The 288,358-nt window shown below is 39.6% G+C and overlaps 5 protein-coding genes and 1 non-coding gene across 12 annotated transcripts; 2 read left to right on the top strand and 4 right to left on the bottom strand.

Moving 5' to 3' along the window:
- The first annotated feature begins 7,037 nt into the window (after positions 1-7,037).
- On the top strand, positions 7,038-140,846 carry Rb1 (RB transcriptional corepressor 1). Of its 2 annotated transcripts, none has more exons than XM_048341373.1 (27): positions 7,038-7,371; positions 11,570-11,696; positions 29,811-29,926; positions 33,320-33,439; positions 37,734-37,772; positions 39,803-39,870; positions 43,485-43,595; positions 45,820-45,962; positions 48,661-48,738; positions 51,600-51,709; positions 53,368-53,445; positions 57,608-57,695; positions 61,424-61,540; positions 62,598-62,654; positions 62,852-62,883; positions 62,967-63,043; positions 64,148-64,344; positions 118,262-118,380; positions 120,447-120,592; positions 122,028-122,173; positions 124,815-124,919; positions 127,256-127,369; positions 127,461-127,624; positions 129,965-129,995; positions 133,737-133,879; positions 135,881-135,930; positions 139,028-140,846. In XM_048341373.1, the coding sequence occupies exons 1-27, from the start codon at positions 7,250-7,252 to the stop codon at positions 139,099-139,101; spliced, it is 2,772 nt and encodes a 923-aa protein (XP_048197330.1). In that variant the 5' UTR covers positions 7,038-7,249; the 3' UTR covers positions 139,102-140,846. The 2 variants fall into 2 exon arrangements, with proteins under 2 accessions (XP_048197330.1, XP_048197331.1); XM_048341374.1 differs by lacking the exon at positions 7,038-7,371 and adding an exon at positions 7,803-8,112.
- On the bottom strand, positions 77,587-78,256 carry LOC125348280 (39S ribosomal protein L30, mitochondrial-like). The gene has a single exon (XM_048341382.1). The coding sequence runs from the start codon at positions 78,153-78,155 to the stop codon at positions 77,673-77,675; it is 483 nt and encodes a 160-aa protein (XP_048197339.1). The 5' UTR covers positions 78,156-78,256; the 3' UTR covers positions 77,587-77,672.
- On the bottom strand, positions 86,638-89,223 carry Lpar6 (lysophosphatidic acid receptor 6). The gene is given in 2 exon segments (XM_048341381.1): positions 86,638-87,784; positions 87,787-89,223. Coding segments are annotated over 2 exon segments (1,032 nt in total). The 5' UTR covers positions 87,872-89,223; the 3' UTR covers positions 86,638-86,837.
- Positions 140,847-147,430: 6,584 nt separating the features above from the next.
- On the bottom strand, positions 147,431-183,629 carry Rcbtb2 (RCC1 and BTB domain containing protein 2). Of its 6 annotated transcripts, none has more exons than XM_048341380.1 (15): positions 183,512-183,629; positions 180,049-180,111; positions 178,879-178,937; positions 174,306-174,461; positions 173,940-174,090; positions 171,889-172,055; positions 171,212-171,370; positions 170,957-171,064; positions 167,631-167,773; positions 164,323-164,388; positions 159,716-159,906; positions 159,002-159,128; positions 156,559-156,698; positions 153,435-153,565; positions 147,431-148,620 (listed from the first exon to the last, which is right to left on the bottom strand). In XM_048341380.1, the coding sequence occupies exons 4-15, from the start codon at positions 174,429-174,431 to the stop codon at positions 148,480-148,482; spliced, it is 1,650 nt and encodes a 549-aa protein (XP_048197337.1). In that variant the 5' UTR covers positions 174,432-174,461; positions 178,879-178,937; positions 180,049-180,111; positions 183,512-183,629; the 3' UTR covers positions 147,431-148,479. The 6 variants fall into 6 exon arrangements, with proteins under 6 accessions (XP_048197337.1, XP_048197334.1, XP_048197336.1 ...); XM_048341377.1 differs by lacking the exons at positions 178,879-178,937; positions 183,512-183,629 and adding exons at positions 181,730-181,838; positions 182,969-183,162; XM_048341379.1 differs by lacking the exon at positions 183,512-183,629 and adding an exon at positions 182,969-183,160.
- A 20,523-nt stretch (positions 183,630-204,152) lies between these two features.
- Positions 204,153-204,259, bottom strand: LOC125349856. Its single transcript, XR_007210652.1, has one exon. It is a non-coding gene; the product is annotated as a U6 spliceosomal RNA (small nuclear RNA).
- Positions 204,260-238,324: 34,065 nt separating this feature from the next.
- On the top strand, positions 238,325-267,564 carry Cysltr2 (cysteinyl leukotriene receptor 2). The gene is made up of 3 exons (XM_048340817.1): positions 238,325-238,377; positions 264,278-265,322; positions 266,970-267,564. The coding sequence occupies exon 2, from the start codon at positions 264,316-264,318 to the stop codon at positions 265,288-265,290; it is 975 nt and encodes a 324-aa protein (XP_048196774.1). The 5' UTR covers positions 238,325-238,377; positions 264,278-264,315; the 3' UTR covers positions 265,291-265,322; positions 266,970-267,564.
- Positions 267,565-288,358: the final 20,794 nt, after the last annotated feature.

Genomic DNA, 288,358 nt, shown 5'->3' on the forward strand with positions numbered 1-288,358 from the left:
ATGTGTCTGATATATTGCCCTTCCTGAATCTTAGCTTCCAGCATTAGTTTTAATTCCATGAAGTGTTCTTTCAATAATTTATCACTTCTTGGCTGGGAATGTGATTTAATGGTAGAGTACTTGCCTAGCATCATGAAGCCCTGAGTTCGATTCCTCAGTACCACATAAACAGAAAATGCTGGAAATGGTGCTGTGGCTCAAGTGGTAGAGTGCTAGCCTTGAGCAAAAAAGCTCGGAGATAGTGCCCAAGCCCAGAGTTCAAGCCCCAGAACTGGCAAAAAAAAAAAATTGTCACTTCTTTCCATAAGCCAGAGCCTATTTCTGTTTTACAAGGTAATGAAACAATACTTAGACAATATACTGTGCTTCCTTCCTACTTCAAACACTGCTGTGTACATGTCTGGTGCTTAGTTGGTAGTGAAGTAGCAGTTTCTCACACTGAATATTAACAAACAGAATGAATATTAATTTAAAACATTTTAATGTGATCAAGGAGTATGCCCCTTGCTCATTAAACAATGTAATTTAGGTTAACTGAATTGGTTACATTCTACTCCAAGGAGATAATGTATAGCTAAATTGCTTCTTAAAAATTGCATGTAGAGGCTGGGGATATGGCCTAGTGGCAAGAGTGCTGCCCTGGGTTCAGTTCCCCAGCACCACACATATACAGAAAACAGCCAGAAGTGGCGCTGTGGCTCAAGTGGCAGAGTGCTAGCTTTGAGCAAAAAAAGAAGCCAGGGACAGTGCCCAGGCCCTGAGTCCAAGCCCCACGACTGGCAAATAAATAAATAAATAAATAAAATTGTATGTTAATAGCACTAGCAATAGAAAAACATTTTAGCCAGGTGCCAGTGGCTCACGCCTTTAATCCTAGCTACTCAGGAGTCTGAGATCTGAAGATCACAGTTCCAAGCCAGCTGGGCAAGAAAGTCTATGAAACTCTTACTTCCAATTAACTACCAGAAAACTGGAAGTTGTGCTGTGGCTCAAGTGGTAGAGTGCTAGCCTTGAGCTGAAGAGCTCACGGCAGCGCACAGACCCAGAGTTCAAGCCCCACTACCAACAACAACAACAAAAAACAAAACAGCTTTTCAAAGATATGAAAAAAGATCTAAAGCAATTTCAGTAAGTTTAGGATACTTAGTTTTAACTTTTATCTATAATGAAGAAGGTTTTATTTTTCAAAATTCATCTTTAACCAAAATTCATCAGAATCCAGTTTAAAAAGTTGCCCTATAAGGATTATTGTACATCAGTGAGCCTTTACCAAAGAAATGAACTCTTGACTCATGATTATTTTGGGTAAACCTTATTTTGAGGGAAAGTAAATATTCAAATGTTTTGGAAAGTGCCTACTTTCTTCATATTTTATACATATACAACTGTTATTTATGTTTGAAAGCTTTATTGCTTAAGTAGTTGGCAGATGGTTTTAGCTATAAAATTATTATAAAAATGATTTCAGTAAGCAGAAAACTATACTTCTAAGAAAAACCCAACCAACACTTAGATCTCTAGTACTTTGGAATTATTACTGTGATCACTATTTAATTCACTATACTACTACTAACACACTATAGATGTGTGGCTCTTATTCATAAGACAGTGAGGCACTTTTATGTGTATAATATAGGATTTAAAACAAAAGGTAGAAAGTACAGGTGTGGCTCCACTGATATAATACCAGCCTTGAATAGAAAAAGCCAAGCCAGAGCTTAAGGCCCTGAGTTTGAGCTCCAGTACTAGCACCAGACAAACAACTAAACAAACAAATATAACATGTTATTATAAAGGGTATAAATTTATTTCCTCAACTAGCTATATATATATATCACTATAACAAGCTCAATTAAAATTAAATGACTGAAAGTCAACAAGTAAATGAATACATTTTCAGACTTTCACTCCCTTTCAAATTGCAGGAAATAAAATAATCTTAACATGTCATTCATTGTCACATGGTCTTACTGCATGTGACAAGGCCAAACCATGTCACCTGCAACTCATCATACAAGTAAGAGAACATGTGAGCTGTTCTTTGCTCTATATTCTGTGTAATTAGAGGTGTCCAATGATTATGACTTTGGAAATTGCTGATGTGCCAAACTACTCTAGCACTTAACTCTGCTTTGGTTTGATTGAGCGCTTTAGTTTTGTAGCCCAGATGGGCTTGGGATTCACTATTTAGCCCAGGTTGGCCTCAAACTCCAGATCCTTTTGTCTCAGTCTCTAGAGTGCTGTGATTGCAAGTCTTCGTGGTTTGATACTTACTCTTAAATTTGTGAGCTAAATTGCAGTTTGCTGATTGGGTACTGGTGCAAGGACCATACTTTGTGTGTTGTTCCAGAGGACCACCTTCATAGAAGTGACTGTCAGAAAAAGAACATGTGAAGAGTTTACAAAGAGAAGAGAGAAGGAAACCATGGATTTATGAAAGACTGGGGAAAAAATTTTAAACAAAGGACAACTAGTTTACCATACAAACTGTACAGTTTACACGTCAAGGAAATTGAAGACCCCAAAGAAGCCACTGATCTGGCAACTAGGACACTAGTTCCTTTGAAAAGTGAGTGGTTTCAGTAGCATATCACTGATAACTCAGTGGTTTTAGTACAGTGTGTATAGTTGGTAGTGGAAATGAGCCAGGCACATCTTGTGAAATGGAGAAACTGGGGAAATAGTGCAAATCAATGGTGACTGCACTTTCAATGCACTGCACTTAGGCAAAGAAATAGAAATATTGTGAAAGCTTGGCCACTGAAAACATGGTGAAAAAAGACTTGTTAACTAGTAGAGACAAATAGTATTCTAATGTCACTGAAGGAGTCTGAAGCTAAGGAAGGCTTCCTTTCCACATTATAAACTCAAAGAAAGCTTTTATTTTATTATTTATTTTTGTGCCAGTCTTGAGCCTTGAACTCAGGGCCTGGGACACTCTTCCTAAGCTGCTTCTTCTTCTTTTTTTTTGCTCAAGGCTAGTGCTGTACCACTTGAGCCCCAGCTCCACTTCCAGCTTATTGGTGGTTAATTGGATATAAATATCTCATGGACTTTCCTACCTGGGCTGACTTCCAACTCTGATCCTCAGATCTCAGCTTGGATTACAAACTGAGCCACTTGCACCCAGAAAAGTTTTTATTTTGGTATACCATCAACTTTTTAAACAAATACAATGTGTGTGTGTAGATCAGATGAAACTTCTTTTTATTGGATAACACATTCCAATGTGTGTAAAATGATCCTAAAGGATTAAATAATTGTGGCATTTTCTGAATCTCAATTGTTGAGAGTTCTTAAATCTTTGCATTTTATAGCTAATATTCAAGGCTAACAGTCTATTTAAACATTCTTATAGATTTGAGCAATTATGTTTGAAAAGGTGAAGTAAAAGTAATAATCAAGGTAAAACTTTGGATCTCCAGAAGGGAAAATTCTCAGTTACTAATTTCCCTTGCTTTAGGGGCCACCATATTTTCACTACTAATGATGAAGGTAAGTAAATGTGGCCATTCGGTTATACTTAGGCACTATTTTTCTAAATTGTTTATTTATTTTTATTGTAAACAAGATATTTTAAATTACTAGAGGAAAAAGAACTTCTGCCTTGTTCTCCTTGTTGCTCCCCTCACAGCACATTCTTTTTATGTATCCAAAGATCCTATATGAAGGACTTGCTTCTCCCTTCTAGGCCCATTCTTTCTATGTACCTAGAGATGGAATATGAAGGACTTGCCTTCAAGATGGAATATGAAGGATTTGCCTCTCCCCTCTACGCCCATTCTTTCTATGTATCCAAAGATGGAATATGAAGGATTGACTGCCCGCCCCCCCCCCCCCCATTGCCTCAGGCCCACACAGACAACAGGGGGAACCTGCTTTAATATGCAGGCACCAGGCAAAACCTTTATGGGAACCTGCTTTGATATGCAGGCAGGACATCTCACCTAGGCTCAGCTGTAAACAACCCTTTGTGGGCCAAACAGAAAAGCCCCACTTCCTAGACCTAGTGGTCCTTTCAATAACCTGCCTCCTTGCTCAGACCCTATATAAGCCTGGTCCCAAATTCACCCCCTGGCACAACCTCCAAACCTGCAGGAAGGTCTGTGCCCCTCGCTGTTCCTCAATAAACAGTCCTCACCTATTGATGATGGAGTCTGACCTATTCCTTTTCCGTTCTCCTCCATTTTCCCTACACCATATAGCCTTTATTTAATGAGATTGTTTTTCAAGTTTCTGAAAATAAAGTGAATGTAAATTTAAATCCATTAAGCATTTGTTGGTGAATAATGTATATATTCAATTCCAAGAAATACAAGTGAGTGAGACTGAAATAGATTCTTTAAAGTTTACTATATTGTCAGCGGTCTCAAAAAAATTCTATTACATTTATCAATTAAACCAAATAAAAATGAAAAAAAGTAATTTCTGTACTTTTTTGAAAAAGAAGGCTGTGATGGAGAATGTATGGAGAATGTTTACTCAGTTACCCCTGTGTTGTGAGGAAGAGAAATATATTTAAAATGCACTAGGAAGCAAAGTTAAGCCATGCTATGTAAAGATATGCATCATTTTGTAAATTGATAAACTTGTTTTGATTTATTTTAGTTTTGACAAATCTTAAGATGTTTAAAACTAGGTTTAAATAAAGCAAGTCATGTCTACATGTAAAGAGCATTAACTTCTGTTCCAAAAAATTTCCTTGGCTCTCCCTACTTTTACTTACTTATTTTTAATTTTATTTTTTGTTATTATTCTTCCTTTTTAGCAAGCAAGCAATTACTGTGTGTCCTGCGGCTACAATAATGCCTAAGATTTGACCCCTGTCCTGAAAGGGTTCACAGGAAAATTATCCATCCTGATGTTTTCAGTTGAAAACATCAGCTCAGTTGAGGTCTGTTCTAGGGTTGGTTAAATCCAGAGACTCTGTTATTGAGGATTCCAATCTTTTTTTAAATAGCATATTAGTAAGCATTTATAAAGCAAGATCTAAAGGTGGGAGAGAGGTGGGACCCAGCCTGAGTAAGCAGCTGGATTCAGATCTTTTGATATTCCTACTACACTATGTCAACATTTCTGCTTGTCTATTGGTTGATCTCAGCTTTCAACAAGTGCAACAATTAGCAAGTGTGACATTCTCATAAGTGTGACATTCTCATAATAGTTAAGAGATAGTTTTGTCATTCCTGTATCTCCTTTTACCAGGCCCACAGTCAACTATCCTCATTCTTCCAAAAGTCAAATCAGCATCCTGAACTCTTGCCTAAATCTGGCACAAGGTAAATGGAATTTTTTGTCTTTCATTCTGTGTGGTTGGATCAGGGTTTGGGCCTAATGGAGGACTTCTGAAGTTGGGCAGGACTGGCTACTGAGTATATAAATGTTTGCAAGCCTTCACACATCACTCTTTGTGATACACAGGAATGATGAACCACTGCACAACTTTCTGGGCATAAACCCAGCCTCACAACCTACTTGAAGGTTCCAGATGCCTCAGTCCTTGTGCAGCTTCTCCAAGAAAAGGGAGTTTCTTTCTTTTTTTTTTTTTGGCCTTGGACTCAGGGCCTGAGCACTGTCCCTGGCTTCTTCCCGCTCAAGGCTAGCACTCTGCCACTTGAGCCACAGCGCCGCTTCTGGCCGTTTTCTGTATATGTGGTGCTGGGGAATCGAACCTAGGGCCTCGTGTATCCGAGGCAGGCACTCTTGCCACTAGGCTATATCCCCAGCCCGAAAAGGGAGTTTCTATCTGAGCATACCTGCACTTGATTCACAATAGCAGCAGTTGGGGTGTTCTGAGAGAACAATTGGGGGTATGCTAAAGGGAGAAATCACATAGCTGAGAATCTATTAGTATAAATAAAAACCAAGAGCTACAGCTTCTAAGCCAATATTCGACAGTGGCAGCTCTACTCTGTTCTTTTCTGATGTCTGCAACATTAAGGTACTAGATACACGGAGTCAAATATACTTGGGTTCAACTCAATGGCCACCACTTTTTTTTTTTTTTTGCCAGTCCTGGGCCTTGGACTCAGGGCCTGAGCACTGTCCCTGGCTTCTTTTTGCTGAAGGCTAGCACTCTGCCACTTGAGCCACAGCGCCACTTCTGGCCATTTTCTATATATATGGTGCTGAGGAATCCAACCCAGGGCTTCATGTATGAGGCAAGCACTCTTGCCCCTAGGCCATATTCCCAGCCCCAATGGCCACCACTTTTATAATACAGGACAAATGAACTCTTCTGAGCCTTTTTCCCAATCTGAAACGTGGATTGCTAGTACTATGCATTCTGAGGAGCTGTTTGGAAGGATTAAATAATTATGTAGGGTGGGAGTACAAGTGCGGGGAACATTTAAAGCTAGCCTTAAACTTTAAGTTGGCCTACCAAACTTCTATTCCAGTGCCACGGTTCCTCTCAAGATCCTCCTTAAACGATGAGTCCCGTTTTCACACCACCAAGGCCTTTTATTGTCCTGTAATCAGTTCAATGCCCACAGCTCTCTTTTTCCTCACTAGGGATCCAGAGAGGCTCGTAAACTGCCTCCTCCCGGTAACTCCTACTAGCGATAGGCGAAGTCCAGCCCCTACTCGGGCTCCACGTTTGTTTTTGTTTTGGCCGACAGCAGTCCCGGGATTGGGCGGGAGCGGCCGGGAGCCGAGGGAGGCGCGGCCGAAGGAGGGAGAGGGGCGTGCCCGCCCGGGGCGCGTGTGCCCCGGGTTCCCGGCGGCTAGGCCGCGCGCTGGCCCCGGTCAGCCCCACAGATAAGAAATGGGGTCCCGAGGTCACCTGTCAGACTCTCTGTGAAGCCGCCCCACCAGCGCACTGGCCCCGATCGGAGAGTTTTTGGCAAACGCCGGTGCCGGCGGCGGGCACGGGCTTCCGGGGGGAGGAGGGAAAAGGGCGGGAAGGGGAGGCCCGAACTTCCCGCCCAGCCCGCGTGCCCTCGTCCGGGCCCGCGTCTCACCCGGCGCCCCGGTTCCCCCCAACAAGACGCGGCGGGCCCGGGGAGCCTCGCGGACGTGACGCCGCGGGCGGAAGTGACGTTTTCCCGCGGTTGGACGCGGCGCTCGGTTGCCGGGCGTGTGTGGGGGGGGTGTGTATGTGTGAGGGCGCGTCCGGTTTGTCTCTGGGGACGTCCACATTATTTTTGTAACGGGAGTCTCAGGAGGGGACGGGGCGTGCCTCGCGCGCGCGCGCCCGCCTGCCCGCGCGCCTCTACAGCTCGCCGGCGCCAGCCCGGGGAAGCGCGTCATGCCGCCCAAACACCCCCGGAGAGCGGCGGTCACCGCCGTCGAGCCCCCAGCGCCCCCGCCACCGCCGCCCGCGGAGGACCCGGAGCCAGACAGCGGCCCCGAGGACTTGCCGCTGGCCAGGTGAGCGAGCGCAGCGGCCGCCGCCGAGGGCCCGCGGGCGAGAAGGGCGCGCGGAAGGTGCGGCGCGCGGACGCCCTGGCGGCGGCGGCGGCGGGGCGGGGGGCGCATCTTTGTCAGGCGTGTGTGGAGGGGGACCGGGTCCCCGCCGGGGCACGATCGCGCTCGACTCCGCAGCGCAGCGGGAGCGGCGGCGGGAGGTGGGGGACGGGGCTGCGGGCTCGCGAGCAGAGGGGAAGGGTATCTCTTGCCGGGGTCGCGGTTCCGACTTGACAGGTGTCGGGCGGGTGGGGCTCGGGTTCCTGAGCGAAGTGACAGGTGCAAGGCTTCTCCTCGGGCCGGCGCCGAGGCTCCGGGTCCGCGCGAGCCCGGGCCGGGCGCAGACCAGCCGCGGGTGGTGCGGGGGGGTTAGGGGAAGAACGCGACCCGGACCAGTGTCTGCCGGAGAAGGTCTTTCCTACGGAGATCTGGACGACTCCAGGGTCGTTTAAAGACACCCCCCCACCTCGTTCCACCTTGCTTCTCCCGCAAATGCAACAGTTGGGCGAGCGTTTGTGTCCCGCGCAGCCCGGTCCTGGGAGAGGCCGATAAAAAGCCTCGAGCGTGCCTTGCCAGAGTCGTGGGTGTCGGTGGCCCCGCGAGGGTTCCCGGCTGTGCGGCTTGGTGGGGGTGCCCTGCACCCCAGTCTTGCCAGGCCTCGGGGGATTGAGAGTTCTGGCGAAGCGGAGCTCTTGAGAGGGACTGGTAAGTGGGCAAAAGTTTCTTGGGACGTTGTACCCAAAATGCGTGCAAGTTTCTAAAACATTTTTCTTTCTCTATTGAATAGGACTTGCGTGCTAATCGACTTCAGCATGCCTCATTATTTCTTCCATCTTTTTTTTTTTTTTTTGTCTTCTTTTGCCTTTGAGCCTGCCAAGATCTCTGTGTTCCATTCTTTTGGGGAGTATTTTTTTTGGGGGGGGGAGGGAGAGATACGGAATCAGTGGTGTCCTTGCTAGCAGGAACTTTTTCTCCCCACTTACTAAATGAAATCTAAAAAGCAAGTCCGTGTAGATGCAGTGGAAATGACAGAAATACTGCATATCAACATTTTGGTTTTCTCCACTGTGCTACTCTCTTATTAAATAAAATCAAGAGTATTGTTGATTTTACTTTAAGACCACGAATCTGTTGGCAAGGGAATGAGATCAGTTTATGCTCCCCCCAGCCCCACCTCTCCCTTATTTTAGTTTATCACCAAGACCCCTATCCACCCATTGGTGCTATTATTACTATTATTATTTTAATATACAGTCAAGCCCAGGCATGCCTGGAGCGCACCATCCTCCTGCCTTGTTCTCTCAAGTGCTAGGATTACAGACCTGTGCCACCATGCCCGGTTACCAGGCCCCATGTTATCCCCATTGAATAGTGCCTTTCTTTCTTCTGCCCAGACTCTTAACAGAATTAAGACAGGATTGTAAAAAGATTGGAAAAGAATTTTTTGATAATAGACTTTTACAAAGCATTTAAATTCATATTTTTAAATGGGTTGTCTTATACATCAATTAAAAATCCTACTCAATGGTAAACAAATGAAACTAGATGGAGAGTGTTCTAGAAGAATTATCTTTTATTGAACTCTCATGTATATAATACTTTCCAAAGTTTCTCTTTGGAAAGAGCAGTGATGTAAAAAAATTGCCCCAGAATTGAAAGAGCATTGTCAATTTTACTGGTTTTAATTTGGGACCAGAGATCTATTGGCAAGGTGAATAGGATCAAATTCTGCCCTCCCCACTTCTGCCTCCTATTATCCCTCCCCCACCCCCTTTTGACATAATCTCTAGTCCAGGCTTGCCTAGAGCTCACCATCCTTCTGCTCCATAATGGATTGTCTTTCTTTTTTTTTTTTTTTTTTTTTTTTTTGCCAGTCCTGGGCTTGGACTCAGGGCCTGAGTACTGTCCCTGGCTTCTTTTTGCTCACAGCGCCACCTCTGGCCATTTTCTGTATATGTGGTGCTGGGGAATTGAACCCAGGGCTTCATGTATGCGAGGCAAGCACTCTTGCCACTAGGCCATATCCCCAGCCCCAATGGATTGTCTTATAGTGCCATCCACACACGTTTGGAACGGTCTTGTTATTAGAGAGTAAGCATAGAAATTGAAGCTCTGGCTATCACCCTGGGAAAGAAGGACATTGGGTCTTTAATCTTCCCCTCCCTCCCAGCACATTATGTTATAACTAAGTATTGGGAACTGTCAGCATTTCTCCTGTAAGTCAAAGCCATACAAATATAGTCTGTTCTTTGTTATATCTACCCAAGAAAGTTGTCATTAGTGTGCATAGTAGATCTTTGTAGATTACCTACAGTCATGTATGTTTAACAGGGACATGTACTCATATTCTGAGAACTGTGTCAGATGAATTTTGTGTAAACATCATAGAATTCACTTAACACAAACTTAGATTGATCTGTGGGTCAATTGCTTGGTGTGGCTTCTAGCTGCAGTGAGGAGGGGGGTGGAATACCAGATTTGTAAAGCTGCTGTTGGCTTGACACAAACTTATATTAAACTTTTGCAAGCACTCTTGCCACTAGGCCATATCCCCAGCCCTATTAAACTGTTTTTTTTTTTTTTGGCCAGTCCTGGGCCTTGGACTCAGGGCCTAAGCACTGTCCCTGGCTTCTTCCCGCTCAAGGCGAGTACTCTGCCACTTGAGCCACAGCGCCGCTTCTGGCCGTTTTCTGTATATGTGGTGCTGGGGAATCGAACCTAGGGCCTCGGGTATACCAAGGCAGGCACTCTTGCCACTAGGCTATATCCCCAGCCCCTAAACTGTTTTTTAATAAGTGGTTTTAATTATAAAAATATAGTATGGTATAAACCAGTACAATTTGTTTTCAAGTATTATGTACTGTACACAAATACTTGTAGTGCATTGTGTTTGTTTATACCAACATTACCCAAAACAAGTGAGTAATTAATTGTGCTATGTTATGTTGGCTAAGGTGTCACTGAGTGGAAAGAAATTTTCAGCTTCTTTTTAATCTTGAGGGCTACTGTTCCATACTCTGTTGTTGACTGAAATGTTCTGTGTGGCACATGACTGTACTTGGTAAGGGTAGAACCATCATTTGGCAGTCTGAAATTGGGGGAAAAAAAAAAACTTGCTTTAGGGATGCAGTGGCAGCGTTCATTTCTACTTTGAGAGCTGGTATTTCTATTGAACTATCTTTGGCCTATGTGCAGTAGTTGAAAGTGAAACTGACTAGGAGCAGCATGCCACAGTCATGATTGAAATAATCAAAAGTTAATGAAACTTTGAAGGAGTTGTTGGCAGGCTAGAATGTGGTCAGGGTACATTTTATAGAGTCAAACTATTGGGGTCCTGTCGTGGTTACTTCTTACTTGCGGTGATCTCAGATGAGTGCTTTAACTAATTTGATTTTGTAGAGACCTGTAAAATAAGAATGGGAGCACTTGGCAAATAGGGCTGATATGAGGACTAAGTGAAACCATGTATAAGGTACTTTGTATAGGGGCACATAAATACTCAAAAATTAAGCTATTCCTTACACTACACTATACCATGGTATTAAATTATACTATACTTTATTCAGTTATGCTATACTATAGGTATTAAATGAATGAAAAGGAATTAAGCAGTATGAACTTATTGGATGACCATTATATTTAAGAAAGGTTGATGGGCTGGGAATATGGCCTATTGGTAAAGAAAGGTTGAGGCAAAAGGCAGGAATAAGTGATAGAGTAATTTATATCATGTAAAAAGTACTAGTAGGTAGCAATTATATGAAACATCGATAAGTATAAACCACAGTTTAGCAAAGTCATTGGCACTGAATCCACTGTAATATTATATGGGCTTTTCTCTTCTTGTTATCCCATTTCCCGAAGAGCATGAGCTATTGTACTTTCCTTTACAAAGTGTTTTGCTGCTCTAGGGAATATTTGATTTATCATGTTAGTAAGTGATTTTTCACCATGTGGTATCCTTATTTTAGAAAATCATGAAAAAAATAAACGTTTAAATTCTAAGTGTGATTTTTTAAAAAGATAAAATAAAACCTTAAAGTACTTAGTCATGTTCCCGTTTAGAATAGTGTTATTGTGTACAAACCTTTGAAACAAATGTTCACTTAATCAGTTTGATTTATAAGTGTGTGCCTATTATATGACTATTTTCATTTGGTAGGCTTGAGTTCGAAGAAATGGAAGAACCTGATTTTACTGCATTATGTCAGAAATTAAAGATACCAGATCATGTCAGAGAAAGAGCTTGGTTAACTTGGGAGAAAGTTTCTTCTGTGGATGGAGTATTGGTAAGGATTTTCTTAAAGTTTTTTTTTTCTGCTTTTAAAAATAATTGCAAATCAATGTAGAAAATTGAGGACACCGAAAATATAAAGAAAATAAAATCTAGTAATAATTTCATTACCCGGAAGTAATTTCTCTAATATTAAAATTTTTTTAAAGGAAACCTCCCTACATAAATATGTAAGGTATTTTAAAATAAATCTTAATATACCATATTTTATTCACAAATTCATTATTATATAAGAACTTTTTAAAGGTAGAGCATATCAGATATAGTTCATTATATGTAATATAATCACATTTATTTAGTTTTTAATTTGTTGGGTAGTACTAGGTTTTGAAATCAGGGGTTTGTACTTGCTAGACAGGTGTTATACGACTTGAGCCAGTCCCCAAACCCTTTTTTGCTTTAGTTGTTTTTTTGTAAGATAGTGCCTTGCTTTACTAAGTCAGGACCAGCCTGAAACAGAAATCGTCTTACTTATTCTTCCCATAAAGCAAGGACTACAGACATGCATCATCACACCCCATTTGTTGGTTGAAGTGAGTGTCTTGCTAACTTTTGCCTAGCCTTGTCTCGAACTGCTCACTTCCTCTTGAGTAACTGGATTATATGTATGAACCACCATGCTTGGCCTTATGAAATACCTTTTAATGTCTTCTATGACTTCTAATGTCCAGATTTCCTGATTTTGTTAGCATTAGTTTTTCTAGGATTCAAGCTCTTTGATAATATTTTGATATATTTCTTCAAATTTTTATTTACATATGTATAATAATTAAAGGAAATAATTACTATTTTGTAAGTTTATATACAAGTGGTTATTGAATGTAAGAACTTTACAAATAAGTCATTTTAACAACCCATTGAGATATGAAATGTAAAATCTTTCACATGCAAAATGTGTAAGCCTTTTATAAATGAAGATTCTGAGTACAGAAAAGATAAGTAACTACACTAGGATGCCTAGGAAATAATTTCAAAATGCAAATTCTAGATCCTAAGAGCAATGCCTAACACAAAGTCTTTCATAGCTTCCTAAATTAATTAATGGGTCTCTGGTATTTTGTTAGAATAAATTCTTACAAGCTGAGTTATAAGCTATATTTTTTGTGACCTTGAGATTACTGCTAAATTGCATATCAGGCTGACATTTTGAATGAAATTATTTCTCATAGTATAAGAATACTATACTGTGTACAGTGTACATATACATATTGCTACTCTAGTACATATGTTTGGTTTTGCTGATCAGATCAACACAGCAAACAATATTTGTGTATAGCCCATTAAAAATGTGTTAAAAACATTTTAAAACTGGCACTTACGGAAAAACAAGTTCCAATAATCTGAACATCATCTCAGACTTCTTATTTATTTATTTATATTTATTTTTGCCAGTCGTGGGCCTTGGACTAAGGGCCTGAGTACTATCCCTGGCTTCTTTTTGCTCAAGGCTAGCACTCTACCACTTGAGCCACAGCGCCACTTCTGGCTTTCTCTGTGTATGTGGTACTGAGGAATCGAACCCAGGGCTTCATGTATATGAGGCAAGCACTCTTGCCACTAGGCCATATTCCCAGCCCTCGGACCTCTTATTTAAAATGAGAAGATTATGTAAGTTTTTTTGGATGAATGGCTTTTATCACCCCAAAATATCTATTTCTACTGACTTGACTACTACATGTACAGAACCTTTTTTGTACATATGCATTTAAAAGGAGCCAGTGCTTCCTTAACATTACCTTTCTCTAAGTAATTAAGCTGTAAAATTTCAGCTATTAATAGACAGTATATTGAATACAAGTAGTTTGCAGTTTGTATGTGCTGAATTCCAAATCTGTAAGTATATATGGTAGTTAGGTGTTCATCATTGTTCAGACTTTAAAAAAAATAGAACTATAACAATAATAGAATTAATATAGAAGCCCTTTCAGCTCTAGAATTGGATACATATACAAATAAATGTGACTACTTCCTTACCTTACCCTTTTCTCTTCCTGGCTTTGTTCCTACTTTTCCTGAGAACTGGCACAGTTTAAATATCATTTCCTAGTGAAGCTTATGATAAGGACTAGAACACATGAAATCATTCCTGATGGTGTGTGGTCTATGGGACAAAGACAAAGAAGAATTTCATGTTATTTTGGGACGCCGTATACATTTTTAGAGGGCATAATAAAAGATGAAGATCATTTTTCCTTTATAATTCAACAAACTTCATCTTTGAAATCTTATTTTAAATGATAGTTAAATTTTTGACAGTTGGCCTGAGAATTTAACTTTGATTAACACAATACTTTTTAAGGAGAATATGATAGAATGCATTCTGAAAAGCAAACCTAGTGTTAGAATGAACCTTTTGCCAGTGCAGATATCTAGTGACAGTTATCTTTGGAAGAAGAGGCATGTGGTAATACAGGGGAATCCTTTTGACGATAGAAAGTAGATGGTGTTTATTGGAATAAAAAACAGATTAAGATTGGATTCAGACTGAACTGACTCAAGTCTCAGTTCTACTGTTTATTAGTTCCAAAAGAGGTTGATAATACCTTCTAGATCTTGAAATTATTGTTTAGATTAAATAGATTCATTCATAGAAAACACTTTCAAATGGCAGTGAGTAACTATTAGGTCATGTAAACAGATAATTTCATGTTACCAGCTTATCTGGGTACTCGTGGCTCATGCCTGTAATCCTGGCTACTCAGAAGGCTGAGACCTGGAGGATATTATTTTGAAGACAGCCATCAGAAAAGTCCATGAGTCTTCATCTCCAAAATAACCAACAAAAATTGAGCAGGGGACATGGCTCAAGTGGTAGTGTGCCAACTATGAGCAAGAGAAAATAAAGAAAACAAACCTTGTCTGGTAAATTTATTATTAATATAGTTTTTCTTTTAGGAGAACTTAATAGTTTTAGAGCTAGGGGGTGTGGTACAAGCACCTACCTACTAAGTCTAGCCCCCACCCCCCAAAAAAAGTCAGTTTAAAATGTGTGTGTGTGAGTGTATGTGTATATGTGTGTGTTGCGGGTTTAACTTAGGGCTTTGCACATACCAGGTAAGTAATCTACTGAGCTATATCCCTTGCCTCTAAATGGTTGAGTTTTGAAATGAATTTTGTAGTGATTTTGTTGTGATACTTTTGTTAAAATCTTTTCCAGTTCTTCAGAGTCAGAAAAATTGTTTATATATACAATTAAAACATATTCCTTTTTATTTAAGTTTTGTAGTATCTTGTCCAGGGAAATGTTTTCTTCTTAAAAATAAACATTTAATGTACAAATGTATGATTACTGTCATAAAATTACATTTTGGCCATGTTTTTCTAGCAAATGAATAAGAAATTTATCATTAAGAAATGGACTAGGCCCGGGTACCAGTGGCTCACAGGAAACAGATCTGAAGATTGTAGTTTGAAGCCAGCCTGGGCAGGAAAGTCTGTGAGACTCTAATCTCCAAATAACTACCAGAAAAGTCAGAAGTAGAACTGTGGCTAAAGTGGGAGAGAGAACTAACCTTGAGTACAAAAGCTCAGGGACAATGAATGCTCAGGCCCTAAAATCAAGCCTTAGGACTTGCAGAGAGACAGAGAGACAAGGAAGGGAGGGAGGGAGGGGGCAAGGAAGGAAAGAAAGAAGGGACTAGGAATACTGTTTATGTTGCTACTGCAAGTAAATCTATTGTGAGAACTTTGGTTTTCTTTCTATATCTGTATGTATCTTGAATGTCAATGTGAAAGAATAAAAAAATGCCTTGAAAAACTATAATCGTGCCTTAGTCCTACCTTAACTGAGGTTTTTTCACAGTTTTCAATTACCTGTGGCTAACTGTAGTCCAAACATGTTAAATGGAAAATTCCAGAAATAAAAAAGTTCCTAAGTTTTAAATTACTTGTGGTTATGAGTAGTGTGATGAAACTTCTCAGTGTCCCACTCTGTCTGCCTTTGTCTAGCATATTTATGCAGTATATTCTACTTCCTGTTAGTCGCTTATCTGGATATCAGATTGACTCACATGATGCATGTATTCAGAGAACCCTTATTTTACTTATTAGTGACCCCCAAAGCAGGATTAGAGATGCTGGCAATTTGAATATGAAAAAGAGAAGCCATTCAGTGTTTCCTTTAAATGAAACAAAGTTTATCATAGATCTGTATTGACACACCTTAGAGACTTTGCAAATTTGGTTTCAGGCCACAATAAAGTGGATATTGCAGTAAAGTGTGTTAACTTGTGATTTTTGTTTTGGTTTCCTAGTGCATATAAAAGTTAGGTTTATACTGTACTGTAGTCTGTTAACTTTCTAGTAACATTGTGTCTAATAAAAAGTACATACTTTAATTTAAAAATACTTTATTCCTTTATGCAATACTTATTAAATTAATTACTTATAATAATACGTATATTAAATTAATAATTATTAAAAATACTTACTACTAAGAAAAAAGGTTAACAATCATCTGAAACAAGTTGTAATCTTTCTGCTTTTGTTAAGTCTTGGCTTAGTACTGATGGCTACTGACTAATCTTGTAGTGATTGCTGAAGGTTGACTGTGGCAGTTTCTTTAATAAAAACTGAATTTGCTGAATAGGTTGATTTCCTTTCATGAAATGTGTACAATGCTGTTTGATAGCATTTTATCACCAATAGAACTTTGGTGTTGTCATTTCAACCATTTTCATAGCATCCTTACCAAGAACAGATTTCATCTGGGAATACTAAATTCTTCAGTCATCCAAAAGAAGTCATTTCTCATCCATTAGTGTTTTATCATGGATTTGCAGCATCTCATTCACTTCTTCAAGTTAAATTTTGAATTCTGTTTCTCTGGCTATTCTACCACACCTATGTTACTTCTACTAAAGTCTTCAACAGGTTCAACAATCTTCAATCAGCTTCTTCTAAGCTTCTGTCAGTGTAGATATTTTGACCTCCTAAATTTTCTTGATTGCCTCTAGAAAGGCAAATCCTTTCCAGAAAGTTTTCAGTTTTTATTGCCTAGATCTGTAAGAGAGTAACAGGCAACTATAACCTTACAGAATACATTTTTTTAAAACGACTTGAAAGTCCGAATTATTCTTTGATCTATGGGCTGCTGGAAGGATTTTTGTATCAGCAAGTATGTAAAGACAGTGACTATGTTGTATATTTCCATCAGCAGTCTTCAGTGACCAAGACTTTTCAGTGCTTAGTGAGGGTTTGTTTTGTCAATCATGAGGCTTGAACTTAGGGCCTGGATGCTGACCCTGGGCTTTTTTTTTTTGCTCATGGCTAGTGCTCTACCACTTTGAGATACAGCTTTACACTGGTTTTCTGGTGGTTAATTGCAGAGGAGTCTCACAGACTTTCCTTGTCTGGGCTAGCTTTGAACTGTGATCCTCAGATCTCAGTCTCCTGAGTAACTAGGACGACAGACGTAAGCCATTGGTGCCCAGCAGCAGTGACATTTTGAAAATTGTCCTTTTTTTCCTGAACAGTAGGTCTCAGCAGTGTGTTTGAATTACTCAGTAACCTTGTTGTAAATAGATACACTGCCATCCATTCTTCGTTCCACTTATAAAGCAAACACAGAGTATAGTTTTCAGGATAATATTTAAAGGCTAAGACTTGCAAAATACATATGAGCACTGGCTTCAATTTACGTTTAGCAACTGTATAATCCTCTAACAAGAGAGCCAGGCTGTTCTTTGAAGTTGGGCATTGACTTCCCTTTAGCTATAGAAGCCCTAAGTGACATTTTTCCCCTAGCATATATCTGTTTCATCTACATTGGAAATCTGGTTAATGTGTTCCTTTCAGCAGTGATCTTAATGTGATCTTCTAGATAACTTGCTGGAGCGTCTATGTCCTCACTTGGTACTTCACAAACTTTGTCTTCTGGAGTCAGCTTCATTAAACTTCATGAGTCAACCTCATCTGTCTTCATGTGTTTCTCTTTCAGTTTTCTCATCTCTCTCAACCTTCATAAGATTGAAGAGTTAGGATCTTGCTTAGATTAGGCTTTGGTCTAAAAAAGTATTGCTTGTTTGTTCTCTCTGCCACTCAAATTTTCTCTACGCAGTAATCAACTTTCTCTGTTTCATTTTCTTCTCATTCACAATTTGGCTAATTGAGATAAGAAGCCTAACTTAAACTTATTTAAGCTTTTGACATGCTTTCCTTACTAAGCATAATCTTTTTTAGCTTTGATATTATAAAGTGAGAGATATATACCTCTTTTTGCTTTGAGTATTTAGAGGCCATTATATTAACTGGTCTAATAGCAATATTGTTATGTCCAAAGAACCAGAACACCTTTTTTTTTTTTTTTTTTTGCCAGTCCTGAGGCTTGAACTCAGGGCCTGGGCACTGTTCCGGAGCTGCTTTTGCTCAAGGCTAGCATTCTACCGCTTAAGCCACAGCCCCACTTCTGGCTTTTTCTGTTTATGTGGTACTGAGGAATTGAACCCAGGGTTTCATGCATGCTAGGCAAGCAGTCTACCATTAGGCCACATTCTCAGTCCTGGAACACCTATTTTTATCAATTAAGTTGTCATATATTGGTGTGGTTCATGGTTCCCTAGAACAATTACAATAGTGACATCGAAAGTCATTCATTGCAGATAATTATAATAGATACAGCAACTGTGGAAGAAATGTGAAGCCTTGTAAGAATTATCAAAATGTGACAAACATGAAGTGAAACTGGGTGTGGCAGACATGCCTGTAATCCCAGTACTTGAGATTTGGAGGCAGGAAAATCCCAGTTCGAAGATGCAGAGCAAGACCTTGTGTCCAAAACAACAACAACAATAAAAAATCCCTTAAAAAAACAAAGAAACAAAGTGATCACAAGCTGTTGGAAAAAACATTGCCAGTAGGCTTGTTCTATGTAAGGTTGCTACAAATCTTTGAATTGTGAAAATTATCTGTGAAGTGCAGTAAAGCAAAACGTAATAACTTGAAGTATGCCCAGAGAGATTTATCTTGGCTCATGGTTCTGGAAACTGGAAGTCCAAGATCTGCATCTGGTGCGTGTCTCATGCTCTGCTTCTTAAAATGGTGAAAAAGCAGAAGGACAAGCAGGAACATGCAGAAGAAAAAAAAAAAAAACCTAAAGAATGGTCTCGCTTTATAACCAGCTCTTGTGGTAACTACTCTAGTTCCATCAAGTAAGATTTTCCTTGAGAATGACATTAATCTCTTTTGATTACCCTAATCACTTCTTACAGGCCCCACTCTAACATTACTACAATGCCAATCACATTTCAAGGTGCTTTTCAGAGGGAACAAACCATATTCAAAGTACAGTAACTTGCTTGGACTCCTAATATTTGCAAACCAGTTCATAAAGACCAGCATTCTCCTTGCTTTCTTCTTCCTTGCACTGCTGCAGGTAATCTTTCACGAGCAAGCTAGAGTATTTGTCTGAGTCATATTTTATGATTTCTATCTTTTAGGGAATCACTGTCTTTCATTACCTATTGTCTAATGTCTTGAGTTAATTTCATCATTCATCTCTTGGCTTTTTAGTTGTTTCATGCCCCAAAGTAAATCTGGTTCCTGTTACTCTATTATAACTTAAAAGCATAAGTCTTTAGTTAAAAAATTTTCATAACTTTTGTGTCTTCCTTTTGTTAGTATTCCCATCAGAGTGGTACTATTTGTTATATTTGATGAACTATATTACCCCATCCTTTTTTTCCCCCAAGTCCATAGTTTACATCAGGAGGGTTCATGATTGGTGCATATTATGTTGATCTTGACAAATGTACTAATATATATCTCCCATTATAGTGTCAGTGTCCTAAAAATCTGTGCTTTTGTCTTTTTTCCATGTCCTCCTTTAAACTCTTTTTAAAAAACAAAAAAACATTTTTTTCTATTTTTAATTTTATTGCATTTTGCTACACTTTCTTTTTTACTGCTTGTTTTGTTTTTATTTTTTCCAGTTTCTGAGGGTAGAATCATATTTCACCAAATTGAGTATTTGATATTCAAATATAAACATTTAATGTTACAGTTTTATTTCTAAGTTATACTTTAGCTGCAAACCATATATTTTGAGTTTGCATTTTTTTTTTGAGGTACTGGTGATTAAACGCTGGTATTTCTATTTTCATTCTAATTTCCTTTGTTATCTATTTTTTTTTGCCAGTCCTGGGCCTTGGACTCGGGGCCTGAGCACTGTCCCTGGCTTCTTTTTGCTCAAGGCTAGCACTCTGCCACTTGAGCCACAGCACCACTACTGGCTGTTTTCTATATATGTGGTGCTGGGGAATCGAACCCAGGGCTTCGTGTATACAAGGCAAGCACTCTTGCCACTAGGCCATATTCCCAGCCCTTGTTATCTATTTTGAATTGTCTAGAAGTTTATTGTTTATTTCAAAATTTTTCTGTTTTCAGGACCTGTTTCATTATTAAATTCTTATTCAATTCTGTGCTCTTTTGTTTCTTCACAAATCTTTAGTTGAGGTTTATTTTATGAATATTTCATGGGTATTTGAAAAGAATGTGTCTTCTGCAGTTATCAGGTAGAATACTCTGCTAATTAAGCTGAGTGATCACGTTGCTTAGCTTTCCTATATCTTTTTTTTTTCTTCTTGTAGGTCATGGGGCTTGAACTCTGGTCCTAGGCTCAAGGCTCACACTTTTAACACTTTGAGCCACAGTGCCACTTCTGGTTTTCTGATAGTTAATTGGAGATAAGAGTCTCACAGACTTTCTTGCCCCAGTTGGCTTTGAACCGTGATCCTCAGATCTCAGCCTTCTGAATAGCTAGAATTACATGTGTGAGCCACTGGCACCCAGCAAGTTTCCTATATTCTTTTAGATTTTATTTCTATGTGTATTCATTATTGGAGAGTACGTGATATATATAACACATTAGCATAATGAAGGGGAAAATTCACAGGATCATCTCAATAGATGCCACAAATTATCCTTTCATAAGAATTTTATGTCCTTTCAGAAGAAGTCTCAAACTAGGAATAAAGGAATGTATCAACACAATAAAGGACATGTATGACAACCTACAGCTAGCATTAAACTCAGTGGTAAAAATATAAGAGCTTTACCTGTAAGATCAGGAATAAGATAAGGATGTTTACTTAGTCTTGCCACTTCTAGTTGACATAGCACATAAAAAAGGAATAAATAAAATTTTTAGATGACATGATTTTATATATTCAAAATGCTAAAGATTCCATAAACTAATTGCTTGAATTAAAAAATTCATTAAGGGGGCTGGGGATATGGCCTAGTGGCAAGAGTGCTTGCCTCGTATACATGAGGTCCTGGGTTCAATTCCCCAGCACCACATACATAGAAAGTAGCCAGAAGTGGCACTGTGGCTCAAGTGGCAGAGTGCTAGCCTTGAGCAAAAGGAAGCCAGGGACAGTGCTCAGGCCCTGAGTCCAAGCCCTAGGACTGGCCAAAAAAAAAAAAAAAATCATTAAGATCACAGGCTACTAAAAAAAAAAAAAAGATCACAGGCTACTATATCCATATGCAAAAATCTGTTGTTCCACCCTCAAACAATGAACTGTCCAAAAAAGAAATTAAAACAATTCAATTTATACTAATATCAAAAAGAATAAAATATGGGGGCTGGGAGTATGGCTTAGCAGTAGAGTGCTTGCTTTGCATGCATGAAGCCCTGGATTCAATTCCTCATCACTATATAAGCAGAAAAGGCCAGAAGTGGTGCTGTGGCTCAAGTGGTAGAGTGTTAGCCTTAAGCAAAAAGAAGCCAGGGACACTGCTCAGGCAAAACAACAACAACAACAAAAACTTACAAAATATATAGAAGTAAATATTTCAGTGCAGGGTGCATTGAAAACTGAAACACTAATGAAAGAAATTAAGACCCAGGTAAATGTAAACATAATCCCACATTCATAGATCAGAAGAATTAATACTGTCAAAATTCTCCCTCATATTATGGAAAGTGACATAGATTCAATGCAGTCTTTATTAAAATTTCAATGGCATTTTTTTTTTACAGATATAGAGGGAAAAGTCTAAAATACTACAGAACCACAAAAGATTACAAATAGCAAAATCAATATTGAGCAGGTGGAGGCATAACACTTTGTGATTCAAATTACATTATCAAGTTATTTTAATCAAAAGCACAATACTGGCTCAAAAGTAGACATATAGGCCAATAGAAAGAAAGTGCAGAAATAAACCCAAACATATGTGGGTAACTAATCTTTGGCAAAGGCATTAAGAATACACAATGGGAAATGAATAGTGTCTTCAGTAAGTAGTGCTAGGTTTAACTGGATAGTCGTCATGGGAAAAGAGAAATGGGAAAGAGAAATGAACTGAGTTATCTTATACCATGCACTAAAATCAGAATTCAAAATGAATTAAAGTATGAAACTTAGGGCTTAATATCATAAAACTGCTGGAATTAAACAGGAAAAAACCCTCATGACATTGGTTTTAACTTTGATATTGTTTCTTTAAGGTAGATCTTATTGTGTGTAGAGTATGGCCTAGAACTTACTTCGTAGCCCAGGATGACATGGAACTTGCAATCCTGCTTGGCAGTAAATTCTTGATACACAAGAGCACAAGCAACAAAACCAAAGTTAATAAGTGACTACATCAACCCAAAAATTGTCTGCATAGCAAAGGAAACAACAAGATGAAAAGGAAATCAATGGAATGGTAGAATTTATGAAATATTTGCTAACTATATATATCTGAGATGAGGTTACATGCTAAATATGTAAAGGACTTATACTCTAGTGCAAAAGCAGTCAAGTCAAAGTTGAGAAAAGGACCTGAATAAACATTTTTTAAAGAAGACATTATGAGCTGGATGCTGGTGGCTCAGGAGGCTGAGATTTGAGGATCATGGTTCAAAGCCAGCCTAGGCAGAAAAGTCCCTGTGAGACTCTCATCTCCAATTAACCACTTGAAAATCAGAAGTGGCACTGTGGCTCAAGTGGTAGAGTTCTAGCCTTGAGTAAAAGAGGCTCAGGACAGTGTTCAAGCCCCACAACTGAAAAAAAAAAAAAAGACATGATAGCCAGGAAGAATATTAAAAACTATTTATCTTTAGCTGGGCACTGGTGGCTCACATCTGTAATTCTAGCTTCTCAGGAAGTTGAGATCTGAGCATCAAGGTTTGAAGTCAGTCCAAGCACCAAAGTCTGAGTTTTTTTTTTTTTAATCTCCAATTAAGGACCCAAAAAGCAAGAAGTGGTAGAGTGCTAGCTTTCAGCAGAAAAGCTCATGGACAGTGCACAGGCCCCGAGATCAAGCCTCAAGCAAGACTGGCACACATACACAAAACCTTTTCTTCTTCTTCTTCTTCTTCTTCTTCTTCTTCTTCTTCTTCTTCTTCTTCTTCTTCTTCTTCTTCTTCTTCTTCTTCTACTTCTTCTTCGTCTTCGTCTTCGTCTTCGTCTTCTTTTTTAGTACAGAGGGGTTACAGTTTCATATGTAAGGCAGTGAGTACATTTCTTGTTCAACTTGTTACCTCCTCCCTCAATCCCCCCACCCCCTTACCATCAGTTGGTTTACACCAAATGGTTTTGTAAGTATTGCTTTTGGAAATGTTTGTCTTTTTATACTTTGTCTGTCGATTTGGTATTACCTTTCCCTTCCCTAGTTCTAATACACATATATACAGTATCCAGGGTAATAAGATGAAATACAGTGATAGCGGGGGTAAAACCACAGGAAGAGAATACGAGAGGGAAAAAAAAGGGTATGGTTTCACATGGCATGTTGAAAATAATTACAACAATGATATAACACTTGTTTCCATGACGTGGAGTTCATTTCACTTAGCATATCTTATATGTTCATAAGAGCATAGCTATTGGGCAATTGTGATCTTCTGCTATGACTAGCCTAAGCATGTGCAAAACCTTTATATCTTTGCTAATCGTTAGAGAAATTCTAATCTACAGTGAAATCCTTACACATTAGGATGGCTTTTTTTTAAGCTAAAGATAACAGGTGTTGGAGAAGATGTGGGGAAAAACAGAACCTTGGCAGGTGTTGGTGTTTTTGGAAATTTGTACAGATTCTACAGAAAACAATATGAAGGCTCCTCAACGTATTAAAAATAGAATTGCCACATGATCCAGCAATCCCACTTCTGGATATATATCCAAAGGAAATGATGTCAGTTTTTAAGAGATAGCTGTATTCCTACTTTTATGTCAGCATTATTTACAAGAGCCAAGATGTGTGAACAATTACTATGTCAGTGGATGAATAGGTAAAGGCAATGTCATACAAACACACACACACCATTTTATTGTTGGACATACGTGCGTGTGTGTGTGTGTGCGTGCATGTGTGTGTATTATTGTTCAACCTAAAAAGTAAAAATCTTGCCATTTGTGGCAAGGTGGGTATCATTATACTAAGTTAAATAACAACTAAAAGAGAAATACTTATATAGTGGTATATAAGAAACTAATGACCAGAAATAAAAAATGTTGGAAATAAGAAGATGTGAATCAAAGTATAATCTTTGTTATTAGATGAATGAATTTATTATGCAGCATGTTTGTATATTGGAAATTTTCTGAGTTTATTTTATAAATATTCTCATCACATACACAAAAAAGAGTAACTGAAGCTGTGGATATGTTAGCTTGACAGTTTTAACCATTTCATATTGTGTTTGTATGTATGTACATGTATGTATATATTCACATGTAAAACCCGTGTATACCTTAAATGTAAACAAATTTTATCACTCGCTTATGCATTAAGAGCTAGAAAAATTATGTCTACTTATTTATTCATTATTGGTATTTTAACTAATTAATTATTTATTGATTTTTGCCAGTCCTAGGGCTTGAACTCCTGAGTGTTAACTCTGTGCTTTCAAGTGGTAGACTAGTGTTCTACCACTTGAGCCACAGGACCACTTCCGGCTTTTTCTGTGTAGTTCATTGGAGATAAGAGTCTCATGGATTTTTCTGCCTGGGCTGACTTCAAACAACAATCCTCAGATCTTAGCCTACTGAGTAGATAGGATTATAAGTGTGAGCCATTGGTGCCTGGCTGATTATATATCGTTTTGAGTGTATCTTCGTTAGACATTAGTCTCCAAAAGTTAAGCAGAGAGCTTGGATAGAAACTAAGTTCTAGGACAGTTATATATCCCCAACTAAGAAAATAGGTGTGGATACTTTGGTACTACTAGTTTGCTGTCAGGGTGTGAATGGAAGCTGAAGAAACTAGGGTAGAACATTCTTGCTTTGGTGATTCAGTTACTGCTTATTTCTCTGACTATACTAAGAAAAAAAATGGGAGAAAAATCTACCTAAAAAGCCACTCCATTATACATTAGGGTATGGCCATTGTCACAACTTGAAAACAAACAGTACCAACCAATCAACCACTTTTAGCACCATTTTAATGTTGGACTCTTAGGGTGTTGGACTCTTCTGCCATGGAGATGCTTACAAAGTAGTTGATGTGGGACAAATGAGCAAGAAAACCAGTCATATTTCAGCTAAGAGTTTAAATAAGCCTATGTTTTGAGTTCTATCGTGTCCTTAAGAAAGGAAGTATCAGGTGCTCATCTTTTGAGCAGAGGGCCAGATAAATCTGAACTTGCCAGGTACATATTTTTCTGGGAGTGGAATCAACTCTTCCCCCAAAGGTATTGTGTAACTGGTGGTTCATTCAGGTAGTGTTTGCTAAAGCATGTTATATCAAAAATGTGATTTGCATTCAAGCAGGATTAGCTTCTGCATTCTTTCTTGTGACTGCCACTTCTGCATTTTCTTCTGTGTATATCAAAGAATGTCCTTAACACTTGACTCTGGTTAGGTAATGCTATTACAATGTGGGGGCTGGTGGTTATGGCATATAACCTTGTTATTCCTTTTGCTCATATATGGCACCTAGTGGAGGAAGAAATCCAAACATAAAAGACAATAGGCAGCTCATTTTTCCCATTTCCTATATTACCATCCTGTAATACACTTAACTTTATTTCTAACCACTTAGAATCTAAGGAATTCAGGGTAAGGATATATCATTTTGACTTTGAGAACGTATTTCAGATGACTTTATTCAACATTTAAAAAAAACCTTTATGCTAGAGGGAACATTTTTTTGAGGAATTCATTTCAATAAGTATTTTATACAGTCAGAGGCACAGAGGCATTGCACCTTTGAGTTCTTCCTCTAAGAGTATCCTCCTTTGGTCTTACTGTTTGTGAATGTCTAGAGAGACCTGTACAATTTATTATGTTCCGGTGTATTTTAGATCTAGTTTCCACATATGAGAGAAAACATGCATTATTTGTCTCTCTGAGCTTGGCTTATCTCATTTAACATGATTTGTTCTAGGCCCATCTATTTCCCTGCAAATGACATTCTATTCTTTCTAATGGCTGTATAAAATTCCATTGTGTAGGGCTGAGGATATGGCCTAGTGGCAAGAGTGCTTGCCTCGTATACATGAGGCCCTGGGTTCAATTCCCCAGCACCACATATACAGAAAGTGGCCAGAAGTGGCGCTGTGGCTCAAGTGGCCGAGTGCTAGCCTTGAGCAAAAAGAAGCCAGGGACAGTGCTCAGGCCCTGAGTCCAAGCCCCAGGACTGGCCCAAAAAAAATCCATTGTGTATAGGTACCACATTTTTTGGATCGTAGATACCCTACAGCGAGGCTGTTCTGACTACATGGCTATTATGAATAATGCAGCAACAAACATGGATATACACGTATCTCTTTATGGTATCCTGGCTTGTGATGGTTCTGGGTAGATGCCAAGGAGTGTTATGGCTGGGTCATGGGGAAGATCTAGGTTTAGTTTTTTGAGGAACCTCCAGACTGCTGTCCAGAGTGGTTGTACCAGTTTACATTCCACCAGCAGTGCCACAGAGTTGCCCCCACCCCCATATCCCTGCCAACATTTGTTGCTGTAATTCATGATGTTGGCCAATCTTACTGGGGTGAGATGGAATATAAATGTTGTTTTGATTTGCATTTCTTTATGGCCAGGGATGTTGAGCATTTCCTCATATGTTTGCCATTCTTACCTCTTCTGAGAAGTCTCTCCTTACCTCCTTTATCCATGTAGTGAGTAGTTTATTTTGTTTGGAGAGGGGTTAATTTCTTGAGTTCCTTGTATATTTTGGATATTAGGCCTTTGATATATTGCTGGTGAAGATCTTCTCTCAGTCTGTTGGCTGCTTTCTAGTTTAGTAATTATGTCCTTTGCTGTGTAGAAACTTTTCATTTTGATCAAATCCCACTTGTCAATTCTCCTTCCTATCTGCTGTGCCCCAGGGACTCTTTTCAAACAGTTTCTGCCTCTGCTTATGTGTTTGTTAGTTGTTCTCCTACTTAGAGGTAATATTTTTAACTTGAAAAGTTGCAATTCAAACTTGTGATTATTTTCTTAGACAAAACTGTCGTGTTCCAAAATTATGTCACCACTTGGTGGAGCTCTTTTATAACTAAGTGCATTGTTAAAAAAGTCAGTACATGTAAATTGTCATTAGGGGATATCATTAGTGTGCTGAATGATAGCATACTAAGTAGCCTCTTTAAGTATTGACTGTAGATTTTAAATTGCAATACATAGGAAATTAAATTTTTGATATTGTAAAGACTTTACCAGAAGTACTATAATTCTTATAACCTGCTATATTTAAATTTAGCATTATACTGACATTTCTCAGTTGTAGCTAATTGAGAAAATATATTTAGATTAATGAAGAAAATAAAAACTATTCATAACCCTACCAGTTGTAGATAATCATTAAAATTTTATGCATGTATTTGCACTTTTCTTCACCTTTTTTGGGTTCTTACAGAATTGAAATCAAAATATGCAAATAATTTTGTATTCTAGTACTTTTGCCCTTTGACATTATATCTTGGGTATTTTCTCATGTCCTTATAAAATATTCTTTGCAAATGTTGTAGGGATCTTATATTATTCTGTGATATACCTCCAACATTTATTTGTTCTGTTATAAGATATTTAAGTGTTTCTCATTGTTTTTGCTATTACAATTTTTGAACACCTATTATATAAGTCATTTTGTTTTGTTTTGTTTTGTTTTGTTTTGCCAGTCCTGGACCTTGGACTCAGGGCCAGCACTGTCCCTGGCTTCTCTTTGCTCAAGGCTAGCACTCTGCCACTTGAGCCACAGCGCCACTTCTGGCCGTTTTCTATATATGTGGTGCTGAGGAATTGAACCTAGGGCTTCATGTATATGAGGCAAGCACTCTTGCCACTAGGCCATACTCCCAGCCCCCACCTATTATATAAGTCTTAACTCTCCGGTATTCAATAAATTCTTAGATGTAAAAATGGAACTCAGAAGCATCTTGATATATATTAATGAAGTATCTTTCAATTAACATATTGAGTTTCAGCATTTTCAAAAGTCATTGGAAAATACTTCTGCAAAATGTGTGTTCTTTGCTTTTCCTCCAAGTTTTACTCCAAATTGATTTTATTTTTAACAGTTTTTAAGTTGCTATTCTGTATAGTGAGAGGGATGTGTGTTCAATGTATGCAGCATTATGTACTGGGAGATGAACATATCAGTTACAGATTATAGGTTGTAAATGATCATGGAAGCCTGGAATTAATGATCATTAAGGCCTGGGATGTAACAGAGCACTTAAGTTGTACAGTGTGTGATATTGTTAAAAAAAAACAAAACAACTTCCTCTCTTTGAAATAGGATATTTAAGAAAATGAAAACAAGCAACATCTGAAATAAAGGCCATACTTTGCTCAGAAAAAATTCCTCAGGTTTTTAAAAATCAGAAACTATCCCAGCACTGGTGGCTCATACCTGTAATCCTGCTACTCAAGAGGCTGAGATCTGAGGATCCTGGTTCAAAGCTAGCCTGAGCAGGAAAATGCTTCAGACTCTATCTCTAATTAACCACCAGAAAATTATAAGTGCCCCTGTGGCTGCAAGTGGTAGAGCACTCGGGGACAGCACCCAGGTCCTGAGTTCAAGTCTCATTACTGACCCTCCCCCCCAAAAAAAAATCACAAATGATTTATAGAACATTTCATTTAGGAATGTTGTATCAAATGATATTACAATATTGTGTAAACTATATCTGAATAAAGTTTGGTGTTTTAGGGTTGGGGATGTAGCTCATTGGTAGAATAGTTGCCTATCATGTGAGGGCCTGGGTTCAATCCCCAGAATCAAACATATAATTTTTTAATGTTAAAAAAAAAGATTAGGGCTGGGGATATAGCCTAGTGGCAAGAGTGCCTGCCTCGGATACATGAGGCCCTAGGTTCGATTCCCCAGCACCACATATACGGAAAACGGCCAGAAGCGGCGCTGTGGCTCAAGTGGCGGAGTGCTAGCCTTGAGCGGGAAGAAGCCAGGGACGGTGCTCAGGCCCTGAGTCCAAGGCCCAGGACTGGCCAAAAAAAAAAAAAAAGATTAACCCAGTGCCTGTGGCTCAGACCTGTAATCCTAGCTACTCAGGAGGCTGAGATCTGAGGATCGCAGTTCAAAACCAGCCTGGACAAAAAAGTCCATGAGACTCCTATCTCCATTCTACCATTCTACTGTGGCTCAAGTGGTAGAGCACTAGGCTTGAGCTGAAGAGCTCAGGGACAGTGCCTAGGCCCCTGAGTTCAAGTCCCCGGACTAGCAAAAAAAAAAATGAGCTAGATATTATTTCTATTTTACAAGTAAGGCAATTATGGAATTGAATCATGAAATTATACATGGTTTAAAAATATTTGAGCAAGCAAAATGATAAAAAAATTGATAAATTGGAGCAAAGGAAGGGTTATCAAATAAAGGAGGCTTAGTTTTCAAGTTCTATGTTAAGATTCTAAAATACTTTAACTTGGCTTTGATGACATTCCGTTTTTTAAAAATAACTATTTCAAATATTTGGCTCTTAAAGTTTCCACAGAAGTTGTGACTTAGCATTCTGATCTCTTGTAAATTTTTTGCCTTAGGAATCTAAAGGTGAGTGTATACTAATGTAGATTGAAATTTTTTTTGAGTATATATCATTGTAAGGATTTAAAAACACAATTTGTTATGTCAAATAAGCAAAAGAAGATATAAAGTATAAACACAGTATCCAGTGTGTGAATCATTTAATAAAGTATCTTTTTGTTGTTGTTCCCAGGAAGGTTATATTCAAAAGAAAAAGGAGTTCTGGGGAATCTGTATTTTCATTGCTGCAGTTGACCTAGATGAGATGCCCTTCACTTTTACTGAGCTACAGAAAAACATAGAAACCAGGTAAAGTTCTTACATAAATTTTGACTTCTGCCATTAAAAAAAACAATACTTTAATATCTGGACTTTCCTTTTGTTGGGTTTAGAAATTAAATAATTATATTCCTTTTTAAATAAAACAAAGAAAAATGCAATTCATGTTTTATTTTAACAAGTTAAATTGTTATATTTTATAACACTTTTTCTTACTATAAATAAAATGTGGAAACAAAGGCCCATATATTCATAAATATATGAAAACAAAATGAAAACTGAGTTCTGTAATAAAAGAAAAACTGTGCCTGTGCCACAAGTAACAACTCCTTCCATTGTTTCTTCTTTCCTTCCTTTCTTTTTTCCTTCTCTTAAATTATACCTAGAAAAAGAAGGCTTGATTATAACAATTCAGTTTTCTTGGTAATCTCAGGACAGATACTTGCATATACCTCATAAAAATATAAATTGAGAGTGTTTCTTTAATAAATGCTATTCTTAAGCTGCTTTCTTTTCTTTAGACTCTGTACAATTATTTCATATTCTCTTCTAGTCAACATCTGGATCTTTTCGCATTTCTATTCCTTTATTTCTTTTCCACATAGCTTATCATCACAGCCTTTATCCATTCTATATAACATATATAATGGGAGCCCTCAATAACCCTTTTTTTGAGACTTGGTCTCATTGTGTTTTTCAGGTAAGTCTTGAACTCCCAACCCCAAGTGACCCTTTTACCTCAACATTCCAAATCCTGGGACCATAGCATGGGCCATTAAACTTGGCTTAGTAGAAGCTTTTATTTGTTGTTGGCAGCCCTTAAATAGGTTAAGTAATTACTATGCTTTAGTTAGCTGCTTTGGTATAACTCTTTTGTGTGTGCTAGTCTTAGGGCTTGAACTCAGAACCTAGGTTCTGACTTTGAGCTTTTGTGTTCAAGGCTAGTGCTTAACCATTTGAGCCACAACTTAACTTTCTACTTTTTAGTAGTTAATTGGAGATAAGAGTCTCTTGGGCTTTCCTGCCGAGGCTGGCTTTTGAACATCTCTCCTCAAATCTCATCCCCCTGAGTAGCTAGGGTTACAGATATAAGCCACTGGCGCCTGGTAGTATAATTCTTTTTAAAAACCTGATTAGAAATTAGCATAAGAGATGCAATTGCTGATTGTTTCCTTTAGTGCCCTATTGGAAAATGTATAAATGGATATTTCAAAAATTAGTTTTTTTAACAATAATAATTGACCAAAAAATCATTATTTAAATTTAAGTATTTAAATCTGATTTTCTTTTCTGTTCTCTTAACAATTCCAAAACCATTGGTAGGACAAAGATTGTCAGTGTGTACATCTGAGGCAGGGATGTGCTAAGGGCCCAGAGATGTCAGAACCAGGCTGGGAGATGTAGGCATCTGCATGGTAGAAGAGCATCCACTTGGGTGTGTGGAACAACTCAACATGGGCTTCTTGGTGTGCAGTGTCAGAAACGAAGCACGGCGTATGGACAGCCAATGTGAGGGGTCATAGAAGCGAGGAGAAGAGAGCAGCTGGTGTAGGGAATTAGAGCTCTGCTTGGGTGAAGAAGATGCATGTTAGATGAGGTACGGGCAATCCAGATAGTTTATCTGAACAAGAAAATAAGAATGTCTACATGGGGAAGAGGGTGGTTTTAGAGATCAAAGATGATAACTTACAGATGGATTGATTCAATGAGTAAATAGGGACAAATTAATTCTAGATTTTCCACTGTTGAAGAAGAGTTACAAATATAGACAGGAAAATACTAGGATGAGCCATATGGTTTTGTGTTGGAATTGAAATCATGTTTTTGTTGTTACTGTTAACAAAAAGCATTTTTTATATTTGATTAAGACCTAGATGGTAAAGAACAGAATATGTTTAGACAACCTTTTTGACAAGACATATAATACATGAATCAATCGTTGGACATTTTTGTATACATCTAAAACATTTTATAATCTATAGGATTGTCATTAGCAGCAGCAATGGGGAGCAAAGCCTCTAGTTACCGAATTAGCATTATCAAAGGTATTTAGAGGAGTAAGTTTTTCAAGGCAGTTTGTAGTATAGCTTTACAAAGATTTTTGTCTTTTAACCTGGGCTCTGTAATCAACATAAGGTCCCAGACCTGCCTGATTTTTACAGAGGAGATAATTGTTTATTCTGGCTCTGTTACCTCTTTACCTGCTCTCTGAAATCATGTTTTTTATTTTTATCTTTTTAATTAAATTTTATTGAAAAGATGATGTACAGAGGGGCACAGTTACATAATAAGTTAGTGAGTACATTTCTTGTCATATTTGTTACACCCTCCCTCATTTTTCTTCCCCTTCCCTAGTTCAGGTAAGCATATATAGAATATCCAGTGTACCAAAATCATGTACAGTAACCACATGGGGTATGCCAAAGGAAGTTCACTTAGTACATTAAACATAACGAGCATGAATATATAGTATAATGGATAGTGATTATGTACTCAAAATGCTAGAAGAAAGAAATTTGTGTTTTTGCCCTGTACTCAAGATACTCTGAGGGGATAGTTATATTTAACCTTATTACACAGTGTCTACATGTATTGAAGCATTACATGGTGCCCTATTAATGTACAGTGCTTTATATATCAGTTAAATTTTAATTGCTGGGCATCGATGGCTTCTGTCTGTAATCCTAGTTATTCAGGAGTCCAAGATCTGAGGATTATAGTTCAAAGCCAGCTCAGGCAGGAAAGTCCCAGAGAATCTTCCAATTATCCGCCACAATGTTGGAAGTGGAGCTGTGGCTGTGTAGAACATTAGCCTTCAGCAGAAAAGTTCAGGGACAATGCCCAGACTATGATTTCAAGCCCAGCATCACCACACACACACACAAATTTTAAAACTCATACAGCTAAATTTAAAAACAAATATACATATGTTTCCCTTCATGATCCTTTTTTCTGTATTTTCAGTCATAAAACAGATGTTTGATATAGGAAATAGGTACTGGGGCATAGGTTGAAAGCTAGTTGATTTATTTTTTTTTACCTCTTTAGAATCTATGAGAATGGGAAAAAATTATTCTTCCTTTTTTTTTTTTTTTTTTGCCAGTCCTGGGCCTTGGACTCAGGGCCTGAGCACTGTCCCTGGCTTCTTTTTGCTGAAGGCTGCCACTTGAGCCACAGCGCCCCTTCTGGCCGTTTTCTGTATATGTGGTGCTGGGGAATCGAACCTAGGGCTTCATGTATGGGAGGCAAGCTCTCTTGCCACTAGGCTATATCCCCAGCCCGAAAAAATTATTCTTTCCAAAGGATATAATAGTAATTTGATGTACGGCTCGTAATCTTTTGACCTGAAATGTCTGTAATTTGAAAATGAACTAAAGGAAATGTTAAAAGTTTCACTTTTTTCTGTTTTTTTTCTCTTTGTAGTGTCTACAAATTCTTTGACTTACTAAAAGAAATTGATACCAGTACTAAAGTTGATAATGCTATGTCAAGACTGATGAAGAAGTATAATGTATTGTGTGCACTCTACAGCAAATTAGAAAGGTAAAGTAAAAATGTTATTAGGATTATTCTTTGATTTTTTGTGTCACTGTTTAGTTAATGTTGGACTATTACATGATAAGGTTATTAAGCATTATTTATTAGTCTTGTCCCATTTGCATTTAGTTTTTATTCTTAGCTTTCTTATATAGTCATACATTCAGAATGTTCGAAATTAACTTTTTCTATCCTTTCATGTCTCATTTTTTTTTTAGACTTTAAGTTTAGTACCCATCTTAGCTTTATGTACTTGGAGACTCTTTGTTATGAATAGTGTTCTAAATGTTAACTTCTTCCCATGGTGTTATCTAGTGTAGAAAGAAAAAATATTGGCTGTAGGAGGCATATGACCTGTGCTACTAAATTATGATTTGTGCTCCCAGTGGTAGTCTAGAAGAAATGGCGCCATTACTGTACAGCTGGGAGAAGAATGAGTAAGCTTGAATTATGTTTTTGATACAGTTTCCATTCAGACTTTCTCCTCAAGCATTATAGTCCTTAATGTGTCATGTGTCTGGTGTCTGTTATGTTTGCCCATTGTACTTGAGTAAGAAAGTTTATGTGTTAGCTAAATAAGCAATTGTGTAATAAGATGGTAAAGTTTGGTAAAATGAAAGGTGGCAAGTGTTTAGATATTCTAGAGAGAATGAGGATGGTGCAAATCTAGGAAGAGTATATTTTCAGAAATCTGCCTGTTTATTTTTTCTCTGGTTTCTGATTTGTATGTCACTAAAAGTTCAGATGTATGATGGTGGATGAGAAAAGTGGAGAAAAAATAGGGAGAAGAAAGAGAGATTAAAAACAGAGTAATAGAGCTGAGGGCTGGCAGCTTATCCTAGCTACTCAAAAATCCGAGATCTAAGTATTATAGTTTGAAGCCAGCTCTAGCAGGGAAGTCTGACTCTTGTCTCCAATCAGCCACCTCCTACAAAACAAAACAAAACATAACAAAAAACCCACTGGAAGCGGTGCTGTGGCTCAGGTGGTAGGATGCTAGCATTAAGCACAAAAGCTCAGGGACAGTGCTCAGGCCCTGAGTTCAAGCTCCACCAGCATGAAAAAAGTAATAGAGGGTGATTTTGTGTGCATGTATGGAAATAACAATACAGTGCCTTTGTACAATTAATATATGCTAATAACTTTTAAACAGAACAAAAAAGTAGAATAATCTAGGAAGGTAGTTGTAAGCTTTCCAGGATACTTGGTTTAGGTAGTTTGCTATCTATTTTAGAAAAAATTGATGGCTTAGTTATTTTGCCATCTATTTTTTTTTCTAAAAATAGCATGGATCAGTAAACCAAATAAGCCAACATTTTTTTACATTCAGGTTGTTATTAAGATTTTATTAAGGGCTGGGAATATGGCCTAATGGCAAGAGCGCTTGCCTCCTACACATGAAGCTCTCGGTTTGATTCCCCAGCACCACATATATGGAAAACGGCCAGAAGGGGCGCTGTGGGATGGTGCTCAGGCCCACCTAGGCCCAGGACTGGCAAAAAAAAAAAAAAAAAAACCACCCAAAAAAACCCCAACCTGTTCAGTTTAGGAAATATTGCATATTATGTTTCCAATGTACAGTGGAAACTCAAAGTTTTTAGAAGTACCATAGAATAAATCTGTTAGACTGGCTGGGAATGTGGCTCAGTGGTAGAGTGCTTTCCTAGCATGCATGAAGCCCTGGGTTCAATTCCTCAAGTACCACACAGAAAAAGCTGGAAGAGGGGGCTGGAACGCAAGTGGTAGAGTGCTAGCTTTGAGCAAAAGAAAGAAGCTCAGGCCCAGAGTTCAAGCCCCACAACCCCTTTACACCCTCCCCCAAAATCTGTTAGACTTCATTGAATTCAGGATTTCTTAATCTTTATAGACCACTTACACACGTTTATATGTGCTTACTATTAATTAAAATCTTACAAATGAAGTAAGTATTTTGTGAAAAATGCTCTAAGAAACTAACACTATCATATGTTTTATTGCAAAGATATTAATAAAATATAACAAGCATTAACCTAAATGTTGATGCTCAGATGTGTATTTAGATAACAAGCATACAAAATCATATGGCATGATACTACAGAAAGAAATTTGTAGTAGATAAATATATTTTTATGAGAATAAATGCAGTAATGAATGTGATGCCATATTAGAAATTATGTAGTGAAAAGTATTAAATTATATACATTAAACAGTTGAGAAGACTAACTGTAGTTGTGACTTTGATCAGGAAAATAAATGACAGAGGTTATTGTGTGTATAGAGCTTAACAATTAATGGAAATTCAGCAAGAAAAATATGTAGAAACCCAGACCGAGCTTGCTAGGTAGAGGGATTAGCATGTGTACAAATCCAAAGCAGTAGCTGAATGCACTTTGATTTTACTAATGGCTAAAAGGTGGATAGGGATTAGATTGGTAGTAAGCTTGGACTTTGCCCTGCAGACAAGGGAAAGCCATTGAATAATTTTAAGTTGGGGCTTGAAATAAATTTAGCTTTAAAAAACCACTCAGACCTTTGTAAAAAGGATTTTATATTTTTATTGACTAGTCATATGACAAAATTTAGCCCTAACTCTACAGGACTTGAATCAGCATGGTTTCTTTCCATTTTTCTGTTTCATTTGTACCTTTTATTTTTTAAAAAAAGATTAACTGCAATACTAATGCGTGTTTAAATATAGATTTTTATGAATATCTGATTATTAAATAGGTATTAGTCATGACCTGGTCTGAGAATCTAAACTGGATCATCAATTATAATTTTAGACTGAATTATATTTCCATCTAAAAATTAACATATAAAATCCACTCCTCTTGTAATTAGATATTCCAGTGATATGAGATGTCATAAATTGGGAAAATCTACTTTATTTCATAGTACTATACATGTTTTTGTTTTTAAAATGTATACTAAAAGTATGACTAAAATGTATGACTAAAAGTATGATAAAATTGCTATGATTTCTGTTACAAAAGAATCCAATGGGGGGCTGGGAATATGGCCTAGTGGTAAAGTGCTCACCTTGTATACATGAAGCCCTGGGTTTGATTCCTCAGCACCACATATATAGAAAAAGCCAGAAGTGGCACTGTGGCTCAAGTGGTAGAGTGCTAGCTTTGAGCAAAAAGAAGCCAGGGACAGTGCCCAGGCCCTGAGTCAAGCCCCAGGACTGGCAAAAAGCAAAACAAAACGATAAAAGCATACAATGTATATCCTATAAAATTAAGATGAAGGAAGAGATGGATAGGGGAGGGACGGGTGAGAATGCTGAAAGGGATGACATTGATCAAGATATATTGTATTCATAAACTGCCTTGTTAAATGGCAACTCCTTTGTACAACTAAAGATAATAAAAAGTCAGAACAAAAAGAATATTTCCTTTTGAATGGAGAAGTGATTCAGTGTTCCAGATGGGTCCTCTTTAAGTATCCAGTCCAAGGACTGGGGGCATTCAAAATAGTCTCCTGCCTGTTCCTCAAGAGTGCACAGAACATTGTTTACTTTAGAAGCCTCTTTTGCACAGGTTTTCAGGGACTCGGAATGTTCAACTACCTTTTCCTTGGTGTGGAACCCAAACCTCAGAACCATTTTGTTGAGATGGACACACTGTAAAACTCCTGGATAACTGTTAAGTCATGATGCAGACTTCATGGTGCTCTGTATTTAAAAAAAAAAAAAAAAGGTTTGGGTTTGGGAATGTGGCTTAGCAGTAGAGTGCTTGCTTACCTAGCATGCATGAAGACCTGGGTTTGAACCCTCAGTACCACATAAACAGAAAAAAACAGAAGTGGTGTTGTGGCTCAAGTAGTAGGGTGCTAGCCCTGAGCAAAAGAAGCTCAGAGACAGTGCCCAGACCCTGAGTTCAAGTCCCAGGACTGGCAAAAAAAAAAAAAAAAAGCTTTTATTATCAAACATTGTTGTGCCAAGTCACAAGACCACCACCAAGAAGACCACCGAGACTCAGACATTCCGAAATGCAAAAGCAAGGCAAGGCTTTATTTAAGCGAGCTGCAACTCGGGCCTTGTCCTACCCACCAACACAGCGGACGTTAGGAGGGAGCCCCGAGCTGCGATTACACAGGGCTTATAAAGGCAAAGAACAAGGTTACAACAATCAGGTGTTCAAGCAAGCAAGATTAGGACACAGGTACAAATCTGATTGGCTCAGGGTTCGATTCTAAAATAGGGTTCACGTGGTAAAATGGGGTTCACGTGGTAAAATGGGGCCTGACTTCAAAGTCTGGCACTTCAACATAATCGTTTACAAAGGCATAGAGTAACAAAATTGTTTCTTCCTTTCAGAACATGTGAACTCATATATTTGACTCAACCCAGCAATTCGTAAGTAGTTGAGAGCATCTTACTTTTTTCTTTTTTTTCTTTTCGTAGGGATTGAACTCAGATCCTGGGTGCTATCCCTGAGTTTTCACTACTCAAAGCTAGTGCTCTATCACTTGGAGCCACAGTTCCACTTCTACATTTTACTTTTTAAAAACTGACTTTTCAGCCAGGTGCTGGTGGCTCATGCCTGTAATCCTAGCTACTCAGGAGGCTGAGATCTGAGGATTGCAGTTCAGAGCCAGCCCGGCAGGAAAATCTATGAGACTCCAAGTAACCACCAGAAAACTGGAAGTAGCGCTGTGGTAGAGCACTAGCCTTGAGCTGAAAAGCTCAGGGACAGCGCCCAGGCCCAGAGTTCAATGCCCACAATCAACAACAATAACAAAATAGTTTTCTATAATAATCTCAAATATATTGGTAATTTTAGGGTTAGTTTGGTTGATGATAGCGTATTACTTTATAAGATAAAATGATAAAATCCAATGTAGATCATTTGTTTTATAAAGAAATACATCCCTTAATACTGCAAAGGAGAATAACAAGGGAGAAATTGACTCAGTGCAAAGCATCATCTATTCTGGAAAAATATTAACTCATCGATTAAGTGAGTCTGTCAAGGGTATTTTAGATCGCTTAGAACACAACTTTTATCAAATTAATCTATACTAAAATTTCCAAATAATTTTAAGTTATAATACTTGAATAATACACCCATGTATCATTCTGGAGTTTTTCTTTTGAAACAGAATGAGCACTGGAAACTTTGTACCCCCCGTGAAATAGTGGTATGGAATTTTTTGGCCGATACAGAGTGCAGTAACTCAAGCTTTTAATCTTAGCTACTTTGGGGGCAGAGATTGGGGAAATCAATTTGAAGCAAGACTCCCATCTTATCCCAGCTTGGGGGAAGCACAACAGCTGGGCAGCGTGGTATGTGCCTTTTATGACCGGAGGAAGCACAAGTAGGAGAATTACAGCCCAAGCTGAAACAGGCATAAATTGAGACCCAACTTTGTATATAACCAATGCAAAAATGTGTTGGAAGTATGGCTGTTGGTAGAGCACCTTCCTGGCAAATGCAAAGCCCTGAGTTCAATCCCTAATACCACAAGAGAGGGAGATGGGGAGATTTCTGTAAGGGAAAATTGTGTATTAATTAAATAATATGAATTTATTCCAACAAATAAATGCCTGTGGAAAACTTACCCAATACAAAGTGTTAAATTGGGGCTGGGAATATGGCCTAGTGGTAGAGTGCTTGTCTCATATACATGAAGCCCTGAGTTCGATTCCTCAGCACCACATATATAGAAAAAGCCAGAAGTGGTGCTGTGGCTCAATTGGTAGAGTGTTAGCCTTAAGCAAAAAGAAGCCAGGAACAGTGCTCAGGCCCTGAGTTCAAGCCCCAGGACTGGCAAAATAAAAATAAATAAATAAAGTGTTAACTTGACAAGCCAGAGCCATCTAAACCTTTATGTGTTTGCTTATAGTGTTGATATTAATTAGAAAACAAAGAGCAAACAAGTATTAAGATAATTTGAAACGAGTTACATTAAAGTATACCTTCATCTTGTGTTTTTAAACTACAATTAGCTAATCAGTATTTTTTTAGTCAGTCTTGGGGCTTGACCTCAGGGCCTGGGCACTGTCCCTGAGCCCTGTTGCTCAAGGCTAGTGCTCTACTACTTTGAGCTACAGCTCTACATCTGGTTTTCTGGTGGTTAGTTGGAGATAAGAGTCTTACAGTTTCCTGCCTTGACTAGCATGCACCTCCATTCTCAGATCTCAGCCTCCTGAGTAGCTAGGATTACAAGCACCAAGCTCCCAACCCCCAGCAGCTATTCAGTATTTTCTATGTGAAATATATTCTGTTCTGTATGTTAAATACAATATCATGAGAACTTTGAGTTCAGTGAACTGAGTTCTAATACATATTCAACTTAGACCTATAATTTAAAACAAAACAAACTACCCAAAAGGTATAGTTGGAAAATTTTGTCAGTGATAAATTTTTCTTTTATTTTTACTAGGTTATCTACTGAGATAAGTTCTCTGTTTGTCCTGAAAGTTTCTTGGATCACATTTTTACTAGCTAAAGGTAAATTATTATGCTCATTATACGCAAATATTTCAATTAAATTGTTCTTTCGACTGTAAAATTTTTTACTTAATTCATACATCTACTGCATTCTTTACCTGGCTATTGTCTGTTAAAAACTTGTAATTTTGTTAATGAAAACAATCTTGGAAGTGTTTTGTTTTATGTCTATCCATACTTTTGATTTCTTTTTCAATGTTGCTCATGGAATCAAGGGCCTCCTGCATTCTTCCCTTAAGATACATTCCCAATAGTCTTTTTTTCTTTCTTTCTTTAGGAATAAAGATTTAATGTTTTTATAAAAAATGATATTTGCTTTTGATAAATAAACAATATAGCAAAGTGCAAGGATAATTGTCTAAAATTTACCTAGTAATGACTATCATTAAAATTAAGGTATTAGTATTATATATGTGTATATATACAGTCTGATAAAAAAAGATGGGTAGAACAGAACATTCACAAACATGTAATTTTCTAAAAATAGTATTATCCTATAGTGCTGTCTTTAATGTGTAAACATTAATTTTGCTAAAGAAAAATAGCAATAATTGCTTAAATTTAAATAAGTATTTTGTCACTTTAAATGGTATTCTTTCTAATAATGTCCTCTGAGGTGAAAAGGCACTATGGAAAAGCTGAGTCTAGCATCTTTTTGTTTTTTATCTTTGTGTTTTGAATTCAACCAATATAAATTCATCTGCTTTGAAACAGAATGTTAGTATTCTTTGTCTTGTAACCTTCCCTCTCCCTGTTTTCCAACTAGTCATTTTATTATCACTTAGTTATCAAAGAGTATAACATTTACATTCTGTCTAAAATTATAATTATTATACTTGCTTAGTTTCCAGTCTATATTTAAATAGTTTCTAAGGTTATCGGAACTCCTTTATTGTCTCCATTTCTGAGTTCTTTACTTTGACTCATTTTTTTAATCTGGCTATTTTTGTTGTTGTTGGTACTGATGTTATTGAATTCAGGGATTTGTTCTTGCGAGGCAAGTGTTCTACTACTTGACCTTCTCCCTGTCCCAACCCTACCTCCCCACCCCCTCTTTTTTTTTTTTTTTTTTTGATAGGTGTGGGGCTTGAACTCTGGGCCTGGGTGCTGTCCCTGAGCTCTTAAGAGCTCAAGGCTAGCACTCTACCACTTGACCCACAGCACTACTTCCCATTTTCTGGTGGTTAATTGTAGATAAGAGTCTCACAGTAGTTCATGCCTGAGCTGGCTTTTAACTGTTGTCCTTAGATCTCAGTCTCCTGAGTAGCGAGGATTATAGGCATGAGCCACTAGTGCTCAGCAGTTTGATATTTTTATATTTTAATCATAGGTCTGTTTTGAGCTATTTTTGTAATGGTATTATTTGGTCTTGAGCTTTTTTCTTAGCTTATCTAGCTCCTGTTCTTGTGTAATATGAGACCTCCGTAAGTAGCTCAGGCTGGCCTCACATTTTCAACTCTGCTGTCTCTGCCTCTAGAGTACAAGTTTATAAGCAAGTTCTAACATGCCTGGTGAATTCATTAAGTTCTTTTTTTTTTTTTAAGACTTTTCGATATTAGGTTCTTCACTTGGATTTTTTTCACAAAGTATTTTTTATTTTATTTTTTTGTGAAGGTGATGTACAGAGGGGTTACAATTACATAAGTAAGGTAATGAATACATTTCTTGTTGAACAGTGTTATCCTTTTCTCGTACTTACCCTTCCCTACCACTTCCCTCCTCCCCAAGTTGTGAAGTTTATTTCCAACATAATGTCTTGAGAGTATCACTGTTGTATTAGTTCACCCTTTGTTATTTGCTTTCCTATATTGTGACTCTTTGTTTTTCTTTCTGTGATGTATTTATGTAATTGCTGTTCTTCTCATCTGCTTTCTTTTTTTTAAAATCTTACTGAGACTTTATGCAGCTGACCCTAATTTGATGTTTTCTCTGAGGTGGTTTGAAGGGAATCTCTCTTCATCTATTTTCTACTTAATCCATAACTTGTTTGTGTTTCCCAAAGAATATCAGTGTACCAACAGGCAATATGCCTTTTTCTAGCTGGAAGGTAAGGGAAACTAGAGAATTCATCTTGAGTGATATAAGCCTTTATGGTTCTGAGTTTTGTTAGAATAACCTTTATAATTCTTCTTTTTATAGTCAAATTGTGTCAGGATTCAGATTATTCCACTTCAGCACAGTGTACTGGAATCTATATTTGTCAGGTAGCTGTGTTGTTTATTTATATCATTTTACTCTTCTCTCAGCATTTTTACTCTTTAATTTTGAAGAGGAAAAAGTGAGGATTCCCTTTGAGTTCTCCTCAAATTTGGTATTACTATTAGTGTTAAGTAGTAAATTTTTTTCCTTTGATTCCTTGGATATTGGAGAAAATATAGTCTTTCATGTAATTCACACTTTTTACTTAGAAGTGCTTTCATTTTTTACATCTGTAGTGTTTCTTAGTAACTTATTTTGTATATATTGAAAATATATCCGTGGCATCATATATATGGATTTAAAATCTTATCTGATGTAGGTTTACCAGTTTTCTCACACATTTTCCTCACCTTCAATATTTGTTGACATTACTGCTAGTTTAGCAGTCAGATACTCAGAAGCTAGAATGTGAATCGAATTAAACTTTCCTTTAAAAAATAATAGAGCCATAAGTAAAGATGCAGTAGATATATTAGGCCATAGTTTATATGTTGTGTGTATCTATATCTCTTATAAGCAGTTATTTTCTTATAGTCCTAGTTATGTACGCATATATATGTATATATGTATATAAATATATAGTATTAACTTTTAGAATGCCAAATTACTTTTTACAATCTAGCGATTTTTATTTATTTATTTATTTTTGGCCAGTCCTGGGCCTTGGACTCAGGGCCTGAGCACCATCCCTGGCTTCTTCCCTGTCAAGGCTAGCACTCTGCCACCTGAGCCACAGCGCCCCTTCTGGCCGTTTTCCATATATGTGGTGCTGGGGAATCTAACCGAGAACTTCATGTGTAGGAGGCAAGCACTCTTGCTACTAGGCCATATTCCCAGCCCAATCTAGCGATTTTTAAATGATATATTAATTTTGTGTTTTCTTTTCCTTTGTAGTCCTGGGGAATTGAACCCTAGGCCTTACACATTTTAGGCAAGGGCTCTGCATCCTCTGAGCTATATCCATAGCCTTAATTTGTTATTCCTTAATGGTTTTGGTTATTATAATATTTGGAGTATTGAAATATATTTACACATATATTTTAAACATACATTTATATATTTTATGATATATATTTTGACAATTGAAAATATGAGCTTTTATAAACATAATTAAAAAGTTATATGTATTATGCTTCAAAATTATTTTCAGAAGTAATACATTATGTAGCTCATACCAAAACTGGAAATTTTTTTTTTCTTTTTGGCACTGCTGGTGTTTGACCTCAGGGACTCTCCATTGCTAGGCTGCTGTTAAGCCACTGCTCTAGTTCTGGGAAAAAGGTTTACAGAAGTAAAATTTATATACAGAATTAACTATGCATACAGAATTAATTATAATATAAAGTGTAAAATTCTCAGGATACAGAATAGAGATATCTAATTTTCCTTAAAAAAGTGAATCTCTTTATTTTCAGGTGAAGTACTGCAAATGGAAGATGATTTGGTAATCTCATTTCAATTAATGCTGTGTGTGCTAGACTATTTTATCAAGCTATCACCTCCTGCATTACTCAAAGAACCATATAGTAAGTACTTTAAGTAATGTATATCCCTTGTACTTTGTCATCACCACTTATTGAATATTCAGTATACCCAGTTTTATTCTCAAATTGATGAAGTCAGATATGCACTGTGCACTTGTTTTTGACAGCTTTCCATTACTGTAACAAATACGTGTGTTGATCATTTTATATAGAAGGAACATTTATTTTAGTTCATAGGTTTGAAGGTTCCAGTCCATGATCAGTTTGGCCTGTTTCTTTAAGCCTGTGGCAAGGTAGCATATTGTAGTGGAAATTCATGGTAGAACAAAACTGTTTACCATATGGTTAGGGAATGAAAGACAAATATAAGGAAGGAGTTAAAGTCCTATCATCTTTTGGGAGATGAGAAAGTTTTCTCAGTTGTAGAAAATCAAAGAATACCAACAAAAGAGACAGTATTTGAAAATGAGTATTGGCCAGTAGTTAAGATTGGGGGAAGGCATTGTATTGAAAAAATTGGATGAAAGTATTTCCCTTAAAGAAGACTAAGAGGTAAGACTGAGATATCAATGAAACTGAGGGAAAAGCAGCCCATTCTACAAGGACAGCTTAAAGTATTGTTAGTGTTATATGATGTAATAACTATATGACTGATAGTTTTTGTAAAGAAACCATAAATTATATTATGGTAGTGAATGATGAATGGGAAAGTATTTGATTAAAAACTGTTTCTAATACAATGAAGTAGCATTTTTCAAAGATGAGTATATTCTTCTTAGACTAGAATTTCTTCCTTTGGTAGTCTTGGCAGGAGGACTTCAAAATCACTTTTTATATTACAGAAAAAATGTAAATTTCCTGGAGCTAGACTGATTTCTTTCTGCTGTAATGATAGAATTGTTATTAGTACATGTAGATGACAAATCAAACAGAGAAGTCTCAAAGTGTTGTTGAAGAGGCTGAAAGACTGAAGCATAATTAATCCTTATTAACATTAACTTAATGGAAAAAATAGTCTTGAATACAATTTTGCAAATGTATTACAAAAGGTTTTGTACAGGAGACAGGAACTTTCATTTAGGAAACCACATGCAAAGCAAAAGAAATGAATTTTAAATTCTAGAAAAAACAAATTTGCTTCACATTTTTTTTCCACCTGTAAAGTTTTTCCTTTTTCTGCCTTTTCTGCACTTCCACCTTTTCAGTTTTATAACTCCAATAAGCTGATGTCATGTTTTTCTTTCAGTTACCTTTTATCTTTTGGATATTCAGATCTATACTTAATTCTTTAAGTACACTTTTGAATAGAAACCGAGATGAGATATTGAATTGAGTATAGTGAATCTTGAATTTACTTTTGTGTGGAGAAGTTTTTTTCCAGGCCTAGGGCTTGCTAGTGCTCGACCACTTGAGCCACAGCGCCAGTTCCAGCTTTTTGTTTATGTGGTAGTGAAGAATCGAACCCAGGGCTTCATGCATGCTAGGCAAACACTGTACCTCTAAACCACATTCCCAGCCCTGTCTGGAGAATTTTAATGGATCCAAATGAGGACAGTGAGGACAGTAGTACATGTTTCCACATTCTTAACATGTAGCATCAATAGATAATCAATCATCAGTCTGTAGCCCCATCTTCTGCCCAATTCCCCCAGTAGTATTTTCTTGAAGCATATCCTTACATATGTTTTCATCCTTTTCTCTTTCATTGAATGTCTGTGAAGATTTTTTTTAGCAAAATGACAGTCATATCATATCAAAAAACTAAAGCTTATTTTTATACTATATTTAGAAACTGAATCTATAAATATTTGCTCATTTATTTAAGGCTATAAGATGAAAGTAGTTTTTACACTTGCAAACTGAGTAAGATACACTTAGAATGAGTTTCTAAGGTGACTTTTTCTGGCACACACACACACACACACACGGATTTGTAGGTGTTGTAGTTCCTTTTGGGCTATTTGGGGCAGGCAAAAGCTAATATCAGTATATAAGTTACAATATGAATTCGGGGTTTGAGGAGGAGTGATTGCCTAGAATATATAAGGGTCTGGATTCTATTGGTAGCACCCCACCCTGAAAAAAGTGAATAAATAAAATAAGATTATAGTAGGTTTTAAATAAGATGAAATTATTGTCTTTGTAATGTAAAAGAAGTAAAACTATACAAATATTTTTCTAACTTTTCTGGTTAAAATGAGAATATTTCATTATTTTTGTATGGTAAAATATGCAATTGTTCTGACCTAATTTACTATTTTTACAGAAACAGCGGTAATACCTACTAATGGTTCACCACGAACACCCAGGCGAGGTCAGAACAGAAGTGCACGGGTAGCAAAACAACTAGAAAATGATACAAGAATTATTGAAGTTCTCTGTAAAGAACATGAGTGTAATATAGATGAGGTAAATTTATGATATCTTTAGAACAGTTAAAGCAGATTTGGATATAAGTTCTTCTAACAGAATATGCTTCTTTAACTGAGCATTTTTTTGCCCTTTTTTTTTTCTTTTACTAAGGCTCTCAGGGCCTTACACTCTCACTCAGCTGTTTCACTCTACCACTTGTTTGTAAATAAGAGTCAGATTTGTCTTCCTAGGTTGGCTTTGAATCTTATTTCTTAAATCTCAGACTCCTGAGGAATGAAGATTATAGGTATAAAACACTGGTTCCTGGAAGAATGCTTAATTTTTAAAAAATTATTAAGTAAGTAGTGGTACAAAGGAGTTGCCAATTAACAAAGAAGTTTATGAATAGAATGCATCTTGATCAATGTCACCCCCTTCAACATTCTCATCCATCTTTCCCTGTCATCCCCTTCCCTCACTCTTCTTAATTTTGTTGGATATACCTTGGACTCTTGACTGCATTCTCCCCTTCTTCATCTATGCCCTTTCCTTTTGGCCCTATCCCACCCCTTTTGAATATCCACTATCTGATATTTTATTTTACTGAACTTTGATTTTACCTTTCTAAGAAATTACACTAATTCACATCTCCCTTGAATCTACCATATTTCAGTTAATATATTTATATACCTTTACATACCACCCAATGTATTTATTTATGAGTTTGTAAGCTAAATATAGCTTTTGGTGAAGTAGAAGGTAGAAAATGATATTAAATCATTTCCAAGTTTGGAAAAGAAAGAAATGAAAGTTGCTTAAAATTCTGTAACCTATTATTACGTAGCCAGTAGTATAACTCTAGGTTTTCTGACTATGACTTTTCTCTTTTTTGAAATGGTCCTGGTGTTGAACTCAAGGTCTGGCACTGTCCCTCAGCTTTTTGATCAAGGTTAGCACTATTAACCATTAGCCATAGCTCCGCTTCTGACCCATTGGTGGTTAGAGATGAGATTTTCTTGGACTTTCCTCCCTAGACAGGCTTGAAACTGTCATTCTCAGATCTTAGCCTCCTAAGCAGCTAGGATTATAGCACTGATACCTGACTGGATTGTGGGTTTTCTTTTTCATTCCTATCAAGTAGGTATACTTGGGTGTTGTTCCCTCCCCTGTCCCTCTTTCTGGTGTTGTCCTTGAGCTTTGGTGTTCAAGGCTAGTGATCTACTACTACTACTTTTTTTTTTTTTTTTTTGCCAGTCCTGGGCCTTGGATTCAGGGCCTGAGCACTGTCCCTTGCTTCCTTTTGCTCAAGGCTAGCACTCTGCCACTTGAGCAACAGCACCACTTCTGACCGTTTTCTATATATGTGGTGCTGGGGAATCGAACCCAGGGCCTCATGTATACGAGGCAAGCTCTCTTGCCACTAGGCCATATCCCCAGCCCTCTACTACTATTTTGAGCCACATATCAACTTTACATTTTTTGAAGTCATTATTTGTAGATAAGTATGTCGTGGACTTTCTTGCTTGGGCTGGCTTTGAACTGCAATCCTCAGATCTCAGCCTCCTGAGTAGCTAGGATTATAGACATGAACCACCAGTACCTGGCTACTTGACTTTTTTTTTTTAATTTTATTTTTGTGCCAGTCCTGGGGCTCAAATTCAGGGTCTGGGCACTGTCCCTGACTTGATTGGCTTCAGGATAGTGCTCTACCACTTGAGCCACAGCACCATTTCTGGTCTTTTCTGGGTAGGTTATTGGAGATGAGAATCTCACAGACTCTCCTGCCCCGAGATGGCTTCAAACTGCAATCCTCAGATTTCAACCTCCTGAGTAGCTAAGATTACAGATGTGAGCCACATCACCCCAATGGTGATTCCATTTTGACATGTCCATATACCCATACAACATACCTTAATCAGACTCACCCTTCTGTCTGTAATTTTGAAAAAATTCTTATTAACTGTAGGGTACTTTTACATGAAAAAATGCCTACTCCACAAAACATTCTTATTTGGCTTGAAATTATAGTGTATTTTGTGTGTAAAATATTTCTTTGCTTAAAAATTGCCGTCCTATTCCCTGAGCAGTATCAGAAAGTGTGTGTACAAAGTGGCCCAAAATATACTTTGGGGAGAAATCAGAGGCAGTGTCAGAAGAGTTGTGGCATTTGATGGTGGACAAGTATAGATTTTAATTCCAACTCTATATGTGTGTGTGTGTGTGTGTAACTTTGATCAATTGCTTAATTTGTTTGAGTGCTCTTTTTTTTGGCTGGTCCTAGGGCTTGAGGCCTGGGCATTGTCCTTGAGCCTCTCTGTGCTCAAGGCTAGCACTCTACCACTTGAACTACATAGTCACTTCTGGCTTTTTCTGAGTAGTTTATCGGAGATAAGAGTCTCACAGACCTTTCTGCCCTTCACTGGCTTTGAACCGCAATCCTCAGGTCTCAGCCTCGCCTGAGTAGCTAGGATGACAGGCGAGAGCCCACCAGCACCCTGCTTTGAGTGCTCTTTTAATCATTTGTTGAATATGGAGTTGATTTCAGTGACTTCTCATAAATCAAATTTCATGAATAGTCTTCATTTATGACTTGGAATTTGGCGTACATACATTGAAAAGTAAATAACTCAATTTATAAATGTTTCATTAATGAATATATGCCATTAATCAAATATGAATTACTTTTATTCTTGTGTTAGTGACAGATTAGATTGTTTTATATTTTAATGGTCATGTTGTACTTCATTTTTTTCAGGTTAAAAATGTTTATTTTGAAAATTTTATACCATTTATGAACTCCCTTGGAATTGTAACTTCTAATGGACTTCCAGAGGTAATCTGAAAGAAAATTTAATTTAAAAAGTAATATGTTCTAAGACTTTGGGGAGGGAGGATTGTTTCTTTTTCTTTACCTTTTTTGTACTGGGACTTGAACTTGGGGCTTCATTCTCTTGTCTTTTTCACTCATGGATAACACTTATATTTGAGCCATGCTTCCAGTTCTGACTTTTTGTCGGTTAAATGGAGATAAGATCAGATTTGTCTATTCTAGACTGGCTTTGAACCTCAATCTTCAGATCTGAGACTCCTGAGTATGTAAGATTATAGGTGTCAGCCACCAGCAACTTGCTGCGTTCACATTTAAATCAATTTACTGTATATCAAACATACATAAATATATACGTGTGTATATGTATATATGTATATATACGCGTGTGTATATGTATATATATACACACGCGTATATATATATATATATGTTTTTCCCAAAGAAAGGAACCTACCTAGGTAGAATTGTTTTTCTTTCTTTTTTTTTTGGCCAGTCCTGGGCCTTGGACTCAGAGCCTGAGCATGACCATCCCTGGCTTCTTCCCACTCAACGCTAGCACTCTGCCACCTGAGCCACAGCGCCCCTTCTGGCCGTTTTCCATATATGTAGTTCTGGGGAATCGAACCGAGAGCCTCATGTGTAGGAGGCAAGCACTCTTGCCACTAGGCCATATTCCCAGCCCCCTAGGTAGAATTGTAAAATCAATTTTTGTATGATAACAAAATTTTCTTTGAATATATATTCAAATATATAAGCATCATTTTATGATTTATACTAGAAATTGATCTTTACTGATTTTACAAAATGAAAGTGTAGGATTTTAAATTTCTAAATGCTACTGAATATCTAAATGTGGTACAACTAAACAGACACATTTGATTATAGAGCCATACACAAGGTTCTGAGATACTTGGGAAGCTGAAATTGGTAGGATCACAGTTCAAGGCCAGCCTGTTTGTGAGACTATCTCAAAAGAAAAAACTTTTCTTTTAGAGAGTGCCAGATTTTAGCAAAGTGAAAGAAAGCACAAAGCCCTGAGGGGTTAAAAAAAAAAAAGAAAAAACTGGGCATAATGGTGTGCAGCTGTCATCCTAGCTGCCATGGGAAGTGTACAGTAGAAGATTGTGGGGTTAATTTATGGGCCTTGTCAAAACTGAGTCTCTATCTGAAAATAACCAGTACAAAAAGGGCTTAGAGGCATGACTCAGTGATAGAATGCCTGCCTAGCAAGTGTGGGCAAGTAATTCAAAACCCCAGTATCACTAAAAAAGTTGTTAAATTATAATTTGCTTTGCTAATCTTTGTCAAGCATATGTTCTACAATTAGTACAATTAACATTATTTTCATTACTGTGTTACATAATGTAGAACATCTCTTTTGAGTGTCTTAATCAGCCATGTGCTGATGGCTTATACCTGCACTCCTAGCTACACAGGAAACTGAGGTCTGAGGATCATGATTCAAAGCAATCCTTAACAAGAAAGTCCATGAGACTCTTATCTCCAGTTAATAAAAACAAAAACAATCTGCAAATGGAGCTATGGCTCAGGTGACATAGCCTTGAGCACCAAAGCTTAAGGACAGCCTCGAGGCCCTGAGTTCAAGCCCAAAGACCAAAACAACAACAAACCCTTCAGACCCCTGGTTAATCAAAAATAATTTTTTTTGGCGGGGGGGGGGGGGGATGAGGGAGGAGGTAACAAACAGTACAAGAAATGTATCCAATGCCTAATGTATGAAACTGTAACCTCTCTGTACATCAGTTTGACAATAAAAAATTTGTTTTGGTTGGAATGAATGTGATTGTATTGCAAGAATATTTTGTGTTAGTGGTCTGTCATCTTCTGTCTGTTTTCATATTTTGCTACAAATGTCTTTCTAGTGAGAACAGAATGACCAATAATTTTAGGTGATATGGTGAACTGTGCGATGAAATAGTTGCTTTGCTACATAATGAACAAGTTCTCAGTGATGAAGCATATTTTATAAATCCCTGCTATTGGTCATCAAGACCAAAAGCATGAAATTAGGCAGCTAGATTCATTTTTCTGTGATCTGGCTTAGTAGCCAATTCTTGAATCATTAACTTATTTTATAAATATTAGTTGAATATTTGATGCTATGTATTTATGCTAGATACTGTGGCACTGCGATTTAACTCTCAGTTATCCTTAAGGGAGAGACAGTCAAATAAATAGAACATTACAAGAGTCTTCAAGAGTCTGATAGAAGTATACACAGGATTCTGTGCATATCTAGCGTATATCTAGTGTTTTTAAAAAGTGTTTGGAGATGATGTGATTATTGAATTGAGTAAGTTTTATGAGAGATGACATTGCTATGGGTTGGACTTAAAAGTAGATTATGTAGCCTATCCAGTGAATTGCAAAAAATTCTTTAAGGTTGGGAGACAGGACAGAAGAGTGGTAAGGTATGATACTGGAGAGGTAAGAAGGGATCCGGTGTTGTGTTAATGAGTCTTCTTACTTTCTTAAGTGCAAAACCTGTTTTCAACTCTGAAGAAGTTTAAATGCATACCATGACCTTTTTTTCCCTTTAGAAAGTATTAAAATTTTTTAAAACTTGAGTAATTTTTTAATTTATCTTATTATATCATATATAACTGCCAATATGTAGATGATTATTAGTGCCTAAGGTAAGATAGGGACAATGATTCAATCTAAACATGGAAAAACTGTCCTTGTATACTTATGAAGTTAAACATACATCTAAATAAATTTGTCTCTCCGTTTAGACTGTAATTATGTTGCATATGAAATGTATAAAAATCCTTGAATGAAATCTGCTAATGTATGCTGAGAGATTTAATTACACAAAAAGATAAGCTATGATTTTTTTTAAGGTTGAAAGTCTCTCTAAACGATATGAAGAAATTTATCTCAAAAATAAAGATCTTGATGCACGATTATTTTTGGATCACGATCAAACTCTTCAGACTGATCCTATAGACAGGTATTGCACATAATATACTTTTATTTATTGCTGTGCCTTTGATATAGACTAACTGATGTGAGTAAATCAAATATGTTATATTGACTTTTAAATATTCATAATAAAGCACTAATAAAAAGGCTAACCGTATTTTCAGTAAGGTATAGTAATAAGATTTTATGTAAGTTATGTTTTACAGCAATTATCTTTGTGTTAGCTGACTATAGTAATTTTTCAAATGTACATTAAAAGAAAATAAATGGTAGAGGTTGGGTGCTGGAGCCCCATGCCTATAATCCAAGTTCCTCAAGAGGCTGAGATCTGAGGATTGTGGTTCAAAGTCAGCCCAGGGAGGAAAGTCTTGAGATTATCTCCAATTAACTACCCCTAAAACCTGGAAGTGGAGCTGTGACTCAAAAGTAGGAGAGCACTAGCCCTTGAGCAAGATTGCTCAGGAACATTGCCCAAGTTCAAGCCCATGACTAACAATAAAAAAAGAAAACAAAAATAAAATGGTAGAGCAAATGCTATACCATCACATAAGTGGGTAACTAACTAAAGCTAAAACTTTAGAAACAATATATGTTTCTTTTTTAATAAATATTTCTCTTCTTTTTTCAAAAAAGAAAATAGTTAAATTAGTTGGGTACTTGGTGGCTCACTTCTGTAATCATAACTACTTAAGAGACTGAGACCTTGCGTATGTTAATCCAAAGCAGCCTGGATAGAAAAGTTCATGAGATTCCATCTTCAGCTAACCAGCAAAACTCTGGGCAGGGGGTTGGCATGGGGTAGGGTGGCTCAAGTGGTAGTAGGTCACTAGCAGAGAGCAAGAAGGCCTATGGAGAAGCTCAGAGTTCAAGCCCCAGTATTGGCAAAAGGAAAGAGGAAATGGTTGAATCAATTAGTTGACTCAAATGGTAGTCTGGTTTTTCTCCATTATTTTAATGTATTGCTTGCCTAAATCATTTTAAAAATTAAGAAGATGTATGCTCTGGAATTAACAGAGAAAATTCTAAAATTGGAACTGTTTACAGTAATTATTAAAAAGATTCTTGGCTGATCATAAGTAAGGTTTGTTTTTAGGAGGAAATTGTTTAATGTGAAATTGAAAATACTAATTTAATTTCGAATAAAATATTTCCTATTTTATTTAAGTAGAAATAAAATTTCTAGAAAATATAACCTGAACATCAATGTTTAAAATTCTTAGTTTGATTAATACCACCACCAACAAAACACTTGACTTTCTTTCACATTTAAGAAAAATACTGAGTGGTTGGCTGCACCTTTGTCATAAACTTTATTGGAAAGAAACACACACTTAAGAATGATAGTAAAGTGGCTGGGAATATGGCCTAGTGGCAAGAGTGCTTGCCTTGTATACATGAGGCCCTGGGTTCGATTCCTCAGCACCACATACACAGAAAATGGCCAGAAGTGGCACTGGGGCTCAAGTGGCAGAGTGCTAGCCTTGAGCAAAAAAAGCCAGGGACAGTGCTCAGGCCCTGAGTTCATGGCCTAGGACTGGCCAAAAAAAAAAAAAAAAAGAATGATAGTAAAGAAAAATTTAAGCAGCAGTTCTCCTACTGACTTAGTTATGTTGTCTGATATATGAGACAACAGGAGGTATTATACTTTTTTTTGTTGTTATATGAATGACTTTGCTTATCATTTAGTTTTGAGATGCAGAGAACACCACGAAAATGTAACCCAGATGAAGAAGTGAATGTGATTCCTCCACATACTCCAGTTAGGTATGAATTTTCCTACTTGTAATTTTTATTGTGATTGCTTATTCAGTGACTTATAATGCTTCAAGTTTATCCATTTGCTTCATCTTGTATTTGTACACGTAACATATTGAGAGATCTTTATGTCCTCTATATGAGTTGCTTAGGTTATAGTTATTAGACCTAGATACGTCTCTTCAGAAGGAATATAATGTAAAATGTGAATGTGATCCATCTTAGTAAAGAAAAAATATATATTTGATCTACATGTCTTTAAATGATTTGAACTTTTAAAAAATGTTCTTTTTCTTACTCACTTTCCACATTTAATTCTTTTTTTGTGTATTGAATCTGCTTCTAAAATATGAAGTCCCTTTGCTTTTCTCCATTTCTACTCCTACAACCTTTATCCAAGACATCTTCCTATTTCTCTTGAAATTTTTGCAATAACCTACTAATTTTGTCATTTCTGCTTTTACCAAAGACTGTTTCTTTCTTCCACCAACAAATCTATTCTCAGTAGACTTCCAAAAACAAATCAGTTTATGTATATTCACTTTGCTATTAAAAATTTCTAATAGCTTCCAGTTGTAATTGGAATACAATGCAAATTTCTTAGCAATGCCTATAAAACTTTGTATGATCTGACTCCTGTTTCTTCTCCAAATTCATCTTGATTTTTTTTGTTTACTCTGCTTTGGGTACACACTGGTCATCTTTTTTCTTTTTCCTTTTTTGATTCTCTTGTTTTTTTTTTTTTGTATTTGCAAATTTTCCATATTTGGTATTTTCTTTCTGAAATTCTTCCTTATTTTCTTTCTATGGATTTCCAGCTGCTACTTTTCCTTTATGGTCATCACAAATACTGCTGTTGTTTCAAAAAAGAAAGAATTCTTAGCCAGATATCACTGGCTTATGCCTGTAATCCTAATAAATCAGGATTGTGAGATTTGAGGGTTGTGGTTCAAAGTCAGCCAGGGAGACTAATCTGAGAGGCTCTGATCTCTACGCTAGCAAAAAGTTGGAAGTGGAGGATGTGGCTCAAGTAATAGAGTCAAAAAGCTAATAAGCCAGAGTGTGAGGCCCTGAGTTCAAGCCCCAGTTGCCAGGACCAAAAGAAAAAAAAAGATAACTTTTAACGCTTTATCACTAATTATAAATTCATTTATGTGTTGCTTACTTTTCATTCATACCCATAATAGTTTAGTTTAAATTCCAAACCATATGGACTATAACTTTTTTGTTAGCCATTTATAATTAAGGCCTAGCTTGGTACGTAGTAGGCAAATACTACCATATTTCAAATGGCTGTATAGACACATAAGCATACACATTTTACATAAACATAGTAATAGAATTATAGGCAAGATCAGATGACAAAGAAGAGATTTTATGTGGTGATGCCTAAACTGAATTTGACATACTTCATGAGATAGGAATTTCAGGGGTTGGTAATAGCGATGTATAAAACTATTGAAGTATGAAATGACATAGTGTGTCTGGTGAATTGTTAGTAGCCCTGTGTTAATTGTAAAATGGGAGGATAAAATAGCTGGAGTGACCTTCTATGGTGTGTTCACAACTGTGGATAAGGTAGCCTGTGCAATGAATGGATAAGTCACAGGGTAAGGATAAAGTCAGGCTTGCTTTTTTAAAAAATAAGTTTCCATGTTAGAGGTTTATGAAGGGTAACTTCAGGAAGACAGAAGAAGGCAAGAAATAGGCTGCCAATCTGTGTTAGTGCTTTTTAATGAGGATATAAATTACAATAGCCTGAGGAATTTTCTAAGAGTTTACATGGCTAGACCTTCTACCACAGTAAGTGAAAAATCTTTGGTCCTCAATAAAGTCTTTAAAAACAGTTACAGGGGCTGGGAATATGGCCTAGTGGCAACAGTACTTACCTTGTATACATGAAGCCCTGGGTTTGATTCCCCAGCACCACATATATAGAAAACGACCAGAAGTGGCGCTGTGGCTCAAGTGGCAGAGTGCTAGCCTTGAGCAAAAAGAAGCCAGGGACAGTGCTCAGGCCCTGGCCAAAAAAAAAAAAGAAAGAAAGAAAACACATTTCACAATAAAAACTGTTACAGTTCTGTTGAGAGATGTTGACAATAAGAACTGATCAAGTAGTGGGGGGAATATAGGAACCAAAATAAGATTGATAAATATTTGATGAATTTGTGTATGGAATATTGTTCTTAGGACATTTATGGAAGCAAATAGTAAGTATTAGGATACATGAAAAATACATTGTGCATGAAAATAGATGTGACTGAATGGCCATGCACGGATGGCAAGAGTTAAGCAGTAAGAACGCTAGCACTTAAGCACTAGGTAGAAAGAAGTTAGCTTCTAGGAGAAGAGTGTAATTTTGGAGCCAAATGTTAGAAACTAATAAAACCATAGGAGGCTACTGAGTTTCAGCAAAGACCCAGTGTTTGAGTATCAAATGCTTTAAGGAAGCCTTATTTGGTAGAACAAATGGGAAAGGTCTTTTGGTTTTTAGCAGATTAATGGATCTAAAAGCTATAAAAGCCACATGGAAACATGTTTGAAGGGTGTAGTATAGATATCAGATTAGAGAGTCTTTGCTGAGAACACTGAACATGGATTTTTGTTGTCATTTTGTGTTTTGTCTGGTGGGGCTTGAACTTAGGACCTAGGCACTGTCCTTGAGCTCTTTTTGTTCAGTGCTAGTGCTCTACCACCTCAAACCACAGCTCTACTTCTGGTTTTCTGGTAGTTAATTGGAGAGAAGAGACTCATAGACTTTCCTGCTCAGGCTGGCTTTATACCGTGATCCTCAGATTTCAACTTCCTGAATAGCTAGGGTGACAGTTGTGAGCCACCAGCACCTGGCCTGAACATGTTTGACTATGTAGGTCCATTCAGCTCTAAACAATTCTACAATTCTTTTCATCCTTAAGCATTGTCTCAAATGTAATAGTACTCCAAAAATTGGAATACTAATTTTTACTCTATACCTCACACACAAATCCATGTTTGTAAAAGTATAGAAATAGCCAGCTGCCGGTGGCTCTTGTCTGTAATCCTACCTACTCAGGAGGATGAGACCAGGGGGTTGTGGTTTGAAGCCAGCCTGGTCAGGAAACTCTGTAAGATTCTCGTCTCTAATAAACTACTCAAAGAAACTGGAAGTTCTGGCTCAAGTGTTAGAGAACTCACCTTTAGCAAAAAGAAGCTCAAGAACAGCACAGGGCCCAGAGTTCAAGCCCTAGGACCAGCAAAAAGAAAAAAGGAAAAAAAAGTATGAAATGAAAGGGATTTTTTTTTTTTTTTTTTGCCAGTCCTGGGGCTTGGACTCAGGGCCTGAGCACTGTCCCTGGCTTCTTTCTGCTCAAGGATAGCACTCTGCAACTTGAGCCACAGCGCCTCCGGCCATTTTCTGTATATGTGGTGCTGGGGAATCGAACCCAGGGGCTCATGTATATGAGGCAGGCACTCTTGCCACTAGGCCATATCCCCAGCCCTGAAATGAAAGGGATTTTAAGAGATTAATTTTTTTTCTTTACCTAGAACTTGGACATCCTTTCTTCTTGTAGATCTCTGAAAGAGAGTATCTTTACCTGAGTTACTAAATACCTGTTGTCTTTACTTGGAAGTGTTTATTATTTAATTATGATAATGCTTAGTCAAAGTGCTGTCTTGATGCCAATTATTTCTCCATATGATATGAAAATATATTGTGCTATAATAATGCCATTTGTCTGGCCGACTAATGCTGTATTAACATATTTCAGTTTATTTGTAAAGATATCAGTTTTTGTAATTATAAACTTACTGATTATGAGCTTGCTAGGCTGAGACTGTACCAATTGAGCCATGACTCCAAACCAGCTTTTTGCCTTTTTTTTTTAAATGGAGTCTCACACAGACTTTTCTGCAAACAGTTGGCTTTGATTTCACCTCCTGAATAGCTTCAATAACAGGCATGAACCACCTGCAATGGTGTTTTAGAAAATGAGGTCAAATTCCTGATCCTCTTGCTGCAGTCATTTTGAGTACTGAGATTACATGCATACATGATCATATCTGGCTGTTCATAAGACCTTATTTCAAGGAACTTTTAAAAGATAACTAGAAGACAGTGTGTTGGAAGATGTGTTTAACTTGTTTCTCTCTTTTTCCCCTTAATTAATGCTTCTTTTTTTTCTTCCCCTAGGACTGTTATGAATACTATACAGCAGTTAATGATGATTTTAAATTCAGCAAGTGATCAACCATCTGAAAATCTGATTGCCTATTTCAATGTAAGCCATATATTAAACATTATTTTTTGTGATACCTTGACAGAGAAATTTGAAATTAGAAGTTAAAATACTATTTTAAAGTACTTACCTCTTGTTTAATGTATCTTATTTCATGCTTTCTTAACCCCCTAAATTAGAAATGATTTGTAATATAGTTTTATTTTCAGATTTTCTTACATCTATCATTTTCCTTGCACATCATTCTGTTACAAGTTATATGTCACTTTTTATATAATTTTCTTTCTTCAGATTAAAAAAATTATTTTAGTAAGATTAGTTTAGAACAAAATTGCAAGTTTTTTTTTAACTTAAAAATGACTTTAGGGCTGGGAATATGGCCTAGTGACAAGAGTGTTTGCTTCATATACATGGAGCCTTGGGTTCGATTCCCCAGCACCACATATATAGAAAACGGCCAGAGGTGGCGCTGTGGCTCAAGTGGCAGAGTGCTAGCCTTGAGCAAAAAGAAGCCAGGGACAGTGCTCAGGCTCTGATTCCAAGGCCCAGGACTGGCCAAAAAGAAAAAAGACTTTATCTCTATTTTGTGAGAGATGGTTCAGCTGGATCTTCAGATCTAGTTTGACATTTACTTTGAGAAGTTTAAGAGATTACTTTATTGTTCTGATTATATCATTTAACTATTTTTTGGTTCTTATTGTTGCTAAAATTAACAAGTCTTCTGTCAGTATAGTATTTGTTCTTCTGTCCCTTGTCTTTGGTTACATTTAAGATATTTTCTTTAAAAGTAATGTCAGATAGGACTGAACAGTCATCATAGCTTTGTGCTCTTTCTTTTTTTATTAATTAAATTTTGTCGACAAGGTGTTGTGCAAAAGGGGCACAGTTACATAATAGGGCAGTGAGTGCATTTCTTGTGATATCTTACACCCTCGTTTTTCTTTCCCTTCCCTAGATCAGGTAGGCATATATACAATACCCAGTGTACCAAAATCATATACAGTAGCCATGTGGCATACGCCAAAGGAAATTCACCTAGAACTTTAAATGTAACTTCAACAATAGAGTTTGCTTATCCTTGTCTTATATGATATGAGATATTTTTTTATCATCTATTTAACTCACTTTTGTTTACAATTCTTACCTGGTGTTGTGTGAATTTCAACTTGCAATCTCTAATAGATCCTGAATTTGATATTTGAAAGATCCTGATAACTTTTCTTCCAAAAAAGGAGAGAGAAAGAGAAAACAAACACAAAAACCCTAGCATCCATATTAACAGGCTTACTAACTCCTTATTTAACCTAAGTGAGTAAAGGTTAGGACTCACTATATACAAGGCCAAAACACCTTTTAAAAATTTGGCTTATTCTAGTAATTATATGCTTTCTATAGTTGTTAACAACTCCCACTACCATAACATGCCTGTGATTTAGTCATATTCTGTTGTCATCTCTTGCCTTGTTCTGCAGGAATAGCAAAGTAATTTCTTTCATCATATTCATAATTGTGTTGGCTTAGAACTAATATTGCTTGTCCAACTTGTATTAAGTTGCTTTTGTCTATGAGTTATCTGTAGGACAAGAATATTTGCCAAAACATACCTATCCAATTACCTAGAACTGTTAGCAAGGATAATGATAGATGTTAAAAGAATGATAATCTCTTCGCAAATATCATTTTAAATATTTTTCCAGTGTAGCACTAAAAAGGAGGTTTTGTTTTCATCTTAATTACTTAAGTTGGGCAGAAAATTCTGCCTGGATGACATTTTGTCAAGTCCAGGTTAAAGCTTAATTTTTAAGTGAAACTTTATAGCTTAACTGCAGTTTCATGTAGATGACAGATTGTCTCAGAGTAAGTGTCTTTTTTTTTCTTTTGATGCCTGTCCTGGGGCTTGCATTCAGGGCCTGAATGTTGTCCCTGAGCTTTTTTTTTTTTGGCCAGTCCTGGGCTTGGACTCAGGGCCTGAGCACTGTCCCTGGCTTCTTTTTGCTCAAGGCTAGTACTCTGCCACTTGAGCCACAGTGCCACTTCTGGCCGTTTTCCATATATGTGGTGCTGGGGAATCGAACCCAGGGCTTCATATATAAGAAGTAAGCACTCTTGCCACTAGGGCATAATCCCAGCCCCTGTCCCTGAGCTTTTTTACTCAATTCTAGTGCTCTATGACTTGAGCCACAGCTCTACTTATGATGGGTTTTTGTTTTAAGTAATTGGAGTTAAGAATCTCATGGACTTTCTTTATCTGGCTTTGAACTTCAATACTCAGACCGTAGCTTCCTGAGTAGCTAGGATTATGTGTATGAGTCACCTGTTCCTGACCAGTTCCTACATTCTTAGTTTATTTATTTATTTATTTTTGGTGCTGGTCCTGGGGCTTGAACTCAGGCCCTGGGTGTGTCCCTGAGATTCTTTTTCTTAAGGATAGCACTCTACCACTTGAGCCACAGTGCTACTGCTGGCTTTTTATGAGTAGTTTACTGGACATAAAATCTCATGGACTTTGCTGCCCAGGCTGGCTTTGAACTGTCATCCTCAGATCTCAGCCTCCTGAGTAGCTAGGATTACAGCATGAGCCACCAGTCATCTTCCCTATTTGTAAAATCTTAGAAGCTATATATGTTTTAATGAACATTTGGACAACAAGATTTTATGACAGGAAATATTTGTCACATACATCTAAGATTTGTGTTTTTTTCTTTCGGGCACATAGAATTTTAGATATTTTATAATGTGAGTTTTGTTTTCCAGTTCTAGGATTTGAACTCATGGCCTTGAACTTGCTTGGTTTGCTTGCTTGACTGGTTCTCTACTATTTGAACCATCTCTCCAGCCTAGCCTTTTGCTGTTTATTTTGGAAATGGATGTTGTGGGCTTTTCTGTCCATACTGGTTTTGAAGTGGGAGTCCTCTTGGTCTCAGACTCTTGAGTATCTAGGATTATAGGCATAAGCCACTAGTGATCAGCAGAATGTGAATTTTTTGAGTGATACTGTATATATTACAAAGAATTACAATCAGACTTAATTTTGAAAGTTTATTTTTAACTGTGAAATACTTTGAACATATCTATAAAGATTACAAAAAATAAGATCAATCTTTGATCACAGATGATATGTTAAGATGTTTCTGATATATTTTAATGAGTTATAAGATGTTATAATACATCATATTACTTATTTTAATATATCATCCTGTAAATTACTTTAATGATTAAAGTTGATGTAGTCTTACCCAAAAGACAAAGTATTAGAATTTCTTTTTTACCCATTTTCCCCTCTGATACTTGTGAAAATGTAGTTAAATGATTTCACTAATTCTTAACTTGTTTAAAACACAGCTGTGAATTGGGAAGTGATACCAAATTCACATCTTTGTTTTGTTTCTTCGTTTGCTTTTGGGGGAAGGTAACATGTATCTTATTAAAATGCTTAGGTGAGAAGTCATGATTTGTAAAGGAGTTAAGAAATCTGCTCTTCCCTAACCTAGGAGCAGAAAAGTTAGGTAATTTCTTTTAATAGTGTGGGTTTTTTATTCTTTATTGTTTTTTGTTTTGTTTTGTTTTTTGGGTTTTTTTGGTTACTACATTCAATGAAATTAGTTATCTGCATCTGATCATTAGTCTTGTTTACTTAGTTATTGTGAAAGTGTTTCCTTTTAAATAATTGAAAGCTCAGTTGTCTACGATGCAGTAGAAATTTTAATTCCTATTGAATAATTTTAATGAACAATCTCCTCAATATTGATTTCTCTCTACATCTCTTAAAGAACTGCACAGTGAATCCAAGAGAAAATATCCTGAAAAGAGTGAACAATATTGGACACATCTTTAAAGAGAAATTTGCGAAAGCCGTGGGACAAGGATGTGCTGAAATTGGGTCACAGGTAACTGAGTTAATTTCTACAATGTAGAAATTTTAAAGGCAGCTCTAGCTATACTGTATGCTACTGTAATCGTTATTTGTCTAGTCATAAAATACTGGTGGATAGGATAGTTCATCTCCTTGGGTATGCTGCTATTTATGGGAAACTAAATGGGAAACCATGCCCTACCTCATTATAAAAAACAAAAGCACATATACCTATTGTAGAAGATTTACAAGGTACAAGTAAGAAAAAAATAAAATTTAATATTATTAAATTTTTGGTGTATCTACTTTGATTTCTACACATGAATACTCATGTATACATTATGTGAATGGGTTTATATTATGCATACCATTTTTTAGTGTGTGTATATGTAACTCAAAATTTTGATTACTCTTTCAACTGATAGGTACTAGTTGGTTAAAATATTGTGCTGATACATTTGGTTTTGTCTGATTTTTACCAATTTTGTTAAGTTTTGTGAACAGAGATTGTTTTCTTAAGCATACTTAAAATAGTACTGGGTATATAACCTGCACTTAGTATAAATGATGCAGATTGAAATGGATTGAAGGGAAGTCAGGTAGCTAACCTGTTCTCATGATAATTTCCTGCAAATGTTCACCATTAGTTATATTTAAGTATTGAGTTTTAGGTAGCTTTTGTGATTTTTAATTTTTTTTCTTTTTGTGCCAGTCATGGAGCTTCAGGGTCTGAGCCCCCTTTCTGAGCTTTTTTGCTCATAGCTAGTGCTCTGCCATTTGAGCTACAGCTCCTCTCCCAACGTTTTGGTGCTTAATTGGAGATAAGAATTTCACAGGCTTTTCTGCCTGTTTTTTTGTTTGTTTGTTTTGTGTTTTTTCATAATAATGGTTCTTTTGTTAGGTGTCTTTGAACCAAGGTCCACATATCTCAGATTATGGGTGTGAGCCACTGGCACCTTGCTACTTATGTGATACTTTGATAGTTCATATTTCCCAGAAGGTTCTGAAATATGTTTCAAGAAAATACTTACTAGAAAGTAACTATGTAATTTTCTAAAATAGTAAGATCTTATTTTTCTTTTACTTTGTAGCGATATAAACTTGGAGTTCGATTGTATTACCGAGTGATGGAATCTATGCTTAAATCAGTAAGTTAAAAAGAATGTAATGGACAGCAAGGTCACTGCTGGCATAAATAAGATCTTTTTTAAAAGAAATTTTTATTGTCATTCTAAAGTTGATGTACAAAGGGGTTATAATTACGTAAGTCAAGTAAAGAGTACTTTTTTTTGGACAATGTCACTCACAAATAAGGCTTTATTAAACCTTAAAATTTTTGTTTTAGGAAGAAGAACGGCTATCCATTCAAAATTTTAGGTAATTTTTTTAAAATTTTGTAAAAATAAGTTCTTCTTTGTATAAAAGTAAATATTTTAAAGTCATTCTTTTTCTTCCCTTAGCAAACTCCTGAATGACAATATCTTTCATATGTCTTTATTGGCGTGTGCTCTTGAAGTTGTAATGGCTACATATAGCAGTAAGTTAAATTTTAGTAAATAAACATTTTAGTTTAAAGTAAAAAAAAAAACCCTTATGGTGTGTTGTAGTTGTTTTTTTTATAATTTTGTTTTGTTTTTGGTTGTCATAGATATTTAAGAGTAGCTTAACATCTTAATTTTTTCCAGTCATTTTGTGGGTGTCATAGTAGTAGGTTCTTATTGTGAACACTTTAATCCATGAAAGGTAGTTGTTGAAACTTCTTTAAGGATCTATGAATTTGTAAAGGCCAAAGGAGCATTTAGAGCAGCCAGTATTGAAAACATCCATATAAACTGTGCTCATGAGACCAACAGCTGAACTGGAATTCACCACAGCCTGAATGTTTTTTTAATTGGTATATGCTTTTACACCAACTAAAATAGTATTTTCTGATAAATAAATGTACACACACACATATATATGTAATTTATGTCCGTTCTGGGACTCAGGGCCTAGGTGCTATCCCACTGCTGGCTTTTTGATTGAAGTTAAGAGTCTCAAGAATTTTCATGCCCAGGCTGGCTTTGAACTGCAATCCCCAAAGATCTTAGCTACTCTGAGTAGCTAGGAGGATTACAAGTGTGGGCCACTGGCACCAGGTATAAAAAATAATTTTGAGTACAGATTCTTTTGTAAATAATGTCACAAATGTTAAGTTTTGCATGCAGAAACAAAAGGGCAATAAAAGAGAAACTGAATTCATTACAGAAACATTTTAAACACTGCATTTTAAAGAGATGAAATTAGCAATATTTTAAAAATCTTTCCTTCTTTGCTCCAAGGATTAATGAAAGTTAAATGAATATGCTAATGACTTTCTGGTAAGCTATTAAATTTGTCTCTGAAAAAGTTTAGACTACTTAGCTTTTGCAAATTTGACATAAGCTGTGAGTTCTTTTTCTTAGAAAAACATATGCACATGTAAAGTAAAGAAGCCTATTTCATCGAAGTCTGTATGTTCCAGAGTATAATACTATAAATAAATGTTGTTGAATCTTTCTGCTTTATTTTACCTTCTTTCTTTGAGAAAGCCTTCCATATAAAAATATTTAGTTCAGGCCTTAACATTTCACCTGCACATTTTTCTTCTTTTATTTTTTAGGAAGTACATCTCAGAATCTTGATTCTGGAACAGATTTGTCCTTCCCATGGATTCTGAATGTACTTGAATTAAAAGCCTTTGATTTTTACAAAGTGATTGAAAGTTTTATCAAAGCAGAAGCTAATTTGACAAGAGAAATGATTAAACATTTAGAAAGATGTGAACATCAAATCATGGAATCTCTGGCATGGCTCTCAGTAAGTAATTAGCTGAAATAATTAAAAATACTTTTTAGATATTTATTAGCATATGGCTAATAAATAATCTGTTAGTGAGAATGTTTGCCGTAAGAGCAAATATTTGATTTAAGGAATTATGTCATTTCAATGTATAAACTAAGAATTAAGTGGAATATTAGAATAGGCTTTTATTAGGACTCCCCAGAGCATCTAATACAGTGGTTTGAGAATAGCTTTTCTTAAAACATAGCATTTTAAAGTAAAGCAAAAGACTTTAAAATGTTTGGGTAGTTTATTTAAAATACTGTTGTTACAATGTAAATGTTCTTAAATTTCAAGAAAATTAAAAATTTGAGATTATGCTATTTAGATGATTAAAATTATACTTTCTGTTCATTTAGTAGGGTTTGTTTTTGTTCCATTGTTACACCTAACACAAAACTACACTATTGTCTATTATAGGAATTGTTTAAAACATGATAAGGGGCACAAATCCTGTTCTTTCAGGCATTCTGTTCATAGCACATGAGTTAGTAAAACCTTTGACTTAACAAATGCAACATTGCCTACGTACTAATGTAAATTACTACAATAATATTTGTTTGTTTATAATAGGATGGTATGATAATGAAAGCCCTAGTGTGCTATTCTAGGAGATGAAATAATAGAGAACTTCTATGTAATCATATATTGTTAATATTTGAATTTATTACTTTTTCATTCCAAAAATCTAGAGCAATAGTGAGTAACTTTGTGAAGATAACTCCTGTGATTAAAATAAAGTTTGGTTATATATACATATATATGCGTGTATATATGTATATATATATATGTGAACAAAGCTTTTTTGGATCCTCAGTAATTTAAGAATGTAAAAGGTTTATGAGCTCTCAAAATTTGAGACTTGTTGCCTGCATTCTTTTCTTTGTTCTTTCTTGTTTAACTACGACTCAGCATAAGCAGGTTTGTTTCTGCCTGTCCTCAAGGAAATACTTTTCCCCATCCCTACCTTTTTGTTTACCACATCTTAAAGTTTCCTTTTGCTTTGTCTCTTTTCTTATTCTAGACTATAATCATTCTTTCTTCCTTTTCACTCTTTTTGTGTTCATTATCCATGTCACCTATTAGTCATGTTATAAACCTTATGTATTATTACACATGCACAGCTTTTGTTAGGTGGCTTAATGTATGCCAAGCTGAAAACAGGATCTGGCATGGTATTTTCAGATGTTGCAATGGATTGTATAATGTATAGTAAAGGACAGAGATGGGTCAACTTACATGACAACAGGTTCTGGCTTTAAGTAGGTAGTAGTGTCATTCATTAAAATAAGATACCACTGTTGGATGACATTTTCTGGGGAAAGAAATTCCATTTGATTATGTTGAGTATGAAGTAATTATACGTCATACAAATAGAGTAGTAGTTGGATATGCGTGTGTAGCTTAGGAAGGAAAGCCATGCTAAGAATATGGATTTGAGGAGCTGCACTACAACATATACACTAAAAATTGCCACTGTCTCTTGAAAGTTAATTGTCCAGAGCAATTTAGTGAGTACTTCTTATATTATTGCATTTCCATAATACCGCATGGGGTAGTAATATTGTAGATGAGGAAATGAATACTAGAGAAGTTTAATAACTTGCCCTGCACAAATGAAACAGTGGAGCTATGATTTAAACCCAAGTCTTTGTGGCTCCAAAGATGAGTATCTGAATTTGGAGAAAGGTTAAGGTCACTTAAGGGGAGAATGTTGTCTGAAAAGAGAAGACCACAGACAGAATCCTGAGAAGCTCCAGCCTTTAAACAAAGTGCAGGAAAAAGAATATTATACCTTACATAAGAGATTGAAATAGAAGATATTAGAGTCATTAAGAGAGAGCATTGTAAAGCCTGAGGGAGTGCTTGCTGTTTCAGTCACTGTGGAAGCAGCCTCGGAGAGCTGTAAAGTTCTAGTAATAATGACCAAAAAAAAAAAAAACCAACAAAAAACAATGACAGCATGGAAGACTGCTAAATGAAAGAGTGGGGACAGGATGAGATGCAAATAGTGATAAAGAAGTGGAAACACTGATTATATATGGCTTTTTTAAAACCAGAGTTTTGTCTATGAAGGCAAATACAGATTAACAAAAGTAAAGACAGCTTGAGTGGGATATAGGGGAATAGATAGGAATTAAATGGAAACGTGTTGTTCAGAGTGTTCTCTATTTATGGAAAACAATATAGTGCGTTCAAACAACTATTTTACTTAGGAGTTTGTAGGTCAGGGATTTAGGAAGAACTTGGCCATTTATCTCTGACCACATGGTGTCAACAGATGTCTGGAGGTAGAAGTGTGCTTCCATGGCACTTCTTTACTAACACATTTGATACCTTGCTGCTCCTCTGTACACTTGACTTTCCTCCTTTCTCCTTTCTTCCTCTCTTCCTCCCTCCTGCAAGTCACATTTTCTCTTCCTGAGATTCTTGTGGAGAAACTGACCTTCTTGGTATTATTCAGATCTCCATCTGCCATTATTTTTCTTTTTCTGCCATTATTTTCTCTTGTGTAGGCTGTTAGTGAGGATTCTTTAAACTTTCACAAATCTAGAAGTGATTGAAAGATATTTGGCTGCATATAGAATTTTAAATTCAGGTGTTTTTTTTCCAGTGTTTTAAAAACATGACTGCTTTCTTCTCGTATGCATTGTTCTGATGCAGTCTGCTGTGTATTTGTTTTTCTGTGTGTAATAGGACCTAACATTCAGGTTGCTTGCAAGATTTTCTCACTTAAAAATTGCAATTTTAAGGGATTTGATTATGATGTGCTCTGATGTGCCCCTCATATTTCTTTTGCTTAGAATTCTGCTTGGATATGTGAACTTACCGATATCACAATTGGAAATTTGGGCCATTATTCAAGATATTTTTGTTGGCTCCCCTTGCCTTTTCTTTGTGCATTTTAGTCGCATAAATATTAGGTTTCTTGACATCCTGCAGTTTATTGATGCTCTGTTGTTTTTTTAAATCAAGGTGCCTTTTCTATATTTTGTTTTGCATGATTTATAGAGTTATGACCATTGATTTCCCCATCCCATTAGAAATGTCTTAATATGATATTTCTTGCATCTACTACATTTTTAATGTAAGGTACTGAATTTTGAATCTCTAGATTTGCTTGCAGCTCTTTTTATATCTTTTAACACATTTATGTTCTTTTACCTTCTTGAAAATATGAAATACAGGTATTACAACTTTTTTTACATCTCTCTGTACTGATTCTAAGGTCTAATTCCTTTTATGTCTGTTTGTATTAACTGCCATTTCTTCTATTTTTTTGTACCAATACTGGAGTTGAACTCAGGGCCTCATATTGTTGCTCAGCTTTTTCTGCTTGTGTTTGGCACTCTACTAATAGCTTTTTCTAGTTAATTGGAGATCTCAGATTTGCTGGTTGAGCTGGCATCAAACCTCAGTTCTCAGAGTGAGCTTCCTAGTAGCTTGGATTACAGGTGAGAGTAGCTGGTGCCGGGCTATTATTTTTTCTTTTAAAAATTTTGTATTTTTGTTGGACATGATGGCTCAGACCTATACAATGAGCTTTTAAGAGAAATTAAGATGATTTCAGTTGAAGGCCAGCTAGGGTAAAAAGCTGTATATTATGTGAAAAAAATAACCTAAAGCAAACAGTGCTAGAAGTGTAGTTTAAATGGTAGAGGGCTTGTCTAAAGCAAGTGCAAGCCCTGAGTTCAAACTTCAGTCCTACCAAAAGAAAAGAAAAAGAAATCAAACACATGTCTGCCTGGAAAACATTAGATGTTGACTGTTTTATGTCCTAGCCATTTTCATAGTTCTCTTTCTATTCTTTAGCTGTATTATGGATACAGCTAAATTATTAATAACAACTTGATCTTTTCAAGGCTTCATTTTTTTCTAATGCTTTTAGACAAACAGCAGTCTACATAGCTAATTTCCTTCTGTGTTCTCTACCTCATGTTATAGGTAACAGCCTTTTTACTTTAGCTAATGGAAATTAGAATTCCTTTGTGCCCCAGGTCTCTGTGGGTGGTTCTGCTCTTTCCTGTGGTCTTTCCCTCCTATTGTGCAGTTCCCTTGCTTACTGCCAAGGTGACTCTATTTAGCATCCTTGGTTTCTCATCTCTGTTATTTTGGGTCCATTGGTGTCCAGTTCTATTTCTTTTTTTATGTCATGGCCTGGAAACTGTTTCAGTAAGCTGTGGCAACAGTGAGGCTCACCAGTGGTTTTGCATCTCTCAGAGATCGCAGGCTGCCTGTTCAGTGCCTGAAAATTGTTGCTTCCTTTAAGTCTCATTTATGTCCTTTAATTTTGTAGGTTTTTGAACAAATCTGGTCCCTATTCCTTTCTTTATCAGTACTGACAGAATCAATGAGAATGAGTTTGTGACTGATAAAGTACTTACAAATATAAAATACATATGCTTAAATGAATTTTTAGAGGATTATTTCTGGCTTCCTACAGTAAATACACTGAAGTACTAGTTATTATTTCTTCATTCTAAAATTTAAAAAGTACCACAACTGAATCTCATTTAAATGTCAAATTTAATTGTCTCCTTAGATTGGATTCTGTTATTCCATTTTTCTGTGGTCACCAAACATTAATAAGTTTCTTCTTGAAGTTATGTTAGTTTTGATCAGCACACTTTTACATAAAAAATTGACAATTTCTTTCTAATTATTTTTCAGTTATTTTTTCCAAATTTTAAGGAAGGAAAATATATCAGTACAGTGATAATGACTAGCTCCTATTTTTGGAATCCTTATTTGGTGATAAACTTTTTTTCCTTCAGTATTCTTTTGAAATGTCAAACTTGACAGGAAGTGAACACAAAAGGGAGAAAAGCCTGTGGCTCAGAGAAAGCCAAAAAAAGGATATCTGTTGTCTGTTTGAATAGTGGGTCATTAACCTCTGGAGTACTTTGCACAAAGGTTTTAGTATTTACCATGGGACACTTTTTTTTTAAGTTTCTCTTTATAAAATATGTGTCAGGAAGGCAAATGGATTATAAGATAATGGTTAAGTCACAGTTAACCATTAGGACAGTGAAACAATAGAGGTCATACAATAGCACAACAACTATGCCAATTTGTTTTAAAAATCATAATTTATATTTTATTCTTTCTGAAGGCTTTACATTTTCTCACCCTGACCCAATTTATTCCTGATGTCATGTTCCTAACTTGTACAATCAACTTGTAGATTCTTAGTTGACTTAGGAGATTTGACTTCACTATTCAAAACAAATTATTTTATTCAAAATACTACTTTGGCTGGAAATATGGCCTAGTGGTAAAGTGCTCGCCTCGTGTACATGAAGCCCTGGGTTTGATTCCTCAGCACCACATATATAGAAAAAGCTGGAAGTGGCTCTGTGGCTCAAGTGGTAGAGTGCTAGTCTTGAGCAGAAAGAAGCCAGGGACAGTGCTCAGGCCCTGAGTTCAAGCCCCAGGAATGGCAAAAAAAAAGAAAAAAAGAAATACTACTTTGCTTCCCAATACCTCTATTTTTCCATTACTTAAAAATTTAAGCGTGAGGCTGGGAATATGGCCTAGTGGCAAGAGTGCTTGCCTCCTACACATGAAGCTCTCGGTTCGATTCCCCAGCACCACATATATGGAAAATGGCCAGAAGGGGCGCTGTGGCTCAAATGGCAGAGTGCTAGCCTTAAGCGGAAAGAAGCCAGGGACAGTGCTCAGGCCCTGAGTCCAAGCCCCAGGACTGGCCAAAAAAAAAAAAAAATTTTTTTTTAAGCGTGAATGTCAAGCAATCTCTCTATCTTGTTTTCTATAATTTAGACTATCTATCTATCTAGTTATTGCTATTACCAGAGCTTGAACTCAGAGCCTCACAACTCATTTGGCTTTCTTGTTCATAGTGCTCTACTACTTGGGCCACACCTCCATTCTAACATTTTGCTAGTTGATTTGAGATGAAATCTTAAGACCCTTTTGGCAGGGCTGGCTTTTAACTATGATCCTCCAGATCTCAGTCTTTTAAATAGCTAGGATTACAGACAGGAATCACCAGTAACTATATAATTATTTTTTAGAATTTTATTACTAAGTGGTTGTATAAAGAAATTATAATTCCTTAGGTTATGAATGCAGTGCATCTTCATCAATGTCATCTCTTCCATCATTCTTCCCATCCCCACCCTCAAGTTACAGAGTTCAGTTTTTTACATAATGTACATTGAATATAATGACTGCATTTGCTCAGTCTTCCTCCCTCTGTTCCTGTACTTCTAACCCATTGCCCCCTCCCAAAATATGTTTTCATATCCTGGTATTTATTTTTTAATAAACAGTTGATTAGTTGTTCAGGGTAGTTACACCTTTGGACTTCTCCACTAAGTCCTATATTTATTTGTTTAATATTTTACTATGCCTTTCAGATTTAATTATTTGAAAAATCCATTTGAATTTACACTTCCTTTTTATACCATTGTCTTCCTCCTGGTCTGGTCTTCCACCTTTTTTGGTTGGGGTTTTTTTTTTTTTTTAGATGTATTTTTTTTGTCTTTTCTTTTTGGTACTGGAGATTGAACCCAGGAGGTTGCACTTGCTAGGCAAGCACTTTGCCACTGAGCTACATCCCAGCCCAGGTCTCCCACCTTTTGTGCTACCATCCACCTTGTTTTGTCCTTTTTTTGCCGTTAGTTTTCCTGAATGTTATTCATGATATGTTCCTGTTCAGAAACCTACAGTTGCCTCCACTGCTCTCCAGGAAATCTAACATCTTTGCTATGATTGTGTCTTGTTTTCACCGCCCTATTCATTCCTCATTGCCGTCTCTGGTTCAGACCACTTTATCCAATGAGAGGCAGCATACCTATTATGGGACATGGGATTAGAAGGCATTATTTTAGGTCTTAGCACTTCCACGTACAAGTTAATGTTGTTATGTGTTAGTTTCTTCCTTTGTAAATGGAAACATTTACATCTTTTCTGCTGTTGGTGGTCATGCTGAGGATGGAACCAGGGCCTTGTACATGCTTAGCTCTACCACTAAACTATGATCCAACTTCAAAAATTCAGACATACCAACAGATTAAGGTCCTTTAGATTGTATATGTCATTCTTACAAAGCCATTTAATGTTCAGAATTTATTGTCATTACTGAATAAGAATCCATATTCCTTTGGGTTGATTTAGGATTTATAAAATACTCAAGAAAAATACTTCTTGTCTTTTTTTTCGGTGCTAGTCCTGGGGCTTGAACTAAGGGCTGGCCTCAGTGCTAGTCCTGAGCTTTTATGCTTAAAGCTAGCACTATACCATTTGAACTACAGCTCTTCTTCTGGCTTTTTTTGGTTTTAATTGGAGTTAAGAGTCTCACTAACTCTGCAGCTAGTCAGGTTTTAAACTGTGATCTTCAGATCTCAGCCTCCTGAGTAGCTAGGATTACAGGCATGAGGCTGCCCAGATAAAAAGTTTTTTAAGAATGTAACAGATCTCATTTTCCTGTTCTTCTTTCGTCATTTGCCCCCATTTCTCTCCTCTTTGGACTTTACATCTATTTTTAAAGGAACTGTAACTTGCCCACACTCATATATACACACTCATATATATACATTATGATATATATGAGACAGTCTTTGGCCTTCAAGGAGCTTTGAATGTAGTAGAGAAGTAAATCAGTGTTGAAAAGAGTAGTTATATGTGGATGGGAAAAAACTTCAGCAGGTTTGGAATTGTGCAGTGATACATGAGGATTAAAGTAGTGCTAAAAGTTATATTGTAGAGTAACTACCTATCTTTGTAAAAATGAAAACCTAGTGCTATTGGTAACGTTTATTTGTTATAAAAGTGAATACACCAGATAATAATTATTATTATTTGTCGGTCATGGGGCTTGAACTCTGGGCCTCTGTGCTGTACCCGAGCTCTTTAGCTCAAGTCTAGCATTCTATTACCATGAGCCACAGCACCACTTCCAGTTTTCCGGTGGTTAATTGGAGATAAGAGTATCACAGACTTGCTTCCCCAGGCTGGTTTTGAACTGTGATCCTCAGATCTCAGCCTCTGGAGTAGCTGTTATAGGCATGAGCCACCAGTGCCCAGCTACACTGGATAATTTTAAGCACAATTTTCTTTTTGCCTGTAGATCAGTTTGAACTCCGAGCCTTATGTTTTCTGAGAACTGGGGCTTGAACTTTGAGCCTCCCTCTCTTGCTTGTTTTTATTTGTTCATAGATGATGCTCTACCATTTGAGCCATGCTTCAGTCATTGTTGCCTTTTCAACTTAGGTCTCATCTTTTCCCTGCCATTTTAACACTGCTTCTTCTACCTGTGTCTCTCATGTAACTAGTATTACACATATGAACCACAGTGCCCACCCAGCTTACTGGGTGATATGAGGTCTTACTAACATTTTGTCTGGCCTGGCCCTTAACTACATTCTTCCTAATTTCTGCATCCTGGGTTTCTTGGATTAGGCACTAATTATTTTTAAATGTATATTTACATAACATTTTTTGAGGAAAATATTTTTTATATTGGCAGTACTGGGGATTTGAACTCAGGGCCCCCTTCTCTCATTGATACCACTATAACATTTATTTGGGCATATGGAATATTATATAACAGATAAAACACATCAATGAATAAATTCTAAATAGACTTCTAAAGTTCGTAAGAGAATTAAGATGCCTAGATACAGAGTAAATGTAAAAACAAACCAGGATAGTAACTCAGTTCATATGAATAATTATTTTTATTTGACTAAGTATTCACTGAAATGTACATAGAAGTGATTGCTTTAAAAAAGATCCAAGAATATTGATGAAGTGTTAGAGTACCTGCCTAGCAAGCACTGAGATCCTGAATCCAAAATCCTGTAGTATCAGAAAAGATCCAAGAATATAAGCTCAAGTAAAATAACTTCCTTCTTAATTATTCATGATCAACATACAGCATTAAATATGTTATTTCATGATTCCACACATTATAAAGAAATCCAGACAAGCAAATAGACAAGAAAACATAAAACACAGGTAGCTATCATAAATCAGTGCAAGTCTTCTGTATTAAGCCTTCTTTTTTTTTTTTTTTTTTTTTGGCCAGTCCTGGGCCTTGGACTCAGGGCCTGAGCACTGTCCCTGGCTTCCTTTTTTTGCTCAAGGCTAGCACTCTGCCACTTGAGCCACAGCGCCACTTCTGGCCATTTTCTGTATATGTGGTGCTGGGGAATCGAACCCAGGGCCTCATGTATACGAGGCAAGCTCTCTTGCCACTAGGCCATATCCCCAGCCCTGTATTAAGCCTTCTGTAAGCACAAGTTTTTAAACTAAGTCTGTTTACAGTTGAAACAAAATCTTTGTATCTACACTTTTTCCAAATGATTTCTAGTACTTGAATCTTCTTTTACACACTACGTCTATTCTTTTCCCTAAGGATTTGCCCCCTCTTTAACCTGAAATTGCAGTTCACTGTGGAGGAGAAGGCACTTTACCCCTCATCACTCCATCATCTGTACTGTACCTACTTCTTCTTTGTGGCACAAAGAAGTAAAGAAATTCAGACTGAAAAACAAAATGTAGTAACTCAAGAATGCCCTTTAAGTGGCTTACAGAAACTTTGTTTAGGAAGCAATACTTAAAACCAGCTCATCACTCCCTTACTGTTTCCTTATACAGATTAGCAACAGACTTACAATGTAGGAATAAGAACAGGCAGTATTCATAGTACTCAAAATATATATGAATTAGGAACCTTAAGGAGATAGGTGGAGATGGGAAAGTTGAAGGGATAATGGAAGAGATGACTGTTCAAAATGCATTGTATACAAAAATTGTATGTTAAACTGACAACTGTTCTTTAAAGAATAGCTAATGTTTTTATGTATGTAGAGGCACTGTAAAGGAGCTTACATTTGCTAGACCCTTTACATTTTCCAACTTTTTGCATTATCACAGAAGAAACATGCACAGAGAAATGGAGATACCTTATTTTGTTCATAAAACTAGCTGGTGGTAATTAGCATTTTCATTCAGCCTCTGGGTTCAGACTGTACTTTACGCTGCCTCTAGGTGTATATTAGCTGACTGTTTGAAATTTGGGCTCTCAGAATTCATTTCTTTGTGTTTTATCTGTGCCTGCCTCTTTCCTTGTGTGTGTTACTCTGTTGTGGCAGAAGGAATTGAGCTTTGGATCACAAGTCTGGAAGGATAAACACTGTTATCTCTGTTTAATAGATAAGAAAAACTAAGGTTCAGAAATGTCATGTGACTTGCTTTGGTGTAGTTCTGAACAAGTATGTCTCACTATCTCAGTCTTTCTCATTTGTAAACGAGAAAATAATGCTGATCTTTTAGAGTTGTGAGTAATAAATGAGCATATACGAATGATAATCAGAAACATTTCAGTTGTTATTTCTCTTTACTTCATTGCCTTTTCCATACAGTGATTTCTAAAGAGCAGAGAACCAAAAACACATTTTCAGTATTGGACTTGTTTGTCCTGCCTTTCCTTCTTGCCCCATATACCCTGTCACCTTCTCAAAGTGGAAAGAATTTAGGGGGAAAAGGGTGTCACTGAACTCCATCATTGTTAACTGTAGGCCAAGTTGCTGTTACACATCCCTTGGAATTTGTTATATTGATTTATGATTCATGTCAGTAATTAATTAATCCTGACATGCTGTTCCCTACTCAAGTACAAACAAGAAGGAGACAACTACAGAATAGCTTGGAAATAGCTCCTATGCTTAGCCTGTGGGAACTGAAGAGCACACATCCTCTTAGTGGGACCAATACAGATACTGATCTTAAAGGCTTCCTGAATACAATCTTAAGAGTTTTCAGTTTAAACTTGTTATCTCTTCTTCACTGGAATTGTGAGGATGGAATTCTGAATATGCAAAAAACAAAGAAATACCTTAGGCGGTATCTGTCCTAGTGGTTTAGCTTAGTGAAAAGCTCTTTTGTATATCTACTGGAAGACATACTCAAGGACTTGAGTATACTAGGCAAGCACTCAATCATTGACTTATAACCTCAGCTCTTGATTTTCTGAAGGAAGGTCCTTGTTATGTAGTCTAGAATGTCCATTAGTTTAAAATCTTCTTGACTTAGTCTCCCAAGTGCTAGGATTACAGGAATGAGCCATTACAGCTTGTTTCTTATACTTTAATGATAGTAAGAAACACTGAAACTTAGCAAGAATAATAAAAAGATAGTGTGTGCTGGTCCTGAGCTTGAACTCAGGAACTAGACACTGTCCCTTTGTTTTTTTGCTCAAGGCTAGCTCTCTACCACTTAAGCCTCAGCTCCATTTCTGGCTGTGTAGATAAGAGTCTCTAGGACTTTCCTGCCCAGGCTGCCTTTGAGGTATAAACTGAGTAGCCAGGATTACAGGCATGACATGCTGGTGCATGGCAATAAAAATGGTTTTGAAAATACAACCTTTTGTATTATGTTTCTTATCACTAAGAATATTGGATGCCAGGCACCTTGGGATCACACCCATAATCCCAGCTACTCAGGAAGCTGAGATCTGAAAATTGAAGATTTAAGCTAGGCAATCAAATAGAGAGATGCTTTAGTTAACTAGCAAGAAGTTGAATCTGGAAGTGTGGCTCAAGTAGTAGAACCAGCCATGAGTAAAAAGCTAAATTACAGCTCAAGGCCTAGTGTTGGCTATTTTTTATACTAAATACTTTTTTGGTACCAGTGCTGGGACTTGAACTCAGCTTTGATCTCATTTGAATTTCTTTTTTAGCCATGTCTCTAGTCTAAAATTTTGTGGGTTAATTGGAGATGTATCTTCACAGACTTTTTTTTGCTCAGGGTTGGTTTCAAACCTCAATCCTTGAGTGGCTAGGATTCCAGGTGTTAGCTCTCAGGTCCCAGCTAGTATTATGTACTTTTAGGCCACTAGCTAACTTATTAAAACTCCCTTATATGGAAACAGGCTCTCTTGAAAAAAAAGTTTTATCAGTTAAATTCCAGTAAAGAATGACTTGCCTGTAGGGATAGAACCTGGTAAAGATTGCCATATTAATGTAAAAATTATATCCTTGACCTCTGTAACTATTTTTGTATGACCAGCTCTATAATCATTTGTGGAAAAACTATATGTATCCTTTTTTAAACAAACATGTCAGTAGCTTATAGTGAATTACACATTTTTTTAGTCTTTTGATCTGAAGAAATTTTGAGACCACAACATAAAATATAACTGTTTCTACTGAACAATTATAAAATCAATTATTTTGGCCATTAGCAAAAATTACATGTTTGAGCTCTGAGTCAATTCAGTGTTGGGTCCTTAGTAGTTTTCTTTTTTTTTTTTAATTTAAATAAACTCTGTTTCTGTTCTGTTAGGTTTTTAAAGTAGGTAGCCGGTAAAGGAGAACACCACGTGGTATTCAGGCTGGAGAGAAAGTTTATTACCGAACTGCTGGCCGGTGGCCAAGATGATCCATGGCCGGAGAGAAGGGAGAGAGACAGGGACCCCCACCCAGCCCTGCCTTGTATCTAGGGCAGGGGCAAGGGGTGTGGCCAGGTGGATTAGGAGGTGACCTCAGGGAAAGGGGAGGTAACTGCCTCCAGGTCTGCAGGTTACCCAGGTAACTGGGTGGAGACTTAATGAGGTGGGGGCATCTGCATGGAGCCCTCAGGGAGAGGACCTAACATTCACCAACCATTATTTAGAAAATCTTTTCTTCTGAAGAACGTAAATTTTAATTCAGTGTGAGAACTTTTTTTTTTCCTGCCATATCTGAGGCTTCAACTCAAGGCCTCACACTCTAGATTGGCTGGCTTACTCTACTGCTTGAGCCACTCCTGTAGCTTGTATTTTTGCCAGTTGTTTTGTATATAGAATCATGTAGTCTTTTTTCCATTGGGCTGGCTTTCACCTGCAATCCTTAATCCTTCAGATTTTAGCCTCCTGAGTAGCTAGAATTACAAGTATGAGCCATCTGTGCCTGGCCAATGTGAATATCTTATATTTATGTGATTCTTTATTTTTAAAACAAAGAATTGTGTATGAATCATAGGTCTTTATATCCTATTAGAGCTAACAATAAACTATAAAATGAGTTAGGAAATTATCCTTTTATAAGGAAAGTTAAGTTGAAGATTATATTGTTCATAAAATACTTAACAATATTGTGATATAAACCCCCTTTGTTATGACTCAGCTGGAGCAAAAGGATTTTTAAGTGGTGTGACTTTTCTTGTTTTATTTAGACTATGATACTACTTCCTTTCTCTCTGTTTTTTTTTAATTTAAAACATACTTTAATGAGAATACTTTGTCATTGACTTTAGATGAAAGACACTTGCATTTCTAATCTGCAACTGTTGTGGCATCAGGACTCTGCTCCTTGCTTAACAGGCTTTAGATGCCACTGCACTACTAACTCCCCTGTGCTTTTGAGACAAGTGTTGGACATATTCTCTTCTGTTGGAAGTCCTTGTGGCAGCTTCAGGGGCTTGATTCTTATCAAGTGCTTGACTACTTTCAATTTTGCATTCGCCGAAGGAATGTTCTTGTGGACTTGAGGGGTATGTGCCTTTTGTAATCCAAGCATCTTTATAATATATTTTTCCCAATATGGACGTCTTTGTGTACTTCTTATTCTAGTAACAATGTGTAGCTTGTGAGGGTGCTGTGGATCCCTGCCATACTTTTCATGGTCTTCAGGTGAAGCCTGAAACACGTTATCTGGAATTCTTGATCTGGTAAATTTATGACGAATCCAATTTGTACCAATGAGAGACTCGACGCCTTTTGTTGCAGTCTGTAGTTGGCCTGGGGGTATCTGGACTACTGAGCGCAAAATCCCCGCCATAGAGGTAGTACTGTTCTCTTTAGAGGGTCAGGGTGAAGAATGCAGCATTTACAGAGCCCAGCGGGCCGCAAGTCCAACCGCCATTGCCCACCGAGGGGACGCCGAACCTTTCTCTCTGTTTTGTTTGGGGTTTTTTTTTGCCAGTCCTGGGGCTTGAACTCAGGGCTTGAGCACTGTCCCTAGCTTCTTTTTGCTCAAGGCTAGCACTCTACCACTTGAGCCACAGTGCCATGCCTGGCTTTTCTTGTATATGTGGTGCTGAGGAATCGAACCCAGGGTTTCATGTATACGAGGCAACCACTTTACCACTAGACCATATTCCCAACCCTTCCTTTCTCTCTGTATCCAACAATTTTCCTGGTTCAAATTTTTTTTTATCACACTGCTTTTCACATACATTTACATCCTTTATATCCAAGAACCCTGCAGTAATGATAGAATCTCTCTCTCTTTCTCTCTCTTTCCTCACACGCATGCGCGCACACACACACACAGAGGAAACTCAGCAGGGTTTAAGACTATGAAGTGGAGAAGTATGGAAGGAAGTCGAGATGTTGATTATCTTTTGAGAATAAAATTCTAGGGAGAATTGGCTGGAAGTGTGGTTCAAGTGACACAAGGCCTAAACTTCAAACCCCAGTACCCCAGTACTGCCAAAAAATAAGTGAGGGTCTCTTGACTGATACAACAGAGTAGATCACAGCACAGAATATACACAAGAAAAGGCTCTGATGGAAATTAGAGTCTTAGTCTCCAAACTTAATGTAACAAATGCAGAATAGGACGTTATCCTGATCAAAATTATCCTGATCTAAATCTGGAGGTAGCAATTTTGGGCAAAAAGTAAGGCCCACTTCAGCTAAACAAGCTGGATGTGGTAGTTTATGCTTGTAATTTCAGCTATGTAAGATGCAAGGATATGAATATTGTGCTAAAAGAATGAGTCACTTTACCTGAAATTAAAGCAAATAGAGCTGAATACATGGCTTAAGTGGCAGAGTACATATGCACAACAAGTGCTAGGAAGTACCATCCAGAAAAAAATTATCCAGAGTGCTTGTAAAAGCACAGATTATAGATTTCTGGGTGCAGTGTAAACGTTTCCAGTATAGGGTTCAGAAAGTTGTGTTTATAATGTGCATTCAGGAGATGCTGGTGGTGTTGGTCTGGATGTTGTATGTTGAGAACTACATTTTGAAAGCAGCCCTAAGCTTGATGTAGAGTTGGGGCTGAAGACCCTTGCTAATTGGCACACAGCACAAAGGGTACAAATGTAGATGCTCTTCATCTTACGGTGGTGTTATGGTCCAATTTCCCCTTTGATTTCAGGTTGAAAATACCATAAAGAAAACAATGATAGAGCACCTACTTAACAAGGCCCTGAGTTCAAATACAAGTACTGCCAAAATAAAAGAGTGGAAAATTTTCAAAGCTTGATGGAAAGCACACTTGCTGTGCCATCCATGAATGCAAACATATTTTGGTGAAAATTCATGATTAAGATAACACAAGAGCTTTCAAACCAACTAAATTAGGAGAATATGATCCAAATTAGCATTGCTGTTTTTGTCAGGAATACTGTATATTGGATAACAAAATTCTTTCTGACCTATACTGTCAAACTGAGGTCAAACAGTTTTCAGACAAAGAGATAGCTTATCACCTGACTGTCATTTTTGAAATGAAATTACTACAGAATGCACTTTAACAAAAATGAAAAAAAGAATTGCAAAAGGGGAAATCATGGTCTTAAAAAAAAAAAAAAGAAAGCAAGGAATATGACCTAGTGGCATGAGTGCTTGCCTGGTACACATGAAGCCCTGGGTTCAATTCCTCAGCACCGCATATATAGAAAACGGCCAGAAGTGGCACTGTAGCTCAAGTGGCAGAGTGCTAGCCTTGATCAAAAAGAAGCTAGGGACAGTGCTCAGACCCTGAGTCCACGCCCCAGGACTGGCAAAAGAAAAAAAAAAGGAGCCAAGCTCTGTTTCTCATGTCTGTAATCCTAGCTACTCAAGAGGCTGAGATCTGAGGATCACGGTTCTAAGCTAGCCCAGGCAAGAAAGTCTATGAGACTCTTATCTCCAATAAACCATTAGAAAACTGGAAGTGGCACTGTGGATCAAGTAGTAGAGCCCTAGCCTTGCGCTCAAGAGTTGAGGGACAGTACTCAGGCCCAGAGTTCAAGCCCCATGACTGACAAAAAAGAAACTGTTACAGGAGTGCAGATATTTTTTAAAAAGAAGGGAGTATATGTTTTGCCTCATCCAAAAACCCATAGCTGAAAATAGAGTTAAACATGGTAAGGTAAAGTATTTAACTAAAGACATACCAGCACCAGCAAAACCATGATCAGAACTCATGTCCTTCTGTTAATATGTTTAGAATGCATCATGTAGTTTTATGGAAAGGTCATAATTAATTCACTAAAAAATTTATAAGAAAATTCAGGGGGCTGGGATTATGGCCTAGTGTTAAAGTGCTCGCCTCGTATACATGAAGCCCTCGGTTCAATTCCCTAGCACCACATATATAGAAAAAGCCAGAAGTGGGCACTGTGGCTCAAGTGGCAGAGTGCTAGCCTTGAGCAAAAAGAAGCCAGGGACAGTGCTCAGGCCCTGAGTCCTGAGTCCAAGCCTCAGAACTGGCATAAATAAATAAGTTAGTAAGTAAATAAATAAGCAAATTAATTAATTAATTAAAAGAAAAAAGAAAATTCAAAAGTAGGTTGGGGAAGATAGGATAAACAAGAGTAATAGAGTTAACAACTTTGATCAAGTACAATGTTCAATGTATGGATATGCCAAATGAAACTCCTTGCTTTGTACAATTCATGTATGCTAATAAAATCATTTTAGGCACATTTATTCAATAAATAATTACTAATACTGTTATATACAAAGCAATAATGTAAATTAAGATGGATTTTTCTTTTTTTAATTTTGTTTATTTGGTCAGTTGTGGGACTTGAACTCTGGGCCGGGGCACTATCCCTAAGCTCTTCAGCTTATGACTAGTGTTCTACCACTTTGAGCCACAAAGCCATGTGGTTAATTGGCAATAAGAGTCTCATGGACTTTCCTGCCTGGGCTGGCTTTGAACAGTGATCCTCAGATCTTAGCCTCCTGCATAGCTAGAATTACAAGCATGAGACACCTGTGTTTGGCTGACATTTCAATGGCGGGGGGTGGGGGGTGGTCAGTTGTGGGGCTTGAACTCAGGGCCTAGGCGCTGTCCCGTAGCTTTTCTGCTCAAGTGCTCTACCACTTGAGCCATAGTTCCACTTTTTTCTTTTTCTTTACTTTCTTTGGCCTTAGCTGTTTGACTGTAAAACAAGAGCACATGTATTTCACAGGGCTGTTTTTTTAAATAAAGTTTTATTGGAACACAGCTACTTTATTGATTATAGCTGCTTTTGCATTGCAATTCAGAATTAAATTAAAACAAAATTGTGTAGCATGCAGGCCTAAAACATTTTCTATCTGTTTCTTTTTTTTTTTTTTTTTTTTTTTTTGCCAGTCCTGGGCCTTGGACTCAGGGCCTGAGCACTGTCCCTGGCTTCTTCCCGCTCAAGGCTAGCACTCTGCCACTTGAGCCACAGCGCCGCTTCTGGCCGTTTTCTGTATATGTGGTGCTGGGGAATCGAACCTAGGGCCTCGTGTATCGGAGGCAGGCACTCTTGCCACTAGGCTATATCCCCAGCCCCTCTATCTGTTTCTTGAGAAAGAAGTTGGCTTTTACCTGATATAGGTACATTAATACTCTCCCCAAAATTAAAATTATACAAAAAGATATTTCAGGAAGGACCATATTCTTCAGAATTCCTTGAACCTCATCTGCACATATGCCTTATTTTTTTAGTTTATACTTTCTGCACTTATTTTTGTAAAAATAAACAGGTACACATGGTTGCCTTTTTCTCCTTTGCCTTTGCATACCTGGAAGGTAGTATACTGTGTGTATACTTATTCATTGCTTTTGTTCATTTAATATTTCTTTCTGGAAATCATTTCATATCACAATGACCAGAGACCTTTCTCCTTATTTTTAGCTTCTTAGTAGTACTGCATTTTTTATATGTGGTGTGTGTACTATTATTTATTTAGCCAGCCTTTGATGCTTGAGCATCTGGTTTCCAGTATAGGTATATTCTTAAATAATACTACACTGACTAACCTTACACAAATATAATTTCTCTCTTCCTCCTTTCAATCTGTGTGTGTGTGTGTGTGTGTGTGTGTGTTGAAAGAGTGTGTGTGTGTTTCTGTGTGTGTGTGTGTTGGGTCTTTTCATGTGCTTCTTCCTGGCCACTATTAAAAATTAAAGAAATATATTCATTAAAATTAACAGATGCTAATAATCATTTTTAATGAGCTAGACAAGTCAAAATAATTGAGTTTTTACCCAGTATCCACCTCAACTTCTTACATGACTTTTGTGCATGTTACTTAGCTCTTTAGTTTCTGGGTTTCCTCTTAACTGTTTCAGACCCACCTCAAAATCATTTCAGTCTTGAATTGTGAATTTTCTAAAAGCCATTTTCATAGAAAAATAGTGGAACTCATTCACACTGAGGCTATTAGATTAGCTCAGCTGTAAGTATGCAACATACATTTGCTACTCCTAAAATTCAGTTAAACTTTATTTACAAAATCCAGGGTGAGGGGCTGGGAATATAGTCTAATGTTAAGAGTGCTTGCCTCACATACATAAAGCCCTGGGTTGATTCCTCAGCACCACATATATAGAAAAAGCCAGAAGTAGCACTGTGACTCAAAGTGGTAGAGTGCTAGCCTTGAGCAAAAAGAAGCCAGGGACAGTGCTCAGGCCCTGAGTTCAAGCCCCAGGCCTAGCAAAAAACAAAACAGGGTGAGGGATATAGCTCAGTGGTACAAAGCATGTGGTTAGCATGAGCAAAGGCATGGGTTCAAATCCTTTGGTTAGGTTTACATTATTATTTTTTAGTCACTTGGTTGAGTTTGAATATTTATTAATAAATTGTTTAATTATGCGTACTTTTGGTGTACTGTTTCCTAAATTGTGTTTTAATCACTACTGTTCAGATGAAAGAGATAATTTTATATTCTTTTAAAAGGTTAAATCATAGACAAGGAAAAAGACTTATTTTATAGAGAATAGAGAAGTTGCCTGAAGATCTCAAGTTCCTGAGTAGCTAGGATTACAGATGTGAACAACCAGCTTCTGATGAGAATTTGTAATTTTAGTAGTAGGTACTTGTTGACCTCATGTTGCCAATAAAATCATATTGTTGATCATTAAATGATTGATGTAAATATGTTCTATAACCAGAAATTTGTTTATTAATCTTTAAAATTTGGAATTTAAATGGGTAATTCAGTTTCCTTGGCCACCCTGAAAGAGCTTTTAAAGAAGTGTATTATAGCATTACTTTGGGATTTCATCTGTGTCTTAGCACTGTTAATAAAATAATTTCTAGGGACTGGGAATGTGTCTTTAGTGGTAGAATGCTTGCCTAGCATGCATGAAGCCCTGAGTTTCATTCCTCAGCACCACATAAACAGAAAAGGCCAGAAGTGGTGCTATGGCTCAAGTGATAGAGTGCTAGCCTTGAGCAAAAGCAGCTCAGGGACAGTGCCCAGGCCCCAAGTTCAAGCCCCAGAACTGGCAACAACAACAAAAAATTTCTATGCAAAAAAGTCATTCATAACTAAGAACATCATCTTCATTGACCTGTAGAGTTGGATTGGCATTGAAATAGAATGTTGGGAAATAGTAAAGATTCTTTTAGGCAATAGTAGCTTAATATAGCAACAATAGACAAAGCTAATTGCATTTGCTTTAGAGGAATAATAGTAGCTACCTACCATTCAGAAATCAAATGTTTCTCAGTTGGGCAGGTGAACTTTTCTCCATTTTCTGTTTTATATCCTCAGTTGAACAGCTAATTTCTTGAAATAGCAGGATATGTAATCAGGACTTTACTTAAATTTGACTTCCAGTATTTTGAATGTAAATAAGATTTTTTGTTTGCTCCCTAGTAGTTGCTTCGTTTTTTTTTTTTGTTTTTTTTTTTTTTACTTTCCTGTAGCTATAGTATGTAATAGATTGTACATAATTAGTTGGTGTTTTCCTCTGGAAAGATAACTTCTAAGTTTAGCATGAGTTCCTATAATTCTGTAAAGGTATGAAAAAATGTATTAGTTTTACTCTGTTTGAAGGAAGATAACATGGAATGATTAAATAGTCTACTATTTTATGAAGATATTGGAAAATTGATACAGGAACTGGAACTGTGCTCAAGTAGTAGAGTACCAGCCTTGAGAAAAAAACCCAAGCTAGCACAGGAGGCCTTGAGTTCAGTCCTCATACCAGCATACAAAAGAGAGAGAGAGAAACCTGAAATAAGCAGTGGCACAGTACTTAAGGGGGAATGGATAAAACTTGGTACTACCATTTCAAGGCAAAAGAAAGTAAGTAAAAGTTTCAGCATTCTAAGATTAATACAGATTTTCTGAGTAAAGGTGAAAGAACCCTTGGAATATATGATTACCTCTAAGTGCAACTCTAGCCAAGGAAGATAACTTTAGCTGTGTTCTGGAACTCTTTCTTTCCATATAGGTAAGATTTGCTAAGTAATTGAAGTTCTAGATGAAAAAAAGTACTATTACCTGTAATTCACGAAGAAATCACAAAACGTTGATTCATACATCTTAATGTTCATAAGAGGGCAAGGAAAATTTCTGTGATGAGCTCAGTACTGACAACTATGTGATGACTAGTAGTATTTTAAAGTAATATTCGTGCTTTGTGAACTACCTGAAGTCTTATTCTCTTGTATTTAGGCAAGGAGAGCTCCAAGAAATATCAAAATTACCAGAACTCTGCCACTTTCCTTCAAGTCAATGCCTCTTAACTCAGAAATTATGTTTGAGAGTGATAAATTTATTTTTTTTCTGAAGTATGACATGAAATATAGGAACTTCTAGTCTATTGAAGAAAAGTTTGTATATAAATGTCTCTTGGACCAGATTTAAATTTCTTTGTTAATTATTTGTTTTTCTTTAAGGGTTTATTTTAGTTTAGGCTTACCTAAAGGAAAGTATGGCTCTCTATTATCTTATTGCAAAATGATTTATCTGATCTGGCAAAAGTCTATGATTTGTCTGAAAACACTGCATTCCAAACCTAGAGAACAGCAAAACACAGATCTAAAAGTACCTAATCAGTTACAGTCAAGACTTGAAATAAGGGGCTGGGGATATGGCCTAGTGGCAAGAGTGCTTGCCTCGTATACTTGAAGACCTGGGTTCGATTCCCCAGCACCACATATACAGAAAATGGCCAGAAGTGGCGCTGTGGCTCAAGTGGCAGAGTGCTAGCCTCGAGAAAAAGCCAGGGACAGTGCTCAGACCCTGAGTCCAAGGCGCAGGACTGGCCAAAAAAAAAAAAAAAACTTGAAATAACATGGTAAAAACTAGATATGCTACTGAATTCAGTCTAACAGGTCCAACTTGGAGAAAACCGCTTGAATTTAGTGAGTTTATGTGTACTTAGTATTTTTTTTCTAAATTAAAGCTCAAAGCCTTATCTTTTTTGTGTGTATAATGAAAATTTAATTGTTTAACTATTTTATTCTTTACGTTCGTTTCTTTTTGTGTAAAGAATTATGACCTTAATGATTTTGTCACACACTACATTTTTCCAACTTTTAAGTAGCATTTCCAAATATTCAATCATTTGGCTTATTCAAATAGCATATTTCAACCATGTAGCTTAAAATGGTGAGGAAAGGGAAGGAAAAGTAAACAGTATCTTAATTACTTCACTACTTAATGTTTCTTTAACTTAAACTTCAAGTCTAAGTTTTGACTTGTGCCATAACTATACCTTTAAATTTACCTTTTGATATCATTTTACTTAAGTAACTTACTTAGTAACAAAGTAGCACTTTACTAGTTTCTTCACTCTAGATTTTGTGGCATATATAATTTCAGTATTGAGTATTTTACTAAAAAATCAAAATAATTTCAAAGAATACTATATGGCTAGGCAGTACCTATGTTTTTTTTTCCTTTATTAACTACAAAGAGAAAACTTAAGTGTTTTCTATAAATTTAATTGCTCATGATCTTCAAACAGTGTTATGATGCCATTCTACAGAAGACTACATTTTTAGCTATTTGGAGGAAATACTCTTAGTTTTGTTTGTTTGTTTTTTACTATTTCCAATTACTCTTTCTCATTTATAGTATTAAACAGGATTGAGAGTTTTCAAAATGAAATCAAGATATGCTGAATAAAATATTAAATTTTAAAACTTTTCATGAATAAATTATTTAGTATAAAATTCAGGAAATCATTTAGTATCTTTTGAAGAATTTGAAAAGTGCAGAGAGTTACCACCTTATTTAAATCATAACCACTTTTAGACTTTGAATTAAAATTTTAAGAGATCTTTTTTAATGAAGAAAACACATTATAGTGGCTCAGAAAAATAAAATGGAATTTATACAAGAACGGAATATATTTTAATGCTTAACACATTGAATACAAATTTTCTTTAAAAACATTAAAGTGTCCACATGTTTATTTTCTTTTGGAGGTGTAGAAATAGTTTTTTCCGAGAGAATACTTTTCACAGTTGAAGGAACTTGGAGGCTCTTTTCCCAGTGAAGTCTCAGTGCTTTTATTTCAGGCAGCTTATATTGTAGATTCATTGTCAAATATTTTACATTTTAAGGTCTGCAGGTTGTGTTGAATAAAATTCTCTGTGCCTTGAACTTCAGAGAATCTGGAGTCACTCCTCCTAACAGACCAGTTTTTCATTTTTATCGAGTTCTGAATTGTGTCCGATGTGAAGTAGTAAACTATGGGGTCAAAGCAGCAGTTGGAAACAGCAATGCAGAGAGTGATTGGGTACATTGTCCTTACTGCTGCCACTACTGAGCAGTTAACAAATGCTTGTGTTCTCATAAGGGAATATAAAATCAGATTTATATTGTAAGGCACAAAACAGAAACAGAATATGACCAAATGGACAAAAATCATTTTTAAAACCTTAGTTTTGTTTATTTTGCTTCTACTCAATGTCACCGGTTTATTTAAAGTTCTTAGCACTATACTAGAACAAGTTACGTTCAAAATGAGAGGAATAAAAAATCCTACTATCTCGATGAAAATTACAATCCTTGAAAGATACGTTTTCCACGTGGCTTCTGGAAAGTTTTCAAAGCAGGCTTCTGAGGTATTGTTACCCTGAGAGTGGGTAGACTGAAAAAAAACTGCTGGTGCGCTTCCTCCCATCACAGTTAACCACACCGCAACACACACAATCTTTGCGTTTCGTTTGGTTCTTAGAGTCTTTGACTTAAATGGGTAGACAATCGCCAGAAATCGATCTACGCTAATACACGTCAAGAACAGAATGCTTCCATACATGTTGGTATAAAACAGCATCACAGAGATCTTACAAAGCAAATCTCCAAACGGCCAGTTCCGTGTTGCAAAGTAAAAAATCCTGAAGGGCAAAGTAAAGACGAAGAGCAAGTCTGACATTGCTAAGTTAATCATGTACGTTGTCGTTTCATTCCGTACTTTAAGGGCACAGATGAAAATGTATATGGCAACACAATTGGATATTAACCCAGCACAAACACCATGCTGAACATGCAGCCATACAAAGTGTACTTAAAGGAGTCATCGTAGAAGCAATGGGAGCTGTTAGAGCTTACCATGATAAAGGCAGTCCCGCTTTCTGAGTGAGGCCCTTTTGTCCCCTGCCGGCAGTCGCCCTCAGTATTCAGGTTGTGATTAACCAACACCCAATTTGTTTGCAGACTATTTCGATCTTTTGGTGATTTTATAAATATTTCCTTCAGAAATCTCCAAAAGAAACATGAAACTTGTCGCTGTAGTAGCTTCTTTAACAGGAAAATATTCTCATTTTTCTAGTCCCTAGAAAATCCATGAATCCTAGGGCTTAATTAAGTGAGGGAAAGTTCAGTCAGTGAAGCCAACCCATAGGATTGCAGATGTGAAGAAAAGCTGCTTCTTTGGGTAGGAACACGACCATTTGTGTTGTAACTTGTTCTGCTGTAGTCAAGATGAATATTCCAAAATGAAAGTTCCTTCGGGCTCCAGAAAGTATAAGTTGTCAGTCTCGCTTTGATTTTCAGTGCAGAGTTTCAGAAACTGAAACATTCCTAATTTGTCCTCTAGACTTCTTTTAGATGATATTTCCCCTTTTTATTTTGCCGCAGTGGATCTCAAATGGTGGTAAGTAGAAGAGTCTTTTTTTAAAGGTTCCAAAATAAACTCCGAAGCATGTTAGTTCTTGCTGAATTGAGGCCTTTTCCACAGTTGCTGCCTGTATTGTGAGGCGGGCTTTCTCTGAAGTTGAAAGAAAAGGCTTGCTGGGTTTGTAATATGACATCACAGGAAGAAGAGGCTGGGTTTGGACAAAGAAAGGTTTCAGCCCAGTTTGTTTGCAGTTCCTTTAATCTGATAGTGTGTCTGCTGGGACTATACCTAGCAGGCTTGCAAATGGTCACTGGTGAATTAACTCTTTTTATGCGGAAATGCCTTGTGGGGTTTTGGCAAGCTCTCTCAATCGGTTTTGTGTTATTTTGTTTTAGTGGCAATAATTGAGAAAGAAAAAAAATCACTTTAAGCCTGTTTCTCCTTTTGCATTTGGAATATGGCTTTTTTTTTTAAAGGTAAAATGTGTTTGGGTGTATATTTATGAACTGAAATTGTTAGCAATACTAGCATTTTAAAGAACTGTTTAGTAATTGAAAGAGACCTTTAACTTTACATATGAAAAGGACTTCATTTAGAGACCAGTAGTTCTTCCACTCTTCTTTTTTTCTCCTCTCATTTCTCCCCTAGGTTTAACGTAATTGGTATGATTTTGAGTAGCCTTAATCCTGGTCTCTTTTGTTTTTGTTTTTGATAAACAATCGTGGAAACATTCTTCATTCTTTTGAAACTTAATATTTTAGAGCTATTTTACTTTGTAATTAGCCCTTTCACCAAAGAATGTATTTTTAAAAGTTTATTTTTGCTGGGGATGTAGCTCAGTGGTAAGAATACAATGTACTTAGCATGGGAAACCCTATGTTTACAGTCCCTAGCACCAAACAAAACAAAGCAAAACAAAAAAAATTATCTTTGATGTGTTAATCTTACCATACCCAGCAGGTTTTAAGTTTTTCCCCATAAATTTAATGAAATAATTTTTGGAGACTGTGAGTTGGTATGTGGCTAATTCTAGGTTCATAATTTTCATTCATTCTGTTTTTTTCCTTTAACTTCCTTTATATGACATTAACTATATCTTGAGATGTATTTCAGACCTTATCTTCATTTAAAAATTTCTATAAATGATTTCTCTAGATTTATGGGCAAAGTATATTCATACTTGACCTCCCTCATATCAGAAAAACATGCGAGTGGGGAAGGATAATTGAATGTAAATTATTTTCTCAGAGCTATGAGACACATGTTTTCCATATTTTAAGCTATTCCCCTCCCCCATTTTTTGGTGCTGGGGAGTGAGCCAAGGGTCTGGTGCATGCTAAGCATGTTACCTCCCTGAGTTAGGCTCTCAGCTCTTACACTACCATTTTTCTGAAAAGTCTACAGATTCCTTTGTGTTTTACTCTTAGAGCCAAAACAGTTCCTTTTGAGTCAGTTAAGACATTTAAGAGTAATTTATTTTTCTTCATAAGACATTAAGCTGATTAAAAAATAATAATATTGCATAGCATGTTTTGTTCTACTTTGCACCTTTTTTGTTTGGGACTACTCTCATGCTAAGCAACTTTTATTGGTGAATTTATGCTGTTACTGTTTTGACTAAGAAATGTATCTATAATAAAATAATACACAAATAATATGATTATTACTTATAATTAAAAAACTTAAAACATTGAAGGTCTGAATTTCTTTATGTTACTTTTGGTATGGGAAAAAAGTATATATGTACTCAGAAACTTTGATGATAGAAACTTTGGACAGAAATGAAAGGGGGAACAATTAATAAAATTATTCTTTTGGGAGAGAAACATAAAATCTTAGTTATTACTTGCTTTCAAATTTATAGTCTTTTTAGTCACCTTTCAAAATGAAATTCATGCAACTGTATGCCCTGACCTACTTTTGCTTTCATTTTGAATATGGTGCCTCATCAAAGAATGAAAATATATTCAGTGTGCACTGGAGTTTTCTTCCATACATTGCCACCTCTCACTTGACTTGTTACTCAGTTGTTCTTTCATAGTTTTTGCATGTTTGAGTTGTTGTTGCTTAACAATGAAAAGATCATTCTTTGCTAAGACTTTCCTTATTACTAGTATGTTAATGTATGTTTGTATCCCTAATTTTCAGCTTAATTCTTGACCTTACTAGACACAGACATGTTTGGTGACAAATGAATCATATCAATAGACATCTTGTTGAAGCTTGTCCTACTGAGGAAGAGCAGTAGCAGAGTGATTGCCTCAATAGGAAAAAGTTGCTTGAAGTTGGATTTCTAATATATAATTTGGCTTCTAAGAAACCAAAGTGAAATTCATTACCTTGAAAAGTCTTTAGGAGAAGATTTTTAAAATATAAAATCACTACTTGCAAAAAGGAGTTAATTCTAGTTAAATATTAAACATTTAATGGGTTTTTTTTGTTTATTTTGTGTATTTGTTTTGTTTTCGTTGCCAGTCCTGGGGCCTGGACTCAGGGCCTGAGCACTGTCCCTGGCTTCTTTTTGCTCAAGGCTAGCACTCTACCTCTTGAGCCACAGCACCACTTCCAGCTTTTTTCTATATATGTGGTGCTGAGGAATCGAACCCAGGGCTTCACGTATACAAGGTGAGCACTCTACCACTAGGCCATATTCCCAGCCCTTAATAGGTGTTTTTATTTGTTAGATTAAACTAACTTGTTTTAATGAGAAATTTGTATACTCTTCCAAGTTAGGCCTGGGAGTCACTTTTTCTTAAGTGAATTTTGGTGTGTAGGGCTCTAATGAAATTGAAAAAAATAAATCAATAAAAGTCAGAAGTTGATGTGAAAGCTAGATACCAATGCCTCACGCCTGTAATCCTAGCTATTTAGGAGGCTTAGATCTGAGGATTATGGTTAGAAGCTAGCCCAAGCAGACAACTGTAGGAGACTCTTATCTATTAACTAGATGTGGCTCAAGTGGTAGAGCACCAGCCTCGAGTAGACACAGCCAAATAAGATAACCTGAATTCAAGACTCTGACACCAAAAAGAAACAGAAAGAGAGAGGGAGAGAGAGAAGAAAGAGGGGGGCGGGGAGAAAGAGAAAGAGAGAGAAAGATTGTAGACATTCCAGGAGTGTTAGAAGATGTTTTATACTGTTTGGGGGTCTCTCTAAGGTATACAACTGATTTGAAATATGTTGTTCAACTACAATTCATTGAAACAGTGACTCATGCAAGTCATCATTTTTCAAATTTTAATTATATCAAGAAGCCAGGTAAATAACCAACTAGCCTCTAAAGTAGATGTGTTTTATTTATCAGTAATAGTCTTAATCTTTTAGTTGTGAAAGTGTTTTATCAGGTTGAGAGTTGGTTATCAGAAGTTACCTTTTAATTTTCAGAAGTTGAAGTATTGGATAACTTTTATTTTTTATTTTTTTGTAGTTCTAGGGATTGAACTAAGGGCCTCCTGCTTGCTAGGCTGGTGAGGTAGCACTTGAACCATGCTCCTACGTCTTACTGGCTTTTTTAGTTTGTTTTTTTAGATAGGGTCTTCCAAACCTTACCTGAGCTGGCTTCAGGTTGCCTATATCAGCTTTGTGCAGGATTACAAATACGTGTTAGTGAGGCAAGTTTGTATAACTTCTCAGACTAATTCTTTGGGGCTGGGATGTAGCTCAGTGGCAAAGAGCTTGCCTCGCAAGTGCGACGTCCTAGGTTCGATCCCCAGTACCAAAAAAGAAAAGACAAAAAAAAAAAAAGTTAAAAAAAAACACCCAACTAAATATTTCTTTGGCTCTGCTTAGAAGAGTTGAAAGGAAATCTTACTTACCTAGGCCTGACTCAAAATAAGCTCAAAACAATGTTTGTTAACCCTTTGTTGAACACTGGTTTAAACAGAGTATGAAGGGGATTCTTCAACCATTCTCTTCTTTTTCGTATTAATTATTTCTGGCCTTGATACTGTGATAGTAGTACCAGATTTGTCTTGCCTGTTTTTCACTCTCACTGCCATCATTTTGGATAAACCCAGTCATTCTTGCTGATTTTTTTTGGGGGGCGGGGGGAGCGGCAGTCCTGGGGCTTGGACTCAGGGCCTGAGCACTGTTCCTGGCTTCTTTTTGCTCAAGGCTAGCACTCTGCCACTTGAGCCACAGCGCCACTTCTGGCCATTTTCTGTATATGTGGTGCTGGGGAATTGAACCTAGGGCTTCATGTATATGAGGCAAGCACTCTTGCCACTAGGCCATATTCCTAGTCCCTCAGGTCTCAGCGTTCTGAGTAGCTAGGATTATAGGTGTGAGCCATCAACGCCTGGCCCTATTCTTTTATTGCTGTCCATACTAGATCATCACAGAGCAGCTTACTTATTCGCAGTTATTCATTTATTCTCTTCTTGGTTACAAAGATGACCTAGAGCAAATTATGGTTTTCAAACAAAAGTTATTTTCAAAACTAAAAGAACTAACATTTAAGATTTTCACATATGCAGATTATAACTTAGTGGATGAGTGTTTAAAAACAAAGAAGAGTTAACAATTTAAAATATGGAGGGCTAAAAGTGTAGTTCAGTGATTGAGTATCTGCTTAGCATGTATGAAGCCCTGGGTTCAGTCACTGATGCTGAAAAATATGAAATAAGATTAAAAGAAAAAAATAAATTTAATAAGTATTATTCTAAACATGTCACATTCCTTTTCCTAAAATTATTTGAATGCAGTAAATGTTTACAAGAAGTGAAAAAATTCTTAGAACAGAAATCCATTTATACACTAGTAAAAGAATGAGTCATATAAGATTGGGGCGAGACATAGTGGGAAGGTATGCAAAATAGTATTAGAAAGATCTAGACTAAAGGACACTGCTGCATTTGACACAAGAAAAAAGTGTTTAAGCCTGTTTGTCATTGTGCATCTTTACATATACACCACTGCAGAATGTTTTCTAAGGGCAGAAATATTTACTTATGAAATGCCATTTCATTTTGGCCCTCATTTTAAGAAATTCACCAAATGTAAGATCGAGTTAGGGAAAAACATTTGTTGATGGATCAATTATATGTGATAATTTAGTTTAATTCAGAAATAAGTTTAGGGCAAAGAATTTGCTCCTTGGGTTCTTGACATCTTGAAACCCTTTTTATATGCACTTCCTAACTTGGGGCCTAGTTGCACAATCTTGTGAGGTTCTTAAACATGACTAAAAACATAAGAAACAAAGATCTGAAGAAACCAAGGATCAGCAAGTTTTGCAGGTTATTCTTCTGAAATATCTGGGAATATCTGAAATATTTTGAATGTTTTTGTCTGAGAACAAACTAAAAAGAATTTAGACTGTTGCTAGTGAAGATTCTTTTATGTATAAAATATAGAGTTGTATATGTGGGCCATAAAATGTGAATCTACATATTATTCTTTAAAAGGAATGTATTGTTCAAAGTGCACCAGGCAGAGAATCAGAGAAGCTTGACAGGCCGTGATCTGGCTCTTCCAGGAGTCTGATTCTTTGACTGTAAAAATAAAAAGGTCCCTTTCTGTAGCCCTATCTGATTTTACAAGGCAAGTACTCTTTCCACTAGGCCATATTCCCAGCCCTATCTGATTTTAATTCTTTTAATACTTTGAATTTTTAAGCTGCCACGTTGAGCTTTTTTTTACTCTTAGGTCTAACAAATCAAGGAGTCACTTTGCATTCTCAGTGTCTAAGTAAGTGTAATCAAAACAAGATTTTGCAAGTAATATAGATGGAAGGTAGAAGTAGATGAGGCCAGGTGGATGTGATATGCTGCTTTCACCGGGTGAATCAGCAGCAGCCAAATTGCTGTTTAGAATTGTACTTTCATTCCGTCACTTGCTGTTTGGGCCTCATTAATTTGATGGGTCTTCCCAATGTTCTGCTTCACCTGTCCTCCCTATGATACCACAGGAAGGTGTGAGCTATGGGGCAGGTAGGCAGGGAGGCTGGGGGTAGTGGTGATGGTGGGCAGTGCAATCATGGGCCCAGGTTCTTTAAAGAGAACAGAGAACTAGACAACCTTATCTCAACCAGTAGAACTGGGCACAGGTGCATATCTGTCATTCTAGCTACTCAAGAAGTATTAATAGGATTGTGGTCTGGCTGGACCAAAAAAAAAAAAAAAAAAAAAGAGAGACTGAAAAATAAGAGGAGGAGAGAAAACAAGGGAGGGGTAACAATGTTGTGCAAGAATTGAATTCATTTCCTTACTCATGTAAACTGTAACCCCTTTGTACATCACCTTTACAAAAAAATAAAATAAATTTTAAAGGAAAAAAATGAATAAAAATAAGAAAAGCAAAAAGATTGGATGTGTTGCTCAAGTGGTAAAGCACCTACCTAGCAAGCACAACACCTTGAATTCAAACTCCAATACTAATTAATCAGTCAGTCAATAAATAAATCTAAGCTTACTCATTTAAATGCAACAAATTTTGTCATGATGAGATGTGGGTTTTGTGTTCTTTTAACCTGTTAATTTACACTTAGAAAAAAAGTAAAGCTTTTTTTTCATTTGAATTCTTCTAAAGCCAGTTTATTTATATTTTCTACTTAAGTTTAGAACTAGAACATTTTCAACTTGATAAATCAATATCTTAACATCTTGAAAACCTTTTTATATGCATTTCCCAACTTGGGGTCTAGTTTTACAATATTGTGAGGTTCTCAAACATGACTAAAAACATAAGAACAACATCTGTAGCTTATGTAGACAAAATTTCCTATAGAAAGATCTTTTTACATAAGCAAAAATTACAAAATTCTGGACAAATTTAGTATTACTATGTCTATTGATAAAATTTAGAAGTGGTTTTCCTTCCTGTCATGATTTCAAACTTTATGCTGTATATTACTTTTAGTGGAGCATGAGCCATTGACCCAATTTCTTTTTTTTTTCAAATTTTTATTATCAAACTGATGTACAGAAAGGTTACAGTTTCATACGTTGGGCATTGGATACATTTCTTGTACTGTTTGTTACCTTGTCCCTCATACCCCCCTCCCTCCCCCCTTCCCCCCCGCAGGTGTTCAGTTCACTTACACCAAACAGTTCTGCAAGTATTGCTTTTGTAGTTATTTCTGTTTTTTTACCCTGTGTCTCTCAAATTTGGTATTCCCTTTGAATTTCCTACTTCCAATACCAGTAAACACGGTTTCCAATATACTCAGATAAGATTACAGAGATAGTGTAGGTACAACCATAGGAAGGTGATACAAGAACATCATCAATAATAGAAACTACACATACACATAGGACGTTGAAAGTAGTTACAACTGTGATATAACAATTGCCATTGACCCAATTTCAAAGGATTGAGCCAGTTTGTAAGTTGGGTGGGAAGACAAGAATGATGATTCAATTATAGCAAGGTCAAAGGGGGTAGAAATGATGGTGGAAGAATGTTCCAGAAAAAAGGCAAAGGAAACTTAGAAGAATGTTATTGTGGTGAAAGTTTTAAAACTTGAATAAGTACATTTATCTTTGCTTGCGTTTATTAACTTGAGTTGTCCCTTTAGTTTTTTTCGCCTGACTCTGTTCCTCCATCCTTCCCTCATCTCTAATTCTTAAAGTCCTATCAAAATTTTTGATAAAGGACTGGGGATATAGCCTAGTGGCAAGAGTGCCTGCCTCGGATACACGAGGCCCTAGGTTCGATTCCCCAGCACCACATATACAGAAAACGGCCAGAAGCGGCGCTGTGGCTCAAGTGGCAGAGAGCTAGCCTTGAGCGGGAAGAAGCCAGGGACAGTGCTCAGGCCCTGAGTCCAAGGCCCAGGACTGGCCAAAAAAAAAAAAAAAAAATTTTTTTTTTTGATAAAATCATCTTCTTTAAATCCCTTGTTGTACTTCTGTAGTAAAACTGAAAGACAATACTTAATGCAATTCACATCATAATACAGAACATCAGTAAATTACATGCATGTTATATGTATGTATATATACATGAACAAACACATATATATGAAATTACAGAATACAAATCTATCTGGCTTATATTCATCTAGCACATATGTCATATATTTGCTTTTCATTTTTTTTCAATAGTTGGGCTTTTCTTCTGAAGTACAGCTGGGGAAACAGTATAGTAGGCAAATTTCTAAAGTTGTTTTTTGGGTGTTTTTTTTTGCCAGTCCTGGGGATTGAACTTAGGGCTTGGGTACTACCCCGCTTGAGCCATAGCACCACTTCTGGATTCTCTGCTTATGTGGTACTGAGGAATCAAACCCAGGACTTGGTAAATGCTAGGCAAGCTCTCTACCACTAAGCCACATTCCCAGCCCCTAAAGTTGTTTGTTTTTTTTTTTTGGCCAGTCCTGGGCCTTGGACTCAGGGCCCCAGCACCGTCCCTGGCTTCTTCCCGCTCAAGGCTAGCACTCTGCCACTTGAGCCACAGCGCCGCTTCTGGCCGTTTTCTGTATATGTGGTGCTGGGGAATCGAACCTAGGGCCTCGTGTATCCGAGGCAGGCACTCTTGCCACTAGGCTATATCCCCAGCCCCCCTAAAGTTTTTAACTATAGTTAGTTATTGCCAGAACTAGAACTAGAATCCTAGTTTCTTGACTTTATTATGTTTTCTGTCTCTACAGGTAGCTTCTAGCTTTTGCTTTTTTTTTCTGATATAAAGTCAGAATTTTGACTCATAACTTAGTGAATATTAAGTAAAGTTTATCTTTTACATATCTGAGTCTATGCAAACTTTTTTGAAATACTTAGTTAAAACATTTTGATGGAAATTTAATCTTAGAAAATTCCACCCATTTGTACATTAAAGTACTGTGGCAAGCATTCAGTGTCACCTTTATTGATTAAAAACAGTTTCCACCATGTTATGGAAACGATTGTTATAAAAAAAAGTTTCCAAGGGCTGGGGATATGGCCTAGTGGCAAGAGTGCTTGCCTCCTATACATGAGGCCCTGGATTCAATTCCCCAGCACCACATATACAGAAAATGGCCAGAAGCGGCGCTGTGGCTCAAGTGGCAGAGTACTAGCCTTGAGCAAAAAGAAGCCAGGGACAGTGCTCAGGCCCTGAGTCCAAGCCCCAGGACTGGCAAAAAAAAAGTTTCCATTTGTAAATACTACTGTGCTGGATTACATACAGAGAAAGGAAATATGTCTGCTTTCAAATGATTAGAACAAGGGTCTTGTATGAATAGTGAATTTAACAGCTTGCAGTATAGTTTGTCAATTTATTTCAGTAAACATTGACTTATTTTTAAACCCATAACTGACGATGAGAGTAGGAAAAGATTATTTTTAGAAAGCTGGGAATGTGGCCTACTGGTAGAGTGCTTGCCTAGCATGCATGAAGCTCTAGGTTTGATTCCTCAGCATCACATATACGGAAAAGACCAAATTGGTGCTGTGGCTCAAGTGATAGAGTGCGCTAGCCTTGAGCATAAAGAAGCCAGGGACAGTGCTCAGGCCCTGAGTCCAAGCTCCAGGACTGGCAAAAAAAAAAAAATAAATTTGTACATATTTGTACATATATGCTTCTAGACTTATAAGTATATACTAGTAGTACTTAAAATATAAGAGAAAACTTGTGTCTAGTAAAATCAATTCAGAGCTTTGGAATTATTCAGAAGTAAAGATAGGAAGAATCGATTTGCTAGTTCTCAGGCTCATTTGTAAATGTCAATGTCATCACTCTATACATAGTCAAAATCATAAACATTGATATGGTTTATAGGAGAAAGACAACTTGGAACTTTGCTCCTAAAAGAACCTTATCTTTTCAAAGAATTCCATGTCTCACTTAAAAATAATTTTTTGTTTAGTTTCTTCAGTTCATTGTTGTTGATTTTATCAAGTAGACATTTCTGTATCAGAAAAATGTAATAGAAAAAAGCATTTCAATGTAGGGCAAAAAGTAATATAAGATACCTTAACAAATAAATAATCAAAGTACAAAATTTAAATATACACACAAAAAAGACTGAAATTTTAGTAAAAGCCATGAAAGAATACTTGTACAGATGACAAGCAGTTTCCTAATATATAAATTTAATGCCATTCTAGTACAGATTCCAGTAGGATTTTATCAAATGTCTTTGCATCTTTATTCATTTATAAAAATGTATCTATGGTTTACATAGCCTAACAGTTTCATTTCTAAGAAAAATTCTTTCTCTCTTGATTTGCATCCCTTATCAGTTGTACCTAGTTCTTCACAACCCCACCCAAACCAGATGACTATCAGATTTTTAATAGATCAGAAGTAGCATCTTGTTTATTTGCATTTGTTTCTTAGATGATCCTAGAAATAGACCATAAATGTAAAGTAGCTTACTATACCTTTAGCACTTCACAGATCACTGGAGAAAATGGATAGTTCAATAAAAATGGATGGTCAAAAAAAAGTCCTCAGGATATTAATTTTTTTTTTTTTTTTGGCCAGTCCTGGGCCTTGGACTCAGGGCCTGAGCACTGTCCCTGGCTTCTTCTCCCTCAAGGCTATCACTCTGCCACTTGAGCCACAGCGCCACTTCTGGCTGTTTTCTATATATGTGGTGCTGGGGAATCGAACCCAGGGCTTCATGTGTATGAGGCAAGCACTCTTGCCACTAGGCCATATTCCCAGCCCCACTTCTGGTTTTCTGATGGTTAACTGGAGATGAGAATCTCACGGACTTTGCTGCCCAGCCTGGCTTTGAACCATGATCCTCTGATCTCAACCTCCTTAATATTAGGATTGCAGACATGAGCCACCAGCACCCAGCTTTTAAATTTAAGTTTTATCTTTAAGAAGTTTTTGCCTTCAAAATAAAAATGATTAAATATAACATTGGATTGTTTTTTAATTTGATGGAGGGTTTTTTGTTGTTGCTTTTTTTGTTTTTTTGCCAGACCTGGGACTTGAACTCAGGGCCCTGGCACTGTCCCTGAGCTTTTGTTGCTAAGGGCTAGCACTCTACCACTTGAGCCACAGTACCACTTCTGGCTTTTTCTATGCTACAGCACCACTTCCAGCCTTTTCTGTTTATGTGGTACTGAGGAATTGAACCCAGGGTTTTATGGATGCTTGGCCAAGCAATCTACCACTAAGCCACATTCCCAGCCCTAAAAATTGACAGATCTTTTTTTTTTTTTAAGGTCTAGTTCCATTAACACTGTTTCAAATGTACTTAAAACCAAAAAATGTATTTTGACTTTAGGAAGTTATGCTTGTAGCCCAATTACAATCAAAGAAAGACTGGCTCTTTAACAGGGACACTCAAAGTTCTAGAATTGTTAGAAAGGTTCCAAGTTACTGGTCATCCATCCCAGAACAAACTTTCTAAAGTCACTTCTTTTACTACTATGTTACTATAATTGCTTCTAATTAACTGAGTTTCTATCAATGCCAGATGTTGCTATACTTCCTCAGAAAGATTAGGAACAAAAGATGGGAAAGACTGCCTGCCTCTTCAAAAGAGCTGTTTAAGCCCACATTTTGTTGTTGTTGTTGTTGAAGTTAAACAAAACTTCACCCTTTGACATGACCCAAAGAGGTTGCTGGATTGTTCTTTTGCTCATGTTCATAGGGAAACAGTAGGCACACTCGAGAATCATTGTTATTGGCCACCGATGTTGTTCTTGTTGGCTAATGCACTCAATTTGATCCCCAGTACCACAAAATAAAATAAAAGTAAAACAATGTAGCTAGATACTGCTGGTAGCTCATACCTAGGATCCTAATTACTCAGGAGGCTAAGATCCAAAGGATTTCAGGTAGAAGCCAGTTAAGGTAGAAAAGATGGAAGGGTCATCTCCCAAATAACAGCAAAAAGCTTGTCTGGAAGCATGGCTCAAGGGTAGAACACCAGCCAAGCATGCAAGCTGAGCTCAAACTTCCTTCATGGATAACAAAAACAAAAACCCAAAGCAAACAACCCCCCCCCACACACACACACCAACACCCCACCCTGCCTTCTCATGTTATCTTCATCTCTGGCTCTACTGATGTTTGTTTGTTCAACATGCAGTATTAACTGAGTGCCAGATGTATGCCAGATGCTTTTCTCAGTGTTGAGAATGCAGCAGTGAATAAAACAAAATCTCTGGATTTATACTTGATGTATGGGAGACAAGCAGTCAACAAATAAGCAGTTATGTATGTAGTGATAAGTGCTGTGAAGAAAGACATACTCTAGAGGAAAAGAGGGTGGGATCCAGCTGTTCTATCTCGAAAGGTCAGAAGAAGGCCTTATTGATAATGGAAGCAGTGAGGAAATCTTGTGCTTCTCTCAAGGATTAATCTTTACCCAATCAACAACTTTGAAAGGACTTTCAATCAGTATTTTCAGCCTCCTCTCCTGTAAATTCACTCATCAAGTTTATGTCTACAAGATTTAATGGAAATTGGGAATTTCCAGTTCTTTCACTTGATAAAATTTTGTGCATCTAGGTGCTAGCAATGTCACTCAAGTGGTATAGAGTAATTGCTTACGCAGTTCAAAGGTCTCAGTTTAAACCCCAATACAGCCCCCCCAAAAGTGTATGTGTGTGTATGTATATGTGTGTGTGTGTGTGAATGCTGTGCATCTAATTCTGATTGCATGCTACCTCTTAAGTGAGGGAAATTTACTTTGTTTTGTTTTTGACTCCTTGACAGTATTCTTCGAACTCAGTACTTGTAAAATAGCTTTCATTAATCAGGCTTCATTTCAAACTATATCCCACCTTGACTTTCTTTTTTCTGTTTAGTGATTGTTTCTTTCTCCCTCTGATGCTTTGAGAAAAACTTTTGGTACCTTATGAGACTGAACTTACCTGGGCTTAATTTCCTTAGTAGGGAAGACATCTGTCTTAGCTATACTTAGATTGAGTATTCAGACTCTTAAATGTACTTTGTTCCATTTGTCTTTTCTCTATTATAACACAGTATACTAATTTTGTATCTGCCTTTTTGTGTCCTTCAAAGAGACAACATTTGGCCTTACTCTTATGTTCTGACATATGACCATTAGCTAACTGTATGGGCTACCTGGAATCTCTAACCCACAATACTTCTTTCTAACCACAAATGGCAGTATTCCAGGTGACATTTTTTAAATTTTTCATTGGGAATAAATATAGAAGTTTTAATGTAGAAAATATATTACTGTTAAAGCTCTTTTTTTTTTTTTTTTTTTTTTTGGCCAGTCCTGGGCCTTGGACTCAGGGCCTGAGCACTGTCCCTGGCTTCTTCCCGCTCAAGGCTAGCACTCTGCCACTTGAGCCACAGCGCCGCTTCTGGCCGTTTTCTGTATATGTGGTGCTGGGGAATCGAACCTAGGGCCTCGTGTATCCGAGGCAGGCACTCTTGCCACTAGGCTATATCCCCAGCCCCGCTGTTAAAGCTCTTACGTAAAATGAAAATAAAATATGAAGGAAATAGATCCCTGTACTGGTCCAAATAAATCAACTGTTTATCACTTTCCATGTTACAGTCTTATTCTTAAATTATAGAATATATATATTATAATAATGTACTATACACATAATATGTATGTAGTATACATAGTATGAATATATAATATGTATATAGTATAATATGACATAATGATATATATTTCAGTAATTCAAATTAGAGAATAATATATTTAAGATTATTTTTTAGATAAGAACACTTTTTATTGTGTCTTTTTTTTTTTTTGGCCAGTCCTGGGCCTTGGACTCAGGGCCTGAGCACTGTAGCCCTGGCTTCTTCCTGCTCAAGGCTAGCACTCTGCCACTTGAGCCACAGCGCCGCTTCTGGCCGTTTTCTGTATATGTGGTGCTGGGGAATCGAACCTAGGGCCTCGTGTATCCGAGGCAGGCACTCTTGCCACTAGGCTATATCCCCAGCCCCTTATTGTGTCTTTTAAAACAAGGCTTACCATAAAATTCTCAGAGTGACTTGAACGATTTGAGAAATGAGTGAATTAAGTTCTGACATATGTATGCATATAAATACTAACACCCTATCACTGTTATGATGTGGATGTGACTTATTAGGAATACATTTACTTTTTGTAGACTTTAATCCTTCCTTAAAAATAATGTCATGTGCTTTTTTGTTTATAAAAGTATACTTAGATAAATTTAGAAGATAGGAAAATATGCTTTGATGTTTTAAAACACTTAAAATCATCCAGTTGATTTTTAACTGTAAATATTGAAGCATTTATTGATCAGAAGCAGTAGAAGAATTGTGTGAGGTGTATTGTGTACTCTCTGGGATAGAGCTGGGACTCTTGTCTTACTATATAATGTAGCTAGAGCTTTTTCAGGACTCCCTCAGATTACTCACTGGAGATGAATTTGACAAGACTAATAATTTGCTCGTAAATAAACTTCTTGATGTGTGATGTAGGATAGACTATATTTAAATGAAATTGTTTTAAATTGTTAGTAGACTCACTTCAGGTCCTATGGCAAGAGTACTGCTTTTATTTGATAAACCCTTCCACATTCTTGTTTGTACTGTTAACCAAGCTAGGTATGTACTGCCTTATAAAACAACAATATGATTTTTTGGCTGTACTGTAAAAACTGGCTTCTTCACATTTGTTTTATTTGTCATCTTTAAAATAATTTCTTCTTGAGGAGGAGCATGTCTTACAATTTTGGTGTTTATCACCCCAAGATTCATTTAACGATTATACAAAATGTACTCTTAAAAATCTTGGTAATTAGAAGAAATAATGGCTTTGTAATTTACTGTACATTGAAATACAAATTTTAAATTCTGCTTTAGTATTATGGGATTTAGTCTTTTAAAATCATTCATTCATTCATTCATTCATTCATTTAGGTTTCTAAGACAGAATATAGCCTGGGCTATCCTTAAACTCACAATCCTGCTACAACCTCTCAAATGAGAGGAGGCGGATTCTGTCTTGATAATAAAAGTTTTTTAAACATCTACATTATTTCATTTTTTTCTGCCAGCAATAACTGTAATTGATATTGGTCATCGTACATATGGAACTTTCTCTGACAGATCTAAGAATCATGAGATTTACTTCCCAGCAGGAGTCCTGTGGCAGGCAAATGGGATTAGCCAGGGACCCAACTACATCAAACATCTTGGCAGGAAGTCTTTTTGACCTGGCAGGCCCAAGACTTCTTTTCTCTGGCCAGAGCTCTCAAGAGAGTACGATGTGCCCAAGGAGAAATTATACCATACACCACCCCCACTAAAAGACACCTAGCAGCCTGACTTGGGGAGAAATGGGAATTGCCTATCTATCACCAAAGTTAGGATATTAACAGTTCCATTACCACAAGAATGGTCCCATTGACTCCAGGTAACCTATCTCTGCCCCTGACCTCTGACCACTATTAATCGATCCTCAGATTTTGCCACTTCAGAAATGTTATGTAAATAGAATCTAACAAAATTTTGTTTTTAAGGTTTAACTTTTCCTTCCTCCGCATAATTCTCTGGAGATTTGTTGAGTGCATTGCCTATATAAACAGTTAGGCCTTTTCATTTCTAATATTTTATCTTATGTATGTGCTACAGTTTTTCCTTTTTTTTTTTTTTTTTTGCCAGTCCTGGGTCTTGAACTCAGTGCCTGAGCTCTACCATTTGAGCCACAGAGCCACTTCCAACTTTTTCTGTTTATGTAAGTGCTGAGGAATAGAACCCAGGGATTCATGCATGCTAGGCAAGCACTCTACCATTAAGCCACATTCCCAGTCCTTGTGCTATATTTCTTTAGGCTTACACATTTGAAGAATATATATGGACTTATTCCAGTATTTTACTTGAACAAATAAAGTGTCTGTGAACATTTGAGTTTATAGGCTTTATAAGAACATGAGTTAAATTTTCTAGGCTGAACACCCAAAAAGTATAGTTGTATGCGTGGTGTGTAGTTTGCATTATAAGAAACTACCAAAGTTTTCCAGAGTGGTTGAACCATTTTAAATTACCACTGTGTGATGATCTGGTGTCTCTTCATTTTTGCCATTACTTGATTTCATCAGTATATTTTTTTATTTTAGTCATTCTCATAGCTCCAAGTTACCATTTGCATTTTCCATCAGGTTAATGACTAATGAACATCTTTTCCTCTGTATATTCATAATCTATATTTCTTTTTTCTTTGCCCGTTTTCTATTTGGTTATTACTTTTTTACTGTTGTTTTAATAATTCATTAGTGGATAAAAAGCTAGACTCAACTTTACTGCTGTCCACAGGAAGCCAGTGTGTGTGTGTGTGTGTGTGTGTGTGTGTGTGTGTGTGTGTGTGTGTTTGTGTTTGTGCTGATTTTTTTTTTTTTTTTTTTTGGCCAGTCCTGGGGCTTAAATTCAGGGCCTGGGCACTGTCCCTAAGCCTCGTTGTGCTCAAGACTAGTGCTCTATCACTTGAGCCAAGTGCTTTTTCTGAATAGTTTATTGGAGATGAGTCTCATGGAATTTCCTGGCCAGGCTGGCTTCAAACTGTGATCCTCAGATCTTAGCCTCTTGATTAGCTAGGATTACAGGTATGAGCCCCCAGTGCTCAATAGAAGCCAGTTTTAAATATAGGGATACAAATATGGCAAGTTTGTGACATCCATAGTAGAAATTTTCAGTATCTAGTTAAAAACATGGATCTAAAACTTAAAAGCAGTTTTATTCATGATAGTGGCTTAGCCAGGACAATGATCCAGAGGAATATCAGTATTAAAGGACCAGTGAAGTAAAAAAGAAAGCACTGTCAGGAAGGTCAAGGCCAAATCTTTTCTATTTTCTAAACTAGTTTCCTTCTGCACGGGCAAAACAGCCTCAGAATTTAGCTAAGGATAGTACAAAAACATTTCCTGTAGTGTAGGCCCAGTGATACTCCTTAAAATACAAGAGCAATTCCTTAGAAAACAATAGCAATTCCTGCCTGCTACTTCCCCTATTGTTATTTTTCTAATAGCACTGGAGACCTTATACTTACTTAGATAATTAGAATTTCTTTTACAAATATCAGGTCTTGATAGCCTTGTTGTCTTTATTTTGAGAAAAGAGCATACTTGCTTATAAATGTGTGCTAATTATGAAAGATTATTAAGCGCACATACCTATTGTGGTTGGAGGCATGGCTCAGTTGGTACAGCACTAGCCAATAAGCAAAAGCATCAGATACTAAGTCGGAGTTCCAGTCTAAAAATTAAAAAATTAAAAAAAAATGAACATACAGCTTCTATTTCTATCAGTATTATTTATTCAATGAGACGAGCTAATCTTGCTGACAGTAAGAGTCTGGCTCCACTCATGGATTTAGTAGCATGACAGAATGCAGGGTTGTAGAGTGTTGTACAGAGAACAATTATGCTGACAGTTTGAGTAGATAAGTAATGGCATGAGGTGGCTTGCCTGAGTGCTGGATAGAGACAATGCTACAGAAAAATATATGAATAGTTTATTTTCAAAAGTTTATTATTCGGTTACATCTTTTCATTGTAGTTGTTGTCACCTGCTACTAGTTATTGATAAGAGTAGCAATTCAGAATAATAAATGTTAATGTATCTTTTATGATTCCTGAAGGTCTGGAATGTGAATGGTTTAACTATCTGGATTGGCTCAGGTTTTGTTGTGAGCCATCCTTAAGTGGTCAGCCAGCTCTACAGTAGTTGAAGGCTTTACTGAGGTAGGAGAATTGGCTTAGCAATTCACTCACATGGTTGTTGACAGGTTTCAGTTCTTCTTTGGCTGATGGCCAGAGACTTCATTTCTTTGCCACATGTGCCTCTTAATAGGTCTTCACATTATGTGGCAGCTGCTTCTCACCAAATCCAGAGATCCTAGAAAGAGTTCTGCAAGGATTTTTATAGGCTAATCTTGAAAGTGACATACTATTACTTTTGCATATGTGTTTGTCACACAGACTAACAATGTCCAATTTAGGAATGGTCTATAAGGGTACAAATAACCAGTGTCAAAGATCATGGGGGTGATCTTGGCCAGTTGTCATTCCATGTCAGAACGCAAATCACTTTGTCAGTTTTCTTGTTGGTGCTTTGCTGTATTTAATTTAATCCACTATATTGCTACATTGCATGTTAATTGTTCTTATTTTTTGTCGGTTGTGGGCCTTGAACTCAGTGCCTGGGCGCTCTCCCTGATCCTCTTAGTGTTCAAGGCTAGCGCTCTACCACTTGAACCACAGCAGAGCCACTTCGGGTTTTTGAGTGGTTAGAGATAAGAGTCTCACAGGGACTTTTCTGCCTGAGCTGGCTTCCAGCAGTGATCCTTAGATCTCAGGCTCCTGAGTGGATTACAGGCATGAGCTACTGTGCCCAGCACATGTTAATGTTTTAAAGACATTTACTGAATGTTCATTTTAAGTTGGCCACTGGGCTTTCCTTTTTTCTCTCTCTTTTTTTTTAATTGGAGGGGGAGCATGGTACTGGGGTTTGAACTCAGGGCTTTGTGCTTCCTAGACTGGTGCTCTACCACTTCAGCCATACCTCAAGCACCTTTTCTGTAGGTTCTTTTGTGTGTGTGTATTTATGCTGGTCCTGGAGCTTGAACTCAGGGCCTGTAGGGTGCTGTCCCTTAGCTTTTGGGCTCAAGGCTAGCACTCTACCATTTGAACCACAGCTCCACTTTCAGCTTTTTTTGCTGGTTAATTTGGAGACACGAATCTCATAAACTTTCCTGCTCAGTCTGCCTTTGAACTGCAATCCACAGATCTCAGCCGTTTGAGTAGCTAGGACTACAGATGTGAGCCATTGGTGCCTGGCTATTCCAGGTTATTTTTGAAAGAGTGTCTTGTGAACTTTTCTGCCCGAACTCTCCTTAAACCACAGTCCTACTACTATCCTCCCAAGTAGATGTAGACTTACAGCTCCAACTCTGTATATTGTTTTGAAGACTAAAAGTTCTCTGTCTGGATCCTGATAGTCACAGATTTCTTTTTTGTGTGTGTGCAATCTGTGTTTTAGTTCTATAGAACTAATAATTTCTTATGAACTTATATGGCAGGTATCATTCTAATCACTTTACCTTTGTCATTTCATTTAATTGTCAGAATATCCCTGCTGTGGCTTAAATGTATTCCAATCTTGGTTCACAGTGTGGTGATATTAAGAAGTGATGGAGCTTAGTGGATTGTCTTTGGGAGCATTGTCCTAGAAGGAACTTTCATGGACCTAGAGGGCTATTATAGAGGGAGTCTGGCTCTTCCTAGTGCCCTGACTTCCTGTCTTTTTATTTCTTTTTGTTTGTTTTTGAGACAGGGTTTCTTTGTATAGCCTCAGGGTAGCTCCAAACTCACAATCCTCCTGATTCTGCTTCCTGCATACTGGGATTACAGATATTTGCTACCATGCCTGGTTTTGCCTTCCTCTTTTTCTTTGCAGTCATACATCCAGAGGTGATGTTACCCAGGTGCCCTCAGTGTTGTTTGGACTTTGAACTTCCCAAACCGAGTTAAACAAATTTCTTTAGTTGTTGTTGTTAAGTTACCCACCCTCCAGTATTTCATCATAGTACTAGAAAATGGATAACACTAAATCCTATGAGGAAGTACTATTTTCCACTGTGTGTGTGTGTGTGTGCACGCGTGTGCGTGCGCATGTTTGTTCATGGGGCTTGAACTCTGTGGACCTGGGCACTGTCCCTAAGCTCTTCAGCTGCATATGCCTAGTGCTCCACTTTGAGCCACAGCACTACTTCCAGTTTTCTGGTGGTTAATTAGAGATAAGAGTCTCCTGGACTTTCCTGCCTGGGCTGGCTTTAAACCACAGTCCTCCATTCTCAGCCTCCTGAACAGCTAGGATTACAGGCGTGAGCCACCAGTGCCTGGCATTTTCCACATCTTATAAATGAGCTGCATGCAGTTTTTCTAGGGCCACAATTTCTCTTCCCTTGCTTCTGAGCACTCTGTTTCTCTGTTTACTTAAAATAACTTTTGTTCTTTAAGGTTCACTTCAGGGAATAACCTCTGCCAAGAAATTTTCCCTAATTTCTAAGCAAACATCAAAAATGCCAGAAGTAGAGCCATAATTCAAGTAGCCTGAACACAAAAGCTCAAGGACAGAGCCCAGGCCCTGAGTTCAAGCCCCAGTACCAGTACAAAGAAAGAAGGAAAAGAAAAAGAAGTAAAGATTTATTTTAACTTATGACTTCTGAGGTTTCAAGCAAAACATCATGACATGGAATGTGGTAGAGCAAGCTGCTCACTGTAATGTTTATTAAATTCTCTGATGAAGGAGAACACCACACGGTATTCAGACAGGAGAGAAAAGTTTATTCCCGAAATGCTGGCCTGTGGCTGAGATGATGCAAGGCCAGAGATAAGGGCTAAACCACTGAAGGGCCATGCCTTCTTTAGGGCAGGGGCAGAAGAAATGGCCAGGTGGATTGGATGTGACTTCAGAGAAGGGCGGGTGGGAGGGGGGGACTGCCTCCAGGTGTGCCAGTTACCTAGGTAATGCAGGTACTGGGCACAGACTTAAAGGAGGGGGCATCTGCATAGAGCCCTTCCTGGGGTAGACCTTACACTCACCTCACTCATGGTACCTGGGAAGCACACAGAGAGGGAGGGAGGGGTCCCAGTGTCCCAGTGCCCCTTTTAAGGGCCCATCTTCAGTGAGACCTGCTAAAGGTTCCACCACAGTGGAACCAATAATGCCACAGGCTAGCATCCAAGGCCTTTAACACATGAGCCTTTGAGGGACATCCACATCCAAATTATAACATCAGGAAAGTTTTTTGTTTTTTGGGTTTTTTTTTGGCCAGTCCTGGGCCTTGGACTCAGGGCCTGAGCACTGTCCCTGGCTTCTTCCCGCTCAAGGCTAGCACTCTGCCACTTGAGCCACAGCGCCGCTTCTGGCCGTTTTCTGTATATGTGGTGCTGGGGAATCGAACCTAGGGCCTCGTGTAACCGAGGCAGGCACTCTTGCCACTAGGCTATATCCCCAGCCCATCAGGAAAGTTTTTGATAGTTTAATTTTACAACAAACTGTGGTATAGGTAACATACGACATGTGTTGTTTCTCTTAGCATCTCTAGCAAATGGAGGTGTGAGTGAATGGTAGATGGAATTTTAAGGGATGGTGCTAATTTTAGGGGTAGACAACAACATGGAAACATGGTTCAAGCATGGCTACAGGCAAAGCAAGAATGGAAGAGAAAATGACCAAAAAAACCAAAATTTACATCCTAATCTAGTAGCTAACAGCCCAAGTTCTAGAAACCAGTGGGCTGGGTTTGAATCCTGCCATCCATTCACTAGCTGTATAACATGGACAGGCTTCTTAACTTCTATGCCTCTGACTTTTGTCTTTAATCTACAGCAATAATTGTATATACTTTATAAATGTAAGGGTAAATGAGATCATGTGTATAAAATATAACACCCGGCATATAGTAGATGCTGAATAGCCATTAGCCAACACCTTTATTAAATTGACAGGATCATGAAGGCAAAATATGGTAATATGTAGTAATAATGTAGTAATATGTAGTAATGATGGCTTTGAGTCACAAGTCAGAATTATCAAAAATCTAGATGTGGTAGAAAGGTTACAGTTCTTCCTTACAACATAGTACCTTCACAGGCCAACAGAAAATTTTTGCCTAGAGTGTCTGATCTGAAATAAAGTTAAAAATTAGACATAAAGTACAGAGTGATATGTTTCTAATATTGTACTTTATTTGTTACTTTTGCCAAAATGCTAGGAAAAAGAAAAAGGAAAGTCTTCTGCCAGCAAATTGACTACTATGACTTAGGGGATTTCTGAGTTTCACAATAGAAACTGTACTTTTTGAATCTGATTTGAGATTTACTTGGGTTGTCAGTATTCTAGAAACAGAATTTGAAGAAGAATTGAAAGGAGACCTTCTAAAATCTAAGAGAACCAGAAATGGGGTTGCTATAACAATATTCTGAAAAGTTAGTTTTAATGTCAGAATTAGGAAACAATACAGTTCTTAAGGAAATGGTGACTCTCTCTCTCTCTCTCTCTCTCCATCTCCCAACCTCCACATCTAAAATGTATAATAATATAGACATATGACATAATATATGTCATATGTAGTTAAGAAATGTGCATGAGAGACAAGGTAGAATTGCTCAGGAATTTTCCGTTTTTTCCTTATTTAAAAAAAAATTTTCAATATGGCGGTCAAATCCTGGGGCTCACACATAATAGGCAAATACTTTACCTCAGAGTCCCACCTAGCCCTGTTCAGGAGCTTATCTAAAATGTAGCTATTCACCCTTTCTACTATATCAGTCGGGTAGGGGAAGGGAAATCTGAACTGTGTTTAATAAACTTCCTTGAAGACTTTGATACATTCTGCCTTTCAAATAAATTACTCCATGGCAGAAAATAGAGTTTACATTATAAAATATAATTGAAAACTAAAGCCAGATGTTCTAAAACGTATTGACTCCTTTCCTTGGGGTCCTGTAACAGAAGTGGTTTGGCTTAGAGACAGCTTTAGCTATGTTCTGTTAGGCAAAGAGGAAAGAAGATGGAGATGGTACATCCCTTTTTCACATTTTCACATTGGTTGGACCCGGTTTATTTTTATTTACTTATGGACAGATAGCTCATATGTATTTCTTTTTTAACTTTTATCCAAATGTTTGTAGCTATTTATATGTATAGCCCTAATGGACCTGACCCAAACTTAATTTTTTGGTTCAAATTTAGCATTTGACTTCATAGACAGTTAAATGATCTGCTTTTTGCCTTTCTTCCACTATGTCAAAGAATTTATTATCAAAATCCAGATGCAATATTCTCTGATTTATTTTAATAAGAACCATCACTTAAAGTTGTAATTGCATTCATAGAGAGTTTTTCTTTGTTAATGGGGAGAAAGAACAAGTCTCAGACATGCTTCTCACTTTATAAATTTTAATTTATTCTTATTGCTAATAGAAAAATGAAGGGAGCTTTTTTTTTTTTTTTTGGCCAGTCCTGGGGCTTGGACTCAGGGCCTGAGCACTGTCCCTGGCTTCTTTTTGCTCAAGGCTAGCACTCTGCCACTTGAGCCACAGCGCCACTTCTGGCAATTTTTTATATATATGGTGCTGGGGAATCGAACCCAGGGCTTCATGTATGCGAGGCAAGCACTCTTGCCACTAGGCCATATTCCCAGCCCAAATGAAGGGAGCTTTAGAATAAAGTTTACACATATTTATCAGAGATAGAAATTATAAACTCTTAATTTTAAACTCTTATTGCTAGGAAAGGTATTCCCTAAATCACAAAATTTGAGGTTTATAATTAAGAATGGGAAGAAAATAATCGTGTAGACATTCTAAGAAAGATGTAAACCATTGACAGTCTAGGCTTTAAATCAATGATGAGATTGTCTGAATTCCCATCAGTTTGTAAGAGCCTCATCTCAGTGTACGCAGGATAAGATTGGCTGATGAATTTTCAAAACCAGAACAAGTATAGAAATAGTAACATGCATGTTAACAAAAATCACTTTCTGGGAAGCCTAGCCCAGCCAATAATCCTATTCTTCTTAGTCCTCTTAGCTCTAGTTCAGTTTCAGAATTAGAAACTTTAAAGATAATGAAATCCTGGAAGTTGGAATAAGTTTACTTAGAAGTAGAAGCAACAAAATCCAAAGCCAATGAAGTCTATCTTATTTTTTTTCCTTATGGTAGGGAAATTGAATCACAGCTCTGTGCATGCGACATCCCTAGTCTCTAGCTCAAGTTTCTAAGTTTAATTATTTTAATTTCTTCTGATTGATTAATTTTTTTTGGCCAGTCCTGAGACTTGAACTCAGGGCCTGAGCACTGTCCCTGGCTTCTTTTTGCTCAAGGCTAGCACTCTGCCACTTGAGCCACAGCGCCACTTCTGGCCATTTTCTGTATATGTGTTGCTGGGGAATTGAACCCAGGGCCTCATGTATACGAGGCAAGCACTCTTGCCACTAGGCCATATCCCCAGCCCCTGATTGATTAATTTTTGAGACAGGATTTTTCTTTGCATCCTGCTGGCCTCAAACTTGTGATTATTCTACCCCAGGGTTTTGAGTGTCAGAATTAGAGGCATGCCTGGCTAGTTTAAGTTTTTGAAAACAACACTATACAATGTTCCATTAGTAAACAATTTGTAACATAAAACTTTAGCACTATGAATAAGTTAAACCTGATGTAGTATCTGCTATCATGGGATTAAAAAGATGAGTAAAAGGTACTTGGTAGATTTCCATAGGCTAAAATCTGATTATTTTGATTTTCTGGTATAGAGACCCTAGTTGAGAGGCAGGAAAATATTTGAGGAAAATTGCTTTAATTATTTTATTTAATCAGAGAATGTTTGTTGTTAACTTACTATAGACATAGACATTGTCAGTACATAATTTGATGTCTCTTCACTTAAGCTGTGCAAGCATATTTATTCCGGACATTTGGACTATTGTTTACCCTTCTTATTTGGCAAAGCATTCTTGTCTTTCATCATTTTCAGACATGCTAGCTTCCTCTCAAGAACTTTCATGCATTGTTCCCCTTTCAGTGTCTGGTTCTCACTCTGTATCAGTTCCTTTATAATGCTAATTCCTCCTACAGTCAGAGTTTTTACTCATTTTGCAAATATTTACTGTTCTCTGATAGAAATTTTCTGAACTTGTCATCACATACTTACTTCCTTGCTTCATTATTCTCTGCCGCTTCCCACCAGATTCTAAGTACCACATGCACAAGAACAAAATTTTGTGTACTTGTACATTGTAGACATTCAGTGGATGTTGAATGTTCAGTGGTTCACAGATAAAAGTAATTTTCCATTTTGCTCTAGGTTGTATAAAATTGTCCACTGTATAGTGCACTTTCTATTTTCCCCCAAAAAAATGTCTTGAGAAAGACATTGTGAAACAGTTTACATGCTTACACTTTATGGCTAAGGTGCACATGCTTGTTTGATGAAATTGTAGGGAGAACATGGGAGAAAGGAGTAGTTAAAAATATTTTCAGGGGGCTGGGGATATGGCCTAGTGGCAAGAGTGCTTGCCTTGTATACATGAGGCCCTGGGTTCAATTCCCCAGCACCACATATACAGAAAATGGCCAGAAGTGGCGCTGTGGCTCAGGTGGCAGAGTGCTAGCCTTGAGCAAAAAGAAGCCAGGGACAGTGCTCAGGCCCTGAGTCCAAGCCCCAGGACTGGCAAAAAAATAAATAAATAAAATATATATATATATAATTATATATATAAATATATATTTTTAATTATTATTATTATTTTCAGATGCCGGGCACCAGTGGCTCATTCCTATATCCTAGCTAGTAAGGAGGCTGAGATCTGAGGATTACAGTTCAAAGCCAGCCTGGGCAGGAGAGTCCATGAGTGAGACTCTTACCTCCAATTAACCACCAGAAAACCAGAAGCGGTGCTATAACTCAAGTGTTAGAACTCTAACCTTGAGCTGAAGATCAGCTCAGGGACAGTGTCTAGGCCCAGAGTTCAAGCCCCACGATCCAAATAAATAAATAAATGCATACATACATTCAGACCTAGGGATGTCGCTCAGTGTACAGTGCATACCTAGTCTGCACAAGGCCTTGGATTAATTGCCACTACCACCAAAAAACTTTTTTTAAAGGTTTAGTTATGTAACTAATACACAGACACATATTACATATATATGTGTAATACTTTTGTTGTTTTGTCAGTCATGGGGCTTGAACTCTGGGTGCTTGAGCTTTTTCTCTAAGGTTAGCACTCTACCACTTAGAGCCACAGCTCCATTTCTGGCTTTCTGATGGCTATTAGTTGGAGATAAGAGTCTCAAGGACTTTTCTGCCCAGCTGGCTTTGGATGGCAGTCCTCAGATTTCAGCCTTCTGAGTAGCTAGGATTATAGTCATGAGCCATCAGTGCCTGGCAGAAACTTGTATTTTTACTCTTATCCTCACTTTCAGGCAGAGATGATTTGAGCTCTTTAATGTTCTTGTTCAAATCATTCATTCAACAAATGCTTTTGGAGAAACCATCTGCAAAGCACTTTGAAACTTTAGGAATACCGTTGTGAATTTGCTAAACAAAACTCATGCTTTCTTGCATCTTTTACGATAGTGGGAGATAGTTGATAAGTAAATGAATACATGTTATAATTTCAAGTACTTATTAATGCTATGAAAAATACAGCAGAATTAAGGAAGGACATAGAGGTGACTATCCTCTTAGACTTCTAGTGAAGATGTTGAGTAAAGTGAAGAAAACAGATACTTCTAAAATAATCCCTAAAAACTATCAATGTCTGCCAATTGGAGAGTTGTTAATGTTCTAACTTCCTAGTACAGAATAGAATACTGGGTAGATAGATGGATAACTAGACATATAGTTGCATTTGAACAAATAATTGTTATTTGTGCAATGGCTTTTATAGGTATAAATAAGATCTACAATCATAACATTAATTATGTAAATAAGACTGTGCTAAGTATTGCTTCTAATGCTTAACATGTATTAATTCAGTTCTCACAGTATTATAGTATTATTGTTGTCATTAGTATTTCCACTTTACATTTATCCTAGTGAGGTTAAATTACTTACCTGAAGTCTTGTAACAAATAAACAGCCAGGCTTGAATCCATGCGGTATAGCTCTGGGACTGTGCTCTTGTATATGGCATTGTTCTTTCTCCTACTATTAGGACATATTTGTTATCATACACTTTTTTTTTTACCAATCCTAGGGCTTGAACTCAAGGCCTGAGCACTGTCCCTGTTCTTCTTTTGCTCAAGGCTAGCACTCTACCACTTGAGCCACAGCACCACTTCTGGCTTTTTCTGTTTATGTGGTACTAAGGAATTGAACCCAGGGTTTCATGCATGTTAGGCAAGTGCTGTACTACTAAGCTACCTTCACAACCCCAGAAATGTATATCTTAATCATAAGTAACTTATTATCATAAAGGACTATTGAGTAATTTGCCATTTTTTTCCTTGAAAAATTGTTCTCTGTATGTATTTTTCTTAAGTTGTTTTCTGTTTGTTTTCTCACTTTCATATTAGATAGAGATTTTCCTGAAATACTTGGTTGCTGCTCAAGCATAAGAACAAGTCACTGAAAATTAGCTCAGTTCTCTGAGTTCCTGGGTAGAGATTGTAAGCTTATTTGTATGGTAACGTGCTAGAATGCTTTCTTAGGAAATCCTCATTTAAGGCCTCTAGGTCTTTTCTCATAAACACATGATACTACTCAACTCTGACTCTTCTGTTTTCATGGGTAGAGGATATGATCAAGGCTGCTTATATCCTAGGGTATGGAGATAAGAACAGAGATAAGACAGTGCTCAGGCCCTGAGTTCAAGCCCCAGGACTGGTGACTATCTAGAAAGAAGAAAGAAGTCTACCATACTCTCAGTTGAACTTCTAACAGTCCTAATGCTAATTCTTCTGCTAGTCCTTCCCTCTCCCCTCACTGCCTGGGATATCACTGCTTCCAAAGAGTTCCCATGGTTCTTACTGGTTTTCCTAATTGCTAGTTTTCCATGTGGCCTTTTCTTATCTGCTGAGTGATTGCCATTTATCCTGCCTCCCTCTCTCCCTCCCTTCTTCCCTCCCTCTCTTCCTTCCTTCCTATGGAAGAAGGTTTCTTTTGTTTAAAATTATTTTTTTGGATGTGGTACTTAGGTTTGAACACAGGGCCTTGTTCTTGGAAGGCAAGCACTCTATTACTTGAGCCATGCCTCCATCCGCCCTTTTATTTTGGTAGGCCAAGGGACTTGAAATCTGGGCCTGGGCACTGTTCTTGAGTTCTTCAGCTCAAGGCTAGTGCTCTACCACTTGCGCCACAGCGCCACTTCTAGTTTTCTGGTGATTAATTGGAGATAAGAGTCTCACGGACTTTTCCTGCCTGGGCTGGCGGTGATCCTCAGATCTCAGCCTCCTGAGTAGCTAGGATTATAGATATGAGCCACCAAAGCCCAGCTAGCCTCCATCCCTTTTGAATGGTTGCATTTATTTTTGTAAGTTTTTTTAACCTTAGGTTTATTAATAGGTTATAATGTTGAACAAATCTTGCAACAGAGGTAAACTTAATTTGGTAATGATAAATCATCTTCTCTAACATTAATAATTTGGGTTCTAATACTTTTGGGAGAGAATGGTAGTACTGAACTCAGGACCTCAAGCTTGCTTGGCAGCTGCTCCACCACTTGAGCTATATATACCCCTGACCCTTTTTTTTTTTTTTCAATTGTAAAGGTGATGTACAGAGGAGTTACAGTTGTATAAGTCAGGTAATGAGTGCATTTCTTTTTTAACAGTGTCACCCCTCCCTCATTTTCTCCCAGTTTTTTCCCGCCCAACCCTTCTTGCCCCCAAGTTATATAGTTCATTTCCATCATAGTGTCTATTGAGTATCACTGCTTAATTAGTTGTGTATGCTTGCGATATCCTGGACTATCATCCTCCTCTTTATGCTTCCTGCATAGCTGGGATGACAAGCATGTGCCTAAGGGTCCAGTACTTTCTGATAAGGATTTTTATATCTCTTCATGAGTGAAAATTGGTGATAATTTATATTTTTGTAATGTCTGTGACAAGTTTTAGTATCAGTGATAACACTAGTCTCATAAAAGGAGATAAAGAATGTTTCTACTTTTTCCATTATAGAAAAAATATACATAAAAATGAGATTGGATTTTTGGTAAAATTCACTGTTTAAAATAAAAAGGGCTTTTGTGGGGGTGTGTATCTTTGGAGAAATTTTAAATTATTCACCTCTGAAATAGTCATATGACTATTCTGGTTATGGTATTTCTCTTATGTTGAGCTTTGGTAGTTTTTGGATCTTTTTAGGATTTTTCCACATGATCTCAGATTTCTAATTTATTAATATAACCTTTATAACAGCCTTTTATATCTTTATTATTTCCTTCTTTACAACTGCCTTGAGTCCTTTCTTAACTTCTAACTTTTGTAATAAAGGTTTATCATACTTAACTTGAAACTTCAAATGCTTTAATATCTGCAAGTTTTTGTGGTTCTGGGAATGGAGCCTAGGGACCTTGCTCATCTAAGTAGATATTGCATCACCTCAATTCAACTTTGTGAGTGTTTACATTGTGCTACTTCATATGATAGATCACAGTCAAAATGCCACTAAAATATTTAGATTCCTTCAGGCTGTGTATATATAGGTATATGTGAAGCTTCGATGGACTAGGGTTTCGACTTGGATCCAAACCCTGAGATGTTCCATTATGTGTATGCAAATATTTCAAACTAAAATACCCAAATAAGTAAAAATCCAAAATACTTCTTGTGCCAAATATTTAGATAAGGGATATTCTGCCTGTATAATTATTTAAGGCTGTATAGTTTCCACTTTTTTTATTTTGTATATGCAAGTACAAACATTAGTAATCAGGAATTTCAAAGTAGAGAAAAGGATCTCATCCTGACTTCTCAATTGCCTTTGTCAGTGTGTCTAAAGTTTACATTGGTAACCATATCAATCAATTTGATTTTTATATCTACATGGGACAATCCATACTTACTAATTTTTTTTTTTTTTTTTTTTTGGCCAGTCCTGGGGCTTGGACTCAGGGCCTGAGCACTGTCCCTGGCTTCTTCCCGCTCAAGGCTAGCACTCTGCCACTTGAGCCACAGCGCCGCTTCTGGCCGTTTTCTGTATATGTGGTGCTGGGGAATCGAACCTAGGCCTCGTGTATCCGAGGCAGGCACTCTTGCCACTAGGCTATATCCCCAGCCCTCATACTTACTAATTTTTTTTTTTAACCAGTCCTGGGCCTTGGACTCAGGGCTTGAGCACTGTCCTTGGCTTCTTTTTGCTCAAGGCTAGCACTCTGCTACTTGAGCCACAGCACCATTTCTGGCCATTTTCTATATATGTGGTGCTGGGGAATCGAACCCAGGGCTTCATGTATATGAGGCAAGCACTCTTGCCACTAGGCCATATTCCCAGCCCCCTAATTTTGTTTTAAAATGGCATCTTGTTTCCTATAGGATTCACCCTTATTTGATCTTATTAAACAATCAAAGGACCGAGAAGGACCACCGGATCACGTTGAATCTACTTGTCCTCTCAACCTCCCTCTCCAAAATAATCACACAGCAGCAGATATGTAAGTAGATATTTTATGCTATTCATTAAAACTTCAAATAGATTTTGAACATAGGTACTTCATAGAAGTTATAGGGAATATAACTTTTCATATGACATTATTTCTAATTTGGAGAATGAAGGATATAAGATAATGACCTAAAAATAAAGTTGTTGAAAGGAATAAAAAAAGCTACTGAATTACATAGGCTTGGTGTAAAAAGGCAGAGCCGTTTTTGTTTTTATTTTTGTTCCAGTACCCGGAGTTGAACTTAAGGCCTCCATGCTGTCACGTGGCTTTTTCATTTAAGACTAGTGCTCTACCACTTCCAGCTTTTTGCTGGCTAATTGGCATGAGCCACCAGCTCCCAGCTGAAGGCAGTTTCTATGGCAGAGGTCACAGTTTAGCTAGATTATAAGACTGAATAGGATTTCAGAATGAAAATTGAGGGGCTGAGAGTATGGCCTAGTGGTAAAGTGCTTGTCTCGTATACATGAAGCCCTGGGTGCGATTCCTCAGCACCACATATATAGGAAAATCCAGAAGTGGTGCTATGGCTCAAGTCCCTGAGTGCTAGCCTTGAACAAAAAGAAGCCATGGTCAGTGCACAGGCCATGAGTTTAAGCCCCAGGACTGGCAAAAAAAAAAAAAAAAGAAAATTGAAAAAGTAGAATACTGTTCCCAAAGCCAGACATGATGTAACCCATACAGGGAGGGAAGCAGGAAACACTTTCAGTTCCGTGTATGTCACACCATTTGGAATGCAGCAAAGCATAAGTTAGGTAGTAGTGTGGGATATGGACCAGTATGTCTGATTAGTGCACTGTGAAAGCAGGCCTATAAGAAACTGGAAAATTAAAAAATGATTCCTGCATTTTTAAACTTTAAGACACTAAATGTAACATGGAGCCATTTGTTGAGACAGGAAGAACTTGGGAAAGAAAGCCAAAGTTCTGCTTTAGCCTTAGTACTTTTAAGATGAATGTAATAACGGGCATGTATTTTTGCACCTAGTATTCCTGGGAGATTAAGCAGTATCCAAGTTAAATTATGTCTATAATTACCAGATAAAGAACTAAAGGAAGTGGAAGGGGAGATATAAGAGCTCAGACACTAGAATATTTTAAAATAATTCTGCTAGTGAAACCCTTTTCCTGTGCACTACTTAATATACTGTATGTAGTAGAAATGGCCATAGTAAGGCATCATACTTTACTTCTCTGGTACTAAAAACATCACAAAGAACCAGGTGCTGGTAACTCATGCTTGTAATCCTAGCTACTCAGAAGACTGAGATATGAGTCTGCTGGGCAGGAAAGCCCTGACTCTTACCTCCAATCCTATATCCAAGTAACCACCAAAAGGCTAGAAGTGGAGCCTGTGGCTCAAGTGGTAGAGGGTAGCCTTGAGCAAAAAGGCTCAAGGACAGCATCCAGGCCCTTGGTTCAAGCCTCAAGACTGTCTCGCATGCACACACACACACACACACACACACACACACACACACACACACACACATCACAAAGATGTGAGATATTCTGTTAAAGGCCAACAAAACAATAGAATTGTCATAAGTTGAGAGAAATTTGTTAGTAGCCCCACCTCAATTTATACTGGTATATGAAGTACGCAGGTATAAATCTGTTTTGATTATGTTATTTAAAGTATTTAGTGATCGAATTCTATACTATATCATTTAGATGCATATATAACTAAATCTTACATATGAATTGTATATATATATGAAAGAAAAATATAAGTGTAGAATGAGAGACAAATGATAACACTTTGGAATTAATAACTTCTTAAAATGGAGTCATTTTATGATATCAATCCAAATATAGTTATTAAGATAGAAAATTATGTACCTTCAGCTATTTTTCCCAATAAGTCAATAATTTCCAAGAAAAGCCATTTATTGCAATAGAATTAGATACAACCATGTCTAGAATACTCATTAATCTCTCTCCCTAGCTTGAATTTTAATAACAACAGATCGAATAGGTGAAATGTATTTCAGTATATGTGTGCACTTGTGTGTTTCTTAGCAAACTTCTAATGATGATTTTCTCTTTGACTGCAACTAGGTATCTTTCTCCTTTAAGATCTCCAAAGAAAAAAGGTTCAACAACACGTGTGAATTCTACTGCAAATGCTGAGACACAAGCAACCTCAGCATTCCAGACTCAGAAGCCATCGAAATCTACCTCCCTTTCACTCTTTTACAAAAAAGGTTAGTAGAAGATTTACTTTCAAGAGCATGGCCTCTGAAAAGAGGGTGACTAGATTGAAATCATGGCTCCTCTCTTTAGGTGTGGCCTTGAACGCTAAAGAGCTCAGTACCTTAGTTTCCTCATCTTTAAAATGTAAAGAATTAAAATCTACACTATTGTAACAACAAGAGTTAAGTTTTTGAAATAATTAAATAAGTTAATACAATAAAATATTTTAACAGTGCCTAGAAGATAGAATGCACCCAACAAAAACATTAGATAATAGTGTTGCTACTGCTTCTATTGTGCCTTTGAACTAGTGTTTGCAAATGTTTGCATCAATGTTACTTTGCTGCTAAGGTGGCTATGCAGAGTTAAGTTTATGTAATGTGCAGTGATTAATACAGATACATTTCCTGGATATTTGCAGAACATTTAGAAGTCTATGTTGTGGGTAGAGAGGTGGGTTGTACATATGTGTACATACACATACATACACATGTGTGCATACATGCAATTTCACACCTGCAAGTCCAAGGTATTTTCTTCAAGTTATTCACCTCAAAAATATAATGAAATTTATAGAATATTTCCCTAGGTTAGGGAAGTAGCTTTCAAAGGATAATCCCAAGCCAGCAGGATTTGGGGGCTCCACCTAGACTTTATCATTCAGAAAATCTAAACTCGGGCCCCAGAATCTTCATTGTAACCCATCCTTTATTCAAGTCTGATATGTGATAAGGTTTTAGAACCACTAGGACAAATTGTTCATTTTTAAAAGTTCTCTGTATCTTATGCAAGTCTTTAGAGGTACATTTTAAATTGAGAATATATCTGGAGTAGATATACTCTTAAAAAAGACAAAAATTCTTCTTTCCAAACTTGTATTTATCATAATATTTTAATAGAATATGAATTCCATATCACAGTCACAATTCACTTAGATAATCTAGACATTTACGTTTATTTTCAGAGTATTCTCTGTTGCTATTTCATGGAGAAATGCCTGGTATGGGTTTTGTTGTTTTGCCTTTAGGATTGGAAAAATTAATACACATTGGCATTTCCATTAGTTTAAACATAATTATCCTTCTTGAATATTGATAGTGAAAACTTCCAGCATTTCTGCTGAGTAATACCCAAGCACTGAAGCAAATCTTACTTGGTTTGTCTAATTTCACAATATTTTTTTTACCTTTCCCCTCCCTCTACCCTTCCACCTCTTCCTTAGTTTTATGTTATAATAGCTAATTCAGCAATTATTATTGTGCCTTATGTATAAGCACTATGCCAATACCAGGAATCAGTTATTTGTAAGGAAAACAGTGGTGATGGTGAGGTCAGTGTTAAAATGCTGTGTAACAGAATTGTGGTTATAGCAATTTAATCATTTTTAAAAATCTACTTGTGTTTAAAAGTGAACAGTAAACATGACTCATTCCACTATGTCTACAGTATACCGGCTGGCATATCTTCGACTAAATACCCTATGTGCGCGCCTCCTCTCTGACCACCCAGAACTAGAGCACATTATCTGGACTCTGTTCCAACATACACTGCAAAATGAGTATGAACTCATGAGAGACAGGCATTTGGACCAGGTAAGAAAATCAAGCACTTTATCCTCTCTTCTTCCTACTTATTTTTAGCTCTGTACTATCTTTCTAAGAAATGATTGAATTCAAATGAGAAGCTAGATTAACATAGTATACTTATATCTACATGTTGGGTACTATATTCTTAAAAGTTAGAGCTTTAGAAGTCAAGAATTATTTTATAACTATATATTGATGATAATTGTACAAAAATCAAAGATAGAATCTGTCATAAGCTTTTGTCGTGTTGTGGTAAGCCTACTCTTATTTTAGTATGGGAAAAATATGAGACTTATGAATCCGTTGATTTAAAATAATCATGAATGAATGAATGGAGTTAGTTATAAAAAGAATGATCTCTTATGTCTTTCTTTTTCTACTCTTCAAGGGGATAAAATCACAATATCATAGGTATAACACCTTATTGTATTTCACATAACTTACAAATCACACATTTGTAATGTACAATTCAGTGGTTCTTAGTACACTCACAAAATTGTACCATTATCATAATCAACTTGAGAACATTTTTATCACACCATAAGCAAGTTCCATAACCTTAAGGAATAATATGCCTAACCTTTTTCTGAATCTCTCAGATCTAGGCAACAGTAATCTACTTTCTGTCTCTATAAATTTGCCTATTCTGGACATTTTATATATTTGATCTTTTGTGATCATATGATCTTTGATGTGTGTGTGCACGTGCACACGTGTGCATATATTTTGCTGGGGATTGAACCCATGGTCTTGTGAATGCTAGTCAAGCACTGTACCATTGAGCTACATTCCAGTCCTGTGTTCAGTTCTTTTACTTAGCAGGTCTTCAAGGTTCATTTGTGTAGCTTGATTCAGTACTTGATTCCTTTTTATTACCAAATAATATTATGTTATATGGAGGTATACTACATTATGTTTATTCTTCAATTGATGGATATTTGGATTGGTTCCACTTTGGGGATATTATGTATAAAGTTACCATGGTCACTCAAGTATAAGTTTTATGTAGACATGTTTTCATTTCTCTTGGCTATATACCTTATAGGGAAATTTCTGGGTCTTTTGATAACTCCATATTTTACAGTTGAGTAGAGGCTACATTATTTTCCTATGTGTTTATGGCATTTTACATTCTTACAAATAACATGAGGTTCCAATTTATCTATTGTAGTATCAGTTTTTATTTCCTGAGTAGCTAGTGATGTTGAACATCTTTTCACGTGTTCATTGTCCACTAATACATCTTACTTAGAGAATTTTCTGTTAAAATCCTTTCTTGCTAGGCATGATGGTTTGTGCCTATAGTCCTAGCACTGTGGAGGCTATCACAAGCCAGCAGCACATTTGAGGCCAGCATGGGCTATATAGTGCCAATTGGTCTAAAAAAAAAAACAAAATAAAACAACAAAAAATTATTTCTCCATTTTAAAATTATCTTATTGAGTTGCAAGAATATTCAACATATGTAATCCTTATGATATCTGATTTGCTAATATTTTTCCTTATTCTATAAATTTTACTTTTTTTTTTTTAGTACTAGAGCTCAAACTCAAGGCCTTACACCTGTGAGACAAGTTTTCTGCCATTTGACTCATGTCTTCAGCTCTTGTTTGCTTTCATTATTTCTCAGATAGGGTCTTACATTTTTGCCCAATCTGGCCTTGGATAGTGATCCTCTTACCTATGCCTCCCACATGGCTGGGATTGCAGGTATGAATCACCAGGCCTTGTTTGTTGTTGTTGAGATGGGGGTCTCCTAACTTTTTATCTGGACTGGTCTTCTAGAATTCTATCTTCCACATAACTGGAATCATATGTATTAGCCACTGAACCTGGCTTCAATTAGTGTAATTTTTTATTTTATTACTGGTGCTTAATAAACTATTGCCAAATGTAAAATTATTAAAACTCTTCCCTGATTTCTTTCAAAAGTGTTATAGTTTTAGGTTTTACATTTAGGTATCAGTACATTTTATAAATAGTATAGAGTAAGGTAATTCATTTTTTGCTGTTGTTATTATGATGGCTAGTTATTCTAGCACCATTTCTTCTCTTTCTTTCCTTTTTTGTTTTAGTGTTTTAACCTAGGGACTCATCCAGGCTACACAAGTATTGTCCCACCCCAGTGCCATTTCTTGAGAGTTTTTTTCTTTCTCCATTAACAGCTGTTGAAAAATCAATTGATTATGAATATATATTGTATATATTGTCTGTAATATATATAAATGATTATTTCTGGATTTTCAATTCTCTTCTGTTGATCTTTAAGCACTAAGCACTTCACATAGACTTTTTTTTTTTTTTTTTGCCAGTCCTGGGCCTTGGACTCTGGGCCTGAGCACTGTCCCTGGCCTCTTCTTGCTCAAGGCTAGCACTCTGCCACTTGAGCCACAGTGCCCCCTCTGGCCGTTTTCCATATATATGGTGCTGGGAAATCGAACCAAGAGCTTCATGTGTAGGAGGCAAGCACTCTTGCCACTAGGCCATACTCCCAGCCCTCACATAGACTTTCAAACTGAGCTCAGGGTGAAAAGCCGTATTAATAAATTGAATTTCTCTCTTAAGGTTAACAAAAAAATAACAGTGCTGTTTAGAACAAAATCACGTAATAAAATTCTGACTTTTTTATGCTATACTTATTTACTAGATTATGATGTGTTCTATGTATGGTATATGCAAAGTGAAGAATATAGACCTTAAATTCAAAATCATTGTAACAGCATACAAAGATCTTCCTCATGCCGTTCAGGAGGTAGGTAATTGTTCATGTAAGGTTTTTTTGTAATTCCATATCCATAATATAATTTGACTCATTAGTTGGGTCATATATTCCAATTTTATTATGTGTATTAACAAATCATGTTTGTACTTTTATCTGATATGTTAATAGTAACTAAAATGAAATTGAAAAGCTACAGCAAATTATGAAACTATCCAAACTCATAGTTTAAAGTTAACAGGTCTATGTCTGTATTAATAAGCTGGATATTTGTAATAAACTTGATGTAAGTGATAAGACATTAAATGATAAGTTTTTATCATTCCATAAGAAAAGAAAATGCAAGTGTCTGGCACACAGCTGTAATCCCAACTACTCAGGAAGAATTTAAGGTTGGCCCAGGCAAAGTTAGCAAGACTCTGTCAAAAACAAAACAGACTGGGGCTGGGGATATGCAAGAGTGCCTGCCTCGGATACACGAGGCCCTAGGTTCGATTCCCCAGCACCACATATACAGAAAACGGCCAGAAGCGGCGCTGTGGCTCAAGTGGCAGAGTGCTAGCCTTGAGCGGGAAGAAGCCAGGGACAGTGCTCAGGCCCTGAGTCCAAGGCCCAGGACTGGCCAAAAAATAAATAAATAAATAAACAAATAAATAAATAAATAAATAAAACAAACAAAAAAACAGACTGATAGAGTTCTCTTAGTTCAATTCACAATACTAAAAAGAAAAGAAAAAAATAAATATTAAAAAATTTCAGAGTAAATACATTTTGTATTTTCAGTTTACCTTCCTCTAAAGAGAGAAGCAGTAGTGGTCAACAGCTTCTTCTTATGGCTCACATTTTATGTTTTTGTTTTTGTTTTTGTTTTGCCATCCCTGGAGCTTGCCTCAGGGCCTGAGCACTGTGCCTGGCTTCGTTTTACTCAAGGCTAGCACTCTGCCACTTGAGCCACAGCACCACTTCTGGCTGTTTTCTATATATGTGGTGCTGGGGAATCGAACCTGGATCTTCATGTATACAAGGCAAGCCCTCTTGCCACTAGGCCATATTCCCAGCCCACATTTTATGTTTTTGTAGTGGGTGCTTGCTAGGTTATTTTTCCAATTTGTTCTTGGATTTTTTTTCTGCCCTCCCTCCTTCCTTTTTTCTCTCTCCCTCTCCCTCTCTCCCTTTCTTCCCAGTACTAGGGATTCAAGTCAGGGCTCCTGCTCTTACTTAGGTTTTTTACTCAAGTCTGGCATTTTGGTGATTAATTGGAGATAATTTCTCAGACTTTCTTGCCAGGTTTTGAACCATGGTCCTCCTATTCAGAGTTTTCGAATGCAATACAAACCACATTACTTTTTACATGCTTTTGTTTTTGTTTTGCTAGTCCTAAGGCTTGGACTCTGGGCCTGAGCATTGTCCCTAGCTTCTTTTTGCTCAAGGATAGCACTCTGCCACTTGAGCCACAGCACCACTTCTGGCCTTTTCTATATATGTGGTGCTGAGAAATCGAACCCAGGGCTTCATGTATACGAGGCAAGCACTCTTGCCACCAGGCCATATTCCCAGCCCCTTTTGGAGTTCTTTTCTTTTTTGGCCAGTCCTGGGCCTTGGACTCAGGGCCTGAGCACCATCCCTGGCTTCTTCCTGCTCAAGGCTAGCACTCTGCCACCTGAGCCACAGCGCCCCTTCTGGCCGTTTTCCATATATGTGGTGCTGGGGAAAGCGAGAGCTTCATGTGTAGGAGGCAAGCACTCTTGCCACTAGGCCATATTCCCAGCCCTTGGAGTTATTTTCTAAATCTGGCATATTTAAATACCAGAGTTATCCTATGTGTCTTTACTTAATTTAAATAAGCTGGGCCTGGTATCATGTACCTGTAATCCAAGTACTCAGAAGGCCTGAAGCCAGAGGATCTCAAGATCTAGGGCTGTATAGCAAGACTCTATGTCTTAAAACAGAGCAAACATAAGCAAGGTTAAATTTAGGTAAAAAGTAGTCATTTAAACAAAAAGAGTGCTTTTACTAAATATCTTCTTCTTGCAATGGAGTATTTCCTGAACCTGCACACTTCCTGAACCTTTTGCTTGTGAGGATGCAGGGAGGTACAGGCAGAATTTTAAATGGTTTAAATGATCAGTGGTTAATATTATTGTGTTTTGCTCAGCTCTGGCCCTTTAATTCCCATTGCTGTCTAATTCCCTTATGGGACATTTCTCTTAGTGTATGGCACTATAATTCAAGCCTAAGAGGGCTTTTCGGATTGTTATTTCTTATTTTATATATTCTTTGCTAGTTAAAAAACTACAGGACATTAGAAAAGAAAAGCTAAAATGAGAGGTTCTTGTATTCATTTAACAAATGTTTTTATTCTTCCTTAGACATTCAAACGTGTTTTGATCCGAGATGAGGAATATGATTCCATTATAGTATTCTATAACTCAGTTTTCATGCAGAGACTGAAAACAAATATCTTACAGTATGCTTCCACCAGGGTATGTTGAAAGCACCCTTTGAGTGGGGAAATTTAATGGTAAAGTAATGAAACTACTACAATATTTGATGATCTGTTTTGTTTGGTTCTAGCCTCCTACCTTGTCACCAATACCTCACATTCCTCGAAGTCCTTACAAGTTTTCTAGTTCCCCCTTACGGGTCCCTGGGGGGAACATCTATATATCACCCCTGAAAAGTCCATATAAAATTTCAGAAGGTCTGCCAACGCCAACTAAAATGACTCCAAGATCAAGGTTAGTGTTTTCTTTTTATGGAGAAGTACTAAAAAATAAGGAAATTGTTTTGATCTAAACATAAAAATGTAGAATTTTCTTTATTTAAAATAAGTTAACCCCCTAAGTTTTTAGTTTGCTTATTTATAGTGAGATGGGAAGAATTTGCCGGGGAGATGGGGGGATTGTTTTGCAACTTAAGTCAACTTTCCCTAGTCTTTTCTGCTGTAAAAAATCTGAGAACCAATTTTCTTTCTTTGTTTTGTGTGTGTACCAGTAATAGGGCTTGAACTTGGCCTGGGCACTGTCCCTGAGCTATTGATGCTCAAGGTTAGGGCTCTACCACATGAGCTACACCTCTACTTTTCAAATTTCCTTATATATTTTAAAACATTTAAATTTTTTTAGTTTTTATTTTTAAATTGTTATTATAAAGGTGATAAACAAAGGGATTCCAGTTTCATAAGTCGGTAATTAGTACATTTTCTTTTTGGACAATGTTACCCCATCCTTTGCTCTCTCGCAGTTTTTTCCTCCCATACCCACTCACAAGTTGTATAGTTCATTTTCATCAATTAAGTCTTTAGAGGTCTGTCCTTCATTCTGCCTGTGGCCTCCTTACCTTACCTTGGGCAAATCTCTCTATCTGCTTCAGAAGGCACTGTGGATCAGGGAAATGAGTGTGAAGTGGTTCTAAATTCCTAGATGAAAGGTTGTACAACCACAAATCATTATATTATCTTTTCTGGCTTTGAAGTCCTTCAATTGACTGGCTAATTATGTGTTATCATGGGCTATTTGAGATGGCTTTATGTGCAGATGCAGATTAGCTAGGATAGTTAATGTCTCAGCTAAGAAACTGTCAGCCCATATAGTTGTACCTAGTGGGTAAGAAAAACAAGGAGAAGGGACTGTATTAATCTTTTAGGATAGTATAGTATGTTTAATTACATTGGCAATACATACTTAAAAGAAAAATTTCAAACTACAGAAAAATATAAGTGAAAAATAGTTGGAACTATGATACGACTAAGTCCTCTTTGTAACCCTGAATTCTCCTTTATTTATTTGGTGTCCTTATCATTGGATATCTGATATTTACAACACAGATGGTTGTCTCACATGTCTATTAAGTAAATTTATACAGTCTCACACTACAACATGAAAATATGTTCTATCATTCTTTTTAAATTATGATAATCTATATTATGGTGATAATGTTGGCTATTTTCTAATAATGAAATCATTTTTGTGTTGGTAATCTCTAGCAAGAAAAGTCACATATTGAATATCCTAAACTGAAAAAAATCATTGGCTAGGCATTAGGAGATCATCTTAACTACTGTTTACTCAACATATTTCAGTATTCTAGCTAATCAAATATTGTGTCATGATTAGTCATTTATCAAGGAAATAGGACAATAAAACATATGCACTCATTTCATGTGCATATTTTAAAGCTATTGTCAAGTCATATCAATGCTTTTCATCAGCCTTATTATCAAGAACATAAATTATATAGTTAAAAGGCAAACGGGGGCTGGGGATATAGCCTAGTGGCAAGAGTGCCTGCCTCGGATACATGAGGCTCTAGGTTCGATTCCCCAGCACCACATATACAGAAAACGGCCAGAAGCGGCGCTGTGGCTCAAGTGGCAGAGTGCTAGCCTTGAGTGGGAAGAAGCCAGGGACAGTGCTCAGGCCCTGAGTCCAAGGCCCAGGACTGGCCAAAAAAAAAAAAAAAAAAAAAAGGCAAACGGATTAGTAGGGATTTCTGATTCTATGACATATAATAAATAACTTACATATTAATATAAATCTTAATAAGATGTCTAATTGTTATGTTATGCCGTTTGACCCAAATGAAAATTAAATTACCTCCTCTCACTGCTGCCTAATCTAGACTGTGTGGAGACCAGTAAATGAGGAAATTTAAAAGAAATCTGCTAATTTACCTGTTGACTTATGAAGAACTAAGTGGGAATACACGTGAAATTTTCTGGTCACCCTTTGTAAATGTGGACAATGGCAGGATATGTTCTTGATTTATAGTTCTTGGTTTGAAAATCTAAGCAGGCTGGGATTGCACCTCAGTGATAGAGTGCATATGTAACATGTGTGAGACCCTGAGTTTGATTCCCTAGTACCACATTAAAAAAAATTTTTTTAAGACCAGCTGAATGATCAGCAGTGTTAGAAAAACCCTCTAATTGATGTAATTTGTCTATGGTTCTGGGTAGAGAACCTTTTGATGTAGTCTTTCTGGTCCTACAAAATGATGTGTCTCTGTTCATCTCTGCCCATCTGCAAAATCTATATATTATTTTCATCACTAATGTGTATTTTCTCTTAACTTGACAGAATTCTAGTGTCAATTGGTGAATCATTTGGGGTGAGTATTTGCTTTCTGTGAAGTATAATGATTCAGAATATTAAGTAAAAAAATTGACAGTATGGTATAAGTGCTTTTGTTGGCTCTTGTTAGACTTTATTTGGTGAATATCTATTTGTATGCTGACACTACCATATATGGTACAACTATAAAAAGTAATTTGAGATTCTGTTATTTGAATTTACAAATGTTTTTATTCAAACATCTTATTCTGACATATTAAATAGAATTTAGTAAGTATCTTCTGGGCACTAGAATCTCATGCCTGTAATCTTAGCTACTTAGGAGGCTATGATCTGAGGATCATGGTTTGAAGCCAGCTCGGCAGGAAAGTCTATGAGACTTATCTCCACTCAACTACTAAGAAACTGAGAAGTGGAGCTCTGGCTCAAGTGGTAGAGTACTAGCCTTAAGCAAAAGAAGCTCAGGGACAAGCCCAAGCCCTGAGTTCAAGCCCCAGAACCTGCACCAAGAAAAAAGGGAGTATTTAAGATTTATTTTCAAATCAGGTTTAATTTTAAGTGATGCGATGAACTTTCAAACATTGTGAGATTAGATAAATGTATACATTCATTATATATACATATGTATATATGTGAACTATTTCTACTCACAACATTCCTGGCACCAAATTGTGTATACTCTATAACCCTTAGAATACAACTAGTGTCCTAACATTTAATTCAGTTTTAATGCTGATTATCCACTTACATAAGAACTTCACAAATTCAAGAGCTCCGTTTCATAAGACTGCCCTCTCTGCAGATGCCAGGTCACAAGTGTTAGGCTCGGGCTATATCACACTTCTGGTTGAGGAGCACCTTTCTCTCTCAGGTTGGATTATTTGCTAGTCTGGCTCACAAAACTCTGGAAAATGCTCTCTGAACCCTGCAGAAATGTCCCTAACACAGCAACTTCTGTCCCTGAGGAATCGCCAAGTCTGAAGCTCTCCCAGTTTGACTGAGAAAGTGCATGATTTTAACATGACTGAGTGACTCAAAATCCAGGTCCTCTCCCACCCTGGGAAGCATAGCTGAGTTTGCTAGCTTCTAATCAAAGCCAGCCTCTATCCTAAAACTAGGGGTCCAACAAGTAAGTATCTCTTCCTTAGAACAAAGATGGTTCTGTCATCCTTATTACTGAGGAAATTCCAAAGGGTTTTGGAGGTCAGTGCCATGAACAGGAGACAAAGACCAAATATTTCTGTGAACCATGTGTATATGTATATAATCTCATAGGAACATTTACAAAACAATTTGGCTGATTTGAAATGTCATACTGTAAATTATGTAGTAAGGATCATATCCAAATACCACCAGGCTGCCCTTAACTACTGGTCTCCTTCTTCCTGCCTCCCCCTTTCACTTGTCCTTCCTCTCACATCTAAGATATCTTCCTCTAGTAAATTAAGAATTAGTTACATGAAACTGTGCCCCAGTGAAAGAGGCAGAAGTTGTTATGATGGTCTTTGTTCCAAATGATCCAAGAACAAGCCGAGCTTGGAAGCAATTGCTCTAAGCTAAGAATCCCTATTCTGGTTGGCCTTTCATTAGCATCATTAACAGCATATCACTAATTCAGCATTCCTGTATTCAGTGTGTAGTACTCGCCACTCCTCTAGAGAGCTTATATGATTATGAGAATACTGCCTGTATTACATATTGCTGCAAAACAAATTTCTTCCCAAATTAGTGACATATCTTGCTTTCTGTGAGTCAGAAACTTGAGCTTGGCTTCACTGGGTACAGGATTTCTCACAAGACTATGATCAAGATGTCCATGGGGCTGCCATTATTCTCCAGGTTCAACTGGAAGAACCTCCACTGGCAAGCTCATTCAGCTAATTGAGGGATGATCCTTAAAGGCTGAAGCCATACATTTCTTGCCAATTAGCCCCTCCATAGTATTGCTGGCTGTTCCCATTAGCATGCTTCCTCCAGAGAAAGATGGAATTCACAGTCTTTCTGCAAGCACATACTAGAAATAACATCCCATCACTTTTGCCAAGTTACTTGGGTTAGGAAGAAGACTGTGTTAGGGCCCTACTACACTCAAGGGAAAAAGATCACATAAGCTATAAGGAGGTGGAGATTACAAGTGCCATTGAGAGGCTGTGAACTACACTGCCCCAAATGAAGTAACTGGAGAGTAAAGTGTGTATGCTAAATGACTAAGTGTCAGACTATACACTTCAAATGCTTAGTGCTCTGAGTGGAGTGGAAAATGGGCCACAGCTTTCAGGCATCACAAAGGAAGTGTGCAACCATGCAAGAAAATTTGAAGCTGAACAAGTATAAAACAGGCCTCCACATGTTTTTACTTGTCATAACCTTTCAAACAATTGAGAAAATAGCTACACTTCTGTATCTTTAATCAGGCTAACTAAAATAATTTTAATAATGGCACATAATTTTTGTCATATTGAATATGTGCTCTAAATATATTTTCCATCAAAACTTGATTTGTATTTGATTTTTTTGAAAAATCATGACTGGCAAAGCCAATCCTGTTATCAATGAGTCAAGTCATATTTAATTTCTATCAGAAAGCCTGGTTTCATTTCTTTAGTTCAAGCTAACATGTAAATACACATCCCCAAGTCACCTCTTTGGTTCTAAGACAGATAGCTAAGAAATGGGATTTTTCCATATATGTATCCCTGGAATAAAATACGTTATGCCCACTTTGTACTTCTTGTCAAAGCTTTTTCATTGTTTGCTATGACAGTATTCTCCCTGAGGAGATATCTCATGTCATTTCAAATAATATTGCCTCAACTGAAATCCCAAAGTACTTAAAGTTTTTTTTTTTTTTTTTTTTTGGCCAGTCCTGGGCCTTGGACTCAGGGCCTGAGCACTGTCCCTGGCTTCTTCCCGCTCAAGGCTAGCACTCCGCCACTTGAGCCACAGCGCCGCTTCTGGCCGTTTTCTGTATATGTGGTGCTGGGGAATCGAACCTAGGGCCTCGTGTATCCGAGGCAGGCATTCTTGCCACTAGGCTATATCCCCAGCCCCGTACTTAAAGTTTTAATTAAAAACTTTCATGTATTCAGAGCATTTCAATAAATACTATACCACTAGTAGTTTATAGTATATAAACTATATGGCTTTTCAACATAAAACTCATGAAGTAAATAAAAAATGATTATCCACTGGGCACATCACCTTTTACCAGATTCTTATGACTTTCCCTCTTATTATATAATATCCTAAAATAAGGTTCTTTCAAAAACAAGGTTTCAGAAAACTGAGTTTGGCTCTGTTACTTCTGTGAAAAAAAACCACTTAGTATGGAGTGAGTTATAGCCAGGGGAGCTAGAATATCAGAATTTAGGAGGAGTAGCAGCCTTGGGGAAATTAAAGGAGGAGTGAGGGGCTGGGGATATGGTCTAGTGGCAAGAGTGCTTGCCTCGTGTACATGAGGCCCTGGGTTCAATTCCCCAGCACCGCATATACAGAAAACGGCCAGAAGTGGTGCTGTGGCTCAAGTGGCAGAGTGCTAGCCTTGAGCAAAAAAGAAGCCAGGGACAGTGCTCAGGCCCTGAGTCCAAGCCCCAGGACTGGCCAAAAAAAAAAAAAAAAAAAAAAAAGGAGGAGTGAGTATTTAATGGGAACAGAATTGGTGTTTAGTTATTCTTGATTTTAAAGTATTTTATGGGGTTGGAAATTTTACTACAATTTATTATTGTTAACTTCACATTGCTGGCATTTAATTTAAAATAAAGAACTCTGTAATTTGTAGACTTCTGAGAAGTTCCACAAAATAAATCAGATGGTATGTAACAGCGACCGAGTACTCAAAAGAAGTGCCGAAGGAAGTAACCCTCCTAAACCACTGAAAAAACTGCGCTTTGACATTGAAGGGTCAGATGAATCGGATGGAAGGTAGGAAGTGTCCCAGAATGCTCCTCAGCAGCTGAACTGAGCTAACCTCTGCAGAGCCAGAGTTCTAGCCTGGCTTCTAATGCCCTTGTCATGCCAATGGGACCTGTTTGTGACAGTGGTTCAAAATAGAATGTATGACAGCAGCTCATGTAAAAAGCACAATATGAATCAAACACCATCTACCAGTTCTCAGTGAGGATATTAGTTGTTAACCACTGTGAATGAGTTTTCTATTTAGTATGTTTCTTTCAAAGGGATTTCTTTTCTTGCCATTGTCTTACCTGTACACACAGGATTATAGCTCTCAGCAGTAGGAGGGGCCTTCACCCTCCAGCATCACTTCCCCATTTACTGTGTGCTTTTTACAACTAACTACTCTTTAAATACTTGTGACTTCCTGAAAGCTGAAGCTTTTTGGGGGTGGGGGGGATATATAATGACTTACCCCTAAATACGGGTGGCACAGTTGTATACATATGCCACCTCCTTGGAGTTCAGAAACAGATTTTAAAAATTTTTAAATAGCAGTATATAGTGCTATTTACACTATTAATGAAAGTTTAAAACATTGTATCCAGCTGGGTGCTCATGGCTCACCCTGTAATCCTAGCCACTCAGGAGGCTGAGATCTGAGGACTGCAGTTTGTAGCCAGCCCTGGCAGGAAAGTGCAGGAGATTCTTATCTCCAGTTAACCACCAGAAAACTGGAAGTGATGCTGTGGCTTTAAGCGGTAGAGCGCTAGCCTTGAGCCGAAGAACTCAGGCCCTGAGTTCAAGTCCTATGACTGACAAAAAAAACTGTATCTAATTTCCTTATAGCCTATTTATTAAATAATCTCTACAGTTAGATCAGGCTGAACCCATCCATTCATAAAACTTCAGCTTTATAGAAACAATATTGTTCTGTAATTGATTATGCTTTCTTTGACCTACGTTATTTTGTGGTGAAATTGAGCCTTACAAGTCAAGACAAAGGAGCTAATTTGCTGTCTACCAATTTACAGACATGCCTTTGAAAACTAAGATTTGTTTAAAAAATGTTGTTTTAGCAGATAATGGTATGTAAAATCATATGGTGAATTCAGACTTAGGAAATGGCCACCTTATTAATCTTCTCTGTCGATTTCTCAGCATAGTTCACACAGGAGAAGAGTTGATGACATATTGAGTAGACTTTGATGAATAAATTGCTCTGGAAACTACACACACACACACATACACACACACATACACACACACAGCCCTAATCATTTTTTAAGAAAAATGATTGGTAACATTTTGTTAGTTTTAATATTAGATTTACAAAGTCCTACTCTTGAAAAATGTGAACTCTTGGGTTTTATAATAAATTTATGAAGCAAATTTAAGTTTGTGACATTTCTACATAGCTTGTAAACTTTGTGGGTTTTTTTTTTGTTTGTTTGTTTTTTTTTTGCCAGTCCTGAGGCTTGGACTCAGGGCTTGAGCACTGTCCCTGGCTTCTTTTTGCTCAGGGATAGCACTCTGCCACTTGAGCCACAGCACCATTTCTGGCTGTTTTCTACATATGTTGTGCTAGGGAATTGAACCCAGAGCTTCATGCAAACGAAGCAAGCACTCTTGCCAATAGGCCATATCCCTAGCCCTATTGTGTGTGTGTGTGTGTGTGTGTGTGTGTGTGTGTGTGTGTGTGTGTGTTTTGCCAGTCCTGGGCCTTGGACTCAGAGCCCAAGCACTGTCCTTGGCTTCTTTTTGCTCAAGGCTAGCACTCTGCTACTTGAGCCACAGCGCCACTTCTGTCCATTTTCTATATATGTGGTGCTGGGGAATTGAACCCAGGGCTTCATGTATAGGAGGCAAGCACTTTTGCCACTAGGCCATATTCCCAGCCCCATAAACTTTGAAGAATAAGTTTCTTACTAAAATAATAGCATAAATGACATTGACTATACCATAGTTATTCATATTGAGCTTTCTGTTTATACATATGCATATGAAATACTTTGCTCTTTTAATCTGCAGTAAACATCTCCCAGGGGAGTCCAAATTTCAACAGAAACTGGCAGAAATGAGTAAGTATCATTTTACTTTTTGAGAGAAACTATTTTCATTACAAATAAGTTTCTCACTTTATTAAGAGTGTACATCCATAATTCCTTCAAGTAGCAGACTTACACCTTTACAATATAAATCAGTCAGATGTATATGGATCTTATACATTGTGGACTAAATGTGACTGCAAAGTGAAGATCAGCAGCACCCTATGACCTTCCTGACCACACCCAAGGGACTCAATATGCTCAGAAAGCACTCAATAGAATCATCCTGGGAGCTCCTCCATCATGTGAGGTGGGGGGAAGGCTTCACAAACCCGCCCTGTCTAAACTTCCTCACACTGGCATTTTTAATTCTGCTGTTATTAGATTTGCTTCGTTTATAGACTGAAACTGGTTTTTTTTTTTTTGGAAAACGTTTTTTAAAAACTGCTGGCCATCAAAATTTTGATAAAGAACACCAAGTCCATTCCAAGTTTCAGAGTGATAGAGATTTAGAATGTTGAGCTAGGAGTATCACTCTATGGGAAAATGCTTGCTGCCTAGAGTGGGCGAGGCCCTGGCTGGGTTCTATTCCAAGGAATCCTAAGACAAATGAAACTATCTTAAGCTATTTTGATACTTAAAAAAATGAGTTCAAACAATAAAGTAGCAGAGGAAACCATTGCACATTGAACACTGAGGAAAGGGAACCAAGCATCTCATGGGTGGGATTGGGAAGGAAGGAAGGAATGAATGAAGGAGAGAACAGATGTTGCTAAACAAAAGAAACATAAAGTACATCTCACCCCAAATGGAGGAAGTGTCTGTATTGTTAAAGATCTTAGACTTCATAAGCTACGTAGAGTAGAACAACAATTTTCATCATTGTGAATGTCAAAATGTGTACTAGGAAATATATATAATAACCCCCCCCCAAAAAAAGAAAAGAAATGTGAAAAACATGTACTTGCCTTACATATGAAGCTGCGCTGTACTTCACTTTGACAATAAAAAAAACAAAAAAACATTTCAACCAATAAAAAAATGATTTCATGTAAGTAGTTAGGAAGCAGTACAGAAAAGAAGTCAGTATCAGTGTTTGCTGACCATTGCTAGTGGTCTCAGAAGTGTGATCATGAGTATAGCTGGCATCACATCCATTAGTAAGAAGTGGATCAGGGACTTGGAAAGCAGAAAAAGATTTAGTAAGTGGAAAGTTTCAATGCTGTCATTCCTGCATCAGAAGATACACCAGGAAGAGTAATACCAATTAAAGCATCAGGATAGGCTTTGGACTCATCTTTGTACAAACTAACTTTGAGATATAAAGTATTTAAAATAATGCTTTTGCTTGATTTTCGAACCTTTTCTTCTAAGTGTGCTATTAGTTACAATAAAAACTATAGCAAGCATTTAAATTTTGTAGGCCTTTCTTCCCTTCCTTCCTTCCTTCCTCCCTCCCTTCCTCCCTTCCTCCCTCCCTCCCTCCCTCCCTCCCTTCCGTCATGGGGCTTGAACTCTGGGCCCAGGCGCTGTCCCTGAGCTCTTCAGTGCAAGGCTAGTGCTCTACCACTTGAGCCACAGCGCCACTTCTCAAATAGTATATTTCTTAGTTACCTTAGTAGTTGTGGCTTTTGCCCAAGTACATGAAATGGACATGAAACTTCTAATCAAAATTAGCCCTTGAAAACATTGAGAAGCATTTTGGAGCTCACGTTTAAAAAGGGATAGAAAGCTGTAAAAACACGTCTATTGCCTTAGAGAAGAATTTCTTGGCTGCAGTCAGTCTGTTTCCTAGTGACACAGTGGCTAAGATGTTGAGTTTCCTTTGCCAGGCCGAAGTTCACAGCCTTTGTACAGCTGCAGAACTGGAAACAAACAATGGGAGTTTTAACTCCTAAGGCCAAGTGAGGCTTTCTCCAGAAGACCCTTGAGCTTGCCTAAAAACATGGCATTCAGGAAAGATTATCACGAGGTGCTACATTGCCCAAGTGGAATAGGGGCAGTGGTGCTGCTAGTGACTATTTCCTTTCTTTTCCAGAAATGAATATTCCTGTGTTTCTTCCTTCCTGTTTTCTTTCCCTTTTCTAGACTGGGGGTCCAGAACTTGAATTTGGGGTCCTTCTCAGGAAGCTTCACCTTTCTTATTTTGTTTTATGAGACAAAAGTCTCATAGTTCATGCAGCATTGAACTAAAAATTTTTCTTCTTTGCTCAGCCTCCCAAGTGCTGTTTATTGTATGTACTACCACACATGCACCCTTTGTTTTTTGTGGCACCAGAGTTTGCACTCAGGGTCTTTTGCTTGTTAGGCAAGTCCTCTACTCCTTGAGCCACACCTCCAGCACGTGTGTGTGTGTGAGTGTGTGTGTGTTTTAAAATACAGAATTCTTGCCTACTGCTAGAGTTATGTAATGGACTTTTAACTAATTTGTTTTAAGATGTTCCTGTCCAATTTAATTCTGTAGTACCTGCAAGGGATCTCGGGACACAAGTGCATTGCTAGCTTTGTAAAGAAGACCACCACTCAGCAGCCAACCCATAGTTCTAGTTTGCTCAAATTCATGCAAAATTTGGCCTCAAAGTGGGCATACCTGGGAATGTACAAGACCATCTTTTGGCATATCAAAGGAAAGAAGTGCTATTTATTTTTTATCTCCTTTTACTGCTTATTTGAAGCAGAAAAAGATTGCTTTCAGCAATACAGACTGAGGCACAGGCAAAGAGTCTAGTGGCATGTGCTTGGAAAAAGTTTTACTGAAAGGAAAATAGAGGAGATTAGTGGGGTTTGAACTCAGGGCCTTGAACCTACTAGGCAAGTGCTGTGTCACTTGAGGCATGCCTCCAGTGATTTGATTTTAAAACTTAGGTTGAGTACGGTGGTGTATGATATATAGGATTTAAAACCTTTTAGCGGAGCATGGTGGTATATACCTGTAATCCCAGCACTGGGGATGCTGAGGAGGGAAGATTGACAGCCTGTGCTGTAGACCCAAAGCTTGCCTCACAAGCAACCTTGGGAACCACTGTTTTGGGGAACTCCATCCATTTGATATGCAAGTAAGCTATATGGCAGCCCTTTGCAATGTACCCAGTGCCCTCAGCACTATTAACAGTTCTTCATCCTGTTTCAGCGTCTACTCGAACACGAATGCAAAAGCAGAAGATGAATGAGAGCATGGATGCCTTGAACAAGGAGGAAAAGTGAGGCTCTCGGGCCCGGGTGGGCACTGTGCGCACCTCTGGCTTCACTGTCTCCCCAGAGGAGACTGCGGCCCTCTCTCTGGTTCTGTTTACAGCCCATGAAGCATCTCCAGCTTTATAGATAGAGAAGGTGCATTTGTACGTGGGTAATTCCTAAGCCACTTTTGATGTTGTGGTCAATGGTATAAACATTGTTTTACACAGGATTGAGAATCTTGTGTAAACCATGCCATTTAAAAAGTCATAGCTGATATTTGTGTTCCCAAAGTAAAATGGCTCTGCTTTACGAATAATGAGGCTGGCCCTGGAGTAGCGTCCTAATAGGCCATGCCCATCTGACTACTTTGCCTTCCCTTGTAGCATACGTGTGATGTTTGCTCTTGTTTTTATTAATTTATATGTATATTTTTTAATTTAACATGAACACCTTTAGGAAATGTCTCCTGTCTTCCAAATGCAATTTGCCCATCACCCAGTTTCTCCTAAACTACTCTGACAAACATAGTAGAAACCAGGAAAAAATGACTAGTTTCTACATGTTAGACTTTTAGTATTGGAATCTGACTTGATGTGTGCTTGTTTTACAAACTTTGGCTTTTTAAATACAAGCAAAACACATAGTATAAACGTAATACTATCATACTACTGAAACAGATTTCATACCTCAGAACTTATTAGAACTTACCTTTTTCTTCATCCAACTTATTCTTTAAAAAAAAAAAAGGATTATTGATATTCTCTTGAAATTTTGTTAAACCATTCAGATCACTGAATATATATGTACCCATCTAATACTTGAAAAATAGTGTCCAGCCAGAGCTTTGCCACGGAGGGCCCTGACACAGGATGTCTCAAGTGCACTTTCTAAGGCTTCTGGGTCCTGAAAAATCATGATATAAATTAACTTTATTCCGTAAACAGACTGTTAATTGTAGGAGCCTTAATCCCCCGCCCCCTTGAATATTAAGGACAAATCATCACAACAATGATTCTGCCATCCTAGATTTGGGAAGGCTTGTGTTTTCTCTGGAATGATACATTCCATGTATCTTTTGAAGTCAGTATGGTCTAACACTGGCACATTTCAAAGCCACATTTCTAGTTTGAAGTTGAAAGTATTCAAAGGTCTTTTTAAGTTAGGCATTATGTTTCTAATTTTGTTGTGCAAAATTTTCAACTAAAATAGCTATATTAGAAAAAGAAGTGCTTTTTCCTTCCCCCCATACCTAAAGGTGTATTTAAACTATCTTGTGTGATTAACTTATTTAGAGATGGTATAATTTAAAATAGGTGGTATTTAAGATAGCATCAGTTAGTGTTAAGGGAAATCATTTTGTCTAAACTCAGAGTTCTTTTTAAAAAGAAATCTGGTCTTATTTGTCAGGAAGCAATTTTATTTTGTGCTTAAGTTTCAAGCTCACTATTTCACAGTTACCTGGATAGCAATGACACTAGAAAGCTTTACCCCATTTCTTCATTTAAAGTTTTGCATGAATATTATTCAGATCAGTTCATTTTTAGGTCAAGAGCTTACCATATTTCTGGGTTGTTTGCTACTAAGTTGACATTAGAATTAGTGACAGAATTTTAGGAATTTCAGAGATCATGCATTGAAGTTTCTTCCAGCTTCATATACTGCTTTATTGCTTTTTCTTTGTACTGGTTAAAACTGTACATTTAAAATTGCTATGTTACTATTTTCTACAATAGTAGTTTGTCTATTTTAAAATAAATTAGTTGTTAAAAGAGTCTTAATGGTCTGGTGTTGTGGTCTTTGTAATTATGTGAAGTGATGTTCTCTTCTCTATGTAAACTCTCTCCTAGAGTCTCATCCCCTCACAGCCTTTGATGGACTGGATGATCCCCAAGTTTATTCCGCTAGACTTGACCTCTCCCCAGAAGTCAAAGCTCTCATAGTCAAGGCTTCCTGCCCTCAACTTCTCAAGATAAAAATCAAGATCAAACAAAAATTACTGGCTTCTATGCTACTCTTTCACCCTTTTACTAAACATTGTGAGAAAGCCTAAAACTTAGAGGAGTCCTCTGTTAACTCGTCTGGACCACTGCTTTATTTATTCATTTTTTACTATTTTATTTATTTATTTATTACCAGTCCTGGGGCTTGGACTCAGGGCCTGAGCACTGTTCTTGGCTTCTTTTGCTCAAGGCTAGCACTCTGCCACTTGAGCCACAGTGCCACTTCTGGCCATTTTCTATATATGTGGTGCTGGGGAATTGAACCCAGGGCTTCATGTATACAAGGCAAGAAGTACTCTTGCCACTAGGCCATATCCCCAGCCCTATTTATTCATTTTTAAAATATAGAAAGCTGGCCTGGGGCCATGACTCAAGTGGTAGAGTGCTTGCCTAGCATGCCTGAGGTCTGGGTTCAGTCTCCAGAAACAGGAAAAGGAAAATCTAGAATTCAGAAGATCAAATGGTTCTGTGTATTTGGTGCCACATCTTCCTTCCTTCCTTCCTTCCTTCCTTCCTTCCTTCCTTCCTTCCTTCCTTCCTTCCTTCCTTCCTTCCTTCCTTCCTCCCTTTCCTTCCTTCCTTCCTTCTCTTACCTCCCTCATTCCCTCCCTCCCTCTCTTCCTTTCTTCCTCTTGAACTTGGTATCTTATGCTTTCACTCATCGGCTTGTGGTCTACCACTTGAGCCACACCCCTGATGCTACAAATTATGATGATATCTTAATAGGCATACATCCTTCTATGGTCTTAATCCCACTTACTGGGAACATTCATACTTCTCTGTAGGAATGGAAGTAAATTTGATTCCTGAGTATTATGTACCACCTGTCTTACTTATTTATTATGTATTTATTTAGTGGTGGTACTAGAGTTCGAACTCCAGGCTTGTGTTTGGTGGGCAAGTCTTCACCTCCATACCTCCAACCCCATACCATCATTTATACCTTTAAAAACAAAAACCTGAAATGTATCTAACACCATGGATTTGAATTTACATAATTTCTTTAAACAAAGCAGATAATATAGTCCTTCTGGAACAGAAAGAAATTTTTGCGAGGACAGAGGAGGAGGAGGAGGAGACACATCTCAGTAGGCTGTACTCCCGTTAGTGATCTAACATGAAATGTGTCACTTAAGTAAAAATCAAAGCATTTCCAGGTGTTGGTAGCTCCTGCCTGTAATCCTGAGAGTTAGAGGATGTTGACTTGAAGCTAGCCCAGAGAAACAATTTGTGAGACACCATCTCAAAATAACCAACAAAAAGCTGGGCTGTAGGCATGGCTCCAGTGATAGAGAACCAGCCAAGCAGGCCAAGCAAGCGTAAGGCCCTGAGTTAATATCCCAGGACCAGCAAAGGAAAAGCAAAATCAAAGAGCCTAATGCTGCCACCAACCATTTTTTTTTTTTTGGCCAGTCCTGGGCCTTGGACTCAGGGCCTGAGCACTGTCCCTGGCTTCTTCCTGCTCAAAGCTAGCACTCTGCCTCTTGAGCCACCGTTTTCTGTATATGTGGTGCTGGGGAATCGAACCTAGGGCCTCATGTATCCGAGGCAGGCACTCTTGCCACTAGGCTATATCCCCAGCCCACCAACCATTTTTAACCTAAATTACAAAAACATTTATCACTCCGGTAATCAATTTAGCATCTCAATTATTTAAATGTTGATTATAATAAAGGAGACATCCAAATTCATATATTTATTTACTTTTCATTAAAGTTTTTTGGCACAAATGGATGAAAGTGTGACCCTCTCTACATTCCAGTTCTATTATGTGGATAATTTCATGGAACCTGGTGTTGAGAAGCATTTTTTTTTTTTTTTTGGCAGTCCTGGGGTTTGGACTCAGGGCCTTGGCTCTGTCCCCAAGCCTGTCTGTGCTCAAGGCTAGCACCCTACTACTACCCTACCACATCACCACTTCAGGCTTTTTTCTGTTTATGTGGTACCGAGGAATAGAACCCAGGACTTCATGCATGCAAGGCAAGCAGTCTACCACTAACCCACATTCCTAGCCCCTTAGAAGCATATTTTTGTTCCTTTGTTTCAGGGCCAATATAGTGTGTATAGTATGAGTTAGGCTTTAATAAAATTTTCCTTTGGATTAACTAGTTATTTTAAAGGGCAACTTGAAACACTACCTCTAGAAAACTACTAAGCTTCTGCCACAGATACCTTCTTCAGGATGTGGCATGTGTGGTGCTCCCCTTCCCCCATGCCTGGTAGAAGCTTGGTGCCCAGCGGTGCTACTGGGAGGTAGAGAGACCAGTGGGATCCCGGGCTTCCTGGCTCCTTTTCTTTATTCCTTGTTCATGATGTAAGCAGTTTGCTGTGCAATAAACTCTACCATGGTACAACCCCCTTATCAGAGGCCAGAGAGATGGGGCCAGTTGATCGTGGGCTGGAACCCCAGAACTGTGAGCCAAAACAAACCTGCTCTCTCAGGATTTCAGAATGGAAATAGAATGCTGAATAATACATAGGAGAATAGCATGGACAATGTGTATGCGATTAAAACAAGCTCTTTTAAGTTGGGATATCACCTGTTTATTAATATGGGCATTATGAGTACACAGACCAATACCATTTACTTTCTAATTGAAAATGTTAAAATTTTTAACAAGTTACTGAGAAAATCTGTGGCATGTGTATTACTGTGTTTGACAAAGACTGAATTTTTGCATGTGTATGTCCATACTGGGACTTGAATCCAGGGACTCATGCGTTTGCTTAGTTACTTTACTCAAGGCTGGTGCTCTACCACTGTAGCCACACCTCCACTTCTGGCTTTTTTGGTGGTTAATCGGAGATAACAGTCTTGGGTTTGTCTGTGCAGGCTGGCTTCAAACCTCAGTCCCCAAACCAAAGCCTCCCACCCAATTAGCCAATAAACTACCAGTACCCAGCTTAACACTGAATTAAAAATAATACTGAGAGGTCAATTTTCAGCTGGGAGCTGATAACACATACCTGTAGCACATACCTGTAATCCTAGCTGGGGCCAATCACGGGGGGGTGGGGGGGGTGGGGAGTGATATTAGGAGGAGCCCAGTTCCCAGATTGAGGCAGCGCACTGGACACAGTGGTGTTATGGGGCCTGGGGGGGTACCTCCCCAAGTGGGACTCAGACCCACATCCCTCCAGAGTCCACCACACAGAGACAGTCTCAAGCAAAGATGGATTTATTAGGGAAGTAAAAAGCGAACTGACCAGCCAGGGATGCAGCACAGACTCAGCAGCTGAAACTGTGCACCCTAACAGTCCTCGAGCCAGGTTTATAAAGGTAAAAGCGTAGCACAGATGGAAGTTGATGCAGGGAGTAAAGCAAGCAACAAGTGAGTTAAGCCATTTACAGAAGTAGAATTTTGTGGTCAGGTTGACCTAGTAAACAATTGCTACCATGTTTCCCTAATCAAGATGGAGTCAGCTCTACTCCCTACAACAGTGGTGCACACCTTTCATAAATAGGATTGTGAGGCAGGAAAGCCTGTGCAAAAAGCGAGACGCTGTCACCCTCCAGTAACAAGCAAAAAGGCTGGAAGCATGGCTCAAGCAGTAGAATGCCTGCCTACCAAATACAAAGCCCTGAGTCCCAACTCTGTTACTACAGATTTTTTTAAGATTATTTTTTTCCTTTCTCTTTATAATTCAACCCTATAGACTGACTACTGGTACATTATGGTGGCTTTAAACTAAAAAGCATATTTAACATGCTTTACCTTTGCTTTTAAAAATGAATCAAGCCAGGTACCAGTGGCACATGCAACTACTCTGGAAGCCGAGACCTGAGGTCACAGTTCAAAGCCAGCCCAGGCAGGAAAGTCCAAGAGACTCTTTAATTAACCACAGAAAAAGCAGGAAGTGGTTTCAGCTCAAGTGGTAGAGATACTTTTAAGCAAAAGGAGTTTAGGGACAGCACCAAGGCCCAGAATTAAAGGCCCAGGACTGGCAAAAAAAAAAAAAAAATCAAATACTATCTTCACAAACTTCTACAGGTGAGGATTAGCACTTCATAAACTGTAGGAAATCTCTTGTGTACATTAGGGTAAAATTATATTGGTAAGCTAAAACATTGCACTCTGACACGGGGGCAAGAAAGAGGAAACAAAACTTAACAGCCTACAGAGCTTAAGAGGAGTGTGTATAAGAGAAAAGATCCAGTTAAGATCCAGTTGTTTCTGATGTGGTATCATTATGAAAATGTCCCTTTTTCTCCCATCACTAATAAGCAGTGATTTTCTGAGGCTTTCCACTCACTCATCTGTCAGAAGGAAATAAAGGAAGGAAATATTCTGCCTTCCTATATAAGTGTAGACAGCAAGCTTATCCCAAAATCTCATCCCTCAGGCTGCTCTAAAATTAGTGCTTCCTTAGTTTTTGGAGCCAGGGATTTTAAGTACTATACCACTTTTCCTCAGCAGAACAACATCAAAATCATTTAGGAAGCTTTTTTTTTTTTTTTTTTTTTTTTTGCCAGTCCTGGGGCTTGAAATCAGGGCCTGGGCCCTATTCCTAAGCTTCATTTTGTTCAAGGCTACCACTTGAGCCACAGTACCACTTCTGGCCATTTCTGTTTATGCCTCATGCATGCTAGGCAAGCACTCAATCCATTCCCAGCCCAAGGGAGCTTTTAAAATGTACTCAACTAGAATCCTCAAATCCATATTCAGTAAACGTCCCAGAGATTATTATATTTTGCACAGAGATAAGCATTAAAATAAATAACAGCAACCCCCCCCCAACCTAACAAAGCTGAGGAAGAAAATAATTTTCAGGTACAACTTGCACTCTAACCGTGAAACTACTCATTGTGGAGTCTGATCCAGGGCAGTCCATTTGTCATCTAAATAAAGCTCGTCTGTTGCCCTTTGAATGTTTCACTTTTTACATAAAAGAGCATGAGACTTATCTCCGATTAATCACTAAAAGCCAGACATAGTGATATGGTTCAAGTAGTAAAGCAACAGGCTTGTGCAAAAAAGCTCGGGGACAGTACCTATCCTGGGTTAAAGCCCCAGGACTGGCACCTAAAAAGAAAGTTTAAAAATCAATAAATAAGGCTGGGGACATTAGCTCACTGGTAGAATTCTTGCCTAGCCGTCATGAGACTCTGGTTTACCTAGTCTCTCTCTCTCTCTCTCCCTCTCTCTCATACACACACACACACACACACACACACACACACACACACACAATAGACAGGAGTCTGATTTAGAACTGGAGGCATTCACATTCTTTGCCTCGACTGCATAGACCCCACAAAGCAAACAAAAAACTGGACAAATTGTCAAAAAGAAACTAAACTTCCAAAAAGTAATCTCAAGAAAATGAGTCAAACCAGACTGGGAGAAAAATCATTGCAGAAGATATGTCTGATGAATTTATCTAAAATATACAAAGAACTCTCCAAATTCTACAACAGGAAAACAACTGAATTTTTTTAATGGCAGAAAACCTAACTAGACACCAAGATACAGAAACATCAAAACAGCACGAAAAGATGCTCACTCTCATGTCATCACAGAAGTTAAAACAATAACATACCACCACATACTATTAAGACAACTCAATCCTCAACATTGACAACACCAAATGGCAGTGAGGATGTACAGCAACAGGAACTCTTCACTGCTGGTTGGAATATAACAGACCAAACCCACTGAGTTTACACCATGGGTGAACTAAACGTAAACGATGGTCTTGCAGTGATCATGACAGACAAGTACAGCACTCTAGGGTAAGCTGATAATGGGAGAGTCCATGCATGTGTGGGGATAGGGTAAAGGAGCAATCTTTTTTTTTTTTCCTGTTCTGCTGCACACTTAAAAGTACCCGGAAAAAAAAACCCTAATCTTTAAGAGAGGTCTCATCAATAAAGAGCAAAGGCAACAGTATGGATTGTAGTTGGTTGTTTATAAGTATTTTTTTTTTGTCTTAGTGTAGGCTTTGCTCTGAGACCTTATCTGAACAGCTGCTTTTAAAAAAGCAATGTATGCGCTGGGTGCTGGTAGCTCACACCAGTAATCCTGGCTGCTCACAAATCTGAGATTTGAAGATCACAGTTTGAAGCCAGTTCAGGCAGGAACGCCTGTGAGACTCTTATCTCCAATTAACTACCAAAAAAACTGGAAGTAGAGCTGTGGCTCAAGTGGTAGAGAGCTAGCCTTGATCACAAAAGCTCAGGGACCCTGCCCAAACCTGAGTTCAAGCCCCAGGACTGGCACGCGCACACACATACACACACACACACACACACACACACACACACAGTGTTTATGTCAAACAGACTAATATACAATGAGATTAGAGATGCAGGTGGTATTTTATGTTTGCTGTTTCTTAAGAAAGCACATTTGATCTATTATCTGCAAATAAGCACTTTATTATCAAATAATTGGGCATCAAAACAAGATTTCTAATCCCAAAAGGGATTCCTTTACATAGCATCATACTGTGAGACACAAATTAGAAAATCTGACACTACATCCAGTTTCACATTTGCAATTGGGTAACTTGATCTAAAATTACCTATCACTTTCATTCCTAATGCTAACCATGAAATGTATTTTCATCTAGTAAAATTATAGTAATGCCAGATTAAGAAACCAATTTTATTCTGATAGCGATATAAAAATCAGCTATAAGTAAAAAATAATTTTTACTTACAGAGGTGGAGCCCCTTTCACACAAAATAAAATGAAGGACTTTATGCAATTATGTACAGTGGATGAGACCAGAAATAACATTCATTCACAGATAATACTTCATATTCAATAATCCCATGTGAGAAGTAAATGAATCAGAGTAAACAGAAAATTAAAATTAGCCCTTGGGCCTTTGACAATTTAATTGCTAAGGCCTTTTGTGAATTCTAATTATTGCTCTAAATTAGTCACTACTTCTCAAAATGATGTACCAGAAGAATATGAGCCTCAATAATTAAGACCGTTTTAGAATTTATTTTGTGTAACTCCTTCATTTAGTCTTCCACAAATTTAGAATTAACAGAGTACCTCCCATACTCTAGGCATGGTGTGGTGGCTGAAATGGCGTAATGACAGCATTCCTTGACTAGCTACCCTTAAAGCAGCTGAGTAATGGAACATATGGCCAAGATACCTTAAATACCAATGCACCAAATGTATCCAACTTCAGTGACTCAAAAGAAGAAATGATAAGTATAATAAGACATTTTCATTTTTTCCTGTGTGTAGTCACATGTGGTCAGGGCAATGGCTGCTCGCCGTGTAAACTTCAGATTTAGGCAGACACAAGACACAGAGTTCTGGATATAGCCCATCATAAATACTGTCCAATAAAGAACTTGGGGTTTTTTTTTGTTTTCCTTTTTCTTTTTCTTTTTAAGGGAGGAAGGAAATGCTCAGAACTCCCTTCTTGTAGGTGGGAATTAATTTTTAAAGGCTCCAACTCTGCTAGCTTTGCTGATGAAGTTCTTCAGGAGATCATGATCCATTTCTGCAAAGCCTGAAGTCTGTGTTACCATAGTCAGGTGGTTTATGCAAAACCTGAAGCAGAATTCTTCCAGATCCTAAGAACAACAAAAACAGCAGTAACAAACTCATATATCCCAATGCAATGCAATGCGGCAAAATTGCTCAAACAAGGAAATATTGGTGCAACAATACTGTACCTAAAGAACAGTTATAAAAACTCTAAAGGATATAATAGCACAGACTAAAGTATATAAAGTAGCATGGACTCAAGCCTGTAAAAATACAACTAACACAAAGTAAAATGCTAGCGTTCCTTCAGCCAATGCTGAATCTGGCTTTTTTTTTCCCAAAGAAAGGTGAATTCTTCAATATCTGTTTTGAATAGCACTTGTAACAATTTTTTACACCTTCATTCTGTGTTAAAAGTATTACATTCCCATTTATGTTCCCTTGGGCTCTTTAAATGTTTCTACCTATAAAGACTTCATAGAAGAAAAGATGGGAGCCATAACAAATAGTAATGCTGGAGTCAGGTGCCAACAGCTCATATATATATATATATATATATATATATATATATATATATATATATATATATATATATATATATATATATTTTTTTTTTTTTTTTTTTGGCCAGTCCTGGGCCTTGGACTCAGGGCCTGAGCACTGTCCCTGGCTTCCTTTTTGCTCAAGGCTAGCACTCTGCCACTTGAGCCATAGCACCACTTCTGGCTGTTTCCTGTATATGTGGTGCTGGGGAATCGAACCCAGGGCCTCATGTATACGAGGCAAGCTCTCTCACCACTAGGCCATATCCCCAGCCCTACAGCTCATATTTTTAACCCTAGCTACTCAGGAGGCTGAGATTTAAGAATGGAGGTTATAAACCAGCCCAGATAGGAAAGTCCATGAGCACTTATCTCCAATTAAGCACCAAAAAGCCAGAAGTGGAGGTGTAGTTCAAGTGGTAAAAGTATTAGCCTTGACCACAAAAGCTCAAGGATAGCACCCAGGCCCTGAGTTCAAGCCCCAGGACTGTCACCAAAAAGGGAAAAAAAAAAGTAATGCCAGGAAAATGCTTTCCTTTTATAACAGGCCACTGCTGCTTTTCCTTCTCAAGGTGACAGAGTAAATGGATTTTACCACTCTACACATACCTTCAGTAATCTTTAACTAGGGAGTAGCTCAGTGGTACAGCACATGCTGAGCCATGTGCAAGGTGCTGTTTAATCTCAGGCATAAAAATAATATAAATTATATATCATACTATAATTGTACATAATTATATTAATACGTACAAATATATTTATTTTTGTACTACTAGGAACTGAACCAAAGTCCTTGTGTATGATAGATAAGTACTCTACCACTAAGCTACATTCTCATGCCATCAGATGTAGTTTTTTCCCTGGGGAAAATTAAGACTAGCCTGCTGAACCCCAATAAGCCTCAGAACCTGGGCTGTTTAGTCATCAAATCCAGCACAAGATGCGACAGGATGGTCTATTTTTAAAGTTTCTTCTCTATGTTGCTAAAGTTCATTTATTTTTTTAAGCCCTAAGTAACTTCCTAGCAACCATATAAACACATTGCACACTATGGTGTTTTCTTCTTTAGATACGTATAAAGCACAGCAAATGCTGATGATAAAACAGCAGTAAAATAGAAAAGCTATCAATGCTGAAGTAAAATAGAAAAGCTATCAATGCTGACAGCCATGCTAATGGACCCATGAACCTCTAGTACATTTATCTTTAGGAAAAGAAACAAACTATGTGAAGAATTGCTATTCAGTACAGATTGGCAAACTGCTAAAGTCACATTGGCAGTGTGATATATTCCAATCTTTGGCAAGTGGTCAATGATAGAATGGGAAATCACACTGCTGATACTGTGGTATGTCATTGCACATAAAAATGTGTTTTGCTGATATATGCTAAATATCCCAATAAAAATCATACAGTTTGGCTTGAAGTTTAGAAATGAAATTTTTGAATATAGCACATAAAAGTGCACTAAGACAGATATGTCTCTCTTTGATGGATTCTGCAGAGAAATACGTATCCACACCATACACCTTAATGAGTGGCTGGGCAGATCTGAACAGCATCGGTAAAGGGCTAATTAATGAGGGACAAATGGACCCCAAGAAGATCTTACTTGGATCTAACTTCCTTTACTTTCAGAATCAATTCTCCATAGCTGTTATTAAGACAAGATTTATGAGGAGTTCCTGTGATACTAAAGTCAATACATTTGTAGAGAGTAGTATTAGTTTCTAGAGAATTCTGTCACTATAAAACAAAGCCTACATTGTTTTACAGTAAGAGTGTATATTTTCAATGCAACTACTTTACATAGCTCCATCTTTTAATAAGAGGCCCTTGGTTGTGTCTGGCAACAAAGACACCCCATTCCCCTAGTTCATTCGTTCTCTCCATGACTCTCTTACTGCACCCCCTTAAGTCCCAATACCTTTTCAACATTATTCTGAGCTAACAAACTTCCCATTTTCCTTAGGAAAGGATCCATTCAGATCCATGCACTCTTATCCCTGATCTCACCTCTCTGCTAGATTCGGATGGATGTACAGTCCTCTGTCCTAGTACCCTGGGTATTATGGTCTGCAATCCACAGGCTTGTCCCCTTGCTCTTCCACTAGGCCCTACTCCCCTCCTACTCAGGAACCCCAGTCTTGCAACTGTCCCCATCCTCATCAACTTGTTCTCCTTCTTGGAATGCTCCCATTATTATACAAACATGCTTCAAATTCTTTCACCTAAAAGAGTTAAAAAAAAATGCTTAACTCAAAGGCCTCTCCATGTGTTTCTCTTTATACTTGTGAGTAAAATTACCCAGAGGAGCTGACTACTCTCCATCTCCCAATACTCTGCTGCCGTTCTCCAGTCAGACTGTCTCTATCCTACTGTTGACACAGCTCACAAGGTCTTCTGTGCTACTCACACCTGAATCCACTAGTCAGCCCTCAGAAATCACCTGACCCATGGCACCACCCAGCATGGCTTCTGACTCCTTTCCCCAACTCATCCTTTCCTAGAACACCAGCTCATTGCTGCTGGTTCCTTTCCACTCTCCTTCCCTGGAGTCCCTTTATCCCACTCCTAACACTGAATGATGGGGACTTGATCCTCAGACCTGTTCCTGACACAGCCTCCACTCCCCTCCTCCACTTCTAAACTCCAGGCTTGTTTATGCCACTTGTACACGAGGGTATGTTCGTCCACATGCTTAACAGACACCACATCCAAACTGCTAGGACTTCCCCCACTCCTCGCTGCCTTCCCTATCTCAATGTGCCTAAACCATGGCATTAACCTTAATTTTTCGCTTCTTCCTTTTTCTTACTCTACCTCCAACCCATCAGCAAATCTTACTGTCTCCACTTTCAGAATCCATTTGCAATCCAATGGCTTTTCAGCACTCCCACAGCTCAGCTGACGATGTGGCCCACCCACCCTGTTGGCATACTGAAGCCACACCGTCCTCTGTGTCCTCAAGGTGGGTACAGCATCTTTATTTTCATGTCAACTCCCAGTACTTAGAAATTATATATAATGGGGGGGGGAGGGAAAGGGGGGGGGAGGGAGGGGGGCATGAGGGACAAGGCAACAAACAGTACAAGAAATGTATCCAATGCCCAATGTATGATACTGTAACCTCTCTGTACGTCAGTTTGATAATAAAAATTTGAGAAAAAAAAAAGAAATTATATATAATGTGACACAGAGGGAAAAAAAAATCAGAAGTGGCTGAAAGTTTCGTGTTCTCTGGTTGATGAGTCATTTCCTTCCTCATATGTTTTTTATTTTCCACATTTTCTTCACTAAGCATATTATTGTTTACATAATACCTTTTATCGACTAAAGCGCCCCCATTTTTTGACCAAAGGAGAGGATATCCTTATACCGAAAGGAAACTGACTCCAAGAAGTTATAGTCTGTTTCCTAAAGATTTAGCTCTAAAATAGGGTTCTTTTCCTTTCTTTATTATCATGACAATACATAGCCACCCTAGAAAGCTCAGGAAAAAAAATTAAGCAAAGAGAAGAAAGTAAAAATCACCACCATAATATCACTATCCACAGATAACCACTGTCATACTCTAACCTTTGTTTCCTACGTATAGCATAAATTTCAGTCCCATTCAGCTTTAAAAAAAAAAAAGGACTGTAGTTTGTCACTTTATGCTATTTCTTAAATAGCTGCATAATTTCACATCAATATTTTATAAATTAAAAAAAAAGCTTCTGCTCACATTTATTTTTTTTCTAATTTCCCAAGATTATAAACATGCTGCAATAAGTCTTCAAGGCTAAATCTTTGTCCAAATCCATGATTATTTCCTTAAGATAAATGCCTATACATAAATCCATTTATTAAGAAATTATATCTTTAAGGCTATTAATAAACATTATTCCAAATTGCCCCCACAGTGATTGTACTAGTATGTACTTCCATCATTTTATACCCATTATTCTGTACCTATATTATTTACAAATGTTATCCAGTTTAGCAAGTGAAAAACCTATACTTGTTTCTTTTCCTCTTTTTTTCCTTTGCTTTTTTCAAATAACTCACATTTTCTTTTCCATTTTTACTGCAGAAAACTTGCTTTATTATATGTTTCAGCTATTTTTCTCCAAGTATCATTTATTTTAAAATTTTCTCTATAGTTCATTTTTGGGGGTGATATAAAAGTTTTGACATTAGATCCTTCAATTGTTTAGTCTCTGCCTTTGATGTCCATCCTAGCAGACACTTTATTTCTTCTAGTACATTCATTGTTTAGTTTTTTTTCGTGTTGTACTCTTACTCGCCTTAAGAGTTTCTTTTAGTTTGGAGTTTCTGTTGTTTCCGGGTCAGCTGGGGAAAGCTACTGGTCTTACCTGGGCATCATACTTCACAGCCGCAGAGAGTAGAGCAATGGCATTCTCCTCGCAGATTCCTTGCTTGATAGTTTGTTGGCAGAGTTTTTTCAAGTGATTCTCTCTATAAAATGTGGCCAAATCTAGCAATCCTGGTGGGAAGAAGTGTTTATTGAGAGGTGTTGGAGGGGAGACATTTCAAGCATCGTGATTGCAACTCACTTAACCACATCACACTTGGTGGAGTGCCCTGTAAACAGACTATCTCTGATTCACACTCAGGAGTGTGCAGCTCCACTAAGATGGTGGCAGAACTGAGAAAACAGGCAAGCTGTAGAAAAACAGGGACAAAATGAAGATGCTTTAATCCTTTCCCAGGAGGGGGAAAAAAAGAACATGCCTGTGCTTCTGTTAATGACTAGCCCCCTGAATTATAACAGTGTGGCCCATCAGTGCTCATGCTACAATAGGGTCCATTCTGGCTAAGGACGGGGCTCTGTGGTGTAGTGCCTGTGCTCAGCATGCTCAGTGTCCTGGGTTGCACACCCAGCACCAAGTAAATAAATAGAAAGGACACTCTTTTCATCGGGAACATGCCTGCCCCTTGTAGCTGTCCCATCTCTACTCCTCTCCATTGCAAAACTCTGAGTGTTGCCTATATTTGCTGGCTCTTTTCTTACCTCTCACTCTGTCCTCAAAAAGCCAGCCCAAGAAAATCTGACCCCCACCATTCATGGAAGTCCTCTTGTGGGGCCAAACCCAAGGTGCAGTTTCTGTTTTCCTCTGAAGCAAGGTTCACATAGAGCTGGGTGTGGTTAATGATACTTCCTGGCACCCTCTGCCTCTTGCATATGTTTTTCTTCTCCTTTATTAGGGACTACCAAATTCTCTTGGTTGGGCCATTCTATGCAGCTTCCAAATGTGTGAGTGTCCCAGCATTCAGACTCAGATACTTATTCACTATTTCAGCAAGTGAGCTCCAGCGCCTTGGTTTTAAATGCCATCTATACCCTTCTATACATCACCTTTATAATAACAATAAAATAATTAAAATAAGTAATACCATCTATAGATGTGTATGGGTACCCTGGTATTGCGTGTTCACCAGTTTCAAATGGTTTGATGGAGACTGTGTGACAGATACATGTCAGTTCACTTTATTCTAATGGACAATAAGATGGCTTGACATCAGTAAAGGTCAACTAGCATTGGAAGATCCTATTTGTTTTCAGATACTGCCCTCTGAATCTTCATTAGAGGTTTTAATTAGCAAAGAGAAAGTTACTGATGAACACGTGCTCTGGGGGTATGTGGCTTCTGCCTTTGTATGAATGGAGCTCCAGCACTGAGCACCCAGTGGCCACACACTCTTGGCAGATACCTATGCCAGGTCTACAGTTAGTCCTGGGTTGCCACGGGATCCATAGATGGGCTGACTCGTGCTTACTAGAATACTGTCACATCCTCAAGTTCCCCTTTCAAGCAGACGGCTGACTTTTCCAGAGTGCCTGAAAGAAGGAGCTGGTATTTCATTATTGTTAAGCTATCAATTTTGCTTGTGTTTGTCTCCTAGTAAGTTCTGTACATGTGGTAGAATCTGGTCAGAAACCCACCTCCATTATAACATGGCAAATAGAAAAAACTTAGGGAAGGAAGATGTAGGGCTCAGAGAAGGACACTGAATCTTTCTGCAACCTTGAAACCTGTGAATTAATGAATTATTTGGAATCAGTTCTCCCCAGCTCTGAAATTCACACCAGTGACCCCAAACTCCAGACTCAATAGATGCAGCCCCACCTGAGGAGAAGCTTCCCTGGAGCGCGGGCTCTGCACCTCCTCTGTATATCCCCTTACCACAACAACGCCCACCCTTGTAGCTCACACTTAAGATATGTGGAAACCCTTAACGCCTGAGGAACATGTGTGGAAATTTCCTCCCTCTGACAAACCACACTGCCAGAGTGCAACCCCAAATATGGCCCAGAATGGGGATGGGCTAAGTTTGGACACCCTGACTGCAGGGCCTGCACGGTCCTTGTAATGCAGGACATAGCTGCAATCCAGAGGCCAGGGGGCTGTCCTTCCTGCACCACTGATTCTAGCACAACCCAAGCTGCAGTGAGGATGGAGGTAGGGCATCTGAGGTTAAATGAACCATATAACTTTAAGTTTTTACATAGACACTATGTTGATGGCAATTTGTACTCTTCTCCCCTGGTATGGTGGGCCTACCAAAAAGTAAGCAAAAAATTAAATAAAGTAAGAACTGTCACTAAGGCGTTAATTAAGCAGAGAAAACTCCTTTAACTTTTCAGTTTGTGACATATTGCAGACTGAATTGCTCTCTACCTTGTTCATCTTGGCTGATGACACTTCCCCTAACCCAACTATGCAGGGCAAATACCTCAGCAAAGTCAGTCCTCCTCCTCACACTTGACATTTCATCAATAAATCTCACCAGCTACATCTTCAAAACACATCCAGAATCCGATCTCTTCTCAACATCTCCACTGCTACACCCTCTAACCCCAGAGACCGTTTCTCACCTGAATGGTTAAAATGACTGACCTTTTATAAACAAACCACATCTCTTCCATAGCAAAGCTGCTAGTTGTTTCCCCCCCTACACACATGCATATGCACACACACATGCAAGCATACACACACACATGCATGTGCATGCGCACCCCCCCCCCATATTCTGCCCTTACTCCAAATCGTGGAAATGTTCGGCTATGCCATGGACATCTGGATAGTTCCACTTTCCCAGTCTCCTGTGTAAGCAGGTATGGCCTGACTGCTCTAGTTCACTGTACAAAGTTCTTCTTAGACTTTTCCTTTTTATCCTCTGTCTCTGTCCCTTCCGCCTCCTGCTGCCTGTGATGTTCCAGTGAGAGTTTGATATTCCCGACCTCTCTCTACCCAGGCAACCTTTATGTGAAGTAATAACAATGGCAGAGTCTGGGTTCATAGCCTTGGGATGGACCTCATTGGGAAAGCTTGCATAAGACCCTGGGTTCCACCTCTTGAACCACCCCCCCCAAAAGAGTTTGATGTCAACACACAGGAAAGAACTTCCTCAGTCTCTATATAAACCATCGGTCAACACTTTGCCAGTTTTGTGGTAAAATCCTTTGGCAGTTACCTACTGCCTCCTCAGGAGGAAGGCTGATGCTGTCTGTATATAAGTATTCCAGGAAGGCTCGGTACACAGGATAGGAAAATTCATTCATTTCTACGATATCATCTTCATTGTCTTCCAGTGAAGAACGAAAGTGCTCACACCTGAAGAAAGAAAGAAAATGGGGCTGATCAAGATTGCAGGCTAGAGCAAAAGGCCTCCCAGAGGATTATTCCTTTCCCTAAAGCTGCACAGCTTCCTCTTGGCCACACTGTGGACTTTGAGATCGCGAACACTTGTTCTCAGGGTAGGTAGTACTGGAAGATGGCAGAACCTTTCACAGGTGGGGTAGGTATGAAGGACACCTTCTCGAAGAGCACTGTAGAACCCAATCCCCTTTGTCCCCTTTTCTCTCTGGCACATAAATGAAGTTCTTCCCATGATATGCTACCATACAACAGGCCCAAAGCAACAAGGCCAGTCGATCACTCACTGGAACCCCCAAACTGTGAGGCAGGTAAGTCTTTTTAGCTAGACTTACAGCAGATGCCTAGCATGTGTGCGTTCAATCTAAGCCTACTGTTAGTAGCTCATTGTCTCAGCTGTTTTGTTATAGTGATGGAAAACTGACTAAGACAACATCCTTGCCTTGGCTCCTTACTCTGCTGGCCTGAAGTTTTTCATCACTTTACTACTACAGCTGCTGTGCGTGGTCAGGGCAGCTGCCTCTCCTGTGCGCTGGTGAAGGTTTATTTTATAAATATGAGTCGATATATTTCTTGTGATCTGTATGTAGCACAAGATACATACAGTGAAGTATGTTGCCTAAAAGTTCTTACATTGAATCCAAACCTCTGAGCTAGAAAATTAAGATGAGTCATTGTAGTTGGCCCTACTCCAATATGACTAGTGTCCTTACAAAAAAGGGGAAATCTGGTCACAGACCTATGTGGAGTGATAATGTGAGGTAAGCTGTCCCATGAATAGAAATGCCAGAGATGATCACAAACTATCAAGAAGCCAAGAAAGGGCATGGGGCAGATCCTCCCTCGCAGCCTCATTAGAAAACCATACTTCTGGCAACTGAAACTCTGGATCTGTATCAGAGCAATTTCTGTGTCGTACTCTGTTACAGAAAAGTGGCCCACCTGCTTCCTCAACGAAGGCTATGTGCTACGATGGCGAGAGTGAATTAATGAGACACAGCCTGACCTTATGAAAGAGGAACTTGCGGCTGAAATGTTCATTTTGAGTCTGTGAATAATATATAGGGGATTTCAATATCAATTATTGAACAATATGATGAATTTCAAAATCATTATCTTAAGAGGGAGAAGCTGGGCACAAAAGAAGGCATAGTATATCATTTGGTTTGTGTAAGTCTTTAAAACATATAAGTAATTTATGGTCACAGGAAGAGCACAGGTTGGGGCTGGAAGGCTCATCCCAGTGACAGAACTATTCCAGGTCTCGATGTCTAGAGGTAGGTCACAGTCTCACAGGTGTGCACATGTGTCAAAACTCATCCAACAGCATACTTGAGGGAGATGCTACTCCTTGCTCATAAATTAAACCAACCAATGTGATGTTAAAAGTCTTTATGTTGCCTTCCCCCAGGTCTTGTTGATCTGAAAAAGCCTGATATTCTCTGTTCAAAGCATCTGCAAGTTAATGTCCTATGGCTGACTGTCGAAGGACTACCATGGGCTGAGCTCAGTCTCTTTGCAGGGAAGATAACATATGTCGAAGCTTTTGACAAGTATTAAACACATTTACCCAGTGGTGGCTGCTGTGTAATGCTGAGGTGGACAGAACATGGTTTAAGCCCTAAGGAATGACCACAGGACTTTCCCCACCACGCACCCAGCACCGTCACACTGATCTGCACTAGCTCCTGTTTCCAATGGTTGCACTAATCCCAGGGGCAAAGGGCACTACAACACTTTTTCATAAACACTGAAATGCCATAACAACCCCCCTCTCAAATAAATATATGCTGGTAAAAAGCACTAATAAAAATCAATTACTGGGCTGGTATGTAACTCAGTGGCAAAGCACTTGCCTAGCACGTACAACATCCTAGGTTCGATTCCCAGTACCAAAAAAGAAAAGACAAAAAAAAATTAATTACTTGCTGGACATTGGTAGCTCACATCTATAATCCTACCTACTCAGGAGGCTGAGATCAGAGAATCACGGTACAAAGCCAGACTAGGCAGCAAAATCCATGAGACTAATCTCCAATTAAACACCAGAAAACCAAAGTAGAGTTGAGGCCCAAAGTGGTAGAACATTAGCCTAGAGCAAAAAAAGCTCAGGGACAGAGCCCAGGCCCTGAGTTCAAGCCCCACAACCAACAAAAGGGCAAATAGAAAATTTGCTGAAGTGCTCAGAAGTCTCTTGGACAAATGAAATAATTGTTGAATGGACTGATTGATCTTAATTCTCAAAATAAATGATCACTTACCTGATTTTGAGAAGGACTTTGTGTGTATAAATGTATTTCCCATCGACCAGAAACCTGAGGTCTGCAGTATCTGGGTTATCAAATTCCCTCCTCAGTGACTCAGCAACAGTGAGGTGATCATCAGCTTCTAAGAGAGCAACACAGCACAAGCTGCAGCCATGTGACCCCACAGGCTCGCATCTACAGGCCTGGGTGAAGCCTTGCTTGCCCAACACTCACAACATACTGATTCACCAAACAACGGACCGAGTGAACAATGTTTTTCCCACTAAATATGGATTTACATCTCTGCAATCCATAAAGATAAAAAAAAATCACACCTATCTGCTTGTAAATCTGGCCAAAAGACAAAGCAAGTCTCAATCTGCTTCACTAATTCTGAATGAAATAAAAAGATGGTTGAGTGAATATTCTAGCATATACATATATGTGTGTATATGTATATAGGTAATGTATATACATATACATATATACAACATACACACACTTCTCTCATCAAACTAAAAAAGGAATCCAAATTCTTTTAATTTAATATTGGTGGTGTTTCCTGACAATTTTAATAAAAGTAGCCAACTGCATTCTCTTTCACAGGAACCCATTATAAGGAAATGAATCTGAACCCTGCCCCCAAGGAAATCCTGATACCAAAATAAAAGCACTAGGTTCTCTTCCTGGTTTTTAGGCCATGGGGTGAACACACAGGGAGCAGCTCACCCACAGAGAGGAGGCGCCAGGTGACAGCAGGGGTGGCAAAGCACGCAAACACGTCGTCTGTGCAGGAGAAGTGGGTGAGGTGAGGGAGGATGACGGACTGGCCCCGGCACTGGCCCCACATGTACACGTGCCCACCCTGGGTCTTGGCTGCAGATGTGTGGGTGGAGTGACAGGCTGCAATCTCTATGACTCTGAATTCACAAGCAAACACCACAGAAATACAGTAAGCAGGAGGAAAGCACGACAGTCCCTATCTCCCCTCCATGTAACTGACTTGAGACATTGTAAACTTAACTGAGAGAAGCAGGTCTAAGGAGAGAGAGAAAAAAAACAAAAGAGCAAAACAAGACTTGGACAGCATGCCTCCTAAATTTCCAGGCATTAAGTACTGGAACTGTATTTCAATGACATTTATAACTCATCTGTTTTAGGGATCTGCTTATTACTCCTGTAAGCCTATAAAAACTACACACTATCCCATTCTGAAATTCAAGTACAAGCAAGTCAAGTGGACATCACAAAGAAAAGGAAGGTTTAGTTTTTTTTTTCTCTTAAAACGTTAGTAAGTAGTTAATAAAGACATAGACTATCTTCACTCAGGGTGAATAAATACATATTTTAATCATAACTTTGCCACTTTGAGTTGGAGGTGTAACTCAGTGGTAGTGTTCATGGCCCTACATGCAATCCCCTAGCTCAAACAGAGAAACTTCACCTAGTTGGAGGTTAAAGAGAGTCACCCTGACTCCCACTGATTGCATAAATTCAATTTTTCTTTTTGGTTTTGTTTTGGGGATGCTGAGGGAGAAACCCAGGGCTAAATCAACTATAGCCAGACAGCAGTTTCCTGGGCTGATGCAGTGAAGACACTCATACTAAAGTTCATGAGTGAAGGAGACATCGTTCTGAGGACACTTCCTAATGGAAAACATTGTTCTATTGATCAGGAAACAATTCATTTTCTGTATAACTAAGCTACTACTTAATCTCAAACAAGACAGCAACTCTTTCTTTGACCCTAAGTAAGGTCACATCTCAATTCTGCTAATAGGCAATGGTTCCAGGAACTCAAGAGATGGGCTCAGCACTTCATAGTAGCCTTTCAATTCTCTCATGTGCCACTTTCTCCAGAACAGCAAGTTCCCAGGCAATGCTCTTCTTTCTAAGTGTTCCTATAAGCCTGGTCATTGGCCAGACACATCCCCTTATCTATGGCACCCACAGCCTCCCTGGTGCCCTGGCCTTAGACGTTCTCTCTCCTGAGCCCCAATCACAGCAAAGTGGCAGCTAGTAATCCTCCTGCGATATGGCATCCACCAAAACTGAGAGCTGAGATTAAGGCTGTGAAGAACTCGGCTTCCTCTTTAGTGCTCAAATCACTTTGGTCGCATATAGCATGTGTTCTGACAAGCAGACATATTCAGTGCCCCTCAAGGTTTACATTCATGGCTACCATGCCTGGTCAGCTCTTTCTTCTGCCTTACAAACCCTACCTGTCTTGTAAGGCTCAGAGTGAGATGCCTTTTTCACCTAAGCTCTTATGGCACTTCCTGTCTACACCACTCCAGACTGGCCCTGATTTATTTTCACGTGTGTACGGTTTACCTTTTGGGGCTCAGATTACAAATTCTCATCAGGCCTGACCGCTGGCTTATTCTCCCTCTCTAAACATACAATACAGTGCCTTAGTAAACGCAACTTACAGGCTTTTATTGGCTAACCAAGGGGAGATTCTACAAGTTAGGGTAGCTAAGGATTGGGCAACACCCCGCTTGCTGAGGATAGCAGTGGGAAGGGCAATGCTTCCTCAAGGAGATGTTTCCCAATCAGAGGAAAATTGCTCAACACAACCTGGAGGCTGAGGTGTTGGCTCACCTCACAAGGCTGACACGCAGTGTCTTCATGGCCAGCACAAGCAATTTCACTGATTCATTAGAGGCCAGCTCTCAGCTCTTGAATACCCAGGAATCCAGAGGAAATGAGGCAGTGGAGAACCTGGGTTTCAGGTTTGAATCCCAGCCCTGCCTTGAGACTGAGGAGTAAGGAGACCTCTTAGCCTCTGGGAGCCTCAGTTCATTACACTGCAGGGTTGGCTTGGGAATTAAATGATGAAAGGAGGGCTAAGCGCCAAGCACAGGGTTTAGTGTACAAGTGATATAAGGTGTTTCCTCATTTTCTTAATACTGTCAAGGACAAAATTACAATGATTTAGTTTAATGATCTTAATTGGCTTCATTTTCAACTCTAGAATCTGACATTTCATTCCATGAAACAGAGTAAGTGTTCCAATGGTGACTGGTTACACAGGCAAAAAAGGGCAGAAGAAGGCAGAAAGAAACACAGTTACTCTCCTCGTAAAGCAGGGACCCAGACATTAAACTGTGAGGAAATGACCGACTGGCTGACATCAGGCTACCTCAGGTTATCTTTCTACATTAAAGATTAGGGACAAGGAATGCCACTCTTATGTGAATTAAAATGAGTCTGTTTGAGAACTTTTGTTGTTATCTCTCTAATCCTGATTTCTCAAAAGATCATCTAAATAGCTTATTTTCAGCTCTTTGATGGGAAATTTAACATGAGACTCCATTTTGTTTTAGTTTAGTATAGGGAGCCCACATGCAGAGGTTTGGTCCAAATCAATGTTCTTCCTGTAGTTTTTAACTTAGCACTCTCATTACTCAGCATTTCAAGTGACAGATGCTGCTCTAAGTAGGTACAATATTTCAAATGATCAATTCAAATTAGTAAGCCTTCTCTAGAAGAGTCATTTCCTATATTATCATGGCTGGATTAGTCAATTGGCTCCAACTCCCACTCTGCAAAGGAGCCTGAATCCAAAGGACCCATGCTATTTGGCTTCCCAATATGCATACTCATCAACATGCAAAGCAAAAAGAAGAAGGAAGTAGAGGAAACTTATTTACTCAGAGGAAAGTAAGTCCCTGGCTCCTGTCTACTTCCTGACAAGTAAACCTGAAGGTAGGGGCACCAGTCCTCTGGGGTGGACGTAGACACAAGCTAATTAATTTCCATCTTAGAATCAGTTTGAACATCTTTCCAGAGGGAGGGGGAAGTGGGCCCAGACAGCAGATAAGGTAGTATGGTCTCACAGGCTTGTGGTGCAGAGGAAATGAAATGAGGTACCCAGCGGAGTAGGACATTAAAAACCACTTCTTGGGGTACTAAATGTATATAGCTCTATGGGTACAGAGCTTATGGTTTAGTTTGAGAGAGAAGTGGCAGGACAATCAATTTCTAACTAATATCAGAGTGAGGCACAGTTGGTCTCTTACACTCAGGTGAGTAAAGGAAGAGAGCCGGGTCCCAGAGACTTTGGACTTGTCAGAGGTGGACTAAGAGCATGTGAGGCTGAGAAGTGAATGAGCCACAGTGTAGGCAGAGGGCACACAGTGAGAATGAGAAGAGCACACTGTAAGTGCTCTTTTTTGTTGTTGTTGTTGTTTTTTGGCCAGTCCTGGGGCTTGGACTCAGGGCCTGAGCACTGTCCCTGGCTTCTTTTTGCTCAAAGCTAGCACTCTGCCACTTAAGCCACAGCGCCACTTCTGGCTGTTTTCTGTATATGTGGTGCTGGGGAATCGAACCCAGGGCCTCATGTATTTGAGGCAGGCACTCTTGCCACTAGGCCATATCCCCAGCCCTATAAGTGCTCGTAACAGAGCACATCTAGGGGCAGCAAGCCATGAGATTTGTGAAGAACCATGCTATGTCTTACACCCAGGGGCAGGTGTGGGCCAGGCTGACCCCAGCAGCTGCTGTAGGAACAGTGAGTTCTGTCTTGATCTCAAGTAGTAGGCCAATGGGAGACAACTTTGTGAATGGGGCCGTGAGGGGAGGAAAGTAGTATTCTGAGAAGTATCAATCTGGCAATAATGAGAAAGACAGTCTGAAAGGGAGGGAAAGGATAGCCTGGGAGGCTAGCTTAGAGAGGTCAATCTCATGGACAACATCACATTCAAGCCACGTCACCAAGGAGGAATCAGGGCGGCCTGGATTTCCATGCAGAGGAAGAAAAGGAATCAAAGATGGCTCCATGTACTAGGAAAAGCCCAGCCTAGTGGTGCTGGCCTAGTGCTCTGGTTGGCTCAACATACAGAGTTATGCAGGAAATAAAAGAAAGAAAAAGTCTTGAATACTTAACCACTCCATGGTAAAGCCATGTGGTATTCTCTGGGGGGAAAACATGCTGGGCCATCCTAACAATCTTTCCTTAAGCATGGGTGAGCTCCATGTGCTCTCTTCCTATCTAAGCTCTTTCATAATAACCTACAAAGCACAGACTATTATTTTTATTTGAGTTATTTCTGTGCACTGAGAGACCTGGTTAAAAAAAAAAAATCAGGCTCCCTTTTCTTTGATAATATTCTATAAAAAATGCCCCTGCCTGGAACACAAGACGATCCAACATTAGAAAAGCAACATAATTCAGTCTCTGTGTTCCCTTCTGAAGTGTCTACCATTAGACACTCAGTGTAAAGTCACTAAAGCAGCTGGTGACCCAGGCCAGGCTGGGGCAGGCAGAGCAGAGGGAGGTGAGGAGGCAACAATGAAATGGGCCGCCCAGGGCGTGGCCTTGTGGCATTTACCTGGCACACCTCGCTCCACAAGGGAAGTCAGGGGTGGGGTGTGGACCGGGCTGACCGCAGCAGCTGCTATGTGGGAACAAGAGTAGAGAGGTTAGGGGGTGTCTTCAGGTCTGGGCTTGGGACCCAAGCAAATTGCCATGAAACCTTCTCTGTGCCTTGGGTCATTTTAAAAATTAATGTTGTACCAAAAAGCAATGGAGGGTGGAGGCAGAGGTGAAATTTGAACTCAGAGCTTCATGCTTGTAAGGCAGGTACTATACCACTTGGGCCATGCCTCCAGCCCTTTTTTGCTCTGGTTATCTTTTAGATAAGGTCTTGCTTTTTGCCCAGGCTAACCTGGACGACAATCCTCCCGTTTACAATTCCCACCAAAGTGGGGAAAATTCAATGTAGATGGTTTCTCCCTTTTCCCTTTGAGGAATTGGCAGCTAAGAACTGAAGTCCTGTTCTTGACCCCACCTCGAACTCAATCCTATTCCTCACTAGCCAGACTTCCATAAGGGACCTGGATGAGTCAGAAGGAAGGTTCCTGAGGGTGAACTCGGAATCTATGTGTAAAGTTCAGCCACTAAAAATAGGCGGAGAGGCATAGAACAAATCCTAGTACCTGTGACAGAGGCTGAACAAATGCTGAGCAAGCTCAGAAATATTGCCACCCCAAACCAAGCCTGGAAAACTAAGGCAATCAGGAACACCTCTCATTTAAAAATTCATCCAGGAATTTTTTTCAGCCAAAGTAATGTTTGTATAGACACAGAAAATGCACAAGTACATAGCTGGCTCCATCTTTTCCCCACTTACAATTAAAAAACAACTGCAGTTTAAAAAGACAGACAGAAAGGCATGGGTATAGGGTATGGTACCCAGAGGCTCACACCTGTAATCTTGGTTACTTAGAGACAGACAACTGTGAATCACAATTTCAAGGACCATATGGGGAAGAAAGCAAGATACTACCTCAAAAAAAAAAAAGAAAGAAAGGAAGGAAGGAAGGAAGGAAGGAAGGAAGGAAGGGAAGGAAGGAAGGAAGGAAGGAAGGAAGGAAGGAAGGAAGGAAGGAAGGAAGGAAGGAAGGAAGGAAGGAAGGAAGACAAAAAAAAAAGGAAGAGAATAGAAAAAGAAAAAAAGGGGGCTGGAGGCATGGCTTAAGTAGATCACCTAAGGAGGCTTTAAGTCCAATACCCAGCACAGACACACACAGACACACACGGACACACACAAACACACACAGACACACAGACACACACACAGACACACACACACACACACAGGCCACGGAAACTCTCGAAATCCCCAACTTGGTACTCATGTCATTGTCATTCCCCGCTTCCCTGCTTCCTGTTCTTTCTCGCACAAGCTGTCTGTCCCTACATGAACTGATCAGAAGACCTAGACCAGTGCTCTACACCGGGGACCAGTAGACAACATGAGCAAATCCCAAAAGTGGGGGTGGAGTAGTGACAACAGACACCAACTCAGGGATAGGAAACTAAGATTGTTAAGTGTGAATGCACCATAAAAAGTTGCAAAGTGCCATATAAATCATTGCTTTGATGTCCATTCTGTCTTGATTTGATTCTTCAACACTCTATTGTGAAGACTAAAAACTAAGTGTCCCGCTAACTGCACTGGTGTGGTAATTCAAAGCTTCAAGACTGTTCTGTGTCCTTCCTGAGTAGCTCTGAATACCTTTGCAAAACAAGCAACCCACAGTTTTGCAGGCATCCCTAAGCCATTTCCTGCTTCTGCTGTCCTCCTGATCGCTAATCTTAAAGCCTTAAGGGTCTAATTCTAAGACTTTTGGTGGAAAAAAAGCAACAACAACAACTTATTTTTAGGATCTATTCGGTAAAAGTTAAATATAGTTCACCAAGTTCACAACAGGCAAATGAAAACTGAGGTGGCTAAGACATGACAATTTGGTTCTTTACTTTTATTGTTACATACTCTGGTAGGAAAAAGAAATCTTTTTTAAAAAGAGGGTATAAATGCTAGTTAATCAATATATATATTATACATATATATATATATATATATATATTTATTTTGTGCTGGCCCTGAGGCTTGAACTCAGGGCCTAGGAGCTGCCCTGAGTTTTTGTGCTTAAGGCTGGCAATCTGTCACTTAAGCCACAACTATACTTCCAGCTTTTTGGTAGTTAATTAGAGATAAGAGTCTCATAGACTTTCTTGCCTGTTCTGGCTTTGAACCACAATCCTCAGATCTCAGCTTCAGCTTCCTGAGTAGCTAGGATTAGAGATTTGAGTCACTGGTGCCCAGTTTTGCACAGGTATTTCAAATGAAATACAATAAAAGTTAATATGTGAAATATAAATAAGAACTGTAGTATTAGTTTCTATAATGACTACAACCCTAGTTTTAAAAGAAAAAATAATATAAAATGTTTTTAGTTCCTACCACTGTGTCCTGAAATGATGAGTGAAGTGGTAGGGATATGGCTCAAGTGGTAGAACTCTCGCCTAGAATGCTCAAGGACTTGGGTTCAATCCCTCATAGAGAGAGGGACAAAGAAAGAAAGAGAGGAGGGGGAGAAAGCAAGAGAGGGAGAAAGAAAGAGAAGAAGGGTAAGGAGAAGGAGAGAGGAAACAGAAGGAAAGAAAAGAGGGAGGGAAGGAAGGAAGAAGGAAGGCGAGAGAACAAAATAAAGAATAAAAGAAAAGAAAAAAAGACAAGTGAGAAGGCAATATGGCTGTTCTTATGAAATCCAGTAGATTTTCAAAAATAATAGGATTATCTAGAAACTACTTCCATGTGTAAATTACTTAACACAACCCTGTACACCAGAAAAGGAAGCATATTTTGCTCTTTCTCACAGCAATAGCTTGAGAGTCAAAGTACTGAAATAATGCTTCACCTCCAACTGGAAAATTTTATAAGTAGTTGAGGACTGTCATAAGAAGTGAGGACTGGCTTCACATCCCACCGAAGGCATCTTCATTTTCCCAAGCTACCAAAGACAGATCTTAAAGATATCAACTTCCCTTTTAGTATGAAAATCTCCAAAGAGGAAAAAAAGGGTAATTTGTAATATGAATGTGGAATGGCTGATGTGGGCTTAGTCATTGCAGTTCACATAATGGAGGTTAGCTATTAAGAGGAATAGTGAAATGAAGACATTTAACATACAACCAACCTCCCTAACCATTCCCCATCAACTTTAAACAAGGAATACTCTGGCTAGATAGTCTAGTGCTAACAGTAAATTTCCCACAATTCTTTGTTGTTAATTCTGGGTCTTCTTTAACCACTATAGCACACTGGGGTAAGTTTAAAAATGCACACATTACCTGTCCTTCTCCACAACGACAGGGGTAGGATAGGACTGGTTACTTTTATTGCCAGTGCCCAACTGGCCATAAGAATTTGCACCCCAAGCGTACACTTGACCTTCATCTGTTAATACTAATGTGTGTGCATACCCACAAGCAACCTGCGGAGACAAAAAACAAATCCTTTCAGGCTTACAAATGAAAAGAAACATTTCACTATTTCCAGAAAGTAGATTAAGAATCAAAGCTGAACAGAAGGAGGAGACAGCCTGGCCATAAAAAATCATTAAGCTAACCAATACCCTTAGGCCCCAGGAGAGGCTTAGAACTTCAGGAAAGACCTGTCAGAGTCCTTCTGACTTCTCAGCCTGGGTCACTGGCTCTCCTGAGGCATGCATTATACTCCAGGAAACTCAGAGTTGAGAGCTGAATGTAAGAAAGAGATACCTTTTTTCTGACTGTTAACATAAATACGTTCAATATGGAAAATGGGGATGACTATATATATTCAAGTATTCTCAACATTGAGGTTTGGGTTTTTCTTCTATTTATGTACAGATATAGAGTTGCACCCACACATTTTTTAATGATACTGTCTATTCAGTTCTCCATCTTCTTTCTTTTTATCATCACATGAGGCATTCTCTCTCCTCTGTCATTATTCTTTATAAACATCTTGTCATACAGACTTGGCATAAGTAATCTTATTATTAACACATTGTTTGCTTAGTAAATTATACTATATGTACTGCTTTTGAAGAATCCATTTTTAATAATTATTAATGAATATTAACTGTACATATTAATGGGCTTCAATTTGACTATTATCTAGTTCTGTAAGAGATGTTCTCTTGTTCTTAGGACAGTTTTCTAGGAGCAGAATTATAAGTCATAGGGAATAAATTTTTTAAGTTTCTTGATACATACTGCTGAAGATTCTCCAGGAAAGGTTGTCACAATTCATAGTCCCAAAGCTTTGTATAAGAACATTCTAAATAAAACTAACTCACAAAAATCAGTAGCTTTTCTGTATGGCAACTATGAGAAGAGCAAGACTGAAATCAGGAAAGCAATTTCATTTGTAATAGCCTAAAAAAAAAAACCCTAGAATTAACCAAAGATGAAAATCATAAAAACCTGAAAAAAAAAATTAAAGCAGATTTAAGGAAGTGGAAAAACTCCCAAGAAAGATTAACATCGTGAAAATGGCAATACTGCCCAAAAGCTGTCTACAAATTCAATGCAATACCCATTAAAATCCCAAAAGTATTCTTCAACAATACAGAATAAGCAATCCAAAAGTTCATATGGAATAACAGAAGACCCCAAATATAAAAAATAATCCTTAACAGTAAAAACAGTGCTGGAAGAATATCAACAACAGATGTCAAACTCTATTATAAAGCTACAGTAATAAAAAACAGTTGGTACTGGCATAAGAATAGGCCTGAGGACCAATAGAATGGAAGATTCAGAAATGAGCCCACAGACCTATAGCCACCTAATATTTGATAAGGGAGCCAAAAACACAAGATAGAAGAAAGACAGCCTCTTCAACAAATGGTGCTGGCAGAATTAGCTATCCACTTACAGAAAACTGAAGTTAGATGCTTATAGTATCACCCTGTACCAGAATCAATTCCAAATGGATCAAAGATCTCAATGTAAGACAAGATACCCTGAGAATATTGCAGGAAGAGATAGGAGAAACACTAGGGCTCCTAGGCATGGGTTGAAACTTCCAAAATCACAACAAATCAAAGAAAGACTAGCTAAATGGCACTATATCAAACTGAAGAGTTTCTGCATAGGAACGGACATCACTAGCAAGAGAAACAGAAAGCCCATAGAATGGAAGAAGATTTTTTACTAACCATGCACCAGACAAAAGCCTCATATCTAAAGTATACTCAGAGCAAAAAAAATTAAGCCTCCCAAACCCTCAGAGAAACAACAACCCAATTAATAAATGGACTAAAGACTTAAAGAGAGACTTCTCCAAAGAAGAAATAAGAATGGCCAATAGACGTGTGAGGAGATGCTCCACACCTCTGGCCATAAAAAATGCATATCAAAACAACATTGAGATTCCACCAATGGCCATTATCAAGAAAACTAACAATAACAGATGCTGGGGATGTAGCCAAAGGAGAACACTACTATACTGTTGGTGGGAATGTAAACTTGTTCAACCACTCTGGAAAGCAGTATAGAGGTTCCTCAAAAGACTAAACATAGAGCTCCTCTATGACCCAGCAATACTACTTCTGGGCATCTATCCAATTGACCACAAACCAGGCTACACTAAAGCTACCAGCATGACCATTTTCATTGTAGCATTGTTTACCATAGCCAAGATATGGAATCAACACAAATGCGCCTTAATGGATGAATGAATCAAGAAAATGTGGAATATATACACAATGGACTCCTATGCTTCCATCAGAAAGAATGCCATTGCCTCCTTCACAAGGAACTGGAAAGACTTGGAAAAAAACCATACTAAGTGAAGTAAACCAGACCCAAAGAAACATAGGCTGCATGGTTTTCCTCACTTGTAATAACTAGAATGTTTCTACAAATCTACAAGTAAGCCTAAATGGATAGCAAAAGACAAATAATTATACCTGGACATGATTAATTAAACAGCATTCTACTCACACAAAGTAAAAACAAAGGAGGATGTTCTTAGGAGAGGATCTCAAGGGCTCAACAACTATGTGCATGAGATCATATAAAATGATGCTTGTCAAAATGAGCTCCACGAAATGGAAGAAGTTCTGAACTTTTATTATACTGTTTGTGGTTCTCTTTTTTTCCTTCTTTCTTTTTATCTTTAGTTTATTCCCTTCTGTTGCTGTTTTGGATTTCTGTAACCCTTTGTCTTGTATATAAGTTTATCTGATTTGGGGAGGTGAAAAGGAAGCACAGAAATGGCAGGACAAAGGGCAAACCAATTCAGTAATGAAACCCACTAGACACTATGTTGGAAATGAACTATACAACTTGGGGTGGAGGGAAGTTGGGAGGGGAAAAATTGGGAATGAGGGAGGGGGTGACACTGTTCAAAAGGAAATGTGCTCATTACCTGACTCATGTAACTGCAACCCCTCTGTACATCATCTTTACGATGAAATTCTTAAAAATTAAAAAAAGAGTACCCTAGAAACTGAATGTCTCCAAACATTCATTCAGGTACAGAGAGCTTTAATCTCAACTTCAACAAAGACATTCAACCAGCTCAACTAGAACACTATGTGTTGTTGTTGTTGTTTTTTTAACACATTGGTATCTTCATCATTAAAGACTTTCAAACACTGCACACAAGCCAAGGCTGGACCTACCTGCTGAACGTGAATACCCTGCAGCGCAGCCACTCGACAGGGGGTTGGTTGGTTGCCACTGCTGCCCAATCCCAGCTGCCCATTCCCACTGTACCCCCAGACATAGACCTAGGGAGAGATAAGAAGCCCAGGATTTATGAAAGACAAACAGCAATTCCATTGTTTGAGAAACATGTCATGCTCATACAACAGAGATGTGGCAAAGATAACACAAAGAAGAAAAAAGCAGAACAAACTGCAAAATGACCTGCCTACCTCCCCAGTGTCCGCAACGGCCATTGAACACATCTGTCCACACGCAATGTTCACCACAATTTTGTTCTGCAAGCAACCAGTGACTCTTCGAGGGATGGGCTGATTCACCGTTGACCCAGAGCCTACCTGCCCAGAGTTATTATAACCCCAGGCAAACACCTATTGAAAGCAAAGTTTGATATATGAAAAACAGAGTCTCTCCTCTAGACAATGAATGTTCTTCTTAAGATGTTTCCGAGATAGCCACTCTCACAGCACTGGTTGAAAAGTTTCTGTAAGTTATTCTCTCAGAGTGCATTGGTATGTAACATGAGGTTATTGATAATATCTAGTCAGACAATGATATTACTACTTAAGTACCAATTACACAAAAGTATTTACTTTGCCTCAGCAGTATTTTTCAACATTTCAGGATTTCCTTTTTCCTCAATAACCTCTTCAGCATAGCAATATAGAATGAATGATATATTAATTTTGCAATGATAAAAACTACTTACTATAATCAGGTAGACTTTATCATATAAACACCATGACTGTGACTTGCTATCAAGAATAGGGCTGAATTTGAGCAACGTGGTTATTTTAATCAAATAGTCCTATTTCCAGGACTACTAGCAGAATCTATAGAAGATAACAGAAAAAATGAAAAAAGAGAGATTTATGTTAACTGCACTCACCTCTCCATCAGAAGTTAGGACCAAAGAATGGTAAGACCCGCAGGCAACTTCAATCACCTGCTTGTTTGACAAGTTAGTGGAGATATGACAGGGCACTAAACCATGGTTCGTTGTTCCATTGCCCAACTGGCTATAAGCATTGTGACCCCAGGTAAAGACTTCTCCTTCTGAAAATAAGAGAAAGTAACCACTTTCAAAATGTTTGTTTCATCATATGAACACATACATTGCACGGCTTCCACAAATGGTAACATAGTTACTGTTTACAAATAATTAAAAGCACTTTTGTAATCAGTGTCTAATTTATATTAAATTCTAATATCTGATGTTTAGTAGTCAGTTCTTTGGGTCCACTGCTTCTATTGGTTCTCATTTGTTTAAAAAAAAAAAAAAAAGAAGAAGCTACAGGAGGCCATTGGTTTAGACTAGGCCCAACAAACCAAACCAAAAGTCACTCCTGTTGAATTTCCACATCACCAAGCAGAAACTAAGTTGTTTATTTGGTCTTTTGAGAATTAAGAGAGGAAGACAGACTCAAGTCGCCCAACAGGCCAGTTTCAGCAAGCAGATAATAAAGTTCTCTCTGGTTTAATCCTTACAAGGAAAATAACTTTTAAAAGATCAGCCTGCTCTCTTCTCTTTGTTTCCTCCTGTCTTCAGTCCTACTCAATCTATAAAACCAACCTCCTCTGCTCAGGTTATCATAATGCTCATTCTGTTTTATGTAATATAGTATTGTGTGATTATAGTATCACAAAGAAAAGTCAATTAAAATCTTCAAGAAACTAAACTTGTGACTTTATCTTTTTATATACTCTATGCCTATTTGGATTATGTGTTGCTTATAATCACTGAAGAGTTATTTGTGATGATTTTCCCCCAGGTCTTTAGTGGAACAGCCTTCCTCTAGAAATGATCTCCACTAATTTCCATCATACCTTTAAGGTACGCCTAGTCCAGAACTGCTAATAAATTCAAGTTTGAGGTTTCTAGGGCCATTAAGTCTAATAAAAATGAACCTAATTCATGGATAAAATCTCAGAGAAAAAGTTTCTTTCTTTCTCTCTCCCCTTCTTCTGTCTCCACGATCCAAATACTGAGATTATAGATATGCCCAGCTGGGGGTATCATTTCCCTGTTTTTTCTTCCCTACTTTGTTTAAATAAAAGTTTTCCTGTTCAGTTCCTAAGAGGTGGCTAACCCTTTTCCAGAGGAAGCCTTTTCCTAGTAAGCCTACTTGAGAGCTTCCCTACTATTCCATTAGGCAGGACCTTGTCCGGTGTCCCTTCACCTCCTGGGTGCATCCAACCACAGCTTGGCTCAGGCTGATAGGCAGGCACCTTGACAGCAACACAGTAACAAATTCTCCTATGCACTCTTATTTGACACTTCCTCTTAAATTTGATCTCACAGTTCCTTTCTGTCTTGCGAGGGCTTTATGAGATAAAATAAAATGATCTAGAACTTTGGTTGTTTTCGGTGAAGAGGGGGTATGAAAAGTCTCCACCTGCTATTACTGGCAACACCAAAACCTTAGAACTTTTTCCCTCCACCCTGGAACTTTTAACTCTAAGATGTAATTTAATTTTAATTTTATAGTCTTCATAAAACAGCCTTAAGAATGTTTAATTTCATATTTAGTTCAACAACCTCAAAATGCTAAGTTAATGGGGATGGCCAGAATCAACATTTAGTCACTCAGTTCATGAGTCAGAAATCTAAAGTTCAAAATGCAGTCATCCCATGGTCCAACGTGAGTATAATGTTTTCACACAGTAATTTCACTCACAAAGGGAAGAGGAACACACATGCAGCATTGGTATTCCTACATCTAAAATGCCAACACTTCCTATCTTCCATCTGCTACATTATCTTAGTCTGATCTTGAAATATATTGTGATCTCCATCTTTTCCCAGGCATGGTCAAGTTCATAGAACAGAACCAGTAACTCTCTCCCAATCAGAAAGTTGCTCTTGATTTCAGAGCCGTTCTCATCTTGTTCCTCAGCCAATAAAGCAATGGCTCCAGTTCTCTGTGGAGTTGCTGTTACCTGCTGTTGCCAGGACAATGTGTGGGCCACTTCCATAGCTGAGGCAGGCAATCTTTTTGCCACTTAAGGAATCCAGTCTCCGAGGTTCGATGGTACTCTGGATGTCACCTAAACCCAGACAGCCACTGCAGTTGGTGCCAAGCACAAAAATCTATGGGAAAATTGCTGTCAGTTCAAGTTGGTCAATATCTGATGAGCCAAGAACGACCACAAACAAGGGCAGTCTTCCTATGCAAACTGCTTCAGAGAGAATAAGTACAAATTGACTTTCCATGCTTTAAACAAATAAACAAACATACTTCTTTGTCCTCAATTGAACACATCCATGACTAAATATATGGGGTGGCTGGATGTTTTTCAAGTTACCTCATCATTTATTGTGGTGTATAAAGCTTCGTTGCCAGCAGTGCCAAAGACACAAGCCTGATGAATTAACTGCAGTTCTTCCTCAGAACAAAGGGAAAAAATTGGCCACTTTCCCACATCTAACATCTTCAATGATGAGAGAGTTGCCTGTACTGGCTGAAAAGGAAAAAAGAGAATAGTAATTAAATAAATAAAATTTCTTGGTCCCTTTACTTCTGCAGAGGGGGACTAAAATCCTAAGAAGGAGCAAGTCCTAGTCATTTTGTGTCTGTTGCTGAGAGCCCCTCAAGCTGCCTCAGGAAGGTTCTTCCAGCTAGCAGGCGCCAGAGGCCCAGATGGATTCAGATCTCATCTATTCATTTTCTTCAATGACACAGGAATCGCCCAGGACTGGACCTTAGGGAGCTGAATGGTCAACAAGTACTTTAAATATTGGCTGTGTTTTCAATGTAGCCATGGAAACGAGCCTTGGTTTTAAAAAAAAAAAAAAAGGCAAGAAAACACTGAGGGAGAGAAGGAGGGAAGGAAGGAGGGCTACTTGGCTGCCTCAATCCTAATAGAACAAGCACGGGGTGGGGGGTGGGGGAGAAAAGGTGTCCCTAAGCACCTGATGTTCAGTGTGAGGAATAGCTGGCTTTCCTCCCTGCTCACCCTCAGATTTGGGGTTGTTTAGAAGAAACATTTAGTTTGCTAGTGCAGCTGCAACTAAGTATGGTAAGCAGGTGGCTTAAACAACAGATTTATTATCCCACAGTTCTGGAGACCCAGGGTACAAAATCAGCTAGTTTTGCTCCTTCTGAGAGTGGTAGGAAAAAGATCTATTCTGGGCTCCACCTCTGAGCTTGCTGATGGCTGCCTTCTCCTTAGGTCTGCTCTCACCATCTACCCTGGACATGTATGTGTCCAAATTTCTCCTTTTTAAAAGACAGCAGTCAGACCAGACTAGGGCCCACCCTAGTGATTTCTTTCATCTTAACTAATGTAATTACACCTGCCATGATTCCATTTCATGTTGAAGTACTGGGCAGTTAGGACTTGGACACACAAAATTTGAATGGTTACAGTAGGCCCATAATAGCATATATTATTGTCTCAAAAAAGTCTTTATCTGACACTGGACACATTTTTATTTACATATTTTTGACTTGTAAAATGTTTGAATAGTACAGCAAGATGCAAAAACAGCCAATATACCATGCTGATACCTGCTGTCTAATGGCAGGTTTGCTCAGTTCACATGACAACATGTTTGATTTAATGGAGCAAAAATTATCTGGCCATATGCATCAGCTACTAATTAAACCTTATTAGAAATGAGTTCTGATATAGACTAGTGGGCCAGACACTTGTTTTCTAGAAAAGAACATTTGCCCTTTCCATGTCAGAAATCACTTGAGGAGGTCTGAGAACACAAGAGAACAAGACCTCACTTGCAAAGTGCATGCCACTGCTTACAAGGTGCCCCCCTCCTTATTATTCAGCATTCTTCTGAGGCTACCTTCACCGGCTCCTAGAACATAGTTCACAAGGACAGAAAGACTCAGTTTCTTTTACCACCATGCCATTGATCTCTTGCATGGGGTTACATGGATGATAAATACTGGTTAAATGAACAAATAAATGTTCAGCTAAATGGCTCTACTTCCACATTCACAGCCTACCTTCTAGTCCTACCTTCTGTGACTCACATAGCCTGGCACCTCCATCCTCTGCTCTGACTCCCAATGGTCCCCATTTCTACTTCTTAAGTTACATCATCAGACACTATCACTAAATTTCTAATTGTTGAAGCTCCTTAAGGTCATAGCCAACAGTCCTATGCTTAAATATAAAGTGAGTGCACTGTAAAACTTAGTAGGCTCAAGTATCCCTTGCATAAAGTGGCAAAATATCTGGCCTACATTAACTGCAATTATTTCCAGATTGTTAAAAATTGTCCTCAAAGACAATGTAAATACTATGTCAACAGTTGATATACTAGTTGCTATAGTATATGACTAGGGAATAATGACACACAAAAAAAAAAAACCATAAGCACCACAGGCCAAACCACACAGCACACAAATGACTTGAAGCAAACATGATCATACATGAATGCTGGAGAGACTGAGGGTCTGCAAAGTTCTGGAAGGCTACAGGAGGTTGTGCTCACACATTTCATTCATATGGATTCAGTGGTCTACAGCAAATTGAAGCTCTGCTTTTGGGAATGTTCTGGAACATATTTTCAAAGTACAACTGGTTGAATCTGTATGTGCAGAAGTGGTGGGTAAAGAGAACCAACTGTATAGCTTTGTCAAGGTCTCTGTCTTTTCTGAATAATGTTCATGGAACTACTAAACTGGTGTCTGAAAAGAAATCTAAATAACATTTTGTTGTGGAGAAAAATTGAAGGAGCAGAGAGTGGTGGGCTATAGTGGGTTGGATAGTGCCCCATTGATCAAAAATTCATATCCACCTAGAACATTAGAATGGGGTTTTATCGGGAAATCAGCTCTTAGGCAGAGCTAGGGAATTAAGAGGAAGTTATATTGGAGTAGAGTGGGCCCTAAAACCATAGCTGTGTCCATTTAAGAGGAGAGGCATGCTGAGACACACAGGAGAAAAGATCAAGTGTACTGGAGACAAGAGTGATGCATTTGTACATTAAGAAACAACACAGAGGGCTGGAGATATGGCCTAGTGGCAAGAGTGCCTGCCTCATATACATGAGGCCCTGGGTTCGATTCCCCAGCACCACATATACAGAAAGTGGCCAGAAGTGGCGCTGTGGCTCAAGTGGCAGAGTGCTAGCCTTAAGCGAAAGGAAGACAGGGACAGTGCTCAGGCCCTGAGTCCAAGCCCAGGACTGGCAAAAAAAAAAAAAAAAAAAAAAAAAGGGGCTGGGGATATAGCCTAGTGGCAAGAGTGCCTGCCTCGGATACACAAGGCCCTAGGTTCGATTCCCCAGCACCACATATACAGAAAACGGCCAGAAGTGGCGCTGTGGCTCAAGTGGCAGAGTGCTAGCCTTGAGCGGGAAGAAGCCAGGGACAGTGCTCAGGCCCGGAGTCCAAGGCCCAGGACTGGCCAAAAAAAAAAAAAAAGAAACAACACAGAGGGGCTGGGAATGTGGCTTAGTGGTAGAGTGCTTGTCTAGCATGTATGAAGCCCTGGGTTCGATTCCTCAGCATCACATAAACAGAAAAAGCGCCAGAAGTGGCACTGTGGCTCGAGAGGTAGAGTAACTAGCCTTGAGCAAAAAGAAGCCAGGGCCAGTGCCTCAGGCCCTGAGTCCCAGCCCCAGGACTGGCAAAAAAAAAAAAAAAACACCCAAAAAACAAAAAACCAACTAAACAAAATAAGAAACAACACAGACTACTGGGAACCACCAGCAGCAACTAGGAGATTCTTTCCTATTCAGAAAGCACAGCCTGAGCCTTAATTTCAGACTTCTAGCCTCCAGAACTGTGAGAGAAAAAATTTCTGTTGTATTAAGATGTCTGGGTTTTTTTTGTTTGTTTGTTTGTTTGTTTGTTTTGGCCAGTCCTGGGCCTTGGACTCAGGGCCTAAGCACTGTCCCTGGCTTCTTCCCGCTCAAGGCTAGCACTCTGCCACTTGAGCCACAGCGCCGCTTCTGGCCGTTTTCTGTATATGTGGTGCTGGGGAATCGAACCTAGGGCCTCGTGTATCCGAGGCAGGCACTCTTGCCACTAGGCTATATCCCCAGCCCAAGATGATCATTTATTGCAGCAGCTCTAGGAAACTCACACAGAGGCTAAGCAGCTCCTTCTTGTAAATAGTGCTGCTTGTTAGTGGCAGAGATCCTGACGCCACATGCCCCCGCTGTGCCACAGAATAAGACCCTGTGCCAGGGATCATGTCTTATTATCTTGTAGGCAGCAGAAACAGTTGGTTTTCCTCTTTAGGTTTGTTTCTGCAATTACTTTGAATTATCAGAGCCCTTTACAGAAGAGTTTCAAAGGACTATCTCTTTGCAGGATAACCTTAACTTTGAAATTTAAAAAAAAATTTCACATACATAGGAAACTACAATTATATGAAAGTAGGTTCTCAATTTTATTATATGTACATTTCAGGAACATAAAACCTTTACATAATGATATTATGTTAATCTAGAAATCCAATTTTATTTTTAAAAGAAAGAATGAAAAAAGAGAGGAGAGAAAGAAAGGAAGGGAGGAAGGGAGGAAGGGAGGGAGGGAGGGAGGGAGGGAAGATAGTAGATAACTGGGTGCTAGTGGCTCATGTCTATAATCGTAATTCCTTAGGAGGCAGAGCTCTAGAGGATTGAGGTTTAAGGTCAGCCCGGGAAGAAAACTATATGATACTCCATCTCCAAAAATAACCAGAAAAAAGCAGGGCTGGATACATGGCTCAGATGACAGAGCACTAGTGAGCAAGCTCGCTGAGCAAGGTAAAGCCCCTAAAATTCAAAAGCCAGTATGGACAACAGCCCTGTGAAACACTGTTTACTGAAAGAAAAGCAATTTGCCCAAGGCCACTAGACAGAGAAGGGAAGATCAGGTTACATTTAAAATTGTAGTCTAAGTTCCTACTTTAAATTACCTACCTTCTTCTTATCATGAAGCAATCTTATTTTCTAAGAAGTCTGCTTTTTATTGTTTCCTTCTGTAAATTTCAAGAACAAAGTTTGGAATTGGCATTAACTATCTAATATAGATAATGTATGATGTAATAAAGTAATTTCACTGCTGATTCTGTTCATCTCTTTACCTTATGAAATCTGGATTTAAAATTTTTCTGCTAATGTTTTAAAAGTCATTCCAGTTCTACCATTATTTTCCCAGCTACTTTTGGACATTCCTTCAATGACTCAGACACAGGCACTTCAAGTCAGCCCATGGTAATGCTGTAGATGGGTTTCAAAAGCTTTTGTAGGGGCTGGGAATATGGCCTAGTGGTAGACTGCTTGCCTTGTATAAATGAGGCCCTGGGTTCAACTCCTCAGCACCACATAAACTGACAAAGCCAGAACTGGCACTGCGGCTCACGTGATAGAGTGCTAGCCTTGAGCAAAAAAAAAAACAAAAACAAAAACAGGGACAGTGCTCAGGCCCTGAGTTCAAGCCTCAGAACTGGCAAAAAAAAATAAAAAGCACTTTTGTATATTAGATTAGCTTTGCATAATTCCTTACATTTCTTATTGAATATTCACTGTGTTTTATTGAAGTGAAAAACTGACACAAAAAGTGACTGTTAATATTAAGCTGTTTAATGGTGATGAGCAGGTATATGGTAAATTAGTAATATGATGGGGATCACTAGGCATACCAAGTGTGAAATTTTTAATATCATTTGGCTGCTGACTGGACTTAAAACTAGTTGACTGTAATGTTCACATATGATGGAAAGGAAAAAAATTAAAGGATATCTGCAATGAACGTATCTTCTAAGATTACATATTTTAATCTTTGAGAAAGTAATAAATGTTGTTCAACTCAAGAACTTTTTTGCAGGACAGAACCATGTATAAGCAGAGGCCTGTCTTTCATGCCCAGCTCATCCCCACCCTGGGAGTCCTCTCTCTTCCCCTCAGATGGTAACAGCTACCTATTGCCCCTTTAACATACTACATCCTGTGGCATCTCATTCAGTACATGAGAGTGCCACAAAGACAGACACTAACTTTCTGGTTCTCATACCAGTGGCCAATGGATATTTGGTGAAGTATCATTCATGCGACAGAACACACATGCTGTCAGGGCATGCTTTTTCTAACCTGGCCACTTTCTCCATAGAAAAGGGGATGTTCTTCTTCCATATGCCGTCAGTCCTGTGTGTCCTGAGGGAAAAGTACGAGGTAAAATCAAGATCCCGTATATCAGATGACACGGAATAGGTCAAAATTCTTTCACTTCTAGATGAGGTGCAATGTTGCACACCTGTAGTCTCTCCACAGAGAGGCTGAGGTAGACTGCTTGAGGCAAAAGATAGAGAGAAGATGAAAGGATGAATGAATGAATATGCCTTTGTTTCCTGGACTTTAACAACAAAAGTTTGAAACCACAGTCATCAAGTATGGAGCAAAAACACTAAAAGTTCTTATCTCAGTAATCATCTCCACAAACACTCTGCCACCAAGTGCAAGTGACAGCAGGTGCTGGAATGACAGGTGCAGCACTCTGGAAAGATATGCAGCATGTGTGCACCGCGGTTAAATTCTTACCAGTTATCTATCCTATCTCTCTGTCTGTCTATCTATTCAACAACATATATATATATATATGCACACATTATCTATCCTGAATATACATTCAACAAGATAGGTTAACCATACATATATAGAGAGATATATATACACACAAGATAGATAACTGGTATGTATATATCCATATATGAGTGTACATGATATATATTATATAGTAATATGTATTACACTTGTGTATATACACATGTATTATAGGCGTGTATATATAGGTGTGTATATATTATACACACATATATGTTCTATTTATATATTTTGTATTTATATATACATATATAATATATACATGCATATATATGTGTGTGTGTATCCTTCCAAAGCAATTTAGTAAAACAGTATCTAATGATACTTTTTTCTAATCTATTATATAGGGTCTTATTTACTTAAATACAATCATGCTTCAAGTACTGACCCCAGAAGAGTTTATCAGCTATTCAGTACAGTAGTTAGAACCTTATAGCTGATAAACCTTAAATTTATCTTTGCAGTGGTGGGAAACATCTGGCCCAAGGGCAGTATAAAGTCCTCAAAGCCATTTGGTACATACAAGGCAGACACATATGTTCCTCATATGTTTCTTGTGACTGCCCTTAGCATGTCAGTCTGTATTGATAATTGTGAAAGACATTATAAATATACAAATACATTGGGAAGAAATACCATAACGGGCATTGACAGATAAAGGTTCTCCACTCCTGCTTCAGGGTTACCCATTTTGTTTAAAATTGCAACTTACATCTGCACTCCCAATCCTTTCTGTACCTTTTCATATTTTCATGGTACTTATAATTTTCTGAGAAAGAAATCTGGATCGTTTATCATTTTTCACAAAAATGGAAGTTTCAGAGGAATCTTTGAAATGACTCACAAGCACCTAATACAAAATGTTGAATGAATCTATTGCACAAAATTTCTCTGGAGTAAGCTGGAGTCCAATTTCATTTATACCATTAACAAATATCTTCCAAGCTTTGATTATGGGTAGCACCAGGGACCACATGATAAAAATCATACAGTGACCAGGTGCTACAGAATTCAAAGATAAGAAGTGGTACTAATAGGACACTGGTTATTTCAGATGGAGCAGCCCCTTCTCTGAGGTGATCACAACTGTTTGGAAAACTTAAATAGAATGCCTTGTCAATGAAAACTTGGGTGCCGGTAAAAAAGTGAACTTTGGACAAGGAAAAAATACCTTATGCACATGCCCTGGGGTGAAGGTCCTCTAGGCATGTCCAATCACAGCAATAAAGCCAGAATGTGGGAGTGGCATGTGCAAGAATGTGCCATTGCCTTCCCTGCAACTTAACACATATTAAAGAAAAGATTACATTTCACCTGGAATATTCAGATTCTCCAAGTAGCTTTTCTATTCCAGCTTCCAAATATCAGTACACGTGAAAGCTCAACAGCTTCCCTTCCCATAGCTTAGCATGCTCCTTTCCTAAGTAACACTAGGCCCATCTAGTAAGGGCAGTAAATAATCAGCCTCCACCCCACTTTTCCTTGAGACAGCATTCCTTTAGGGCAATTACGACCATATATGGCAACAAGACCCCCTTGGAGTGATCTTCAGGCCTGGGCAGTTGCAGGACCCCTTATCTACCATTTGGGCAGCAGCCATAAATCCTAGGCCGCCATGATGAAGCCCTGGTCCGGATGTCCACACTGGGGTCCTTGCCCTGCCACTAAGACCTCCTAGGTTATATAAGTCACCTCAGACAATAAATGGCACGTCTTCTCACTTCTTCTCCCTGGTAAGACAAGGGGTCTTGCCTGCCCCTTTGCTGGCAATAAACCTTTTCCTTTGTTCTTTTGTACCTGGATGTCTACATGGTTTCTGGCAATGTCTAATATATTCTAGCAACATGCATGCCACAGAACACCTCAAGACACAGTCATCAAATTGCTAGAAGCTCCAGGTTTCATGAAACTGACTTAAAACTGCCCCAATAAGGAGTTAAAGCCAAGCGGACCCAAATACAACAAAGATGCAAAGCTAGAGGGCTCAATAAACAGACTGTCACTTTAGAGTCTAGAGAACAGTTTAACTTTCCAAAACACTGAAAACTCAAACCGCTCGCGTTGGGCTCCGACCTAACGGTTAAGTAGCCAGGCGCAGCGCAAAGCAACTCCACAAGGGTTTGTTACCATCCTCTACTCTAGCTGCCATACCTTACGTCATTCTGCAAAGAACAAAAAAAAAAAAAAAAAAAAAGAGCCAATGATCCACTCTGAACTCGCTTTCGAACTCAGGCAGAAAGTTCTAGGCCGGCCCAGGCGGAGAATTCCTATGGTTTCCCCAAGACTGCAACCCTCTACTTCCGGCCTGAGCCGCGCAGTAGCTTCCGGCTTAAGCTGCGCACCTCCGCATTCCGACACACCGACATCGCCCAGGGAAGCAACCCCCGTACCCCCGCATTAATCCGCTCACATCGGAACCCAAGGCTTGAAACACAAATTGCCAATGAGTTCGCGGGCCAGCTCGAGGCGCAGGAGCTAGTGGCGGGGCGACAGAAGTGACAACCCTGGCAGTCCGCACAGGACGTGAAAGCAGAAGCAGCAACTTTCACAGAAACCAAGGCCCCGGAGATTCCAAGCACTCCAGGCTCACGCGTGCGCAGTGCGGCCTGGGCGCCATGCCAGAGAAGGGGGTGTAGCCTCCCAAGCACACACGCAAGCTTCGACCGCCGCCTCACGCTTGCGCAGTACTGCCCTGATCGGGCAGGCGCTGGGTGTCACGAGCCGTGCACTCAGCTCCCTCCACCACTCCCGCCCCGCCAGCCGGCTTGCGCATGCGCAGCGACGCTAGGCCCTCAGTTCCTCAGCCGCTCGGGCCCCGGGGGAACCCCTTCGGCTGAGGTGGAGGCGTTCTGGGAGAGGTGGCCCGTAGTGAGGAACCCGAGGACCGGGCAGGCTTAGGCTTGGCGTTCAGCACCTCCCTTCAGCCTCCCACGCCATCCCTCCATCTACGTACCTCCGGCTCCCGCCGGAGCCGCGTCCGCTCCGCCTTCAGGGTTGCCGTGATGCACGGTCTGGGCCCAGCGCCACGACGGCTTGGCGCCTCCCCCTGCTCGCAGCGGCCGGGCCCGGGCTAGTTGGGCGGCGGGCGGCGACGGAGCGGAGCGCAGGGTGGGGGCTGCGCGTTGCCCCTCCCCTCCCCCACTCTTCCTCCCGGGACTCCGAGCGCCCAGTCTCCACGTGGGGTCCCCGCCGCGCCCGCCCGCCCGCCTCTCTCCGGGCCTGTCCCCCACGCATGGGACGCACCGAAGGATGTTCCCGTTAGGTCTGACGTTAAAGCTTGCCTCCATTTGGGGCTGGTTTTCGTGTTTGCTGTGAGAGAGGGCCTGACGTCATTCTGCGTGGCGATCACCCAGTTTCCCCAGCTCCACTCGCTGACTCGGCCCTCGTGCTGTGTTCTCGGCCGCCTCATCAAAAGTCAGTCTTTACCAAGAAGGAAATGTCCTTACTGCGACCACGTGGATACACCGGGACTGGGAGGACTTGGAGTCATCTCCTTGATTGCATGTGAAATCTTAAAAACCTCGAAGGAGGGCTGGGAATATGGCCTAGTGGTAAAGTGCTCGCCTCTTATACATGAAGCCCTGGGTTCAATTCCTCAGCACCACATATATAGAAAAAGCCAGAAGTGGTGCTGCGCCTCAAATGGTAGCCTTGAGCAAAAAGAAGCCAGGGACAGTGCTGAGTTCAAGCTCCAGGACTGGCAAAAAATAATAACAAAACCTCGAAGGAAGAGGAGGAGAATGGTGGATAGCAAAGCCTGCAGCTTGGGGGGAAAACAGGGAGGTAAGGTGCAAAATGTCTGGCTGAGAGGAGCAGGTACAGAAGGGCTATGGTGAATAAGAATAGCCATGTATTGTATTTGCTAAGGGAACTAGGTGTCAACTGTTGTGGGGGTTTTGTTATTTTTTAGACAGACTCCCTTTTCAACCCAGGCTCCTGCCTCAGTCTCCAGCTCTGTCCCTCCACCCCATCACATAGTAATGCCCCAAGAAAGTAAGGTAATGCTTATGTTAATTGGCTTGATTGGGCCTGCCCACAGTGTATACATGTCAAAACATGTCATATGCTACAAAAAATAATTGTGCCAGCTAAACTTTTTTAAGTAGTAATTTCCTACCAGTTTGGTTGGTCTGGCTTTTTATAGTACATTTTTATCTCAATCCTTAGGATAACCTACACTTTAAGTAATCTTGATTGTTTTGAAGACACTTCTTGTAACCTTCCTAGTATCCTGTAACTAGTAAGAGGTGGAACTGATGCAACTTCATGCTCCGGACCCTTTTCAAGGGAAACAGGACAAATAATAAAAGGCCTTGGCAATGCAACAAGGTGTATCTCAGGATCTCACATAGGATTTTGGTGTTGGGTGCCGTAATTCCCTCCCCTTTGAGCAGACTCACAAAAGGGAGCCTGGAGGAGACAATGCATTTGAGAAAAAAAATGTAGGAGTTAATAAGGCTAGATATAGAAGTTGGGAAAGAATGTAAAATTGGCCAATTAATAGTTTCTGAGCCTCAAGTTTTTTGGTTGGGGGGGGCAGTTCTGAAGCTTGAAGTCAGGGCCTTATAAAGTCTTGAATTTTTTTGTGTGTGACAATGCTGTACCACATGAGCCACACCTTCACTGCTGGTTAATTGGGGATAAGAGTCTCATTAACTTTTCTGCCCAGAATGACTTAACTTCAGTCCTTAGATCTCAACCTCCTGAGTATGATTATGGATGTGTGCGTGTCACTCTGCTGTGGTAGCACACTGTCCTTTGGCAGTGTTTGTTGCACAATGGTATACACTGGCAGTGACACTTGGGTCAGGAAATGTCTCCTGTCCTGGAGACATTTTTAACTTCCATCTTCAGCTTTTCCTTCCTGCACATCAAAGAGCATGGCAGGCACAATGTTAGCTCAATTACTCACAGCACTGGCGTAAATGCTCTTTTGCATTTGCAACTGCTTCAGGTCAGTGTTCTGCTCTAAATTGCCCTTTCCCATCATTGAAGAGGATTGAGGATGAAGTGTTGGTAAATAAGAAGTTTCATGACACACTATGGTTCTAAGTCATATTGGTATCCAAAGCATACTAGGATAGCCTAATTTAGTTTTAACATTAGAACTTAGGTCCAATCTTCAACTTGTAGTAGGGCTCATTTGTCCTGTTCTGTTTTCCTATGTATGTAATTCAATTGGGGCAGCAACAGAACTAGGTCAAGAGCAGGATTCAGGTTATACTGGTTTTCCTGATCAGATATCACATTAATTGTTCTCACTTGTGACCTGAATTAAATAAACTTTAGATTTTTTTTGGAACTAAGAATAACTGAAGAAAATTTTAGAAATAATAATAGAGTTTAGGGATATGGCCAGTTACAAAAACAATAAACAAAAAGATCAATGAGGAAAACTAGAAATCTGAGAGATAAAAGAAGACAAATTGAAGAAGCATACTTTGTTTTTACATAAGATGATACAACAGTGTAAGAAGTACAAACCTAATGTAATGCCAATAAAAATTATCCCAGTGATTTTACCTAAGTAATATCAAAATCAAATGGAAAGCATAGTTTGATAGAGAAAGACAATTTGGCTTTATAGATTACACTTGCCCTTTAACTTAAATAACCTCACCTCTGGGAATTTGCAAATTGGAAAAAATGTGGAAGAATGGTTATCACAACATTGTGTATTATTGTGATACATGGTGGCTAAGTACATTCAGGCTATCATAATGAAATATCTTAGACTGGGTAATTAATGTATAAACAACAGAAATGTATTGATCACATTTATGGAGGCCAGCAAAGGCCAAAGTGAGGGCATCAATGAAGATGATATTTGGTAAACTCATGCTCTGTGCTTCATTGTTGGCATCTTTTTGCTTTGTACTTACAAAGGAAGGAGTGAGCAGTGTCCTAATATTACTACAGTAGGTATTAGGTTCCAATATATGAACAGGGATGAACAGTAGGGAGTTTGAATATTCACATTCTAGCACATGGGAATAATAATACATATAATAGTATATAACATAATAATACATATAGCAAACTACATGAGTAAATTAAGGAATAGCAACCACTATTGGTAACTTGCCAAAAAGTCATCCTTTTTCTTTTTATTGAGGACAATTTATATATTATATATGTATATATACACACATATGTACGTATGCATGTGTATACATGCATATATAAATATATACACATGCATGTATATACATTATACATGCTAATTACTAAGACTTCATGTACCCATTCACTTCAACAATCAAGAATTTGTGAATCTTGTTTTATTAATACTTTCAGTCTAGCACCATATTGAAGCATCTCCTTTTACTTAAATATTTTCATGAGTGTCACACAGTGAGAGGAGAGGAACAAAGGCTCAATTGCCTATGTGCATCCAGACATATAAAATAATATTGTCAAAACAAACTCCAGGAAATGGGAACCAGAAGTTTTTTCTTTTCTTTTTGTCTTGTTTGGTAGTTTACCTGTCTTTGGGAGGGTAATTGGAGGTACACAGATATGGAGTGACAAAGGGTAAAAAATGCAGCAGTGGTACTCACTAGATACTATGTTGAAAATGAACTACGCAACTTGTGGGTGGGGATGAGGGAAAGACAGGGAGTGAGGAAAGGGGTGACATTATCCAAAAAGAAATGTGCTTTTTACCTGACTTACATAACTGTAACCCCTCTGTACATCACCTTTATAATAACAATAAAATTAAATATTTTCATGAATGCTTCTAACACAAGACTTTAAAAAAGAGAATATTCTTACCATACCTAAAAAAAGCTAATGCTACTTCCTTGATGATGTAATATTCAGTCTGGATTTTCAAGTACCTCATAAATATAATTTTTCCTTAATATTTTGGGTGACTTGAAATTCAAATAAAGCTTGCACATGTCCGTTGGTTTATATTGCTCTAAAGTTCCTTTTAGTCTGTAGATTTTTTTCCTTCAACCTTTTATTTTGTTCTCTTGAAATTTATTAATTACAGAATCCAGGTTACAAGCCAGGCACCAGTGGCTGACGCCTGTAATCCTAGCTGATCAGGAGTCTGAGATCCAGGGATCACAATTGGAAGCCAGCCTAGGCAGAAAAGGTCCCTGGGACTCTTCTGTCCAATAAATTATTCAGAAAAAGCCAGAAGTGGTACTGTGGCTCAAGTGGTAGAGCCCTAGCCTTTAGCACAAAGAGGCTCAGGGACAGTGCCCAGGCCCTGAGTTCAAGCCCTAGAATCATTATTTTTAAAAGAAGAACTAAAATTACTTCGCATCTATATTTTCTGAAATCTAATTTTCCTGAATACACATTCCATGTTTCTCATTGGATATACAGTCTTGATTCAATTCTTTTTTTTCAAGATGACTTCTTATATTGTCTTCAATCTTTCCATCAAAGGCATATAAGTTGGATTGCTCTGTTCTATGACGTTGATAATTGTTGATGTTCATGCCTCTATCCTATTCAGTTGATGTTAGATATCATTATATCTTAACTCTACCTTTTTTTTTTTTTTTTTTTTGGTCAGTAATAGGGCTTGAACTCAGGGCCTGTACACTGTCTCTGAGGTCTTTTTCTCAAGGCTAGTGCTCTGCCACTTTCAGCCACAGCTCCACTTCTGGTTTTTGAGTAGTTAAAATTGAAGGAAAGAGGGGCTGGGGATATAGCCTAGTGGCAAGAGTGCCTGCCTCGGATACACGAGGCCCTAGGTTCGATTCCCCAGCACCACATATACAGAAAATGGCCAGAAGCGGCGCTGTGGCTCAAGTGGCAGAGTGCTAGCCTTGAGCGGGAAGAAGACAGGGACAGTGCTCAGGCCCTGAGTCCAAGGCCCAGGACTGGCCAAAAAAAAAAAAAAAAAAAAAAAAAAAAAAAATTGAAGGAAAGAGTCTCACAGGGACTTTTCTGCCCAGGCTGGCTTCAAACCATGATCCTCAGATCTCAGCTTCCTGAATAGGCAGGAGCCCCAAGGACCTGGCTTCTACTGTTTCTTAAGAGCAGAAATATTACTATAAATGGAAGCTTTCTTCCTTCATGATTTGATTTCCCAGTTGATATAAGAAAAGAACAATAGCATTTGATTCTTTCTTTCAATTTGCCAGTTTTCACAATTGAGTTGGTTGACCTAACATTCTTCAGTCATCATCAGCTAGGTTTGTAGGCTGATTTTTCAGTGGATTCACGAATTAAACTTACTTCATATGTGTCATGGTGTGTTCTTGTTCACAGAACACTGAGTCTTGTTTAAGTAGTAAATTGGTAAGTAACAAAGAAGAAATCTTGGCTTTTCTGAGTTCATCACACCAGTTCATTGGTGATGAATATAAGAGGCAGACATGTGAGTGGTCCCAGCCAGACCAGTGTTTGGAGAAAACATGTGGTACAAGCCCTAACTGGCACCTACTCATGCTTCTCTTGCTTGCCTTTTTCCCCCTGTTGGCAGATGAGATTTTATTTGGAGAACTATCACTGAAGCTTGGTAAGTCCCAGTGGGTTCATGTGACAGATACAAAATTACCAACCCTAATACTGAACCTAGACTTATTGACAAGTGAAGACATGCATGATATGCATGACACATTGCCAATATTAAAAAAAATCTTTAAATTATGCATGTAAATTGAACATAAATGCATATGTTTACAGAGATCTACTTAGAAATATATTTACTCAATACTAAGAGTTGAACATTTACTTTCTCACCTGTATTTTTTGAAAAGGTTTAAATTTTTTTTTAAATAATTTTATTTTATTTTTTATTTATTTATTTATTTTTGGCCAGTCCTGGGCCTTGGACTCAGGGCCTGAGCACCTTTCCTGGCTTCTTCCCGCTCAAGGCTAGCACTCTGCCACCTGAGCCACAGCGCCCCTTCTGGCCGTTTTCTATATATGTGGTGCTGGGGAATTGAACCGAGAGCTTTATGTGTAGGAGGCAAGCACTCTTGCCACTAGGCCATATTCCCAGCCCGAAAAGGTTTAAATTTTTATGTGAAGAGTAAATTTTTTTTTAAAGCATGCTTCTGAGCAATTGCTATTTATTTCATATTACTTGTAATGGATTTCTTTTCAAAATAATCCCAGCATTTAAAAAAAAGTTTTTTAAAAATAAGACCCCCATCTGGCATCACTTGTTTTTTTTTCTATGGCATGGTCATCAGACAGGAAATGTTTTGACTCTAGAATAACATTTCCTAATAAACACTTTCCAGAAACACTAAGCATTTCCTGACTTGAACATTTTTGTGATTCTTTTGCTTTGTGTAATGTATTGTTATAATTAACAATACTCTAGCCCAGGGGGGCATAATTATCCTGTTGAAGAAACACTTTTCTGAAAAACATGTTTTATCAGAATCATTTTCTATTCACTAAGAAATTTCACTTAGTAATAAAAATACTAAGTCATCTAATTTAACCTACGTTTTAGCAATTTCAATTTCATTGGTTCACTTAATTACTCTAAAAAATACACATTCTTAAAACAAAAAATGTATGCTTAGTATCATTTAGAAATGTTTAGAATAAATATTTAAAATAAAATTTAGAAATACCTTTTAAATGTTAGGCTTCTGGAGCAAAATTGAAAATAGCCCTATCTTCCTATAGCTAATGATCCTTTATATGGCTGATTTTAGCAACCCACATTATCCCATGGAATCAAGGCCATGCAAACTATTTCAGGGGACAAAAACAAAATCGTTGTTGTATACCTTGCATTAAAGCAGTTTTTATGGCAAATTAAATATAGAAGATAACTTTATTATCCTTGACATAGTAATCTAAAGTTGTAAATGCCAGGAAAACAGGTAATGAGTTCATTACCTAAGGTAATGAATGTGTAAAGGCAGTTCTAGAGTAACTGATGAATTTAAGAAGGTGTAATCTAGAAGATAGTGGGAAAACACATAGATGTAGGGAACTACTGAGAAGTGGCTTCAAGAGTCCAGAGGAATGTCAGTAATCATTTGGTATGGTGAAGAAAGGAAAAAAGAAGAATTAAACAAATGCTCACATTATATACTCTCTGAAGGATTTCTCAGAGAATTAATGGAATCTTTAGAAAGATTTTTAAGGAATGGGAAAACTAGGGAAAAATTGATTTTTTTTATCTACCCTTCAGAGTTCTGAAGATGGAAAAACTTCTATCTGGTAGCCTGGATAGATATGGCAAAACACTTAGCCAGGTCATTTGTAAGTTTGTGTTTCAGTTAGATAGATCCACCCATTGACCTGATGATTGGCAGTGAAAATCACCTCTTGACAGACATATAGCCCTGATCCCAGCACAAAAACATAAACCATGGATTACAGGCCCATATTTTAGCCTTGACATTTTTTTCCCATGTCTTGGTTTTCAATGAGGTGATATTCTTTACACCTAGACTTTGGAGTGGTCCTAAAACTTGTGGGACAGGACTGACTGGTCATTTGCAGTTTTCCTACAAAATAGATTCTGTACTCAAATTACATTTTAGGGGATACAGTGTCCTAAAGTGAACTCAGATTTAAAACAAGGCCCTCAAGGGCTTCTCTGGAACAGCAGGAATTCAAACCTGATCTTACCACTTCAGCTTGAGCTAAGATGTGGAACATATTGCAGCAAATTAGCAACATGGAATAAAGTCTGGGACTATATCCACACTGAACTACTCAGTACTGAGGATGAGGATCTCAGATCTACTTTTTTTTTTTTTTTTTTTTTTTTTGGCCAGTCCTGGGCCTTGGACTCATGGCCTGAGCACTGTCCCTGGCTTCCTTTTGCTCAAGGCTAGCACTCTGCCACTTGAACCACAGCGCCACTTCTGGCCGTTTTCTGTATATGTGTTGCTGGGGAATTGAACCCAGGGCCTCATGTATACGAGGCAAGCACTCTTGCCACTAGGCCATATCCTCAGCCCCCTCAGATCTACTTTGTGTTGACAATGCCATCCTAGCTGGTTAGAAAATTGAAGAGCCCTATTAAGAGGACTCTATTACTTAGTAGTAGTATCTTTTCAATCCTGTCTCCTTCTGATATTCCTATCTGCTATGCTACCTCCTAACTAATCTTTGATGCCACAGTTCCAACTCATTAGAGAACCTGAAACCAGTGCCTCATCTCATTTTGCAAGGCTGGGTATAATGCTTCTAAAGCTCAATGATAGAGGGTCTTAACTAAGAGTCTCATAAATCATGAGAAACAAAATGGAAATTTTAACTTCTTGAAACAATTACCATGTGGTAGGTTTCAGGTAAGCCCAACTTTAGAGTTTCTAAAATTAAAACTGGGCAAGAAGCTGCATGCCAGTGGCTCAAATCTGTAATCTTAGCTACTCAGGAGGCTGAGATCTGCTGACTGCAGAGCAAAGCCAGCTCAGGCAGCAAGGTCCATGAGACTCTTATCTCCAATTAATCACCCAAAAAGCCAGAAGTGGCGCTGTGGCTCAAGTGGTAGAGTGCTAACCTTGAGCAAAAACAATTTTTTTTTTTTTGCCAGTCCTAGGGCGTGGCTTCAGGGCCTGAGCACTGTCCCTGGCTTCTTTTTGCTCAAGGCTAGCACTCTACCTCTTGAGCCACAGCGCCACTTCTGGCTTTTTCTATATATGTGGTGCTGAGGAATTGAACCCAGTGCTTCATGTATATGAGACAAACACTTTGCCACTAGGCCATATTCCCAGCCCTTGAGCAAAACAAGTTCAAGCCACAGGACCTGCATACACACACACACACACACACACACACACACACACACACACACACATACACACACACTGAGAGAGAGAGAGAGAGAGAGAGAGAGAGAGAGAGAGAGAGAGACAAAAACTGGACAAAAAGTCTGTAGAAAATTCCTGGCCCTGATTGGATACCTAACTGAAGATCAAGAAAATGAATACCGGGGCTGGGGATATGGCCTAGTGGCAAGAGTGCTTGCCTCGTATACATGAGGCCCTGGGTTCAATTCCCCAGCACCACATATACAGAAAATGGCCAGAAGTGGCGCTGTGGCTCAAGTGGCAGAGTGCTAGCCTTGAGCAAAAAAGAAGCCAGGGACAGTGCTCAGGCCCTGAGTTCACGGCCTAGGGCTGGCCAAAAAAAAAAAAAAATGAATACCAGCGAATCTTACAATTCTCTTTTGTTCACATAGTGTGTGACTGTGAGTCAAACCAAGTTTTTTAGATGCAAGGTTGATGTTTTTAGCATTATACCCCAAATTGTTGTTTATGAGCATTTGCTTTTTGGCCTGAGCTGATTTTACTTTACAAAATAAAATGTTAAGACCCACACATAGAAAATTATTTGATGGAATTAGAGGTAGAGCTCAACAATAACAGGATTTGCTTGTAAAGTATAAGGTACTAAGTTCAAACTCAAATTCCAGTGCCAGGAGGGAAAAAGAAGGGAGGGATGGAGGGAGGGAGGGAGGGAAGGAGGAAGGAAGGAAGGAAGGAAGGAAGGAAAGAAGGAAGGAAGGAAGGAAGGAAGGAAAGAAGGAAGGAAGGAAGGAAGGAAGGAAGGAAGGAAGGAAGGAAGGAAAGAAGGAAGGAAGGAAGAAGACAGACACAGACAGAATTTGTTGTGTGGAAGCTCTTGATAAGAACTTCCGGCTCACGGTTGGTACACTTCCTCTTGAGTCATCCCTCTTGCCTGGCGTTTTGCTAATTGATTAAAGATGTTTCTTTCTGATTTGGTCTCAAGGCTTCATCCTCCAGATAGCAGCCTTTGGAGTAGCTAGGATTACAGGTGTGAACCACCAGTACATGGCTGCTTATTGAATTCTGTTAGTTTTAGTTAAATTTCTTTTTCATCCTCCTATCTATGTCTCTTGCATAGCTAGGACCATATCCCTATTGGTTGAGATGGGGTGTAAATTTTGCTGAACTGGCTTCAAACCATGATCCTCACCATCTCTGCCTCCTATAGAGAATTGTAATTCCAAGTGTGAAATATCACATCAAACCAATGTAACATTTTTTTTTAATACAAAATTTTAGAAATGGTTGGCAGGGCTTAAAGCTGGGGAAGGGGAGAAGTCAAGATGGCTATATAAGGGCAGCGGGGGAGGGACTTCCTTGTGTGATGGAATGGTCTATATGTTGACTGGCAATGACACAAACTTTACATGTATAACACAATTGTATAAAATTACATATACACACATAAGTATACCCATACTGAGCTGAGATGTGTCTATGATAGATGAATTGTATCAATGTCAGCATTATGATTGCGATATTCCACTATAGTTTCACAAAATGAGGGATTTGGGCAGTAAATAGTCTCGGTATTATTTTTTACACCTGCATGTGAATTATTTCAATAAAACTTCTCAGTTAAGATGTCTTACTAAGTTTCAGATGAAAGTGAAACTGCATACCTATATTTATGAGATACATCAAAAAGCAATGCAAAGTGGGGCTGGGGATATAGCCTAGTGGCAAGAGTGCCTGCCTCGGATACACGAGGCCCTAGGTTCGATTCCCCAGCACCACATATACAGAAAACGGCCAGAAGCGGTGCTGTGGCTCAGGTGGCAGAGTGCTATCCTTGAGCGGGAAGAAGCCAGGGACAGTGCTCAGGCCCTGAGTCCAAGGCCCAGGACTGGCCAAAAAAAAAAAAAAAAAAAAAAAGAGATGTGAATGCTACAGGTGGGGACATAATAAATAAAACTGGTTCCTTAACAGATGAGATACAGAAAACAATTATAAAAAAAAAAATCTTAAAAAAAAAAAAAAAGCAATGCAAAGAGAAAAGTTGAAGGCAGTAAATCCAGGAAGTACAAGAGACAAGAGGGTGGTGCAAGATGGTGGATTAGAGTATCCTGAATTTGGTTCCTTGAATGACAAGTCAGTACAAAAGGAAAAGAAAATACAGAGTAGTGAAGAGGTGGTTAGATAGCTGACAAGGATAAATGTGTTCCCAGCTAACAGTTAACGAACAGTAAACGGACCATTCCCTTTCTGGGGTTTTGTCAGCTGAGTAAGTCACATTAAGAGTCATCTTCTTTAATTAAAGGCATAGAGTTTCAGGGAAGACTTAGATGTGGTCAGGCAGCACTGAAATGGTTAGGATCTTTGTTCTTGGGATTCACTGAATTGAACGGACATTTCTCTTCAAATCTATCTGTCCTATCTGTCTACCACTGCAAAATTGTTCTCTATGCTGCACTCATAATAAATGGTGATTACTATTATTAATACTAATAACCCCAACAACATTATGTGGGATAATGGCTCTGTGATTATGCAGAGAAGTTTGATAGAGATTATTTTCCTGAGCTCATGCTGAAATTTCTTCTTGCTTAATGTTATCTTGTTATTTCTATGTATTTGTCCCTTGAAGTACCCTGCCTGTCATTTCCCCTGTAATTATAAGCTCACTGGGTGAGGCTCTTTCATTTTGGTTCCACTCCATTGCCTGCAGCAAGACAGACACTCTGTAAATACTGTTCCACTTTTGATGTTGACATCTTCAAATGGAGACAGGTGACTTCAAAAGGTAGGACAATCATTGCATCAGCCAGTATTAATTTGAAAATTTGCTGTAAACTCATTATATTATTGGTTCTTCTCCAAGTACCTTGATTTTTGAAAGACTAATGCCAATAACCATGATTTATTTATTCCTTAACAACTTTGAAAAATCTGATAATAGTCACTTTTCCCCCATTGTTTTGCTTAAAATTTGGTTTTGTTTAATACCAAGGCTTGCCAGTACTACGGTTTGAACTCAAGACTTTGTACTTGCTAAGCTTGCTTGCTTATGGCTGGTACTCTACTCTTTGAGCTATGCCTCTAACCCAGATTTTTGCTGGTTAGTTAGATGGAATATCAGGGACTTTCCTGCCTGGGCTGGCTACTAAGGTGATCCTTAGATCTCAGCCTCCAGAGTAGCTAAGATTACAGGTGTGAGTCACAATCATCTGTCTGTGCTTCTATTGTTTACATTAATATTTAGTTTGAACATTGAAAGCACATGATAAGATTGACATTGCCTATTAAACACTGAAAGTTTGATTTCCAGGTTTATTGTTATTATATGACATAGATATGTAACCAAATTATCATTCAAACCTGTGAATTTATAAACTCCTCAGCAGGGAAATGAAATGCACCAAAATAATAATGATGATAATAATAATCAGCAATTGGACCATCTACTCCTCTAAGGCCATTAGAAAATGAAGTAAGTCTCTGAGAGACACAGACTAACCTAAGGGACTTACAGGAAATGTACCTGAATTCCACAACAGGTCAGGTTAAAGAAACAAGATATCCTAAAAGGACTGTCAATGTCCTCAGTGAAGGTCTCCAAGAGGTATTCATTAAAATGTGCTTCTAGACCAGAAGTATATATGGCTATACAAATCTATGATGCTAGTGATATATCAGAAAGAAAACCCACTGCAAATAGACTTTATGTTGATAAGTATCTCCTAGTTTAATGCTATTTGTGTGGAAAAAATGGTTGGCATGGACTTGAGACATTTAATGCCTTTTCTACAGGAAACACCTCTATCATTAGAGGAAATACACCATTATGCCCCACTTGCTTTTGAGATAGACTCTATAACTCTGCCTGGGCTGGCCTCCTGTCATAATCCTCCTTATCTCCAATTCTTAAGTCGTTAGAATTGTAGGTATGTACCACCATGCCTGAGAAAAATGTTTAATTGGGGCTGGGGATACGGCCTAGTGGTAGAGTGCTTGCTTCGTATACATGAAGCCCTGGGTTCGATTCCTCAGCACCACATATATAGAAAGCGGCCAGAAGTGGCGCTGTGGCTCAAGTGGCAGAGTACTAGCCTTGAGCAAAAAGAAGCCAGAGACAGTGCTCAACCCCTGAGTTCAAGCCCCACGACTGCCCCCCCCCAAAAAAACAACAGTTTAATTTTCCTTCAGGTTCCTTGCCCTTTGGAGATGTTAATATTATTATTATTATTATTAATATATAGCTCTACAGCTGTAGAAAATACACAATTTCTTTAATATATTTCTTTATTGTTCAAATGTCCAAAAACAATATAATTCTAAAAATTGGGACAGTCTCTTTTTTTTCTTTTCTTTTCTGTCTCCTGCTAACATTAGGTGAGGCCCTTGATTCTCTAGTTCCCAGCTTCCTTATTTATCTTACAGAAAAAGAATGGGATTGGTCAGGTAACACACAGTGTCCTTGCCTGCTCCCACAATCCCCAGTTCTACAGAAGGCTCGGAGAAAGACATCTTTTCTTTATACTATAAAGCTTCCAACTATGAGTCCCATTCTACAGATTGCTTTTAATAAAACTTGAATTGCTTTAATTTTTAAGGGTAATTACCACATTTAAATGTAAGTGTTTGAACTCTAAGTGACTACGGCCGAAGAACCTTAGCATTAACTTAAGTGAGCTTTCTTTAATTAAAACCACAACAGCAAAAGCAGCAACAAACTTCTTTGTTTCATCAACTATCAAGTCATCCCAGCTTGCACGGCCTTGATAGACTTTTAATAAGCTGTGTGACTCACTGGCAAGGCAGCCATAGATTTTGGTCAGTGTTTTAGACTGCTTGCTGATAAAAGTGCTCAAGGGAAGATACCAGATAGAGTTGCCAACCAGAGTCTTGGGAAGAGATAAAAAATGAAGTCATAACTACAAAAGCAGAAAGACACTTGTTACCATCATGCTTTGTACAGAAAAATAAGGATTGACAAATTAATACTATTCCTTCTCTGAGATAATTGGCAATAACAACACATGAAAAAAAATTCATGCTATCCCAGCAAAGAAAAAGTGATGATCATAGGGACTATGGAAAATAAAGGAGGATGTTTAGACGGATCATCTTTCCTTGTCTTTGTTTTACTTCCTCTGTGGGTTGCTGACCTGCACTGTTATGGCAGTGATAAGAGGCACTTTGAGAGGTTTTATAAATACCAACTCCCCAGCTTGCCTTGATCAGCAACTTTATCCCAGCTCCTTATTTAAGCAAAAGAAAAAGAAAACAAATTGTGCAATGTAGTTTGTGTTAGACTTGCATATTTTGAGAGAAGGGAATCTGAAAAAAAATTACAGAAATAATTGGATAGAAGAAGTAAGAATATAGTTTAAAGAAGCAACACAATCATACTCAAATTGTTATGATGGCTTCAGATTTCTGATTTATTTATGTACTCTTATTGTCAGTCATGAATCTTGAACTCAGGGCCTGGGAGCTATCTCTGAGCATTTTTGCTCAAGGCCAGTGCTTTACTACTTTGAGCCACAGCACCACTCTCAGGTTTCTGGTGATTAGTTGGAGATGAATCTCTTGGATTTTCCTGCCTGAACTGGCTTTGATCGGTGATCTTCATATCTCAGTCTCCTGAGTAGCTAGGATTACAGGCATGAGCTACCACTACCTGGCTCTGGTTTTCTGTTTTGTTGTTGTTGTTTAATGTAACTGAAGTACTTTTGCATGGTGATGATGTTGAGAATTACTGAGCATGAAATAGTCTATCTAAGATGAGCTGGACACAATAACATAGCTTTGTAATCCTCAGCACTCAAGAGGCTTGAGGCAGGAAGATCACAAGTTCAAGGCCAGCCTGGACTACATAGAGACCTTATATCACTGGTGTTAACCTTAGTTACCTGACCCAAGCAGTCTTTTAGGTTTCCCCACTGGAAAGTAATTTTGCTGCCCCCCCTTTCTATTTTGCATAATCAAACCTAAAAAACAGGGAGAAATAATTCTACTTTGTAGATGGTGGATTATCTACATAAATTATATAGAATTCTTCTATAAAGGTTATTTGCATATTCCCCGCCATCACTAAATTTATTTACTTGTTTGACCATTTATATACATCAGTATGGGTTTAGAGATATGTATTTATTTACCTGTCCTGGGACTTGAACTCAGGGCCTGAGCATTGTCCCTGGCTTCCTTTTGCTCAAGGCTAGTCCTTTACCACTTGAGCCACAGCAGCACTTCTGGCTTTTTCTATTTATGTGGTGCTGAGCAATCGAACCCAGGGCTTCATGTACGCGAGGTAAGCACTTTACCAATAGGCCATATTCCTAGCCCATTATTTTGTCTTTTGAATTACACTCCAGTGCTAAGTGTTTATTTCAGTACACCAGTTGTTCCAGCCATGGTCACTGGGAACTTTTTCAGTTGGTTTCTATGTCGCTTTTGGAAACTCCCATCATTAAATAGTTTTTTTTATCTTAATGAATATTTTTCAATATTCTCATATATATTTCCTGCCCCAGTTTTTTCTTCAACAAGCCCTGGTTTGGTTTATTGTCTGGACACAAGGGATACTTGCTATCTGTGATATATTGTTTCTTGGCTTTCTTAGCTGACAGCGGAAAATATATGTAATAATACATGTGTGTATACATATATCTACAAATATGTCCATACAAAATCATCTGTAACTATACTAAGCTACATGGGAATTTGTGCTCATATCAAATTCTAATCAATTACCATATGGATCCTTCTAGCCTTCTTGCCTTCATTATCTGCAAGCTCCTGTCCCAACAGTGAGAAACCTATTTACCACCACTTGTTACCTACCATCTAGTTCCAGTATGTGTACACAGTGTTTTCCAGATTGTTCCTCTGTATACATGTGTGAAGCAACATTATTAGCTAGAGTATAGTATTTACAGTTCCTTTTGACTTCAGTCTTACAAATTCCACTTACTTCTGAACTACCTAAATTCTCACTTTATATATCAAAATGCACAAATAACAAGACATCTTACCATATTTTTCCCATAATACTAAGGTCTGAACTCAAGGCCTCATATTTACTTAGGCAAGGATTCTACCACTTGTGCCATATCCTGTGTTCAGACTCCACTACTCCTCAAAGTTACTTAGGTCAGTGCCTTTTTTAACCAGCTTCTTAAAGAAAATATTTCATACATCTGTAATGAAGTTAGATTGTTTAGTGAGATTCTCCATTCCATTCTGGTATTTCCTAAATTATTTTTCTGATGTTTAATTTTCTATAAAGCTCTGTGGCTTTTAGAAAATTTATTGTGCCATGAATCAACACCTCAGTATCATACAGAATGGCTTTATCACCATACATGTCCCCCCTCCCACTCACCTACGGGGTCTTCCTCCTCGCCCCAAGTGTTTGGCAGCCATTGCTTTGTTGATAATCTTTAAAGTTTTGCTATTTTCAGTTTGTTTGTTTGTTTTTTTGCCAGTCCTGGGGCTGGAACTCAGGGCCTGAGCACTATCCACGGCTTCTTTTTGCTCAAGGCTAGCACCCTACCACTTGAGCCATAGCACCACTTCTGGCTTTTTCTGTTTATGTGGTGCTGAGGAATCCAGCCCAGGGCTTCATGCATGCTAGGCAAGCACTCTACCGCTAAGCCACATTTGGAGCTCCCTAAAGTTTTGCTATTTTCAAAAGGCTATATAAATGGAATCATAGAGTATGTGACTTTTCAGAATGTTTTCTTTCACTAAGTAACATGCATGCATGCATTTAATGTTTCTCCATATGGTCTTATGATACACATCCTTTTTCCCCCAGTCCTGGAGCTTGAACTCTGGGCCAGAGTGCTGTCCCTGAGCTCTTTTGCTCAAGGCTAGCATTCTGCCACTTGAGCCTTGAGCCACAGTGCCACTTCTGGCCTTTTCTGATACACATTTTTTTGTCAGTTGTGAGGCTTGAACTCTAGGCCTAGGTGCTGTCCCTGAGCTCTTTTGCAACCCAAGTTTTACACCTTTCTTCAAGGAGAACAAAGGAGAGAATGGCAGAGAAGGAGTCAATACTGTGTGATACTGTGTAGCACACATTGGCATTTTACTATTTGGTGTCTTGAGACTTGGGGGAGTCATATTTCTGCTATCAAATAATTAAGAAGAAGTATCTTTTGGTGTGTTTGTTTTGAGACAGCTCTGACTATGTAACCAAGGCTGGTCTGGAACTTGTTATATAGCCCAGACTGGCTCAAACATGAGATTATCTCAATCACCTGAGTGCTAGGAATACAGATGTACACTACCATATCTAGTTAAAAGACTCATGTTTCCCCCTTTCTCTGTCTTGGGGATTGAACTTGGGGCCTATTGCAACAATGCATGGGCTCTACCACTTATCTCTACCTCCTCACCTCCAGATTCCTTGTATATCCTCTTCCAGATTATACTTTTACAATGTTGTGCTGTGTAGACACTTGTCAAATGTATGTGTGTGCATTGGTGCTGGTGGGGCTTGAACTCAGGTGCTGGGTGCTGACCCTTAGCTTTTTTGCTCAATGCTAGCACTCTACCACTTGAGCCACAGCCTGACTTCCAGCTTTCTGGTAGTTAATTGGAGATCAGGGCCTTTACTGCCCCTGCTGGCTTCACACCTCAATCCTCAGATTTCAGCCTTCTGAGCAGTTAAGATTATAGGCATGAGTCACAGGCACCTGGCCCCAAACTTAGCAAATTTTATACCCTCATTGGCTTCAAATGACATTCTTTTATTTAGAAAAATTATTTTTATAACAGAAAGAGCAGGTTTAATTTTCAGGTAACATTTAATTTAACATGAATGTGCAAGGACAGAAATGTGGGCTCTCTCTCTCTCTCTCTCTCTCTCTCTCTCTCTCTCTCTCTCTGCTTGCTTTGATGTCAAAGGAGACCCCAAATGCAAATTGAGGATTCCTTTGTCTTCCTCCTATCAGATTTTTTTTTTCAGTTGGTTGTAGGTCTTGAACTCAGGGCCTGGGTGTTGTCCCTAAGCTTTCACTCAAGTCTAGTGTTCTACCACTTTAAGCCACAGCTCCACTTCCAGTTTTCTAGTGGTTAACTGGAGATAAGAGTCTCACAGCCTTTCCTGACTGGGCTAGCTTCAAACTTCCACTCAGATCTCAGCTTCCTGAGTGGCTAGGATTACAGGCATGAGCCATGGGTGCTTGGCTCCCGCCTACCAGTTTTGTTTGAGGTTCCAAATTCAACAGACAGGCAACACAGAGGTGGACGTGGTAGTATCCTAGCAGCTGCATCCAGGATTAACTGTACTGCCTTGTTCCTTTGCCAAATCTATTTGTGAAACAGACCCTGAGCCTCATAATCATCAGAGGTGAAGCGGATCTCATAGCACAGAAGGTGCTGGACTGGGATCTGCCATGGGCCTGGTTTTGTGGCTTTAGCACTGCTGCCTTGGGCTGGGCCAGGTACTGGTTTTCTGTACCTTGCTCCTTCTGGGAAGAAAAGGCTAAGTCACTGCTTTGCTGACTCCCTAAGGGCGTTGGAGGCTCCAATTAAGCATGATAATGTCAAGGAGTTTTGTGAACTCTAAAGAGCTATAAATATAAGGTGTCATTAGAAGTGGAAAGTGATGAGCCAGCTTTAATTCCAACAATTTCATGCCTCAGCAGAGCTGTGTGAGCATGCTGGATATTTGCATTGCGCTGTGGGGAGGGAAGAAAGGGCACTGGGATGGGCAGGTGGTGTTTCCTCTTCTTCTCCCAGTAAACTAGGGCTGTATTCGAATGCTTACTGGCAAAGGCAGGAAATACATGATGGCTTGGAGAATACAGCTATTTTGATGAGTTGGGAGTTAACTAACAAGAAACAAAAAAGACACATGAGGGGCCAAAATGGGTTTCAGAGAGAGCTCAAGTAGAGCAAGAGATGAGGCTCAGAAGTGGAAGAATTTTAGAGAAGGAGGAGGAGGAGGGAGAGGGGGAAGGGGAGGAGGAGGAGGAGGAGGAGGAGGAGGAGGAGGAGGAGGAGTAGGAGGAGGGAGAGGGGGAAGGGGAGGAGGAGGAGGAGGAGGAGGAGGAGGAGGAGGAGGAGGAGGGGGGGAGAGGGGGAAGGGGAGGAGGAGGAGGAGGAGGAGGAGGAGGAGGAGGGAGGGGGGAAGGGGAGGAGGAGGAGGAGGAGGAGGAGGAGGGAGAGGGGGAAGGGGAGGAGGAGGAGGAGGAGGAGGAGGAGGAGGAGGAGGGAGGGGGGAAGGAGGAGGAGGAGGAGGAACTGATAAAGGGCATTAGAGGAGATGGTATAGCTGCCTCTGTGGGGCGGCAAAAGGAGGAAGATGTTTCCAGGCTTAGAAGCAAAGGGGTCTGGAGTGGAGAGTCCAGGGATCAGCAACCCTGAATGCCAAACATGGAGAATCAGAAGGGCTTGCTGTCCTAAATCACAGTGGTCTTCAATTAAAGAGATTATCAGATTCTTTTGTGCCTACTGTGTGCCAGACAGTAGAAAAAGGATCCTGTTTTCAAATACTTGTATATAAAACTCTAATGTGTTGGGTAAAAAAACAAAATTGAGGCTGATTGGTTGAAGCAAGGCTTGCAAGTCTAAGACGGGCAAGTCACAGAGCACTTTTTCAGGAATCTTCTGACGGATTCGGGACCACTCACTCTCAGTGTATCTCTAGCACGTCATACATGACAGGGGCTCAGTAACTGCTGAATGAGTAAATAAGATAGAGAAATTGCTGAATGAGATAGAAAGTGAGTAGGTGGTTTGAAGAAGATAATTAAAAAAAAAAGATGGGTTTTCGTTGTCATTGCTGTTGTTTCCAGTCCTGGCGTTTAAACTCTGGGCCTGAATGCTGTCCCTGAACTTTTGTGCTCAAGGTTAATGCTCTACCACCTGATTCACAACTCCACTTCCAGCTTTTTTTTTTTTGTTTGTTTAATTGGAGCTAAGAGTCTCACAGACTTTCCTATCCAGGCTGGCTTTGAACCAAGATCCTCAGATCTTAGTCTCCTGTGTGGCTAAGATTACAGGAATGAGCTACCAGTGCCCAACAGGTAAGTGGGTTTATAACTTAGCAATCACAAGAGGTGTATGCATACACGTCTTTCCAGGAGGAGATATGGACTGATGACTGACTGGGTCACCATGGCTGGCCTGCCACTGAGCTCCCTGATCTGGTGTGGAGGACTGGGTCCAGCCACCAAGTCTAAAGTTGTAGAGAATAAGATAAGCCAAAACAAGAGGAAACTTTCCTTGGTAAGGTCTTGGTCATTTTATCTCAAAGACACAACTGATCTGGTGCTTTGCTTTTCAAAGTAGAACATGTTATCTACAGAATCACAGCTACAAGAAACTCAATGATATCTATTATGTGCTGATTATTTGCCAGACACAATAACAGTTGTGTTACTTGGTATAGTAAGTGGAGAAATGGTCTTGCAAAGATGTCTATGTGCCATCCCTGGAGCTCATGAATATGTTATGTTCCAAGGCAATGGGGAAATGAAGGTTACCATCATGTTACTGTGAAGGGGTACTATGAGTTGAATATGTTTTGTCCCTTCTGAAATTTGGTAGCCATTATGATGGTGGTAAGATGTAGAGTCTTTATGACAGCTGATAATTTGATGATTAAAAGGGTTAATGCTTTTCTCACAGTAGTGCTCTCTCTCTCTCTCTTTCTCTTCTTCCTCCCATCCTCCCCCATCCCTCTTTCCTTCCCTTACTCCACTGGATTAATTACTGTATTACAGATCAAGGCTGTCTCTCCATTTTTGTCTCTTCTCCCTGCACCCACTTACTCTTCCATTCTTCTTCCATGTTAGGATGCAGCACAGGGCCCTTGCCACATGAGGTTGCTCTATCTTGGACTCTTTACCTCCAGACCATGAGCCCAAGTAAACCTCTAGTCTTTTTTGTTTTTTTTTAAATAGGGAACACTTCACGAATTTGCATGTCATCCTTGTGCAAGGGCCATGCTAATCTTCTCTGCCTCATTCCAATTGTAGTATATGTACTACCAAAGTGAGCATTTAACCTCTATTCTTTACAAATTACAGTCTCAGATTTTTTTTCTTATAGCAACAAAAACATTAAAATAGGGGAAGGTTTCCCTAGATTATCCATGTGTACCTAGAAGTGACTGCTAGAGGCAGGGAGGACAGAGTCAAAGGAGCTGTGCTAACAGACAGATGGAGAGGTTAGACAGATGCAGTGTGAGGATGTGACCATTGCTGATTCTGAAGTATGGACAGGTAAGAAATAGATTCACCTCTAGAGTCACCTGGTCCTGTTCACACCTCAATTTTAGCCCAGTAAAACCTATGCCAGGCTTCAATCAGTAAACTATAAGATAAAAACCTGTTGTTGTTTTTTAAGTCACTATATTTGAAATAATGTGCTACTGTAGCTATAGGAAATGCAGGCAGATTTTGTCACTCCATGTTTATAGTAGCCTTATCCGGTGGGAAGTTCTTATTGCTTTCTTGCAGATGTGTAGCTGCAGGCCTGGTAAATTTGAGTCAAAGTCCAATGTGTGGCCTGACTTTACCACACTGTCCCCTGGAAATGGCTTTGCTTCCTCATTTCCAAATGAGAAAATGACCCAGAGATGAGACGTGCCCTGCCTTAGTTCTCCCAAGAGTTGGCAACAAAGCTCAAACTGTGTCCTAGGAAGACAGTCTAGGCCAGCGTTTCATTGATGCAGGTTCATTAGAATGAAGGCTCTAATTTGACAGATCTGGGCTGGGATCCCAGATCCTATATTTCTAATAGCTCCCAGATGAGACCTGGAGCAGCACATGCGGCATAGCCATTCCTATGTCTGTCTTGGGGTCTGAGGAGTCTGGGGTTCTTAGTAGGATGGGAAAAAAGGAACAATATAGGGATGGAGAGACATGGACACTCAAGTGTGCAGTTTGTAGAGAATTTAGGGTCTTATAGGGAAAGGCTACAGTTAATGAGAATGTAACTCTTTGTGCTACTCGTGAGAAAGATGTCACCTAAATGTGATTATTACTTTTGTCATTTGAAAACTCCTTCCCAAAGAGTGACATTGTCCAAAAAGAAATGTACTCTTTACTTGACTTATGTAACCCCACTTTTATAATAACAATAAAAAAGTTTTTAAAAAGAAAAGAAAAAAGAAGCCAGGTACCAGAGGCTCATGCCTGTAATTCTAGCTACTCAGGAGGCTGAGATCTGAGGATCCTGGTTCCAGGTAGGAGTCCATGACTCTTAACCCCAATAAACTACTCAGAAAAAAAACTGGAAGTGGAACTGTGGTTCAAGTGGTACAGTATTGGCCTTGTGTAAAAGAGCTGAGGGACAGCATCCAAACCCCATGACTGATTAAAAAAAGAAGAAGAAGAAGAAGAAAGAAAAAGAAAGAAAAGAAAACCCATCCCAACATTCAGGCATGCGTCTGATATTGTAAACAGTACACACAGGTCAAGGACATTCTATCAGAGACCAAAATTACACCTGCAGGAGAAAACACAAATCTCTAATCTGCTCTGTTTCGTGTAAAAAAAAATATTGTTTTTTTTTTTTTTTTGTTTTGGAAACAGAAACATCAAGTTTGTTCTTCTAGAAATCTCTGGAAAATATGACCAAATCCAAGGGCTCCTAGCCCCATCCCCTCCTCTCCTCAGCCCCAGCACCACCACCACCCCTTCGGGGTGGGGGAATGGTGAGCTTGGAACCGAGATGCCATTCTCTATGACTGCAGTTGTGTTTTTCGGAGTCTTCATTTTGAAAACAAGTATTTGAGTGGGAGGGGCTGGGGACTCCTCACCACCTACTTCACTGCAGCTCAGGATTCCCAGCTGTCGGTCGCTAGCAGAGCTGCCTGCAGGCTAAGAATGTTCTGGTTTCATTTTGAAACAACTTCTAAGCACACAAACAACAACTATTGGTTTTCAGACACATGAACTCACCGAGGAAACAAATGCTGAGCTCTTCCCTAGGGGTACAGTGAAAACTATTTACAGTGATTCCAAGATGAGATGTGTTTCCCTTCAGTCACAACAGGCAACCTGTCATGCTGTCTAATGTATTGATTACATGGGAGGGTGTGAAGGTATTTCTAAAATAAGTTTTCTACCAACTGTGTCCACTCTGGGGTTTGCTTAGAAAGGGAGTTGGAATTCTTCTCCAACGAATTACTGCCTGGATTACTCAGCAAGTATTGTGGGACTTTATGAAGTACAAAGTGTTGCATTAGATCCTGGAGAAAAATTCTTCTTTGCTTCTTGCAGGTTTCAGTACTCACATGTGGATGCTGAGCCCCATCATGGGAGGACCGAAGCTGTTGAGGGAACTTGACGTTGAGGGCTGTGTTCAATGGTCAATCAGTAGTGAACAACTCAGCACGAGTTAGCTGTGGTGGCTTGTTCAGGCTCTTACACCTTTCTTCTAAGATTCTACCCTAAGGTTTTGTATTTCCCTATACAAAATATCTCCATCTAGTATTACTGTGAGGGCTACAGAAGCTAGCACAAAGTAACTCCTGAAAAGGTTCCTTTCTCCCAAAGCCAGCTGCAAACAGGAAAATTTTAAAGAATAACTTTGGTTTGGTTATTGAATATTTATGTTACTCTTCTGCCTTAAATTGGTCTGCCAGTTCCGCTAGATTTTGCTTGTCTACTACTCGAGTTGATTTTTTAAATTCAATTTTTAATTGTTATTATGAAGGAGATGTACAGAGGGGATACAGTTATATAAATCAGGTAAAGAGAACATTTCTTTTTGGACCTTGTCACCTCTTTCTTGACACTCTCCCATCTTTTTCCCTCCTATCCCCACCCACAAATTATGTATTTCATTTTCCACATAGTGTCTAGTAAGTACCACTACTGCATTTGTTCACCCTTTGTTTCACCATTTCTGTGTCTCCTCTTACACTCCCAAAGACATACAAGTGAATATACAGAACAAAAAGGAAAGCAAACAAAAACAGCAAAAAAGAAAAAAAAAAGCCCTCTTGTGTTCATTTCCTGGCTTAAATTTTTTGACCATACAAATGATGATGGGAGAAGGAGATACCAAACACAATTTGTAGAGATCCTGTTATGGCTATAAGTCACAGGATTTATACATACATGCAAATATAGAAGGGATGGTTGCACTTAGAAAATATAGTCACAATAAACTGGCTGATTACCCTGGTAATCCAAAAATAAGATTCAATGTCAGAAAAGACTTTCTTTAGTGCCTGCTAGTAATTAAGGGCCAGAAGAATTAGACAGGTTTTTCTTCCTTTCCTGCCCTCCTCAACATGTACAGACACATGCACACATGCCTGCCCACATCTGCACATACACACATCCCTCCTGTCCTCCCAGTTGGTCAGGAACACATTCATTCACACACACTCCATCCCCCGCCTCAAGCCACACAGCCGAGGTCAAGGCTGAGACCAGTTTTGATTGGGTAGGCACAGACCCTACTTGGTCACTCTTTCCAGGCTCCTAAATTCCACAGGGCAGCGGTGAGTTTGCCTGTTTTCTGTTTATGTATCAATCACAGGAAAGGGAACTTAAGTTTCAGGAGCCTTACTGAGCCCCCTTAAGGCTCTAGGTCCTCTTTTTCTCCCTTTCAGTCATGGGCCTTGAACTGAGGGACTGGGTGCTGTCCCTGAGCTCTTCAGTTCAAGGCTAGCACTCTACCACTTTAAGCCACAGAGCCGCTTTGGGTTTTCTGATGGTTAATTGGAGACAAGAGTCTCACAGCGTTTCCTACCCAGGCTGGCTTTGAACTGCAACCCTCAGATCTCAGCTTCCTGAATAGCTAGGATTACAAGTGGGAGCCATTGGCGCACTGCTGCCATATGTTTTCTAAATTAAGATTCACAAGTGACGTTTGAACATCATCAGTTTAAGTTCCTGTTCTTTTCTATCCAATTCTTTTTTTGCCTGTCATTTTGTCATTCTGATTTCTTCGTTTTGTCATTGGCCTTTTGTGTGTCCATGGGCTTTTGGAGGAAACTGAATTGTAGGCACATTTAGTTTGGGTTTAATGGGAAATCTTGATCTATGTTGCATTCTCCTTCCTGTGGAGTTAAGCTATTGCACTATAGTCCTAGTGTCCCAGCTAAGACAACTTCCAAGTCAAGAAGTTGCAGGGGATGGAGGACATCACATGATATGGACATGACTTCTGTTAGTCACTGGAAGTATAAGGAGAATGGAAGACAAGCTGGGTTTGAAATCTTTGGAAACAGGAAACCATTTGTGGCAAGTTCTTTACATTCATTTTTCAAAAAGCCTAAGCAAGGGCTGCGGGGGTGGGAGTGGGGAGAGTAGCTCAGTGATAGAGCATGTGATTAGCATGTACAAGGGACCCAGGTTCAACCTCCAGTTATGGTAAAATCTTTTTTTTTTTATTTTTTGGAAGAAATTTTATTCCCAAAGTATGTTGACATATATTTTTTTTCAAATTTTTATTATCAAACTGATGTACAGAGAGGTTACAGTTTCATACGTTAGGCATTGGATACATTTCTTGTACTGTTTGTTACCTTGTCCCTCATACCCCCCTCCCTCCTCCCCCTTTCCCTTTCCCCCCATGAGGTGATCAGTTCACTTACACCAAACAGTTTTGCATGGTAAAATCTTTTATATGGCCAAGTGAATGGTAATTTATTCTGAATGTTCCATTTCATATCAAATTTTGGATGCATTCTTTTGCATCATTTTTCTTAGAGAGGGTCCCCTAAATTATATATGTCTGAGATCCCATGAACTCTGGATCTGTCCTTGGTGCTAACATTATTGAATACACTTTCCAAACCTGCAAATGGATTCAAAGTAAAAAATATACATACACAGAGAGAATGAAGAATCCAGAGACAAAGACAAAAGAAAATGGTGCTGCTGACATTCCAAAATGGCACTGCTAAGCCAGTGGACACTTTCTGGGCTCTATGTCCCTAGTAGAGGTGAAGGATTATGAAACATGCATCTCATCCTCCATCCTATCTGGTCATCCACCAGGGACCCTAATTAGGCTCCCTTCACATCTCTTGCCCATTCTTCTTTCCCCTCTGTTGTTGAGTTTGTGTTTTATAATATGATACATGTAGATTTTTAGGTTGGAAATCACTTCCTTTAATTTTTGTTGTTGTTGCTCTAGGGCTTGAACTTTGCTCAAGGTTAATGCTCTTCCACTTTGAGTCACAGCTCCACTTCTAGTGTTTTGATGGTTAATTGGAGATAAGAGTCTCATGGACTTTCCTGCTGGGCTGGCTTCAAACCTCCATCCTCAACTCTCAGCCTTCTGAATAGGTACGATTATAGGGATGAGCCACCTATACCAAGCTTTACCTTAAGTTTTTGAACACTTCTCCATTATCTTCTAGCTTTCAGTGCTATTGGGAAATCCAATGGCATTCTTCATTCCCTCTAAACACGCTCAGAGGTCTTCTTTTAATGTTGTTCTGACGATTAATTATAAAGTATTGTGCAAAGGAGTTTCAATTCTATAAGTTTGGTTATGAGGACAATGCATCCTGATCAATGCCACCCCTTCCATCCTTCTCCCCATCTTCCACCTCCCATCTGTACCCTCAAGTTGTAGCATAGTGACATGTCTTATTGAATCTTTTCTTTCATTTTTCTTGGCACTCAATGAATTATTTCAGTATACTGCTCTAAAAAATATCTCTATTGTTTCTTCGATAAACTCTGGTTTCCTTTTTTTTCCCTGCCTGTATTTTCTTTCTAGAACATCCAGTGTTCAACAAATATCTCTATATATTTGATCCATCTGTCAATGGAAGTGTGAGGAGGGTAGAGAATAAACAAGGTTTGAATTGTTTGGAGTCAGAAGATAGCCTTCATAATATTCTCTCTTTTCATAGTTACATGTTTTGCCTTTAAAAAATTTAAAAAGGTTTTATTTATAAATTCTTTATTTTTCTTCCTAATTTGTGGCTGGTTATATTTGTAGATCTTTTCTAGGAATGAGAATCCAGTGTAGAGAAGTAGTTGACTTAAATTCAGCTCAAGAATAGTGAGTATTTTCCTGCCACAGAATTGCTAAATAGTGCAGAGAAAGGCCCTCCAAGATCCAAGGAGTTCAGTTGTTCTCAGCGTAAACAACTTGGGTTCAGGTCCTGGTCTTGCCATGAGACCTTGGATAGGGCATTTAAGCCATTTTTGCCTCAGTTTCTTTATCTCTAAAGCAGAGGTGATAACAGAAGTTGCTTCCTGGAGTTGTTAAACAACTTAGGTCACAAAAAAGGAATAGAATAATGCCTGGTACACAGGAAGAACTGTAAGTGTGTTTATGATTAGCATTATTGTCTGGCTAAGCAAGTGAGTCACCAAAAACCCAAAATCAAAACTCCATCCCCTTATGCAACTTGTCATTATTCACTCAAAAAACAAGCCCAGGCTAGAATCACTGAGGAGCTAAGTCAATCTAGCTCTTCTGGCTCTCACCAGCTTTCCTATTTCAACACTGCTAGAATGAAGAGGTTAAGTAAAAAGGCTTAGCAAACCATCCGCTTTGGTGGTTTTAGAATCCAGATACCAGTTAAACTAGTCCCAGGGATGGGGTTGCATAGGAAGTTGCTATTTTACCATTTCTATGGTTTATCTCCACCAAAACTCATGCTGAAATTTGATCCTCATTGTGAGATATTAAGATGTGGGACCCACTGGGGCTTTGAAGCCTTCATGAACAGATTAATCTATTAAAGAGCTAATGGGTTTTCTCAGAAGTGGGTTCAGAGACTGACAGGCTTCCAAGAATGTGTGGTCTCGTGCAGAGTATTAAGTCAAAAGGAAACGCTATTTATCTGTATAGCACCATCTAGAAAGTCAAGAAGATAAAAATTCATTTAACGAGAAATTCTGGGAGGAAAAAAATGAAACAATTTACTTGAAGAGTCCTGAGATTTAAAAAATAAATATCTGAAAAAACTTCTTTCTCTTTTAGATTGGCAGTGTGGTGGAAAATTCAAGCTCAATTGCTGGAAGAAAGGCAAATTGAAGTTAGCATGTATGAGAAAACTAGGAAAGGCTACCTAAAAGATTCTTTGACTGGGGCTGGGAATATGACCAAGTGGCTTACCTTGTACACGTGAAGCTGTGGGTTCGATTTCTCATTACCACATATATAGAAATAAGCCAGAAGTGGCACTGTGGCTCAAGTGGTAGAGTGCTAGCCTTGAGCAAAAAGAAGCCAGGGACAGTGCTCACACAGGCTCTGAGTTCAAGCCCCAGGAATGGAAAAAAAAATGCTTTGGCTGGGCCCTGTGAATTAACTAAAAGTCCCCCAACTTTGTACCTGTGTCTTTTGATTGGAGTCATTCTCTGCTGCAGTTTTTTTGCAACTGATTACCTTGGGTTTGAGGAAGGAGGAAACTTACTGATCAGTGTCGTATGCAGAAGGCAAACTGTCCCTTCAACAGGCAAAGCCTTCTTATTCATCTTAAAGGAAACAGCCAAAAACTCATGAGATCACCCACCAGGCAACTTGTTCCTGTTTCATTCCCGTGCTAGAGTGGTTAACAATTTTCCAGAACTCCTCTAGGGACAAAGACCAAGCTAATAGTCAAGCAGGCCACACACCTGTGATTTGAAATGGTTTTAATTGTTGCATGCCTTTCTTTAACCCTTGTCCTGCGTTCTCCTTATCTAACCTAAGCCAATGTCTATACCTCGAAGGAAGGCTAAAGATGTACTGAAATGCTGTCTTCCCGCGGCTGCCACGTAAATAAGTCTCTCTTCTCTGCCCTTCACCATGTCTCGTTATTTGGCATATGAGGGTGAGAGATCAGATCTATCTTGGGACTCCTGGACTTTAGGCCAGGGGTCTAAAAACCCAGTTTCAGAATTATAGCTAACCTCAGTTCCTGACAGCAAGGTCCCCAGAATGAGGGAAGTGAGCTAGTACTTTACAAAAGTATAGAAGAGACTGAAAAGGCTAGGAAGAGAAAGGCTCTTGGAAGATTTGTGTGGGAATCCCATAACTTCTTAGCTTTGGGACACAAGGTAATGATGGTGATGACAATAATGATGATGATGATGATGATGATGATGTGCTGTTTACAAAATGCCTTTCATCTGTAGACTCAGAGTGCAATACAACCACTAATTAATTCTGAAGGTGAGGCAGGCAAATATCATTATCTTCAGTTTACAGGTTGAGGAATCCCACAAGAAGGAAATTAAGCCCTTTATCCCAACACATGTCAAATGAAAACCAGAAATGAAGAGTCTTTGGTGCTTTACTTCCCACTGGCCATTCACTCTCCAGGTAGCTGAGGAAGGGCTTTCTTTCCCTCAGTCAGAGTTGAGTCATTCACGGGAATACAAAGAGATGACAAGAGAAAGCACATTATTAGGTATCAAAATGGAAAGTACAAAGAACAAGAATCAGAGACTGAAGAGCTAGCTATAGGTCTGAAGATGCTTAAGACAGAGGGGCCTTGAATTTGTAAGCAGAATTGGAATTCCAGATTGGCCATTTTGAGAGTCTCCTGAGCCTTCTTGCTAGATATTCCTATGCAAGACTCCATCTGCTTTCCCCTGGGCTCTTCAGGCTTGGACTTGGCTGCCAATAATCAAGAGAGATGAGGTAATGTATCTCCTGATAGTACTCATCTGGCTATGTGTGTGTCCTTTGGGGCTTAAAGGCCAAGGAAACAATTCAATAAGATGCATATGCTGCTTGGTGGCTGGAAATACTAAAGCCCTTTGTCTCTAACCCAGAAGTCATGTCATTTAACAATGTCCTAGCTAGCGTATTAGTTTATAAGTACTATCAAACCAAATCCAAATGCTGATAGGAACAGAAACTGCAACAGGTTCCCCTGCTCTGTGATAGTTGTATCTCCCCTGTCATGATACTCACCAGCCTTCAGTGCAATGCTACATTTAACTTCTGTATTCCCCCCCAGGCTAGCTAGAGGAAGGGAGACATAGTGTACGGAAAGGACTTGGCATATGGGAAGTTTCTATCAAATACAGATTGCAAGGATGAATAATGTCAGGCCCGAGCCTGTAATCCTAGCTACTCAGGATCTGAATAATTGAGGATTGAGGTTCAAAGCCAGCCTGCGCAGGAAAGTCTGTGAGACTCTTATCTCCCATTCACTAGCAAAAAAGCTGCAAGTGAAGATGTGGCTTAAGTGGGAGAGTGCCAGCTTTGAGTGAAAAAGCTATCAGACAGCCCCCAGGGCCTGAGTTTCAGCCCCCAAACCAAGTACAAACAAATAAAAACACCTGCTCATCGTGATTTTAGTCTACTTAGGGTACAAAGTAAATCCGTTTACTGAGAGGATTTACAGGGTAGGCAGAGTAATTTGCCTGTCTCTATGGTTCCCCCCCTTCAAGATAACTAGCTCTATCCTAATGCCTGTGACCCCTCCCTATGAAAGGAAGGAAGGAAAGAAGGAGTGGGGGGCAAAGGAAAGGAAGGGAAGGGAAGGAAGGGGAGGGGAGGGGAGGAGAAAAACTATTACTCAACAGACATCCATAAGGCCATTAGTCTGGGCTAGTGCAGGAAGTAGGGGGAGTAACGGAGTTGAACCAGGGCTCCACTGTGCTCAATTGGGTCCCACAGGAACTTATTAACAGGGCCCTGCGGCCTCTTGCTCTTTCCTCTCCCTCTCCAGGCTGGCTCAGCAACAGCTGCTGAGCTGCTGTCTGGAAAAGCTGCCTACCACACCTGTTCAAGCTGGAGTTCTTTCCTTCTTTCCTTCTCTCTCTCTCTCTCTCTCTCTCTCTCTCTCTCTCTCTCTCTCTCTCTCTCTCTCTCTCTCTCTCTCTCTCTCTATCATTCTCCCTTTCTGCCTGTCTTCTTTCCTGTTTTCTTTCTATTTCTCTCTCTCTCTCTCTCCCTCCCTCTTTCTTCTTTTGTCTTTTCTTTCATCCTTTTAGGGAAGTACAACCTTGCGATTCAGTGCAAATTAAACAATTAGTCAAATACCCTGGTGAAGCCTATTAACACTGTCAAGTTAAAACTTGCCTAAAGACAGATGGCTTTTTGCATCCTAGAAAGAGAGGCAGGCAGACACTTGCTGAGGTTGGAAGGGGACATGGTTGGAAGAGAGGCACTGGGAAAAAAACACAGGGACTTTTCTTCTACCAGAGCTCCCTGCTGGATCTGATCTTTGAGAGAAGCTCTTGTGACTAGGTGTGAATCAGGGAGCTTTTACTTGAGATTCAGTATAAAGGTTTGGGCTTTTATCAGGGCCTGGCAATAATTAACTAGCTATAAGGAAACCACAGGATTTTCTTAACAAAATGGCAGCAGAAAGTTTCCTGCTCCTGGTGGGCCCTGTAAACAGCTGTAATTGGATTGTTTTGTTTGGGCCAGCCCTAGGGTCCTTTTCAGTGCTAGTGTCTGCTCCTTCTGGGGACAGCTGAGTGAGGAGCCATCTGAACAAAGAGGGAGGCAGGGTTTTAGGATGAGCTGTGGGCAACTTGTGTCTTAGAACCCTGACAACAGCCATTGTTTTGTGTGTCTTATCCAAAGGATGAGGCAGCATAGATTTTTTTAATTATTAAAAATTTTAAATTATCTTTAAGTGGCTGTACAAAGAGGTTTCGATTCAACATGTTATTTCATGAATACAATGCATCTTGATCAATGTCACCCCTTTCATGTAAGTGAAATTAAGAGAAAAAAACCCAAAACATTTAAAAATGTTTTTTATTAATCTGAAAACCAGCCAGTCCACACCAAGACAAAAAGAATTCACTGAAAGATTTAAATATGTAATGAATAGATGTCACCATGCCACCACCAGACAGAAGGACACCACCAGCTACCATAAAAACATTCAGAAGGGACTTGTACTTTGTTAATTGACTTTCACCTCCCCTCCCTTTGCTTGGCTTTCTAAATCCTAAAGAGAAACCACACCTAAATGATTAAGATGTTGGCTGTTAAATATTCTTCCTTTTAGAGCAGCAAAAGTTAAACTAATCCTCTCAAGAAAGTACATGCACCCTTCACACCCTTTTCTTTTAGTTGTTTTGAGAATTACAGTCTTTTTAGATGAGTAAGGAATCCACCCCAGAACAGAAGGTAAGCCAATTGAATTAATTCTTTGACCAGAAATGAATGCTTAAGATCACAAAGGAAACAAACAAGAAAAAAAAAAGAAAGAAAGAAAGAAGAAAAAGAAAAGAAAACAGATGTCCAAGTCACCAAATGCATCATTCCCACATTTGGGCAGTAGTAGGGTCACCCCAAAGCCTATTGTCTATAAACCTGGATGATAACATCAAAACAGGATTACAAGGTCACCCTAAATCCACCGTATCTATGTCACATCATCTCCATGAACATTTATCTAGGAAAAGTTTCAACCAGATTTCCCACCTTAGTCTAAAGGGGATAAATATGTCTAGTCCAGGACAAGTACCACTAGTTTGAGTTTCTCAGCTCTTTTCTCTCTTTCTCTCTTTCTCTTTCTCTCTCTCTGTGGGCTCTTCCTCCTCCTCCTCTTCCTCTTTCTCCTCCTTTTCCTTCTCTACTTCCTGGTGAAACACCTTCAAGTGCTCTTCATAGTGGATTTCAAGAACTCTGATTTCTGTGACTAATTGGAAAACTGAGTAAAGAATCCCCTCTCCTGCTAGAGAAGTGTCATTTCAAATTCCCTGCCTGGTGACACTTCTTCAGAGCTAGAAGTAGCACAGCTTTTTATCCATCTGACAAAATTTGTACACATACTCAATACTGAGCATTAGAATCTATAAAAGGAATAAAAATAGTTGCCACCCTAGACCTACATGCCTTCAGTGGAGTATTTCTGATATAGTTAAATTGGACCTCTCTCTGGGGCTGGGGATATGGCCTAGTGGCAAGAGAGTTTGCCTCGTATACATGAGGCCCTGGGTTCGATTCCCCAGCACTACATATACAGAAAACGGCCAGAAGTGGCACTGTGGCTCAAGTGGCAGAGTGCTACTAGCCTTGAGCAAAAGGAAGCCAGGGACAGTGCTCAGGCCCTGAGTCCAAGGCCCAGGACTGGCCAAAAGAAAAAAAAAATTGGACCTTTCTCCTCAAGGACACACATGTTGAAGTTCATTTTTATTTTTACTAAGTTGCCTGAGGACAAGAGGAAGAAGTTGGCCTAGAGTGAACTGTAAAAAGAAAAAAAAATTTTTTTTAACAGTCTGATAACAGTTTAGCAATGCTGCCCTCTGCTGATCAAACCTGGAATAGCAATGCCAGGGGCTGTGGCACTGAGGGGGCTGGTACAAACCAATGCTGGTTAGCTTAGCAAGAACAAAAGGTGCAACACTCTTCAAGTTTTGCTCATAATCTCCTAAAGTAGTTGTGAACAGTCATGTTTTAAATTGTCATCTTTAAAAACATTTTTTTGAGACAGGATTTCATTATGTGGCTAAGACTGGCCTCAAACTCTGTTCTTCCTGCCTCTGCCTCTCAAACATTTGTATCATATGGTGTACCACCACATCAGTGGACATCCAACTTTGGATCAGCAGTTGAGTTGTGAAGGATTGTTGTGCCAAGTCACGAAACAACCACCAAGAAGGCTTCCAAGACTCAGACGTTCTGAAATGCAAAAGCAAGGCAAGGCTTTATTCAAGTGAGCTGCAACTCGGGCCTCGTCCTACCCACCGACACAGCGGAGGTTAGGAGGCAGCCCCCAGCTGCGATTACACAGAGCTTATAAAGACAAAACACAGTTACAGCCATCAGGTGTTCAAGCAAGCAAGATTACGGGTACAAATCTGATTGGCTCAGGGCTCGAGGCATTCTAGGGGTGGTTAGAGTTAAGCATTCCCAGGCAATTAGAGTTCTTGACCGGCTGGGCCCTAATAAGCTTGCCCTGGGTTTGCTCATAATGGGGGCTGCCTGAAAATGGGGTACTCTACTCTTCATTCCCCCCTTCAGGATTAATTATTATCCACATCTATTCTGTGCTCTTTCTCCAAATTAGGTGGTTAGGTGGTATGTCATACAGCACACAGCAAGGTCTCTTTGGACACCTGCCCTCCCCCCTCGCCCCCCTCCCCCCCGCCTCTTCCCCCATCTCCCCAGCAAGTGCTAGAAGGTCAGCCTGGTAACCAGCAGAAGCCCTGGGAGTTTGGAAATGATGGAGCTGCAGATCAACTCAAAGAACAATGACTGGGAAAGGTAACCACTTCTGGGCCACAGGCTTAAGCTCATTTCCCACCCCAGTTCCCTGAGTGTGTCCTGAGGGAGCAGCAGCATATGAGGAGACATCCATGGATACTGAAGGATTGACCTCCACCCTACAGTGAGGCTCAGAAGAGGTTCAACATGGAGAAGAAACTAGCTAAGGACTATGTTGCTGTTTTGGCCTCAGAGACACGGAGCAAGCAAATACCACAAAATCCTGCCCTCAGGCCCATGTGAGGTTGACAAGCTATCTTTCTGGCCAGCAAACATGGCATTGATAGCTAATGAAAGAGAGTCTGGCCATCAAACTCTACACGAAGAGGGTGGTTGGCCTGGTATTGCTGTGATCATGTAAGGACGACAATAGGCTTGTCTACCACATCCTGCTGGCTGCTGATCTGCTCGAAAGGAACTGACAGTGTATGTGGGCCTTATATATCAAGAGCCTGCATTAGAGCACATTATTATATCTTCTAATGGCATCAAAAACAACCCCTAAATGGCAGGCTGAATTGATCCAATTTATGGAAAATGTCTATATCACCTGGTAGGCAAGCTCATCCCTTATACGCAAACCAATCAGACAAATTCTAATCACTTTTACCCAGCTGAAGCTGGGTGGCCTTTAGAAAACAATCCATTGGCTTTACTTTCAGGAGATTTTCCTCTCATGAGTCTGAATTTTCTTGGTGGGTCATTGTTGTTTGGTACAATTTTTTGACACACTAGGGCAGTAAATTATAGTGAGTTTTGGGACTGTGAGGGGTGTGTCTTCTTTTTTCTTTTCTTGTCAGTTGTGGGGCTTGAACTCAGGGCCTGGGTACTGTCCCTACATTCTTTTGCTCAAGGCTAGTGCTATAGAACGTTAAGCCACAGGGCCATTTTCAGTATTCTGGTGGTTAATTGGTGATACGAGTCTCATGGACTCTTCTGCCTGAGCTGGCTTTGAACCACAATCCTCAGATCTCAGGCTCCTTAGTAGCTAGGATTACAGGCATGAGCCACCAGTGACCGGCATGTCTTCCTTTTGTAAAGAGAGAAAAGTAGTCTGGCCCTATAGCTCAGAGGTTAGAGCACTGGTCTTGTAAAGAGAGAAAAAGTAAAACCCAGAGATCAGGGAAGAACTCATTGAGCCAGCTGAGCAGAAACTCCCTCTGGCAGTCAGGGCTAGCAGAAGATGTGGTTGTGGATGAACAATTTCTCTTGTGGAGGAGCATTCTTGTGTTTTGCCATGGACTGGGATCCAAGGGCTGCTCAGGTGACTCTTATCTCTATCTTTTGCTAGGGCCTTTACTGGTGTTCCTTCAGGGTTGCCTGCAGGGTAGGACTGTGACAGCTTCTGTTATGCTTGGCAAGATAGACTTAAAAATAGCTTTTTCTTCTCTCTCTCTCTCTCTCCCCCCGGAGGCCTTAGAGATTACTTTGGGTTCCAGGAACTACCTAGCAAAAGGTTAATGCCATGTTATGGCAGATCTCTGCTCCCATTGACAGGTCAAGAGATTTCCTGTCCAGTGGGCAGCTGGACAAAGTACCTAGGGTCTATGTATTTAACTATGTCAGATGGCCTGGGCAAGAGGGAGCATCTTGAATGCCAGACCAGAGAGTCTGGGTCTGTGCCACTTCATCATAGCCTTCATTTCCAAACTCAGCTCCTGCTGTACCCCGCACCCTGTGTTATGAGACTAGGACATTCTTCTTTGCAAGTCCTGGTTGGCTAGTTTGGACCCTTATCTTTTCAACACGTGAGCCCTTCCCAAGTTGAACTATTGTTTTCTGTTCCTTTTCTTTTTCCTCTCAACTCCTGTAATATTCTGTACTTTGTAAGTCCCATTGCTGTTTTGCTGTGTGTTAGAATGACTTCCCTGTCATGATGACTGGTGCCCTTTCAGGAGAGAGCTGGATTCGTCTTCTTGTTTGGCAAGGGGCAAGCACTCATATGTGATTCCTGATCTCAGTTCATTCTATACTGCTGCAACACAAGTCTACAAAATGTCTTTCACAATTCATACCAATTCTGTTTCCGTGGATCAAAACAAATACTTCTCATTCCACACCTAACGAGTGACAGGTAAGTTCAAGCTTCTTCCAGAGTTCCAGCAAACGGATATGAGAAGCAAGGGAATTAGTCATGGATAGTGACACACCTTTGCATGGTAGGTCAAGACAGTGAGCCTGATTCCAATGATGGTCTTGAAGCATTAAAGGAACAACAACCTAGTTTTTTTTTCTTTTTTTAAAATATCATCCCTCTGTTATTAGTGATACAGTGCTCAAACTCAGATTCATTGGTTAATTCTTATAGAGTTTTTGTTGTTGTTTGTTTTTGTGGGTTTTTTTTTGTTGTTGTTGTTAGTCATGAGGCTTGAACTCTGGGCATGGTCAATATCCCTAAGCTTTTTTTGCTCAAGGCTAGCACTCAAACACTTTGAGCTACAACACCACTTCCAGTTTTCTGGTTGTTAATTGGAGGTAAGAGTCTCCTGGACTTTCCTGCCCAGGCTAGCTTTGAACCATGATCCTCAGATCTGAGCCTTGTGAGTAGCTAGGATTATGGACACGAGCCTCCAGAGCCTGGCTTGATTTTTGTAGTTTTTGAAACACATCAAGTACCTAAAGGTCTTTGGAAGTATTGCCAAATTTTATCAAAGACACAAAATTGTAACATAAACACAAATCAAATTTCACAGTAACTTCCAAAAGCATAAACCCCTTGTTAAATGTGTGTCTTAAATTTAAATGATGGGTTATGTCTCTTTGTTTAATGTGGACAGAATAGCTGAAAAAAATAGGACAAGAGTTAACAAAAGCCTTGTCTATACTTAATTTGACAGGAACTAAGATCATGTGGATATTCATACATCTGCCAACAACTACTGTAGAGTGTTTCTGCAATGTGTTTGTTTTTCAAAGCAAATCAACTTAAACCAAAGACTCGAGGAAACAGGGACTGTGTAAATTGTCTTATTCACATTATATAAAGACTGATTCATTTGGGGGGAAAATTGGTTTTATTCTACCTTTTAAAAATGTCTTATCTGATAGCTGATAGCTTATGCTTATCATCCTAGCCACTCAGGAGGCTGGGATCCATAGAATCTTAATTCAAATCCATCATGGCTGAGAATATGGCCTTAGTGGTAGAGTGCTCACCTCAGATACATGAAGCCCTGGGTTTAATTCCTCAGTACCACATATATAGAAAAAGCCAGAGGTGGCGCTGTGGCTCAAGTGGCAGAGTGCTAGCCTTGAGCAAAAAGAAGCCAGGGACAGTGCCCAGGCCCTGAGTTCAAGACCCAGGACTGACAAAAAAAAAAAAAAAGAATTCAAATCTATCCCAGGAAGAACAGATCTTGAGACTCCATCTCCAAAATAACCAGCAAAAAATGGGCTGGAGGCATGGTTCAAGAACTAAAGTGCCAGCTGTCTAAGCAAGCACCAGGTCCTGAGTTTAAAGCCTATACTAGCAAAAACAAACAAACAAAAAAACAAGAAATGAAAAAGCAAGTCTTGTGGTTCATGCTTGTAATCCCAGTTACTCAGGAAGGGGTATAAGAAGATTGTGGTTTGAGGTCTACTCAGACAAAATATAGCAAGACCTTATCATCAAAACAAGCCAGACATGAAGGCACCCATCTGTAACACTAGCTCCTTGGGACGTACAGATAGGAGAATCTCAGTCCAACACTAGTTTGGGCATTAGCAGGGGATCCTATTTGAAACACTAAAAATAAAAGAACTGAAGGGGCATGGCATGCCTAATAAGTTTGAGATCCCTTGAGTTCAATCTTCAATACTTCCAGAAAGAAGAAAGAAAGTAAGAAGAGGAGGAGGAGGCAATGAAGAAAGGAAGGAAATAAGGAAGGAAGAGAAAGAGATGAAGAGAGAGAGAGAGAGAGAGAGAGAATGTGTGTGGGTAATCTGGTAGCCTGGTATCTTTTTATTAGCTTATATTAGTTGTTCAAGGTTGTGATGGCATGTCTCGGCTCTGCTTTTAACCAGCTGAATAGCTGGCTGAAGAACTACTCATTTAGTTTGCATTGTAAAAATGAAACATGGCTCCATGAGTCCAGGTAGGAATACTTTAGGTTGCTAAGTCATTTTATAAAAGAATTACCTATTCTCTAGACGCTAAAACATTTAGAGAATCCATCTGCTAGGTCTTTCACACAACCTGCCCTTCTTCATGGAGCACCTACTACAGTCTTTGCACACCTGGCACTTAAAATAGTTGGCAGCCAGATGTTGCCATGGAAACCAGTTCTACTCCAGGAAGCTTGTCCACGCTGTAATTTGGGTTACTGAGGGCAGTCTCCCTCAGCTAAGGAACAAAGCCAGCCATTCACAGGAGCAAGAAGCTGGCACTGGATGGTGTGTTTTTCAACATCTTCTACACAAACCCTTTGTGGAGTTCCTTGGATGACCTCCCACCGACCTTTCTTTTGTGTTCTAAACTTCATTCTCATCCCAACTCTGAATTTTTTTTTCTTCCTGCAGTAACAGTCTGGTCAGATCTTACAAGTACTGTTGTCTAGTTACATTTGTATTTCAGATATATGAGTAACTTAAACATAGTCAGTTCTTAGGTCTTACATTTAGTTATTTTGTTTGTTATTTATCTGAAATGGAAATATGGTCCTGTATCCCATGTTTTATCTGGCAAGCAGATTCAAATGTCCTCATTTCCATATTCACTGGAATGCTTCTGATTTCTGTTTTCCCCTCATCTCAGGAAGTACTGCTGTACAATCTGTAACCACTTCATTCCTCTACCTCTGCTGAAAGGTTATCTGTAACACAATAGATAACACTGTTCTTTTATCACTAGCTTGAAGTTTCTTGTCTAATCTCTCCTGAGCCTAAAACTGTTGCCTTTCTATTTCTCTTGGTTTCCCTCTGCCACTATTTGTCTCACTGTCATCAGAAAAAAAAAAAAAAGACAAATCTTTCTTTTCAACCATGGTTCAAGGAGCAAAGCCTTCAGTTCTACGGGTTATGAAATCCTTTGAGTTCTTAGTCTAAGAACACAATACTCTGTCACATGTGTCATTTTTGCAGATTACAGACGATCATCAAACTTGAAGTGAAGCATTTGGAGATGATGTTTTAACTTTGTGTGTGTGTGTGTGTGTGTGTGTGTGTGTGTGCGCGCGCGCGCGCGCGCGTGCGCCAGTCCTGGGGCTTGAACTCAAGTTGTGGGCACTGCCCCTGAGCTTTTCTGGTCAAGGCTAGCACTCTAGCACTTGAGCCACAGCTCTGCTTCAGGCTTTCTTGGTGCTTAATTGGTGATAAGCACCTCCAAAACTTTCTTCCTCAGGCTGACTTTGAACCATGATCCTCAGATCTCAGCCTCCTGAGTAGCTAGGATTACAGGGGCATTTAACTACCGCTCTTATTTAACTTTTCTGACATGGTAATCTGAGAGAGTGGGGGCAGGCACAGCAGCCACCGGAAGCTCCTGTGGCCACAGGTGCTTTCCTGCCCTGCACTTGTGTGCATACGAAGGCAGTGGTCCTCCTCAGAACTGGGTCGCTGTGGAGCTCTGTCTATGGCAGATTCTGCGAGTCCTGCAGCTGGCTTCAGGTTTTCTGGCCCAACATGACTTGGTGCCAGGGTCAGGAGATCAACAAGGAACTAATTGTACAGAGGAAATAGGCTGGCAGGAGGGTAGCTGCGGGGGGCACACATATTCCTGGGTAACTGTGAGGAGACACTACAGGAGGGTCTATCAATCCCAGAGGGTGTAATTGCCAGAGATGAGCATATCTGGGCTAAGGCAGTTTAGCGTATTTTTCTTTTTCTTTGTGGTGTGTGTGTGTGTGTGTGTGTGTGTGTGTGTGTGTGTGTGTGTAAGAGAAAGAGAGAGAGAGAGAGGAGGCCCTTCTGCTCACATTTAGTTTAGTTTTGTTGTTCAAGACTGGCACTCTACCAACTTGGGGTGCTTCTCCATGTGTGGCTTTCCCCTCCCTTTTCCAGTTGATTGAGACTAAAAGTCTCACGGACTATTCTGCTGTCCCTGGCTTTGAATGGTGATCCTCACATCTGAGCTGCTTCAGTGAGATGATGCCCTAGCTCCCCTCTACCCTATCATGGACCTGTCAGTGCCTGTGACACCTGCTTTGTTCTGTGTCTGTGTTGCCTCATTTAAGTATTGGGAAACAGTATTAGATAAATGTTTTCATATTACTTGTGAGTGTGCACCTCACCCATGCAACATGTCAGGGTATCTTGAGAGTTTTGTGCAGGACACAGGGCGGAAGCGGAAATTGGGGCTCATGTCTTCTGGGATAGCTACTCAGAGCTGGTCGTCGCCCTCACACGGTCAGGGATACAACCAGATAGAAAGTTCCTTGGCATAGTTTCATGGATTTTTATTAAATAAAGTTAAGGGGTTAGTGATAGGGAGCTATCATCTCGTTTAACTTTCCTGGGATGGCCACAGCAGGGAAGTATTAAAAATTCTTCCTTTTTTTGTTTTTAAACTTAAGAACCTAAGGCTCAGAAAGCTGAGTAGGGAAATGAGATCCTTTGACTCTAGCTTTTCTGTTCTTATCATCAGCTCTTTGGCGATTTTCCATAGCTATAATTTAATATCTCTTGTGCAGTATGTGAAAGTAATAATTTATGTTTTATAATCCTTTTGATGCATGTCTGTGCACACTATGCTCTTTGTTTAAGAAAATATTTCAAATCTCCAGAACAATATAAAGTAGAGACTGTACCTTTCTCCCTCTCCACTCTTTTTCCCTGAGGTATCTATCTACTCAGTGGACAGCTTAGGACCCAAACCAAATCACTGAGCATATTAGCCAAGTTCCTTTCTTTCTTTTTTATTTTATTTTATTCTTTGCATTTTTATTGCTATTATAGATGTGATATGCAGAGAGGTTACAGTTACATACGTCAGGTAGAGTACATTTCTTTTTGGACAGTGTCACCCCTTCTCTTGCTTTCTTCCAGTTTTTAACTCCCATCCCCACTCTTTTGTTTACCCATTATCTCTCCATTTCTGTGCCCTTCCTTCCCCTCCCCCAAACAGAAAAATGAACAAACAAGACAGAAAGAAAAGAAAACAAAAATATCAGCAGAGGAAAAAAGTCTTTTTTCCATTTCCTGGAATTCATTTTGATAAATATTATTTCATATGATCAGATGCATGTAAGTGTTGTGCCTTTGTGTCCTCTCCTAAGAATAGCCTCCTTTGGTCTCACTGCATGTGAGTGCCCAGAGTCCTATATAATTTATCGTGCCCCAAAACTTCTTTCTTTTTTTTTGCCAGTCCTGGGGCTTGAACTCAGGGCCTGAGCACTGTCCCTGGCTTCTTTTTGCTCAAGGCTAGCACTCTGCCACTTGAGCCACAGCGCCACTTTTGGCCATTTTCTATATATGTGGTGCTGAGGAATGGAACCCAGGGCTTCATGTATATGAGGCAAGCACTCTTGCCACTAGGCCATATTCCCAGCCTCAAAACTTATTTCTTGATTCTTCCATAAATGTCTGCTTTTCCTTCACTCAGGTGTCTCTCACCATCTCCCTCCGCCTGTCATGAGCAGCCCAGAAGCTGTAAGTGCTGCTACTGTGGCTACTTGACAGAGATTGCATGTCCTTTGCCACAGCCTGCTGGTGGGCTGGGCATTCAACCCATTCTTTGTGGATTGTTTTGGTGGTCTCTTTTATTATAGGAAACATCTATTTCCCGGGAATTTTCTTTTCCTTTTAATCATGAATGATTTCTATTTGGGGAGTGGGGATACAGGTGAGTAGGAGGGTAGGAAGAGTGAGAAGGAAAATCCATCTTGTTGGAATAAACAATCTTCTTAGAGAAGACCATTGCCTATGACAGATAATAGGTTGTGAGGTTTACAGGGCCTGTGGGGAGATTTTGCCTCAGCTGAAATCATTTCAAACAAGAAGGACTGGGGTTTAGTTTTCTGGCTCTCCCAGAAGGATTTGTCAAGGCGGCTTAGTGTTCTGATTAATTTACTTAAAGCTAGGATTCTATATAAATGCAAATTGTCACTTCCCTCCACCCACTGAGTCCCTCTCAGCGGTAGCTTAAGAAAACAGTGAGGTGAAGCTGGAATTACAGACTATGGTTTCCTGTGCATTTGGACTCTGGGGTGGAGTGGGAGTAGTGGGGTGGGGGGGACTAGGATATATGAATGCCTTGCAGAACAGCTGGCTCAAAGTGGAGCCCCTTGAGGTGGAGGCTCAGCCATCAACATGAAGCTGTGTGCCATGCTAAACGAAATCACCACGCAGGGACGCCAACCAAGAATATTTTCTTGGCTGATGTGATGAGCTGAATATTTGCATTCCCCCTAAAGATCGGTATGTTCAAATCTTAACCCTTAAGGGTGAAGGTGGTATTTGGAGCTTACGTTAGACAACTTTTTTTTTTTTTTTTTGGCCAGTCCTGGGACTTGCACTCAGGGCCTGAGCACTGTCCCTGGCTTCTTCCCGCTCAAGGCTAGCACTCTGCCATTTGAGCCACAGCGCCCTTTCTGGCCATTTTCTGTATATGTGGTGCTGGGGAATCGAACCCAGGGCCTCATGTATACGAGGCAAGCACTCTTGCCACTAGGCCATATCCCCAGCCCCTAGACAACTTTTTGTTGCTATGATAAAAAAAGAAATCTGAAAAAAATCATCCTAAAAGAGAAAAGATTTATTGTGATTCAAGGTTTCAGTGCACAGAGACTTGACCCCATCTCTTTGGGGCTTGTGGCAAGGCAGAACATCATGGCGAAGAGCACGTGGTAGAGCAAGGCAGCTCACCTCACGGTGGCAAGCAAAGAGGCTAGAGTCCCAGGGTATCCTTCAAGGGTTCATCAGCAATGGCCTATTTTCTCCACTTCTGGGAGTCCACAACTCCTAACAGCACCATCTGCTGGGAAGCAGCCTTTTAGCACCCAGTCCTAGAAGACATTTAACACCCAAACTACAACAGGGGTAGAACATTTCAGAGATGCTCAGTCATGAGGGTAGATCCCTCACGAATGGCATCAGCATCTGTATAAAAGGAGAACCTATTGGCTCTTTCCTGCCCTGTGTGAAAAGGTACCCTCTATGAACCAGAATTCTTTTAACTGTTTTCTTCCAGGACCTGCAGAGGGTGGCAGAGGGCTTTGGTCACCTTATTCCTGCCTCACACACTCGGGGGTTCATTTCCCCTTTTGGTGCAAACAGCACAGTACCTTGTGTCTGTGAGATGCCTAGGGACCCATGAATGTATTTCTTCTCCTTCTCCTCCTTTTCCACCTCTTTCTCCTTTTCTTCTTTTTCCTCTTCATCATCTTCTTTTAATTTTCAAAAACATTAATTTAAAATTGCTATTATAAAGACGATATACAGTGAGTTTATAGTTCTTCTTTTACTTGGGCTTGAACTTACAGCTGTGAGCTCTCTCTTAGCTTTTTTGCTCAAGTTTTCTGAAAGTTAGGTATAGCAATGTACATGTCTTGGGATCATTGGTTCCTGTAATTGAAGAATAAGGAGAGAAAATACATGTTCTAATGGTATTCAAGATTACCAGATGTTCTGGTCCTGAAAATGTAAAAAAAGATTGTTTATTAATTAATATGGTATGTAGATATAGTATTTTTTTTTTTTTTTTTTTGGCCAGTCCTGGGCCTTGGACTCAGGGCCTGAGCACTGTCCCTGGCTTCTTCCCGCTCAAGGCTAGCACCCTGCCACCTGAACCACAGTGCCCCTTCTGGCTATTTTCCATATATGTGGTGCTGGGGAATCAAACCTAGAGCTTCATGTGTAGGAGGCAAGCACTCTTGCCACTAGGCCATATTCCCAGCCCCTAGATATAGTATTTTTTAAAAAAAGAAATTAGAATGGCAGGCAAAGGAAGGGAAAGCAAAAGTAATCCTGCCAAGAACAGTTTCCCAGGAACAGCCACTGTTCTAATCAGAAAAGTTAGAGGAAAATTATTTTTAACTCTCCTCCTCTATGGATAATGGTAGAGCCTGCTTCACATTTCCATCTGTTCCCTTATTTCTGCTCCTTGATGGCAAATACTTAGACAACAGTTATCAAAATGACCAATATGTCAGAGATGCTATCTACTGCAAAGCCCGCGGGAGTATGCTGCTTAGCTAGATGACCTCTAAGTTAAAGTGCTCATCAAAGCAAGCGGATGCAGACAGGGGAGGCTCAGGCCTGCAATCTTTGCTACACAGGAGGCTGAGAGATGAAATTGCCATTGGAAGCCAGCTGGGGCAGAAAAATCCATGAGACTTTTACCTCCAATTAAACAGCCAAATGCCAGAAGAGGAAGTGTGGCTCAAGGTGCAGAGGGTCCCTTCAAGTGGAAAAAGCCAAGCAGGAGTGCAAGATATTCAAGCCCCAGTTTTTGTCACAGGAAAAACAAAGCAAGTGAAACTAGCAGGTTTATTCAGGTTTCCCCTTGTTTAAGAAATGTTCAGTGCTGAGCATAGTGCTAACACATTCCTCTTCCTTTCTTACATAATATTTCAGTTGTCCAAAAGCTATTATTTTCCATATTTTTTTGTGAGTAGGGCACTGTCCCACTGTCCCTGAGCTCTTTTGCTCAATGCTAATGCTCTATCACTTTGAGCCACAGCCCCACTTCCTTTCCTTACTTTAAATCTTTTCTTTTTGCTTGCTTCTTTCCTTTCCTCCTTTCCTTCCCTCTCTTTCTTCTTTCTCCTTCCTTCTCTCCTCTCTTTTTCTCTCTCCCCCCTCCCTCCCTCTCTTTCTCTCATTTTTTTTCTTTCAATCTTTCTTTCTTTCTCTCTATTTTTTTCTCCTTTGCAGTACTAGGGCTTGAACTCAGGGCCTGAGCGCTGTTCCTTAGCTTTTCCACTTACAGTAGGTTCCACTGCTAGCCTCCTTGCCACTCTCCTGGGGCTAGATTTCTAGATCTATTGTTTTGCTCTTTCTGCCTGGATTCATTCTTGTCTTTCTTCTCATATTTACACTTTTATGCTCTGGGAACTTTCTGAGAAAACATACCTAAGAAATAAATTTTTCCATGTTATTATGCATCTGATAATGTCTTCATTCTACATATCTAGCTGGCAGATAAAATAGATGGATCTTCATATCCTATTCCTGTATGAAAACATTCATTTTCCACATATGCTAGCTCACACTATTGTTGAGGAGTCTAGGTTTTTACTTTTACCAATTTATAAATCTGATTATCCATCTCTATTTTATTGTGCTATTTTCTCTGTTATAGGTTGCCTTTATCTTCCAAATATTCTATACTATACATGAAAAAGCCCCTCAATCCACACAGTTTTATCAACTTCTAAATTTCTGTCGTCATTGCTTCTTCTTGTTGTCTTTATACGTGTGGATTTGTACCTTTTTAATTTCTTTCTTGTCACATTGGTCGGGGTTGTAAAAATAAAATATTTGAAGAACAGTATTGTGGGGATAGGAAGAATGCAGTCCAGTAGCTGGGGGACTTTGGTAGTTTTGTTGATGATCAAGATGTTGATGATTCAAGAGGCCTGGATACACTATTGGCTTAGACCCTATGCTTCACCGCGCGATGACCCTGAATGACATCCTTAGCCTACAGAGACAGAGGGTATAAGGGAAAGACTTCTGGATGGAGTCTCACAGAGTCTCAAGCCTCAGCTATGTACATTGTTAGCAGTCACAACTTTGGTCAAGATACTTAACTCAGTGCCACCATATCCTCTGTGAAATGACTCTAAGATATCTGCTGTACCTATGACAGGTGGTTATTTTGAGCATGATCAAAATAAATCATGTGTACAAAGTGTTGCCAAGCGATATGGCCTTATATTTGTGTTAGTTAAGATTGACAGTGAACCAGTAAAGCCCTGAGCTAGTTGTGTAGCAGAAGGAAAACCTAAATAAAGCTTCAAGCTTCACTTGCTTTAGGGTTGACTTTACAGATCACCAATTTTATCTGGGTGCCAGTGGCTTATGCCTGTAGTCCTAGCTATTCAGGAGGTCAAGGTTTCGTGGTTCAAAGCCAGCTTGGGCAGGAAAGTCCATGAGACTCTTATATCCAATTAACCACCAGAAAACTGAAAGTGGAACTATGGCTTAAAGTGGTAGAGAGCTCAGGAACAGGGCCTAGGTCCTGAGTTCAAGCCCCATGACCGATAAAAAAGGAACTTTCCAATGAGTTCCAGAACCCAGAACTTGGGATGCCCTTCACTAGCAGCTTCAGCAGCTGTCGCATAAAGCAGAACACCCCACCCCCGGCCTTCTGCTACCTGCCTGAACCTAAAAAATATGCTTCACAAATCCCTCTATAAATCCTGTACCCAGCTTCCAACTTGCCAGCTGGCCAGTCAAACTCTTTCGTCCCCAGTCACATGGTCTCTGCAGTTACTGCTTTCCTTGAGTGGCATCAGAATGAGACCCTTCACGATTCCACTTGCAGAGGAGGGTCCTCACATTTGAAGACAAGGTTTCTTACTTCCTGTCCACCTGCTCCTCCCACAACTCCTGCTGAAAGCTTGCTATAGTATAGACTCTGGTTAGCCCACTGGGAACCTTGAGTGTGGAAACCCAGTTGGCCTTTGTGAAGGAAACAAGGATGAATGCACATAAGCGCTATCAACTCCCTCTAAGAAATACAAATGGTTGGGGAGGGTTCAGCTCACCCCTTTTAGGCAAGGTGGCCAGGGAGCCAATACATAATTAATTACCAGGAGGAGTCCTAGGAAAGTGACTAGAAAAGAGAGTCACCCCTGGCTTGTGTGTTGTCTGAAGAAGGAGTGTGCCCACCATGGTATCAGAGTGAGAGGGAGGCCATGACACAGAAGTTGCCACGCAGGGAAGGATATGCCAGTGCCAGAGGGGGACGAGTGCATGGTCTCTGCTAGGATGCTGCTTTCTCATCAGAGAATGCTATGTCCATTCATATGAGCTTTTTAAGAACAATAGGAGAGGGCTGGGAATATGGCCTAGTGGCAAGAGTACTTGCCTTGCATACATGAAGCCCTGGGTTCAATTCCCCAGCACCACATATATAGAAACGGCCAAATGTGGCGCTGTGGCTCAAGTGGCAGAGTGCTAGCCTTGAGCAAAAAGAAGCTAGGACAGTGCTCAGGCCCTGAGTCCAAGGCCCAGGACTGGCAAAAAAAAAAAAAAAAAAAAAAAGAACAATAGGAAAATAAAGCAAAATCTACTTCTTACATTACACTGACCATATTAGTCATTCAACAAACCTTCTTAGTTACTTGGGGTATAGCAGACAGTAAGACAGGCAGAGAGGCCAGCCTTCCTGGAGCCCCTTCTCTATGAAAAATAATGATGTTTTGGGTAATAATTTTCCGTGCTAGGGATGGGGGCAACCATAATAAGGATTAAGACTGGCCCTCTAGGGGTGCACAGCTCATGGAAGTGGTTTCCCAATTAGACTTTTCCCTAGGGACAGAAAGGTTAATTAGACAATTCAAATATTCAGTCCTGTTGGCACATGGTAGATTAATTAATTGCATCTGGTCTCCTGTGAGTTTGGTTAGCCTGAGGTAGCTCCCAGCATTCAACTGTTGAGTGTACTGTGAAGATTGGGTTTCCAGACGCAAACAGACCCCGACTGGGCAAAGTGCTCACCTACTATCCTTAGCCACCTGAGTCTAAATAGCCATACATTCTTCAAGAATGTCTGTATTGAATCTCTTTCTTTTTCTAACCTCGACAGAGATGTCTGTTGTGGCATCCACAATCATACGCTTGCATAGCATGTGAAGGGATGAATAAACATAAGCTATTCATAGATTCAGTCCTCGGATAACTTTTTGTTTGAGACAGGGTCACTACATAGTTCAGGTTGCCTTAAGCACAAGATCTTCTTGCCTCAGCCTCCTAAATGCAGAGGTTTCAGGACTGAACCACCAGACAGGCTTCTCAAGACCTGTTATACTCTATGAGAGGAACATGGTAGCTCTCTCCCTTCAGGAACTCAGGTCTGCTCATGAGGGATACAGTAGCAATCTCTATGGATGAGCCAGGCTGCGTTCTGATCCTGGGTCTGCTACAAACTTGAAGGCACAGCTTCTGCATCCCTGGACCTGCACATGCACACATAGACACACAGACACACAGACACACACAGACACACACAGACACACACACACACACACACACACACACACACACACACTCTCCCTGGGGAATTGTTTAATTCATCTGTCTTATATTTGTGCATTTGTTTGTCCCGTTAGCCATTTCATGACCACAGGAGAAAATACTATTTAACATCTTCTTACTAATCATTGCGCATTTCATTAATTTAGGATAGAATTTATTTATTTAATGTTGGTCCTGGGGCTTGAAGTCAGGGCCTGAGCATTGTCCCTGAGCTCTTTTGCTCAAGGCTAGTGCTCTACCATTTTGAGCCACAGCTCCACTTTGGGTTTTCTGGTGGTTAATTGGTGGTAAGAGTCTCACAGCCTTTTTTGCCTGGGCTGGCTTTGAACCACTAACTTCAACTATCAGTGTCTTGAGTAGCCAGGATTACAGGCACAAGCCACTGATGCCAGGCTTTCAAGTTATTTTTCTCAGCAATAAAAGGCATATTCAAAGTTCTATGTGCTTGTTTTGTGGTCCAACATCTGCCCTTTCCTTCTTACTTGAATATTCCCCAGAATATTGATTTTTTTTTTTTACCAGTCCTGGGTCTTGAACTCAGGGCCTGAGCACTTTTGCTGGCTTCTTTTTGCTCAAGGCTAGCACTCTGCCACTTGAGCCACAGTGCCACTTCTGGCCATTTTCTATATATGTGGGGCTGGGGAATCGAACCTAGGGCTTCATGTATACGAGGCAAGCACTCTTGCCAATAGGCCATATTCCCAGCCCAGAATATTGATTGTTTTTAAACTCAATGATACTCTTCTTTCTTCCTCCCCTCTCTTCTCCTCTCTGTTCTTCCTCTCCTCTCCTTTTCTCTCTTCTCCTCTTTTCCCCTTCAAAGCAAAGAAAAAGAAGAGATAACTGTCCCACAATTCCCTTTGAGGACATACCCTTCAAAGATCTAAAGATTTATATTCAGTCCCAGTTTTTTTCTTTGAGAGAGAGAGGAAACCTTTATTCACGGTTTCAAAGGTGTCCATCCAGCAGGGTGGGAAGGGCATGGAGTTGCAGAGAAGTTCACATCATGGCGGACAGGAAGCTAAGGACAGGGAATACAGAGAGAGAAGGTAGGTCAAGACCACTCCCCAAGGACCCACCCCAATGACCCACTCCTCCAACCAGGACCACCTTCTACTTCTGATTCTCTTCCAGTAATACCATCCTGTTATGACTCCATTAAGCACCTTCATTAGGCCTGAGCATTGATGATCTAATTGTCTCTGGAAAAACTATCGTAGACACACCCAGTGGTGTGTTTTACTAATCTAGGTATTTCCAATCCAGTTGAAAAGATTATCATATGTCAAATTAATATCTCCATTAGTATCTCAAATTCTTTCCCTGGCTTCCCCAAAGACTCACCTACATCTTATAATATAAAAATAAATAAAACTGACCACTTTTGTAAGTCCTAGTAGCTTTAGCAGTTCCAACCTTATTCAAAAGCCCAAGTTCAGGCATTGCCAACAGGAGGCTGAGAGTGGAAGGAAAATGGTTCAAGGCCAGCCTAGGCAGAAAAAATTTTAAGACATTGTTCTCCCCTTCTCTCTTTCCCACCAAACTCCAACCACAGCAAAAAAGGCAGGGCTGGAGATGTGGCTGAAGTTTAGCAAGTGTGAGGCCCTGAGTTCAAAACCTCCCTCCCAAAGTCCAAGACTAAATAAATGCAAAGTCTCAGCTGTGAGTCCCTTTAAAATGAATAAGAACATATGTGGCCAGGCACCAGTGTCTCACACCTGTAATCCTAGCTACTCAAATGGCTGTGATCTGAGTACTGAAGTTTGAAGCTAGCCTGGGCAGGATAGTCTCTACGACTCTTACCTCTGATTACCAAAAATCTGGAAATGGAACTATGGCTCAAAGTGATAGAGTGCTTGCCTTCAATGAAAACGGTCAGGGACAGTGCCTAGGCCCTGAGTTCAAGCTCCATGACCAGCACCAACTCCCTCCCCACCCAAAAAAACCCCAGCAACAACAAACCCTATGTAAATATACACTTACTCTGAAATGGCACAGAGTAAAGCAGTTTCATTCCAAAAGGGAGAGAAGCAGAAATAGCAGAGACAGGTCAGTCTAAGGTAGGACCCAAACCCACTAGGGCAAACATTAAATCTTGTAACTCTGTGTCCACATCTGGGGCCTGTCAGAACTGAGCTCCAATCTGCTTATGCAGCACCCAGGTGGCCTCCGACTAGGGCCAACTCCATTGTCACCTGCCACTTTCCTTAGCCAATAAACTCCATGTTCCTGGTATTTCTGATATCCTGGGTTTTTCTTGTAGTGTAGACTTCATCCTCACTGCTTTGCAGCCCATGCTCTCCGGGGCTCCTTGCTGGGACTCCGACCCTGTCATTGCTCTGATGGTTAAGGACTTCCTCTGAAATTTCGTTGGAAGCCTCCATGACCCAGCATGCAGATATGGCTATGCGAGCAGAGCAGTAGCCAGGCCCTTGACCCCATGGCAGCAGGAGAGGCCATACTTCTTGCAGTTTCTACTAGTGTCAAGCTGGAATATTGGGAGGTCTGGGGAAAATTGGGGACAAGGACAGGAAGGGAAGAAATGTCAGCCTCAAAATATCACCCAAAATGAAGACACACACACACACACACACACACACACACACACACACACACACACTGCCAGTCACAATAAAAATGGTGGAGATACAAAGACACCTAAGATGTTTAGGTTCTGGACTGCAAGGAAAAACGATTCTACCATTTTATAGAGAGGGAAAACTACAGCCCCTATATGAAGCTGCTTTTTTAAACCAGCCTTGTAGTTTTTCTGAGGTTTCCTGATTTCAAGCTCCTCATAACATGTTCCAAGCAGAAAAGACCTTCTGTAGACACTAGAGGAAGGATCCGCTAGACACTGACACAGCTGGACGGTAGGAAATCAGATTCAGGTGCCTCTTGGGTCAGCCCTTGGGTCAGCCATCACTGCATGCCGCCCCTTTGGGGGGCCGGGGACTGCTCTCTCCCATGGGGACTGTCCCTCCCATCCAGAGTGGAGGGAGCACGGACCGCACTCTGGTCTGTTATCCACAGAAGCCTCATGGCTCATTTGTGAGAAGCAAGTAAATTGTTAAGTCTGTGCAGCATGGAAGTGTCTCGGTGCTCAGGGCGTCCCTAATTTGGATAAAATAATATCATTTCAGGCTCTGCGGAATTCTACAGTCTCTAGCCATTAAGGCCAATGCAAAGTGCTCTCTAGAAACTTAAGTGCAGCATACAGTTCTTGGAATTGTTTCTGTTCGGGCTGCCTGAGAAAAATGGCCCCTTCCCCATTGTTCTCCCTGGGTGCTCCTTCCCTGGATAAGCGCCCAGCACTCGTATCCCAGGTAACGGATGTACCTGGGGGACAGTGGGGGTGGGGGGCGTCCCACAGAATCTGAAGTCTTTGCTGTGTACACACCTCCATCATTGGTCCCGCCCCCTTTTCACTTGGCACCCTTGCCCCTTGTCCCTTTTCCCTTCCCTTCTCTTTTCCCTGCACCCCCTGCACGCCTCCATCTGGTGCAGGCCGGTAGTATGGTCTCCCCCCAAGAAACTCTTTTCTGCCTGAACCATGTGGTGGTCTCTTTTTGCAGAACCTTACTGTTTTCTTGGACTTTACTTGCGCATGCCTGTTCTCAGAGACACCCATTAAGGATTTAAGGATTCAACCATTTAAGGATTAGTTTAAACATCATATAAATGTGAGTGTTTGGAGTTCAAGCCTCATAGCAGTGCATGTATACACACACACACACACACACATGATATGTGTGAAGGGATTAGTGTAGGCCTGGCATGCATGTAAGGAAGACTCCCAGAAACTGTTAAAACATTTGAATGTGATGCCCTTCCTAAACCCAGGAGCTCATCAAAATAGCCTGTCTCACCCACACTGGGGCCTATTCTGCATGTCTAAACCAAGGGCAGTTCACACAGATGGTAGAATTGCTAAAGGACGAAGCAGGGCTGGGAATATGGCCTAGTGGCAAGAGTGCTTGCCTCCTACACATGAAGCTCTTGGTTCGATTCCCCAGCACCACATATATGGAAAATGGCCAGAAGGGGCGCTGTGGCTCAGGTGGCAGAGTGCTAGCCTTGAGCGGGAAGAAGCCAGGGATAGTGCTCAGGCCCTGAGTCCAAGGCCCAGGACTGGCCAAAAAAATAAAAAAATAAATAAAAAATAAAGGACCAAGCAGGGGAGAGTGAGGTAACACAGAGATAAGCACAGCAGTGGCCACAGGGACCTGGACCACAGGGACAAAGGAAGCTGTGGCTTTCCCAAAGTGGTAAGGTCACCTGTGCTGGGGCCATGCCTAGCCAGGGGGCAGGAACTGGAGCCACAGAACACCCAGATACCATCAGAAATGCCATCTTCAGAGCTGATGGGGAGATGGCCTTTTTCCCTTTTCTTCCAGCTTTCTACCTCCCACCTGTGCTAACATGTTGGCCTGAGTTTCAGGGCACTGAAACACTTCACCCTGCCCCATAGGGAACAGAGTGGGGAGAGGCAAGGAAGGGAATTGAGGGCAAATGGTGATGCTTAGGAATATCACAGGGAGAACTATCCAATGAAATAGTCTGGCAGAAGTGTGTGTGCACATGTGTGTCTGTCATGTGTCTGTGTCTTTGTCTGTGTCTATATATCTTCATATAGGGTGATATTTTGAAACTGACTTATCTCTTCCCTCCCTGATCTTATCCGCAATCTTCCCCATGCCTCTCAATATCCCACATATTCCCAAATTTTCTGTTCAAGATGAATCATTGTCCTGGGTGCAAATCGCAGTGGAAGACAGACAGCACTCCAACTTGAGCCATGTTTCTAGTCTTTTTTTTTTTTTGCCAGTCCTGGGCCTTGAACTCAGGGCCTGAGCACTGTCCCTGGTTCTTTTTGCTCAAGGCTAGTACTCTGCCACTTGAGCCACAGCGCCACTTCTGGCCATTTTCTATATATGTGGTGCTGGGGAATTGAACCCAGGGTTTCATGTATAGGAGGCAAGCTCTCTTGCCACTAGGCCATATTCCCAGCCCTGAGCCATGTTTCTAGTACTGCTTTTTGCTGGTTATTTTGGAGAAGGAGCAGCGGTGAGGACTTTCCTGTCCCTGCTGGCTTTGAACTGTGAGCCTCCAGATCTCAGCCTCTTGAGTATAGTCTAGAAGTATAGCCTCTAGAAGTATATGAGCTACCAGTGTCCAACTCAACTCTGCAATTCAATCTCAACTCTGAGATTTTAATAGGATTGTATTGGTTCTATGTATCAATGTGTGTAGTATTGATATCTTGGCAATATTTAACTCTTTCAATTCAGGTATTGAAGGTAGGGAATGGAAATGTATTTCCATTTATTTCTGTCTTCCTTTACTTTAGCAATGTTTTGAATCCTTTAGGGCAGATGTCTTTCATGTTCTTGGTAAAATTAGTTACTAAGTGTTTTAAGTATTTTATTCTTTTTGATGGTTTGTAAACAGAAGAGTTACCCCCCCCCCTTTTTGTTTGGCCTGTATCAGGACTTTAACTAAGAAGGTCCCCAGTCTTTCTGCTTGTTTGCTTACAGTGAGCACTCTGCCACTTGAAACATATTTCCAGCCTGCCTTTTTACTAGTTAATTGGAGATAAAATATTTGGTACATTTCTTCCCTGGCTACCTTCAAACTGAGATCCTCTGGATCTCAGCCTCAGAGTAGCTAAAGTTACAAGTGTGAGCCATACCAGGCAAGAGTTGCTCTGCCACTGATCTTCAACCCCCAGCTTATTACTGCAACTTTCTAAGAAACAATCAGGGTTTGAAGGATGAGGATGAAGAGAAATGGATACATTTTCGACATCTTTTGTAGGTAGAATGGATGGAACACAATGTCTTAGATGTGGATTGTAGGAGAAAGAGAGTCATTAAGGATGGTGTCTAGGTTTATGGCTAAGCTAACTGGCTGAAGCACCACTGGCTAACATGGAGAAGACAGGAAAATGCAGACTTGAGACAGGAAGAAACCATATAAATTCGGCAATGGTTGAAGCTAATGTAGAAATAAATAAACAAGAGGAGAAAGATAGAAAGAGGTCAGAACACAGATCTTTGGGGGAAAGCTTGCCTCTATAAATTTGATGGAAAAGTAGTTAATAGGAGAGACAAAGGAGAAACAACTGAGGGGTAGATAAAGAAGCAAGACCCTCTGTACAGGCCAGACACATTGATGAGAAGGAAAAGAAGCAGAACCAGAAGGAGAAAGTATCAAGAAAGCAGCCATGGTTAGCTACGCAAACACCAGAAGAGGGAAGATGAAGTCTAAGAAAAGACACCTTTTACCAGCAACAAGGAGAACAATAATGCCTCTTATAGAGCAGTTTCTGTACAATGAGTAAAGCCTCTGCCAGAAAGAAATGAGAAAGCAAGAGGCCAAGGGGGAGGGGGCAGGAGCAGGGGAGGGGCGAGAATGGGGGTGGGGGCGCTCAGATAACTCCGCAGCACTGATGTGCAGGTGGACAGACCTTAACTCTCTTAGTCGAAACAGGAACCATTTAGAAGAACTAAAAGCATATCGCATCCTGTGGTTCTCTTTGAGTGATGTTAATAAATACACAGAAAGCCAGTCGGTTAGAGAGCAGGACAATTGCAGGCGCCCATTAAGAAATCACCCCATTTTCCACCTTCCTAAGAAGGAAGCCCGCACCAACCCCCACACCAACTCTACAAAAAAATAGATGATTGGCTGACCCAAAGATCCTTCTTTACTTCCTGTTGGCTGACACTGTTCAGAAGTATAATTGGCTGTTTCACTTTTTGTTTTAAATGAGCAAGCTGAATGACTGGGAGGAGAAAGAGAGAGAGAGAGAGATACAGGAAAGAGGTAGGGAGCAGGAGGGAGAAAGAGACAAGACAGAAGAAGACAGAAAGAACCCAGGCTGAAGTACAGCAACCCACAGGTGGGCATTTTGTTTTTGTTGTTAATTTATTGTTGAGAATTTTGTCTTGATAATCACTCATAGGAAAATGATTTATGAAAAGTAAATTCATTTTTGCTTGCCTATAATTTGTTTTCTATCATAATATCTTGTAAGTGTGAAAAGTAGAATGAAGCAAAATCTACCACTGAGTCAGCCTTTATTGGCATTTTTTTTGGGTATTTCCCTCTGGTGTGTGTATGTGTGTATGTGTGCCCGCACACACGTGCATAAATTTAATTGATTTTCATGGCTGTGTTTATACAGATGAGAGAGTTCACATCCATTTTTTTCACTAACATCTTACCCATGTTGCTTAGAGTTCTTCATAATTACAATTTTAAATTGCTGTATAATGTTGCATTGAAGTTTACTGTGCCTTACTCAAGCGTATTTTACTAGCGTTAACTCTGGTTTTCCCATATCATAACTCTACTTTTCATAGATTGGGTCATTGTATCCCATAAAATTTATATGCTTCTTCCACTCTGCCTTGCTTTGAAGGGAGGGGCAGTTCGATGAGTGAATGCTCATGGGGGGGGGAGGTTGCTTGCAGTGTGTGAGGTGTTACCTGTTCCCCTTGGGATCGCCAAAGTGTTTCTTGCCTGTAGCTGTCCATTCAAGGGGGTGTTGATTCAGTCTGTCATCTGTAGTGTTTTGTTTTCCAAAACCCTGTGATTGTAACAAGTGATTGACATAAAAACAGCTAATCTTGATTACTAGAAATATTTCCTTGTCTCTGGCATATATCTGAGAATCATAGCTATTAAGAAAAAAGGGAATATAATTTCAAGCAAGTTACCTAAACTTCTCTTTTAATACTATATACATAATGCAGATTAACAGAGCTAATTTGTGGGATCCATAAGACTTGTAGCAATTTCTGGCTTCTACTTCAACCACTTATCCTCTTAAGATGAAACTCTACTAGAGAGCAATTTGCTAATGCATTAAGAATATGGATTCGAAACCGGGCACAGTGGTTCACATCTGTAATCCTAGCTACTCAGGAGGCTGAGAATCAAAACCAGCCGTGACAGGAAAGTCCATGAGACTCTTATTTCCAATGAATCCCCAAAATGCCAGAAGTGGAGCTGTATATCTCAAGTGATAGAATGCTAGCTTTGAGCAAAAATATTCAAGAACAGCACCCAGGCCCTAAGTTGAAGCCCCAGGACTGGAAAAAAAGAAAAAAAGAAAGAAAGAAAGAAAGAAAGAAAGAGAGAGAGAGAGAGAGAGAGAGAGAGAGAAAGAAAGAAAGAAAGAAAGAAAAGAAAGAAAGAAAGTAGGAAAAAGATGGATTTTCTAAGGCTTGGGAAGTTAGAAGCTAGAGAAGTTGAAGTTGTAGAATGTCCTAAATGTATCAAGATTAGACACAGTGTGTGTTAGTAATTGCAGAGGCACCCAGATTTCCATTTTCTTGCAAGCTTTTTAAGATCAACCAGGAGACGCCATGGGAATGGCATGGATGGCTGGTAGAGGCAGGCAGGGCTGACCCAGGCTCTCTAAGAGTGCTGCTGTACATGACACTAATCTTCCTTGGACCCATGTTCTCATAAGGAAAGTGACTGAGTTTATATTGAGGCTCTAATTCTGCATTCTCCTCTTATTAATCAAGATCAAATAAAAGGCAGGCAAACCAGAGTGATGCATTTGTTGCTGTATTCTTAAGCCTCTAGCATCTACTGCTTTGACTCAGCCAAGCTTGATGACTAGCACCTTAGTTAAATTTCTTCACATTTTCATTTACTGGAGAAGAACAATTGTTTAATATTGTTGATGAACATAAGCATTTATGTAGAACCTTTTTATTTTAATTTTATTTTTTGTCTGTATCCTGTTTAAACTCAGAGACACATGCTTAGCAAGCATGGCATTCTACCTCTTGAGCCATGCCATTAGCCTAGATTCTTGCTGGTTATTTTGGACATGGACTTTCATGGATTTCCCTATGTGGGCAAGCGTTAGGCTATGATCCTTAGGATCTCAGGCTTTTGAAAAGCTAGGCTTACAATTATCAGCCACTGGCTCTTGGCTTCATTATTTATTATTATTATTTACCAACACACACATTCTCATTTGACTAATGTAATGACCTTAAGCTCTTAAAAGTATAATTCTTGGGGCTGGGAATATGGCCTAGTGGTAGAGTGCTTGCCTCGTATACAAGAAGCCCTGGGTTCAATTCCTCAGCACCACATATATAGAAAAAGCTAGAAGTGGTGTTGCGGCTCAAATGGTAGAGTGCTAACCTTGAGCAAAAAGAAGCCATGGACAGTGTTCATGCCCTAAGTTCAAGCCCCAGGACTGGCAAAAGAAAAAGTGTAATTCTTACTTTAAAGAAAATGAAGATATGGGGCTGGGGATATGGCCTAGTGGCAAGAGTGCTTGCCTCGTATACATGAAGCCCTGGGTTCAACTCCCCAGCACCACATATACAGAAAACGTCCAGAAGTGGCGCTGTGGCTGAAGTGACAGAGTGCTAGCCTTGAGCAAAAAGAAGCCAGGGACAGTGCTGAGGCCCTGAGTCCAAGCCCCAGGACTGACAAAAACAAAACAAAACAACAACAAAAAAAAACAACAGAAAATGAAGATAAAGAAAAAACAGAGAACATAGGATATTTACCAAAATGGAATTAGTACTGGTCCAACCAGATCAAGCCCAGAGTCCTAGTCTTCCATAAAGCTTCAATAATAGCTATCCTGTGAAACTGATTAAACAAATGTTGTTATGTCTATATGTAATCTTTAGTCAGTCAAAGTGGCCATGACACAGTGACAAGAAAAAAGCAGCATACAAAACAAAACAAACAACCATTTTTGTCTAACAATAAGGGCATATATTTGGAGGAAGAAGTAAGGAAACATACATTAAGTTTAGATATATTTGATTGGTAAGATTAATCATTTAGATTTTATTCACCTGTATTTCTTATTTATCATCTATCTATTTATTTTTACCATGAACACACTACTTTTCTAATACAAATATATGTGTATATCTAGTAATATATGTAGTACATACTATACTATATATACATATAATTAAATAGAATTGTTCTTTCTGCTTAACTTTTCTCTGGGTCCCAAGTCCTTCCACTTGACCAAAAAGAAGTCTCCTATTTTGTTCCGAGTTTTGCACATTATTGTCACGTTGTGACAATAATAATAATAATAATAATAATGTTGTGATTATTAGCTAGCACTGACCAAACACTTAACATGTGTCAGGAATGAAGCTAATTATGTCATAGCCAGTTTATCGATTCTCACTCTAATCTTCCCTTGGCAAACAATAGACAAAAAGGCAGTCCTGAGTCTTTTTTTTTTTTTTTTTTGCCAGTCAAGGGGTTTGGACTCAAGGCCTGAGCACTGTCCCTGGCTTCTTTTTGCTCAAGGGTAGCACTCTGCCACTTAAGTCACAGTGCCACGTGTGGCTGTTTTCTGTATATGTGGTGCTGGGGAACTGAACCCAGGGCTTCATGTATATAAAAGCTCATGCTTTCATTCATTATGCCATCCTGCCTCCCTACCCACCTGCAATCTGGGAGGAACTAGTCAAAATTGCCCCATGCATGGTTAGTAATGTGACTGTTGCACATTCTGGACTCCTCCTGCTCTTTCAGTTTGCTCTGTGCAGCCGCCCTGGGAGAGGTGCCAGTCCCCTAAAGCTAAGCCTTTCCTAAAGGGAAGTGCCTTGCAATCCTCGTGCCATTCATTGCCTCCAGAACTCTGGCTGATGCTCCAGCCATGCTGGGTAATGTAGAGGAAAAGCCAGCATTTTCTCTGTGGTGGCTCAGCTTTGCTACAGAGCTTTTTAAAATCAACTTTAGGAACCCCTAGCGCGCTGTCTGTGCCTCTCTCTCAGGACACTGACTACTCCCTTCCTTCTATTAGAGTTTACTTGTGTGCTATCTCATTCATTCTATTGGGTCAAGAATTCCTGAAGGTGCAGTCCTTGCATAACACTTGGGGCATAAAATCCACCGAGGAAAAAAACATGCAAATACATCTACTGAGGGGAAAAAAAGTGCAAATAAATCAATTCACCAACAAAGAAGGCCTTCTGTTGCATATCATGTTTATCTGTACTGAGTTTTATCTAACTTCTTCCTATTGATCCACCCCTGGGAAAAATATAATCTTTGACAATGTTTAGGGAAGTGTGGCCTGGCTCTTTTAACAGTCTGGTTATCTAGGGCCCCACGATAAAGCCCTGAGCAGTAGGTTGAATGCCAAAAGTTCCAAACTAGAAAAAGTCCTTAGGATGAGTCTGGGCTGGACACAGAGCTTTTGCATTCATTCATTCATTCATTCAGTTATTTTTATTTTTTGCCAGTCCTGGGGCTTGAACTCAGGGACTGAGCACTGTCCCTAGCTTCTTTTTGCTCAAGGCTAGCACTCTACCACTTGAGCCACAGTGTCACTTCTATTTTTTTCTGTACATGTGGTGCTGAGACTGGAAAACAGGGCTTCATGCATGCTAGGCAAGCATTCTATCACTAGGCCACATTCCCAGACAAAGCTTTTGCATTTATAAAGTCCAAAGTCCTCTATGGAGAGAGATCTCAAAGAAACAGAAGGAGAATCCAGGAAAAACAAGAAAGGAGGAGAGAGGAGAGAGAGGAAGAAAAGAAACTTCTGGAACTTTAAAGATGAGTAAATTGGTAGTATTCTCAGTCCACCATTGTTTCTCCCAGTGCACATAATTAAAACAAGGTTCCATTTTTTTTATCTTGAGAAAAAGATTATTTACCACACTTCTTCTAAGAACCTGTAGACACAGTGTGCACACCTCTAGCACCAGAAACAAGTGTATAAAGAGTTCCTGAAGGCATCATGGATTCTTTAAAATAAAATTGATTTCTTTTTATTTTGAATCTGCTCTCTGGTAAATTTTCTGAGAGATTTGAAGGTGACTGCCCTTGTTAATTATAATAGGCACAAGTCCCTTGCCAGAAGCTTATGGACACAGAATCAGAAAAACAATTTGCTACCTTGCTGCCCTTAAAGTTATAAAAACACTGCCTCCTACAAGGTTGAGAACAGCGGGTCATTTGGATTCCTTTTGAGGCTGGCCCCTGCCTTTATGTCTTTGACCCTAGTATTCTTGTTCCTAAAACTTAGATTTGAATTTCAGAGACAGAGAGTTTCTTCCCCCGCTCCCCCCAAAGGAAAGCATACCAACGGCTTCATTAAAAAAAGACCAGAAAATATTTATCATGAAACATAAAATGAGTATCTTGTTCTTGGAGGCTGGTGTCCTCTCAGACATACGGATGTCAAATCTCTGCAAGGCCTCAATCCTCCCCTCCCCCCTATTCCTGGGAATCAATAGCAATCCGAGAGCTGCATGAGTCAAATTATGAAAAGGTTCCAGTTTTAAAGGCATGGTTATCTACACATATGTCCATCATTCATAGGCTCCTTTCTGCACAGGAAAAAGAAAATATCAGGAAAGGAAAATCAGTGGAGAATGTGAGAACAGACCAATAAAGATTATGGAAGAAAAAGTTGGTCAGCAAGAGATACAACAGTGGGTGGTTCATGCCTATAAGCTTAGCTACTCAAGAGCCTGAGCTCTGAGGATCATGGTTCAAATTCAGTTAGGCCAGAAACGCTGTGAGACTCTTATCTCCAATCAAGCACCAAAAAGCTGAAAGTGGAGCTGTGACTCAGTACTAGCCTTGCATGAAAAAGCTAAAAGAGAGTTCTCAGGCAATGAGTTCAAGCTCCTAGTACTAGCGCACGTGTGCACGCACGCGTGCACACACACACACAGACAGACAGCAGCTACTGTTAAGCTATCAGTCCCAGAGGCATAGCTATGAGAGCTAATATTTTTGGCTCACACTTTCCAAACTTTTCCTTTCTCACCCATGCAGCTCTTTACCTTACTAGCACCTCTGGTGATCTACATCTTGGTGTGTCTCTTCTTCCATCTTTCAATGCACAGTCCATTTGTGGTCTAGGATATCATGTTACATATGTTTTCTGGTCTGGGCTATGTTCTCCTTTTGGTGGAAGGAGGCCACAGCATTTGTATGGTGTGTATCCAGTACTACCCACAAACTGGCCCAACTGTCAAGGCTTCAAGAAGGCCTAGCAGCCTTAGGCAGAGCTCAGACAAGGAAGGTGTCTCCTAGGAATTTTCCTGGGCTAGAGAAAGAACTTGAGAGAGGGAAGGAAGCATGAATAGCTAAAGGGCACATGGGGAATGGTAGCCAAGAGACAACACTGAAGCTGATAATCCAACTACCATGTGCAAAAGAATTTCTAATTTTTCTAATAATTTTAAGTTTTCTACTTAGAATCATACAATAGGATGTTCTTGGTCCTTAGCGCTAAAATAGGAAGTCAAGAGAATGACCTTTAGAGGTTATTTGTGGAGAGAGGCTACTGAATATTCTTTTTTTTTTGGCCAGTCCTGGGTCTTGGACTCAGGGCATGAGCTGTCTCTGGCTTCTTTTTGCTCAAGTCTAGCACCCTGCCACTTGAGCCACCGCGCCACTTCTGGCCATTTACTGTATATGTGGTGCTGGGGAATCGAACCCAGGGCCTCATGTATATGAGGCAGGCACTCTTGCCACTAGGCCATATCCCCAGCCCCGCTACTGAATATTCTGAATGTTCTCTTAGTGTTGTGAAATTCAGTCAGGAGAAACATCAGACAGACAAACCACTAGCCAACACTCTCCAATATCTCTGTTAGTCACACCCCCAATTCTGGTGGATTTCTGAGAAATCTGAAAAGAGACGGTAAAGGGTGGATAAAAATTTTTACTTATAGAAGAACCAAGATTAGGCAATTAGAGGGAAGAAATTCCTTGGTGTATTTGACACTCCACAAGGATTCCAGTTATTACGATAATTGCACATTAAAACCAACCCACCCTTCCCATTAGGGTTTACTTTGCTCTTCCTCTATGGAAAGTGGATTGGATTCAAAGACTTGAACTCATCAAGCCATAAACCTAAAATCCCTGATGAGCTCCAGGGCTATGAAAGACAAGTTAGGTAGTTTGGGAACCAAGAGAAGAACAGATGAACTTTGATACTTCCAAATGTGGCATCTCATCTAATAGAACTCTGAAGAGGAGGGAGAAAATAAGACTAAAATTCTGTACAGGACCTACAGGGAAACCTCAGTTACTACAATGGGGAAAGACCAGGCCACTGTCCCCTGCCTGAGAAAGCTCTCTCTTCTCAGAACTATTGAGAATCTCTGCAGTATAGAGAAAGGAAATTGGAGAATCCCCTCTCTAGGGTTTCCAGCACCGTAAATGTGCAGTTAATGAGCACTGGTTACAGTAGATTTACCAGAAAACCTTTCCTCAATGAGATAAGAGGCTGACTTCATGTTCATGCAGTGTGTAGAAATAAATGGCATTCATTGAGCAAAGCGTCATAAACCTGGTAGCTTATAAAGTGGTTTGCACTTTGAGGCATATTGAGGGTAACAACTCAGAGGAAGAATCAGAACAGTGAATTTCTCAAAGGTGCTGAGTTCATGGAAACAGGCCCTGTGTGGTTCATTCCCCTCCTCTGCTCTGAAAGCCCAGACACCAGCTCAGTTCCTCATTCCAAAGATGTAGCAATCTCAGTTGTCTCTGCCTATGTTTCTGTTTTAATCCCCAAGAGCTTAATTTACTTTAGCCCTTTGGGGAAAAAAAAAAAGGAAAATACAAGACCATTTCTGGTAGTAAGAAAGATCTATCTACCAAGCTCTGCCTTTCTAATGTGACTTTGGGGGTGTCTTGGATTTCAAGAATAGACCCTCAGTGACTGGGGGGAAGGCTGTGATGGTTTGAATAAGAAATGACTCCCACGGGTGCAATGTGTTATACCCTTAGTCTCCAGCTGGTGGCACAGGGGTCTGTGGAACTGTAAGAAGGCAGGAGCCTAGCTGGAAGAAGTAGATCACTGAAGTTGTGTCCCACGAACTTTCTAGTCCCTGGCCCCTTCCTGTCTCACTCTGTTTCCTGTCCACCATGAAGAAACTCCTCAGTGACAAGCTCCTGCTGCCATAGTGTTCTGTTCAAATGCATGGGGCCAAGGACCCATAGGCTGAACCCTGTGAAATCTTTTTTGTGTGTGCCAGTCCTGAGGCTTGAACTCAGGGCCTAGCACTGCCCCTGAGTTTATTTTTGCTTAAGGCTAGTGCTCTTACCATTTGAGCCACAGCTCTACTTTCAACTTTCTTGGTGGTTAATTGGGAAGAGTGTTTGGGCTGGCTTTGAATCTCAATTTTCAGATCTCAGCTTCCCAAGTAGAGCCACTGGCACCTGGAAAATTTTTCCTCTTTTAAGTGTTTATGTCAGGCATTTTGGTTACAGCAACACAAAAGTAGCTGATACAGGAGCCATCTTTTTTTTTTTGCCAGTCCTGGGCCTTGAACTCAGGGCCTGAGCACTGTCCCTGGCTTCCTTTTTGCTCAAGGCTAGCACTCTGCCACTTGAGCCACAGCGCCACTTCTGGCTATTTTCTATATATGTGGTGCTGAGGTATCGAACCTGGGGCTTCATGTATACGAGACAAACACTCTTGCCACTAGGCTATATTCCCAGCCCTACAGGAGCCATCTTGTTTAGCACTCTGGGTCTCTTGGGTTTTGTACTGTGGAATCAGCACCTCTGGAAGGTTGCATTCTTTCTGAACAGCTTCAGGAAACTCACTCTGGCATCCTTTGCAACAACAGCAGCAGACACTTAATGTGCATCTTTCTCTGGTGCTGTCTTTTCTCATCCACACTTTAGCCTAAGTGCCATTCACATGATCTCACTGCATCTTTCCAACAACATGATGAAGTAAGGGTTGTTATCCTGGTCCCCATTTCACTGGAAAGGACTTAAGGCTCAAGGTCATAGATCTAGTAAGTGAGAGGACTAGGGTTCAAATCCCGAGTCTGTGTTCTTCCTGGTTCCTCTCATACTGCTCCTGTGCAGCTGCAAGCAACCACTGTCTTTTCTTCCACCACTGTTCAATCAAAAAGTTGTCTCTCAGCCAATCAACGCCCCGAGAAAATCTTACCTCCCTAGTATTTTTCCTAAGTCCTAAATTTGAGGCTTAATAGCAGTGCCATTGGTTTCTCACCCTGTATGAGGAAGCATCAATTTGTTGTGCCATTTACAGATGAAGAAACTAAGGCACAGAAGATAAACAATGTGCCCAAGACCACACAGCTACGACATGTCAGATTTGGCTCCATCGTCTTCCTCTGAATAATTCTATGAACTGTAAAAAGAATATCTTATTGGCAGTTAGTTTCATGGTAAGAGTATTTTATGGGCAATTCCATTTTTGTTCTTCGAGCTAAAATCTAAGGTGTGTTCTAAAGTTTTGGGGTAAAATGAAAAGCCTTATTGCAGGGATGGTTGTGACTTGTAGGCTCTTAAAGCAGAAGCTTTTTATTTGAAGAATTCAAGCTCCTAGCAGTGAGAAGGAGAAGAAGACGAATGGGGTTGAGGATTCCTGTGGAGTCAAATCCTCCCATCACCTGTGTGTAACATGTGGGATTTAAAAGCATGTTGTAGTTACATCCATTGTTGAATGATACTTTACTAGGCTCGCCAAAAATGGTGCTTTGGCAGAATAATGAATACAAAAATCATTAAGAAAACAAAACAAAACCAGTCTCTTCTGGCAAATCTGATCATCTAAAACAGCCTTATGCCTGTGCCCAGGATATTCCTACTAAAGCATATGAAGAACTAATTCCAGGTTACAATGTTTTAGTCATAAGGCTGTAAGGAACATTCAAAAAAGGGAAGAGGTCTGGGACAATATCAGTTATGTCAGTTATAACATACAGCAGATAATGGAGAGGTTGAAGAAGAGGACTAGACCTGGGAAGCTGAGGATATTGCCAGCTGGGGAAGAGCAGAGGAATGCAAGATGAGCAGGGCGGAGATCAAGGAGAACAGCCTGGAAGGCATAGCAACATGCATTAAGAATAAGCCAGTTGGAGATGTAGCTCAATGGTAGAGCACTTGCCTAGCATATACAAAGTTGTGAGGTTGATCCCCACATCACACACACACATACACACACACACACTCACACACACACACACACACACACCAAGCAAATCCAAGCCTTGGCTGACTGGTCTCTAGGAACATGAAAGTAACCACAGTAATAACAGCTCCATAGTCTTCAAACTGACCTTTACATGTTTTATTACATAGGCTTCTCTCAGAGCCCTCTTTAGACTTATATAGTTGGAAGCACCATTATCTGTCTAAGGCTGGCCAGTTAGAAAATAGTGGACCAAAACAAATAGGCTGAAGAAGAACTGACAATGGAGTCAAAAGGGCTGAGCAGGCAGGAAATGGAAGACCATGAGCTTTCAGAAGTCAGAGAAGGGGTACGCATTTTGAGTATGTAAAGGTCAAATTCCATGAAGTAACTAAGGAGGGACTTTAAGAGATGACTAGCAGGGTGGGATAAAACAGATCACCTTCTCTTAGTTATGTCAGATTCAGCAGAGGGCTTTGTTTGAGGAAGAAGGGATGGAGCAGGCATTCTCTGGGAGGCTCACATTTGAAAGTTTGGTTTCTAGCTGGTCTCAATTATTGAGAGGTGATTGGATCATGAGCAGTTTGACTTCATTGGTGGTTTAATCCATTGGTGGATTCATAATTGGATGGCATTAGTGGGAGCTGGGAAGTGGGGCCTGGTTGGAGGAAGCGGGTCATTGGGTGCCCTTGAAAGGTATGTCTGGTTCCTGGACACTCACTCTCTCTCTCTCTCTCTCTCTCTCTCTCTCTCTCTCTCTCCCCTCCCTCCATCTCTTTCTCTCTTCTTTCACCTTCCCCCTCCTTTCCTTCCTCCTTCCCTCTCATTCTCCCTCTCTCCCTTCCCCCCTCCCTCCTTCCCTGTCATTCTCCATCTTCCCTCTCTCTGTTCTCTCCTCAGTCTCTCTTTCGCCCTCTCTCCATCTCCCTCCCTTCCAGCAGCCATGAGGTCAGCGGCTCTGCTCCACCACACCCTTCTAGCCTCATTCATTTCAGGGCCAAAGTGATGGGGCCAAGTGACTGTGAACTGAAACCTTTGAAACCGTGAGTCAAAATGAATCAGTTCTCGCTTACATAGTTTTGGGTCAGCTATTTTATCACAGCGATGGGCAGATGTGTGATGTAGATTAGGAAAAGGAAGATAAGAAAGAAAGGCTAACACTTTGCATATTCATTTAGGAACTTTAGGTGTAAAAGGACAAAGAGAAATGAGACAGAATTTGAGCTGGTCCCAGGATGAGGTGCTGGGAAGGAAACTAACATAGCTTGACTGACTCTATGCAGAGCAGACTCATTTTCCCCAAACAATTCTAAGGCCTGGCCTGGCTTTGTTTTGAAGAGGAAACGGAAGCTCTGAGGACCAAGCTTACACAATTAGAAAGTGGGAAGATTGGAAGTTAAACCTGTTCTACTGGGGTTCATTTAGTACCTATAGTACTCCCTTTATCTGTGAGACTGTCAGGAGATACAGAGAAACTGGAGGCAGGGAGACCACGCTTTTCTCCTGCCTTTAGTTATTCTTTGGACACATGCAGCCCATGTCAAGAGTTGGTGCTTTTCAGCAAATGCAGTTTCTAAGGACCTGTTTGAAACAGCCACTAGGCATCTTGGAATAAATTCTTCTTTGATAGGAATCGCCACCTCCCCCCCACCAACATTCTTCTATATGGTGGTTCTGGTGTCTGATGTTTGAAGAGATACATACACGGTGTGGGGTGGGGGAACAACTAAAACCATGTGAAGGCGATGATCTATGGGAATGAAAAATAAAGAGTAAGAATCAAGATGTCTCCAGGGAGAAAGAAGCAGGCATACACATGTCTTCCCTCTGCCTCAAACTTGAGAGCATCCTCTCCTCTTTGTGGTTACTTTCTTAACTGCTTCTCCTTTATCAGCTTCCTGCTCCACTGCTCTGATCACTGATATCTTCTCTTGCTACATCCCCTGGTGCTTTTCATCCCAAACCACCACTCCCACCACCTTAAAGGCATCTTCCATTTGCCCACCTAGCATTGCATTCTTCATTCACCTTTTACCTTTGGGCCTTGTGTCCTGGCCTTTCTCCATCTCCTTTGCAGCCTCCCTGTTCTCTCCTCCTTAATTGTGGATGTTTCGCAAAGCCTTGTTCTTAACTCTTCTTTCTCTGTTTTCTCAGCCCTGTGTGAACTCACCCATTTTCTGGCTTTAGCTTCTACCTGGGGCTGATGGTTTCAAATTCATCAGGTTAATCCAGCTACTCCTCATATCTAATTACAATGGAACATTTCTACTTGCTTGTCATATAAATTCCAAATGCCTCAAATGAAACTCTTCATCTTATTGTTTTAATTTTGCTACTTATTTGTTGCTCAATCTCTCTGTCTCTGTCTCTGTCTCTCTGTCTCTGCCTCTGTCTCTCTGTCTCTCTCCCTTGCATGCCAGTCCTACAGCTTGAACTCAGGGCTGAAGTGCTGTTCCTGAGCTTCTTTGCTCATGGCTAGCACTCTACCACTAGAGCCACACCACTTCTGGCTTCTTGCTGATTAATTGGAGATAAGAGTCTTACAGACTTTCCTGGCTGGGCTGGCTTCAAATATTGATCCTTACATCTCAGCCTCCCAAGTAAGTAGGACTACAGGCATGAGCCATCAGCACCTGGGTATTTATTATTATTATTATTTTTGTGTGTGTGTGCCAGTCCTGAGATTAACCTAAGGGCCTGAGTGCTGTTCCTGAGCTTCTTTGCTCAAGGCTAGTGCACTACCATTTGGGCCATACCTCAACTTCTGGCTTTTTGTTGATTAATTGGAGATACAAATATCACAGAATTTGCTGCCTGGGCTGGCTTTGAACCATGGTCCTCAGATCTCAGCCTCTTGAATAGCTATGATTATAGACACAAGTCACCAGCACCTAGCTATTTTTATTTTTAATCAGAACCTACTAGTTGTATGGAGGTTTTATTGTGACATTTCCACACCCATATACAATGTTTTCTGCTCAATGTCACCCCCTCTATAGCTCTCCTCCTTCCCCAGTCCCTTTCTCCTTCCTTCCTACCTTCCTTTCTTCCTTCCTTCCTTCCTTCCTTCCTTCCTTCCTTCCTTCCTTCCTTCCTCCCTTCCTTCCTTCCTTCCTCCCTTCCTTCCTCCCTTCCTCCCTTTCTCCCTCCCTCTGTCCCTCCTTCCCTCCTTCCTTCCTTCCTTCCCTCCTTCTCTCTCTCTTTTTCTTTTTGTCATTCATGGGGCTTGAACTCAGGGCCTGGGGGCTGTCCTTGAGGTGTTTTGTTTTGCTTTTTTTTGTTCAAGGCTAACACTCTACCACTTTGAGCCACAACTCCACTTCCAATTTTCTTGTGGTTTATTGGAGATAAGAGTCTCATGGACTTTCCTGCCTGGGCTGACTTGGAACTGTGATCCTCAGATCTCAACATACTGAGTAGCTAGGATTATAGGCATGAGCCACCAGTGCCCAGCTCCTCTCTTTTTTCTTAAACAAGCTCAGCAGGTTTCATTGTTCTATTTTCATACATGCAAATACACTACTACATAGACCATACTCATTCTTATTCACCTTCTCTCAAATTCCTTTCTTCCCCTTATACATTATCTTTTTTGTGTACTTCTTTTTTTAATGAAAGGTACCATGATCTCAAAATGCCTCAGTCTTTGCACTCACGGAACTTGGCAGTGTCTGTCAGAGTGAGTGCAGTGCCTTCTTGCTTGCCCTCTCTTTTATAGTGTAAATTATACATGTGTGCATATATGTACATATATGCATGTATATAAATATATGTATATATACATATACACACACACATATATATATGTATACACACATAATTGGAGATAAGAAGTCTAATGGATTTTCTTATTTTCCTGCCTTGGCTGGCTTTAAACCAGAACCCTCAGATCTCAGCTTCCCATATAGCTACTAGGATTACAGATGGGAGCCACCAGTACCTGTTCCTTCTTCCTTGTTTTGTGTTGCACCAGTAGAGTCTATGAATTGAAGTACAGAGGGCTGCTAGAGGAAAGTCACTTTCCCAGAGCCTTTGGGCAGGGAAGACTACTAGTTTGAAGTGAGGAGAGGGAAGAGGGTCAAAAGCATTTGGACAATGAAGAGCTCTGATAATAGTTTACCAGGAACATTTCCCTTTTCTTTCTTTCTTTTTAAAATGTAACTTGAGAGAACATGAAGTTATAAAATATAGTGACTAAAAATCACAGTTTATTGTTTAGCTGGTAGCTAGTGGCTCACATATGTAATCCCAGCTACTCAGGAAGGAGCTGAGATCTGAGGATCGTGGACAGAAGCCAATCTGGGTATGAAAATTGTTTTAATTGTTATTATAAAGGTGATGTATAGACAGTCTGTGAGCCTCTTATTTCTAATTAACCACCAAAAAGCTGGAAGTGGAGCACTAGCCTTGAGCAAAAAAGCTCAGGGCCAGCACCCAGTACCAGGAGAATCTTCACTATGGGAGTCAGGAGTCCCAGAGGCAGTAACTGAGCAGAAGGCCAGGAATGGTAGCTAGCAGCTACCAGAGAGCCTGCCTGCATTGCAGGTAGGTTGCTTATCCCCTCTGACAGGTGAGGGGTTACTGCCCTCTTCTGCAGAGCTGCTCTGCACAAAAAAACCCTATTATGAACTCCTCATAAAGATAATGCAGACTGCACCCACCTCTGTTCTCCAAAAGGCTACTCACTCTTAAGCAGTTCACTGCCTCAGGGAAGCTGGCTGGCTCCTAGCCCCTTGCCCTGCCGTTCTGCATCGTGTTGCTGTATGTGTCTGAGCACCTTAGTTCTTCCAGGACTCTGTGGCAGGACACAGGTCCATGTGGAAGAACTGATGGTGGGCACACCTGGGTGTACAAGGTCACTATCCCTGAAAGGGGCTGGATGGGGCTGAAGAAGATCCCAAGGCCAAGACCAAACAATCCCACGAGAACGCTTCCAAAGACAGTGTTCCTAAGTATAGATAAAAATAACTTCTGACAAGTTTGGAATAGCTGCTGCTTTGCTACGGCCATGGCAACATTCACATAGACTTGGTCATATTCCTCAGCTTGTAGCTGGTCACGTAGCATGTTGGGTTTTCTTCAGAACTCAGACATGAAATCTTCACCCTATGTGGCTGCGCCCATTTTCTTCTTTGTTGTTCAGCTACTTGGTTGTTTAACCAAGTTCTTTCCAGAGCTTCATCGCAGAACTGTCAGAGCCACACATGCTCATTCTTTTTCTACTGGGGCAGTGGGAATTTTGTAGTCAGATAATTTCCCTGTTTTCCTTGAATTTCTCTCTTCAGAGATTTTTCCTGATATTTATAGCCACATCTAGCAGGTAGTGATTTCTTTTTTTTTTAAATTTAATTAATTGGTTAATTTTTTGGTGCCAGTCCTGGGGCTTGAACTCAGGGCCTGGGAGCTGTCCTTGACTTTTTGTGTTCAAGGCTAGTGCTCTACCACTGGAGCCACAGCTCCACTTCCAGCTTTTTGGTAGTTAATTGTAGATAAAAGTCTCATGGACTTCTGTGCCCAGGTTGGCTTTGAACCTTGATCCTCACATCTCAGCCTCCTGAGTAGCTAGGATTACAAGTGTGAGCTGTCAACTCATAAAATCAATAAATCAATAATTTTATCATTAAGCAGTTTTATAAAGAGGTTACAAGCCCATGTGTCAGGTTGTAAGTACAATACAGTTTGATCAATACCACCCCTTCCATCCATGTTTCCCCCTCCCATCAAGTTACATAGTTCATTTAAAAATAATACACAATGACCTCTTCCCTCTTCTACTTTTTATAATCTAATAAAAGGCTATAGTGCAGTAATCAAATATATTTTACATGGGTGGGAAAGAACAATGAGAATATTTAGAAAGTTTATCAAGAGAAAATGTCTAGCTAAGTGGATTTGAGCTAGCTAATGGCATCTGCACTGGCCCTTCTTTCCACTGCCCCAGCCTCCACCCCAGTGGCTTTTAGCTCCATAGTATTTCTAAGAAGCATGATCGTATATTTTCTTTCTTTAGTTTTTCAGGGAATAAGATGTTCTTGATATCCTGCCCCCAGCTTCAGTGGCTATCCCCTCCCTATAACAGGGGCAGCCTGACAATCACTGATGACATTGAGCCCATCTTGCCCCTAGCCAGCCCCTGTGGGATTTATGAATTTCAGGGAGACAAGCAGCCTGGGACCCAACCCTGGGTGTGGCAAGATTTCCCCCACACACTCTGCTGCAGGTGCTGGAAGAAAATTTCTTATTAGAGGCAGAGTAAGATACTTAATAGGCAAGAGGTTATTAGAAATGATGGTAATAGGGGACTCAGAAAGGAGTTTCATGGAGCAGGTGGACCCATAAAACACCCAGCCACAGGAACCCTGTGCTGTGGGGAAGAAGGCAGTATTTTCTGGGAAGATCAACCTGTAGAGAAGTAAGGCCCTTACCACCATGCTAGCGGAGGACTTTGTCATACTAGGGTTTGAGCCCACGACTTTGTACTTGATAGGCAGGGGTGCTACTATGTGAGCCATGCTTCCAGCCCCAGCAGAGGACTTTGGAAGTGGGCAGAGGCTTGGTTAGGACAAGCAGGCTCTGAGTTCTAGAATGCACAGGCATCAGACAAAGCCTTGAACACAGACTCTGACCAGGGATTCTGGGATAGGGATCCATATTCTTCAATGAGTTGGGAACCAAATCTCTGGAATAAGAGAGAAGCTTAATTGTAAAATTGATCAACAGCAAGGGGGAGCAGCAAGTCCCAGCACTGCTTCAGTTCCTCTTCCTGAGCTTGGGGCTGGTTCCAGGCTCCATAGGAGCTGGCTAGAGGAGGGATGGAGTCAGTGTCAACAGTGACTGTCAGCTTGTCCCAGTTCTAGGGAGGGGATAGCCATAGAAGCTGGGGGCAAGACAACGGCTCTCTCCCTGTGTAACCTACCAATCTCTCTGCCACATAGATGGTGTATCCTTGCTGTGGTCGGAATTTTATTCCCCCAAATAGTTGAAGACCTAAGCTCAGGTACATTTGAATGTGGCTTTATTTGAAAAAAAGAATGAAATGATTTGGACTGTCAATAAATTTGCTGCTTATTTGGAAACATTTGGCTTAAGATCAGGTCATACTGGGTAAGGCATGCTCTAGGCCCATATGACCAGTGTACTTGAAAGATCTCTCTCTCTCTCTCTCTCTCTCTTTCACACACACACACACACACACACACACACACACACACACACACACACACACACACACACACACCTGGAAAAATGCATGATGACAGAGACTGGAATGATGCAACTGTCAGACAAGGGATGCCCAGGGCTGCTGGTAACTACCAGAAGCTAGAAGAGGTATGGGAGGAGTTTTCCTTCCTGCATTTAAAGAAAACCATCCTGCTGCTGGCAACTTGATTTCTCATTTGGAGCCCTTAGAACAGAGAATTCTATTGTCTGAAGCCACCCATTTGGGAGTGTTCTCCTAAAATATCCCCAAGAGCCTAGTACAATCTCCATTTCTTCAAATCAAGTAAGAAATGCTCAGAAATGCTGATTCTACCCCCTCCCCAATAGTAAGTGGCTAGAGCCCTCTGACTAAGCAATGGAACCCCACATTTCTCTACTCTCTTCCTGGTTGAGCTTGCTCATCAGGAATAGGGTGAGATTCCTTTATTTTCTGTCAAATAGGATTCTGGATAAATTCTCAAGTCACAGTAAGTAGAACATCAGTGCTGTGAGATGTTACAATGGGTTAACATGCAAAAATCAAATGTCATAGTCAAAAAATGGAGAGAAATTCTTTTTAAAAAATTTTTATTATCAAACTGATGTACAGAGAGGTTACAGTTTCATACATTAGGCAATGGATACATTTCTTGTACTGTTTGTTACCTCATCCCTCATTCCCCCCTCCCTTTCCCCCTTCCCCCCCCATGAGTTGTTCAGTCAAACAGTTTTGCAAGTATTGCTTTTGTAGTTGTTTGTCTTTTTTTACCCTGTGTCTCTCGATTTTGGTATTCCCTTTCAATTTCCTAGTTCCAATACCAGTATACACGATTTCCAATATATTCAGATAAGATACAGAGATAGTGTAGGTACAACCACAGGAAGGGGATACAAGAAGATCATCAATAATAGAAGCTACAGTTTCACATAGCATGTTGAAAGTTGTTACAACAGTGATATAACAATTGTTTCCATAACATGGAGTTCATTTCACTTAGCATCATCTTATTTGTTCATAAGGGTATAGCTATTGGGCTCTTGTGATCCTCTGCTGTGACTAGTCTAAACCTGTGCTAATTATTCCCTATAAGGGAGACCATAGAGTCCATGTTTTTTTGGGTCTGTTTCACTTCGCTTAGTAAAATTTTTTCCAAGTCCTTCCATTTCCTTACAAATGGGGCAATGTCATTCTTTCTGATAGAGGCATAAAATGCCATTGTGTATATGTATCACATTTTCCTGATCCATTCATCTACTGAGGGGCATCTGGGTTGGTTCCAGATTCTAGCTATGACAAATTGCTGCGATTAACATTGTTGTGCTGGTGGCTTTAGTGTGATTTTGTTTGTGGTCTTTTGGATAGATACCCAAAAGTGGGGCTGCTGGGTCATAGGGGAGTTCTATGTTTAGCTTTCTGAGGAAAAATGGAGAGAAATTCTGTCTAAAATTAGGCTTATTTTTTGGTAAGGCCTCATAGATCTTTAAAAATGCAGTGGGAAAGGTGGGGGAGGGGAGAGAGAGAGAGAGACACCTCAGAGCTTTCTGTGTTTCTTAGGCTGATTTGATCATTGAGCCTTTTCTTTTGTAGAGAATCTCGGGATTCATATTCTGTGGAAGCTAATTCAGGAAACAAGTTCTGAATTAAACAAACAAAACAATTTTTTTTTTAACATTTTCATACAAATCATTTTGGTAAGTGACATCTTTACATGGGTCTCTGAAGGAAAATTTAGAAACATTCCTGCTGTGTTAGGAATGTATTTGTAGAAAAATCTCTTGAAGTAGTGTTCAATGAATGCTCTACTGTGTCTGTTTTATTATTCAGATCATTATGTGCATTCTCAGGGTCAGTGTCTTCTAGTCAAAGGTCATTGTGAACATGCCTATAATTGAACAAAGCTGGGTTTGTGAGCATGTTTCCAGGAAGTACACATGCCATTGGCAGGATACACACACACACACACACACACACACACACACACACACACACACACACGCACGCACAGCTAGTCCTGGACAGATCTACTATGTCCGCAGTGGTGGTCATTGCTATAAGGCCTGTGATACAGGAGGTCAGGTCTCCCCCAAAAGTTCTCTTCAGTACCTTGTCTCTTGTATCTCTTGGCCCCTTGTATTCTTTGAGTGACTCAGGACTGACTGAAAGGTAGTTTGAAGCATCTGACTTGGGAAACTGAATTTAGGGAGGAAAGAATCAAGAAGAGTTAGTCAAGGGAAAAAGATGTAACTCATAAGTATCTAGGGTCAAGTAATAATTACAGGTAACATTGTGAAAAACATACAGTTAACTAGATAATCATCATCATCATAAAGGTTATAGTATGAGTATATGTCTAGTGTCCACGAAAAAGAAGCACAGTTTAAGAACTTTTCTTTCTTTGAAATATTTTGTCTGATTATCTGGACTCAGTCTTCCTAGGATGTATGTATAAGAAGCAAATCCCCTTTTGATAAGATAACCATTTATTTCTAGACTGACAAAAAGAGAGGAAGCAGGAAGATGGGGAGGAAAAGTGACCAGTTTTAGATGAATATGAAATTAATGCTGAAAAAGCCTAAGTATACTTCCTCTGAATAGAGAAGGAAGAAGTTTAATATACAGAAGAAATAGATTTCAACATATAACATACAAAAGAGTTATGTTAAAATTGGAGTCATCGCTTGACAGTTTTATCAATTGGCCTAATATAAGAGCCCAAAGAAATCCCTGAAGAATGGATTTCAAGGAAGAAGCTTCTGTATTTCCAGATCTTTTTTTAAAATTTTTATTATAAAACTGATGTACAGAGAGGTTACAGTTTCATACGTTAGGCATTAGATACATTTCTTGTACTGTTTGTTACCTTGTCCCTCATACCCCCCTCCCCCCTCCCCTTTCCCCCCCTGAGGTGTTCAGTTCACTTACACCAAACAGTTTTGCAAGTATTGCTTTTGTTGTTGTTTCTCTTATTTTACCCTTTGTCTCTCAATTTTGGTATTCCCTTTCAATTTCCTAATTCTAATACCAGTACACACTGTTTCCCATTCACTCAGATAAGATTACAGAGATAGTGTAGATACAATCACAAGAAGGTGATACACGAACATCATCAATAGTAGAAACTACAGATACACATGGGATGTTGAAAGTAGTTACAACTGTGATATAACAATCATTTCCTCCATGCCAGTACTAGGCCTGGCTGCTATCCCCTAGTTTAGTTCCATTCAAGGCAGGCACTGTATGAGTTAAACCACATTTCCTCTTCTGGCCTTTTGGCAGTTAATTGGATTTTCTTGCCTGGGGCAGCTTTGAACCTCAAACCTCAGATCTCAGCTTTCTGTGTCGCTAGGTTTACAGGTATGAGCCACCTATATCTGGCTGTCTCTCCAGCTTTTGACAAAAGCATCTCTCTTACTCAAACAAGACACTCTCTTCTTGGTTTCTCCACTTTTTGTTGTAAAGAGCCTCTCAAGCGAGTAATCTTTATATTACAGTCTCTCAAAGTGGTTATTACAGCTGCAGCTTGTCCCTGGGGAGACTGGCCATGGCAGATCTGAGGGGACACACCAGCACAACAGTGAGGACACCAGGAAGAGGGCCAGGGCCACCCTGAGGGGCGCCCCAGAGCCTCCACAGTCTGTAAAGATGGCGCTTGCCATCAGAGACTTCGTGTCTCTGGAGTTTAGATAAAGCTCAGTTGCCCTCAATCCTCAATCAGAGCTGAAAAATGAAATAAAATAGTTCTCACAAACCAGGTGCCGATGGCTCATTTCCTATAATCCTAGCTACTCAGGAGGCCGAGATCTAAGGATCTGGTTTGAAGCCAGCCCTCACAGAAGAGTCTATGAGACTCTCATCTCCAGTTAACCACCAAAAAGCTGGGAGTGGAATTGTGGCCCAAGGGGTAGAATGGCAACCTTGAGTGGAAAGCTGAAGGACAGCACCCAGGCACTGTGTCCACCCCTCCCCCATGTAGTTCTCATGGTCACAAAGATAGGCCAGAGGACAGCCTTACAAGTTTTGCAATGATGATGCCTAGTTAATAAAGAGGACACTTTGTGCATAGAATGCCAATCTTGAGCTTCAGCTGCTGACTTGCAAGGACTTTGCATATTCATTTCCTTTCCAGAAGATAGGGTGTGTGTGTGCATGTGCGTATGTGTGCGTGTGTGTGCGTGTGTGTGTGTGTGTGTGTGTGTGTGTGTGTGTGTACTCACTTGAGTGCTTTGAAGATCACTTAAGAATTATGTTATTTGAAAATGGGAGCATTTTTTCCCCTTTCTGGTTTGTGTGACTTTCATTTTCTTTTGCTTTATTTTACTAGATAGGATTGGTTAAGAGCTCTGGGAGTAAGTATCCTTGTATTATTATTGATCTTTGGGGAGGAAAGCCTTTTGCCATTTAGGATATTATCTAAAGTTTTTTGCACATACTTTCCTTCAAGTTGGAGAAGACTCCTATATTCCTGTTTATGAAAGTTTTGATTATGAATGAGATTTGATATATGATTTTTTTATCGATTGACACAATCAATGTAATTTTTCTTTCTCCAGTTAACATGGATTAATTATATCATCTGCTTTTTTGAATATTGAATCCATTGAATAAGTCTACTTGATAATGGTGTATTATTCTTTTTAATATATTAAATAATCATATTTTACATCTTAATCATACTTTACATCTTTATTCATAAGGAGTACCAACCTATGGTCTTTTGTTTTATTTTGTTTCATGTTATCTTTGTTTGGTTTTGGTATGAAAGTAATTGTAGCCTCAGAATAATTTGGGAAGTGTATTCTTCTTTTCAACTTTGGAGAGAGAAAGTATGGAATTGATATCAATTTTTTTTATTTCAACAGTTGGTAGAATTCACCATTGAGGCCACCTGAATATTTCTTTAATTTTTAAAAAATTTTATTGTCAAAGTACAGAGGGGTTACAGTTACATACATTAGGTAGTGAGAACATTTCTTATCCAACTTGTTACCCCCTCCATCATTTTTCTCCCACCTTTCTTCCTCCCCAATTCACCCTCCCAAGTTGTACAGTTAGTCTACAACATATTGTCTTGTAAGTATTGCTGTTGCATTGGTTTGCCTTTTACCCCTTGTCTCACAATTTTAATGTTCCCCTTACCTTCCCTAATTCAGATGGACATATATAAAATACCCAGGGTACCAGAATCAAATACAGTGACAACAGGGGCTAAATCATAAGGAAGATGGACAGAAGCAAAAAGAAATAATTTCACATAGTATGTATGTTGAGGATAACAGCATAAATGATAAACCATTTGTTTCCATATTTTGGAGATCATTTCTCTTAGCATCATCTTCTTGATCATTTGGTACATCCTAGACATATACTAATTATGGGAGACCATAGAGTTTTTTTTTTGGATCTGGCTCACTTCATTTAGTATGATTTTTTTCTAAGTCTTTCCATTTTCTCATGCCATCTGAATATTTCTTTTTGGAGAGTATTAAGAATTTAATTTCTTTAATAGTCTAGCCAAATGATATGCTCCATTTTGGGCATATTGATATAGCTGTGTTTTATGAACATTTGTCCATCTCCTCAATTGTTAAATTTATGAGTAGCGTTATCATTTTTTCCATGTCTAAGGTACTTTTCCTTAAGATATCCTGATATCTTGTTAGTAATTTTTGACTGTTGTATTTTTAATTTGGTCATTCTTTCTAGAGGCTGAGCCATTACATCAATCTTTTCAAATAACCAGTCTTGTCAACTATTTTCTGTATTTTTTTCTGTTTACATTTCTTGACTTCTGCTTATTCTCATTATTTCTTGCTTTGCTTTCACTTGTTCTGTTGCTTCCATTTTTAAAAAATGCCTTGAGATGGGAGCTTGTATTATCAACTTGATGCTTGTTTATTTTGTAATATATGCATTTAGTTTAATACAGCATTACTTTCACTGTGTCTCCTAAATTTTATTATATTGCATTTTTGTTTTCATTCAATTAGATACATTATATGCTTTCTCTTGAAGTTTCTATTTAGGCCCATGCATAATTTAGAATTGTGTTGCTTCATTTCCAGATATTTGGATATTTTCCCATTATGTTTTTGCTGTTATTTCTGCTGTTGATTGTGGGTTAGAGAGCACACTCAATACGATCTAAATTCTGTTAAGCCTGTTGTGGTTTATCTTGTGTTCCCAAGATGTGGTTTACCTTGATATATGTTCTGTGGGTACTTGAGAAGAATGTGTATTTTGCTTTAGTTGGAGGAGTGCCCTATCCAGGTCAACTAGATAGTCTTGGGATAGGGTGGCTTTAGTTTTCCTATGTCCTTGGAGAGTTTTTTTGTTTTGTTTTGTTTTGTTTTTTGGCCAGTCCTGGGCTTTGGACTCAGGGCCTGAGCACTGTCCCTGGCCTCTTCCTGCTCAAGGCTAGCACTCTGCCACCTGAGCCACAGCGCCCCTTCTGGCAGTTTTCCATATATGTGGTGCTGGGGAATTGAACCTAGAGCTTCATGTGTAGGAGGCAAGCACTCTTGCCACTAGGCCATATTCCCAGCCACCTTGGAGAGTTTTTGACAATTTTCTCTAACAAATGTTGGGAGAGGATCTTAAAGTGACGAGCTGTCTCTTTCCTCCCCCGCCCCCACCTGTCTTCTTCTCTTTCTCCCTCTTTCCCTTCATCCTTTTTTCTCTTCCTCCCAACCTTCAGTTTTTGTTCCATATCTTTTGCAACTCTATTGTTTGGTGTATATTAATTTAGAATGGATATGTCTTGGGCTGAGTATATGGTTTAAGTGGTACAGCACCTACCTAGCACAAACAAGGCCTCGAGTCCAAAACCAAATTTTGTCAAAATAAAGGAAGAAAGGAAGGAAAGAATTGGCATGTAGTATATCTTGTTAGTAGATAAATTATTTTATTATATAATGTTCCCCTCTATCTCTTCCAAGTTTGTTTGCTTTGAAGTTTACTTTATCTTGCACCAATCAATAGAGCTATGTTGAGTCCCTTTGATTGGAGTAATATACGTTTTCATTCTTTTACTGGTGGTTGAAGGTGTGAGTATTTTAGGTGAGTTTCTTGTAAACTACTATAGTTGGCTCTTTCTTTTCATATTATCATCTGATAATCTGTCTTTTAATTCATATATTTATCTTTTATGTAATTATTAACATATTAGGGATATGGATCTCATGTCATTTTTCACTTTTGATTTCTATTATGTTTTCTTTTATCCTGCCTTCACGTTAGCTTCCTGCACTTAAAAAAATTCCATTTTGAGCTGAGTGCTGGTGGCTCATGCCTATAATCCTATACTAATGAGGCTGACATCTGAGGCTTGTCATAGTCCAAAGCCAGCCCTGATAGGAAGCCCATAACTCTCTTCTCTCCAGTTAACCACCAAACAGCCAGAAGTGGAGCTGTGGCTCAAGTTATAGAACAGTAGCTTTCAGCACAAAAACTCAGTGTCCAGGCCCTGAGGTCAAGCCCCAGGACTAGCACACAAACAAAAAAAATCCCATTTTGATTCATAGCAATTTTTGGTGTCTATCTTTACAGAGCTTTTTAGTTGATGCTGTAGTCATTATATTACAATGTAATATTATACAAACATTAATACAGTCTATTAGTGTCATCATTTTACCAGTTTAAATGAGATAAAGAAACTTTATGTTGCTTTACATCTCTTTATCTCCCCTCCTGTAAAACGTAGTTATATAAGTAGATTATATTAAGCATTTTTATTTAAACGGTTATTTTCTCCAAATATGTTTAAAATCATATTAGACAATATGATTGTTTTTATTTCAAACATCAAATCAAACATATACTTAAAAAGAGAAGGAACTGGGCATCAGTGGCTCACACCTGCAATCCTAGCTACTCAGGAGACTGAGATCTGAGGAACATAGTTCAAAGCCAGCCCAGACAGGAAAAGTCTGTGAGACTCTTATCTCCAGTTAACTACCAAAAAGCCAGAAATAGCACTGTAGCCTACAGTGATAGAGCACTAGTCTTGAGTACAAAAGCTAAGAGTTCAAGCCACAGGACTGATACACACACATACACACACACACACACACACACACACACACACACACACAGAGAGAGAGAGAGAGAGAGAGAGAGAGAGAGAAAGCCTACCATGCTTACCCATATTTTGCTTACTACAGTTTTTTCTAATTCATTTCTGTTTAGGGAACTTCCTTTGTATTGATCTGCTGTAAAAACTCTTAATTTTCTATCATCTAAAATGTCTTTATTTCTACTTTATGCTTGAAGAGTATTTTTTTTTCTGGAGATAGAATTTTGAGTTGGAGAATTTTTTTCTCTAGCACTCAAAACGTGTCATACCACTTTCATCTATCTTCAGTAGTTTCTGGTAAGCAATCTTTTGTCAGTAGATTTAGGCTGCAGTATCATAAGTTCAAAATTTCCCCAACTTTGAGGCTCAGATCCAGTCAAACAAATGACAGGTTAGCCTATATTTTCTAAATTGGGAAATGTATCATGAAATGTAAAGTATCATGTACTAAAGACTAAACCCAATAATCTTCAGATTGTGTTGCAAAGAAAAGCAAATCTTCCTCCTGGTTTCACTACTGCATACAAACATATAATCATGAAGAAGGGAATACACGGGTAACTTTTTGTGTCTGTTACTTTCTGTTACAGCGAGGAGAGCAGGCCTATGCCTCTACCTCCCTTCAGCTATGTCTGAAATGGAACCAAATGGAACCTCGAACGACCACGACATGAACTGCGTGATCGAAAACTTCAAGCAAGAATATTACCCAATCATATATCCAATAATATTTATGTGGGGAGTCTTGGGAAATGGCTTTTCTGCATATATTTTCCTACAACCTTTTAAGAAGTCGACATCTGGGAATGTTTTCATGCTCAATCTCGCTATTTCAGATCTCTTGTTCACAATCACTCTGCCCTTTCGGGCTGACTACTATTTAAGGGGTTCCGACTGGAAATTTGGGGACGTGGCCTGCAGAATTATGTCTTATTCCTTGTATGTGAACATGTACACCAGCATCTACTTCCTAACTGTGCTGAGTGTTGTGCGTTTCCTGGCCACCGTCCACCCCCTCCAGTTCCTCCACATCACCAGCATCAGGAGTGCCTGGATTCTGTGTGCAGTCATCTGGGTCTTTATCATGGCTTCCTCCTCAGTGCTTCTGAAGAGTGGCGCAGAGAAGAAGGGCAACATCACCTTATGTTTGGAACTGAATCCTCAAAAGCGCGAAAAGCTGCTGGTCATGAACCACATTGCCTTGGTGGTAGGCTTTCTGATACCATTCTTCACACTCACCACCTGTTACCTGCTGATCATTCGGGTCCTGTTAAAGGTAGAGATTCCAGAACTGGGCCTGCGGGCTTCTCACAGGAAGGCTCTGACCACCATTGTCATTGCCTTGGTCATCTTCCTATTGTGTTTCCTGCCTTATCACACACTGAGGACCCTCCATCTGCTCACGTGGCACAAGGACTCGTGTGGAGATTGGCTGCATAAAGCTGTGGTCATCACCTTGTCCTTGGCTTCTGCCAACTGCTGCTTCAATCCTTTCCTCTACTACTTTGCTGGGGAGAATTTCAAGGATCGATTAAAGGTTGTACTCAGTAAAGAAGGTCTACAGAAGGCAAAGATGAAATTCAGACTTCCTATTTGTGTGTGAATGAAACAAGCAAGATTGTAAGATGTTATTAGGTAAGGTTCTTCATAATTCTTTTTGTTCACCATTCACTCATTCTCATAAGTATTGTCAACATTTAATTGACTTGTCTTTTGCTGCTTCTCCTTCTCCTTCTCCTTCTCCTTCTCCTTCTCCTTCTCCTTCTCCTTCTCCTTCTCCTTCTCCTTCTCCTTCTCCTTCTCCTTCTCCTTCTCCTTCTCCTTCTTCTTCTTCTTCTTCTTCTTCTTCTTCTTCTTCTTCTTCTTCTTCTTCTTCTTCTTCTTCTTCTTCTTCTTCTTCTTCTTCTTTTGCCAGTCCTGGGGCTTGGACTCAGGGCTTGGGCACTATCCCTGGCTTCTTTTTTGTTCAAGGCTAGCGCTCTACCACTTGAGCCACAGCACCCATTTCTGGCGTTATCTGTGTATGTCTTTTGTTAATAAGACCAATCTCAGACGTTTCACTACATATGCCTTCATGTTTGAGTCTAACTGACTCAAACATAGATGTGGTGAAAATTTCTTAGAGTCATGCATGCTGCAATGTCCAATTTGGGGGAAAAAAAAAAACAAGTGCACCTTGCTTTTTTTTAATCAGATTCTGTAGCTACTAGGTGGCTGAGATCTGAGGATTGCTGTTTGAAGCCAGTCTAGGAAGAAAATTAATCAACAAAAAGCTGGAAATGGAGCTGTGGCACAAAAGGGAGAGTGATATCCTTGAGCAAAAAAGCTCAGGGACAGCATGCCAAGGCCCCAAGTTCAAGCACCAGAACCCACACAAAACAAAGCCAAAACCCCTTCCTACCTTCATTGTAACCAGGGTCCTAGGCCTAGGGCCCAACCTTGGGGTTTCTAACATGTCCAATCCAATTATAGAAATGAGGAGTAGTAAAGATTAGAGAAGGACTTTTTAATGGAAAGAGGATAGAGGGGATTTCCACCCATTTTTAGGGTACTGATACGAGATTTCAGTTTATATAGAGGGAGGATTGGGGTAGTGGGGGTGAGGTATGCTATACTTTAGCAATCCTGGACAAAGTGCTGCTTGGCTGATTGCTATCTCCATTCTGGTTCTGTAAGGGGTTTCATAGAAGCATTTTTCACTGTCATGACTTGAGGGATACAGTGAGCCTCCTCCTCATAGATGATCATCCTCATTTGGGTGTAGTGTGGGGGGGCTCTGTGGGGGCTCTGTTGTTCCTTGAAGGGAGGGATAGTCCTGTCACACTCTGCATCCCAGGGAGAGAGACTCAGAGCAGAGGAGATAGATGCAAAATAGATGCATAACTTGTAGTCAGAGTGAGGTGTCAGTGCCTTTTAGCTAAGGAAGTTTCTCAGCACCTGTTACAACACCATGCATATACCCCTCCTTATCCTCACATGAAAACAAATGTTTTCTCTTAGAATATGTTGACCCTTCAACAAGCTGGGAAGGAGTTTGTGCTCTAAAGATAGGAGTGGAGCCTTCTTACTAAACAAAGATCCCCAGTGTCTCTCTTATTCTGCTTCTAGAATGGTGACAGGAAGAAGGATATCAAGACAGGACTCTGGAACCTTCTATCTGTGGGGAAATAGCCATGTCCTAAAGAAAAGTCCCTACCATGAAAAACCCTCCAAGAAATGACATGCTCAGTAAAGACATAAGTCCACATTTTAATTTTTTCATTTCCCTTCCACTTTGATCAGAAAGCTACTGGAGGAGGTACGTCTTCAACACAAGAGATTAAATCAAGACAGAGGAAAACATGGCAGCTCTGAACCCAGCACTCTGACTCCAGGGAAAAAGGAGGAGCATTACCAGGATATTGGTGTGCACATGAGTGAGAAAGCAACTCGTGCAGATTAGAGCAAAATCTCCAAGGACTCTTAGAGGGACATTGCCAGGAAAGACAAGAAACCAATGATTCACACAACTTGAGAGGAGTTTTGATTTCTTTTGGTGAGCTTGGGATGAGTTGGGGATACATATATAGGAAAATAAGCAAATAAGAAGAAAATGCAGTTATGAAGTGCTACAAAAAAGGTATTGTATAAAGGAAGGAATATACCCACAGAACACTATGTGGCTCAGCTATGAATAATATTTACATAGAGAATGATATGAATATAGACTTACTATGAGATACTCCTCCCCCACCAGGAAATGAGGGAAGAAGGATGTGCAGGCATGGGGGAGAAGTATAAAAAGCCTGAGTTCTCATCTTCCATCCAAGAGAATGCATGTTAACTAATGCATATTAACTACATTGATGAGTAGCTGTCCAAGCAGGTTGCTTAGAAACAGGATAGAACTATCAGAAGAAGCAGCAAAAAAAAAAAAAAAAAAAAAAAAAAAGGAATGAACAGCATTGTGCTTGGATGGAAGTGGAGGGAAGGAGGATAGAGTGGGAATTTCTCTTCATCTTAAGAACCATATAAGTGTCTAATTCGTGAATGTGCATTGCTGAAATAAAATTAAGTTAAAACTCAATTCTAGAACTCAATTTAATTCCAGGTTATTAAAGGAAACAACATTGGTGAAACACACACACATAGAGGGGGGAGAGAGAGAGAGAGAGAGAAAGAAAGAGAGAGAGAGAGAGAGAGACTTTCAATGACTTACTTTTCATTTTTCCAAAATGTTTGCTTTTATCCAGCTAGGAAAAGGCTCTGGTTTGGTGAAGAAATGTTGTCCCTGAGTAAGAAAACAAACAGAAATCTTTATTTACCAAAGTGAAGGCCAAGAGCACCCTGGGGGTTTAGACATGGCTTGCTTTTTGTTTGTGTCTCCTCGAGCAAATATATAAATTGTTTAACTGGGAAAAAGAATCTTTGTTGTACAAACTTCGGTAAAACTTGTATCTGTTTTTTCATTGGGGACTGAATATATGTAGCTATGTTAAATGATCAATTCTCGGTTTTAGATTTAATAATCGCAGTATAGTCTCAAGTATAGAAGTTGTTAAACTGGACACAAATGGGTTGGAAGAGAAGATGTGGCAAAAGCAATGGATTTCCATGGAGAGTTCTTCTTGGAAAAGGGTTTGATAATGGAGAAGTGGGGAAAGAAGGGGAGCAGAGGGAACCTGGGGCGGGGGGGGGGGGGGGGGGGAGGGTGGGGACGTGGGAGGAGGGGAGTGAAAGAGGTGAGTGCTTCTTACCAAAGTCACTCCATTCCCAAGTACACGGAAGCAGCTATCTGAGGATAATGAAAGCCACATTTCAATGCTCTAATGAGCAAGTATTGGCCAGATGCTGGTGACTCACACTGACAATCCCAGTTACTTAGGAGGCTGAGATCTGAGGATTGCAGTTTGAAGCCAGCCTGGACAGGAAAGTCTGGGAGATTCTTATCTCCAATTAATCACCAGAAAACCAGAGGAGGTGCTGTGATTCAAAGTGATGGAGTGCTAGACTTGATCGAAAAAGCTCAGGGACAGTACCTGGGCACTGAGTTCAAGCACCATGACCAAAAAAAAAGAATTGCAACATTATCACAAACATTGAGAGAGGTGTGTGTGTGTGGGGGGGTTGTTTTCCTTGGGGGTTAGGAAAAGGCTCAGAAAGGTTAGCTGTATAATAAATAAGCAGAGGAATGGAACTCTAAACCAAGGGACCATCAGCTCTCCACCCTCTGTATCCCAAAGGCAGGGAGACATAGCAGGGCACGCTGCACAAAGAAGCTGCCATGTATGTCAGTGGAACAGTTTGGACCAGTGGCTGACCACTGGAGAGGTCTTCCTTGTGACCTTTGTATAACGTTAAAGCTAAGGACAAACCATCTGTTGTATAACTCTCAAATTGAGAAGCCTTTGTAAAAACCAAGACTACATTCCCAACTCGTCTGATGGGATGAATGCCTAAAGTCTATAAAAATTTGTTATTACAGTTAACTATGATGGCTATGGAGCCATTTTGATTTGAAGGGCCCATAGATTCTTAATTCACAAGATATTTCATACAAATAAAAATGTGTAAATTAAGCTAGGTATAGTTTCACATGCCTAGAATTGCAGCTACATGGCCAGGCAGGGACCAAGAGGATAATAGTTCAAGACCAGCCCAGGCAAAAAGCTAGCAAGGTCCCATCTTAATCAATAAAGCAGGGTATGACTATACATACTTGTGGTCCTGTGTGTGTAGGGGGCCATAGGTTTAAGGTTTATGATCTGAGAATGGGCCTGGGCAAGAACATGAGACCCTACCTGAAAGATAACTGAAGCAAAAAAAAGGACTAGAGTTGTGGTTCAAGTGGTAGAGCACCTGCTTAGCAAGCAACTTGACTAGCAAGCATTCAAACAGAAAAAAGTTTACCTTAAAAGAGTAACATTGTTGCCTCTGACCTTACTCCCTAGAATGAACAGTAAAATATTAATACCGTCACAATAATTTCTACATCCCTGATATAGGGAGCAACGTTAGCCTGAATTTCATCTATCCAACTTATTCTTCTAATGCTGCCCTCAAACTAGTTTGTTGTCAAATGTAAAGATCTTTTCCCCAGCCTTAATAAGACCTCTGACTCATTAGACAGGATTGATCACAATTTGTTCTTGTAACACTTTACTGATGTAGCCTTTGGATGGGATAATCCTTTGGTTTTCGTTCTATACCCCTGTATGTAAGTCTTGGGGCAGTCTCTGATCTAGCCACATCTGGATGGATACATTTTGTTTTGTTTGACAGTCCACCATCAGTGAGGGCCACAGGCTATATTGGAGTTCATTTCTACTAGATTCCCATGCTCCCATGTTAATATTTACTAGCCATTTTCTGGAGTTCAGTTCTATCTAATTTTACTCATCCCACTAACCAGAGATCCTGGTGGTAGGAACATTAAAAATAATTTTTAAATTATCTTTAAGGAATTCTACAAAGGGGTTTCAGTTCCACATGTTAGTTTATGAGTACAATGCATCTTGATCCATGTCACCCCTTCCATAATTCTACACCTATCTTTACATGACCACTGGTTTGTTCTCTCTACAAACTTGAATATCTTGGTGCCAACTGATTTGTAAGTCTGACAATGTATGTGTCTCCCTGGGATCCTTTGCTACACTCTTTGGCACAGTCACTTTCTTCAGCTATTCCCAGTAGTCTGTACCCCACATCTACCCATTCAAATATAGACTTTTGTTGGCTATAAGATAAGAAAAAGAATTTTTTCCAACTTGGGTTTCCAAGGGATGGCTTTATAATTATTTGAGCCACACCTCCAAAATTAGAGCTACATTTAATTCCACAAGTGATTTTTACTGAGTAATACACCAGTTGTGTCAGATACCATTCTGACTGTGGTAAGGCATCAAGATGGAGTCTTGAAGGACCCAAAATACACACATAAGACATGACAGTGTAACTCACGAGGTCATAGGTTAACGAGGTACACACACACACACACACACACACACACACACACACTAGTAGAGTACAGAGAAGGAAGAATCCTAGTTGAAGCACAAGCTTTGTGAAAAAATGAATTGCATTCCTATACCACATGGTGGTGCCTCTATTAACAGCAGAACACCTATGTAAGATGGTGGCCCTGCAGACCATGTCACTTAGCATCACTGTAGCCATCTGGGTTTGTTTTAGTACACTCCATTTACACAACTACAGCATCCTCTAATGACCTATATCTCTGAGATCTGCCTCAAGGCAAAATGCAAATCTGAAAACATAAAAAGAAGAGAATGTTCTGAAAAGGACTCAAATGGATAGACAGCTGCTCTTACTTCTGACATTTTCCATCGATGTGTCCTTGGTAAGGACTTCATTCCTCATTTGTGATTTGAGAATGGTGGTACCGACTCCATCTTGCAAAGCGGTCCTCAACACAGGATAATCTGTAACTAAATACACTGAGGAAACCACACAGAAATTCAAGCTATATAGCTTACTTGGTATTTTGTATAGATAGGAGTTTTAATGAATCAGATTACTTTTCTTTTGTGTGTTGGCACTGGAGCTTGAACTCAGGGTCTGGGTGCCGTCTCTTGGCTATCTGGCTTGAGGCTGGCACTCTACCACTTGACCCACAGCTCCAGTTTTGGCTTCTTAGTGGTTTATTGGAGAGGAGAGCCTCACAGACTTTCTTTCATAGGCTGACTTTGAACTGTGATTCTCAGATCTCAGCCTCCAGAGTAGGCAGGCGTGAGCCACCAGCGCTCAGCCAAATCACATTTTAAATGGCCTTGGGGACCTTGTCATACATAGAGTAACCAGTAAATTTTTGCTTAAAGCAAATAATCCTTTTATTTAAAGTCCTTCCCTAGTTTATTCTTTGTATATATTTAGTTAAGTACTGGTACTGGGGCTTGAACTACTGAACACTTAACTTTTTTACTCAAAGCACTCTACTACTTGAGCTACAGCTCCACTTCAAGTGTGTGTGTGTGTATGCTCAATGGAAGATAAGAATCTCACTGACTTTCCTTCCCAGGCTGACTTTGAACTGTGATCTTCAGATCTCAGCTTCCTAAGTAGCCATGATTACAGGCATGAACCACCAACACCAGGCTGTTCTTTGAATTTGATGCTTGCTATTTTGAACATTCTGAAAATAGTGCATGCTGATGTTCCCACGTCAGAGATCACAGCTATCCTGTTGCGCCTAAGTAGTGATGGACAGAAGGAGCTGAGAAGTCTGTGTTCGTTTGGTGATGAGCACAGGAGCTTGGCCAGGTGGCCCCTTGGGCTCCCATTATCTCTGTGTAAGAGGTGATTGTCTCTGCGTTAGAGGCCAAACTCATCATGACTCAAAGCTCTGTGACTCTCCTTCACCTGCTCTCCAACGCAGATGTCTATAAACAGCTTCTTACATCAATGTATCTATGTCATTTCCAGAAATAGTAGAAGTCAGTCATAATCTGAAAAGAAAAAAAAAAGGCTGGAGGATTGAAGTTGTGTGCTAGATACTATAAGGAACCCAAAGTTAGTTGATCTTGGCTTTTTAGGGGATGGTGGAAACTTATCAAAGGTTTTGGAGTTTTTGTGTTGGTTCAGTTTCATTTTGTCATAAAACATTCAAAAATGAGAAAATTCTAGAATGGGCTCTAAGCAATGGGTCAAAAACAATATGCAAGGCAAAGTGTTCAGGGTAGAGAAAGGGAAAAGGAAATGGGAAGGAGGATAGTGTGGGGGAAACCAGAGGTTTCCCATTTAAGATGTAAACTACAGCAGTGACTCTTCTCAGCCCAGTGGTTCTGGACTCCTCGATGGCAGATTTCTTGCCGGTCAGGAGCTGCACTGACTCAGAACTCTGCAATGAGGAGGAAGCTATGAGGAAGTTTCTCCCTCCAATTCTTGGTCATATGCATCACTTTACCTTACAAGGACACAAACAAGAGAACCCAAGTGATTATTTTTGCACATCTTCAAAACTGTATTTTGGCTTAGGAGACTTCCTTGAACAGGCAGCGGGGTGCAGTGCACATAGCATTATATTGGGTTTGGAGGTCCTAGGTTCAAACCATAGCTACTCATAAACCCCACAGTGACTGTCCCCATTTTGCCTCTCTCATTCTTTCCAGCAATGCTGGTTTCCTGTTCTACCTCCAACCAGAAAGCACACTCCCACCTTAGGGCCTTCACTATTCCCTCTCACTGGAATGTTCTTCCTCAAGAATTCTGATGGGCCATTCCCTTATTGCAATTAATATTTTACTTCAACATGTTACCTTATATTTTCTTTCAACACAATCTTGTCCAGACAGTGTCTCGTCTCCACTTGTACCACACTCTAGCCCCAGACTCAGCTTTATTTTTCTTTACACTATTGGTCATCAGCTGACAAAATTGCATAGATTTACCTATTTATGGTTTGTCTTTCCCCTCAGGCTGCCAATGCTATAAAAGCAGATTCTTTCATCACTGCATTCCCACGCCTAGAATAGTCTCTAGAAACAAGTGTACTCGTTTAAATATTTTGAATGAAATGAATGCATGTTTATGAATGAATGGATGAGGAACCAAAGTTTCTCCTTCTGTAATTTGGATCCTCTGTGCTCAGGTCTTGCTCTCAGGGGCCTCTGGGCTTCCTTAGACCCACTGTGTCCTAGAACATCAGGCAGAGCTGGAACTTGCCATCAGCCCAGTTCAGGGCTTTCTGCAGAGGCCTGGGGACATGAGAGCTGGTAGGAGGCCTCATGGCGATCCCCTGGCATAGTAGGGATAGTAAAAGCAAGGAACAACAAAGTCTCACTCATGGTTAGTTAATGTCCTAATTGCTTAGAACAGAATGAAGTGTATGGGCAGGAAAATAGCCTTGAGGAGGGGATGTTAGCAAGGGTTTGTCAAAGGCAAGGCACAAGGCAAAACTATGGGCAGACTAGATATGTGCCCAAGATAAAAGTGTTCCTGGACTAAAGGCAGAAGATGGCAGATGAGGCAAAGGAGCCTAAATAGCCCCAGGCTGGCACAGAAAGAAATGGATGGAAGGCTCCTTGAGATAAGGTGTGGGCCCTTTCCCACACCCACAGCAGCTCCTGGCACAGCCCAGGTACTCAGTCTGTGGGAAGGTGGATTTCTGGGGTGCACTGCACAGGTGTGTGTAGGGTGGGAGACCTATCGAAAGGAGCACACTGAAAACAAGGGTAGTGTAGATTGAAGCTCAGTGAGGTCACATGACCAGCTAGGACATTCTGGGTAGAGGACTCATTCTTTAGTGTCTTAATTCTTGTATCTGCAAAGTGGGCACAACATGACCTACTTTGTAACTGCACCTTAATTACATACATGCTAGCCTAACATGGCCCTGGCATAGGAGGGGCTTCAAGGAGGAGGGAGAAAGGAGAGGAGAAGGGCAGAAGAGGGCTGTGAGGTAGAGAGGAGGTTTGCTGTCTGGGCAAAGAATTAAAAATGGATTAAAAAATTATCTGGCACTGGTGGCTCACGCCTGCAATCGTAGCTACTCAAGAGGCTGAGATCTGAGATGGTGGTTCAAGCCAGCCCAGGCAGGAAAGTCTGTGAGACTCTAATCCTTAAGTAACCACCAAAAAGCTGGAAGTGGAGCTATGGTTCAAGTGGTAGAATACTAACGAACACGAAAGCTCAGGGACAGCACCCAGGCCCTGAGTTTAAGCCTAAGGACCAGCAGCAAAAAAAAAGACAGACAGGAAGGAAGGAAGGAAAGAAGAAAGGAAGGAAGGAAGGAAGGAAGGAAGGAAGGGAGGGAGGAAGGAAGGAAGGAAAGAAGGAAGGAAGGAAGGAAGGAAGGAAGGAAGGAAGGAAGAAAGGAAGGAATGGAGGAGGGAGGGAGGGAAAGTGGGCTAAAAGAGAGGTAAGGGAAGCAGAATAAAAGAGTCTTTGTAAGAAGTGATGGCTGAGGGCTGGGAATATGGCCTAGTGGCAAGAGAGCCTCCCTCGTATACATGAAGCCCTGGGTTCAATTCCCCAGTACCACATATATGGAAAACGGCCAGAAGTGGCGCTGTGGCTCAAGTGGCAGAGTGCTAGCCTTGAGCAAAAGGAAGCCAGGAACAGTGCTCAGGCCCTGAGTCCAAGGCCCAGGACTTGGAAAAAAAATAAAAGAAGTGATGACTGAGGGACAGTACAGGAGCAGAGGGTGGAAGAGGACTCAGGTGACACAAGTAACAAGATGGTTGGCAGAGCCCCAGCACGGTTGCCAAAACGCTGGTTCCTGTGTCTGGATCATCGCTCTGTGGAAGGAGGGCTAAGGATGCCCTGGATCCCCTGGGCACCTGTAGCTGCGCTGGGCAGGCTTGGGACTGGTTCCGTCCGAGGGAAGATGCTCACGTCCCAGCAGGAGGCAGCAGTTTGTGGACTCAGGATTCTTCAGGCTCAGATACCTGCTGGGCAGGAGATGGCAACAGTCAATGCATCTCATCTTCCAACGCAGGAAAGAAATGAAACCGCCAGGAAGTCATTGCAAGGCAGAGTTGATGCTAATTTGAAATAAAATGTTTGGTTAACCAACTGCTTTCAGAGCCCTTTCTGGATTTTGTACTGTTGGAGATAGACATTGCTTTGGTTTATATAATTACCTCTGGTTGCTTCCAACTGTAACATCTGATTCATTTTGTCAATGGCTCCATGGTGCTTGGCATGCTGAGTAAAATCTCTCCTACCCTCATATCAGAGCACTGATCCACCTCCTCCATCTTCCTCCTGTAGTACAGGCCTAGAGAACTATCACCTAGAAAATTGCTACAGCCTGACCCAAACATGCCACTTATAAATCCACAGGAAGCCATATCATCACTCCTGTTTATTGTATATGTTGCAGCTATTTTTATAATATAGTGAGGTGCTATTTGCATTTTTATGCCTACTATTTCATACAGGGGAGCTTTTCTGGTGGCCGCATGATGTGAGAAATCAAGTCAGGCTGAATGCAAACAGATGCACAAATAAGCTAGACATTAAGGAGACTTGCAAACTAGAAAGTACTGATATGCTTCCATTTATTTATTTTTTTACTTTGAAGATACTTTTTCTTAAAAATGTATTTTGTAGTTGGGCATTGGCAGTTCATGCCTTTAATTCTAGCTAGCTAATCAGGAAGTTGAGAGTTGAGGATTGCAGTTCAAAGCCAACTCAGGCAGGAAAGCCCATGAGACTTTAATATTCAATTAACCACCAAACACCCAAAGTGTAGTTGTGGATCAAGTGGTAGAATGCCAGCTTTGAGCAAAAAAGCTAAGGGACAGCTCCTAGACCTTGAGTTCAAGCCCCAGTACTGGTATACACACACATACACACATATACACACACACATACACACACGTTTTGTGTTCCATCTGATAGACCTATGTCACCTTTTTAATAATAAAATATTTAACTAGAAATTTAAGCAAGAGGGAGTTCTACTTTTTAATGTATACATCGGTAAGGAGAACATACACAATCAGTTTTAGTAATAAGCACTCAATCATTTTGAATGTAGAGTGATCTTAAAACTAGAGCAATGGCTTACTTGTTTCTGTATGCTTCCCAGACAGACCTGTAAGGTAGAGCCTGTGGCCTACAGCCCACAGAAGACAGAGGGAGGCTCAGAAAATGCCCTTGCCTCTGTTGGGGGCAGGGCGAGGGGAGGCACCCCCACTTTCTGTGCTATGCTCATTTTTCTGCCTGGCCTCCTAATACTGATTGTGGCAAAGGAAAGTTGGTTTTGCTTTTGTTTTTGGAAGGCAGTGAATTCATTTCGGCTTGTGATGACATGATTATATAGAGAGTGAAGAACTCAAAAACTTCATTAAGAAAACCTATTAGGATTGATAAATGAATTCAGTAAGATTACAGGTTATAAAATGAACATATAGAAACCTATAGGGTTTTTCTTTTCACACCAAGAATGAAATTACTCATAAAGGTACAAGAAAACAATTCCACTCACAATAACTACAAAAGAAATACCTAAGGATAAATTTAATCAAGGAAGTGAATGATGTCTATATCCACTTGAGGTATACATTCATGGAAGTACATAGTCATGTAAGGAAACAGAGAATATAATTGCAAAACACTAATGGAAGTCATTAAAGGATCTAGAAAAATAAGGGATATCCCATGTTCATCAATGGGAATAATTAATATTGCTAAAATGCCCTTTCAGGAATCGGCACCATGGGTCATTTGGGTATTTATAACAACTTTATAGGGTAGACAAAATGATCGATATAGGTGGATAGGTAACAGCCAATGTGAAACATTGTGTGTCTGCCTCAACGTGGACCAAATGACAAAAGCAAAGCCCCAAAGCAAAGTCATATAAAGACAATTGTACCACCAGAGGCACCCCGAACTCGTGAGCATCAAGAGACCTAAGTTCAAAATTCAAAACAAACAAAAAACTCAAAGGGAATTTTTATGTAAGACAGAAGTCGACAAGACTTGGCAAGAGGCACATTTTACTCGGCAAGGCTGAGAAGTATTTTCTGTGTTATTCGGTCTCTGGGGAAGGGAATCAACTTAGTTCAAAAAGAAACATTTCGGGCTGGGAATATGGCCTAGTGGCAAGAGTGCTTGCCTCGTATACACGAGGCCCTGGCTTCGATTCCTCAGCACCACATATACAGAAAATGGCCAGAAGTGGCGCTGTGGCTCAAGTGGCAGAGTGCTAGCCTTGAGCAAAAAAGAAGCCAGGGACAGTGCTCAGGCCCTGAGTTCACGGCCTAGGACTGGCCAAAACAAAACAAAACAAAAAGAAACATCTCCATCCCTGGCTCAGCCCTGGGAGCCCACCCTGGGCTACGCAGCCCCCTCCTAGGAGCGCCCTAGGAGCGCCCTCTGCTGGCCACTGCTTGGTCCAGCTTGGCCAGGTACCACCTGCGTTTAACTGGGACAGGCTTTTGTAGGAATACACGAAGCTGGTGGGCAGTTCTAGCTTTTCCCACATCAGTGTCCACGTCGAGAGCTCAGAACACACTCTTGTCATTGGAGAAGGAAGCCTGCCATTATCCACTTAACATTGGACCCATACAAACCTATGTGCCAGTCCAGGTCCCTTGCCACGTTGTTCATCAAGTTACTTAACTTTTCCAAACCCCACTTTTCTCAGATTGAAGATGGAAATGCTAGCATTAGCCTCCTAGGCTTTTCAAGAACCTGAAGTGAGACATTCCGCAGCACCCGGCACAGGGTAGGTGGGGTGTTGGGTTTTGGTCCCCTACCTCAGCTTTGGGCTGTGGGAGGAGCCATCTTTTGGCTTAGGCAGTCACGCTCCCACCAGGTGAGAGTCTTCACCACAAACTTCCCCATCCCTCTCCCAGCCCTCAGTCACTTGGGTGACATTCACGATCAAGTGGGAGGAATTTAACATCCCCTTCCAGAAGGGGCTGACAGTTTACTGAAGTGATTACCAATTCTTTCAAGAACACTTCTTGTGAGTGCTGGTGGCAAACGCCTGCCATCCTAGCTACTCAGGAGGCTGAGATATGGGGATGTCAGTTCAAAGCCAGCCCAGACAGGAAAGTCTGTGAGACTCTTATCTCCAATTATCCACCAAAAAAAAACTGGAAGAGGCCCTGTGGCTCAAGTGGTAGAGTACTAACTTTGAGCTGAAGAGCTCAGGAACAGCACCCAGGTCCACGACTGACAAAACAAAACAACCCCCCCTCCCAAAACAACAAAAATGTCTTCCCCTTACAAACATTTTACAAAGTTATGTTTTAGAAAAGTTTTAGGTTCACCTTCAAAGTCCTACCCTAGAGGGACACACCTTTGTCACAACCTGCTCCCTTATCTGATGGAATCTGCTTTATATCATCATCACCCCAGCTCATCCACCACACTAAGGCTTACTCGGTGGTGTCTAGTTTCTCTGGGTTTGGATAAATGTAGGATGACATCAATGCACTGTGAGAACCCTTCTGAAAATGGAGGAACTGGATTTCTCTCCTTGGAAGACTTGGCCTCCCTGATTGTCCTGATAAATACTTGTGAAGGTGAAGGATTATGGTAAGGGCTCAGCAGACTGACTGAGTCATTCAGCCCTGTGACTCATCCCAAGGACCTCAAGGCCAGAAGACTTGCTTTGGGAGGCCATTACGATGCCTGCTGCTTCCCACACAAGTGTATTTGTAGCACAGGAGGCAGGAGGCTCAGAGCTTTCTTGTAGAAGGGACACTGTCATGGGCAAATTAGTGCCCTCCAAAGGATGTCTTGTCCTAACCCCTGGGACCTTCATTGCAAAGGGGGCTTTGCAGATGTGACTGAACAATTTGAGATAAGGATAAGAGGTGATTACTTAGGGGGGTAGGGTGGCATATGATCATAAAGGTCCATATGAGAGACCTCTGGAAGCAGGAGAGGCAGAAAAACAGATATGACAAAAACAGGGGACATAGTCAGAGACGTTTGAAGGTGTCAAACTGCTTGCTGGCTTTGAAGAAGAAAGAGGGAGCCAAGAGCCAAGAACGCAGGAATCCTCAAGAAACTGGAAAAGGCAGGCACATAGTTCTGCTAGTATCTTGATTTTTTAGCCCAGTGAGACATGGGTTGGACATCTGGCCTTCATTACTAAGAACTATTTGTGTTGTTTTCAGCCACTGGGGATGTGGTCATTTGTTACAGCAGCCACAGGAAACTAATACGTACTCTACAGGGCTCATTGTATTCCCAGGTAGCTGAAATTTGAGAGGAAACCCAGAGGTGAGAGGCAGGGCCCCGGAAAGATGAGTGTATCAGAGTCACGGGAGCCCTCAGCTTTGTCCTGTAGGTTAGGAAGTGACTCATGGTTGAGTTGACTGGTTTGATGATCTGGTGGCCAGGAGGGGGAATCTATGGTTTCAGCAACCTTGGGCCTTGCAGAGACTCATAGATGAACACTGACAAAGATGTGTCAGTGAAGAACAGAGGGAGAACTCAGGAGGAGATAGGGCTTTACTGGCCATCATCAAAAGACTTCAGTGGAAGCAGAAATAGTAGCAGACATTTATCCAGCAATCACTGTGTGCTGGGAGCTGTGCCAGGCCAGTGTCTTCCCTCTCTGATGGAAAATTCATATCCCTAGGAAGCAAACAGATTCCCACCTTCCTGAAGAAGAAATGGAGAATTTCAAAAACTTATTTTGCCCAGTAGTAAAGTCTAGCAAGTGAAAGATTTTGATTTCTTACCCAGATTTGTTTACTCAATGCTTTCTTTTCCTCATCTCTCCCTCCTTCCCTCCCTCCCTTCTCCCCCTCTCTTCCAGTCATGGGGCTTAAACTCTGGGCCTGGGTGCTGTTCCTGAGCTTTTCAGCTCAAAGTTAGTGCTCTACCACTTGAGCCACAGCGCACTTCTGGTTTTCTCATGATTAATTGGAGATAAGAGTCTCATGGACTTTCCTGCCCAGGCTGGCTTTGAACCACCATCCTCAGATCTCAGCCTCCTGAGTAGCTAGGATTACAGGCATGAGCTACCGGGGCCCAGCTTCATCATCTCTTATGTGAAATCTACTGTTGTAAAATGGATTTGAGCTTTGTTGAGCATGAGACTTGTGTGCAATTCAGTCCAACCATCCATGCCCTCGGCCCAGTTACTTATTTCTCCCATAAGCCTTTATGTCTTATTTGTACAATGGAGAAAGTAATAGGTCTCTTTAGAGGGAGTCATTAGACATGCAGGGTTAGAAGCCTGGCTCCTGCATTTGCGTTCTGACTCAGCCTCTTATTAACCACATCACGCAAAGCTGTACATTGAATCCCTCTGTACCTCGGTTAAGTCATCTGCATAAGGCAAGTTTTTTTTTATTTTAAAACATTCTAGCAGGTTTTTTTTTTTCAGGGTATATGAAGCTCTTTGCACAGAGTCTGGCCTACAAGCAATGTTTAGACAACAGACTGTACAGTTAGGGTTGTGAAAACAGGATGGGGCCTAATGCTGGGAACAAGTGTTCAGTCTCTGTCTGTAGAGGGTAGGAAGCAGCCAGGGAGAGGCTACACTGTGGACTCCTGGACAGCCCTGGGTGCTGTAGTGTCTGATTACTAGGAAGGTCAAGGGCTGCAGAGGCCCTGGAGTGATACAAGGGGAGTGGAAGAAGCTCGTCTCTGAAGAGGCTGAGGCTGAGCTCTGGTGGTGTATGTGAAGCTAGCACCAGGGGGCGCTGTGTGAACATTCTGGTTCCCTTAAGCAGATGTAGGAACAAGGGGCTTGAGACCAACAACTCTACAGATCATGGTCCCCATCTCTTGCTGGAGTATATAATAGTCAGACCCAGGCCTTTCATGATCATTAATCTTTCTTAGCTTCAGAACCATGGATATTTTGCATTTCTGCAATCCTCAAAGTGAGCCACCTGTGGCATTGAAATGATTGTTTTCCTTATGTGAGAGATTATCATATTATCCTTATTTGAAGTGATGATTCTCATTCACCAAATTGAATTTATTAATTTCCATATTTGATAGCTGCTCACTATATCCACTTAGCCAACAGCTCCACCAAAAGCAATCTGTCTTGTTCCCTTTTGCATTTATTTGCATCCTAAAAGACTATGTTTACTTCTCTACAGTAAAACCTGCTCTGTATGGCAGGCCACATTGAGAACTCCTCTGGAGGAAAGAAGATCTGCTAAGAAAACACAGCATTTTAGCCCATGGAGGCGGGCAGAAGGGAGGAAGCCATCCATGCAGGAGACACACTTTTCTCTTAGGTTCTGGAAGATGATCTGGGCTAGACACTGAGCAGAAGTAGGTGTGAACACTCTTCCACATGGAACTTTGGAGGTGCTTTTTACTCTGTGATGCCTGTGTCTGACTCCTGTGTCTGGGAAGCCTGGCAGATGGCTTTTCCATGTTTGTTTTCCATTGTCAGAGGAAGCCCATATCTAGAAATGTTTTCCTGCCAGTGTTGGCCATTTTAGACTTTCTGTTCTGTCACATTTTACACTACAGTGCTCTACCTTGGTGTTTAGAGACCACCAAAAGGGTCAGGCTTTAAGTTCATATGTCAAGAGGTCAAAGGTAGCATTTATTCCCAGACTGACCCAGCAGTAGTGCTAGAAAGGGCTTTAAAAGAAAAGGAGCTGGGTGCTGGTGGCTCATATATATAATTATAGCTCCTTAGAGGGCTAAGATCTGAGCATCCCAGTTCGAAGTCATGGGGGTGGGAGGTGGGGGGAGAGAGAAGTCTATGTGAGACTCTTATCATCAAAAAGCCAAAAGTGGAGCTGTGGCTCTAGTGGTAGAGTGCTAGCCTTGAGCACAAAGGCTCAGGGACAGTGCCCAGGCCCTGAGTAAAAGCCCCACCAAAAAGAAAAAAAAAAAAAAAAAAGAAAGAGAAAATGATAGAGCACTTGCCTAGCATGCATCAGCTCTGGGTGGCAATTTCCATTGCCACAAAAAACACACAAACAAAACAGGGGAACAAACCAGTTGCAAATTTTATATAATGCATAATGACTGATATCCATCTTAGAACATATAATTACATATCTGTAAAACTTGGGAGTTTATTTAGAAAGAATATGGAGGGGACAATTTCTTTACAGCTCCAGCAAGAGTCTACCATCAAAAATCAGTATTCTGATCAATAAAGTTGCAATTATACATGACATTGATACTTAGACAATGATTTCCCATATCAGCCACATTAATTGCTCATATAAACTTTCCCACCTTACCAAAACAATTTCAAAGTACGCTATATTTTCACTTATACATGGAAGCTAGACCTAAAAGACATTCATACTCATAGAGATAAGTATAAATATCCATATACATATTTTTTTAGCTAAACAGAAGATGTATAAGCTAAGCGATTCCTCAGGAGGAGAAGGAAAGGGGAGAATACAGATTGAATACCTGTGTAACACACTGTGCTTATATATGGGAACAGCACAGAGAAACTCAACAAAAGCTGTCTATCCCTCAGGGGATGGGAGGGAAGAAAACATGGGCCTGTGGGAACTCTGAGGGGGTTCCTGGCTTTGCAGGGGTTCCTGGCTCCTCTGCTTCAAGTGGTAACTGCTAACCTTCCAACTCCTGCTCAGTTCCAGAATTTTACACTTTCCCCTAGGATAATAGTAGCACAACAGCAAACCTATGCAGCCGAGACCTCACTGTATGTCTCCACATTTCTTTTTTTTTTTTTTTTGGCCAGTCCTGGGCCTTGGACTCAGGGCCTGAGCACTGTCCCTGGCTTCTTCCCGCTCAAGGCTAGCACTCTGCCACTTGAGCCACAGCGCCGCTTCTGGCCGTTTTCTGTATATGTGGTGCTGGGGAATCGAACCTAGGGCCTCGTGTATCCGAGGCAGGCACTCTTGCCACTAGGCTATATCCCCAGCCCCTCCACATTTCTTGATTATTAGGTCCCAGTGACATCTGCCTATACTGCTTCCCCGATACCACATTGTCTTTGATTATTGTATGGTGTAGGTCTTTTAACTGGGTAGAGTGATTCCTTGCACTTCATTCTTTTTCAAAAACTTATTTCACTTTTTTACTTCCTTTGGCTCTCCCTATAATTTTAATAGTAATGTTATCTACAGTTATAAAAAGAATCATCCTGGGATATCAATAGAAGTTGCATTAAATATATAAATCATTTTTGGGGCAAGTGCATGTATTTATCATGTTGAGTTTTTCCAACCTATGAACATAATATGTCTTATATGTATATCTTCTGTCTTCCTATTTATATCTTCTATTTCTCTCAGTGAGAATTTTGTGGTTTTCAGCATCAAATTCTGGTACATTTTATCTCTTGAAAAATCCACTAAAGTAATCTTTTGTCATTCATATAAATGATAAGTACAGAGACATGTTTGAAATAGGACCGGATGCCAGAACCAAGTGTTATTTATCTTTCCTCCTGCCCCAGGTGACCTATTCATCCTTTAATCAAGAAGGCCTTCTGTGAGATTTCCAATTTCATATACAACTAGTGGAAAGACAGTGTATATGAATTTATAATTACTCAACGACTAGAGAGACTTAGTTGTAGAGAGAGTGCTCAGGGGAATATGTTCTGATATTATATATACATTAACAAGAGTTGGTACTTTTGTACCAACCCTGAGGATTTCTCCTTGCTGCTAAAGAATTATGATTGTACACAAAGATAGAGACTTCAGTAGTCATATTTTCCACTTCCAAGTGAATTGAATGTGTCTTCCAATAAGTCAGTGACGTTTCCTTCCCTATGGAAACATGGAGTCAACATCAGCAAGGGTCATTTTATCTCTCATACCTTTTATAGAGAAAAAAACCAAAACTGAGCCCAAATACTGAGTATTGGTGCTAAGATCTCACCTTCCCCATGAGGCAACAGAGAGAGCTATATCAGAATTCAGAAACATAAAGATGGAAAACGAATATCATGAGGAGTTAGACAAATAAAATTATACCTGAAAGAATTTTGCTTTTCAGGAAAACAAGATCTTTCTCCAGTAAGATATAAGTTTGGCTCTTTGGCCTCTAATATACCACCAGGAAGCAGTATCATTTTATTATTGTGCAAAGCAGTTCCTGCAGAGAGCAGGATGATGACTATGTGTTGTCATGTCAGGCATTTGCTCAGGCTATGGAGCACATTGACAAACACTATGGCAGACATTTATCTAAACCCCATCCTGGCATCCACAGCAGATGGAGCATATACCAGGACAACATGCTTCTCATGGGCATAAGCTACAAATTTCCACAGGAAGATATCTTATATAAGTCAGTTACATCTCCTATTCAAGATTATTTGGAAGAATTCAGAGCTAACAGGAAGAAATGAATCCACAGTTGGGACATTTGAAGTAAGACCCTAGAGAGAGACCAGTGTGAATTTTCATATGGGAGAAGTGAGCTGGAATACCTGCTGTTCTTCTGCTTGTACAAGTCTTGAGGAAGTCACTGTACAGGAAAGACACTTTCCAAATGAGCACTGTGAACTTCCTGGCAATCCATTGATACCCACAGATATCTAAATAAGACATGTGAGAAAAATCAATGGTGATCTAATCATGGCTGGAGGCACCATAGTAAGCAGAAAAGAGAACAATTGTTGACCAAAAAAAGAAAAGGCTTAATAGTATTTATTCTGGTCAGGCCCTGTTTTCTTGTACAATTGTCATCTCATTAATCCTGAGGACAATCCAGTGAACTAATGACTACGATAATGGCATTTTGTAGATGAAGAGGAACACGGAGGGATTACATAAATCATCCAATATTGTTCCAATTAGCTAGTGGCAGCATTTGAGTCCATGTCCTCAGACTTGTCACTACCATACTATAAAAGAGAATTAATAGCCAGGTGCTGGTGGCTCATGCCTATAATTCTAGCTACTCGGGAGGCTGAGATCTGAGGATCACGGTTCAAAGCCCATCAGGGCAGGAAAGTCCGTGAGACTCTGAACTCCAATAAACTACTCAGAAAAAGCTGGAAGTGGCACGCTATGGTTCAAGTGGTAGAGGACTAGCTTTGAGCAAAAGAGGCTCAGGCCCAGAGTTCAAGCCCTGGGACAGGCAAAAAAGAAAAAAAAGCAAAGAGTTAATAAGAACGAAACAATTGGGGCCAAGCCCTCCCACATTCTCTAGTAGGTGATTCCCTTCATTTCTCTTGTTGCGTACTTGTAACATAGTAAATTATTACAACGGGAGTCCATTGTGCTAACTTATCACAAAGACCTAAGGAGAGCAGTGGTTCACCTGTGAGAATTTCCCTAAGAGGATGAAAGGCCTGAGTGGGGAGATTCCATCATAGGACAAAATCTACCAGGTTGGGATTCAGAAAGTTCTAGAATGGCTGTTTCAACCTGAAGCAAAGGGTGAAGCCTGGGAAGGGCAATAAGAAAGTTTAAGCTTCTTTGCAGTCCCAGGGGAAAGTGGCAGAGTTAGGCTGGCAGTGAGCAGAAGAGAGAAAAATGGTCATAAGCAGCCCAGCTCTGGAGGGTGCTTAGACCCGGTAGCACAAAGGCACCGCATGCCTGGGCATTGCCCTCATGGTGGCTTCTTGGGATAGAGTGAAATGGTTTTGCCCATTAAACACCCAACTAGGAGAGGTGTGCCTTATGGAAGCAGTGTCTTGGAGATGTGTGTGTGTGTGTGGGGGGAAAGTATGGGGTACTATAGAGAAGAGCCCCAGTTCCTTGGCACCATGTGTGGAAGGCACTAGTGATACTAGCAGAGCCTCCTCTCCTGTCTGTTCTGTAATGGTGGCTTCCTTCTTTCCATCATTACGTATAATTGGGAAAGATTCATCCTGCCAGATTTGGGCTGAGATTTTGCCAAGTTTCAACACATGGTGGATGTCCTAACCACGCAACTGTGGCTGGTACCAGGCCAGGCGTGGCTGATCCTGAGCTATAATGCAGTATGGTTACTAAGCTAACCTTGGGGGACCAGGGCAGCATGTCTGTGTCTATTTCAGGCCACTAAGGAAAAAGAACGTTTTTCTTCTTGCTTCCTCTGTGAGGGCTTTTCTTCTGTAAAACAAGGCTCTCTTTAGGATGGGGTACTAGCCTGCACCCCAACAGGCATAGAAGGTGAAAGTCAGCACCCAAATAAATCAGCATCTTGGTCCCTCCCTGAAACTGTTCAGTTAGGAGTGTGTCTCCCAGAACTCAGCACCACCTGGGACTGCTGGTCTGTTGTGCGTGCTGCTTATTCTGTCCGAAATGTCCTGTTCAAATCTTCTACTCTTTCAGGCCTGCCCAATTCTCATTTACTCCATAGAAATGATCCTGTGGCCTTCTCCAGGAAATCTACCATGAATATGCCATTGATCACTTATAAATATGACCCCCTTAGCACCTTGTGCTCACCCCACTATAGTATCTATCAAACTACATTGCAAACCCTTGTTCTACTTTTCCTCTCATGGACTCTAAGCTGCATCGGGGAAGGTACCGTGTCTGGGTTGTGGCTGATAACTAGTTCAGAGGCTCCGAGTGCTTGCAGAAGGAGCGCATGCTGGAGCAGTTATACAGAAATGAAGAGAATCATTCAGAAGCAGGGTGATCAAAAACCCAGCTAGTGGTGCAGGGCAGAATTCCAGCTCTACTTCTTACTAAGAGATGTCAACTCCATTGTAAACCTTAATCCTGTCACTTGTAAAATAACCACAGTAAAGATAACAATGAATCATGACAATTAACTTTGCGATTTTTTACAGGGTTGAAATAAGGATCGAGACATTCTAAGTTCTTCAAATAGAACTTGGCATGTCCTCAGGCCTGGGTAAATATTACTAATACACCCTCAATTCCCCAACCTCACTCTTTCCTTGGCTAGAGTATATTTCAAAAAGAGAGAGAAAAAAGAGAGAGAGAGAGAGAGAGAGAGAGAGAGAGAGAGAGAGAGAGAATGAAATCATTACTATGTTAGAAAAATCCCCAAATTCCTGTTTGAGGAAAATGAAATGCAATTTTTTTTTCCAGAGGCAGCCTTCAATATGCCAGGGGCACTCGGACAGTCATCTTTTACAAAGATGAGCAAGTCCCACGCAGCCATCTGTGAATGAGTCACACAGCACCAGTGGGTCTCATGACCAAGGAGGCTTGGGAGCCATTTTAGTTGTTCTGAGGCTCACCACCAGGTGGCAGCCGAGTGGGGCTCCTGAGGGAGTCAAGCCGACTGACCCTTAAGAGAGCAGTTCCAGAGGCCGCTTCTACTGAAATGCCAGCCTCTGACTCACACAGCTAGTGCCAGCCCGGAAAACAACAAGGGTTTATTTGAACAGCCTGTAAAATATAACAATCCCTGGGCCCAGAGTAGTACAATAAGAGGCCTTGTAAAGCCCCAGAAATAAGAGAATTAGTGTGGCTTGACAAATGAAGCTACAAAGGCTTATTATAAGCCATTTTCGGTATTTGCAATAAATTTGACCCTAAGATAATTAAGCTAAATTGCAAGAAACCTCATCTAAGTGTGTGTCTTCCTTGCGTAAAGGCCTGCAACGATCCTCATTGGGTTTCTTAACCACAGTTCGCAGGAGTAAACTCTCTCGGGAAGAATAAAAAGGACATTCAATTTGCTTCCTTTTAAAAAATAATACCAATCACAGAAAGTAAAGCTTGGTAGAAACTATCTTGGGGTGATAAAGGATTGACTGGAAGGGAAGAGATTTTCCAACAAATGTAATCATGTTAATGACAATTACTAAGCATCAAATACTGGATGCATCTAAATGCTAACTGCTCTACATTCTTTATCTCCATCAGCCCTCATAGCCAGTCCAGGTAGCAATGGTCAATATTATCCCTGATGTTTGGAAAATGAAGCCCTACAAAGATGGGTAAAGTTAATATTGAATCTTCCAGAGGTTGGATTCAAGTCTGACTTCAGAACAATCACGAGAACATTGGAGGGGTTTAGTGGTATTCTAGAAGGTTCTAGAGCATTTTTTTTTTTTTTGAGCATTCTTTTTTCATTTTCACTCATCCCAGATCTCTTGGGGAGCCCAAATGGCTTCAGAGGGGCTGCTTCCATGTCTTTGCTTCCTATTAAAGGGAAACATTTCCAAATTACAGAAAAGTTTCCAAAATGGTGTATGCAGTAGATTTGTTTCCAAGCCATTAGTATTTGCCAAATTTTCTTTTTAAAAAACATTTTCTTATCTTTAAGTAGTTGTACAAAGGAGTTGCCATTCAACAAAGCAATTTGCGAATACAAGATGTCTGCTAAATTTTCTTTTCCTTTCTTTCAGTTAAAATTTTTCT

Source organism: Perognathus longimembris, chromosome 3 (genome assembly GCF_023159225.1).
Source record: "Perognathus longimembris pacificus isolate PPM17 chromosome 3, ASM2315922v1, whole genome shotgun sequence".
NCBI classification, from domain to species: Eukaryota; Metazoa; Chordata; class Mammalia; order Rodentia; family Heteromyidae; genus Perognathus; species Perognathus longimembris.

Excerpts from the sequence above, each read along its gene's own strand:
- Rb1 (XM_048341373.1), top strand. The coding sequence starts at position 7,250 with ATGCCGCCCAAACACCCCCGGAGAGCGGCGGTCACCGCCGTCGAGCCC. Across the intron at positions 43,596-45,819 it reads ATTACTCAAAGAACCATATA|AAACAGCGGTAATACCTACT; the intron begins GTAAGTACTTTA and ends CTATTTTTACAG. Across the intron at positions 127,625-129,964 it reads AAAATGACTCCAAGATCAAG|AATTCTAGTGTCAATTGGTG; the intron begins GTTAGTGTTTTC and ends TTAACTTGACAG.
- LOC125348280 (XM_048341382.1), bottom strand. The coding sequence starts at position 78,155 with ATGGCGGGGATTTTGCGCTCAGTAGTCCAGATACCCCCAGGCCAACTA.
- Rcbtb2 (XM_048341375.1), bottom strand. The coding sequence starts at position 180,090 with ATGGAAGAAGAACATCCCCTTTTCTATGGAGAAAGTGGCCAG. Across the intron at positions 172,056-173,939 it reads CATTGTCCTGGCAACAGCAG|AAGGAGAAGTCTTTACCTGG; the intron begins GTAACAGCAACT and ends TCTTATTTTCAG. Across the intron at positions 164,389-167,630 it reads GTCGTTGTGGAGAAGGACAG|CAGCTGCTGCGGTCAGCCCG; the intron begins GTAATGTGTGCA and ends GTTCCCACATAG.
- Cysltr2 (XM_048340817.1), top strand. The coding sequence starts at position 264,316 with ATGTCTGAAATGGAACCAAATGGAACCTCGAACGACCACGACATGAAC.